Source organism: Artibeus jamaicensis, unplaced genomic scaffold (genome assembly GCF_021234435.1).
Source record: "Artibeus jamaicensis isolate MK-2021 breed Jamaican fruit bat unplaced genomic scaffold, CSHL_Jam_final scaffold_537, whole genome shotgun sequence".
NCBI classification, from domain to species: Eukaryota; Metazoa; Chordata; class Mammalia; order Chiroptera; family Phyllostomidae; genus Artibeus; species Artibeus jamaicensis.
This window is the reverse complement of record NW_026522047.1, coordinates 7,709,919-7,957,729: the sequence shown is the minus strand read 5'-3', so window position 1 is coordinate 7,957,729 and position 247,811 is coordinate 7,709,919. Positions and strand designations below refer to the sequence as shown.

General features: G+C 37.3%; 6 protein-coding genes across 33 annotated transcripts in view; 1 reads left to right on the top strand and 5 right to left on the bottom strand.

Moving 5' to 3' along the window:
- Window positions 1-5,723: 5,723 nt before the first annotated feature.
- LARP1B (La ribonucleoprotein 1B) lies at window positions 5,724-79,475 on the bottom strand. 14 transcript variants are annotated; one of them, XM_053658186.1, is made up of 20 exons: window positions 78,513-79,475; window positions 70,409-70,467; window positions 69,728-69,787; window positions 67,982-68,156; window positions 65,336-65,476; window positions 64,395-64,538; window positions 63,991-64,156; window positions 60,340-60,484; window positions 57,654-57,828; window positions 51,550-51,722; window positions 48,355-48,720; window positions 28,259-28,339; window positions 27,251-27,374; window positions 15,457-15,626; window positions 14,916-15,022; window positions 13,509-13,669; window positions 12,967-13,111; window positions 10,025-10,134; window positions 9,210-9,337; window positions 5,724-7,645 (listed from the first exon to the last, which is right to left on the bottom strand). In XM_053658186.1, the coding sequence occupies exons 1-20, from the start codon at window positions 79,045-79,047 to the stop codon at window positions 7,409-7,411; spliced, it is 3,402 nt and encodes a 1,133-aa protein (XP_053514161.1). In that variant the 5' UTR covers window positions 79,048-79,475; the 3' UTR covers window positions 5,724-7,408. The 14 variants fall into 14 exon arrangements, 13 of the variants coding, with proteins under 13 accessions (XP_053514161.1, XP_053514162.1, XP_053514165.1 ...); XM_053658187.1 differs by having other exon boundaries at window positions 78,531-79,475; XM_053658190.1 differs by lacking the exon at window positions 13,509-13,669 and having other exon boundaries at window positions 12,967-13,038.
- An 8,511-nt stretch (window positions 79,476-87,986) lies between these two features.
- Window positions 87,987-124,789, bottom strand: ABHD18 (abhydrolase domain containing 18). Of its 13 annotated transcripts, none has more exons than XM_053658246.1 (13): window positions 124,704-124,789; window positions 124,325-124,442; window positions 118,875-118,996; window positions 117,717-117,801; window positions 116,214-116,314; window positions 113,273-113,351; window positions 111,328-111,345; window positions 106,904-107,047; window positions 103,282-103,371; window positions 102,055-102,156; window positions 95,766-96,144; window positions 94,928-95,090; window positions 87,987-90,347 (listed from the first exon to the last, which is right to left on the bottom strand). In XM_053658246.1, the coding sequence occupies exons 3-13, from the start codon at window positions 118,964-118,966 to the stop codon at window positions 90,296-90,298; spliced, it is 1,305 nt and encodes a 434-aa protein (XP_053514221.1). In that variant the 5' UTR covers window positions 118,967-118,996; window positions 124,325-124,442; window positions 124,704-124,789; the 3' UTR covers window positions 87,987-90,295. The 13 variants fall into 13 exon arrangements, with proteins under 13 accessions (XP_053514221.1, XP_053514231.1, XP_053514222.1 ...); XM_053658256.1 differs by having other exon boundaries at window positions 124,329-124,442; window positions 124,704-124,783; XM_053658247.1 differs by having other exon boundaries at window positions 124,677-124,760.
- MFSD8 (major facilitator superfamily domain containing 8) lies at window positions 124,777-148,525 on the top strand. Of its 2 annotated transcripts, XM_037129838.2 has the most exons (12): window positions 124,777-124,861; window positions 126,956-127,047; window positions 128,026-128,069; window positions 131,083-131,323; window positions 132,141-132,254; window positions 134,366-134,510; window positions 135,236-135,291; window positions 137,136-137,244; window positions 139,438-139,572; window positions 142,355-142,458; window positions 142,546-142,790; window positions 143,837-148,525. In XM_037129838.2, the coding sequence occupies exons 1-12, from the start codon at window positions 124,797-124,799 to the stop codon at window positions 144,041-144,043; spliced, it is 1,557 nt and encodes a 518-aa protein (XP_036985733.2). In that variant the 5' UTR covers window positions 124,777-124,796; the 3' UTR covers window positions 144,044-148,525. The 2 variants fall into 2 exon arrangements, with proteins under 2 accessions (XP_036985733.2, XP_036985735.2); XM_037129840.2 differs by lacking the exons at window positions 124,777-124,861; window positions 126,956-127,047; window positions 128,026-128,069 and adding an exon at window positions 128,514-130,186.
- A 2,787-nt stretch (window positions 148,526-151,312) lies between these two features.
- Window positions 151,313-169,129, bottom strand: PLK4 (polo like kinase 4). 2 transcript variants are annotated; one of them, XM_037129946.2, is made up of 16 exons: window positions 168,873-169,129; window positions 168,144-168,239; window positions 167,320-167,415; window positions 167,126-167,240; window positions 163,272-164,298; window positions 162,171-162,271; window positions 160,054-160,421; window positions 159,131-159,235; window positions 158,671-158,773; window positions 157,449-157,598; window positions 156,743-156,876; window positions 156,559-156,650; window positions 156,282-156,414; window positions 155,146-155,286; window positions 153,622-153,728; window positions 151,313-151,909 (listed from the first exon to the last, which is right to left on the bottom strand). In XM_037129946.2, the coding sequence occupies exons 1-16, from the start codon at window positions 168,900-168,902 to the stop codon at window positions 151,807-151,809; spliced, it is 2,901 nt and encodes a 966-aa protein (XP_036985841.2). In that variant the 5' UTR covers window positions 168,903-169,129; the 3' UTR covers window positions 151,313-151,806. The 2 variants fall into 2 exon arrangements, with proteins under 2 accessions (XP_036985841.2, XP_053514716.1); XM_053658741.1 differs by lacking the exon at window positions 168,873-169,129 and having other exon boundaries at window positions 167,320-167,411; window positions 168,144-168,229.
- Window positions 169,130-177,197: 8,068 nt separating this feature from the next.
- Window positions 177,198-232,406, bottom strand: HSPA4L (heat shock protein family A (Hsp70) member 4 like). Its single transcript, XM_037129904.2, has 19 exons — window positions 232,021-232,406; window positions 221,265-221,322; window positions 219,182-219,322; window positions 215,615-215,737; window positions 207,657-207,756; window positions 207,048-207,181; window positions 204,982-205,226; window positions 204,780-204,856; window positions 203,517-203,668; window positions 202,927-203,033; window positions 200,390-200,523; window positions 198,374-198,573; window positions 195,278-195,373; window positions 192,694-192,831; window positions 190,493-190,618; window positions 190,088-190,195; window positions 187,961-188,080; window positions 184,413-184,574; window positions 177,198-182,070 (listed from the first exon to the last, which is right to left on the bottom strand). Exons 1-19 carry the CDS (start codon window positions 232,125-232,127, stop codon window positions 181,879-181,881), a joined length of 2,520 nt encoding a protein of 839 aa, XP_036985799.2. The 5' UTR covers window positions 232,128-232,406; the 3' UTR covers window positions 177,198-181,878.
- A 9,277-nt stretch (window positions 232,407-241,683) lies between these two features.
- SLC25A31 (solute carrier family 25 member 31) overlaps window positions 241,684-247,811 on the bottom strand; it is a 16,885-nt gene continuing 10,757 nt past the window's right edge. Inside the window, exons 4-6 of the mRNA XM_037129968.2 lie at window positions 246,042-246,196; window positions 243,987-244,112; window positions 241,684-241,884 (exon numbers count right to left, since the gene is read on the bottom strand). Coding sequence (XP_036985863.2) covers window positions 241,684-241,884; window positions 243,987-244,112; window positions 246,042-246,196 — 482 coding nt within the window. The remainder of the gene's footprint in view (window positions 241,885-243,986; window positions 244,113-246,041; window positions 246,197-247,811) is intronic.

Below are 247,811 nucleotides of genomic sequence, written 5' to 3'. Positions count from 1 at the left end.
TTATTGTAAAATATATTTTATTTGAATTAAGAAAAACATGTTCTAACTATCTCATTGAAAAGCACACTGCCCTGGCTGGTGTGGCTCAGTGGATTGAGTGCAGGCCTGTGAACCAGGGGGTCACCAGTTCAATTCAAGTCAGGGCACATGGGGGCGCGTGGGTTGGGGGCCAGATCCCCAGTGTGGGGTGTGTGAGAGGCAACCACACAGTAATGTTTCTCTCCCTGTCTTTCTCCCTCCCTTCCCTTCTGTCTAAAAATAAATAAAATCTTTAAGAAAAGAAAAACACAACCAAGCAAGAATACCCAATGGCTTACCATTAACGGAAATACTTATAAAGAAGAGAAATTCATCAAGTGCTAAAGTTTAAGAGAGCTCAACAAATCACTAACCAAGGCCTCACCTTTGTGTGGTTTTCACTTCTAGAGTAATATTTGGGGTAGAGAAGGGCAATGCCTTTCTTTTACGAAGTGGGAAAAAGACTTTTAGGAACTTGAGCATATTATAAGATAAATCCATTTCAGGAAAAATTACTTAGGAAGTTGATCATCTGAAGTTAATGCCTTTAAAATGACCTACACCTATGGAAACTCCTCTAAAAGTATTCATGAGCGGCTGGCATGCCTCCAATTTGAGGACTGCTGAAAAACACCACGAGGCCTCTGCTACTAAGGACTTTCCAAAAGTGTGTTTTTGATAAACTTGTGAGATGTTCTGTTGCCTCTCCTGGTCCTTGGACTACATACTCAGTTTATGCGAAAGGGTGTGTGTGACAGCAAGGAGGTCACTGGAGGGCCACAGACCTGGGAGAGGCAGATTCCCACGGCGTGCTTAGGGACCAGATGTTCATGATGTGGCAAAAGTAACAGGTGGCGGCGATGTTGGGAAAGCATGATGAGCAAAAGCCATTCACTAAACACACAAAGGGGAGAAACCAGGAGGGAGACGTTACAGTCGTTCAGCTCCATGACTGCTTCATAGGAATGCCTACCTGGCAGTTGTTCAGTCAGCAGAAACAGCGGGATCTAAGCACCTCGCCGTTTCTCACCTGGAGGTTGGTGAGCCACCACGAGGGCAGGTAAGTATTCAGAACTTTAGCATCATCCTAGGACAACCGAATGAGTGTAAGGAATCTAACTTTTCTTCACTCATTAAAATGTAATTTCACATGAAGATTTACATCCCTGAAGATAACTCTGTCCAGCGCTCAGTCCTACTAAGAGCTAGTGTTTACCGCGCTAGTGCTAGCTCACAGCACACTGTACAACAGGTTAAATGCTTTACACATCATCTCTGGGACACTGTGAGGTAAGTGCATTCTGTAGGTCAAGGAATACAACTTAGTGAAGAGAGCCAAAATTCAGTTCATGTTTCTAATGAACAAGTTAAGTTTGGGATCATAAATCCTAGTAGGAATCTGATTAAAGCTAAGGATCATCTCCCCAAAGAACCCATAAACATACAAAGTTCTACATACTAAATTTTGGGGTTTCGCAGATTCTGCCTTCTCAAAGCCCTTCTGAGCCCTTCTGTTGACTCATGACCAGTCAGCCTTACCTTAGATTATTCTCAAGGGCATTCAGCTGGAAACCAGAAAAGTTTAACACTAAACATCACAGCACTGTGATTATGTTCACGTTGTACTGAAGGTCTAGTGTATCTTAAAGCATCCTGGGAAAGGTACTCAATTTTGTGGACTTGGAATATTATCTGGAAAAAAAATCAAAACAAACAGCACACACATTCTGCCTTTTTAAAAAATGAAGCAAATATGTATAGTATATTGGTAGAAACCATTCTATTATCCAAATGTCTTCATTGTCCCAGTTAAAAACAGACTCATTGTAGAATATAAAACCAGAGGTTTTTCCTGTTAATTAATCATGTGGCAAATTTCCTTCAAGCTTTTTATAGAGACTAGAATATCATTATTTCTGAGTAGTACTATAATATCTTCATTGACATTAACTCTAAAATAATACAAAATTTTAAGCACATTCTGAATAAGATGCTCAGTTTAGTTTTTATTTTACCTTACCTAATTATGGGAAACCATTTTTATGAGTAACATCTAGAATTAAGTTTCTCATGTTTCAGGCAGAACTATTTGCTAACTTGCTGTGTGATTTAGCTACACAGCTTAAGTTAGCCAGCCATTTAAACGTACCTTACAATTTTCGTGTGTTTATATTCCAGGAGTTTATCACAAACAATGCTAATGAAGCACTTCAAACTCTTAAGTGAAAGCACAAAAAAAAACCCAATAGTATTTTTATCTTTAATTATGCATAAATCGTAATGTTATTACTTTATTCTGTATTTACTAATAATTAAGCACAATTTGGTACTGCCCTAACAAGGCAGTCAGGACCATTTAGGAATGCAAGAGTAATTGATATAATTCTGTATCACCACAAGATGGAGTGAGAGTCCTTCAAAACACATGCGCATCCCCTTCTGTCAAGACTACAGATCTGACTTACTCCATTCTGCCATCTAGTGGCGATATAATAGGCATTACTCTACTGACAGTCTCCCTATGCAAGAAGAAAATAGATGCAAGCAGTTCACAACAGCTAAGAAATTAGTCGAAAGGTAACATTAGGCACAGAAAGGAAAATGGTAATATTTAGTATAATGGCAAGAAGCATGAGATAATGTCAGAGGGGAGTATCAAACTGGCAAAAAAAATTATAAAAATCTTTTCTCCTAAAGAGACCTTCCGAAGACAATGAAGACAAGCCAGTGAGGCTTCCCTTCATCAGGCGACTATCACAGTGCCTGGCAGCTCTGGCCAAGCACCCACCCACACGTGGCTTGAGTTTTACACTTGGAGTTTAAGGAGCATACTTTAAAAAAAATTTGTACCAAAAAAAGTGTACATACCATGTCAGACATACACAAACAAAATTAGAAAGCAAAGGGTTAATATTTCTGATAAGCAAAAGATAATATAGTTTACAATAAATATAACTCAGTAGTAGTATCCAGATGAAAATGACAATAACAACGTTAAAATAATACCTTTTGCTGCTTAGTCTGTCAAAGAAAGATTTAGAGTAAGCAGTGTTGGTGAGGATGTAGGAAAACAGATGCTGGTGAAAGTATAAATTGTACAACCACCTTAGAGTACCTGTATTTAGAATTTCAACATTTAGGAATTTATGCTAGGCAGTAACTCCAAGTTTATACACAAAGATTTCTCTGTAGGAATATTATTAACTGCTGATTATAAGAGCCCAAACTTGGTCACAAGCTAAAGGTCAACAATAGACAATACCTAAATGTGTGCATTCATATGCTAGAATACCACGTATATTCCAAGAGTGATGGTGTAGAGCTATGGCATCAGAAACAGCTCAACCCTATTATGTGAAAAAGCAAGTTATTATTTGTATATACAGCATGATACAAATTTTGTTCTTTTCTGTTTTAAAAAGGTTCTTCATTTTCTGTTGTGCTTTTGTAAATTTCCCCATGTATATGCATTAACTTCATAATCAAAACAATACATATTTATTTCTCAACAATGGCCAAGATGGAGGCATAAGTAGATAAGCTTGGTTTCCTTGCACAACCAAAAGAAGCATAACAGGCAATTTAAAAACATAAAACAACCAGAACTGCCAGAAAATCAAACTGTATAAAAGTCTGACAACCAAGAAGTTAAAGAAACATTCATCCAGATTGGTAGGAGGGGTGGAGATGGTCATTCAGGCGGAGAGGACATGCAGAAGGCGGCAGCTGGAGGACAGGGCGAGTGCGGTGGGGGTTGGCGGTCCCACATTTGCATGCAGATGCACCAGGAAGAATAACTGGGGAGCAAGACAGACCACACAACCCACAGTTCCAGTGTGGGGAAATGAACCTCTGGCTGTAAAACCTCAAAACCTCTGGCTATAAAAACCAATGGGGGTTAGGGGGCCAGGAGAAACTCCCAGTCTCCCAGGAGAGTCCACTGGAGGGGTCCACAGGGTCTTAGAACATACACAAGCCCACCCACCTGGAAACCAGAAGGGCCTAAGTCATGTTTCGGTAGCTGGGGAAGTGACTGAAAGTGGGGCAAGAGTCAAGCAAGTGGCATTGTTCCCTTGGCCCCTCCCCCACATACAGCGCCACAACACTGGGAAGTGGGTTGCCTGCCCTGGCAAATACCTAAAGTTCCACCCCTTACTATGTAACAGGTGCACCAAGACAAAAATAATATGGTCCAAATAAAAGAAAAGATCAAAACTCTAGAAAAAGAACGAAGCAATAAGGAGACAGCCAAACTATCAGATGCAGAGTTCAGAATACTGGTAATCAGGATGCTCACAGAAATGGTTGAGTATGGCCGCAAAATAAAGGAATAAGGGAAGGCTATGAAAACTGAAATAAAGCAAAATATGCAGGGAACCAACAGGGAAGGAAGGAAACCAGGACTTAAATCAACAATTTGGAGCAGAAGGAATAAGCATTCAACCAGAACAGAATGAAGAAACAAGAATTCAAAAAAAGGAGGAGAGGGTGAGGAACCTCTGGGACAACTTTATGTGCTCCAACATCCAAATCAAATGGTGTGCCAGAAAGAGAAGAGGAAGAGCAAGAAATCGAAAGCTTAATTTGAATAAATGAAGAGAGACTTCCTCAATCTGGCAAAGGACTAGACTTCCAGGAAGTCCAGGAAGCCCAGAGAGTTCCAAATAAAAGTTTGACCCAAAGAGAGACACACCATAATTAAAATGCCCAAGATTAAAGATAAAGAGAGACCCAAGATTAAAGATAAAGAGAGAGTCTTAAAAGCTGCAAGAGAAAAGGAGACAGTTACTTACAGAGGAATTCCCATAAGACTATATCAACTGATTTCTCAAAAGAAACCTTACAGGCAAAGAAGGGGCTAGAAAGAAGTATTCAAAGTCATGAAAGGCAAGGAGCTACATCCAAGATTATCCAGCAAAGATATCATTTAGAATGGAAGGGCAGAAAAAGTGCTTTCCAGACAAGGTCAAGTTAAAGGAGTTCATCACCACCAAGCCCTTATTACATGAAATGTTAAAGGAATTTATCTAAGAAAAAGAAAAAGATCAAAACTATGAACAGTAAAATGACAACAAACTCACAACTATCAACAGCTACACCTACAACAAAAACAAAAACTAAACAACTAGAACAGGAACAGAATCACAGAAACGGAGATCACATGGAAGGTTATCAGCAGGGAGGGAGGAAAATGGGGGGGAAGGTACAGGGAATAAGAAGCATAATTGGTAAGTACAAAATAGACAAGGGGAGGTTAAGAATAATATAGAAAATGGAGAAGCCAAAGAACGTATATGTATGACCTATGGACCTGAACTAGAGGAGGAGGAATGATGGAGGGAAGGGGGTGACAGGGTGGAGGGGGATAAAAGGGCAAAAAAAAGGGGCAACTGTAATGGCATAACCAATAAAATATATTTAAATAATATGATAAAATTACTAATTTATTACACATCACAAAACTCTTGATTACTGCATTTTCATATAAAATATACAATTTTCCAATTAAATATGCACTTGCATTTTTAGGTGAGTACAAAGTCTTAGGTTAAATACAGGTTTCAAAAATATGTGTTCAATACAAAAAGGGATATTGAGAAAAAATTTGAGAGCATTTCAAGAAATGACTTAAAGGTAATAAGCACGGTTTGGAAATTTTTCAATGAAAAGCCCAAAGTACATATTCACTTAAGAAAACATTAAAAAATGTATTATTCTAGCCCTGGCTGTTGTGGCTCAGTGACTGAATGCTGGCCTGTGAACCAAAGGGTCACTGTTTCAGTTCCCAGTCAGGGCACATGCCTGGGTTGCAGGCCAGATCCCCAGCAGGGGGCGTGCGAGAGGCAACCACACATTGTTGTTTCTCTACTCTTTCTCCCTCCCTTCCCCTCTCTCTAAAAAACAAATAAAATCTTTAAAAAAATTATTATTCTAAATCATTAGTTGTTTTGCATTTTCATTATCCAAGATCTCTTTCCAAGTAAAATTTATTTTCTAAACATTCAAATTTGACTGTTTCTTAAAATTAAAACATCAAAATGACCCTGCCAATATTAAATAGTATCACTTATGCATGGGAAATAACCTAGTAAAAATCTTTTTTCAAATAGCCCACTTATGCAAACAACATTATATGTATTTCAATGTTGCCATTCTATAAGAACAAGACACCAGAAAGAAAATAATAAATTAATTTAGTTTATTAAACCAGCTTCTACTGCCAGTACAAGAAAATATATGTGCTAAATAAAAATGGGTATGTTTATAACTAAAACTTTATTCACAAAATATAACAGTCTTCTAAAAGCAACATCTGACTATTACAGCCTTTCAACTATATTCTAAACAAAAATAATTAAAAATCAATTCAAATAGTTTAGAATAAGTGCTCTTTTTTTAATTCCCACGAAAACTGAAACTATCATTTACATCAGTTGCAATAGCAATAAGAATTAGAAATCAATTTGCTATGACTCTTGAAAACACAAGCATCAAACAGAACTAAAAGCAAACGGAAGAACTAAGTACACCTCTTAAAGGGGATGTTTGTGACATGCCCACCTGCACACGTACAAACAGTAGAGACATTCAAAACAGTGCAAGATTTAATTAATTTAGGACAATATTTCAACAAATTCCAGTCCAGTTTTCACTACTTTTCAATTAGTGAAAAGTATAGGTTTTGCAGGTTTATATAGTCACAAAAAGTAAATCACTCCTGATATGTAACCAGCCAATTCACAACACTCCACACTGACGCAACAGTAACTGTGGAAATCATGAGGTATAACTAGCAGGGGAAAAAGAAAAATCTAGCATCCAAAGTGCATATGCTTTAATATAACTGCAATATAGTTCTCCTTCTGTTTAAAAAAAAAAAAGGTTTCCTTTAAAAGATACATCTAAAAGCAACTGTATCGTTTCATATTCTTTTCCTGAATTAAAAAAATATATACGTCGTAATCTTTGTTTTTGGTAAGTTCAAATAATGGATTGAGAGTGGGGTAACTGGAGTCTGTAAAAAACTCTACAGAAGAGATGAATGCAACATACTGCATCTTCTTTAAGAAGTATGAGCTGAAACATCAGGCATTCCTTGTATTGTTTTTGAATATATTTAGGGAATGCTGTTCTTGTAAACAATGGTTTTGAAAAATAAAGACTGAGATCAAATATATTATTAGAGGATCTCTATAAAAGGTCACCAAAACTATTGCTATCTGGGAAATCGGGAAAACGTTTTTAGAATTTATCTTGCTATGAAAAAAAAATGCTACCACTTTTCTTCCTTTTTCTTTTTTCTGATTATCACAACTAAACATCAGAAGATTTTCCCAAATAAATACTGATGTAAATGTTGATTTCAAGGGCAAACAACTCGCATAAGCATCTACTTCTCAGACACTTCACCATTTGTGGAGACTGAGGCAACACTTGAATCGTCACTGGACTCCTGCGCAGTATTCTTTCTGGGAGGATTTACTGGAACCTGAAGCTGATTGGTAGATGCAGGCTTAGCAGCATTTGGTGGCTTTGTGGAGGGATTAGATGGAAGTCTGTGATGATTACTCTCTGAACCAGAAGTAGATGAATGTCTTTTTCTCCCAAATTCCTCACTAATAGGGGGCTGCAAATTATGAAAGACAACATGGCAACGATTACACTGTTTTTCCTCTCTTAAAAATCTAATGCTAGACTTTTCCAACAAAGAGGAAATAGTAGGCACTTAAGTAGCTTTTATTAGTATAATATAACTTAACAGCAATTTAAGGTATTAGACTTAAATGTCCTCCCCAACTAAATCAAATTGCTAGTATTTTTCATTCTTTCACTCACTATGTTTATTAAGCTTCTCTTATGTTTTAGGGCTTGAACTACATAGTAGAGCATAAGCCTAAGGCTGGGTTCCTTGCCTCCAAGAAAACATTTCAGAGAGGCTATTTTTTGTCTTTAATCAACTTCTGCCAACTGCCAAGCATTTATAACTCTGGAACCTTCCTCAGCCCTAACCTCCTATGTTAGCCTTGCTTAAACAGTAACATTTAACGAACAGATAAAGCAGCAGGAGGAAAAAGAGATATCAAGTCAAATAACCTTTAGCAAGCTTGAAGTTTTATCTTGGATTTCTAGAGTAAAGAGACTGGAGAGCATGGCCGATGGTACCTAAGTTAAACACTTTCAATCATAAGTACCCATAAAACTCGCCAACCCACTCAGGCGGCAGGCACAGAGAAGGCAGGCAATGGAAAGGCATCTTGCCTTCAAAATAGTCAGCCTTTTGAGCCCTACAGTTACAGAGATTTGAGAGCTAGATTGATATGCCACCAACATTTTTATTTGAAGACAAATTAAAACCATAATCTCCTTTGCCAATAGTTTGTTGTAGTTAGAAGTGGGGGCCTGAACTCTTAGCTTCCATTCAGAAAGGGCAAAAGTCACTATTACAGTATTACAGACCAGGGACATCTTTGTTACGGATCTGGCCAGACCAGTCTAGAAACACATTTCTTAATTCCATCAGCTTCATCCCCAGGCCATCTAATGTGTTTAAGACACAAAACTTCAAGACAAGTCATAGCATTAAGTAGATGTGAACTTAGCCTTCCTTTCACCTCTCTTTTCTGCTTCCTGATTCTTCTCCATTTTTCCTTCTTTTTTCTCTATTTTGTCCTTTTTCTTTACCTCCTTAGGCTTATCCCATTCTTCTTATAATAGTTTCCTTTTCCTTTTGAAACCATATTGTTTAAAGCCTACTCTGCTGTCTCTACATACACACATAACATTCTGGCCTACTTCTATTTTGCAGGGAACCCTGAATTCATGGTATACTGGCATGTGTAACGAAAACTGTAAGATAAAAGGGGAAAAATTTTCAAGCTGCTAATGAGAAATTAGCAACACATCCACATACAAGTTACTAAATCTATAATATGTTTAATTATAGGGGCATATCAAAATTGAAATGAACTGACAATTACACTGATTATATAAGATGTTAACATTTAGGGATTCTGGATAAAAGAGTACATGGGAATACTCTGTACTGCTTTAAAGTCTGGTTTCAAAACTAGGATGTTAAAATTTCAAAATAAAAAGTTAAAAAATGAAAAAAGTACAAGTTAAGAAAGTCACTGATAGCTCAAAATATAAGGGTAATGAAAAGAATACAGAGAAAAGCACTTAAAACTTACATCGATGCGGAAGTCTTCTAACCTCTTAAAACTACAGAGGTATTCCTGAAGTTTTGGGTCAACTGATTGTGTCTTAGATTGAGAATATTTTAGATAAGCCCAAAACTTTTCTAATCCATAAAGCTGACCTAATAACAAAGAAGAATGCACATGATAAGTTATATAGAATTTTAAAAAAATGATTCATATAACATAATCTTCCTGCAATAAACCATTTTATCTTTCAATATATACATTATCTAGATCTTGAGAATAACACATTTTAATGAGTAAAGGCAGCAAACATTTACTGAGCTTTTGCTATGTAACAGGTATTATTTAAGTGATTCATTATATAGTAAAGCATATACAACCCTGGAATACAGGTACTTCTGTATAAACTACTGATGAGTAAACTGGAACTAACAAGGCTGCTTTGTGGCCCAGATCACAAAGCTACCAAGTAGTGGAAATGGGATTTGGACCTCGGCCAGGGCCTGGCTATCGCCCACGGTGCCACCCCACCATTCCAAGCACACCTTCTGGTGTTACACAGAATTGTCACTAGGAGGCCACGAGTAAGCAGCCTTGTGTGTCAAGTGAACAATAATGACAGAATACAACTCCATAACGCAGCAGGTATTTTCTCACGCCTCAGGCAATGTCTTCCTACTGTGCGTGGGGCCCCATCTTCATCGAGTGCCACAACAGTGGCCGTAAGGCCTTCAGTGGTCTGCCCCGGAGGGAGAGCTATAAATTCCCTATGTACTGACGGGCTCGGGTTTACAACTAACAAACAGAATAAGCTACTGATTTTTGTGGTGGTTTGTTTTTACCAGATTCATAGTCTTTTTTGGTTTCTTCTTGGAAATCCTTAAAAATTTCTTGTCTGAATTTTTTCTCCAGTCCATAACTATAAAACCTGAACAGACATTCTAATCCATACCTGTGAAAAAGAAATAAAAAGGTTTACAATAAAATTTTTGCTATGACGACGCTACCATCTCCTATTTGGCAGCACTGATACTAGCAAACACGGCATACACTGTTTTGTTTCATCTTCACAGTAGCCTTATGTGGGTATGCACCATAATCCGCCTGTCTATAAAGGACCTAAAACTCGGGGGGTATAACTTGCCATGGTCACAACACATTAATGGGCTAGCACTCAAAACCAGGTCTCATTACAAAGCCTTCTGGCACTGAACCACTGTTCTCTACTTCCTAAGAAACAGCTAAATCCAGTCTAGTCATTAACACTGCCGAAACAGACCCAAAATTACAAAACAGTGTTAACAAGGTGTTAGAAACATACACAGGAACAGAGAAGAGGAACTCCCAATGTAGACTTGGGTAGGAATGGGATCAGAAAAGCATTAGAAGTCCTGAAGAACAAACACATCGTTTGCTTAAATAGCAAAATATGCTGAACTTAATCATGATAATACTGGGCTTTCAAACTTTTCTAGGTTCAACAGTAAGAAAATCATGTTAAGTTGTGACCAAGTCAATACAACACTCGTATACATTATGTGTGTACATGAAAGCATGAAAGTTTTTCAGACTGTTCTTAAACTTGTATGCATGTATATGAATTGTGAACCAATTTAACCTTAGTATGTTCAGGGCTGTCTTACTATATTTTCCATCGTATTTTCAAAACAAGTCAGAAGCACTAAACTGATTTCATAAACCACAGTGTGAATGAAAACATCGAGATCAGAAATGGCATATTTTGCCTAATGCGTCAACTCTGGTAAACTAGCAAATGGTAGCTATTAAAGTTGTGATAAGAAAGACTATAAATCTGAATTCAAGAACAGTATTTAAACTGGTGGGACTGATTAGAGATGCCAGCAATTAACAGAGGAAAGGAAAACAGAGGTACAAATGCCACCTATGTGTCATTCCTTCTCAAGATAAAGATTCTAGGTGAAAATTAAGAGGGCTTAATTTTTAAAAGACTAATTTTTTTCAGAAAAATTTACTTGCAGATTTTTTTCTCTTCAAGATTACAATATCTGATTAACAACAATATATTCTTATTTGAGATTTACAAGAGGAATCTATTTTTAGAATTGGGAGAAGGATAAACTAGAAAATACTGAGAGGAAAATTATCTTTTTACTTCTTTCCATCGCTTCTCCTTTATCCCTTTATGCAGGAGTAAACAGTTTGCATACGTCCACTTTATGTTCCTTCTCACCTTCTTGATCTGGTTTTAACTCAGTCCTAGAGGTACTCTCAAAATTCTCTCTGAACACTTCTCAAAAAAGTAAGGTCCAAGTAGGACAAAAAGGACAACTTAGCTAAGCAGGAGGAGGAAGAGAACAAGCAAAGATAAGGATATGTCCAGACATCTGGATGCTAGAGAGCTTGGTTCACTCAGAGAACACATAGTTCAGTACTGCTGCTGCCCAGAGGACTAACAATAGAAAAAAGTGAGATTCGACAGCTAAGTGAGGACATATGAGAGGCCTTACTTTTTCTTGGCTCAAGCATGTGTTAATGTGGGGATGTATATGAAAACACTGACTTGTCCAAAAAGTCTGTTATATTTTTTCCGTAAAATAAAAGACACATTTTCCATTTCCACCAATAACTTTATTGATTTGGATATTTTGAGTATGTTGGCTCTCGTTATTAGCTTCTAGTGAGTTAGAGGTCAAAGGTGCTACTAAACATCTTCCAGTGCATAAGACAGACCCATAGCAAAGAATTATTTTGCCAAAATGTCAACAGTATCAAGAAACTTTGCAAACCACTTTTGACATGTTTCATCAGTCACTGCACCTTTTCCACACACTGCACAAATCTTTTTATTTTTGCAATTCGGTTTTCATCTTTCTTGAAATAATAAGTATGCTGAAAATATTGCACATCTTCTTCCATCTTCAATATTAAAATGGCTGCGCAAAAATTCACCAATTTTGCTACTTTTTTTAAATGCACACTGATATGACAGCTGACACAACACAATCTAACAAAATTGTTTCAGATGAAGTTAAACACAACTAAGCACAACTAGAGCCATTACATAGAAAAAATGTAGCACTTTTCAGCTAACCCAATACACAGGAAGTCTGTGACAGTGGGGGCAAGAGAAAGAAAACTGTCTCCTTTAAATTTCATTTGGCCTTTATGTGAGCCCCTGATATGGTCCCAAATGATCCCACCTCTTGATATCTACGAGTTGTACAGTGGCCTCCTATACTGCACCAGTGTAGTTCAGTAACAGTACTGAACTATTAACCACGGTCCTCATTAACCACACAATATGGCAGAATGAGGGTATGTCACTTTAAAGTACAGATTATACAAGATAATGAGGCTTTGCTCTTGGAAGCTCTCCCTCTTTTGTCACTCACTACCTCTGAGTGGAGTCATTTGCCACATGCCCTACACAGAGGCCTGTGTGGTGGGGAACTTAAGACTCCTGCCCACAGCCATGTGCATGAGACTGAAAAGGGTCCTCGGGCCTGAGTTGTCTTTAGGTGCCGTGGCCCCATCCAACACCTTGACTGCAATTTCATGAGAGAACTGAGCAAGAATGACCCAGCTGGGCTGTTTCTGGAAGTCTGACCCATAGACTAATAAGTGTGTGTTGTTTTAAGCTTCTGAGTTAGGGGTAATTTGGTTATGCAACAACAGAAAATTAGTACAGTGGTCCCCCTCCAATTATGTAGTACTATTTTCATAGTTCAAAACTGGATTACTTTTCATTCATTTTTATTTTTTAAAAACTCTCCAAGTGTGAACATACAAAAAAATATTTGACCTGTAATTTTCTTTTGCATCTTCCCAAGCAAGTTGTCTGAATTCCTCATACATTTTTCTGTTGAAGTGGTCTCTGAGGAAAAAAGACCAGAAACGAAAGAGAGTGTTCATTTCTTGGGACTGGCCAACTCCCAAGCGCTTCCTCTCTGGAAAAGGTTAAAACAAAACATTTTAAAATTAAAGATCCTTATTAAATTCAAAACAGCAGACATTTTACATAATTTAAAATAGAGAAAGATGAAGCATATTCATCTTCAAAATGTATTTGGGTTTCTTCTAAGCAAAGGACAAGTATTAACTCCTTTTCTGACTCACTGCTCAAATTTAAGCATTTGTCAATAGGAACAAGAATATAATAAACTTTATTTCTTAATGTGTATAAGCTACAAAATACATAAGAATATATATAAATACACTTAAATACCTAAGTAATAAGTCTAACAAATAAAAGGATATCTTAACCTGATATTAAATGTCACAATTTGAGCTTTTTAGAATTATACTGTGATTTAAAACATAGCTATATACAGACAAGCATCTTACCACTCAGGCACCTCCGACGATACTTGTGGTACACTTGCTGGGTAAAGCCATTTTCCTTCAGGAGCTCATGAGAAGGGTGCTGGAACTTGGGGAATGAAGGAGGGGTACATCCATAACTTCCTACCAGTTGTGCACCTTCTGAAGGTGAAGCATTTGAACTGCTGTTTGAGGAGGGGGGAAAAAGCCTTCAAACTAAAGTATCAACAACCAAGTATCTAAACCAGTTCACACTATTTGTTCATTAGTGAAAATATAAGCCATAGAAGAAACATTAGTCCCCCACACTCTCCTAAACTAATGTAATGACATACAGATGAATTACTATTTATGTTCATCTTAATAAACCATTCCACCAAATGTAGAACTTTTCACAAATCAGGTATTCAAAAAAATTTCGAAGGATGAATAAAAGTTTAACCTGCCTATGATGCACTTAATCTCCAAAATACAAAAAAAAAAGCCTCTTTTCCTGTGTGGTTAATTAATATTATACATGTAAATTTCCAAGGCTAATATCACTTTTCTAACCAAGCAAAACCAGTTGAAATTTAGGAGGCTCTTGGAAAAAGGCAAATGTGCTTTGAAATGTCTGTATAGGATTAGGAACCATGTAAACCAAATAAACCAGGGAAAAATTAAAGTTTTAGAAGAAGTTCTATACACAACACCATTTGTTCACACAAGGTTACATAAGTGTCTTCGCACGGGGAAGGCAGTTTCATTAACCTGGTCATTTACTGAGTACCACCTATGCCAGGCACTGAGGTTTTGCCATCCATGAATTTACTGTCTGAAGACATATACAAAAACTTATATAATGCCTGTAAAAAACACTGGGCACAGTGCCTGGGGCATTATTGAAAGAACATAGTGTTAGTTGGCATTAAATAATTTCACTACAATGACAGAACCATTACTGACACACATCACAAACAGCGCCCCCCCCCAAAAAAAAGACCTTTTAAAAGAAGGGGCAGTGAGAGATAAGAGAAAGGAGAGAGAAAGAATTCCTGCTGTACAATAGAAGGCAAAGGCACCTGCTGAGAAATGAAGGGTACAGACAGGCTCAGGAGCCCCACTCGTGTGAGGAAATCCGTTAGAGATTAGGGAAAAAACTGCAAGATGACACAGGTATCAGAAGAATTCCTTTGATGGGCTTATCAGCATACTGAACAAGACAGGGCTAAGGAAGGAATCAGTAAACTGGAATATAGATTCATCAAATTTATCAGAAAAAGAGTGGAAAAAAGATCAGATCATCCAAAAAGCATTTACTGTTCCTTCTTTGGTTTCTTTTCAGTATTTTCATTATTCTATTATTTGCTAACAAATTCATGTTTAAGTATTTATAAATATCTAATTAGCAACTATTTTCATGAAACTCAAAATCAAAAACAAGTATAGTACCTGACAGAGGATGCTCTGGGCCCGTGATCTCTGGAATCCATCACCCAACCAACATGACACTCCAGAGGGGGATTTGTACTATGTCTTGTTTTCCTCTTTCTTGGACTCTAAAGAAAAGTCAAACATTGCAATTACTTTCAGGGGTGTGAACTTCAAAAGTAAATTAAAACCCTCTGACTGTAAGCCAACTCCAACATTTTCATCCTGTGGATGACACATTATGAAATCATATGAAGTCACAAAACTCAAACATATCACATACAAGCTACAAAACTTAAACAAGGCCCTTGCCTAGGTTTCAACCCAAGGATTAAAGAAAATACAACTTAGTATAATTCGTCTTTACCCCTTCCGATGATCTTTAATTATACTATCCAACTGTAAGAAGTTACTCCTGAGAAAACATCACTATGGTAAAAATATAATTTTTAACAGATTTTTACAATCTAAAATGTACGTTTTGAATATGACAGAAATAGCCTCATTTTGTAATGTTAAAGGATACAAAGCGCAGACTTTATATCCTGGTTATTTTGTTTACCTTTACATCAATGGCTTTTGGTTCTTTAACAACAGGATAAAATCTTGGTGTTTTGCTTGGATCTTGCAACCTGGGTGTTCGAGGTATTTTGGATGCCCTTGCAGGATAAATTCTAGGAGATTCTGGAACTGCTGTTGGCAGTGAACAGGCCATTGCTGCTGAAGAAACTTCTGAAACAACAAAGAGCTTCTGAGCTAATTAATCAGTCAAACCTGAAAAAGTAAAAAATTATTAAAAGTATTTAGACTCTAGGACAGTATTTTACTTTGCGAAAAAGAATAATTCTTAAATTCTCTACTCTCAAAAGATTTCTCCATTAGAAATATTTTAAATATATTAAAAATAAAAAGATACTTGTCTACACATTACCTAGCTTTTCTAAATTTTAATTTTGCTGCCTCTGACATTAAAAAAAATGTTTCCTTGTTATACTTAAAAAAATATTTTTATTTTTTAAATTTAACTTATTTATCTTTAGAAGAGAAGGGAAGGAGAGAAGGAGAGAAATATCAATGTATGGTTGCTTCTGGTGCATCCCCTGCTGGGAACTGGCCCCTGCTGGGAACTGGCCTGCAACCCAGGCACGTGCCCTGACTGGGAATAGAACTGCAATCTTTTGGTTCGCAGGCCTGTGCTCAATCCACTGACCTACACCAGCCAGGGCTTCTGACATTTTTTATTAAGAAAAAAATAACCTGGAGCCCAATGTCTAACCTCCCCTAATCACATTTTGCTTTTCCTCCTCATAGATAAGACATATTAAAAATTGTAATTTTAAGAATGTAATTTTAAGAATTGTAATTTTTACATATTTAGAATTGTAATTTTGTAAAAATTGGACATTTTATCTACTATTTTACATGTAATAACATTATTCTGCATACTTAATTTTATATAAGTGACATCACTATGAAAGCTTTTCAGTCAATATTTTGTGACTTAAATATTCAAGTTCTATTTGAATAGCTTTGGTTTATTCATATTACTGTAGAATATTATGCCATTATATAACTATATTAAAATATATCTACTCTCTTAAATATCCATATTTATGTTATTTCCAAACTTTTTGTATAACAAAGAATTCTACTATAAAGATTGTTGAACAGGTCTCCTGGCACGAGTATGACCATTTCTCTAGTGTTTATGTCCAGAATGGAAATGCGGACACAAAGCCGAAAGCATCCTCCGACTCCCTGAATGTTGATACAAGCTGCCCTCTGCAGGGGCTTTACCAGTTTATAATCCCACCAGCAGCGTGCAAGAGTCCCAGAGATTTCTCTTGGGCAAGACTGGGTTTTGTTCAGACTTCTACATACTCTGCCATCACATGAGATTTAAATGATATTTGTATTTCTTTGGTTATTGGTGAAGCATATTTTCCTGAGTATATTTTCACATGTATAGCCATTGCTCAGATTTCCCCTTTCATGAGCTTGCCATTCACATCCCCTGACTATTTTTCTGTTGGGTTGCTTCACTAATTAGTTTGTGAAAATCCTACGGTAAGACACTAGTAAACTAGCACATGAATCAGGTAGGAGTGTCAGAATGTAGGCTCCCTTTCTGTATGATTTTTCTTCAGACTTAACTTGTTTAGATTAACACAATAACCTTTTGTTCATTCATTCAACAAATACTGAGTGCCCACTATATGCCAAGCACTATTCTAGACACAAGTCTGTAAACTCAAAGTAAACGTATGCCTCTATTACCTACTCTCCCTCTGTTGCCATCTCCTCTCCTAATCCATTTTCCTTACTGTTACCAGAATGAACATTCTGAGAAGAAAATGAGGTCATTTTGAATTTCTACCTAAACTCTCTCAAGTGTTTCTCTTTTGCCTCTTGTTGAAGTCTATCCTCTTTATCATGAAGTACAAGACTTTCCTGATGTTGCTACTTCTGCACTTTATCTATTTATTGTTTATTAAGTACAAATTTATTTTCTACATGTCATCCCATTAGATGCTAAGGCCAAGTCCAGAGCCTCCCTGAAAGCAAGGGCTACACTCTCAGGTTAGTGCACCAGTGCCTACAAAAGCACCTGGGGAAAGTATGTCCCTACCAAGTGACTGATCAGCTTGACTGAACCGGGTTAATGCTGTTTTACCTTGCACCGCCCCCTCACCCCAAAAAAGATAAAAACATAATCCTATACTGAAATATATGTAAAATCCAGTGCTTTTGTTAAAGATCTAGGAGCAATAACAACCTAGAAACAATAAGGTTACTAGCAACCAGACTGTAGTCTCTAAATTCCATTTCCCACTGACTTGGTCTCTAAAGGAAATAAGGTCTGGAACACAGAGTGTAACACAAGGTTTAGGAAATCTTGAGCCAGACAGCAATGAGGTTATTAAAGAAAATACTAGCTTAGGTCATGAGGATACAACAGAAAACTTTAGGGAACCCCACCCCAGTACAATGAAGTGATCTGACCACTAAAAATAATGACTGAAATGAATTAAACACATCAAATAAATAAGCTCCATAAGTTCATAAGGGCACTTTAAACCTTAATCATATTTGTAGGTTGCTGAGGCATTAACTCATTATTCTGAAAATTGATAAACATAATAAAAAGAAATTATTACCCTTCCTTTCCTGTAAAAATTGAACATCAGGGTAACCAAAAAAAAAACTGATAAAAGAATATTCTTCAAAGAACTGAAGGTAAGAAATACAGAACGAATGATACAAAAAGACTATTTTAAGTCCATAATTAATGTCATTGATAGGTTCTGCAACTTTAATTGAAACAACATATAATGAAACTAATTTTAGGACAGGCTAATTGATATGAACAAGAGTTAAGTTTCTGTGGCATCTCATCAACATTATAACAAATTGATATTGAATAAAATGACATTATTCAAGGACCTGCTTGCAACTTTAATGAAACAGAAGATCTAGGGAATATTCACAATGACTGCCTACAATCATTTGGTAAAATGCTGAAGGGAAATTCAACACCAACAAAGCCATGATCCATGAAAGAAATAATTGATAAGATGGACTTCATTAAAATTAAGAATGTCTGCTGCAAGCAGCACTGTTAAGAGAATGAGAAGACCAGCCACAGCTTGAGAGAAAATATTCGCAAAAGACATAGCTGATAAAGCACTGTTATTCAAAATAAACAAAGAACTCTTTAAACTCAAAAATAAAGCAAACACCCCAAATTAAAAAATGGATCAAAGATCTGAACAAAAGATATAAAGATGGCAAATAAGCAATAAAAAGATGCTCTGAATCTTATGTCATCAGGGAAATATAAATTAACACGAGATACCACAACACACCTATTAGAATGGCCAAAATCCAGAACACTGAGGACACCAAATGCTGGAGAGGATGTGGAGCAATAGGAATGAACTTTCATTCATTGGTGATGGGAATGCAAAACAGTACAGCCAGCATGGAAGACAGTTTGGCGATTTCTTACAAAACTAAAAATACTCTTACCATACAATCTAGTAATCGCTTTCCTTTGTACTTACCCAAAGGAGCTGAAACTTATGTCCACACAAAACCTTGCACATGGACATTTAGAGCAGCCCTGGTCATAACTGCCCAAGCCTGGAGGCAACCATGATGCCATTCAGCAGGTAACAGATAAATACATTGTGGCACATCTAGACAATGGAATATTATGCAGTGCTACAAGGAAATGAGTTAGCAAGCCATGAGAAAACATGGAGGAACCTTAAGTGCATATAACTAAGTGTAAGAATCCAATCTGAAAAGGCCGCATGCTGTGTGGTTTCAACTACTCACCATTCTGGAGAAAAAAACTATGGACAGACAGTAAATAGATCTGTGATTGCCAGTGGTGGCGGGGGAGGGGATGAACAGACAAAACAGGGTTTTTAGGGCAGTGAAACTATTCTGTATGAGAGTATCACGGTAGACACATGATTCTCGAGGGATGTAACTTGAGGAACTCCCAGAGTGAAACCAATGTAAACTACTGACTTACAGTAATTTTTTAGAGCAGTGAGAATACTATGTATGACACTGTAATAATGGGTAAATATCCATGTAAATTTGTTCAAAGCCATAGAATATGCAATATCAAGAGAAAATACAAATGTAGACTGTGGACTTTGGGCAATTTTGACGAGTCCATGTAGGGTCACTGATTGTAACTCTCATGTGGAAGGTTGCTATGGGGAACAATACCCATCCCTCAGTGGGTGATGGCCAAGCAAGCTGGGGACATAGAGTGTGAGGGAAATCTCTGTGCCTGCATCTTAATTCTGCTGTGAGCCTAAAACTAATCTCAAAAAGAAAAGTCTTAAAAAAAAAGTTGAAGGGAAACTTTATGATGAATGAATCAGGCTGATAACATCTAAACCTAATGATCAATCAAAACATCAGTAAGAGGGAGCCTAGAAGACAAATGATGCAGTAGGAAGTAAATATCAACCCCTAAGAAATAGTCTGGTCACCAGAAAAAGAAAAATCTTGAGTATACTAAATCCTCTATATCTATATACTAGTTCATAAGAAACAGAGGAATAAAAACAAACATTAAATGATATGAGAATACAATCAAGTAAATCATGAGCAATTCTATACAAATCAACCTGTTTCTTTGATGAATCATTGGTGCAGAAAAACAGAAGAAGAGAGATGAATGTAGACTAGGAGCGACTCCATGGTCCTATCAATCAAATGAGGTATGTGTACCTTGTCTGGTCCACATTCAAACAACCAATTTGGAGAAAACATATTTCTTATGATCAGGGACAACCAAACATAAACTGGGTAGTAATGTTAAGAAATTAATGCTATTTTATGTGAAATAATGGTATCATGAGAATTTATACATAATAGTTTGCAACATACAATGAATATTTATAGAAGGAATGATATGTTTGAGATTCAATACGAAATACCAGAAACAGATGGGGGACAAAGTACGGATGAGAAAAGAGTATCAAACCATTAACACTTGTTGAAATTAGGTGAGGTAAGTACACAGGGGTTACACAGCTCTCCCCGCTTTAATTTATATCTCAACATTTTCCTATTAAAAAGTGAGATTCCAGTTTTATATTTATTTTACAAAAGGTTTATTAACTCAGTAAGAATTTTACCCATGGATAGAGTACTTTTGTTATCTCAAAAGAAGTATTTTACAGAATTTTTACAGCATATCATAGACCAATTTACAATACATTGACATATTATCAAAAAGTAGTTAAGAGAATAACAAGTATAAAATATTTACAGTAGATTAAGAAAGAATATATTAAAGTTGTTTCTTCAACCAGATATAAGCTTCACATGACATATGAATATCATTTAGAAATTATAACTACTTTTAAAACAAAATCATGGGATATCTCTTGTATATGAATGTTCAAAATAACATTTTTCATGATAGCCAAAACTGGATAAAACCCAAATATTCATCAACTGAATAAACAAACTGTGTCATGTCCATGTTATAGAATACCACTTAGCAATAAAAAGGAGCAAAGTACTGACACAAGCCACAACATGAATTAACCTCAAAAATATATTTACTGAAAGAAGCCAGATACATGATTCCATTTATATAAAACTTTTAGGAAGTACAAAAACATACAGACAGAACACAGACCACTGGTTACTTCAAATGAAGTTCAGTGTTGAGGCTGACTACAGATGATCACAAGGAAACTTTTAGCAGAAGGGAACAGTCCTAAAACTGAATTGTGGTGATGGTGTACAACTATATAAATGTATGGAAATGTATCAAACTACACACTTAGTGTGGGTTAATTTTATGGTATGTAAGTTATGTCTCAATAAAACTATGAAAAGCTGAAGACTAGGCCATCTGCTCCTCAGGAAACCTCAACTGTGATCCTTTATTACACAGTTTCTGCTAAAAGTTTATCAGAGAAGTCTGGTATTTTGAAGGACTGGGCTAAAAGCACTGATTTTCAAAGTGTATTCCCAACCAGTGGTATTGGCATGACCTGGGAGCTCGTTAGAAATGCATATTCTTTGGTCCCACCTCCACTTACTAAACCAGAAACACTGAGTAGAGAGCCCTTTGATTTAACAAGCTTTACAGGTAAATCTGATACTTGCTAAAGTTTAAGACCTAGTGGACTAAGGTGTATGCTAACTATTCTACCACTTAAAAGATTTTCCAGCCCTGGCTAGTGTGGTATGGTAGACTGAATGTCAGCCTGCAAACCGAAAGGTCACCAGTTCCAATCCCAGTCAGGGCACATGCCTCGGTTGCAGGCCAAGTCCCTGGTCGGGAGCACACAAGAAGCAACTGATCAATGTATTTCTCACACATGGATGTTTCTCTCCCTCCCTCCCTCCATTCCCCTCCATAAATAAAAAAATTTAAAAACCCCACAATTTTCCAAAGTTTATTCCTATCAAATCAAATCATTGCACAGCTATATGCCTGGACCATGTGAAGTTTGCCCATAGTCCTCAATGGTTTTATAAACAGGAATTACCTTTATAAAAACAGAACACAATATTATGCTGTTTGTGCTCAATGAAGGCTGAAAATAAAAATACTACACGACAAATGACACTTTATTTTTTTAAATAAATTCAACATTTTCTATAAATGCCACATATTAATATTTTTGACTTTTCATAGAGTCTCAGCTGAAACTGCTCAGTTCTGCCACTGTAGCACAACCATAGACCATATGTAAATGAAGGGTGTGGGCAGATTACACAGACCATGATGTTCCAGTTTTCCCCTATGGATCGTAATTTGCCAACCACTGAATCAGAGCAGTCAGACAGCTATGGATCCAAATAACAAATTTATAATTTGCAAAAAAAACCCTCCAATCAGGTGGGTTTAAAATAGATTATGCACTGCAGAAAAAAGACTAGTGCACTTGTAGACAAGAAGCAGAAATTACCCAAAATGTAGAGAAAAAGAGACAAAAAAAAAAAAAAAAAAAAGGAACATCAGTGAGCTACAGGACAACTTCAAGTAGCCTAATATACAAGTAACTGGAGTCTTAAAGGAGGAAATAGAAAAAAAGTACAAAAATATGTAAATTAAAAAAATTTAAAACATTAATAAATTTATTTTTAAAAGCTTTATGTAATTTACATACCATACAACCCACTTACTGATTTATTTTTACCCTCACTGATCACTGCTTTTAGAGAGAGAGGAAGGGAGGGAGGGAGGGAGGGAGGGAGGGAGGGAGGAAGGAAGGAAGGAAGGAAGGAAGGAAGGAAGGAAGGAAGGAAGGAAGGGGGGATGGAAGGAAGGGGGGATGGAAGGAGTGAGGAAGGAGGGAAAGGGAAAGAAAGAGACACTGATGTGTGAGAGAGAAAAATGGATTCATTGCCTCTAGTTCCTGCCCTGAACGGGGATAGAACCCACAACCTGGGTATGTGGCCTGACCAGGAGTGGAATCTGCAGCCTTTTGGGACAGGTTCCTGAACCTGAACCCTGGGACAATGCTCCAACTGACAGAGGCATACCAGCTAGAGCAAAATGTTAATTGAAAATAACGGCTGAAAGTTTTCCAAATTTGATTCAAAATATATAAGCACATTAATCCAAAACTAAAGGCTGAAGCACAAGAACATGAAGAAAATTACACCAAAGCAATCACAATTAAACTGCTTATAATAATAAAGAGAAAATATTTTTAAAAGCCAGTTAACTGATCTGAACAACAAAGAGACAACTGGAAAAATTAACCTAGCCTCAAGAACCCGGAGGACAACTACTAAAGGTCTTAGGAGAGGAAAAAAAGTACAGATATTTAAGAAAAAATTGTTTCTGAAGACATAAGAGCTCGGACACATCACACTGTAATTGTGAAAATCTAAATAAAAATTCTTCAAAGTAGCTACAGAAAAATAATTTGTGTGAGGAAACAATCTGAATGATTATATTTAAAAAAAAATCAGAAACCATAGAGGCTTGAGAGAAGTGACTGACCATTTTAAATTGCTCAGAGAAAAATGGCTGTCTCTCCAGAATTATACAACCAGTGAAAATGTCCTCTGGGAATGAAGGTGAAATGAAGACCTCTTCAGATGAAGGAAAACTAAGATAAATCATAGCATGACTATTCTTTAAAAATTGCTAAAGAAAGTACTTCTAACAGAAGGAAATGATACCAGCAAGAAATTTAGAATGTCACAAAAGAGAGTAAGAACAATGGAAGTGGTAAAAATAAATTTTATATATAAATATAAATATAAAAATTTAAATTTATGTATAAATAATAAATATATTAGACTATTCTCTTTTTAAGTTCTTTAAAACATAAGATGATTAAAATAACAAGTATAACAGTGATAGAATTTTCAATGTATGAATATATGACTATAGCACAAAAAAACCTATATGGAAATAAGGTTTCTATATTCCTATTGAAGTAGTAAAATACTGATTCTAAATAAACTGTGAAAGTTAAGTGTGTATTCTGCAGGTCCTACTAAAAGAACTATACGAAATAGATATATGTGGTCAAGCTCACCATAGATAAATTAAAATGCAAATAAAAAACCTTACAAATTATCCAAAGAGGGCAGAAAAGGGGAAACAAATAAAAAGCAGAGAATAAACAGAAAATGAGCATTAAATACTTGATCTAAATCTAAACATATCAATAATTACATTTAAGTGTATGCAGTCTAAATACACCAAATTCAAAGGCAGATTGTCAGATTACATTTTAAAATGACCCAACTATACGGTATCTATAAGAAACTAACTTCAAGGATAATTAAATAGGTTAAAAATAAAAGGGTAAAAAAAGATATACCATATACAGAGAGAGCTGGTAAGTCTACATCAAAATCAGATAAACTAGATTTCAGATCAAAGAAAATTACCAGGAGAAAAGGACAGTTTATACTGATAAAAAGTAAACTCACTTAGAAGGCACAATAAACCTCAGAGTGTAATACAAATAAAGAAAGAGCTTCAAAACAAATCATACACTGGCTGGACCATGTTTGGCAAATATGTCATGAAGTCATGTCATCATGAAGCCCTGAAGACTTGAATGCCTCTCTCAGGAGTAGAGGTAGCAGACAAAAATTTAGCCAAGGAATCATCAATACCACCAATCAACTGTAACAGACATGCACAGAACACCTCACTCAAAAACAGCAGTATACAAATTCTTATTAAATGCACATGAAACATTCACCAAAACAGACCATGTTGTGGGTCATAAAATAAACCTGAACACCGCACATCAGTAAGACTGGTAACAGAAAGAAAATGTCCAATTACTTGAAAATTAAACAGAACATTATGCTAAATAATCCATGGATCAAAAAGGAAAATTTTTAAGAGAAATGAAAATATTTTGAAGGGAAGGAAAATTAAAATGAAACATAACAAAATTTGCAAAATGCAGTTAAAACAATGCTTAAAGGAAAATATACATGATTAAATGCCTATTAACAGAAAGAGTCTCAAATCAATAATTTAAACCTCCCTCTGACCAGTGTAGCTCAGCTGATCGGGCTTCGTCCTGTAAAGCAAATGGCCACTAGTTCAATTTCAGGTCAGGGCACAAGCCTGGGTTGCGGGTTCAGTCCCTGGTCAGGGTACTTACAATAGGCAACCACCAATCAACGTTTCTCTCCCCCTTTTTCTCCCTCCCTTCCCCTCTATCAAAAAATAAATAAAATCTTTAAAAATATATCAGGAATATATTAAAATATAAAGAAATTAAGCAGAAACATTTTCCAAATAACTGATGGGTAAAAGAAAAAAATACAAAATAAGTTAGAAAATATTTGGAATCGAATGAAAATAAAAACAAACCAAAATCTGTGAAATGCACCTAAAACAGTGCTTAATATTTGTAGCATTGATTGCTTATAATAGAAAAGAAGGTTCTCAAATCAATGATCTACGCTTCTATCTTAAGAAACTAGAAAATGGGTAGCAAAATAAACCCAAACCAAGCAGAAAGAAGTATTAAAAATCAGAGCTGAAAATAACAGAACTGGGAAAAATAAAGTATAGATTAATGAAAAGAAAACCTTCCTTTAAAAATCTATTATTAAATGCAAAAATCTGATCAATATGATCAAGCCTTTGTATCAAAATAATACAGAAAATTCAGGACCAGAAAACAGGCTGAATCAACCCATGATGATGCAATCAGTAAAATCCACAATGTGAAAAATTCTACAGGGTAAACAATCCTGTTTCTTCAACAATAAATTGCAAGGAAAAATAACAGTATAAACCTATAGACTAAAAAAGCCATATCAACCTATTGCCATGTTTGGAACTTACATGGATACTAATTTTTTTTAAACATGGTAAATGAGGAAATTTGAAAACTAATTATTTGATACTGAGAAATTACTGTGTTACTGCCCTGGCTGGTGTGGCTCAGTGGATTGAGTGCCAGCCTGTGAACCAAAGGGTCAGGAGTTCAATTCCCAGTCAGGGCACATGCCTGGGTTGCGGGCCAAGTCCCCAGTTTGGGGCACATGACAGACAATCACACACTGATGTTTTTCTCCCTCTCTTTCTCCCTTCCATACAAAAATATGTAGGGATAAAAATATGAATAATACGATTGGGAGTTTGCTTCACAAGAATCAAGTGCAAGGTAAAGAGAAATGAGTGGCATTGAGATGAAACAAAACTGACTATGGTATAACCAAGAAGCTAATGGTTAGGTAATAAGTATATGAGGGTTTTCATATATAATTTGCTCTATTCTTTTTTTTAATAAAGATTTTATTTATCTTTAGAGGGGAAGGGAAGGAGAGAGGGAGAGAAACATCAACGTATGGTTGCCTTTTGTGCGTCCCCTGCTGGGAACTGGCCTGCAGGGAACCGGCCTGCAACCCCAGTATGTGCCCTGACTGGGAATCGAACCACAATTGTCTGGTTCGCAGGCCCGCGCTCAATCCACTGAGCTACACCAGCCAGGGCCTGCTCTACTCTTTATATGTTCCAAGTTTTCCCAATTAAAAGTTTTTCTTTAACCTGACTTCAGAAAAGACTATAGCAAAATCACTTACACTTGCCTGAAAAAGTCAGATGAACTTTGTGATTATCTCAAATGTACTTATATTTTCACACAAAGCTAACACCTTAAAACAAAAGAATAAGCCAGAGGTATACTTTTAAAAATCAGCAAGTCGGTGAAAATTTTTCTTTATTTTGAGAAGAGAAACATTCTTGCAATCTCAAAATCAAGAGACACACATAAAGAACCAACTGATTCTGCCTACTTTTAAGTAAGCATTTGAATCTGGGCTGGTGTTGTAACACATGGCTCCTATGTCACCTTTGTAAAAACCTGCCCATTCACAAGAGCAATGTGGGAGCCCTGGACCGTGTGGCTTGGAGCATCGTCCAAGATGGCTGGAGTATCTTCCAAGATGATTGGAGCATTGTCCCATACACGAAAAGGTGAAGGGTTCAATCTCCAGTCAGGGCCCATGCCCAGGTTGTGAGTTTGACCCCGTCAGGGTGTGTACGGGAGGCAACCAATCAATGTTTCTCACATCAGTGTCTCTCTCTCTAAAATCAATAAACATATCCTTCTTCATTAAAAAAAAAGAGTAAAGTGGGATTCAAACTCTGTCCATTTACTACAAGTCTGTCTTACCAATTTTACAACCTATATTTTTACATCTCTGTGTTTTCGAGTTCACCAAAAGATAAGTATTTGAATTTAAAATTTCTAGCCTTTTACCAGATACCTACATGTTTTCAATAAATAAAGGAGCAAACCTTAAACACAATTTAGAACTGCTTTAATAGTATTCAGACACTTACACAAAAGCATTTATTTACATACCTTGCCTGGACTGCGAAGCTGCTACAGGCACTTCTTGGTTTGGCTCAAAAGGAAGTTCAGGTGTTAGGTTTTCAAACTGCTCTTTACTAATGAGATTTAGCTTCTTAAAGTTCTCAACTTCTTGCTGAAGCAGAATGGAGGAATCTAATTACTAAACTGGCTGACAGTGTAACCGACAGACAATAATTGATACCAACCTCAAAAAAATGAGTTTTTAAAACAGGGATTAACTGCAACAGAATAAAAGATATTCTAATAAAGAATCTAGCATTCCACTTAATAACAATATTCAGAGTCTAAAGAGGCATAGAGAACCCTAAAACATATTTAAAATACATTATAAGAGCATACATTCTAATCATTAATTATTTGCTGAGCATTTACACACTAGACCACTAAGGTATTAAAGGTTACTAAGTAATCCAATACATGTTCCCTACCCATAAAGAATTTACAAGTTAGAAAGAAGAAAATGTAGTACATATAAAAACTAATATTAGGCTGTACATAGAAAGTGATAACATTTGGTATAAGAATTGAGATCAGGAAAGTATCACAGAAGAGATAGGACAAAGGCAGCTCTTGAAGAGTGAGAATTTAGAGAAAAAAGCATTGTAAATTAGGCAATGTGAGCAGAGATGAGAAGCTTAGAGTAAGCAATCATTTATTAGAAAGTAATCCAATGAAAGAGAAAATTTGTGTAGAACCAGTGGCAAATATGCTTGATAAGGTGGAGAAAGCTACTAGATGTTTAATACCAGGTGAAAAAGTTTTCACTTTATTTTTTACCTATTTATTTTCAGGGAAGCACGTAATAAAATATAAATCTAGACGGCCCTGGAGGTTCAGTTCCGACCCCTTTTTTATAAGGTTAGCAGCAAAGAGGCTCAGTAGGTCTGAGTTGCCAGCTCCCAGCAAGAATCCCTCCCACTGGGGCTCTTGAAGCCTCCCCTTTCTATTGTTACATGGTCACTTAGCTGTTCTCTGCCCTGATCTCCATATACGTACAGCATCAGGGAGGGGGAGGCCATTCTCTACTGGAAGGCCACATGGCCATGCTGTGTGAAGACCATCCACGTCTGGCCTAAGCTGTGGAATAAAAGAAAGGGGGACTGCTTGTACTCTACTATTGCTTGTAATTTCCCCCCTCCCACCCCAAAACCCTATGTCCCATCTATACCACTCAGTGCTAATGGATCTCTGATCTTCTGCAGAGCAACATCCAGAGGGTTTAAGCAAGTTAAAAAAAAAATAGAAGTAGTTGTCAGATGAACCAAATTTAATATCATTACAAAACAGTTGTAGTACTTTACTCTTAAGAGTTAACCGATCTTTCACTTCTATCTTCAAACATGAATCGTTAAGTGAGCTATCACACCATTTACTAGATCCTATTCACCTTTAAACTAGAAGCTAACTTCTTTTCATAAAAATGCCTTAAATGATTACTTCAGCTCTTACCCGTTTACCGAAATTGCTTTCTCTAACATCTCCAATAAGCTCTTCAAGCTAATTCAGGATCATTACTCCTCACTGTTCCTTAATCTTGCTACGGAGCTTGCTATTAGTAACTCTCACTTCAATAAACACTTATTTTATGTTTTTCATGTGCCAGAGATAAATAACATAGTTTTTACCCTGATGGAAACACAGTACATTTGTTTGTTTTCAACTTTTAAAACTAACTCACTGAGATATAACATATATATATATATATCCATATACATGCACACGCTAGAGAAGTGTAGGAACCATAAGTATATGTCTCAGTGAAAGTGAACCGACCTGTGTAACCACCATTCAGGAGAAGGCATTACCAGCATCTAGAAGTACACTTCATGTCCCTTTCCATCACTACCCTCCTGCGCTCCCTAGAGATAAGCAATGTGCTGACTTCAACACTATGGACTCATTTTGCCTATTTTTCAAATTTATAAAAATGGAATCATGATGCATGGCTTCTCTTATGTAAAACTACCTTTATGAGATTCACTCACCGGGGTGTCACAGCCTGCCTGCCAGCCACATGCAGCCCAGGACGGCTGTGAATACAGCCCAACACAAAATCACAAATTTACTTAAAACATTGTGAGATTTGTCTGTGTGTTTTTGTTAGTGTCTGTGCATTTAATGTGTGGCCCAAGACAACTCTTCTTCTTTCAGTGTGGTCCAAACATGACAAAGGCTGGACACCCCTGAATAGTTTATGGCTCTACAGAACAGTTAAGAAATTTGGCTTAAATAGACATTAAGTGCACCCAACATCTGCAGAATGCACATTTACCCTTACACCACGCACACAAAAAAATAAATTCTAAATGTACTGTAGTTCTAAATGTGAAAGTCAAATAAATTTCTAGAAGATACTACCTCCATGATATATAAGTTGGGAAGGATTGCTAAACAAGAAAAACAGAATAAAGTAAATGACTGATAAAAATGTACTACATTAAACAAATGTTTTTCACCAGAAGACACAATATGAGATTGAAAAGGTGAGTTACAGTGGATGCTCTTACAAATCAGTAAGAGAAAGAAACTCTATAAAAATGAGCAATACAATTGAATAATCCTCACAAGAGAAGATATCCAAATAAAATATATTAAAGGTTTTCAGTATTATTAGTTATCAGAGAGATACAAATTAAAACCACAATGAGATAACACATCTACCAGAGTGGCTACATATTTAAAATTTTGGATTTTCTGAGATAATTATAGGTTCACAGGAAACTGGAAAAATAGTACAGAGAGGGGCCAGTGCGCCTTCCACTCCGCTCCCTCCAAAGGCTGTATCTTACCTCATTAAAGTACAAAATTAAAACAGTAAACTGACATCACAAATGCATCTATGTAGTTCTATGTCACCTTATCACACATATAGTTTCGTATAAATTATACCTTTATCAGGATATGATTAAGTACATTTGTACTGCAGTATAAAAACTACATAGATTACAGTGTAATAGCTAATTGTAATACTAACTTTGAAGGAGACAGTTTTAGAAACTAATTTCTTGTTTATTTGACTTATTATATAGCTTTAATATTGAATTCTTGATCAGTCTTCAATCTACTTTCTTTGAAACACAAGATTTTCATCAGCCACTGTTCTTAGAAATAATCACAAGGCCCTAACATTTATTTGATTGCTAATTCACAGAGCCAGAGGCTACTTTCTGCTCTCACTGCTCTTCTCCATTTTCCCCTTTCAAAAATCAAGCCAACTGGCTACTTTCCACAGCTGGACTACGTATTTCCTGTTTTGATTTTGTACATTTCCAAATACTTCCTGAAAACCAAGACAATGCTCTGGCATGTATCAAAGGGTAGACATTTTAATAGAAGTTATAAAGGGGGACATTTTTTCAATAATTGTCTTAGCAGTGGTAAAAAGGAAGAAACCTCTGCCATAGAAATTAAGCAAAAAAAAAAAAAAAAAAAGAGAGAGAGAGAGAGAATCTCAGGAAAAAGGCAAGAAAGGACTCAGTTGCTTAAGGTTAGCACATACCTTACACCAAATAAAAAAAGAGGTTTCTAGTCCCAGCTCAACAGACAGGGGAAACATAAAGGACCTTGAACCTGCAAACTCCATGACAGCAGGGACTTTTTATTTTCCTCAACACTGTACACAAGTGACTAACACTGCTTGGCACTTCACGGGCACTCAAATATCTGTAAAGTAAATGAATGGATTGAATGAACATGATAGAAACTTAAGTCAAAAAGAATGTCTTCCAGTGAAAGTCATTTTTGTGTCATTTTTTTTTTGGTTGGGAATATTTAGAAAAATAGTGGGCTCCAGATTCAATGTTTTGCTGTATATAATACATAATACCCATTATTTAGGGCCTAGTTCAAGCCCAACTCTTCATAATGCCTCCCTTGCTTATGCCAACTTGCAACTCTCAAAATTCTTCACCCAGCTACTTTAAAGTACTATATTTTGCCATGTATAATGCATAGTTTTTTTGTTCAGATTTTTGAGGGAAAATAAGGAATGCACATTATACATGGGTAGTCCTAAATTCCACATCTATATAAATGTTTTTAATTCTGTAAAAAATATTTTATTTATTTTAAGAGAGAGAGGAAGGGAGGGAGAAAGAGGGAGAGAAACAATTGATGTGCAAGAAATACATCGAATGGTTGCCTCTCACATGCCCCCAACTGGGGATCTGGCCCACAGCTCAGGCATGTACCCTGACCAGGAATGGAGCCAGCAACCTTATGGTTCACAGACTGGCACTCAATTCACTGAGCCACACCGGCCAGGGCTTTAATTTCTTTATTTTTGCTTTTGCATTACAAGTGTAACTAGAAAGCAATAATGATATCTGTATGCAAAGTAATGCCCTGGAATACGATAATCAGTTTTGTTTCTAAATATAAACAAAAAATCAAATCAAAAAATTAAAGTGAAAGATTTTTCCCGAAAATTTAAGCCCAAAACATGGGTGCACATTATACACAGGAGCACATTAAACATGGCAAAACACAGTAATTTTGTTTTATTGTAAAATATATAAAACATGTGTACAGTATACAAATTAATACTGTGCACACTACTTGTCACCTTCATCTAGATTAACAGAATACTGCAAATGCCTTAGAAGCTTCTTGTTTGCACCTGTCTGGTGACATTCTCCTCCTCTCCAGAGCTACCATTATACTGACTTCAGTGAATATTATTCTCTGTTACTCATAAAATGAAAAAGTCTCACTATATTAAAAGTTCATGAATGGTGCAGCAGGAACTCACATGCCACTGTTAGTGGTAAATTAAATTGTGTATCTTTATACATATACATGTAGAAATGGAACTTATGTTTCCTAGAATGCATAAATGATCAAATTCAATAAATAATATTAACCTGTTTTAAAAGATGATTGTATCCATTTAAGCAGTGGAACCTGTGGAGCAGATTCCTGGAGTCCTTGGAGTCCTTGGACGAAGGCTAAGCCACACATACTTGCAGGGACAAGACCCCCTGAGACATACCCAAAAGTGGCTGCTATGGGGCTGAGCTGAAACACACTAAAAGTCCAACAGGTTTGCAAGATGGAGCATACAGACCCAGAATGCAATAGAAGCCCCTTGTTAACGAATCGTTGACACCCAGATGGGATTTAAAAATTAGGCCATGCTACGGAATAAGGCCCTCGCCCTATAGTAAGACACACTCTATATTCCCTAGCAAAGACTAACACAAAACCTGACAAGATGTTGAGAGGGACAGAGTCTTTTAGTTTCCAAAAGTCTTTACAATGCTTAAAGTTGGTTCTTTTGGTCCAGAATTGCACTTAATGGAGATTGTACATGGGCTGACTCCTGGTCAGGAATAGGCCCCAGTTTTGCCAAAAGGGTTCTCAATTTGGCGTTCTTCTCTGGTGGGGTGAGAGGAAATTTAGGGTACTCTCCTCTTGGGGTACATCCAAGTCAGTTGGATGTCACTGTCTCTGTCTGCCAGGTGGTGATGCAGCACCTCCTAGTGAATTTGTACACCATTTTCAGCTATGTACCAAAGACTTCACACAAGTTCCTCTCACCATCTGCATCTATAACAGACAAGGACCTGCCTACATTTGTAAGGGGGATGGATGCAGCAGGAGACAGCGACATGGTCAGCAAAGTCAGAGTGGATTAAAAGTCCTCAGGTCTTCCAGGGCTCAAGGGCTCCACAAACTCCAAAACACTGTCCAGGTCAAGGCAAAAGATAAAGAGCCCACCTCCCCACCTCCAGTGTAGCCTCTCAACAATGTGCCTGCATGTGGCCCAGATCATCCAGTCATGCTACACGAGCTTCACTGTATAATACACAGCCAGTAAAGCCAAGGAGATCTGACACTGAAACCACAGGCAGTAACTTCACAGAACACTCCAAGAAGTACTGGACAAAAGGTGTATACTACACAAGAGCAGATGCTATGAGCCTGAAAATGAGATTGAGTGCCTGACCAACGTAATTCAAAAGAACCCAAGTTGAAATGCTAGGGCAGAAAAGCCTGACTGAGCACATCTGGGTTTCCACATAAGCAATTTGGATAGAGTATAATAACTAAGGAACTGGTTATAGTGGTTTCTCTCTCTCGTTCTGCAGATTCACGCTAAAATTTCTACTTGTGGAAAGGTGCCAGGAGAGAGAGATTGGGCAGTTCCTGAGCCTATAAGCCCAGAGGCAAGCCAGGAACATCAGTGACAAGATGCAGAGGCCCAGCATCTCTGGGATGGAAAAGTCTTATCTGTATATTCTGTAAATAAAGCCTTCAACACTGTACTGGTTCGCAACATCCCTCCAAGGAGACCACTGGACAGAATGACAAATAACTAGATACAAAATAAACAAAGACAGGCTAGACCTACCTTGACTTTAGCCCAAGGAGCAACAACCCTGCAGCGCCTACAAGTGTGTAAGTCAGCTTCAACATGCTGCTTCTTGTTCCACGCATCCCCATTCATGCTACACTGTTTTTAGTATTGTTATGACACGTGCCATATAGGACAATGTATTAAACAAACACGGGTAACAATGATTAGAAACACGATACTGTTAACATATTAGAACCCCTGTGTCCTACTCCCTCTCCACAAAAACAACCCTAAAGCTGACTTGTGATAATTATTTCTGGTTTTTCTTTGTATTACCTTCTATGTATGCATACAGTTCTGAAAAACACTTTGATCTGACCTGTTAAGCTTTATGGAATCATACTCTGTATGTAACCTTATTTAACTTCTTGCACTCTGCATTCTTTTCTGGATTCATGAATAAAAGATGTGTATAGCTGTCATTCGTTTTCACTAGTATAGTTTATCCCATTGTTTACTGTACCACAACATATCCGGCCACCTGCCGAAGGGCATTTTGGTTATTTCCAATTTGTGAAATAATGAACAATTCTGTTATACTGTTATATATTTTCTTTTTAATTTCTTTTTTATTTCTTAAATTTTTTTATTGTTGTTCGATGTTATATTTCTGATGAACACCTTTAAGTGCCTCTAGGATAGTGCTGTCAAATACACATATAATGAGAAGCACAATTTTAAATTTTCCAGTAGCTACAACTAAAAAATTTTAAAAAGATGAAATGTTATTATTTCATTTAACCAAATATGTTATTTCCACATATAATCATTATAAAAATCATTGGGATATTTTATATTTTTTCTTATGAAGTCTAAAATCCATAGTGCACAATAGAGCACATTTCATTTTAGACTAGGCACATTTTGAGGATACAATAACCACATGTGGTTAACAGCTATCATATTTGAACAATGCAACTCAACAACATGTTCCTGAGCAGAGATGGTGAGCACGGTATGGTTTTACATGTTTTATCCCCACACCAGTTAACAAAGTTATTGTTCCAAATACTCTCCAAGACTTCTGTCTGATGTTTTATAGCCTTGCTAATGTAGGTTTTATAAAATATTTCATTAAAACTATTAATTTGCACCTTCTTGATTAATGTTAAATACCTTTCTGTGATTTCAATAATTTGGGTTTCTGCTTTTGTAAAATGCTTGTTTGTAGCCTATGACAAGTTTTTCTTTTTTTAATGAATCTCTCATTAATTTGTACTTCTTTATATACATATTAGGGTTACAACACCTATCAAATCACTAACAGAAACCATATTTTCTGCACTTTGTGGACTGTATATCCACTTTTTTATTAATGTTTAATGAAAAATACTTTGTGGTGCCTTTTTAATCTTGCCCTTTAAAACTGTGCTGTTGATGTCCACTTACAAAAACATTCCCAATTCTAAGATCATGAAGATCTTTAACTGTTATCCCTTGACACTACAAGGCAGAGGCCTATAATTTTGTCTTTTCCCTACACAACTTTTCCAGCACCATGTATTCAATATTAAAAATCAGATCTTGTCTTTGATCGGGCAATTCCACCTGTTATTTACCAAGTGTGCATATATACATACAACTGTTTCTGGATTTCCTATACCATTTCTATGATCGATCTTATACCTTTCATCTGCTAAAAAAAGTTGTTGTGCTTTTAAGAATGGGATGAGTATCTTGTCCCATACATTACCATATAAATTTTAGAAATCAGCTTATCAAATTCTTAAAACATATCTGTTGAAATACTTACTGGAATTTGAGTTTTTAATCAATTTGAGGAAAATTACCCTCTTTATCACATGTTTTTATATTTCTCTCCCTATATGTCTTCACTAACACCTTTCAAATATTATAATACTCTCCTTAAAGTCGGCTATAACCTTTTAAAGATCTGCCCTACACTAGGCGGAAGTGCCTCTCAAATATGTACAGACCCCAATTCCTATAACTGTGATTATATCAGATACATGGCATAAAATGACTTTGCAGATTTAAATATCTCTAACAAGTGACCCTAAGATAGGGATATTACTGTGGATATGCAGAGAACTTTCTCCAACCCCAGGCATGAGATGCAGAAGAAAATGTCAGAGATGCAAAGTGGGGCTCTTTCATCCATTGTTGCTGGTTTAAAGACTGCAATTTGACCAAGAATGCAGGTGGCCTAAGAGAGCTAAGAGGCTCCAGACAACCATAAAGAAAATGAGACCTCAACTCTACCAGTAGCCATAAAAAACTGAATTCTGCAAACCACATGAATGAACTTGGAAGTGATTTTCATGTAAAACCTACAGTAATAGCCAAGACATGAACAACCGAATGTCAGTCTTATAAATCTAGAGTAGAGAAACCAGCTGAGCTTACCTGGACTACATATCTACAAAAATTAATAATAAATGTGTTGTTTTAAGATACCAAATCTGTGTTAATTTCTTATGGCAGCCATAGAAAATACATAGATTTTTCTATTGTTTTGTTAGAAAATAAGATCTTAAAAGTTACTATTTCCAACTAACTCCTGCTAAGTAGACATTTTCTTAATTTAAAATAATTATCTAGAAAACTTATTAAGCACTTAATAATTTAATCAGTCACCTACAAGATACTTTTGGGTTTTCTGTTTATGTAAGCTTTTACTTCTTCCTTTCAAGCTCATGTTTTTTTGTTTGTTTGCATTACTGGTCTAACAAAGATATGCAACATATTTGATAGATTTGACAGTGATTACAAGATTAGCTTCAACATTTTACCATTCAGAATGTCTTGTTTGTTTTGTATGGGATTTTGCAGAAACACTTTGGGAGGCTAACCATATTCACTTTTATACCTATGTTACTAAAATCTCATGTATGAATGTTGACTTTATCCAATGAATTTTCTGCATTTATTAAAGTGATCATAATTGTATTGACTGATTTTTAAAAATCTTTATGGGTACCTTAGATGGTCAGCAATCTGAAAAGATGGAGGATTTGTACCCTAACAGACTCTTTGTATTGACTGATTTTTCTAATGCACAACTTGCATTATTGAAATAAAAATGTGGTTACCCATTTAAAAAAAAATGCAGCGCTGATCTGTTTGCTAATTATGTTTCACAACATTATACGTAGGATTACCTGTAATGCTTGATTCTCATTTAACAGTATATTCTCATGAACTGCACATTCATGTTCTTTTATCAGTATAAAGGTTATATTCTTCTCATAAAATTAGTATTCCCTATTCCCCCCCACTCATTCAATAACTATTTTATTTTTTAAATATATTTTATTGATTATGCCATTACAGTTGTCCTATTTCCCTTTCCTCCCCTCCAACCTGCACCCCCCCACAATTCCCCCCTTTTACTTTATGACCACGTGTCTCAAGTTCTTTAGCTTCTGTATTTCCCATACTATTCTTGCCCTCCCCCCTGTCTATTTTCTACCTACCGTCTATGCTACTTATTCTCTGCACCTTCTCCTCCCTTCTCCTCCCACTCCCGTGTTGCTAACCCTCCATGTGATCTCCATTTCTATGGTTCTGCTCCTGATCTAGCTGTCCTATTAGTTTGCTTTTGTTTTAGGTGTAGTTCTTAATAACTGTGAGTTTGCTGTCCTTTCACTGTTCATCTTTTTTATCTTCTTTTTCTTAGATAGGTCCCTTTAACATTTCATATGATAAGGGCTTGGTGATGATGAACACCTTGAACTTGACCTTATCTGAGAAGCGCTTTATCTGCCCTTCCATTCTAAATGAAAGCTTTGCTGGATAGAGCAATCTTGGATGTAGGTCTTTGGATTCAAGACTTGGAATACTTCTTTCCAGCCCCTTCTTGCCTGTAAGGTCTCTTTTGAGAAATCTGCTGACAGTTTGCTGGGCACTCCTTTGTAGGTGACTATCCCCTTATCTCTTGCTGCTTCTAGGATTCTCTCCTTCATTTTAATCTTGGCTAATGTAATTATGATGTACGTTGGTGTGTTCCTTCTTGGGTCCAACTTCTTCAGGACTCTCTGAGCTTCCTGAACTTCCTGGAAGTCTATTTCCTTTGCCAGATTGGGGAAGTTCTCCTTTATTATTTGTTCAAATAAGGTTTCCACTGGTGGCTGTTCCTCTTCCCCTTCTGGTACGCCTATAATTCGGATGTTGGAGCGTTTAAAAATGTCCTGGAGGTTCCTAAGCCTCTCATTTTTTTTTGAATTCTTGTTTCTTCATATTTTTCTGTTTGGTCATTTTTTTCTTCCTTCTGGTCCACTCCCTTGATTTGAGGCCCAGTTTCCTTTCCATCACTATTGTTTTCCCGTGCATTTTTCTTCATTTCACTTAGTGTAGCCTTCATTTTTTCATCTAGTTTGTGACTAAAATCAGCCAGTTCTGTGAGCATTCTGATCACCAGTGTTTTGAACTGTGCATCTGATAGGTTGGCTATCTCTTGGTAGCTTAGATTTATTGGCTCTGGGACTTTGAGCTCTTTTTCTGCTTAAGCCATAATGTTTTGGTCAGGTCTCACCTATTATGTATGAGGGACAGAGCCTTAAGTGTTCACCAGGGTGGGGCAACCCAGGTCGCTGGGTCATGACACTGTATGTGGGGATGGGATCAGAGAGGGGCCAATGACATTTATTCTACTCTCTCTTGGATTTAGGTACCCTGTGCTGCTTCCCGCAAACAAATTGGGCCCTTCTGGTGCTGGTTCCCAGGTGTGTGGGCCTGTGCACCCTTCAGGACCCTATGGGTCTCTCCAACAAACTCTCTGTGAGCCTGGGAGCTTCCCATGGTACCTCGACCCCGAAAGTCTTTCCAATTGGTGCTTTTAGGCTTCAATTCCCATCGCTGGAACCCTGGCCTGCATAGTCTGTCTCACTGCCTCCTCCTTTGCCTGGTTTATCTGCGAGTGAACGTGTGACTGTGGTCAGCCAGCCGCCCTGTGCCCTCACTGGGTCCACCTGCTGCCACCCCACACCTGGGATCCGCCAACTGCCATCTGCACTCCTGGGTCTGTCAGCCAATTTTTCCTGCACGATCCCACTCTGCCAGCCACTGACTCCATCCCTCTTACTGGTCTGGCTGAATGGTTCCTTATTGTTGGACTTCTGTACAGTTCAATTGTCTGTGTTTTGGTTGCATTTTTGTTACTAAAACTTCGTCGTCTTTAAATTTGGTTGTGCAAGGAGGCACAGTGTTTTCACCTATGCCTAAATCTTGGTCGGAAGTCTTCAGTAACTATTTTAGTCCTTACTATTAGCTCTATTCACTGGAAATATTGGCTAGATTTATTCCAACTTTTAGAACTTGCTAATAAAGCCAAGTTATTTTCAGGCTTAGAGATTTTAAAAATTTGTTTAGGGCAACTGTTTACCAGTTTTTACAGTTATATATGTCTAGAAAATTTCCTATGTAAATGTTCAAATTATTGGTCTAAACTACCTTTTAAAATTGTATGATCAGTAACTGCATCCTATCTTCAGTGCAGCAATTATATGTATATTTTCCTCTTTTTTCTCCTAAATATTAGTACTTTCAATGAATCGGGTGTTGGCATGATTAATCCTGTATTGTATTAACTCTAATTAATTAAGTTCTGCTTTTTATTATTTCCTTTGACTTCTTGGGGAAGTTTCTATAGCTCCCTGAAAGCTGTAACAGACTCTATTATTGTTCACAGCCTGCATCCCTTGGGTTACCGGATTATGAACACCCACCCACTGTAATTACCTTTCATGCCTTTTGAGCATATACTACCTCCCCAGCACACAGGCATAACCATATGATTTGCTTTTAGCCAATGGAATGTGATCAAATGCACATAAAAAACATCCAAGCAGCACCTCTGAATACAATTCTGCACTTCAGCTCAGCCCCTTGTTCATCGCCTCTGCTGTGTGAATGAATGAATAAGTGCTGTATAGGGGCTGGTCTTTCAGTATGATTCTCTAAAATGATTTCTCATTTCCCTAAAATGAGAAAACAGAAACACACACACACACACAAACTCACTCTCTCTCTCTCTCTCTAATGTAACCCAGCCACTGTGGCTTATATTTCTCAAATAATGTGAGAAATTTTGGTTTAAACTTTTGAGATTTCAGGAAAAAATTTTATACAGCAAAGGTAATAATTGGGGATTGACTTATTTCAAGTGTTTTTTCTAATACATTTTTGCACTTAAGCCTATATCTTTGGGTGTACCTCTTAAAATCAGTTATCATTCCACTTAGATTTTCTTATCTCCACTATGATTTCTTCTTTAGTGAGTTATTTAAAATATATCTTTGTTTTAAAACATAGTTTTATTACTTTGCTTTTCAATTTAAACAATACTATTCATGTGTTTTATGTAATATCATTGCTTTGAAGTTTGCTTTATAAACTACTCTACATCAAAGTACTATAGATATGCTCAAAAAGAACGTGTATTCTGTAGTTGTTAGAGTTGATTCTAAAAACAATTCTAATATTTTATTGTTTACTTAGATGCTAAATTAAATCACTCACTGAGACTGGATTTTTTTCTATCAATTTTGCTTCGTACATTTGAATACCTGATGTTAAGTACATTAAGTTTTAAGTTACGCTTTTCTGATGGAATTCTTCACTTGTAATCATTACAAAAGGACACTCTAGCACTAGTAATGCCTTTTGTCTTTTAGTCTACTTTGTGAGTTTGCTATGAACACTCATGCAATGGTCTCTTTTGGTTACTATATTTGGTAAGTACCTCAGTTGTCTTTTACAATTGATACTTTCAACTGATAAAAGTACATAATGTAAAATCCACCATTTTAATCACCTTTAAGTATACACTTCTGTAATGATAAAATGCATTCATTGTTGGGCAACAGATATCCCCAATTCTTCCATTCAGCAAAGCACTGTACCTATTATACAACACTCATTTCCCCCTCCCACCACCAACTACAGAATTCTGTTTCCATGAATTTGATTACTTTATTACTTTAAGTATAATCATACTGTATGTCTTTGTGTCTTGCTTGTCCTCAAAAGTCATCAATATGGCATATGACAAATTTCTTTCCTTTTTAAGGCTGAATAAACACTTGGTTATTCATTCATCTGATGACGAACATTTGTTTTCAATTTTTGCTGTTGTGAATACCACTATGAACATGGGCTTGTAAATCTCCAGTTTTCTGAGGAACTAGCATATTGTTTTCCATGGCAGCTATGCCATTTTATGCTCCCAACAATGAACAAGGGTACCATTTTCTCTACATCCTCTCCAACACTTATTTTTGAGGTTTTGATTTTTATTTTGAAAGCAGTCATTCTAATCATTATGAGATAACACCTCACTGGGACTTTGACTTACATTTCTCTACTGAGGAGTGATGTTAACCATATTTTCATGCGCTTATTGGTCATGTGTATATCACCTTTGGAGATATGTCTATTTGAGTCCTTTGCCCAGTTTTTTAAACAGTATTTTTGTGGAGTTGTTGGATTTCTTCACACACTGAAGTATATTAATCCTCTATTAGATGATATGCAAATACCTTCTATTCTATAGGCTGCATTTTCATTCTGTTGTGTCTGTTAGTACATGTTGAGTTTTAATTTGTCCATTTTTGTTTTATTACATGTGCACTTGGTGTCATGCCCTAGAAATCATTGCCAAATCAAGTCTTCAAGCTTCGCCCCTATGTTTTCTTCTAGCAGCTTTGTAACTTAAGCTCTTGGGTTTAAATCTTTACACTTTTTTACATGCAGATACCCAGTTTCCCCAACACCATTTGTTGAGAAGATTGTCCTTTCCATTGAATGGTCTTGGCACCCACACTGAATATCATTTGATCATATAAAGTCAATTAATGGGTTTATTTCTGGGCTCTCTATTCTATTCCCTTTATGTCTACCTTTCAGCCAGGACCAATGCTTTTATTACTTTTTTTAAGTATATTTTATTGATTACGCTATTACAGTTTTTGCAATCTTCCCTCTTTATCTCCCTTCCACCCAGCATCCCTGACCCTCAGCATTCCCCTCTCTTAATTCATGGATTGTACATATAAGTTCTTTGACTTCTCTGTTTCCTATCCCATCTTGACCTCTCCCCATCTATTTTATGCCTACCGGTTATGTTTATTCTCTATACCCCCCCCCCTTCATCTCCTCTCCCTCTCCCACTGAAAATTCTCCATGTGATGATGTCCATTTCTGATTCTGTTCCTGTTCTAGTTGTTTGCTTAGTATTTGTTTTCATCATTTTTTTTAGGTTCAATTGTTGACAGTTGTGAATTTGTTATCATTTTACTGTTTATAGTTTTGATCTTCTTTTTCTTAGTTAAGTCCCTTTAACATTTCATATAGTAAGGTTTTGATGATCAACTCCTTTAGCTTGACCTTGTCTGGAAAGCACTTTTTCTGCCCTTCCATTCTAAATGACAGCTTTGCTGGATAGAGTGATCTTGGATGTAGTGCCTTGCCTTTCATGACTTTAAATACTTCTTTGCAGCCCCTTCTTGCCTGTAATGTTTCTTTTGAGAAATCAGCTGATAGTACCATGGGAACTCCTTTGTAGGTAATGATCTCCTTTCCTCTTGCTGCTTTTAAGATTCTCTCATTGTCTTTAATCTTGGGTAACTTAATAATGATGTGCCTTGGGTGTGTTCCTCTTTGGGTCCAACTTCTCTGGGACTCCCTGAGCTTCCTGGACTTCCTGGAAGTCTATTTCCTTTGCCAGATTGGGGAAGTTCTCCTTTATTATTTTTTCAAATAGGTTTTCAATTTCTTGCTTTTCCTTTTCTCCTTCTGGCACCCTTATGATTTGGATGTTGGAACATTTAAAGTTGTCCCAGAGGTTCCTAAGCCTCTTCATTTTTTCTAATTCTTGTTTCTTCATTATGTTTCAGTTGGATGTTTATTTCTCCCTTTTGCTCCAAATTGTTGATTTGAGTCCTGGTTTCCTTCCTGTCACTGTTGGTTTCCTAAATATTTTGCTTTATTTCACTTTGGGTAGCCTTCATTTGTTCTTTCATTTTTCAACCAAGCTCAATCAGTTCTGTGAGCATCTTGACCACCAGTGTTCTGAATTCCACTTCAGATAGGTTGGCCATCTCCTCATTGCTTAGCTCTTTCTTGAGGAGCTTTGCTGTGTTCTTTCACTTGGGCCATATTTCTTTGTCTCATCTTACCTGTTAAGTTGTAAGGGGGCAAGGCCTTAGGTATTCTCCAGGGCAAGGCAACCATCTTTGCTGCATTGTGGCACTGTCTGTGGGGGAGGAGTCAGAGAGGAAACTGCGGCTCGTTTGCTGGGCTCTAGCCCTACTTTCCAACAAACTCTCACGTGAGACTGGGAGTTTTTCCCATTGTGGCAACACCCGCTGTAGTCCACAGTCTGCTGAGTCTCAGTTTCCTGTTCAGCCAGGCCCGCCTACACAGTGCCCAGCCTTGCCCTGGGTTCTTCCATCTGCCTGTCTCCTTCCTACCAGTCTGGTTGGTCTGGTTGACTATTTCTTTAATTCCCTGGTTGTCAGAGTTCCATGCAGTTTGATTTTTTGGTACTTCTGGTTGTTTATTGATTTCAGATTGGTTGTTATCCTTTTGGTTATTCGAGGAAGTGAAGGGTTTCTACCTATGCCTCCATCTTGGCCAGAACTCCTAATTACTGTTTTGTAATATATTTTAAAATCAGAAGCATGAGATTTCCAGCCTTATTTTTTTTCATTTTTTAAAATTTATTTAATTATTGTTCAAGTACAGTTTTCTGTTTCTTACTCCCATCCCAGCACCCGTGTTCCCACCTCCCTCCCATTTCCACCCCCCTTAATTGTTGTCCATGTGTCCTTTATACTAGTTCCTGTCCAACCTTATTCTTTTTTGTAAAGATTATTTTTGACTCTCAGGGTCCCATGAGATTACATATGAATTCTAGTATTGCTTTTCCTTTTTCTGCAAAAGATGATCGAGATTTTGGTAAAGGTTCCACTGAATCTGTAGATCACGTCTGTCAGTACTGACTTCCAATCCATGTACACTGAGTATCTTCCTTTACTTGTTTTTCTAAAAACAGCTTTATTGAGATATAATTCACATATGGTACAACTTACCACAGTGTACAATTCTATTGTTTTTAGAATACAGTTCTGTGACCATAATCACAGTCAATACTACATCTTCATTACTCCAAAAAGACACCCAGTACTCGTTAGCAATAACAACTAATTCCTCCTAACCCTCCCACCCCAGCCTCCCTTCCCAGGCAGCCTACCAACCCAATTACTATCTCTTCTAGTCATTTCATATGAACAAAATCATACAATACATGGTACTTTGTGACTGCTTTATTTAATGTGATGGGCTTCTTTTATTTAATGTAATGCCTTTCTAGTGTCACATACTTCATTGTATTGGTGGGAATGTGTAAATGTGGGAGGTCAACTGTATGCAGTGTCCTATGCCATTTTATAAAAGGGACTTGGACATCATGAATTTTGTGACTGCAGGGGTTCCTAGAACCAATCCCCTGCAGATACTGCAGGACTGGAGTTAAGGTTTACATGAACTTTCAACTGCATAGGGTCAACACTCCTAATCCCCAGAGTCGACTGTGTACTCATCCCAGTAGTTATAAAATGGTATCTCATGAAGTAATTTTCATTTTAATTGGTTTGTCTTCTGAGTTGTAAGATTTCTTTATATATTATAAATACAAGTCCTTTGATTTGAAAATATAAATTTTTTTAAATAGATGACTTTAAAGTAGTTTTAGTTTCACAGCAAAATCATGCAAAAAGCTACATATATACACTCGATACCCTCCCACACATACAACCTACCCACTACCAACATTCTTCTTCACCAAGTGTTACTTTTCTTACAATCAGTAAACCCACACTGGCATATCACCAAAAGTGCATGATTTACACAGGTTCCTCTCTTGGTGTTGTATACTGCATGGGTTCTGATATATGTAAAATGACACGTATCTACCATTATATAGCATACCATACTATATGCAGAGCAGTTTCACTGCCCTGAAACTCCTGTTCTGCCTATTCGTGTTTTCCTCCCCTCCACTCCTGGCCATCACTAATCTCTTTACTGTCCCCATAGTTTTCCATTTCCAGGATGTTGAAAAATTGAAATCATGCAGTACATATTAACAGCAGTTTTTTCAGAGTGGAAGCTTTCACTTTTACACATTTAAGGTTCCTCCCTGTCTTTTCTGGCTTGATAGCTCATTTCTCTTTAGCACTGCGTAATATTCCATTGTCTGGATACATCACAATTTATTTACCCATTCACCCGAAGAACATCTTGGTTGCTTCCAAGTTTGGGCAATTATGAATATAAAGCTTATACAAACATCCATCTGCAGGTTTTTATGTGGGCATGACTTTTGTGTTCCTTTGGGTAAGTATCAAGGTGGGTGACTATTAGATTATATAATAAAGAATATACTTAGTCTGGCAAGAAACTGCCAAACTGTCTTACAAAGTGACTCTACCATTTTGCATTCTCACCACGAATGAATGAAAGTTCCTGTTGCTCCACATCCTCACCAGTACTGGATGTTGTCATTATTCTAGATTTTGGTCATTCTGTGTATAGCAGTATTGTGTTTTAATTTGCATTTCCCTGATGACATATGCTACAGAACATTTTCTCGTGTGTGTAATTACCATCTGTGTTCAGGTCTTTGACCCATTCTTAATCAAGTTGTTTTGATATTGTAGAGTTTTATGAGTTCTTTGCATATTTTCCATAATAGTCTAACTAGATGTATCTTCTTGCCATTCATTATGAAGCTTTTCTTCTCATTCTTGACAATGTCCTTCACAGAACAGTTTCTGGTTTAATGAAATCCAACTTATCAGTTTCATGGATTGTGCTTTTGCTGTCATATCTATAACATCATCACCCAACCCAAGCTCATCTAGATCTTCTCCAAGATTATCTTTTAGGATTTTTATGGTTTTGCATTTTATATTTAGGTTTGTGAACCATTTTAAGTTAATATTTGTAAAAAAAAAAATTAAGGCGTGTGTAGAGATTCATTCTTCCCATGCGGATATCCAGCTGTTCCATCACCTTGTTGAAAAGACTATTTGCCTTTGCTCCTTGGCCGAAGATCAGTTTACTACATTTTTGGAGGCCTATTTCTAGGTATTTTGTCCCACTGATCTATTTGTCTATTCTTTCAACATCACACTGCCTTGATCACTATAGTTTCACAGTAACTCTTGAAGTTGGATAGTATTGGTCCTCGGGATGCTCTCCATCACTATTGAACTGGCTGTTCTGAGTCTTGTGCATCTCCATATAAATTTCAGAATCGGATGGTCATTATTCACAAAATTAATTCCTGAAATCTTGATAGGGACTACACTGAATCTATAGATCCAATTGGGGGGAACTGACAATACTGATCATTCCTAAATGAAATAGTTCTCATTTACTTAGTTCTTCTTTGATTTCTTTCAACAGTTAGAATATTCCTCATGTGAATTTTGTATGATTTTCTTGGATTTATACCTATTTAATTCCTCAGGGTGGTAATGTAAATTGTTTTTACCGTCCTTTCACTGTCTCCGTGATGCACAAAATTTAAAAGTTTTGATTATATTCAATTTATGTATTTTTTATTTCGTTGCTTTTGCTATGTTGCCATAAGAAACCACCGTCAAATGTTTTCTTGTAAAGAGTTCATATGCTTTTGCTTTTATATTTAGGTGTTAACTAATTTTATTGTCGTCACTATTACCGATGCCTCCCATTTCCCCCTGCTCTACCTAGCCCCTGCTCATCCCCCAGCCTTCGCACTATTGTCTATGTCCATGGGCTATGCAGAGGTGTTAACTTATTTTGAGTTAATTTTTGTACATGGTAAATTAGGGTAGCATCTAACTTATTCTTCAGCATGTGGATATATACTTGTCTGAAGACTATTTTTTCCTTATTGAGTGGTTTAGACACTTTTACTGAAAGCAAGTTGACCACAGACACATGGGTTTATTCTAGACTCTCAATTCTCTCCCATTGATCTGCATGTCTATCCTTATACTAGGTACTAGTATAATTTAAGGACCGTGTATAAATAAATGCTTCAACTTCGTCTTTTTCAAAAGTTTGGCTATTGTTAAGTCCTTTCTTGAATTTCCAAATGAATTTCAGATCAGCTTATTAATTTCTGCAAAGATGCCAGTTAGAATATTGATAGGTTACATCGAACTTGCAGATTAATTTTGGCTAGTACTTTATAGTATGTATTTTTCCAATATTTTTCTTTCAACCCTTTTGCTTCATTTAAAAAAAATGTGGCATATGTAAATAACATAACATGGCTGTATTTAATACACATTGACTATGTTTACTCATTCTTTTACTTAAATATTTGACTTTAAATCTACCACCTTATTTCTGGACTGAAGACCCTCTTTTCCTTTTTTCTTGTCTTATTCCATTTTTACTTTCTTCTAATTTTAAAGTTATTCCCTTTAATTTTATTTTTATATGGGTATCCTTCAAACAGCAACATAAAAACTTTAAAACCAATCAATCTTCTTTCCAGACTAAAGAGTACCTTTAAATACTACTCACTTATTGTTCTTATTTATAACTGTTAATGTTACATATAGTAAAACTCCAAGACTTAATTGTTGTTTAATGCAGTTAATATTTATTTAGATGTATTAATATATTTAACACTTCCTTTGCTTTTCCATCCATTCTGTACCTTTGGTGCCTAGAATGACTTTTATGCTCCCTTTGCAACTTCTGCTGGTTGCAGTTCCTCATACTTCACTGTCTAACTTGAAAGCTATTTTTTCAAGGCATACAATTTAGGTTGATATTTATTTTTCCTTGGTATATTAACACTATCCACTGTTGCACTAACTGTTTCCGGAAGGAAGTCAGTAGTTAGCTGGATTCCCACACTTTTTATTTATTTTTAGAGAGAGGGGAAGGGAGAGAGAATGAGGTAGAGAAACATCAATGTGTGGTTGTCTCTCATGGCCCCTACTGGGGACCTGGCCTGCAACCCAGGCATGTGCCCTGACTGGGAATCAAACTGGTGATCCTTCAGTTTGCAGGCCAACACTCAACCTACTGAGCCACACCAGACAGGGCTGCCCACTCTTTTTTTTACCCAGCTGTTCTATTCTGATACCTCCCCTCAGTTCAGAAAAGGGCCTAGATATTACCTCTTAAAATACTGACTCTGCCCCATTTTCTTCCTCCTTTTCTTCTAAAATTCCGATTAAATATCCATCTTAGGCCACGTTTATCACTCAATCTCTCTCATTTCATCCTTGCTTTTTACCTTTTTTCCAACAACAAAAAGCTTTATATTAACACCCACTATGTTAAATTATACACTGTGATTTGAAATATACCAAAGACTGTCTATACTATCATTCCATACCCTTTTTCGTATATTCTACTTCTGCTATTCTGTGCTTGATTTCTGAAGTTTCTTGTAAACTGTCTTGTAAGCTGTTCACTTTTCTTATAAAAATTATTTGAATAAATTCTTTTAGGTCTAGAATAAAGGTGAATGTCTTCACAAAGAAACTACATTTGCTTCTGATAGGATTCTGGGAAATTCATGGGCCAGAACCATCCCATTAAATTTACGACTAGTATTTACTTTCATAAAATAGAAGATCCCCCAATTTTTTTAAGTTTCAGAAAACATAAGAAAAAAAAACCCACCAAAAACCACATAAGCAGTAACATACAATCAAGCCATGGTATCAGCAGAAAGATGCTGGCCAGAAACAATTACCTTTATGGCTGTGTGTGTGTTTTCATTTTCTTCCATCCACAGATCCTGTTCATAATAATATAATCCATCATTGATAACTCTAGCAAGTTCAGACGTAATTTTTGCCCAAGACATGTGGTTGCCTGCGAGATCTCCTCCAGAATGTTTTCTCAAATAAGGTGGTGTCTGAGTTACAATCAAAATCTTGTTTAAATCCTGGTCATCGATTTCATAATCTGAATCATTATCAGACCAATCAGTAAATGTGTTTTTTCGTCCTTCTATTTTTTCCATCTCATCATCAAATAAAAAATCAAGTTCTTCTTGTTCTTGTTCATCTGGGGAGTGTAGTTGATTTGATGACTCTTCAGGTAGAGATGCTGATTCCTAAAGTAAAAAATTGGTATTTATATAAAAATTTGTTGGGAACTTCCCCGCCCAGTTTCTGAAGCTGTAACCCTAACCCCCCCATGGCTAAAGCTGAGTAAAAGACCTTGGGACCATAAGCCACTAAGGAGACAAAGCTTATCTCCCTGGCAGGGGCCCTGCTTCTGCCCCCTCTTCACCCTGCTTGGTCCTGGGCAGATGACTGGTTAGCCAATGACGGATAAGATTCCTCAAGATAGGGAGGACCTAAGATAGTCATGGTTGGGAAGGGCCATCAGGGAAGGACTTGGGTGGGGGACTATAGAAAAAAGCGGTGACGGACCCTCACCCCTCGGCTTAAACAGAGTCTGAGTCTTCATTCTGTCTGTAGAAAGTTTCCTAATCTCTTGGCTGCCTTACTTCCCCTGCCTGACTTAAGCCTAAAACAATGCCAGAGGGTGGTACAGCCCAGGGCAGAAACGGGCAGTTCCCCCAGGCCATCAGGCCTAAGAAAGAATGCATAATCTAGTGAAACTTGCTTTCCTAAGAATGTCCTCAATTTTCTGATAAGGGTCCAAGCATAAAATAAAGTTTGTTTCCCATAGTTTTATCACCCTTTAGCTATCTGACCCTGACTCAGAATAAGCCCTCACAGTTCTTCGAATGTTATTATTTGATCATTACTGCTTGACAATGACTGATGAGCTTTACCTGTAATTCCTGTGCAAATTGAATCCAATAAAAGTCCAATGAGGAACAGGCTCAAGGCCCTTCTCCTTTGAGAGACTGGCTACCTTTCCTCCCCAAGCAGATCATGTCGTGGTACACTTATTCTCATCCCCACTCCTGACAAAAAATTTTCTATCACTTTTAAGATAAATGTCACATAACAATGTTGCAAGTAATATAAAGCTTGTGTGCTCAGACTAGTTTAGCAGCCAAACTGCAAAAGAAAATCAGCTAGTGTTCTTCTGAACCAGTAAATGTGAAGCACCATACTTTGCCATGTACGATACCCTCCTGTGTATAATGGGCATCCACGTTTTGTGCTCATTATACGTGGCATTAGTTATGTGGATGGTATGTAATCATTATACCCATGTACAATGTACATCTTTATTTTTCCCTCAAAGAGATTGGGCAAAAAATGCACACTATACATGGCAAAATATGGTAACTGATAAATACTTAAGAAAAAAAGGTTGAGCAAAGAATTAAAGACTCCATTAGAGTTAGAATGGTCCTAATGTTATTAACTTATTATTAAAGATGAAGCATTATTTTTCAAAGAAATGCTTAAATGTGAAGATTTTGAATATGGAGTGAAAATGTAGCTCTCAGAGTAAGTGAAATATGGTACAAATTTTTGTCACCGAGTACAGGATACCATTCTCCCTCCCCAGTTACACAGGTTTGCCATGACAAATATAAAAATTTATCAGATCTTTAGAAAATTTTGTTTGGAATAGCTTCGTTAGGCTTTTAAAATTCCCTCAAGGAAAAATAAACATTTGTGTATGCTACATTTAACTATCATTGTAAATTAAAGTTATCTTTGATCAAGATTTCTCAAACTTAGCACTACTGACATGTTGGAGTTGATAACTGTGTGTGTTAATAGGATGTTTAACAGCTTCCCTGGCCTCCGCTCACAAGATGTAGTAGCACTCCCCTAGTATGAGCCTGGAGACCACCAACAATATTTCCAGACAGTTACCAAATGCACCCTGGTGAGGCAAAGTACCAACGTCTCCCAGCCTGTCAGAGGAGAACCACTCCTAAGTCCTGTGTGCCTCTCTTCTTCATGCTTTGATCTTAGGGAAAAAGAGCCCTGTTCATAATGATCTTCAATATGAGATAGTCTTCATCTTTTCCACATCTACGCCCCATTATTTTTAGTAAGCTTCTCCTCACACAAGTTATTTTCAGTATTTGAGTGGCACTGTTTACAGGTTTATTTCTAGTAAACTTTTTACGTTAAGATAAAAGTACATTCGCATACAGTTATAAGAATAGTGATCTCGTGTATTCATTAGCCAGTTTCCCCCAATCTTGCAAATTACTAGGATGCCCAACCTGCCCCATGTGGCTCAGGATGGCTATGAATGAGAATGAACACAAAATGGTAAATTTACTCAAAACGTTTTGAGTTTTTTTTGTGATTACGTATCACAATGTACTTAATGTGTGGCCCAGAGACATAAAAGGGTTGGACACCCTGCCAGGACAGTACAGTATCACAAACAGGATGCACATTGATATATAACCCATCAGTCTTACTCAGATTCTCCTAGTTTTACTTGTACTCATTTGTGTTTGTGGTTTTTATCACCTTTGAGAGTTTGTGTATCCAACCACCAAAAATACAGTTCTAACCACCAGGATCTCATTTATTGTTTCCTAACCAGAACCATCTTACTTTCTCATGTGCCACCAAGAAATTAATTCTCTTTCGCTATCTTATTGTACATCATCAAAACATGTAAAACCTGATGTTCACCCTTTACAAAGTTATTTGTACAAGAACTTCACAAATCCACATAATTTACAAAGTTATGAATAACATAACAACGTTAAAGATCCAAAATTTAGATTGTCACCTTTTAAGAAACTGAATTATTGAAATTTAAATTACTCACATGTAGAAAGGTCAAGTCTCATCCAGAAAAGTTATTTAAAAGTTTACACCATATTACTAATATTTAGCTACTGAGTAAAACACAAGTTTTTACTGAAAGCCAATAGTTCTAATTTTTACAATTTCTAAAAACTATTCCTAATTTTTTATATGTACCTGACAAAACACTCCACTAGAATTTATCATACTTCACTTGGTTTATGACAACTGACCTTCAATGTCACTGGGGATGGACGATGCCTTTTTTTTACTTCTATCCAAGGTTCTGAGTCCAAGTCAGGCAAACTGGTAGACAAAACTCTAGATATTGCTTGAAGATTACTTGTTTCAGTATTTTTCTTTGGGTTCAGTGGACTTCCAATTCTTGGAGAATTGGGAGCAGACTCTAAAATTTTAAGTTAGTTCTATAGTTAAAATAATAGTTTTATTACTTATAAAACATTTCATTTTTTCCTTGGGCTTGATTTTTTTCACAAAACATAAATCAATTTCAATTATAACTTTCCCAGTGATTTTCAAACCTAAAGACCATGTAAGATATATTCACGTGAAACCAATGAAAAACAACTGCAATGTCATCAACCTTTACAAAGACCATAGTCATTAAAATTCAAGAACATCAATGAAAGTTGCTAATTATGACAATACATCTATTTGGCAGTCAATTCTCAAAATGTATGACATACAATGGAATTATAAAACTTTAAGTGCTTTTAAGCCAGTTAAACAACCTGCCTAGTTTATTCCTGGCAAAAATCAGTCTTTCACTGTGTTTGCTAGGATGTATATTAAGGCAGCCATTACTCTTATTCTTCACATTTCCTTTGCTTAACAAGGTTTATCTGAATGCAGAGAATCCACTTAGCCCATACTAAATAAAGAGTAGAATGTCCTATCATTAAAGTGTACTGCCTTGGCAATAATGTTTAAAACATTTTAAAACTGTTGGAATTAAAAATGCCTTTTTCCACACTATCTTTGTTTTTAATCAAAGTAATTATACACTCGTAAGTAAAATCCAAACTGATTCCTTTATAAATTTCTTTTTCAAAAGTCAAAGAATATTTACATTATAATACAATACAGACTTGCTTTGGACAAAAAGTATGTAAAAAACAAATGCATATTGTAGAATTCAAAACATTATTTACTCAATCCAATTCCTTAGACATTTTACAAAGCTGTGTATATTACATAAAGAAAACTGATGTAAATGAACAACAATTTTCATTTTATTTAGTAAATGAAAATGCAAAAGGCACTCCATGAACCTGGGTTTGAGGAGAATATTCCAAAATTTTTTCATTTACTACATCCTAGAATCATACAAATTTATCTTCTCCATGAACACATAGTTAGATCCAGAACTCTATTACTAGATTACTATTACTTGAAAAAGAATGTATTATTGCTCTCACTAGTGTTGCTCAGCAGGTTGGACATCATCATCCCACAGCCCAAAGGGTCTTGCCAGTTTGATTCCCGATCAGGACACATGCCTGAATTATGGGCTATGTCCCCAACTGGGGAAGTGCTGACGGAGGGCGAGAGGCAACTGATAGATGTTTCTCTTACATCTCTCTTTCCCACTCCCTTCCCCTTCTCTAAAAATGGATAAATAAAATCTTTTAAAAAAATATATTGTTTCATAATAAAGGCTCTAAACTGCACTGTCCAATAGTAGCTGCTAGCCACATGGAGCTTCTGAGCACTTGAAATGCGACTAGTCCTCAGGATAAGTATAAATTACATACCAGATTTCAGACATGGTACAAAAAGGTAAAATAAAACCATAATTTTTATACTACTGTTAAAGTAATATTTAGGTGCATTAAAATGTTTAAAATATTCAAATTTTTCGTAATTTTTAAAGGCTATTAAAATTATTAGGATTACATGTGTGGCAAACATTATATTTTTGCTGAACATTGCTACTCTATAATTTCCTTAATTAATGGTACATGTATCATCATTTGATCCACTAAATTAGGATGAATGAAATACTAGTTTTGGATTAGTATTATTAAAGTTACAGAGGGGCCCTGGCCGGGTAGCTCAGCTGCTTGGAGCATTGTCCCAATACACCAAGGTCCCAATATGCCAACACCCCAGTCAGGGCACCTGTAAGAATCAACCAAAGAATGCATAAATGAATGGAACAAGAAATTCACATTTCTCTCTCCCCCCACTAAAATCAATAAAAAAAAATTGGCCCTGGCTGGTGTAGCTCAGTGGATTGAGCGCGGGCCTGCGAACCAAACAACTGCAGTTCGATTCCCAGTTAGGGCACATGCCAGGGTTGCAGGCCAGTTCCCAGCAGGGGATGCACGAGAGGCAACCATACATTGGTATTTCTCTCCCTCTCTCCTTCCCTTCCCCTCTAAAGATAAATAAAATCTTCTTTTTAAAAAATAAACAATAAAAAAGTTGAAGTCATCGAGAGCTCTATTTTTAATACTATAGGTCATCTATGTGCATGCAGGGAATAAAGTTTTACAAGTAGACTCGGGCCCTGGCTGGCATGGCTTAGTGGACTGAGTGCCAGACCTCAAAGCAAAGGGTGGCCAGTTTGATCCCCAGTCAGGGCTCATGCCTGGATTGCAGGCCAGGTCCCTAGTAGTGGGCGCACAAGAGACAACCACATATTGATGTTTCTCTCCCTCTCTCTCTCCCTTTCCCTCTCCTAAAGAATAAACAAAATCTTAAAAAAATAAAATTAGCCCTGGCTGGTGTGGCTCAGTGGATTGAGTGCAGGCCTGTGAACCAGAGGATCTCGGTTCAATTCCCAGTCAGGGCATATGCCTGGGTTGCAAGCCAGTTCCCTGCAAGCCAGTTCCCAGCAGGGGATGCACTAGAGGCAACCATACATTGATGTTTCTCTCCCTCTCTCTTTCCCCTCTAAAGATAAATGAATGAATGAATGAATGAATAAAATAAGATCATTTGACAACCAAAAAAATTAAATAAAGTGGTAAAGGCTAACATTCTTGTCTTAAAAAAATAAAAATTAAAATAAAATAAAATTAGACTCGGAACCACCATCCTTCAGTGAGAATTAACTATATTACCACTATGCATAGTGCATGTATAAATAATTAGAACAGCACCTGGCATGTGCTAGGGAAATCAATTGTCACTAATGACATTAAAATACCAAAGAATTTGAGTAAGATGAAAATTCAGTTTTTTTAAGGGCTTCCCCTTATAATTAAACTATACATGTGCTACACGTGATTGTTTTCTTTTACCATGAAAAGATTTTAAACTATGAATTTTAAGGGTACTAGCACAGCCCTAATCTTCCAAGACCAAAATGAATATGACTGTGACTTTCATTACTTGACGTTAAACTTATAAACAAAAAACTGAGACACATAGTCTGACAGATATGGCTTCTAGTTTGTAAGACCTCAATGAAAAAAATCCTTGCTGCTGTTTTCATTCATTGAAAATTGTCAACACAACTCTCCATAGAGAAATCACCTTAAATGAAGTGGGGCAAAAGTAGAACCTGACTGGTGTGGCTCAGTGAGTCCTGCAAACCGAAAGGTCACCAGTTCGATTCCTGGTTGGGTCACATGTCTGGGGTGAGGGCCAGATCCCCATTTGGGGGTGTGCGAGAGGAAACCCGTCAATGTTTCTCTTGTACATGATGTTTCCCTCCCTCCTTCTTTCCTTCCCTTTCCCTTTAAAAATAAAGTCTTCACAAAAAAACAAAACACCAAAGTAGGGCAAGAGTAGGTTGAAAGTTGTGAGTACATGAAAGTTTATTCTTGTATCATTATTTTTATTATTTCCTGTATGAACTGTAAACGTACTTTTGCCCCATGCTACACATGATATTTACCTGGCATGACTTTTTATTCACCCAGAATCACAGCTCTGGGTAATTATATAGATTGCTTTAAAAGGATTCTGTATTTTATGTGAAGCACATTCAAGAATACTTCTGCAGAGCAACATTTCAAAGAAAATACCACAGCTTAATTAATAATTATTAGGGAACCCTTTATACATTTTTTAAAGCCAAATACAAGCAAATAAACAAACCCCACCCCCAAGATGTCAGATACCTGGCTTCTCAATTTTGAATGAAATCATTCTACTATTGATAAAAAACCTAAATTTCAAAACACCTTACCATTCCCATAATCAACCTTTTCTGGTGCATTATGGTCCTCTGTTCATCACAAAGGTCAATCCATGTTAGACAATTCAAGCTCCATAGAGGGAAAAATAGAAATTTTAATTTTTTTGATGAAAAGGACCAAATTTTTAAAATATTACACAAGTCTCTCAGAAAGTATATATCAAGGATTATGTTTTTGAAATTTAAGGTCATCTCATTTGAGTAAAAAGGATACAGATAAAAGTTTCACTACTTTTCTGTCTTCATGGGTACAGATAAACACAATCCACATTCCCCATCCCTTCCATTTCAAATAACTTCTCAACTGAAGTTAGGAAATTAAGGCTTTCATATCAGAGGGGAATTACTAAGGTCAGAAATTTTGGGATTCACAGGGAAAGGCTTAAATTACATAATTATTCCTATGATGTAATGTGTCAGAACAACTCAAAAAATATTCCATCTTTCTATAATGCCTCATCATCATCTTGTTTCTGATGTATAATCAAAAAGAACCTAAAATATTTTTAACATTTTAAAATATACATTGACTTTTTTCAGGCAATATGTATGTGCACGCAAATGAGTATATATTAAAAAAACACAAAAATGTTAAGACATTGTGGTTTTATTCCTGTAATTTTATTAATAATGCATAAATGGCTAATGGACAGGCATCAGCAACTTGTCTGACTTATCTTAGCTACTGTGTGGAAGAACAGTTTTCTATTTTATCTAATTTAACTAATGCCTGTTCATAAGCAGGTTAAAAATGTGATCTTGGACCCCACATTTACACAATCAATCTTACACAGACATTGTATCTTTACTTAAAAACCTAAAAAATGTCACTACTCTTCAAATTTTAAAACACTTGCCCAAAGTGCTTCCTAGGTTTAGAGGCAGAGGGCTGACAATTAAAGAAACAATAAATAAAAATATCTGAGACTGTCCATCAGTGGTTTACGGATGGCATGCATCTCATAACAGTATCAAAAATAAATTTTTAAGAGTGAAAAAATACTTTTATTTCTTAAATTCCTTATCTTAGTGTCCGTATTAATAAATCTTAAAGTCTATGTGAAATATTATGACAACATCTAAGTTATACAACATACACTATACTGAAGGGCAAATTAAATAACAAAGGACCTAACAATCTGGAAAATGCCACTCAAACCTCTCTATTTCTGCTTTATTGATCTGAACACAAGTACATAAGTCTAAGAGGAAAAGACAGAATCTTGTAATATTTCCAGAATGAAAATGAACTTTCCCACCGTGAATAAAAGTAGCACATGCAGCCCAGGCTAATTACACATAAATGGGCAGCTCCTATAAAAACAATAGCAGTCCTCTGGTCTGTCTCTCATCATCGTCATCACAAAGGTGTTTATCTCCACTGTAGTGTTGGCTCAAGTGCCTCCACAATGAGTTAGGAGTAGACATTCTTGCACAGAAGTAACTCTGGTCGCTTTCATTTCTGCAGCACGATTTGTTCCAATATTTATAATGATATTTCAGTGAGTCACCTATTCCTCTGCATATTCCGATCAAATGACATCCAAGAGCATCAGCAGATCATCACCCTGACTGAAAAAAGTTTAAGCACACATATTTTTTCCCAAGAGGGAATGTATTTTAAATGTCCCAGGAAAAAAAAAACCTTAACTTTAAAGCAGTGTTTGGAAATTCTAAATGCCACCAATTCCTTAATCAATAATTATAACTTCGTAAGAAAATTACAATTCTGCATTTCTTATAGGTAGGTCATTTCGTCCTTTCAAGACAAGATTAAAGCACATAGGTAAGAAAATTAAAGGAATTCTTCCCTAGCGATGAGTATAAGATGTTTAGACTATTCCAACCCTACTATTCTAATCTTACGGGGGAAAACTGGCACAATATATCTATAATCATATAGTAAAATTAATGACAAGATAGGTAGAAACTCTACACATAACAATGTTCACAAATAATTTAAGACTAGAGCAGAGCTTCGCTATTACTCTTAAATCCCTATTTAATTTATAGCTCTACATGGGAGACAATATGAATAGAATTTAGAGCATCAAGTCTTTTAGTTATTAGTAATTTTCCTATGATCCTAAGTACACTTTATAATGACAGGTAAAATGCAACAAAATCCCAGTGCTATGCGGTTTGCTCTAGAAGAAAAGCTGTTACCTGTGTGTGAATAAAAGGCTTGGCCTGGTACAAACTCTGGGCAGTCAATCAGTTGAGAGAAGTCTGTTTGTGGCACCCTACGTGGAGGAGGGCCTGGAATTGGCCATTTTTCTGGTTCTATCTTTTTTCTCATTTTCTCGTCCACAATTTCCACTTCTGTGCTATCTTTCAGTGCCTATAAATAGGAATTTTGAGATATTAAAGAACTCTCATTAAAAATTTTATTTGCATATCCCATACTTCCAATAGCCTAAAAATTCTAAAAATTACTATTTCATAGACGAGGACACTAAAACTCAAATAAAGTACAGCAGTCCCCTCATCTGTCCCCTATCTGCAGCTTTACTTTTTCGTAGTTTCAGTTACCTGTAGTCAACTGCAGTTCAAAAGTATTAAATGAAAAATTCCAGAAATAAACAATTCATAATTTTAAATTGCACACACTGTTCTGAGTAGCATGATGAAAAATTACACTGGGCGTGAACTGTCTGTCCCTTTGTCCAGCATATGCAACCTGACTTTTAGTCACTTAGTAGCCATCTGCATCATCAATCCACCCATTTACAGTATTACAGTGCTTATTGCAAGTCACCCTTATTTTCCTTATTTGTATGCTCTCAATAACAGTATAGCATGCTACTTACTTCTCAAGTTCTATTTTCCATAATTGGACATTAACTTTAAAATCAGTATTCTTTCTTACTGAATCAACAGCTTATATATCAAAAACGCTAAACACAATAGTAACACAAAAGTTCTTTTAAACATTCCTTCTCTACTGCTGTAAATTGTGAAAATTTTGGATCTGAAAATTGTGCTTGAGGACTTAAGAACAAACCAAAAAGAAAAAAAAGAAAGAAAAAACAACCTACCAAAAAAAGTATACAATTACAACCAGATTCCTGTAGAAGTAATGAGTGAGGGATATTGGTAATAACTTCATTGAAAATGACAGCTGAGTTGGATCTTTGCTACAGCACAATGGCATCAGTTAATAAACTCATTCTACTATGAACATATAACCATAATATTTTCCTACAAAACTAAACATAATTTTCTTCAAGTTACAGTATACAGAAAGTTTATTTAAATACCATCTATAAGTAAATGCAATAATGACATTGCCTGAAATAAGTTTTTCTGTAAAATAACTCTTTAATCACATATTGACAAATAACAAATCACCAGTTTATAGTGTTTTGAAAATGTGGACTTTTCTATAGCTAATTTTTAAAGCATGGAGCACATTTGTTGATAAAAGTTTGCTAAAGAAGCCTGTTTAAAAAGTAAAAAGATGGGTCAAAGACTGGGAAAAATTATTTGTAAAATACACATAAAGAATTTGTAGCCAGAATAAAGAACTCTTGCAATTCTATTATTTAAAACAAAAACAAAAACAAAAACAAAAACCACTCCAGCTCTGGCCTGTATGCCTCAGTGGATTGAGTGCCGAACCAAAGGGTTGCCACTTTGATTACTGGCCAGGTTCCCAGTAGGGGGCCTGTGAGAGGCAACCACTCATTTATGTTTCTCTCTCTCTCCTATAAATAAAAAAAAATGTTAAAGGGTATAACAGCGGTAGATAAACACATGAAAAGATGCTCAACTTCATTAGCCATTAGGGAAATGCAAATTAAAACCACAATGAGAAACCACTACAGCTCTATTATTCAAAAAAACCTGACAATACCTAATACTGATGAGGTCACGGAGCAAATGAAACTCGCACACGAAATGCAAGTGCAAGATGGTCAAACCCACTTAGGACAATAGGTTGGCAATTTCTTATAGTACAGATCACTTAGCACACATTCAAGCAATCACAATCATCAATATTTATCCACTGGAAATGAAAACATATGTCTACACAAATACTTTTATCCTTTGCTCATAATCCCCAAAAAGTGGAAACAATCTAAATAGTTAAAACAAGTGAAAGGATAAACTGTGGTACTGTGGAATAAATCAACAAGAAAGAAAAAAATTACTGATACATGCAACAGCATGAATCAATCTGAAAAGCATTAAGTGAAAGAAATAAAAGGCTACGAAATACATTTTATTTATGTATAAATAAAAGGCAAAAAGTAGAGGGACAAAAATCAGGTCAGCAGTTCCCAGGTACCATGTATAAGGAAAGGGACTGGCTATACAAGTGCACACATAAGGGTGTAAATCTGTCAACACTCACAGACTGTACAGCAAAAAGGCCAGATTTGATTGTATGTATGTAATAGAAAACCAAAAATGTTCAATGCATTTCCAGAACAGGACAGACAAGAAATTTAATAAAAGCACTAAGAACATAAATGAAAAGACTTAAATTAGTCTTTGTTTCACAAGAAAATTCTCAAAAATTTAATAAATGGGAATACGCACTATTGGACATCAGTGTGAAGACTAAAGAACCAAGAACAGCCAAGAATGTTCAAGTTTTAAAGGACCAGGTTAAAAATAGGTGGAAACATCATTACCAATTCTTTCAGGGATTTCCAAAGTTAGTAATTTATTTGAGCTTTATAAAATGGAAGAAAGCCATAAATATAGTCTAAGCCTTAAGCAACTATAGACAGTTTTCACTTTTTTCCCTTAAAAATGTTAATAGAATTTTTTTTTAGTGGTTTTAGGTTTACAGTACCAACAAAACGTGCAGACTGCATTATTTGTTTTGTAAATGTATAATTACCTCTAAGATGAGATTGAGGTTTGTAGTGAGGGCCTGAACACGGTGGAAACCAGCAATCAGGGAAATAGGCAAGAAGCCTTGTTGATCCATCTTTCTCCTAAGAAAGAAGTCCCGTTCCAAATTTTCTATGCTGAAGTAGTATTCTCTAAAAAGGGAAGTAAGGCAGTAAATATAAATTCCATTCATTTATTCAATAGGAAATAAGATATCTATTGCTTTTAACATCAGCTGCTAAAAAACTATTTTAATTTATTGATGGCATCATATATATTTAATACAACACAGGGCAATAAATATAAGAAATGATAGCACTTGTATGTGGAATCGAAAGAACAAAACAAATGAACAAAGCAGACAGACAGAGTGATACAGAGGACAGATCGATGGTGGCCAGAGGGGCAGGGTTTGGGGGCCTGGGCAAAAGAGGTGAAGTGACTGAAAGTACAGATTGGTAGTTACAAAACTGGTAGACATGGGGGTATGAAGAACAGCACAGGGTATATGGTCAATAACACTGTAATAAATGCATGGCGCCAGGCGGGTACTGGAAATATAGAGGAAACACTTTGTAAAAAGATGATTATGTAACCACTATAATGTACACCTGAAACTAATACAAAATAATATTGCATATAAACTATAACTGAGAGAAAAGAAATAACAGCAAAACTCTACTGAGTTAATAATTCCTCTTACACATGAGAAAAAAGGAATTTAGAATACTGATTATCCTTTCAAAAATCTAAAAGATTTTTATTAGATCACCTTTACCTTTACCTAAATACTTCTATTTAGATCACCTTTACCTAAGTATAAAGACTGTGGGAGTAGGGGGGTGGGGAGGGGAAGGGTGAGCAATGTGCAAAAAGGCAGGGCAGCTGTAACAGAACAACACTTTAAAAAAAAAAAAAAAAGGATTAACCAAGCCCTGGCTGCTATAGCTCAGTGGATTGAGCACAGGCTGCGAACCAAAGGGTCGCTGGTTTGACTCCCAGTCAGGGCACATGCCTGGGCTGTGGGCCAGGTCCCCAGTGGGGGCCATGTGAGAGGCAACCACATATTGATGTTTCTCTCCCTCTCTCTTTCCCTTCCCCTCTCTCCAAAAATAAATAAAATCTTAAAAAAAAAAAAGGAAGAATGATCAGCAAATAGCTAAACAAAGACGATGACATTATGAAGTACATGGGAGAAAATACCAAAAAAGCTTAGACACCTTAAACTTTTCTAGGAAAGTATAGAAATGTACATGGAAATACTGTGATTAGTTAACTACAAGTTGCAAGATACAAATATGAAGAATACATTTAGTAATAGCATTTGAGAAACATGTTTAAATTATAGCTTCCACACAGAAAAAGTAGAATAGGATTCTAGAGAGACAGAGTAAGATGATAATGATATGGCCTACAGCCTAATTTTATCCTGTTCCCAAATTACAGAGAAAACTGCAAAGATGGGTGGCAAATTAGGAGAAAGCAAATTATGTGGCAAATACCACCTCGTATGTTTGGGTATAAGGCTGGGTGACTAAAGATCCTCCTGAAGTATTATTTAGGTCAAATTCTAACTTTGAAGAAATTATCACTTATAAATGAAAATTGGCTTTGACCTACTTTTTACTGGGAGGAAAATATATTATTTTAGAAATGTAAATATCCAAGTTGGGTTTTTTTATACAACTCTGATATCTATCCAACTATCACAGTGCAAAGCTCCCTTAGGTCAGTGAAATATTACTGACATTTCAGGAACATTAGTAAATCATTCACTCTTATCTAACACTTAAGAAAAAATCTAAGTCTTGAGAGACTGGACATTCTGATTTTTGTTACACTTCAACAGCCCTTTCCACAATGCCTGGCATGTGGTGGGCACTAACACATATGCTCAAACTCTAAATGTATTACCGACAGCATATATATGTTAAATCTTACAAACATACTCATATTTAAACCTGTGCCCAGGACTGTCCCAGCTAGGAATGAGCAAAAACAAAAACCAATATTTTCAGTTAAAATTATTTAAAAAACTCACCTATAATCAGCTAAGTCTCTTAATTCAAAATTCATTTAGCATAAATTTCCACAAGTATAAGTTTTTCAATAACTGCTCACAGAGAAAAATCTAAACCCTAATCAATAATCCTGCTATGTATGAGAAACCTTACAGACACAAAATCAAATGCATGACTCTTTACATCGAGATGTCCCTTACTCAGAGAATGGTAACAGTAAAGAGCCATTCTAAATCTGGTGCTCTAACAGCTGCCAAAAACCCTACTGCTAAAACAGTAACAACAAAAGGGGTCATGGCCAATGCTGTGTTGACATTTTGTTCACTGTCCTCGGGAACTTTATCATGCCCTTCCATAAGAAGTGGACCCTACAGTGCATGATCAGAAATTGTGCAAACAGTGAAGTAGCTTTGCTCCCCCTCACTGGGATAAGCGCACGTGAGGCTGACTATCCTGAAATGGAGTTGCATGCTCACCACCAGGGTCTTCAAAGGCACCTGGCAGCAAGAGTTACAAAAAGACAGGAATAGTGGTTTGAAGTTGTTAGCCACAGGTTAAGCATTTTCTGCCAATAAAAAGGCCCTTTTCCTCAGTATTTGCATCAACTGTAACAAAAGAACAAAATAAACAAGCTGCTTCATATTGTAAGCCAATGAAATCCACCATGAAAGCATCTCAGGAAGATGTCTGGTTGATGATGATGAAATTATTTTCTAGTGACAGAGTAGGGTCCATTTTCTTTCTTAAATAAAGACAGATGTTTTAAAAATGTTTATGTACTTTATAAAACAGCCTTTTACCTTCACTTATAAGGGTACAAAAACTAAAATTTCAGCCAACTGGTTATGCAAATCACTTGAAAACATTTTTTTCACCGTTATATAAACACTATAAACATGCAAAATATGCTATACTATACTAACATGCACAGGGGTTACATTTTCTTAAAGACAACAGGTACAAACTAATATTCTCCTAACCAACTTCAATATTCAGAAAGCAACTATTATGAGCAACTAGAGTCTGAACTAAAAAAGATCAGGCAATTCTTATTTAATGTGTCACAAAGAAAGAGAACGTAACTTCAAATCCTGAAATCAACTGCTAAGAAAATTGAGACAACCTATCTTTTTGTAAAGTATATGATTATCTAACCATGGTGCCATATACCTGATCTAAAACAAAATAATACTGAATGTAAGCTGTAATTGAAAAATAAAATATAAATTTCACAAATTTTGTCATTCATACTCATTTGCAAATTTTAATGTAAACATTTGCAAATTAAGCCACTTTGCTTACTCAATTTCAAATACATAGTCTTATATTCTTATATTTAATCACTCACATTACCCCATGACATTGTAACTAATATTCTTTAAGCCAAGAACTACCTAAACATGAGACAAAGCAGCAGTCACATAAATAGCACGAACCAAATATAAATGTTATACAATATTTATTTTACCAACATTGCCTAGAAAAAAAATAATACAAAATGCCATAAAAATCCTCTGATTTTATCTATGAATAAACAGCTTAGAAAATGTGTTAGAACGTATTCACTATCAGTGATATTAAAGTTTGACATTGCAACAGATATTATCATTCCACCTGCTTATGTCTGATGAACTTACATTTGGCGCTTAATATATTCTTTAAGCAATGCTTCTTCCACAGGATATACCTGTACGCCTGTACCATCATCATAGAAATACATCATACTGGTATTATGTCCTGTTTGAAGTAGTTGATCAGTCCTTTCACCATGTTCTTGATAACCGTATGAATAATCTAAGTTTACTTGATGTAAATAAAGAAAAAGAAAGGTGGTCACAAATTTTTTAAAAACAGAAAAAATAGTTACTATAAAGAAAAATCCAAAGTAGAGTATCTCAAAAGATAATATAAAACCATCTATTTATTATCTAATTTATTATCAAATAAATTAGTTATATATGAGATAGTGGGAAAAACTAACAGAGGCCTTGCACACTTTTTCAAAGTTTATCTAATTTAAATTTTAAAAATCATGCCATACATCGAGGATGTCCTCTGCCTCGTCCTCTTCCTCGTCCCCGGCCTCGTCCTCGGCCTCTAGAGGAACCACGGATGTTGCCACCTTCACTTCTTACACTGGAAACTTCATCTTGATCATCTCTCTTTTCTCTATCACGCCTCCAACCTTTAAAAAATAAACACCGTTTTACACATTACATTTGCAGCTATGAATAACATGATTATCTTTATGAAAGCACAGTTAACCACCCCTCCCCACTTTGTAACTAGTGGTTAGTAAACAGGCAATCTTCAGATAGATACAAACTTAAAAGATCCCATAGAGATTTGTCAAAATGTCTCCAGCACACACACACAAAAAGAGCCCATAAAAGCAGTGACATACAAAAAAATGATATTCTAATAAGTAAAAATCACATACTAAAAAGATTCAATGTCATAAAGGACAAAAGCAAGTGAACTATTCCAGACTAATGGAGGCTAAAGATGAAAACAACTAAAAGCATGTGTGATACAGATTAGATCCTAGAAAAGAGAGGGAAATTCCATGGCTGGTATGGCTCAGTGGACTGAGTGCTGGTCTGTCAACCAAAGTGTCATAGGTTTGATTCTTAGTCAGGACACATGTCTGGGTTATGGGCCAGGTCCCCAGTAGGGAATGTGCAAGAGGCAACCACACATTGATGTTTCTCCCCCTCTCCTTCTCTTCCCCTCTCTCTAAAAATAAATAAATAAAATCTTGGGGGGTGAGGAAGAAATCGTAAGGGACATTTTAAAAAAATCTACCTGTGGATAGTCAGACTGTATTACTGGTCTTGCAATATATATTCTGAAGGTATTCAGAGTTAAAGAGGAACAATATCAGCAACTTACTTTCAAATAGTTTATACTATACACGGCTATTAAAATAATAAGCAATAAGACATAATTCTTTAGTCATTTTTCTCTTAGAATGTAACTTACTGCGTGTATCATTTCTCCTATTGTTATGTGATGATTTATTTGTTTCAGGTTGACATCTTGAGCTGTTCCGGGATCCTGGTCTTTCTTGACTATCTGGTCTTACATCATCTAGGTGGAGTGGTACCCACTTGTGCTTATTACCTTGAATAAAATAAAATCATTTAATGACAATGTATAATTTTGAATAAAGCTTTATAGTTTTGAAAGGACTCTAAATTTTGATTAAATGAAACTTATTTGTCCTTAAAAGGATCACCTGTAGAGGACCAAAATAATTTCCTTCTCACACAGCTTCTTAAAAATCTATTCTATGCCAATAATATTTCTAAGAATCAAGTGAAAAACCAGTAATAAATTATCACTGGAATTCTTTTGCTTTTAAGTGAAATGCTCACTCTTCTGTTTAATTCTGATAAATAAGGTATTCAAAATAGTATGTGTACACACTACTCCTGTCTAAAGCTTGATTCTTAGGCTTCAGAATGGGGTGTGCCTGATAAGACATAATAATGAACACACTGAAGAACTTGGCTAGTGATTCAAAATACTTTTAGTTTCAAATCACTGTCTAAAATATTGATTTATCCAGTATTACTACTAATGAAACAGGTTTCTGAAAATTAAGTGTAAAATGTGTCTAACTCCATTTGATAAATCTTTTTAAAGTTACTACACACATTTCCCTAACTTCTTAAGAGATACAAGCAATTTAATTTTTCTTGTTGACTAAAAGATAGTGTAATTGTTATGGTGTTATCCTCAAGATTACCTATTTACAGATTCCACAGTCGAGGTTTCAAAATGTTCAGTTTTCTGACCAATATATATATATTTTTTGCCAATAAAGACTCCTGAGTAAGGGAAACACTACTAAGGTGATTAAGGGAAAGGGAACAGTATTAGTGTGCAACTACAGTACAAATTCTTTGGCACGAGACAGTCTTTAATTTGAAGACAAAAATGTATGTTCTGAGGAGAGTCAATTCATAACTCGAGTATATGAATTACTCTAGCTATAAATACCTGGATTTTAGTGTTGGCTGACAGTTTTAATTAAAGCAATTAAGAAAGAAGACAAATCTTAGAGCAGGATGACAGGTCTGCCATCTGTATGAATTCTACACAGCCAAAAAGACTACTTATATGTCTAATAAGCATAAAAAAGGTTTAAGAACTGGAGAAATTATTTTCTAATAACCGTATGGTTATCCCGTTGGCACCACTTTTGAGCAATTAGCCTTGGCTCATTGTACCAAGTGAGCCTAACGCTTACCCTGCAGCTAAGGATAATTGTTACAATAAAAATCAAGTAGGTGCTCAAGACATGACAGATCGCTACTTCCACTATTAAAGAAGCTGGCCACAACTATCACATCATGAAATGCCCCCTCTCATGCCATATAACCTCCATGATTTAAACTGCTATAGTATCTTCCCTTTTCACTCAAAATTCTAATTCCAAGTTTGAACCCTACATAATGTGGACTATGCTTACCTCCCCAATAACATCTCCTGCCACTCTCTCCAATGTTCAATGCACCTCAGCTACTCTCCTTTTGACAGTTCAAAGAATTTTTCTGCCAAAAGATTCCTGCAGGCACTTTTACCTAGGCTCAGAACACTGATGAGTAAATGGTTTTACAAAGCAGTTAAATCATGTGTCCCCAGACACACAAAAAGCTCCAAAAAGAATATGTATACAATAAAGATAGGGAGTAGTTACAATACAAATTGAAAAAACAATAGTCATCACATGACTTTCCAATCATATATTTACACTCATTTCTGTAAGTGGAACTTCATTCCATTCTTACAGGGAAAACTGAGAGTTCAGAAACGAATCGAATAAAAGCAAATCAGTTACCACTGCAGATGGTATCATGAAGAAATCCAAAAATACTCATTGGTGACTACAAGGAATCAATTGATTAAATATAATTCTTCATTACTACAACCTTCTTACAGAAAATAAAAACTAAAATGGACATATAAACTAACCCCTCTTTCATCAACTACTCAACAGCCTCATCCTCACTGACATTTTTACCAGCACTATCTAATTTACAATAGCCTTGACATGGAAACAGTCCACAGACAGATAAATGGATAACAAAAATGTGTCATATAAAAAAAATGTGTCTCATATACAGAACGGAATAGTATTCAGCCATGAGAAAGAAAATCCAGTCGTTTGCAATAATAGAGATATACCTTGAGGGTATTATGCTATGAAATAAGTGAGAAAGAAAGACAAATACCATACGACCTCACTTATACATGGAACCTAGAAATGCCACACTCAAAGAAACTGAACAGAGGAGGGGGATGGGAGAAATGAGTGAAAGGGTTCAAAAGATACAAACTTACAATTATAAGATAAGTAAGTTCTGCAGGTGTGATGTATAGCATGGCAACACGAGTGAACAATACTGTATTATATATTTGAAAGTTGCTGAAAATAGATCTTAAAAGTTCTCATCTCAAGAAAAAAAGTCTAACTCTGAGGTGATGGATGTTAACTAAACAGTGTTGTGATCACTTTGCAATATATACACGCATCAAACCACTATATTCTATACCTTAGACTAACACAACTATATCTCAATAAAACAGGAAGGGAGGAGATGAACGTATCAATGAACTAACCTTTCTTTCGTTGATTACTCGACTGAGCTTCATCCTCACTGACATTTTCACCAAGACCATCTAACTTTGTTTCACGGCTTTCTTTGCTCTCACTGTTATTTCTCTTCTCAAACTTGTCTTCTCTTTCTTTTTTATTTTGTAGCTTTTTATTTCCTTGGTTGATGACACTCTGACTCTGCAAAAAAGTATTACTGAATTAAATAATTTTCAAGAACATTTTCACTAACATATCCAAAAATCTGTGGTAATATACCTCACCTAAATAAGGCAGGACAAAGGCCATCTTTTGAAAAGTAAAAGGTACAAAAGACACTATTAAGAGAAAAACCAAGTCACAGACTGGGAGAAAATACTTCCTAAGTATTTGATAAAAAACTTGTATCCAAAATATATAGGGCTGGGCAAAAGTAGGTTTACAGTTGTTCATATGGAAAAGAATACATTAATAAATAATACAAGAATAAACTCTTGTGTTCTGCATACTCACAACTATAAACCTTTTACTCCACCATATGTAATGAACTCTCAAAATGCAGTAATAAGAAAACTCAATTTTTGAAAAACTGAGCTAGATTTGAATAGATACTTCATTAAAAAAATACACTAGTGGCAAATGTATATATATGAAAAGGCCCTTCACACCTTTAGTAAGAAAAATGCAAATTGAAACTACAATGTGCTACCACCACATGCCAACTAGAACAACTAAAATTAAGACTAACCAAAGATATTGGTGAGTATGTAGAAAAAATAGAATTCTCATACACTGATAGCAGGAAGGAAAAGTTTAGTTGTTTCTTAAAAAGCTAAACAAATGCTTACATACAATTTAGCCATTCTGCTTGCAGGTATTTACCCAAGAAAAAGTGAATCATATATCCATGCAGAACTGTTACACAAATGTGTATATAAAAGCTTCATGTCTAACTGCCAAAAGTAAGTAGAATCAACACAAGTGTATACCAGTAAGTGCATGAACAAACGGCACTGCATCCATATACTACCACTACTCAACAGTAAGGAATGAACTACAGGTACATATAATACAAATAAATGTCAAAATAAGCTGAATGAAAGCCAAAAAGAAAAAAAAAGAGCATGCTATATGACCTCGCTTAAATAAAATTGTAGAAAATGCCTGGGACAACGAGGGGATGTGTGACAGGGAGAATTACAAAGGTGTGTGATGAAACTTTGGGGGTAACAGTAAAGTCTTCTTAGCTTGATTGTGGTAATGGTTTCATAGTCAAAACTTATCAAATTGTACACTATATATTTGCAATTTATTATGTCATTTATATATCAAATTAAGCTGTTTAATATATTATCTACAACCATACACCAGTTAACACTGCACAAATAACAAATAATGAACTATACTGTCAAATGAGAACATATATAATTTAGAGGGGCATATACTGCCCCTTTCAAGCATCTTTCATAATTAAGTTAAAATTCCATTCATTAAACACTTCTTGATATAATACATATGCATATATGTACATAAAGTTAGCACTTAAATGCATATTTAAATTATTCATAAATCAGACACATAGCATAAATTATTGAACAAAATGAGCTTTAATTAGACACATATTAAAACAGAACTATGAAAAAGGTAGCAGCTGAGTTTTCAGCACCTCTTTATTAATGTAATTCTCTAAATCTGAAGTAAAATAAATGCTGCATGTTGAAATGAGAACATTCTTTCCCCTCTATATAAAGAAAGCCTAAAACAATACTCACTCCAGTGTTCACTAATTCACTTGGTGTAGGCCAGTTCGCCATATCGCTGAAATCACTAGCCTAAAAATAATAAATAAGTGTTATGTCTACAAATCAGATATTTTAAATAGAAAGAATATTTTCTAAAAGTAAAAGCAATTTTAAAAATCAACTACAGCCCTGGCTGGTACGGCTCACTGGGTTGAGTGCCAACCTGTGAAATGAAAGGTCATCAGTTCAATTCCCAGTCAGGGCACATGCCTGGGCTGTGGCCCAGGTCCCCTGGTGGGGACCTGTAAAAGGCAAGTAATCAATGTTTCTTGTGCACATTGATGTTTCTTTCCCCCTCTTTCGCCCTCCCTCACCCTCTCTCAAAAAAATAAAATCTTAAAAAAAAAACACCTACATTCAATTTATATGCAGCCCCTTGCCAAATTAATCCAAAAGCTTCTCCACACAATGGAAAACTGAAACAAGTATGTCTTGGTCTTATGCTCTAATTTCTACCACTATTGATGACACTAACTACACTGATATAAACAGTATAACAGGTCATTTGGGAGTTTGTGTAAGGGCTACAATTCTCTAGTATATTAACTTTAAATTATTAATAATATGATTAGAAGAAAAATACACAATAAGCTAAGAATATACTGATTTTCAAAACGTAGTAGTTAAGAACTACTTCATATAAAGACATACCTTGTTGGACTTCTTTGCCTTGAGTTTTCCTGCTTTTATAATTTTGGGGGAACTGAGCTCTAAAAAAACAAAACAAAACATAGAATTGTTTTTACAACCACTTCATTCAATATATTTTAACAAAGTAACCCCCCTGTATCTCAGCCACAAACATGCCATCCAGACTGAGGAAACCCAGAAATTTAGGGGCCATGTGAGCTATGGCCACAGACAGATCACTTTGTAATCCTGCAGGCAAGCACAGGAAGTACCCAGGAAGCCCAGGTAATGCTGGTAGCTTGCACTGTCACAGGATCAGCTTCAACAAGTACCACCCAGGTTACTTTAGGAAAGCTGTTATGAGGCCCTACCACTTAAAGAGGAACCAGAGCTTCTGCCCAGCAGTCAACCTCAATAAACTGTGGACCCTGGTCAGTGAGAAGACACAGGTAAATGCTACCAAAAACAAGACTGTAGCCCCGGTCCCATCACTGATGTGGTACAATCGAGTCACTACAAAGTTCTACGGAAGGCAAACCTCCCAAAGCAGCCAGTCCTTGTTGAAGGCCAAAATCTTTAGCAGAAGAGGTGAGAAGATCTGGGGTTGGGAAGGCTGTGTCCTGGTAGCTTGAAGCCACATGGAGGAAGTTCATTAAAGGCTCACAAGCGCTTGTGAGGAAAAAGAGACTTACTATTATAATACCAATTTCATTAAGTCAGTGGAGAATTTTATTACAAAAAATACATTAAAAAATTAATATGTTCATTAAGGAATATCCAGAAAAGAAGTCAAAAGATTTCAAACTGTTCCTGAAAACACACGCTTGGCAACTACAAGTTTAGATGTAGAAAATAGGCCTCTGTAAAAGTTTGTACAAGACTATCATGGAATCACCACTTGTCCTTATCTTGAATAAAAACACAGTGGTTGACATTATGTATATAAATACTGTCTCCAAATTAAGTTTTACACTGTCTTTTAGTTTGGTTCATTGCCTAACAAGATAACCAGACGGCAATATCATCTAGCTAAACATGACCCAAAGTAAACATTAAGTAGAATAAACTTGGGATCTGCATCTACAATGTATACACGAATCCCAAAAACCACAGCAATGACCAATTCACAGAATGCAACATTTGAATTAAAACCCAGAAGCAAATTTAAATAAGATACAGATGGCCTTGGCTGGTGTGGCTCAGAGAATTGAACACTGGCCTATGAACCAAAAGGTCACTGGTTAGATTCCAGGTAGGGCACATGTCTGGGTTGCAGGCCAGGTCCCCAGTTGGGGGTGTGCAAGAGGCAACCAGTCAATGTTTCTCTCCCTCCCTCCCTCCTTTCCTCTCTAAAAATAAGTAAAATCTCTTACGAGTGTTTTTTTAAGATTTATTTTATTCTCATTCAAGAGAGAGGGTAAGGGAGGTAGAGAAGAGGGTAGAAGAGGAGATAGAAAAAGAGAGAAACATCTATTGGTTGCCTCCTGCAGACACCCTGACTGGGGGGGGTCAAACCTGCAACCCGGGCATATGGCCTGACCAGGAACTGAACCAGCAACAATGCTCTAATCAACTGAGACACAGTGGCTAGGGCAATAAATGAGATATTTAAATAAGGTACAGATTGTCTAGAATTATGATGGTTTGACTTAAGATTTTTTCTTTTTCATGGTGAAAAAACAGTTAAGTATTCAGTACAACTATAGTTCTAATTTTGAATTTTGATATTTTCCCAGATTAGCAATATGCTGTACAATACTCTTACAATGCTGGGCAGTGAATTGCAGCACCCAGTCACCAGGCAATCATAAGTGTAAACAACCAATACTCTACAGTGTAGTATTACATGCACCTTTGACAATGATATTTTCAATTTACAGTTAGGGCCAAATGGTAACCCCACTGTAAATTGAAGTCCATCTACACTTATCAAAAAAGGAAATAAAGGACAAAGGCTAAAAGGTGCCACCAGGGATAGGCATAGAGGGATCTTGAATACTATAGTAGTTCTACTTCTAAATCATAAGAGTACACAGGTATTTGTTTTATTCTTCTTTATACTTTATTGTGTATACATATTGTGTGTATGTGTAGACATGTGTAATGGATATAAGAATAAAATATTTCATTAAGAAAAATTAGATACAGTAGGAAAAAAATATGTACAAATAGGACAAAAAATGGGGGTAGGAAAAAACCCAACTAAATAAATACTATTTTTCTGAACATTATCTAGAATTTCACTGAAGTATGTTCTGTAAATACTACATATATTTTATGAAATTAATATAGTATAGAATATTTGAGGAACTTTTCCCCTAACGAAATGAAAAATATTGCTAAGTAAATAAGGGGCCTGGTAATTACAAAATACCTCCTTATACAAGCTACTTGAAATACTGAAAAGTAATAAAGGATAGGCCACATGAGCAAGTTTTATATGGCTTTATTACAAATAAATTAGACATAAATAATCACAAAGTTAACTGTTTGGGAGCTAGCTGTCTACAAAAAACAAGTGCTGTGGTCTGCTCCTCCATGCTGCCAACTTCACAGGAGCAGGCTCCCCAACAGATAGAAGGGGGAACTGCACTTGTGCAATGTCAACTATGTCAACACATTTGTCTAATTCCAAGTTCAACATCAGAAAGTCCTTTGTGTGCTTCTTACTTGGACCACCTCATCAATCCAGTCTTTTAGAGTTAAAAAAAATCTCAGTAAAAGATGAAAAGGTGATTCCTAAAATACAAATAGTCTAACATAAAATGGTAATCAACTGCACTAATAAACGCAAACTAAAACAGAAAATTTTTCACCTACCATGTGGACGAAAAAGAGAATGCCCAGTGTTGGCCAGCCTATAAAGAAATAATCATTTACCACCACCCCAAAGAGGGGGAAAATATATAAAAGAAATGAACATTTCTTTCATACTCTTGGCAAGAGTGTGTAGTAGTATAATCTTTCAAGGATAGTATGTCATTCAAAATGTATATACCTTTTAATAAAGAAGGAAATGGATAATTTCCATTTCTGGGAAATTATCTGGGAATCAAGACAAGGTACAAAGATACCTGTTTAAGATATTTACTAGAGCTTTGCTGATAACTGTACTTAATTCCTACATCCATTAATATGAAAAAGTTACATTATAGTACATCTATAAAAAATAATTTAAACTTTTAGAAAAAAGACAAACCTGTATGTACTGACTGATATGGAAAGAAGCCCACCAAGTTTTTAATTTTATATACACATATAGAGAACAGGCAAAAAAAAAATCTAAGAAAGGGGTTCTTTTTTTTTTTCATTTTCCCGTGTTTTAACTAAAAATGGAAGATACTGCCCTGTATGTTTTTAGAGACAATCTAAAATTGAAAAACTAAGCCAACCTATAAAATTAAATTTATTTTTTAAGATTTTATTTATTTATATTTAGAGAGAGGGGAAGGGAGGGAGAAAAAGAGGGAGAGAAACATCAGTGTGTGAGAGATACATCAATCGGTTGCCTCTTGCACACCTCCAGCTGGGGATCTGGCCTGCTGCAATCCAGGCACATGCCCTGATTGGGAATCAAACTAGCAACCTTTCGATTTGCAAGCTGGCACTCAACTGACTAAGCCACACCTGCCAGGGCATAAAATTAAATTAAAATTTTTTAGTTAAAAAGATATATATCTCACCCTGGCCAGGTGATTCAGATGGTTAAGTATCACTCCATACACCAAAAGGTTGTGGGTTCAAACCCTGGTTGGGGTGTGTAAGGGAGGCAACATTTATGTTCCTCTCTTTTCCTGTCTCTCATTCTCCACCCCCTTCCTCTCTCTAAAAATCAATAAACATATCCTCAGGTGACAATTTAAAAATATATATCTTTTCAACAGATGAAACCTAAAAACAAATTTAAGCTATTAGTGGTTCCATGTACGTTATGTATATAAACAAATTAACTAATGTTTGAAACAACTGAGATGCTGCTGATCAATACATAAGTGGCTAAATTAACTATGTCAGTTATATTTATAAACTACTTCTCAGAAGTTTTTTAAAAGGGGTTTAGATTAAAAAGGACCAATCTCATCACAAGAAAAAGTCAATTATGTATGTACAGGGCCAGACTACTAGGCTTAGCATGGCTATCATTTTGCAATATACACAAATATTAAGTAATTATGTTGTATATCCAGAACTAATATTTCAATTATACCTCAATAGTAAATAATTTAAAAAACCTCACTAATGATAATAAGAAAAAAGGACAAAAAACACTCTAAATGAAAAAAAATTATGTTATGTTCTAAACACACACACAAAACACTATATTTGGAAATAATAGCACAGGTTTAAAAGGACATTTGGTAAACATGATTATCTTTTTTTTTTTTAATCCTTACCAAAGGATATGTTTACTGATTTTAGAAAGGAAGGGAGAAAAACACTGATGTGAGACAGAAACGTCATCTGGTTGTCTCCCGTACACACCCCAACCAGAGATTGAACCCACAACCTAAATTACATCTCCTGACCAGGAACTGAACCCTTAGCCTTTTGGTGTATAGGATGAGGATCCAACCAACTGAGCTACCTGCCTGAGTTGATCATCTCATTTTTGAAGGGGACATCGAAAGTTCTGTTTTTACAAGGAGAATATATTTATGCATTACTTATATAACTAACTTAAAATGTTACTAGGGTAATAACAGCTGGGGAGCAGATATAGGGAGAAAACAAAGTTGAAGGGATCAGAGAAAACTACAGGTAAGTGATTAATAAATCCCATACAGTGATTTTAATAAAAGTCCCCCAAATAAGTAAAACAAGGTTAGGACAGATTGAGAAACAATTCTTTTTAGTTTTCTGACTGAATTCAAAACTGCAGTGACACTTATTTTAGGTATCTTGGGTGGGCCAGGCTTAGGCTGAAAAGAGAGACTTATCTGGATTATGCAGAAACAGGCAAGAACCAAAAGTAGAAGAAGGTGTCTCACAAGGACTGAAGAAACAGTAATGCCTCGCCTGCAATCCCTGAAGTAGGTATTTCGGGATTAACAATCCTGAAATACTCCAACATTTCCTATAATGTTATCTCTAGTAATAAATTTTCTAGCAAAATGTTGTGGATGGAATCCTTGTACCTTATTAAGAGAGTGACAATAAATCCAGGTTTCTCCCAGAACAGATATGGTTTAAGCCTGTTAACCCAGCATGATTAATATCTTTCTCTTTCCCTCTCAAGAATATCCTATTTTGTAAAATAAATTATACAGGCCTACTAATAGATTATTGTACTAATTTAACACTCCCCAGTTTTCCCCTACTCTGGACACTGTAGGTCTTTTGGTCCTATTTCATCACTTTTTTTCTTTTTCTTTTTAAAAAATGTTTTATTTATTTATTTTTAGAGAGAGGGGAGGGGAAGGAGAAAGAGAGAGAGAAACAGCAATGTGTGGTTGCTTCAGGCGTCCCTCACCCGGGACCTGGCCTGCAACACAGGCATGTGCCCTGATTGGGAATTGAATGGGCGACCCTTTGGTTCCCAGGCCGGTGCTCTTCATTCTCGAGGTTGCAAATTTACTTAGGAAAATAGGAGGCAAAGACACTCAGTTATATGGATGGTACACAGGTATTAAGAACTGGAAGAGGTACATGTACTTCATTTACAGGGCCCAGCAATTTTGCCAGAAGTCCAGCTAGTTAGTAACAATATCTGGACTAGAACCCTAAGTCTTGCAGAACAGTGCATTTCTACGCCACTCTCTTGTCTAAGCCCCCTAAGTATTCAACTACAAATAAAGGCTGTGGTAGAAAGTGCAGTCAGGGCTGGAAGTTGCTATGCTACTCCAAGTCTGAAGATTAACATTTATGCACGAACAGAATGGATTCCAAGAATAGAATGAGCTGCCTACACAGAGACATTGGCAAAATTGAAATTCCCATGAACCACACCATACATCGAGCATCAGTTTGCTCTTAATCTCCAACGAAGATAAAAATACTCAATGAAAGCACCTGTAGGTTAATTATATTAAACTGTTAGCACAGTAGTAGTGCACTTGATTAGAGCATCATCCAGACACACCAAGGTTCCGGGTTCAATTCCCCCATCAGGGTACATGCAATCAACCAATGACTGAATGAATAAGTGGAACAAATTGATGCCTCTCTCTCTGAAATCAATAAATAAAAAATAAAACAAAGTAAACTGTTACATATTTTTCACAAGGCCATTTTCAATGTAAAACTCTTTAGACCATCTTAATGGTCTAAAAACCTGTCAAATTGATTTTACAGTGAACAAAGACTTTAAGAAGTATTTGAAGTCATGAAAGCCAAGGGCCTACATCCAGGATGACTCTATCCAGCAAAGCCATCATTTAAAATGGAAGGGCAGATGAAGTGCTTCTCAGATAAGATAAAATTAAAAGGTTCATTATCACCAAATCCTTACTACATGAAATGTTAAAGGGACTTATCTAAGAAATTGAAGATCAAAAACTATGAGCAGGAAAATGACAACAAACTCACAACTACACTGAACCTAAAAAAACCCCAACACAAATAAATACTAAACAACTAGAACAGGAACAGAATCGGAGAAAAATGGACATCACATGGAGGATTTTCAGTGGGGAGGGAGAAGGGAAGGATGGGGGCGGCAGGAGGTAGAGGAATAAAAAACATAATTGGTAGGCATAAAATAAATGGGGAGGTTAAGAATGATATAAGGAACAGAAGTTAAATAACTTATATGTACAACCCATGAACTAAGTGGGGGGGGGATGCTGGAGGATTGAGGGGTGCAGGGCAGAAGGGAGATAAAGGGGAGAAATTCGCGAAAACTATAATAGCATCATCTATAAGACATATTTTAAAAAAGACTTTGGGTGTTTTGGTAGTTCACTAAAAATGTGAACTACCAAAAACCCAGAAACCTAGAAAGTGGGGAGTTGAGACGGCCATTAAGATTCACTAGGGCTTTCTCTCTTAGCTAAAATTTTATGGAGATTTTGCTTTTAGATTTTTGTTTTCTTCTACTATTATTTGTTTAATAATAGTAGTAAACAAATATTTGCGGCTAGAAGAGAACGATGACAATATTAAACTTAAAACAAGTGTTTAAGTATTTTTCTGCAAGTCTCAAAACTTATGAATAATGATTAGTATTACTGTGCAAAAAGCTAAAGAAATCAATGAACACTTAACTCACTCCACTGGTGTTTCTCTGAAGACATGTAATACACATGTCTACAATAATTACCTTACATTTACGCCATGTTTTACCTCAATTGAGCTTCACAGACCTACCCAGAACATGCCCAGATTTTCCTCATCCCCACCGTTAACCTTTCATTTAAAGAAAAAGTGAAAATTTGCAAGTAAACAGCTGTAATTTCTATATTCAAAGTTCGATTAATTTACTGTACTTTAATTTAGAAGGCAAAACTAGGAGACACCTCTTCTTGTCTTAGTTGTATTCACTATTTCCATTTAAACTTTCTAAAGAAAAAAAAATGCAGGTGCTACAACCAAAATAAAGAACCCAGAGTCACTGGTCAGCATTCAAAGGCAGTGACATAATTTGATCTCTTCTAAAGGGAGATATGAATATTAAAACACTACCATTTGCCTACTTCAATTATTTTCCACCACAATCACAATTTAAAACGTTTCAGTAGCAACTACGGTCTAGAGCCTCATTTTTAATCTGACTAGTGTTTTGAGAATACTGGCATTTCCAGTTTACCCATTATTTCGCAATAAAAATAAACACAAGCGCGCTCCCACATATAAGTAAATCCCCGTATTTCCCTTCTTTTGGAAAACCGTCCTGCAAAACTTTTCTACGGGGGAGTCGCATGCAATAACTACCTAAACTTAGCTCTCCCAAGTCCCCGCACGCGCGCGGGGCATGACCACCGAGGCCGCGCCCGCCGGGCGGAGAAGCCGAGGTCCCACCTCCGCCGGCCGCTCGCCTCCAGATGTCCATTTATGTAAATGGGCAGAGTGAATGACACCTTGGAACAAACACCTCTGACAGGGAAGCAGGCCTGCCCCTCCCCCGCTCGCGCCAGCCTAGGTCTGCCCACGAGCCGACCCCTACACGCACACCCCGTGCCTCACCCACCACGGAGCAGCCACGGACCTGCTTCCGGGGATTCCAGTGGAGGCGGCGGCTGCTCCGACCCGGCCGGGGACAGGTGCTGCGGCGGCTTTTTGGTCCAGGGGTTCTCCTTCGGGGGCAGCGGAGGCTGCGGCTTTTCTTCAGAGCCGCCCGCCGCCTCCTCCTCTCGGGCGTCTTCGGCCGGCGGGTCCCGCGGCGGCGGGGGCAGCAGAAGCAGCGGGGGCAGCGGCTCCCCGCCGAAGGGGCCTCCAGACCCGCCCGCCCTGTGTGCCAGGTGCAGCGCCAGCGGCCTCACGGGCACAGCCGCCTGGGGCACGCTGTGTCCCAGCACCGGCGCTGGCGAAGGCTCGCCCCGCGCCCCCGAGCTGGTGGCGGTCGCGGCCCTCTCATCCCTCGCCGCCGGCTTGCCCTCCCTTTCGGGCGTGAGCACCCGCTCCGCTTCGCGGCTCGCCCCGAGCGACGGCGACTCCTTCTCCGCAGCCGCCGCGGGCTGCTCCTCCGGAGAGGGAGCGGCGGGCACCGGGGCGCGAGCAGACATCGTCCCCTTACCCCAGCCGCCCCAGCCGCGGGGTGCTCGGGGCCAGGGAGCCCGCGGCCAGGGAGCCCGGGGCCAGGGAGCCCGCGGCCAGGGAGCCGGGCTACCCGTCTCTCCGCCGGGACACCCGCTGGCTCCCGCCCGGGGCACCGAGCCCGAGAGCCCCGCCGCCGTCGCCGCCGCCACCGCCGCCCGCGTCGGCCGAGGCCGTGCAGCGCTCGGAGTGCCGCCCCTCCCCGCGTCGAACGGAGCGCTAACCGCCCGTCGGCTCAGCCCGCCTCGGCGACGCACGTCCCGAGCCAGCCAACCCGCGCCGGGCGCCGGAGTCGTGAGCCGCGAGCCGTCAGCCGGCACAGGCAGCGACAGAGGCGCAGCGAGCGAGGTTGGAAGACCTCAGGCAGAATGCCGGAGGCGCGCGCCCCTGAGCCAGTAACTGCTCGCGGGGCGTGAGGAGGCGGTCCGAGGGGACGGAGGGGGCGGGGCCTCCGGGAGCAGCGTGACGTGGCTACTCGCCGGCGACGGCTTTAGGCCGGCCGCCTCCCGCGGAGGCTGACGGACGATCCGGCCCTACGGCCGGGCCCGCCCCAGCGGCACCCCGAGGGGAAGGGAGGGAGAACTGAGCAACTCCGGGCTCGCGGGCTACGGCAGCCCGAGCTGCGGGCACTTGGGCGGGGCGCACGCCGAGCTTCTGTGACTGGGGCGTACTCCCACGGCTGCGCGGGCGGGCGGAGGAGGGGCGGGGCGGGCTACGCACGTGGCGCCCAGGCGACGCTTCCCCCGGGCACTGAGGCGGCCTGAAGAGCAGGCTGGGGGACCGGGGTCGCCCGCCCGGGGCCGCTCCCGAGTGGGCTCCGGGCCCGCCGAACGGGTCGCACTGTCCCCTGCGTCTCTCCTCTCGCCGAGCCGGTCAAAAAAAAAAGTCCCGCCTAGTGTTTTGGGGCAGCGTGGTCAGCAGTAAGCTTGAGGCTCGTCCGAAATGAAAACGGTGTAATTAATTTCTAGGAAATCTTTGCCCAGGCACTTGGTTCAGTGCGCTTCCCTGCCTCGAGTCACGAAATGAAGTATTTTTCAAGTGCTCGAGTAAAACAAAAAGTATTTGTCTTTTAAAAAAAATTACTTTGTAGGGCAAATACTACTTTACAAACTAACGATGTTCCAAATATTTTTTTCCAGGGATGGATCTGTGTTAAAAAGGTACAAATACGTTTTAATTTTAAAGATCCGATTAGAGCTTTGTAATTGACATTCAGCAAGTGATGGCATTGGTTTCACGTGCGAGTATTTATGAATTAATGATGTTTATGTACCGGGTGCGTTGTTCCTGAAAATGTGCCCAGCTTTAGGGCTGTCAGACTAACTGGTACAGGACACCTCTCCGAGTCTCACTTCAATCCGCTAAAGTCGAGATTATTTAATCCCATAAAGCTAATTAACTATGCAAACATTACAACAGGATAAACCAGGGTGTCCACACTTTTGGCATCTCTGGGCCACACATTTAAATACACAAACACGAAAACTGATGAGCAAAAAAAAAAGGTCCATGCATAGTTTTCATGATACTGCCACCACAGATAAGCAAAAAAGTCCTCACATAATAACCCTAATTATGCAGCGTCCCCTTCGATTATCTTTTAATATCGTTGAGCAGGCCCCAAGTTGGTGATCGCTAATATAGAAAATGTACATATCTAAGTAATAAAACCTAGTATAAAACTTAGTAATAAAACTAAGTAATGTTTTAAGTAACTTGACAATTTTGTGTGAGGCTGCATGAGGCCTGCAGGCCTCAGTGGACACCCGTGAAAACAATAAAGCCTCCCCCCCATATGACAATTTACCTGACCTAAGCAACCCCCTGAATCCATTTCTAGGTAAGGAGAGGTTTTTACTTCTACCCCGCGGGGCGCCATCTTTACTAGCCCCTTCGCTGGTGAAGCTTTGTGCGTTTTTAACGACCAACCAGCTGCTCTTCATAGGGAGTCCTGCTAGGTCAATACCTGACCCTGTGACAAAAGTCTGTCAACAAATCCACACTGTACAGACTCAGACAACATTCTAGTTTCCCTACAGCTGCTTAACGATGGGGATGTGTTCTGAGAAGCAATTTCATCACTGAAGAACATCGTAAGTATACTTACACACATAGGCTGTATGTATGGTATAGCCTATTGCTGAGAGTACACGCTAATGGTAAAACTATTAGTGTGGTACAGTGTAGTAAATACGCAAACCAGTAACATAGTCATGGATCATCGATGTCTTGTGTTGTAAATAATTGTAGGTGTCATACTTTCATGGGGCTGGCAGTGCAGTAGCTTTGTTTGCACCAGTATCACCACAAATGCGTTAAGTCTTGTGTTCTGCAATGTCACAATGATGGCTGCGAGGTCCCTGGGCAATAGGAATTTTTCAGCTCCATTATAATCTTATGGTACCATCCTTTGTACATGTGGTCAGTCACGGACAGAAACATGGTTATGCAGCGCCTGACGGTATCTGTGGATTAAAAGCTAATTCAGTTGAGAAAAAGGTGATGGGGAATGATTTTGCAAAATTACACTTACATGGGCTACTTAGCCATGGTTGCTGGTGTTTCAAAACGAAATGCAACCAAGTAAATATGAAGATCTAATCAGCTTTATTAAGCACTTCGTGAATCAGGCAGCATCCCAAGTGGCAACTAGAAGGGCACGATGAAAGGCTTTTATAGGAAGAAGGGTGTGGCAAGGAATTGATTAGCAAAAGAAATAAGCCAGGACATCTTTTTTGGTGGCCTTTTATCATGCAGATTACTTCTTCCTTCTATGTTATTGACCAGGAAATTCCAGAGAGGTTCATTAAGATTATGTTTCTGGGAAGTTTGAAAACGCAAGCAGATCAGATATTTAATCTAGGTTTTGGTATCAGAGGATTTGTTCACGACTGACACCATCTTGGGCCTGTGGCTTTCTCTTTAATAGTGGTTTTGTTCATTGCTTTAAAAAATATTTTATTTATTTTGGAGGGGAAGGGAAGGAGAAAGAGTGGGACAGAAACATCAATTTGTGGTTGCCTCCCACGTGTCCCCCACTGGGGACCTGACCTGCAACCCAGGCAAGTGCCCCGACTGGGAATTGAACCAGTGACTCTTTGCTTCACAGGCCCACACCCAATCCACTGAGCTACACCAGTCAGGGCTCATTGCTTTTTTTTTTTATTGAAGCAAAAAATCATAAAGGCACTTTATCTAAGAAAAACAGGACTTTCTTGGAAATAGGGTATGCGTGAGGAGAGAGAACTGGAGGGTGAATGTGTTCTCAAGGGTCTCTAAAGAACCCAGCAGGGGGTGTTTGAGGTCTTCCCCATAGTGCAGTGCCTATAAAGTCAGTGAAGGGATCTGGCTACTTGTCTGTGTTTTAAACACATTAATATATCTGCTTCCACATACCTGCTTCTTGGAAGCAATTTCACCTGTCTTCTCTTTGCCCCTCCATATCTACTCTCCACCCTCTTCCTGCTTTTGTGCCAGAGAAGGCTGACGTGTCAGTTTGTACCAACGAACTCCCTGGTCCTTTGCTTCTCTGCGGGTTCAGGTGGTGGGAAGGATCTGCAGGTGATTGGAGGCCACAAGATAGGTCATATTCCTTATTCTCCCCAAGTCATTATCCATCCTGTGGATTATTTGTCCTTGGTATGGTCCTTATTATCCCGGAGGAACAAGTTATTCAGTTCAAAACACTGGCATCAAGGCAATGGGGATGGGAGAGCCAGGTATCGATATGCATGTGAGAGCGCCACATCCTTTAACCAGGTTTTCTCCTCTTTTTCCCAGTTGTTAAGAAAAAACTAGGCAGTGTCACTTGCCCCGCCCTCCACCCCATAACAAGCCAAAACTTAATTGCAGTTTTCAGCTTGCTCAGGAATGTCACCTTAAACCTGTCCGGTTTACCTACACCAATGATGTAATCTGCCCTCTAAAGACCTGGGCTACCCTTTCCTAAACAAAGGTGACCCTGCCAGAAACAATTCTCTTTTCTTTTGCTAATAACTTCCTTGTCCTGCCCAGTTTCTACCTATAAAAACCTTCCAGTTTGTACTTCTTGGAGCACCTCTGTTTACTAGATGGGATGCTGCCCAATTCATAAATCTTTCAATCCAATTAGATCATTTCATTTACTTGGTTGGATTTTTGTTCTTTAACAGATTTGGTGACAGCAATGGTAGGATTTAAAGGGAAGTTTTGATGCCATTTGGGTACAAGAAGCACAAGTGTGATGCCCAAGAACTTTTCTGAGCTCTTCCTTTCTTGCTGTTTCGTAGGGTTCCCGGTATTCTGAACTCTGCTGGCTTTTCATGGAGCTCTGGATCTAATTAGCTGTCCAATCTAGGGATTAGCAGGTCAGCTCAAACTGGCTGATTATTTCACCTAGATCACAAATCCCCATAGCTTTTGGTTCAGTCCACAATTCCCCAGGTGTTTGGAATTCCTTTCCCCAATTTCAGCCCACAGTAGCCATTCACTGGGGTTTGCTGGGTTAGTCCTCTCCCCAGTTCCAGTCTGCAGTCCCCATTCACTGGAGTCTGCTGGTTTACTTTGCAATGGAAACTGCTGGTACTGGGCACAGCCTTCTATGGGCCAGCCCATAGTAACATTTCTTTAGTTACTGCTGTTGTGTTAATGTGTACATTTCTTTTGTTTTGTGTAAAGCCTAGTACAGTGTTTTCCACATTGGGAATTGGTGGTGGTTACCAGCTAGAGTTGGACTGGGTCCAACTTTTATGCCGGACTGGTTTTGTGATCAGATATGACCAATGGGAGACCTTAGGTGAATACAATTTTCTTTTAAATAAAGGCTAGTTGCTAATGGGAATCTTGGAAATAAAAACTGCTGCAAACACTGAAAGGTGGTTAGAATTCTCTTCACTTTGGAAAGACACCTGTGATAGGCCCTCTTACATTTTAGTTTGGCTCTGGAAAGCCCAAATGCCTAGCTAAAGAAATAAGATTCTTTATATACAAAGAGTTGAGCACGCCACATTCCAGCTCCCTGGCTTGTTTTATGTTTAATAACTACTGTTTAGTCCTGGCTGGTGTGGCTCAGTGGACTGAGCACCAACCTGCGAACCAAAAGCTCCCTGGTTTGATTCCCAATCAGGGCACATGCCTGAGTTTTCAGGCCAGATACCCAGTTGGGGGCCCATAAGAGGCAACTGATCAATGTTTCTCTCCCTCTCTTTCTCCTTCCCTTCCTCTCTCTCTACAAATAAATAAAATCTTTAAAAAAATTTTAAAAATCTGGCCTCTGGCTTAAATGGGCAAATGTAACAACCTCTGTGAATGACTCCAGTAACAGTGCCACCTTTGTGGAAGTAGTTTGTGCCCAGATAGGATTTATCTGTGTCTGTGGTGATTGTTCTCCTTGGGCCTATGAGTACCTAAACAGTCGGCATATAACTAGATGATGCCTCTTAGGACATCTAACTGTGCCCTTGACTTTCCACAAAGGAACTAGGCCACTTCATTAGTCAGTTCTTCTGGACTTATATCCTTGAGTTAGAGAGACCTATCAGAAGCCATTCATGATTCAGAATTCACTTCCTTTGGCAGGGCCCTACCTCCCTAGTTAGGAATAAATGTAAATGAAATTATGATCAAGGAACCTCTCCTTTACTATTGAAGATATTGATCCTTAGACTCTGTGGCCAAAGTTATTCTTGATAATAGGATAGACCTTGCTTATCATTTAGCTGAGCAAGGCAGTGTCTGAGCTGTGGCCAGTGCATTCTGCTGCACTCGGATGGATACTTCTGGAGAGGTGAAACTCCAGGCTAACTGAGCAAGCCACTTGGCTTAAAAAGGTGACCTCTTCACTGGGGTCTTTGATTTGGTTTTGACTGGTTTGGGTCTTGAAGATTGTGGCTCTGAAGTACATTGTAAACATTGGGAATTATGCTGCTTATAGTTATCATAATAATCTCCCTGATGCATTGTATCCTTCCAAAAGTTTTAAATGAATGTTCACAGCCACTGACCACCAGGCAAATGAAACTTGAATATAGAGCACAGGTATAGGGTTGCCTTTTCAAAGAAGGGAGATGGTTCTCTAGGTCCTCACAAGTTATGAAACATCAATTATCTGTATACAAACTCAATATTCAAATAATTGTTCAAATGAGCTTTTAAACAAGATAAATCTTGTTTTTCCTGTTTAGAATGTGCTAATGTATCATCGGATGGTTGAACCCACTCCTTGTCTCCCTCCCCCTGGTGTTTCAGGAAAGTAATGTCTCGAAAGTACATCAAGACCTTTGTTTTTATTACCAGTGCAATTTAGGTTCAGGCTGGCAAAAACCCAATATGAAAATAGCTGAACTTTATGCTGGAGAGATTTCAAAGAATGCATTATATATAATCTGTTTCAAAGTCCTACAGTCCAAGTAAAAAATTGAACCAGAGTGTTTCTTTTTTTTTTTTTTTAAGATTTTATTTATTTATCTTTAGAGGGGAAGGGACAGAGAGAGGGAGAGAAACATCAATGTACGGTTGCCTTTCATGCATCCCCTGCTGGGAACTGGCCTGCAGGGAACCAGCCTGCAACCCAGGCATGTGCCCTGACTGGGAATCGAACCACAACTGTCTGGTTGGCAGGCCCGCGCTCAATCCACTGAGCTACACCAGCCAGGGCTAGAGTGTTTCTTAACTTCCTATAAAATATGACTTTAAAAGAGACCAGTTTTTCAACAAGATATACCAAAACATCATTACCTCCAAGTCAAAGAGCCTTGGGCCCTGTTTATCATAATAAACATGAGCTAAATGCTTAGATAAATACTAAATATTTTTTTTATAGATTTTGTTTATTTTTAGACAGAGGGGAAGGAAGGGAGAAAGAGAGGGAGAGAAACTTCAATGTGTGGTTGCCTCTTCTGTACCCCCAACTGAGGATCTGGCCTGCAACCCAGGCATGTGTCCTGACTGGGAATGAAACTGGCGACCCTTTGGTTTGCAGGCTGGCACACAATCCACTGAGCCACACCAACCAGGGCATAATAAATACTTTAAATTCTCTAACCTTCAAGGCAGGTCCATGCTAATGTGTGTTTGAAAGGCTTTGCATGTACCTTCCCTTCAATAAATAGACTGACATATTCAATCTTAGATAAAGTGAGAGTAAAAGCACCTTCAGGAAATTTTGCTTTGTTCGATTATCTGTATTGTACAAATGGGGGCGGGGCAGAAAACACTGAGCTTGCTGTGTTCACAGTTTCAAAACAAATCTAGATTACCCTTCTGCCAGACTGCTTTTCCTAGGTAAAGTTCTCTTTACTTGTAGGTAGGTTTTAATGGGCCAGTTTAACAGAAGTAGGAACTCTCTCAAATGTTTGTCTTGACTAAGAACTATCCACCAATGATAGGTAGGATTTTCCTGCCACACTATCTTTTATCATGTGGATGAGAAAAAAGGGTGTGTTTGTGGAAAGTAACCTCACAAGGTGATCTGATCATAAATTCCTAACTGGGCAGGTCATGGTGGGTAGTCACGTCCCCAGGCCTCTGACTTCTTTAGTAACAGGTTTTAAACCAGCCCTGTCTGTTGTTCTTGTGTGTCCGGATTAACACACCTTTGAAACACCAGCAGTACCCCCGGAAGGAGTATTAACCCTCAAGGGAGCACATAATCTTGTTAACTGTCCTATAATCCAATTCCTGCCTTGCTTTTTTATCCCATGCAATTTTCCTTACTTCTCTCAATTTCCAATGCATAAAAGAAGCTGCAAACTGTCATTCCAGGAGCATCTGAGACCCTACTCCCACGTGTGTTGCTAGTTTCACTCAAATAAACACATATGTATTCCCTACAACTCTGGATATTTCTTGCATTGACAAATTCTATACCCTATTGCTTGAAATTTTCTGTTCTTTGAATACTGGAAGAGAAAAAGTTATGCTTATTTGAACTTAGGTTTTTTTTTTTTAGGGCATTTAAAAATGATTCAATATTATGATTGTTAAGTTATTGTTGTTGATACTACCAATCTACTGATCACACTCAGTAGACTGCCAGCAAAGTGCTAGGATACAGCTTTTTTCTTTGTGGAATTACCCAGGTACATCCTGTATGTAGGAAAATTGTTTCCACCTCAGTGAGTCAGGGATTCAATTTGTAACCGTTGTTCTCTTTTTTTAATGAACACGGCCTGGTGAATCTGCATAGCTCTTCCGGTCCTGAGAAAAGTCTTTTGGTCCTTTTGGTACATTTTCTAATTAAACTGTTTCCAAATTCTCCACATACAGTCTTTTGTTTCCTAGGATCCTGCCTCTATGACTCTTCCTGGAATTAGGTTATCTACTCCTGCAAAATGGACAGACGTACCTCTTTTCCCTTTGTCTCATCTGCCGTAACTTCTCCTTTTATATCCAAGCCAGTTTCTATAGCAGCCTCTACCCAAGACCCCCATTCCCAGTCCAACTGTATCCTAGACTTAAGTTCTTATTTCTAGATCTCAATTGTGTGCAGTACATTTAGTAATATAGATAATCATATCCAATAGTGAGTTATGCAACATTCAGGTAATGATGGTCTGTCCGAATGTTGGTTCCCTGAGATCCCTCCCAACTTGGGAAACTCTCCCTGAGGGAAACTTGGGCTCTTGTTGTAGAATATGATTCTGGTGGAGCCGCCCTGCCTTACTTACGCCTGCCTTTGTTTAGGTCAGAAGGAGGAACACATACTTCAAGCCAAGTTTGGATAAATTAATCAAATGTGACGGTTTTCCTGTATTTAAAGTAATACCTCTTGAACATAATTTTTAAAATAACCTTTATTTTGAAGTATAAAATATTTCTAAGTGATTTAAAAAATTTCAGTTACAGTGTTAACAATTCAATATTCCTTAAAAGAGAAAGCACCACATTAAAAATTACATTCATAAGAAAAAATCTAAAATGTGTATTTTAAATTATTTAATAGTAATTACAACATTAGGTAATCATGAATTACCTAATGTAACTTTTTCTAACCACGAATCTAAATCAGGGAGCTCAACCTCAGATGTCTTTCAGGCTGAGCAGGAAACACAAAGCAGCGACACGGTGTAACAGGAGGGAGTCCAGGAGTCCAGCAGACAGTGGCAAACTGGAGCACAGCCCAATCTGAACACATTTCAAATTTGAAATATTACGCACACTGGTTAAAACAACTGTGTGCTAAGCTGGCCTGTATGGACTGCCATTTTGCAACTCTGGCCTAAAGGTATTTCTAGCAGTTTATGTACCCAATTGTCAAAATGTCAAGACAGTACTGCTTTGTATGTGCATGTGTGTACCTATCTGTACACACGCATGTGTACATATGTGTTTATGTGTATGCACGCCCATACATGTGTGTACATATATGGAGCTGAAGTCATTCTTTTGGGGAAAGAGATAAAAACTTTAAGCAAAGTTATTTTGGACTTTGAATTAATCAGCTTAGGGATGTGTATGGAGATATATATAATATATATACATTTATTAGAACATTTATAAGAAGTTTATTTGAGCCAAATTGATGATATGTTGGGAAGGAAGATCCCAGGTGCTCTCCCTCAGTGATATATTCTTAAAACATCTGGTTAGGAAATAAAATTTTAAAAATACCTCTTTCACATTTCTTTGGGAAAAATTAGTTATGCCCAAGAGTTAATTAAAATGAAATAAAATTTCATTATTTTACCAATACAAAGTCACAGAACATAATACATTATTGCTTAGTAAGAAATATTTACATGAGAATAAAGTGTTGGTTTTACTAAAGCCACTAGTCAGCACTGGATCATCACATTACCTCACAATATACAAAAGAAAAAACTGTAATTTAGTTGACAATAACCTTTACTGTAAAGGCCATGTTATTGAAGAACTTTAGATTTTTATACTTTCAGTTAAAAGTAAAGGTTCGACTCTGAACACGTAAAACTGCTGTAGCTGAAATGGCTGTAAACATTTTGGTTTGTTATGCTAAAGCAGTTTCACAATGTTTACAATTCTGTATGCCACTGATGACTTTACATTAATAATTTTTAAATAGTTTTAAAAATTGAAATGATGGAGGCATTAGAGTGACAAATAACTTCTCCTTTAGAAAGCTTACAAAGGCACATTATAATTCAAATATCCTTACTAGAGTAGCAATACATATTTAACTTAAATGTAATCTATAGATAACACAGGTTTCAAATAAATAAGACTCAAATACATTTATTCTATGCCTTGACACAATACCCCAAAATATTTTCTACTTTTTAAGACTATTTTAGCTCTCTGCTTAAGAAGCTTATCATTAAAAGAAAGCACCAAAATCTAGCCATGTAATCTTCCAATTTTAAAGAAGTTGGATATTTTCTGTAAAATAAAGTTTATTTAGGACAGATTGACAATTTCATTTTGACCATTAATTTTTGAAATTAAAAAGTCAACGTTGTTATGTACTTGGCCTAAAGTGAAGTCAGATGTTTTGCAAACCTAGAGTAGATACACATGTACGAAATGTTAAGATGTAGTATCTATTCATTAATGCAACAGGTATTTCCACTTTTCATGAAATGAAAGTTGTTGAGTAGGGGCAATACATTTGGCATTTTTTTCCTAACTTAGTATTTGGCAGTTTTAAAGTCTTATGCATCATGTCTGCATCCCCACCTGCATTTTAATTATTGGAAGTACTTACATACAAAGCATTCAGTATTTTTTTTAAATTCAAAGTTAACAGTGATTTCACATATCCTAAGTATTTCCACAGCAGAAAATTAAAGGTGAAAATAAGATTATAAATTCACTATGGATACATAAAGGAAACATATTTCTCAAAGCAAATCAGCAGTAAAAATAAGTAAGGGTATACAATAAAAACTAATGTATTACAAACTTTTACCTAGCAGTTATGTATGTAAAAACCAATACAGTTTCTATGAATAAATTTATTTTAAATTAATAAATTATTCATAATTAAAAGTTTTCATAAGTAGCAACAATAGACTATATACTGAGTACATGGGATTCCTACAAACAATAACAAAATACTTCATCATTTTACCCAAATATTGGTTTAAAGTCATTCAAATGCATTTAAAGATTATAGTCGACTGACCTGTAAAACACTGAATGCCAGACTAAAGTGACAGCAATCAGATACACAGCACTGCCCGCTCGTTCTTCATATCGTCAAAGAATGAAAAACTCCTTTTGTAAGAAACGTGATGGCCACACTGGTTACAGACAGCGATGCAGTTAGTTAGCATATTTATGGAGAAAGCGTTCAAATGCATCATAGATGGCCCGTCTAAAAATAAAAATGAACTACAAGTAATTAGCAAAAAAGGGAAACATAAGTTATTTCCAAAATTATCTCTGGCTTGCAACCTGACCTCTTTTCCAAATAGCTGTGGAAGAGGCAGGTACCTGAGGGTGGGTGTTTGGATCCATGTACCTTCACCACCACTGGAGAACCTCAAATGCATTTCCCCTGATGATGTGTGCCTTCAGGTTAACATAATACATGTGTCTATACACATGAATAATACATAAAGTAATAAAAGAAAAAGGGACTGGTTTCTTTTTATTTTGTCACCTGTTGAATATTAACTGGCTACATAACTTTTCAGTCCCTTTATTTCAGTCCCTAGTATTATATCTATTTCATCATAGATTATTATATACTTTTTATTTATTAAAAAAGTGTTCCTACCAACTGAACTTAAAATTAAAAGCCTTAGTTTCCTGTATTAATTGTACCAGGTATTTTAATATTTAATTGGAAAGGAATAGTCAAATTGACATAGGCTAGGTTTAAAAAATACTATTTTTAAAACTTACTTTTTCATGTTGTAAGAGTCTACATTTCCATTATAGACTGTTCTGAAAATCCAAAACTACAGAAAGGGAAAAAGTCATAATCTCATCACCCTAAGGTATCTACTGTAGTGTTATCACATACTGCTCACAGGCTTGCTTTTTGTTTTAAATGCATACATCTGAACTTTCACCTTCTTTAAATAATAACAGATCATATTAACTCTGTATCCTACTTGTTTGACAAAGCATTTCCCCATATCCAATACTAAGATTATTTTAAAAACTGGAAGCCTGCTAATAGATTGACTTCCAATATGTCTTCCAATACGTTGGGAAGACAGTTTTCCATCACACTTGTATGTTTGTTTCAGAAAATGTCTTTTGTAAAATGTAACACACAATGAGAAGGGAAACAAAGTAAAGCTGAACAACTGGATGTTGGTGTAAACACAGTTTTGCTTTAGGGCAAGTATCAGAGCACTGACTGACTGCAGGTGGGACAGAGTGAGGGCCCTGAGATGTCTGTACACTGGACAGTTTTGCCCCCGAGTTAGTCCTGGATACTTGCTCTGCTAGAATGAATTTCTTTTACTTCCTGATTTCTAAGGTGGCACCCTGGCCTCGTGTACATGGTATAAGAGAGGGTTAAGAAAGGTATACATATGCCTTTTTAATCATTCACTTGTATTATCAATTAGTTCTGAATAACACAAAATATAAGAGCTTATACAGGAGTGTGTTGTGTTACACCTGGTGAGAGAAAACAATGAATTTTTAAAAATTTATTCCAGTGTCATCTACACTTTGTTAGATTTTGAAGTGAGTGACAGGGTTTAGAGAGGCCAAATAGCTCATGACTCCCACCTGAGCGAGTTATTTCCTCTTTTTTGCCCCTAAATTTCTGTGTAAAGGAGTTAATAACATATTAAGCAATTGCTCTAGTACTTGGATACAGTAATAGCTAACATTTATCTCTTTCTCAAATGAATCCTTTAAATGAGCACTTTTGAGTTTTTACAGTTATGGTTCTATCTATTCTTCCTAATTCCTCTGAGCCAGACTCCCACTTAAATGTATAAAAGAGAAAAAGAAACTTGATACTGATTTACTAAAGCAAGCATGTGGGTTCTCTGATCCACAAATATAACAGAACTTTAGACTATACTTGAGCAACCCTAGCAACTCTTAGTGTTCACAATATTTGTTTTCGTTCTGCTGTGCCAGAGTCACACTGGGTAGGTAGACAGTATGCTCACTCACCAACTAACAGGGACTCGATTCTGAATAGATAGTCTTCAAAGATCATACAAGAAAATGAAAGATTATATGCTTCAGAACATTAAAGACTTAAAGAATTAGCCTATACCTCAAAAAAGGTGACATCAATAAGTTGAACTAATTGAGGAACAACATACAAAGAATTATATCTTAGACTACAAAGAATTAAAATTGCAAACATATAATGCATACTCAACTTTTCTACTGTATAGCTCCAGCTGGAAATTTTGGAATGCTTATTATACATAGGGGACTGACCTAAGAACTTTATGTGAAATAATTTAGTAATGATAAATACATTCCAGTGATAGCTTTTAACATCCAATTTGAATAAAAGTAGAAATAACACAGGGTACCAAAAAACAAGTTATAGCATAAAAGTTTTTATAAGTTCTATCAAATACTGGAGTCACAAAAGTTATTAACTTTTGAGAAATATTAAAAGCAATATTTCTCTTCTCATTTTACAGTTCAATATTTACTTGCTACTGAAAACCATTGCTAGGTTATTCCACAGATGATCTGGCCATTCCAACAGAAAAACACCAGTGTAGCATGAAAAACTCCAGATGAACCAAAGCAAGCTTTACAGACCCTGGTGCTCCTCCCCATTCCCTAGTGGACATCTGAGGAGGGCAAAACCATGTAACGAAGCATGACAATCTCCCTGGTCTCTGGAAGAGGATGCGTGAGAAAGGGAAGCAGGGAGGAAATGAGAGGATTAAAACATGTAATAAAAACACCCAATTTTTGACTTCTGGCCAACATGGAGGCGTAGGTGGGAACACTGTGCCTCCTCCCACAACCAAGTTTAAAGACAACAAAGTTTTAGTAACAAAAACGCAGCCAAAACACAGAAAATTGAACTGTACGGAAGTCCAACAACAATGAACCGTTCATCCAGACTGGTAAGAGGGGCAGAGTCAGTGCCGGAGCGGGGTTGGGCAGGAGGGATCAGCCAGATGGATCCAGGACCTCGGGAGCACAGGCAGCGGTTGGTGGATCCCAGGTATGGGGTGGCAACAGGCGGACCCAGGGGGGCGCAAGGCAGCTGGCTGACTGCGCTCACACATTCGCACGCAGATAAACCAAGCGAAGGAGCGAGCAGTGACACAGACCACTCAGGCCAGGGCCCCAGCGACGGGAATTAGAGCCTCAAAGCACCACTTGGAAAGACTTTCGGGGTCAAGGTGCCAAGAAAAGCTCCCAGGCTCACAGAGAGTGCATTGGAGAGACCCACAGGGTCCTGGAGGGTGCACAGGCCCACACACCTGGGAACCAGCACCAGAAGGGCCCAATTTACTTGTGGGAAGCAGCAGAGGGGACAGAAATCTGAGAGAGAGGAACAAACGCCATTACCCCCCTCTGACCCCACCTCCACATATAGTGTCACAACCCAGCAACTTGGGTTGCCCCACCCTGGTGAACACCTAAGGCTGCACCCCTCATATGTAACAGGTGTGAACAGACCAAAACATTATGGCTCAAGACCAGCTCACAACCCCAGAGCCAATAAATCTAAGTGACCAAGAGATAGCTAACCTTTCGGATGCACAGTTCAAAACACTGGTGATCAGGATGCTCACAGAACTGGTTGATTTTAGTCACAAATTAGAGGAACAAGTGAAGGCTAAACTAATGGAAATGAAGGTAAATGCACAGGAAACCAATAGTGATGAAAAGGAAACTGGGACTCAAATCAAGGGAGTAGACCAGAAGAAAAAAAAATGACCAAACAGAAAAGAATGAAGAAACAAGAATTTAAAAAAATGAGGAGAGGCTTAGGAACCTCCAGGACATCTTTAAACATTCCAACATCCGAATTATAGGGGTACCAGAAGGGGAAGAGGAACAGCCACCAGTGGAAAACTTATTTGAACAAATAATAAAGGAGAACTTCCCCAATCTGGCAAAGGAAATAGACTTCTAGGAAATCCAGGAAGCTCAGAGAGTCCCAAAGAAGTTGGACCCAAGAAGGAACACACCAAGGCACATCATCATTACATTAGCCAAGATTAAAATGAAGGAGAGAATCCTAGAAGCAGCAAGAGATAAGGGGACAGTCACCTACAAAGGAGTTCCCATCAGACTGTCAGCGGATTTTTCAAAAGAGACCTTACAGGCAAGAAGGGGCTGGAAAGAAGTATTCCAAGTCTTGAATCCAAAGACCTACATCCAAGATTGCTCTATCCAGCAAAACTTTCATTTAGAATGGAAGGGCAGATAAAGTGCTTCTCAGATAAGGTCAAGTTCAAGGTGTTCATCATCACCAAGCCCTTATTATATGAAATGTTAAAGGGACTTACCTAAGAAAAAGAAGATAAAAAAGATGAACAGTGAAAGGACAGCAAACTCACAGTTATTAGCAACCACACCTAAAACAAAAGCAAACTAAGAGGACAGCTGGATCAGGAGCGGAACCATAGGAATGGAGATCACATGGAGGGTTAGCAAAAGGGGAGTGGGAGGAGAAGGGGGGAGAGGGTACAGAAAATAAATAGCATAGACGGTAGGTAGAAAATAGACAGGGGGAGGGCAAGAATAGAATGGGAAATATAGAATCTAAAGAACTTGTGACACATGGACATAAATGAGAGGGGGGGAATGGTGGGGGAGAGGTGTGCAGAGTGGAGGGAAATGAAGGGGGGAATAGAACAACTGTAATGGCATAATCAATAAAATCTATTTTAAAAAAAGAAAAAAAACACCCAATTTTTTGTATTTGTTTAGTCTAAAAAATATTTTAAAAATGAACAATAAGTAGACAGCTGTTTAGACCAATCATCTTACCTGAAGAGTCCTTGTTTAAAAAGATAAGCACTAATATGACCCCCTTCCAGATATCGGATTTCACAACCAGGCCAAATTTCTTGTAGACTTCGAACTCCTGTTCGTGGAATATAGGCATCTTCTTTGGCTTGAACCACTATAATGAGGCTTGGGTCAACTGGAACTAGATACAAGATTTTTAAAGATGCAACATATATATGTTTTTAATGAATTAATAAGATGGTATGGTGTGGTTCAGTGGGTTGGATGTTGTCCCGTGAATCAAAAGGTAGCCCGTTTGGTTCTCATTGGGGCACACGCCCAAGCTGCAGGCCAGGCCCCGGGCTGAGGGCCTGTGACAGGCAGCTGATCAATGATCCCTGGTGTATCAATATTTCTTTTACTTTCTTTTTCCCCACTTCCCCTCTCTCTCAAAATAAATAAAATATTTTTTTAAATGGTCTTAGCTCTGGATAGTGCGATTCAGTGGATTGAGTGCCGGCCTGCAAACCAAAGGTCACTGGTTTGATTCCCAGTCAGGGCACATGCCTGGGTTGTGGGCCAGGTCCCCAGTGGGGGCTGTGCAAGAAACAACCATATACTGAGGTTTCTTTCCCTCTTTCTCCCTTTCCCTCTCAAAAAATAAATAAAATCTTAAAAAAAAATTTTTTTAAATGGTGTTAGATTTTCATTGGTAAATATGATACATTTAAATAACCAGTTTATCTGGGAAAACACATTCTGGAGCCAACAATAAATATACTCTGGAAAATATAAAATTAAGTTATAAAACATCCTTAAAATATTTCACAAGTTTATACATCATCCAGTATTCTCAATTTTATGTAAAAATTCATACCTGAAAAATTTGCTACATGAGTACATTCATCCATGACTCCTTTCATAAAGAGTAAAGATTCTTTCTGAAGGTTCTTTCTTCTTTGTTCTTTACTGAGTAGGTGGTATGACTGAGGATTATAACTTGTAAAACAACTTTTGTTGGGTGAAAGTGTTTGATCAAAGCTCTCCATCTTAGAGGTGTCTTGCAACAAGAGTTCATCTGATGTGGCACTAAAAGATGTTTGACTAGTTTCATGGCACTCAGCAGGTTTTGAGGACACAACTCGGTCTGTCACGTCTAAATTTAAAGTTCTAGAAACCAGGTTGAGATTAGTGAGCTTGTCTGCCGTGTTAGGGAAACGTTTCATGAACTCTTGTCCCATTTTGAAAGAATCTGTCTAAATATATGAAAAAAAAAAAAAGAAAACATTATGTAATATACAATTTTATTTAATAACCTTGTTAAAGAGAAATAAAAATATTCATCAAGGAATAAGTGGGAAAACAAAATGTATATATACAATGGATTATTAATGAAATTCTGACACATGCTAAAACATGGATGAACTTTGAAGACATTAAGCTAAATGGATAAACCAGGCACAAAAAGACAAATACTGTATGATTCCACTTTTATGAGGGACCCAAGGCGGTCAAATTCATAGAGACAGGAACTAAGTGGTGGTTGCCAGGGCAGGGAGGCAGAGGGAATGAATAGAGAGTTATTGTTTAACAGGTTCAGAATTTCAGTTTAGGACAATGGAAAGTTCTGCAACCGGAGGGTGGTGCTGGAGAGGTGATGGTCACACAATAGTGTGACTACATATAACTACTAACACTGAACTACACACTTAAAAATGGTTAAAAATCGGACATTTTATGTTGTATATACTTTATCACAATTCATAGAAGAGAGATGTCAAAATTTAACTTAGGACTAAGATCTGTATTTTATTGCTAAATATTTCCTACTGAATAGTAATGTAAAGGGTATAATTTAGTCTGTCTCATGTTTTTATTGTCAAAATTTGGAAATCCCTGACCTGCTGGAACTTCCAATAGTCTTATAAGTATATCCTGGCAGTAAGACAACAGCCACTCCAGATTCCTTTCTCAGGTTGAGCTAGGGAGAATTAAAAATGATCAGGGAATAAATATTGTCTATTAGACTCTCAAAAGTATGAACTAAATTTAAGGACTTATAATACAACATAATTTACATAAAAATAAATTTTGTTACATACTAAAAGCAAAGTCAAAAGACAAAATTGATAGTGTGGGAAAATATATTTGCACTGTATAACAAAGAGCCAATTGTTCTGAATAATGCTAGAGTGAAAAGAAAGCCCAAAATCACAACAAAAAAGTGAGCAAAGGATATACATATAAGGTTACAGAAAATAAAATAGAAATGGCTCTTAAACTTATATTCAATTTCACTAACAATTAAGTAATGTAACAAAAACTCTACCAACATTCACTACCAGTAAGAAATACCTCTGTAAGTTTAATAACACACTGGATTTGTGAATTTATGCGGAAAAAGACATGCGTTGACAGCATAAACTGATACAACTAGGCTCAGATCAAATCTAACCACATTGCAGATGCATATGCCCTTCAAGTCAGTGATAACATCTCTAGGCATTTATATTTGCAAAATAATGTATGTACAAAGTTACTCATTGCAGTGCCAGGTTTTTTAAAGATTGTATTTATTTTATTTTTAGACAGAGGGGAAGGGAGGGAGAAAGAGAGGAAGAGAAACATCTGTGCAAGAGATGTCAATCAGTTGCCTCTCACACACCAGCTAGAGACCTGGCCCACCACCCAGGCATGTGCTCTGAGTGGGAATCAAACCAGCGACCTCTTAGTTTGCAGGCCAGTGCTCAATCTACTGAGCTACACCAGCCAGAGCCAGTATTGGTTTTTCACAGTGCAAGATGAGAAACAACATAAATGTCCACTAACAGGGTACCATGGCTAATAAGTCATGGGACATCTATTCCTGTAACAGACCATTACGCAGCAGTTAGGATGAAAAAGAAAGCATTTGTACACAGTCCACAAATAATGGGAAAAGGAAAGAATTCATATTTCTGTTGGTTTGAAAAAATTCCTTCAAGTATTAAATAATAATATGGTGGGTTATTTGCTGAAGGAGATAGGACCTAGGCAAATCGGGAACAAGGATAATATCTATTTTGCTATATATCTTTTTATATTTTTGATACTTAAACTACATGGACATACAGTCTATTTTAAAAATTAAAGAGTAAAAAATTGGTTGAAGGGAAGAAAAATAAAACTCAACAATCTGGTTAACAGAACAAGTCACTACAGCCATCTAGACCACAGAAATATAAAAGAGGAGATGAAGAAGTTTAGTTATATTAGGAAATGTAAGATCAAAGCATCCTAGAATTACTCAGAGTGGTACACCAACAAATTTAACTCCTTTTAATAAGGAAAATACAATTTTTAAAACAGAAAGAAGGAAGCCATCTTGACATTTCCTGAATATTCATTACTCTGAACTAGTTCAACAAATGAAAACTCTTCTGTACAGCCACCAAGTCAGAGGCACAGAGAAGGGAGTGTTGGTTAAGAAGACACTGGAGGACTTCTGCCAAGATGGAGGCATAGGTGGAAGCACTGCGCCTTCTCCCACAACTAAGTTTAAAAACCACAAAGTTTTAGCAACAAAAATGCAGCCAAATCACAGAAAATTGAACTACACGGAAGTCTGACAACAATGAACCCTTCAGCCAAACCAGTAAGAGGGGCAGAGCCAGCAGCAGAGCAGGGTCGGGCAGGAAAGATCCACCGGACCAACCTGGGCGCACAACCCAGGTGCACCAGCAGCCGTGGGTGGATCCCAGGTGTGGAGAAGCGGGCAGACTCACTGAGGGCTGATCTCGGCCACACGTTCATGTGCAGATAAACCGGAGAAGGAGCTAGCAGTAAGACGAACAGCGCAGGCCCCAGTGGCGAGAAGTGGCAGAGGGGACCGCCATTGTCCCTCTCTGACCCCACCCCCACATAAAGCATCACAAACCAGCGACCTGGGTGGCCCTGCCCTGGTGAACATCTAAGGCTCCGCTCCTCATATGTAACAAGCACGAACAGATCAAAACAGAGCTCAAGAACAACTCAGAGTCCCAGAGCCGATAAATCTAAATGATGAAGAAATAGCCAAACTTTCAGATGCACAGTTCAAAACACTGGTGATCAGGATGCTCACAGATCTGGTTGATTTTAGTCACAAATTAGAGGAACAAGTGAAGGCTAAACTAATGGAAATGAATGGAAATACACAGGAAACCAATAGTAATGGAAAGAAAACTGGGACTCAAATCAAAGGAGTGGACCAGAAGGAGGAAAGAAATGACCAAACAGAAAAGGATGAAGAAACAAGAATTAAAAAAAATGAGGAGAGGCTTAGGAACCTCCAGGACATCTTTAAACATTCCAACATCCGAATTATAGGGGTACCAGAAGGGGAAGAGGAACAGCCACCAGTGGAAACCTTATTTGAACAAATAATAAAAGAGAACTTCCCCAATCTGGCAAAGGAAATAGACTTCCAGGAAATCCAGGAAGCTCAGAGAGTCCCAAAGAAGTTGGACCCAAGAAGGAACACACCAAGGCACATCATCATTACATTAGCCAAGATTAAAATGAAGGAGAGAATCCTAGAAGCAGCAAGAGATAAGGGGACAGTCACCTACAAAGGAGTTCCCATCAGACTGTCAGCGGATTTTTCAAAAGAGACCTTACAGGCAAGAAGGGGCTGGAAAGAGGTATTCCAAGTTATGAAATCCAAAGACCTACAACCAAGATTGCTCTATCCGGCAAAGCTTTCATTTAGAATGGAAGGGCAGATAAAGTGCTTCTCAGATAAGATCAAATTCAAGAAGTTCATCATCACCAAGTCCTTATTATATGAAATGTTAAAGGGACTTACCTAAGAAAAAGAGAATAAGAAAGATGAACAGTGAAAGGACAGCAAACTCACAGTTAATTAACAACCACACCTAAAACAAAAGCAAACTAAGAGGACAGCTAGATCTGGAGTGAACCATAGAAATGAAGATCACATGGAGGGTTAGCAACAGGGGAGTGGGAGAAGGAGAAGGGGGGAGAAGGTACAGAAAATAAGTAGCATAGACGGTAGGTAGAAAATAGGGGGGAGGGTAAGAATAGTATGGGAAATATAGAATCTAAAGAACTTGAGACAAGTGGTAATAAACTAAAGGGGGGAGAGTGAGGGAGGGTGTGTGCAGGGTGGAGGGAAATGAAGGGGGGAAATAGAACAACTGTAATGGCACAATTAATAAAATATATTATAAATAAATAAAAGTTACCCTTTCAAAAAAAAAAAAAAGAATACACTGTAGCCCTGGCTGGAGTGGCCCTGTGGATTGAGCATCAGCGTGCCAAATGAACGGTTGCTGGGTTGATTCCTGGCCAGGGTACATGCCTAAGTTGTGGGCTAGGTCCCCCATTTGGGGGGATGTGAAAGCCAATTCATCCATGTTTCTCGTGCACATCAATGTCTCTCTTGCTTTCTCCCTGCAAGGAAGGAAGGAGGGAAGGAGGGAGGGAGGGAGGAAGGGAGGAAGGGGTAAGTCTCAAAAAAATGAAGGCTACATTGCCATTTCACATGACCAAAATTTATGAACCTTCCTTATAAAAATGCATGTTACGAGTTTCCTCATAAGCTCTTAAATATAGGTATCTTTCTGACTATATATGTGGATCACAAGGAACTAAGTAGCAGGTACAGCTGTTTTATAACAGAATTCTGTAGGCAAGTAATTAACTACCCTTTGAAATTATGCAAGGTACATCTACTTTATAATAGTGATATAATTATAAATAAAATTCTTCATTGATAGTAGAAAGATTCTTTTTATTTCTGAGATTTTTTGAAATGCTCAGTAACTTTCAAAGTAATAATGCAACCTTTTAAAATTCATGAAAAGAACTGGTTACCTCAGGAGAGTAACAGGGAACCAATTCCTGAAAAATGGGCCAGTTAAGGGACAGAATCAAGCACTTACCCCTGCCTTTCCTATATGAATGGAACTAATAGGTAACCACATAGTAGATGAGAGAAGTACCTTTTTATAAAAGTACTCAAACAAACCAATGACAATGAGGATACCAGTGTTTTGCAACCCTCAACATATTAACTGACAGGCATTAAAGCATCAATGGAGGCTTACTGCATGAAAGAGAGACAAGCAGGTAAGATACTACCTGCTTCCCAGACTCTTTCCAAGGAAGTAAAAACTGAGTTTAATCAAGCCTCTAGACCTGGTTGCCAATTTGCAGGCAATATAGGGCATGGCAATATAGGGCACGGCAAACTGTACCATGAGAATAATCAGAAAAATTCTGTGAGAAACTCTACAAATAAAGAGCCCAAATTCTTCAACAGAAAAATTTTAAGGGAAAGACAGGGATGGAAGGCAACTTACAGACTGAAAGACAAATAGCATAAGACCTCACTTATAAAATGAATCTAATGAACAAAATAAACTAACACGCCAAACTGAGCCAGAGACATGGAAACTACAACAGACTGACAGATGCCAGAGGGGAGGGGAGATGGGGGATGGTGGAAAGAAGGGGAAGGGTTCAAAGAACATGTATGACTGATATGTATGAATGGACATGGCCAACGGGGTAAAGACTGACTGTGGGAGCGCGGGACAGGGCGGGCTGGGTGAAGGAGGGCAAAGGGGGAAAAACTGGGACTACTGTATTAGAGTACACCATAATAATAATAATAGACAAAAAAGAAATGTAATGATTATCCCTTCCCCCTTGTTTGCATCTAATTCTCTTATCTCCATCAATCACCACAAAAATAAAATAATAACATAAAATAACTATAGTGTTGAGAGATGTACATTTGGACAATCAACTAGTTTAAAGAAAGAAGTAAGTAAATACTATGAAAATCAGGATAATGACAACTGACAGTAGGGGGAGGAAGGCCTTCTGATCAGGACATGGAAGTGGTTTTTGAGTTGGGTGGTCAAGTTCTTCAATTGACCTATTACAAATGTGTTTGCTATTTAATAAAGGTAATAAGCCATACAATTGCTTTGCATGATTTCCTGTATCTGTATTTATTTTATTTTATTTTTATATCTGCATTTTATTTTAAAATAACAAATTTTTAAAAGTAAAAAAATAGTACTGCTTTTTAAAAAATTTGCAATTCTTTTTAAACATCAGAAACATTAAACAATCAATGTTTTCCCTGACGTCATGCAGAAATTAAAAATACTTACTCCACAATATTCCAGCATGTGACTAATTTCTTCCTCATAAACTGTCTGTGTATAATACTGCTTTTCCAGCTCCCTCCAGTTAATCGATTTGCTCAGCACACCCTGAAATAACAAACTAAATTAAGATCAAATCATACCATTCACCACTGTGTCAAAAAAATTATTATTACTGTGCAGAAAAGAGTTAACACAGCAACCTTGAGGTTTCCTGTCCTCAGAAAGGCCTACTTATAAGGTTGGCCCTTGACAAGAGTCTGGGAACATGACTGGTAAACCGTTCTTTTCCCTCCTGTGAAACTCTCTACACGATAAAGTGGGTCTCTGAGCTTAAAATGCTTGTGCAAACAATGTAGTTTCCGCTGAGCATCTGCTTTCCTTCTGGAATTTGGGAACGTGCTAGGCAGAGGGCACCTACATGACTGGCCCTGGGTAAAAACCCTGGACTTCTGGGCTCAAGTGAGCTGCACTAGTGGACAACACTTTGCATACACTGTCATCAATTCACAGCTGTGGGAATCAAACCCGTCCTGCAGGGCTGCACTGAACGCTCGCTCCTGGTGTCCTCTGGACTTCGCCCTAGGTGCCTTTGCTTTGCTGACTTGTCTGCAGTACCTGTCTGCAGTAATGAGTCTTAGTCACGATTACAATCACATGCTGAGTCCTGTGATTCCTTCCAGCGAATCACCCAACCTGGGAGTGGTTTTGGGAGCCCCCAAAACAATTCCGTGTAAGCATATATAGCTACCTAAATATTAACTGCGCCCTGACCAAGTAGCTCAGTTGGTTAGAGCGCTTCCTCAACATGCCAAGGTTTCAGGTTTGATCTCCAGTCAGGGCACATACAAGAATGAACAAATCACCTGGCTGGCGTAGCTCAGTGGATTGAGTGCGGGCCTGCGAACCACAGTATCGCGGTTCGATTCCCAGTCAGGGTACATGCCTGGGTTGCAGGCCAGTTCCCAGCAGGGGACTCACGAGAGGCAACCACACATTGATGTTTCTCTCCCACTCTTTCTCCTTCCCTTCCCCTCTCTCTAAAAATAAATAAATAAAATATTTAAAAAAAAAAAAAAGAATGAACAAATCAATAGATGAATAAAGGGGACAACAAATCAACATTTCCCTCTGTGTGTGTGTGTGTGTGTGTGTGTGTACACACACATACACATATACACACACGTAATCAGTAAAGAAAAAATTTAAAAAATATTAATTGTAATTAAATACCGTAGTGAAGACACCAGATGCTGTGGACCAAGACAGACACGGAATCAATGGCATGGGCTTAGGCCAGCTGGATACCGCTAAGGAAGCCATCTGTAATATGTTAATAACACAGTCAGTTAGAGAGCTTCTGTTTAAACTTTCTATATATTAAAATAAAAAATATTTAATATGAACAAGCACTTTGCATAGTAAGTACTTGGTGAGATAAGACATGAACACAAAGTGTTTAAGCACTATGAGAATGTCTAGAAACCTTTTCAAACTTCCAAAGTCACAAATCCAACAACATATAACTCCCCTCTTTCAAAGTAATAAAATATATTAGGAGATTCTAAGTAATCTCAAGACCTTTCACAGACAGCTACTTTCTACAGGGTGAACGTGGAGCAAACATGCGGAGCTGTGGATGCTACACGTCAGGCTAAGACACTCGTTGCCTAAGTGACTCGGGTGCAGCCAAATCCCCACCACAGAATCCCAGACCCCTGGAGTTGACCGAAGGATGCCAAGAAGTTGGTAATAAGACACAAAGCAGAATATGTAACTGACACAAAATAATGTAATATGTACGTTTAGAGAGCGGAAGAGTTATTTTTGGCTAAAACAATCCCAGGCCGCTTCATGAAATGGCTGTCTTTTGGGGAAAATGAAAGATGGGGCCTTGTTTTCCATATAAAACAGGCAGCATGATCAAAGGCAAGATGGTGAGAAAGCACAGAGTGTGTCTGGTAGGGGAACAGAGGTGGGCAAAAGCAGGTTTACATTTGTTCATATGGAAAATAATACAATAAGTAATAATAATACACGAGTGAACTGTGTTTAACATACTCATGAGTAACCCTTCTTTTGCACAACCCTGTACTTAAGCTTGGCTGGTCAATAATGCCCATGTGACCAGTGGGGTCCGGGAGATAGGCGGAACTGGAAAGATCAATCAGGATCAGATCATAAGTCCCTTTTTTCTATAGATAATGGGGAATTAATAAAGAAGCCTGAGGAAAGGAATGGCATTGTCAAAGAAGTGATTCAAGGAAGCTAAAGGGATGGTAGTTTATAGGACTGACTAAAGAGGATGAGATTTGGGTGGGAAAACTAGTTAAGAGGCAGTAGTCCAGGTGAAATTAGAAGGTCCCAACCTATGTCACAACAATGGAAACACTACTAGGTAGGAAAACAAATCCTTCCCTACCCTTCACGTTCACTCTCTGATTGTTGTTCTGAATTTGAGTAAGTTCTTGAACTTAATTTTATAATTTAACTGCCTTATAGCAAACAATACATAGAAGGTCTATCCAGAAGAGTCCAACCATTGTTAATATAATAAGAAAAATTTGTGTGACATCAGTGTAACCTGGCAGCCAAGGAGAGTGGACTGGAATGCAGATGCGTGAACAATGATGACTTCACTGTACTAGTCAATGGAGGCAGTAGACAGCATTGAGTGAGCATGTGTACTGTGTGGCTGCTGCATTCAAAATGACTGAGTAGAACAACAAATGTACATCAAATTTTGCATCAAGCTTAGATATTCCTCCACAGAAACTCTTCCGAGGATTCAGAAGGCCACGGCTATGTGACTAGCAGCTTCTTCGTGACAATTCGTGTTGTGAACTGCCCTGCCTGATTTCAGGAGCTGTAATCCCCCCATGGCTAAGGCTGAGTGAGCGACCTTCAGACCATAAGCCACTAAGGAGACAAAGCTTATCTCCCCAGCAGGGGTGCCACCTCTACTCCTTTTACTTCACCCTGCCTGGCTCCCAATGCTTGATCGGTTAGCCAATGACGGGTAAGATTTTTCAAGGGAGGGAGGACCTAAGACAGGCATGATCATGGGGGCCCCCAGGGAAGGACTTGGGGGCTACAGAAAAGGAGTGATGGACACTCACCCCTTGGCTTTGACACAGCCTGAGTCCTCATTCTGTCTTAGAGAAATCTCCTTATCTCTTGGCTGTCTTACTTCCCCTGCCTGACTTAGGCCTGAAACAATGTCTTAAGCCTGAAACAATGCTGGTGGTGGGTGCAGCCCCGTGCTGGAAGGGGCAGGGTCCCTAGGACGATCAGGCCTAAGAAAGAATATGTAAAATCCTGTGAAACCTGCTTTGTTTAAGATGCTCTCAATTAAATGATAAGGGTCCAAGCAGGAAGTAAGTGTGTTCCACCAAGTTTATGGCCATTTAGCTACCCGACCCTGGCTCCTAATAGGCCCTCAGATAACATTCTTTGTATGTTATCTATTGTTTGATCCTTACGGCCTGATAATGATTAATGAGTTTTACATATACACCCTGTATTCCTATGCAAATTGAATCCAACCAAAGCTTCTCAGGGGAAAGGTCAGGCTTGCTCTCCCCTGGAGAGAGGTCTCAGTCCCTTTCCCTCCACAGGACTTGGTAGTCCATGTGAATTTATTTCATCTCATCCATAATGCCACAGACACTCGGGCCGGTGTCTGTGTAAAATGCACCCACTCGTGTATCACATCTCGTGCAGTTTTTTTGCAAAACATCAAATCCCTCAGGTGACCCAGCCACCCCCTACAGCCCAGACTTGGCACCCTGGGACTTCTGGCTTTTCCAAAACTAAAATCACCTTTGAAAGGGAAGAGATTTAAGACAGTCGATAAGATTCAGGAAAATATGACAGGACAGCTGAAAGCAATTGGGAAAACTGTGTGAGGTCCCAAGGTGCCTACTTTGAAGGGGACTGAGGCATCACTGTTCTATGTACAATGTTTCTTGTGTGTTGTATATTCTTTAATAAATGTTTCGATTTTTTATATTATGTGGCTGGGTACCTTCTGGACAGACCACGTATTTGTAATGCATTGAGTGACTAACATGTCCAGATAATGAAACAGAGCATATTCCTGGTCCTCAATGAATTGATTGCTTCAGGGAGCAAACAGACTGCTGAATAAATACAGTGAAATAAGTACTGATGGGAGATGAAGTATAGTGTGGAGTAAGGCTGGGAGACAGGGACAGCTTCTCACAGGAAGTAAACGCTAAACTGGAACCAGAGAGCAAGCTGCTACTCAACTAGATGAAAGGGCATGGAGGGGCACTAGGAAGATGCCAGCACCTGGCACGGTTACAGCCAGTGCAACAGCAAGCCTTTGGCAGGTTTTAAGTAGGACAGAGCTGAGATCAGACTAAGATGACTAGGGTGTGGAGAAAAACTGTTAAGAAAAAGGTTAAGAAAAGAATACCGAGAGGGAAACCAATTAGAAGGCCATTTTAGTACACTCTAGAAGATAAAGGTAAAATAGGTTTGGGGTACTGGGGACAGAGATAAGAGGGGAATGAAAAGTATTTTCCAAATCAGCCATTTTTACCAACTTAAGACATTTATACTTTAAACTGGAGTTAAGTTTTATAATCTACTTTTAATAAAGTATTAAATTCAATACCTGAGATGTAACTGTGGGGTAAGCACAATCAGTATCTACATAAATCATAAAAAAAAAATCATTACTTTCTAATTGGAATGGAAGTTTAATCTGTTTCTGCTTTCACCAAAACTAAAATTAATTCTATACATACAGGAATTTTGAAAGTAATTAGATTCCCTAGAGCTCATAAACACAGTCACAAGTAGGTACCACTTGAAAGGAAAGGCTTACGTGTCCTCCCATGGATATTCCGGTCATTCCTAGCGGCCCGTAGCCCTCTCTCTCTAGCCAGTGCAGGAGGGCTGCAGATTCTAAAACAAGGGCTCCTCCCATCACAAATAGGTCAGACACGTTTTTTAGGCTGGACCTTCTAGCCTCACAAAACAAAAAAGAAAATTATTTACTTTATGCATTTATATTTTAATATCTGCAAATTTAAAACAGAAGGCCAGAATTCATGTTTTTCTTTTAAAGGACCAAATAGCTAAGTAAAATAATGGACTGAGCTGATGTAATTAAAGTGCTGCTGCCCTGGCTGGTGTGGCTCAGTGGACTGAGTGCTGGCTTACAAACCCAAGGGCTGCTGGTTCGACTCCCAGTCAGGGCACATGCCTGGATTGTGGGCCAGGCATTCAGTTGGGGGTGTGGCAGAGACAACCATACATTAATGATTCTCTCCTGCTCTTCTTTGTCCCTTCCCCTCTAAAAAAAAAAATAATAAAATCTTTTTTTAAAAGTACTGCTAAAATATTTCTACATAATAGTCACCAAAACTTTTTTTTAAATTTAGTTATTGATTGAGAGAGAGAGACAGAGGAGAGAGTGAGCAAAACATCAAACCTGCAACCTTGGCATACTGGGGCAAACTGCTAACCAACTGAGCTACCTGGCCAGAGCTCACCTAAAACATAGATTTAAATATGGCATATATACTCTATAGCATATAATCTTTATTGAGTTTCATCTATTTAACTATTAAGAAGTTCAGAAAAAAGAATAGTTTATTCAATGGCGCTTAAAAACTCACAATGTTGAATGGGAAAATAATATTTTTCTTTTTTAAAAATTTTTATTTATTTATTTTTAGACAGAGGGGACGGGAGGGAGAGAAACATCAGTGTGTGGTTGCCTCTTGCATGCCCCCTACTGAAGACCTGGCCTGCAACCCAGGCATGTGCCCTGACTGGGAATCGAACCAGCGACCCTTTGGTTCACAGGCCAGCACTCAACCACTGAGCCACACCAGGCAGAGCTGAAAATATTTCTATTCTGCCAATTTTTACTTAAATTTCCATAACTGACATAAATATAAGGAAAAACAAATTTATAGTTGTCCCCCCTTAGAAAAAACTTATTACAATAGAACTTAAAGTATAACATTAAAAAAAAGCAATGTAAAAGAATTTAACCTAATACTAGTTTCATGTATTACCAAATCTTATGTTGCTTGTTTCTGCAAAATACACAATTTATAATAAAATACTGGAAAGATAAATTTTTATAAAAATATGTTTTGATTAATTTTTAAAAAGACCAACTTAACCAAATTTTTTATTCTTAGGAATTGATTTTATACGAAAATGCATTTCCTTGTAAGTACGTAAATACAATTTTTTTAGATTTCAGAACCAATTGTCCATAGAGGTAAAAGCATTATGATTGCATTACTAAAATGACCAGGTTAGAATCTATTTTCCAAAACAATTCACATCGCCCTGGCTGGGCAGTGCCCTTACAGTATCTGTTCAATGTGCCAAGGATGCAGGCTCCATGCCCGGTCAGAGCACATGCCAGAAGCAACCAATGACTGGATAAGGAAGTGGAACAACAAATCAGTGTTTTTCTCTCTCAGTCTCAACCCCTAACCCCGCAACCCCTATCTCTTTCTTTCTCTCCAAGACTATTAGTAAAAAAAACTTAATTCATATAAAGACATACATAATTGGCCAGTGGGTAAAAGTGCACAAAGTGTCATTTTATGTCAAAGTGCACAAAAACTCACTTTCTCAATAGTTATTCATTATATATCTAAGTAGAATAGTTATATGCAAAGAACTGGGTGACACAGGAATGCCGAGTTGTTAAAAACAAAATTCTGGCCCCCAGAAGCTTATGCCCACCGTCCTGTCCATAAAGCAGGACTTCTCGTTATAGACACTATGGTATCCTATGTCAAAAAAGATCGATTCCTGCTTCATCAGAAAGAACCCATTTATCCTTTTATTTGTTTCCTGTCCTCATTCCAGTATTCTACTTCTCAGGCCCACCTCAGTTTGCTCTTTTATACAGAAGATACTGATGTGAGATTCTGGGACAATGGTTGTCTATGACTGTAAACCCAGTCTCAAATTATATAACCACTTTTTTTTTTTTAAATAAACTCTTTTTTTAAAAAAAATATTTTATTATTTATTTATCTTTAGAGGGGAAGGGGGGGAAGGAGAGAGGGAGAGAAACATCAATGTATGGTTGCCTTTTGTGCGTCCCCTGCTGGGAACTGGCCTGCAGGGAACCGGCCTGCAACCCAGGCATGTGCCCTGACTGGGAATCGAACCGCGATCGTGTGGTTCGCAGGCCCGCGCTCAATCCACTGACCTACACCAGCCAGGGCTATATAACCACTTTTGATGAAAATAGGGTTAAGATATTTAAAAAGAAAGCTTTATTATTAAACTGCAAGCCGTTTCTTACAAATTGTTTGAGAAAAATCAAATACACTGGGGCATTATTGTATTTCCTGGGTACATAATATATGACAGGGTACTTTATAAACATAATCCTCACAGTTCTGTACTGGAGAAATTATATGCTTTTTCCACTTTATAAATGAGGTGATTGATACTTAGGCCAAGGTGATACAATTAGTAAGTGGCAAGTTACAATTTCAACCTATGCATATATGAAGCCAACGTCATGAATGTTTCTTTTTTTTAAAAAATGTTTTAAAGATTTTATTTATTCATTTTTAGAGAGAGGAGAGGGATGGAGAAAGAGAGGGAGAAAAATCAACTGGTTGCCTCTTCCAAGCTCTCGCACTGGGGACCTGGCCTGCAACCCAGGCATGGGCCCTGACTGGGAATCAAACCAGCAACCTTTCAGTTTGCAGGCTGGCTGGCATTCAACTCAACGCACTGAGCTTCACCAGCCAGGGTGAACATTTCTATTAAACCATTTTCTGCCTTTCAGTACAACACAATGAACTCTTTTTGTTTTTTAAGCAACTATAGACAGGGTGAAAGTGACACACTTGGTCTGGTTTAAGAGTAAGAATTCTTGAACTATTTAGCCTGGACTTAATTTTTCACAACTTCTCACAAAGTTCATTCTAAATCTAACCATAGGATATAGGTTTGCCACCACACCCCACTTTCCTGACCGTTTTTATGACCACATGGACGTGTGACTTCTAAACCTACCTTTCCGCCACTTTCCAAGTCCTTACTTGACTTCTCCACTTGCAGACCCAACAGACATCACAGATATGTCCAAGTCAGACCTGACTTGCTACCTCCAATATCCAGTTTATCAACAAGTCTTATCATTTCAACTTCTAAACTATATATCTCAAATCCATCAGAATTTTTTTGCATCTCCACTTAAACCACCTTAAAGTCACTTTTTTCCCTAGCATATTGTAATAACTTCCTATTTGATTTCTCTGCTGCTACTCTTGTCCCAGTAAGCAAAAATAAGCCTTTAAAACATAAATAAGGTCATCCCAGTGCTTAAAATACTCCAAAGGTTCCCCACTGCACTTACAGTAGAACTCTAACATGGCTCCTCCCCATGTGGTCCCAGTCGACCTTTCTGATCTCAGCCTGCACTGCTTTCCCACCCTGTGCTTACACAGGGCCTTGCACCTCCGCCTCCTCCTCTGCGGCTGACCTTCCTCCAGGTCTCTGCCCGAATGGCTCCTTCTCATTACATCATGTCCTCATATCTAACACTGCTCAGCCCTGTACCCAGGCTCTATTATTCTTTGTCTTCCTCATGCCATTAATAAGTATCTAAAATTCTCCTATGTATTTTCATCTCCCATACTACAAAGTTCTATTAAAGGACATCATCTTTTTTTTTGCTGTCTTCCCAGTGTCTAGGGTCAAATAGAATGAACCAAAATTAAACATAATAGACATTATAAAAATACAAAAAAATCCCCCGAACAAAACTGCCTTCAACATTCATTTTAAAAGACCATGAAGAGAAAGCTTATCTCCAGATTACCTATGTTATGCACTGTAAGAATAAAAAGAATAGTGTTTAATTTCACAAAGTAAATGTACTTTTACATTAATTTAGTTTTTCCTTTTTAGTGAATATATTGGGGTGACACTGGTGAACAAAATTATACCAGTTCAGGTACACAATCCTATAAACATTATCTGTACGCTGTATTGTGTGTTCACCACCCCAAGTCGTCTCCTTGCATCACTGTTTATCCCCTCTGTACCTTCCTAAACTTCTCCAAACCCTCCACACGGCAATCATTTAAAATACAAAAAGCTTAAAGTAAAAATTTAATTATCATTTTTACTATAGTTTTATAACAGAACTTCCCCCTAATAACATTTAGAGATTAAACTGAGAAATGGTTAACCAAAGACTACTAAAAATTCAGTATAAAGATCGCAAAAATAAAGGTGACATATACTTACATTTGGTCCTTGGGTTTCCTGCAGCCATTTGAGAATGTGGGTCAAAGAGAAAGTTTTAAAATAATTAAATATACTCTGTGTATCAGAAAACATTAACTTAAAATAATTAAAGTTGAAGAGAAGTTAATACTGAAATAACTATTTTCTAGTTATCCCAAATATGCTGTGTAGAAGTTCAGGTTTCTCAAATCAAATCAGTAACTGTTCTCGTTTTGGAGTTTTACTGATGTGCCACATACCACACATTCTACCCACTTGAAATGCACAACTCAATGTTTTTGCTACATTCACAACTAGTATTTAGTTTTAAGTTTCAACTTAAGTTTGTTAATTTTTCTTATTTATATATTTATGATAGATTACCTAGAACAGAGCATTTAAGATCTTGCTCCCAAGCATATGTCATCAGTATGGCTCAAATAAATTCATAAAAATTAAAAAAAAAGAAAACCTAGACAATACAGAAAGGCTTATTAGGAAAAAAAAACCCTACTTTATTTACAGACAATTATTTTAATGCCTCAGTATATTTCCTTCTAGTATTTTTATTTGGCACAGTTTTTTTTTTAAACAAATTTTCTATTTTTAGGTTTTTTTGCATACGTATGCATAAATACATTGATGTAAACTTTTTAATAACTGTTAAAATTTACTCAACACAATATTTACCAGGCAAGTACTAAAAGGTTAAGTAACAAGTTCAAGATGATGCAGGTAGTAAGCAATAAACATGATACATCAAATTGCACAGTATTCCAATATTATGTTTTCTCAACATATTTCCCAACAGTTTTCTCAATCATGTTGCTACTATTGGACATTCAAGCTATTCCTAACATTTTACTATTATAAACAAAGCTATATAGATATCTTTTCTCTGTTCTATCATTTTTCTCCTTTCTTAGTATTTTTCCTTAGAATAAATTTCCCAGAATGAAAATCACTGTCAAGGGATATGAAAATTTTTTAAAGATTTTACTTATTTATATCTTTAGAGGGGAATGGAAGAAGAGAGGGAGAGAAATATCAATTTATGGTTGCCTCTCACACGTTCCCTGCTGGGAACTGGCCTGCAACCCAGGCATGTGCCCTGACTGGGAACCGAACGGAGATCCTTTGGTTTGCAGGCCCGTGCTCAATCTACTGAGCTGCACCAGCCAGGGCAGGATATAAAATTTTTTAAGGCTCTGGTTGCAATCTGGTAAAAATGCTTCCCCAAAGGCCTGGGCTGATATTCACAGTCATCAGTAATGAGAGTGCCCATTTCACAAAAACCTCGTAATCACTGCTTTGTTTTTAAATCCTTGTTCATTGTTGCTTTAACTTTACATTTCTCTTATTACCAGCAATGTTGAGCATTTCTTTATTATTTGTGCATCAGTTTCGGTTCTTCTTTGGGGACAGACTGACGTCATCTTGAAAATTAAGTTAAGAACTGTTCTAAACCTCCACTGATACTTAACCGCAAAGCATTTAAAACATGCGGGTTTTCTTAATAGCAAACATTTGACTAATATTAAAATGCAGCGTAAATCTCACAGGAAACAGAAGTACTTTATTCTATAATTCGATAGAAGCATCATCCTTACTTTGGTTTTTAAAAGGCATGAAATGATTTTTCACTTCATTCTTAAGTATTTTCTGAATTGATGACTGAATTCAATTGATCGAAAAAAGTTGGCTACTATCTGTCATTCCTTTTGATGACTAAATCTACAAATAAATAAGATGAAAGACTTCTACGTATCGCAAAAGGATATAATAAGGGTTTTCTAACAACAAGGAAGCCATTCGGGCCTCTTTAATCATAGGACGAGCCATCAGGGTCCGTCGCCTCCAGTAATACTGAGGAAAGAAAAGACAGCAAGCTTAGAGGCTCCGGCAGCCACGCCTGCTAAGGAGAGGACGCTGACAAGGTAGATTAGATGTTATGACCAAGGCTTACATGATCCCCTGTTCCAGCAAGATGAATGCACACGGGTCTGTATTTGCTGTTCCATTCTTTAGGCACAATAAATTGGAACCTATTTAAAATAAAACACATCAGTGAATTATCCTTAAAAGGCTTGTAATATAAGCTTTCAATTCAAACATTTCATAATTAAATTATTTGGGAGAAAAGATCTTCAGATTTTTTATATTAAAATTGTAATTGACTAATTAAACTGTTTGCCTAAAAGCAACAAAGGTATTATAAATTTGCTTTATGTATTCAATGACAACATAAACAGAACTTATTGTCATGATTTTTTACCTTATTCAATACCACAACTTTATAAATGCATAGGGAAGTTTTCTTATGGGAGAGATACCAGTGTATATGACTTATTCTTAGAAAACATAATTCTTAGGTGGCTGCATCTCAGACTTACAAGAAGTGCAATTCTGAGCTTACTTTGCTTGGGCAAGGGACGATGTCACTAGTCATCTATTGTCAATAAACTGTTGACTAGAACATAGACAATTACATTTAGGATGGTTTCAATAATTATTTCTGTTTTGTGCTCATGGGAACACACTTAATTTTCAATCTTATACTGAAAACTAACAATATGAACAACTCTCCTTCATTTTGCACTCTTGGCCCTATGCCACTTCTTGATATTTTGAAGATTTGGGGGAAATGAAAACATTAAAAAATGTTTTCCACATAAAGTGGGATATCTCTGCAGTTATTTGTACTTTCCTTTTGTCCTGTGGCAATAGGTTTAGAGACTTCATTGTTGAGGAATAGCCTTAAGTTAGTAGGAATTTTTTATTATAGTAATAACTGACCACACATCTAGTACAGGCTCACTGATAAGTTTGCTCAAAGTATATTGTCTTCTTACACGGCCTGTGCTCATTCACATGACGGAACGGTACAGGCCACGTGAGCCCCTCGACCACAAAGAGCTAGATCAAGTATAGGCCAAATCAGGGCAATACAATATGTTCTTCTGGTAATTTGGGGTTAAGACAGATACTAATTAGAGCTCTGTGGGGTTGTGGTAGCTATTTTCTTGTTAGTTGCATGAGAAACAGAGAAAGATAGCCTACCCACAGAAAAACGACATGGACATGGGGTCATAAAGCAGAGATGAGGTACAATGAGGTACCCAGAAAGTGTCTATGGGGGGACCACCCCCAAAACCCCAGACTTGTCTTCTGGAGGGCAGGCCCTTTGTAGTCTGGGCTTCCCCTGCTAGGTGAGTGTTCTAGGAACTGTCTGTATCAGTGGACCAGTTGGCATCGTGGTGAGAGGCCGCCTTTGGCTTCAGTAAATTTTTTTGAAGACTTTGAACACTACTGCCCATTTCGTGATGGGTGATTTATGAGCACACCTGCCCACGCCACACTAAGTGTTCAACAGTTTTTGACCACAATGGCATGACGCCCATGCCCCACCCTCCCTATTCACACAATTTCACCGAGTGACTTTTTTCGTTTTCCCAGATAAAAAAAAGTTCGCAAAGGAAATGTTTCGTCAGTGCTGAAGAGGTGAAACCAAAAATGGCAGAAGCACCGAAAGGTATCAAAATTGACAAGTTCAAAAACTGCTTTGAGCAGTGGAGAAAAACATCTCTATAGGTCTATTGCATCAAATGGGAGAGTACTTTGAAGGTGACTGAAGTTCAAACATGTAAGAACAAATAATTTTGTAATAAATAAATTCGGGGTTTTTGTGGGGTCCCTTTTTGTATGTAGATCTTGATGGCTTCCCATTTTCAGCTTTCAAAATCTTATTGTTGTTTTTTTAAGACATAATTGACATTTAAGATATTAGTTTTAGGAGTATAACATAATGACTCAATATATGTGTACATTGTAATATGATCACAAGTCTAGTTAACATTTATCAACACACATAGTTATAAACTTTTTTCTTGTTTTCTTGAGAAACTTTTAAGAATTACTTTCCTTTAAAAAAATATTTTACTTATTTATTTTTAGAGAAAAGGGAAGGGAGGGAGAAGGAGAGGGTGAGAAACATCAGTGTGTGGTCACCTTTCACATGGCCCCACTGGGGCCATGTGCCCTGGCATGTGCCCTGACTGGGAATTGACCTTGTGACCCACTGGTTCACAGCCCATGTTCAATCCACTGAGCTACACCAGCCAGGGCTAAAAATTACTTTCTTACCAATGTTCAAAAATACAATACAGAATTATTAAGTACAGCACCATGCTGTACATTATACCCCTAAGATTTACTTTATACCTGCAGGTTTGCACGTTTGACCACCTTCCCCATTCTGCCAACCTCCCCACACTCCACTCTGTCAATGCCAGTCGGTTCTATCTGTGAGTTTGCGGTCTTTTTTTTTTTTTTTTTTTTTTAAAGACTCCACATATAAATGACATCGTATGGTATTTGTCTTTTTCTTTTTTCTTGGCAAGTCTAGCTGAAAGTTTGTCTCCTTTGTTTATCTTCTAAAAAAAACAGGTCTTAGTTTCACTGATCTTCTATATTACATTTATAGTCTTTATTTCATTTATTTCTGCTGTGATCTATACTATTTCCTCTCTTGTACTAACTTTGGGCTTAGTTTGTCCTTCTTTGTCTCTTTTCTTGGGGTGTAAACTTAGGTTGTTTATTTGAGATATTGCTTTTTTCTTAATTTGGGTGTTTATTCCCATGACCTTTTGTCTTAGAACTGCTTTTGCTGCATTCCATAAGCTTTGGTTTGTTGTATTTTCATTTTCATTTGTCTCAAGTTATTTTTAAAAGTCTTCTTACCAAAGCTCTATAATTTCGATCTCCATCCTCCCCAGGTTTAATGGGAATAATGCTAAATGACCGTTGTAATTAATACTAATTAATTTCAAATATTACGGCACTGATATTTTTATAATGTAAATGGATGTAAACAAACGAGTACTTGAACTGTGAACAAACACTCTTACCTCGCAATGACAGATTCAATGGGCATGATATTAGGCACGTAGTGGGCCATGGGGGAGACAAAGTGTCCATCCAGGATCCTACAGTCTGACTGCTCTTCAATCTGAAAGAACAGCAAAACCAAGATGTGTACATGGAAGCTCGGATATCTTTGTCTGTAGTAGACAGATGCTTTTCTTTCTTTTCTTTTTTTTTTTAAAGATTTTGTTTATTTATTTTTAAAAAGAGAGGAAGGGAGGGAGAAAGACAGAGAGAGAAACATTGATGTGTGACAGATATACTGATTGTTTACCTCTCGCACGCCCTCAACCAGGGAGGGACCTGGCCTACAACCCAGGCATATGCCCTGACTGGGAACTGAACTGGGGACCTTTTGGTTCACAGGTCAGCACTCCATCCACTGAGCCTTACCAGCCAGGGAAGATAGATGTTTTTCTATTAAAAATTTCCATTCAACTAAAAACTTTTCCAAGGCCTAGTGTGTATCCTTTGTGACAACCTCATGTATTAAATAATAGATGTTTTTCTATTAAAAATTTCCATTCAACTAAAAACTTTTCCAAGGCCTAGTATGTATCCTTTGTGAAAAACCTCATGTACTAAATAATCCACATTTTTTGCAAGTGACATAAAATGCTAATTTACTCTGAAGTAAGTTTTGTAAATTTTAACATATTACTTTCAATCCCTCGTAAGCTCTTACTGGCCTTCTACTTCTGAACCAGCATCACACTGTGTTGGTCATGCTGCAGCTTCATAACACCCACTGACGAATGACTGAACCAGTTTTTACTCATTACTCTTCTTTCCCAGGTCTGGCGGTACTCTAATGGCTCATCTGAAATAATTTTAGGAGTGTTTATGGACCTAAGGTCTAAAGCTAAATTCAATGTTTTAATTGGAATTGTACTGCATTTTTTGAAAATGATAAGAAGATCTAAGATGTGTGTAATATACAAGGAAACCAATTTTACCACAGGCAAACTGATATCAACAATGGTATAGTTAAGTTCCTACAATCTCATAACATTGTAACAAAATGACATTACTCAAAGGCCTGCTGTATATTTTCTCATCTTCTCTAATTTTACAGCATTTTTCTTTCTAACATTCTCTCAGCAATTAACTATACCCCATGCCATTTCTTGATGTTAGTTAACAGTTGTTTCTGCTAATAACTAACTTCTCATGTAGTAATTCTCCAACTAGAGTACTTTCCTGTTACTTCCACTTGTCTGAAATGTTGAGTAATTTACTCTAACCCTTATAAACTTAAAGATAAAAAATGAGGCTCAAAAAGATCCAGCCCTCAAATATAAATGACTATAGCTATTATAAGCATCCTGTTAGAACATATACAGCATTTTAAAATATTAAGTGAAAAATCTATATTGCACTCATGTTTTAATGTTTACTGTTATTATACTCTTAACATTCAATCTCTTCTTGCCACATATGTACGTTAAACCAGAATTTCTATAATTGCACTTATTTTATTTGCATACCTTATCGATGTATACTGGATAATCACTTGAAACCAGATTCTGACATTTTTCTCGGTTTCCAATTATCTTTCTGAATTCAAAGAGTCTGTTATAGTAAGGGGAAAAAGGAAACAATTCAGTGCAGCCATATGTTGAAACTGATAAATAGCGAGTAAAAATTACCAAGTTTATAAAACATGTTAAAATTAGTTTTAATCATCAAAGAAAAATTAGGCTCTTATTTTTTGAAAGCTGGACATTTTACCTCATAAAAAATGAGAAATGTCATTGTTCAGAAAGTAATCAACATATATAAGACTCAAAATTAAAGGCACAGAATTTGAAATTTTATTTTCTTAAGTCCAGATATTCCCATGAGCTACAGTATATCCCAACTTTGTAGTCATTACAAATTCAATTTACCCAAGAATGCTCAGTCCCTGGAAACTCTAATCAATTTAAAAATTATTAAAGTTAAGGCTCTGGCTGGCATGACTCAGTGGATTGGGTGCCGGCCTGTGAACCAAAGGGTTGCAAGTTCGATTCCCAGTCAGGGCACACACCTGGGTTGTAGCCCAGGTCCCCAGTAGGGGGCACCCAAGAGGCAACCTCAACACTAATGTCTCTCTCCTCTTTCTCACTCCCTTCCCCTCCCTCTAAAAATAAATAAAATCATTAAAAATTATTAAAGTTAAAAATCTAGTTTGTCTTTCTAAGAGCTCTTTATTATTATTTTTACAACTGAATTACTTTTAAAATAGTTCAATTTATATGGGTTAAAATAAGAGAAATAATTAAAGAGAGAAAAGGAAATAATTTCATTTTTAATATTTTTAATGTTCAATTTTCATATATATATTTCAAAGGACTTCAAAAGTGAAATAAAATTTTATTTATTTTTGTTCTTTTTAAAAATTGATTTGACAGAGAGAAGAAGAAGGGAGAGTAAGACAGGAAAAGAGAGGGAGAAAGAAAGAGAAAGAAAAACACTGATTTGTTGTTCCACTTGTTTGTATATTCACTGATTGATTCTTGTATGTGCTATGACTGGGGATCAAACCTCTAACCTTGATGTATTGGGACAACACTCTAACTGAGATTCCCAGCCATGGCTGAAATACAAGTTTCAAAGTTTACTAAAACAAAATAAGAACAAGCATTCAGAAAAAAAACGCTTACCTTTTAAGATCCTCTGGCCTTCCCCATCCTCTGATAAAAAGTTTTGTGAGGAGAAGTCTCCGGTATAGAACATCTAACTTGCTCACACCCATCAGTAGTAAACAAACATCTATGAAATAGAACTGAAATTACATTAAAATATTTTATTTCATGCAGCAGGTCAGTTTTCTAACCTTCTCTTTAATATCAGGTAAAAATTAAAGATTGATTCACTCTCTTAACAACTTTTAAGTATATAATACAGTATTGCTAACCACAGTGACCATGCTATAAATTCCATCCCCAGCGTACTTATTTATCTTACAGATAAATAAGTACATACTATTTAACGTACTTATTTATCTTAGAGATTCTAATAGTGCTCACCACAAGGAAAAAGTTCCAAGTTCAGTTTAACTAAGCTTACTGTAGTAATCATTCCACAATACATACATACATCCAATCATCATTTTACATACCTTAAACTAATACAATAGTATGTATCAATCATATCTCAGTGAAGGTGGGAAGCATAATTAAGCACTGAGACTGAACTATGAGCCCTGCGTTTATTCTTTTGGAAATAAGACACGAGACGGAGTAGAAGAACTGGGATGAAAACAGAGAAGGTGAAACAGAGCCCTCAGCTTCACTAAACTGAATTCCTCGAGTGCAGTAACTTCCCATCCTCAGCACAGTGATGGACAGAAACACTCAACATTTACTGGATAATAACAGTAGTGGCCAGAAAAAAAAAAGAAAAAGAACAAACAAAAATGTAGTGGCTAACAGGTGTACAGTACTGTATTATTTGCCAGGAACCGTTCAGAAAACTACACGCATGTACACATACACACACATTCTCATTTAAACCCTCCAACAATTTTATAAAGAAGAACCGATTACCCTAAGACGAGGAAACTGAGGCACAGAGAGGACAGGTGATTTACCTTTAAGGTCACGCCGCAGTTGGGAGGCGGAACTGAGACTGAATCCCAGGCACACAGCTCAGAATCTAATTACTATAAACACTGTCTGCTACACTCCAGTGCAGGAAAAGTAATGATTAATCAATGCTACTGCCTGTGCACCACTTATCCTCCTTTTCCAAGTAGTTCCAAAACTTTTGTTTGCTTTATTTTTTAATATTTACCTCTGTCTTTTCAAATTGAATGGTGTAGTTCTGATTTTGGGGAAAAACCTGATTCAGGTTCTGGGTTTATTCTAATTAAAAAATGAAAAATGGAAACTTGTGTTTCCATCAATGGGCTTTAAGGATACTTATCTACTGCCCTGGCCGGGCGGCTCAGTTGGTGGGAGCGCTGTCCTCTGCACCAAAGGGTTGTGAGCTTCATTTCTGGTCAGGGTACGTATTTAGCTTGTAGGTTCTCCGGAGCCCCCTCCATTATTTCAGCATGTCACATTTTTTTCACAACTCCCTTTTTGTGTCTGAGTAAATGGAAGTAAATGTTCATAGCTTCCACCTGTCTGATTAATCTCTAAAGACTGTAAAATTTTTGATTCTTTTAAAATGTGGCCTTTCCTGCTCCTTGCCAGCACATTTAACTGTAATCCTCATTATATAAAACACAGGTTATTCATCTTGTGAAAATGAACCAAGTTATAGTTATGACTTGTACACTTTTAAGTTATACTTTAAAAAAATTTTTACTTAAACAGCAACAACTACAACAAAGTGTAGTGAACTCCTAAGTTGTTTCCTTTGCAATAAAGCTATAATTGTATGCATAGCGGCTCCCTGAGTTCTTTGAGTGCTCCCGCAAATTATCAGTCCACAGGAGACACAGCAAGCCCCCAACTTGTAGCCAAGTCAGAGCGTGGCTGGCATCGGAAGGAATGGCCCCAGGAGCACTGAGCCCTTGGCTTGTGGGATCTGCACTGCCTTCTGCGGTGCTGATCTGGGAGTGATCGGTGCCAGAGCTCTGGAGTACGCCGGGTGAAAATGGAACAGTTTACTCTTTACCCAATTATCAAAATTATGAGTGCTCCACATTGCAATTATGGGGCGAAACTCTCCTTAAAAAAAAAACAAATATAGGTATGTAACTCTATTCAGGGGGGTTCTATAGCATAAGGAAAGACAATTCTGAGACATGAATGGGGCTTTTAGTTATTTCACTCCTTGTGTCATTCTGGAATGTACATTTTTGTGTACATTCACTAAACTGCAGTAGAACAGTGGCATGTCATTAGAATACAGGACTTCAATGTCTTTTTGAAGTATTATAGGCCACATACAGGCCTATAAGTGAGGGATGAATATCTATTTTCTCTACAGTGGCAGGAAAAGGAAGGGGGTCAATGTCTTCCTTTGCAACATTCACAGCATCAGTGGCAATAAACAGATTCCATGTTAGTGTTAGCCACCCCCCAAACTGCAACGTTTATATTTCACAGTAAGAAGCACTAAACTGGTCATGAGACATCCCATTTTTCTAGACAATATTCTTCTAGGTTGGTAACAGATAAAAAGAAGTAAGACAAACATAAAAGTAGGAGGTTATAAGGGAATTAGGAAAGAACCTGAGAACAATGAACTCTTCAAATGTTCTGTAAACTACTAGAAAATTCTTTAGTCATTTCTAACTTTCATCTCTATGGTAGAAAAGCCTTCCCAACCACTTTAATTCAATGTAATATAGGTCATCAGACTCAGCACTCCAAATCAAGAGCCGGCACATCCCTTGCTGTATTTACATGCCAGCAAACAACTGACCAGGAGGAAAAGAAAGCAAATAAATACACACTTCACTTACACAAATCTTCTTAAATCTCATTTCAGACCCAAGAACAATGTACAAAGACCAGGTTTTGTGGGACACTGTAAATACATAGATCTTTCTGGGCAGGGCTATCCGCTATCCAGTGCCACCATGAAGAGATAATACTCCAATCCCAGGGTAAAGAACACTCCAATTTACCTTAGGAGGCACCATCTGGAGCCACACCAGATCCTTAAAGCCCCTGCATCATCAGGCTAGTCTGACACTAGTGAGCTTCTGCAGAAACAGGACCCACTTGTAAAGTATGTATCAAAACAGACTGGCATACCTGTTACCCACACATTTCTATAGCCAACGAAACAGGGGAAAAGCAAGTGAAACAAAAATAGAAATTCTTGCACAATGCCAAAGAATGAAAAGCCTTTCCTAAAAATGAGCTGCACTGCTGTGGCACTCCGCAGTCCCTATGTCATCTAGCACTTTTATCTCCTATCGCTTTCATGCCTACGCATTTCAACAATGCAACCCTAATTTCTTCTGGACTTTATCTTCATAGAGTTGATACGTAGCTCAAAATCACAAATGAGTTTTTAGAAAAAGACCATCATGTACAATTTTACTCCACGAAAATAGAGACCTAATTTTTACCTTATACCTTTACTTTCAAATTACTTATTTTCAATATAAGTCCAGGTAGTAGACAAAGAGTTTAGATATCCCAGATATCCACTATTAAAATCTACTAGCCTACCTCAACAAATTTAATTGTTTTAGTCTCATACCGGAGAAGAGCAGGAAAACCGGCAGTTTATGTGTTCATTTGTTGAGTGGGGCGAACATGTATTTTAAGCAGTCATCTAAGGGAACCCATAGGGTGGGTTGTCTCAGATCCTATGTGACACATTCAGCAAATAATCTAATCTCTTTTCAAACTTGGCTCCTCTTTCCTATAGGCTTTTAAAAATACATTTTAAAAAGGGTTTTTAAAAGTGGTTACTTTGTTTGCGTGCTATGTGTGTTCCTAAGAAATAATTTTTTCTTGCATTAAAGAAAAACTGGTACAATACACAGAGCTTACTTAGATTTCACCAGGTTTACGTGCTTCCCATTCCACGTGGGTTTGTGATCCAAAGTCATCACTTGGAGGCAGCAGTGGAAAATAGTACAGTCAGAAGGCCTGGGTTCCTCCACTAGCTGTGTGACCTTGAGTAAGCCACCTTAACCTATAAAAGGGGAATAATACCCAACCGGATACATAATAGCAAATTAATTCACATATAAAATTGACTTTATACCTGTTCTGATATATTTTAAGAGATAATGGAAAAGATTCTTCATTCTTTTCACAGGAAGGCTGGTGGTGAAAAGTACAGGTTTTATAGTCAGAAATCCTCTATTTCTTGGATTCTGGCTGTTGTTTATTAGCTGTTTATTAGCTATGTGACCCTAGGTACATCACTTAATCTCCATGCTTTCAAATTCCTTGTGCGCTTGGGACAACCCCACTCCAACGATTATAGGGATGAAATGAGGTAACTCTATAAGCATTCATTCAATGAGCAACAACCATTTTGCTTGGTGCAACAGAGGTTAAAAATCCCTTTGTATAAACAAATACACACACACACACGTGTGCCATACACTGTACTAGACTCCAGGGATTCAAAGAAAAGCTGATAATACTGTAAAACAACATTATAGCAAAAAAATTTTTTTTAACCTACGGACTTTCTTGGAACCAGTCATAGGAATCTGACATGTTTCTGCAAGCTGTTATCAAACTTCGCAAGACTGAATGTCAGTCTGGATTCAGAAGATAATTCTAAACTAATACAAAACACATGCCAAGTTTCACTGTTCACCAGCAGAATGTGTCTGACAGAATATACCGAAGGTCGCAGGCAAGACAAAGATCAGAACTGATAGCACACACCATGCAACGTATTACTAAGCACAGGGCCCGGCATAGGGTAAGTGCTCAGAAACATGGATCGAAAAGAACTGAATTTGGGTCCAACTCGGCCACTACCACACGGAGTGACTCTGGGTAAGTTACTAATTTCTCAATATCTTACTTCTGTATAAAATAGAAAAGTGGCATAGGACAGTTGTGACTAAATGAAATCACATGAAAATGTACTATAACAGTGCTAACAACACAGTAATTATGGCACACATGACCACAGCTACCAATTAGCTCACAAGCCGACTTGCAAGGGTAAGATGTTAATATGTAAACACCAGGAAAGACACTGCATCAAGATCAACTGGGGCAGTGGGTCGAGGGGGCCCAGAACATATTTTCTAAAAATGTAATTTTTCTTGTGATGGAAAGAGCTGGTCATTGCTAAGCTGCTGCTGTGCCTTTTCTAACCCCAGGTTACGGCAGCAGGCTTTGGGGAAGACCCCCAGACGGCGCAGGCGGCGGTGGAGTGCGGATTCAGGGATCAGGAGATGAACAGGGGCTGGACCGCATCTTCAGGCCCCATCCAGGACCTCACTAGGTACTGCCGGCGCGCTGCCTTTGCAGTTAGCCAGCGAGAAAAGAGCGCGCAGCCACTTTCATCTTCCAGTGGGGGTAAAGGGCCGCGCGCCGGACACCGGCCTGGCCCCGCGGGCCGGCCCCCCCAGGTCTCCAGCCCGGCAGTGCGACCCCAGTCCCTGACAAATGGCACGTACGCCGCTCGTTGAGAGGCTCAGGGGACGCGGCCTGGACCCGCGACTTACTCACTGGCCGGTTGGCGGGTGCCTGCTGTTCAGCCGGCCGTTTCCCAACACCGCCACTGCCGTGCCTCCCAGGACCCTCCTTCTGTACGGGCTCCCACCGCGGGCACAACAGCCTTTCCTGGAACGCAGAAGCTCACTCTAGTGACAGGAGCCCAAGGAAACCCAAGAACCTGGGCGGGGTGGCCGTTTGGGCACGCCCCTAAACCCTCCCCGCTCTCCTCCACGCCGTCCCAGGAACAGGACAAGGCGGACCCAAGGATGAGGACTAGGACACAAAGCCCCGCCCATGAGCCCTCACGCCCCGCCCCGAATCCCGCGTGATCCCATCTCGGTCCCGGGGTGTTCCGCCCACCTTTGGCTGCGGAGCGCGCAAACGTACTTGGTGGATTGTTTTGACCTCCTTGGCCGAGTAGGATGTGGAGCAGTAGATGTCGCGAGAGTTAGCCTCACAGCTCCGGTGGGAACTGTAACTATGGCGGGCCTGGGGACCCAGAATGAGCAGGAGCCGCTCTTAGACGACCGCACAGCCGGAAACAGGTGAGCGGATGTGGTGGGGGGGAAAGCACCCTGACCTTCTTGCGCTATTGGGACTGGCATCGCACTGGGCACACCGAGGCTGTGCCTGAGCGGCGGGAGCCGGCTGTCGGGAGCCGGCAGTCGGGGCGTGCCAGACCGGAAGTTGATCTGGGAAAGGGCGGAAGTCCGTGCGTGAGCGGGCGGGTTCTGGTGAAGGTGTTGGAGACGTTTGCTCGGTCTCTTGGATGTTGGTCCTGCTAAAGCAGACGCTAAGCCATTCTGCATTTGGCCCTTTACAGAGCTGAGCACTTCGGACATTCACAAAAATTCCGAGATGATGGTTATAGTCTTTCCTTCAATACACAGCCCTTAGTATTGACCTAATTGCTGATTCTTTGTGCCAAGTAAACCGGTCTGAAATGTATTCACCTTTGTCCTATGCCAAACAGAACAAAGTAAATAGAAGAGTTAATTATTTTTAGCCTTTAAGAGATGAAGTGTATTTTGATCCTTATAATTTTTATTGTTTTGCCCCTTTGTGGACAATAATTCAGAATTGTTCGTCTCTTACTCTTCAAGTATGTATTTTTGCCTTTAGGAAAACGTAGTTAAGTATTTTATTTTTATCAACATTTATCAACAACTAGTACACAGTTAAATTTAAGTTATCGACGTTAATTTTTGCTCATTTGTCCCTCTTAAGCAACAAACCTTATTTTAACCACTTTCAAAGGCTTTGGAAAATGTATTTCTCTGGTCCCCAATTTACTAAGCAATATACGTAGTGAAATTTTATCTTGAGATTACAGTTAATATCAGTGCTAAAGAAATGTAATAGACTGATGTTCTTGGCCTATTTAGGCATTTTGGAGTATTTTCTTTAATACTTATTTTTTCTACACTGTTGTACTTTTAAAGTTTTATGTCTGCTTTTGAAGTTTTTTTTGCCTGCTCTGCTTCTGGCAGACAAAGACATGATATCCCTCATGGTGTTTTTGTTATCTGTTGACAACCCGTGTTTTTGTTATTATCAACAACTTCTCCCAACTTTTTGGGGGGGGGTACTTTTACTTTGGTGCTGGTTTGAAAATCATATATAAACTCAATAGAATTTTGTGAAGTTGGAACATGGAAGTTTGAATAAGGCCTAAAGATCTCTTCTTTTTTATGTAATGGCATATATAGTGTTAGGAACTTCATACACATATATTGTATCAGCAAATGATGTAATATGCCGGACACATAGTAGATCTAATACATGTTATCAACTTTTTTCTTCTGTCTCTGCCACTCCCAGTCACATCACATGTTTCTTTTTTGAAGACTAATTTGAGTCTGAAGTCTATTTTAGAAAATAATCTTCAAGCATAAGAACATATTCTGTTTTGTCTTAATTATTTGCAGACATAATTCTCATATTAAGGTAAATTTGTTAACTCTTTGTGCATGTGTGAGAATGTAATGACACACACACACGCATGTCACCTGACAGGCAGGATGTTCGGTTAGCATGTGTGCCAGTCAGTCCAGTTCACAGGCCTGTGTGAAGCATCAGCCCAGTCTAGAGGGGCCGTGGTCTCACTGACTGTATCTGTGTTAGAGCAAAGCCAAGTAAGTGTTCCAGCAGGTCTCAGGCTTGGAGTGTCTTAGGTCCCGTTAAACCTTCCAGGTTTCAGTCCACATTGATGTCGCTGTGAGTACCCAGTCAGAACAGCTTCCTGTGGCAAAGTGAATCTGCTGTCATCAACTAGAGCATGTCATAATGATGGCAGGGATTATCTTTAAATACTTAGTAGTTTTATGTCCCACCTGAGGGAGATCTAATTGTTGAAGCTAGTTTATTTGATTTATTCTGATAAACTTTTATTTATTTTGTCAGTTTAACAAATTTCAGCATTCTTTTGAATAATAAATTTGTACAATACTACCCATGGAAATTGGAAGAAATAAAGCATAGTCATAGAAGGATTAGTAATAGCAAAACCCAATTATTTATAAATTATACCTCTATCACACCACTTTTCCTGACTTCAGGAGAGAGAAAATAAAAGTGTCACAGAAAGATCTGCATATAATGAGACAGCGTTGTACTACTTCTTTCTTCTTTACACCTAGAGAATGGGATGTTATAGAAACTGAAGAGCATTATAAGAGCCGATGGAGATCTATTAGGATTCTGTATCTTACTATGTTTCTCAGCAGTGTAGGTAAGTATTACAAAATCAATAATTTTAAAAATGCATATTAAATGCATTGTAATATCATTTAAATTTAAAAAACTTTTTATTGTGGTAAAAACCACATAATGTAAGATTTACCATCTTCACCTGTTTCTAAGATCAAAAGTATTAAGTGTATCTTATATGTTTGTGTAACCTATATCCAGAGTATTTTTGTCTTGCGGAACTGAAGCTCTTTGCCCATTAAACAACAACTCATTTCCCCTCCTCCTGGACCCTGGGAACTGCCATTCTCCTTTCAGTTTCTGTGAATTGGACTTTTCCAGAAGGTGGCAGAGTAATCGCTAAAGGGCTCAAGGTTTCTTTTTGAAGTCACTAAAATGTTCTAAAATTGACTTTGGTGATGGTTTCACATATTTGTGATTATACTAAAAATCACTTAATTGTATACTTTAAATGTGGAAATTGTATAGTATGTGGAAATTGTACCTTAATAAAGCTTCTTTTTAAAAAGAAACTAAAAAATTTTGACTAAATGTACCCAACGTTTAAAATTGACAAATACCATTGGAGTTTATCATTAGAGTTCTCAATCAATAAAGTCTAACAGAAATAATGAATTTTTTTAAGGATCTTTGAGTTATCCTGGTTCTTTATAACCACTGCCCCCTTTAGATAACAGTTTATTTCCCCCCAGTCTTTCCTACAGTTAATTATTTCTCCCAAACAGCACAGACTCTGCTATAAAAACCTAAAGTTTTTAGTAATTTCCATTTATAGTAAAGGTTTGTAAGGAAAAATAGGTACTCGGCTTTTATTATATTAATTATAGCTAGGGACTATACTTATATATTCTTTTCAAGCATAAAACATTGATAAAGTAGACATTTTGGAGCATAAATTTGTAATTTCAGAATTATATTTTGAAATCCATGCTATAGTTAAATTTATAGGTAAATAGTAATGAAAACATTGAAAATAAATAACAGAGTTTGCCTCTTACAGGATTTTCTATTGTGATAATGTCAATATGGCCATATCTCCAAAAGGTTTGTACACTTCACTCTATTCTTCTCTTCAGTAGCTTTGGTAGTATTAACCTTGTGTAGTTAAGAGTTTTCTAGAATCTCTTATATTCTATGATTTAATCTTTACTAGAATAACTCAAGATAATAATTCCTCAAAAGAGGCTTGTAAGTAAGGTGATTGTATGCCTTATTGTGTGAACCAGAATGCTCTCCAAGTGAAAGGAGCCAGGGTCACACCTGGAGAGTCCCAGGCAAATGCACGTGCGTGGACACCTACTTATTAGATACTTTTACAGCCCGGCAATACTACTTCCCCAATTAAAAAAAAAAGCTAAACTAGATTTAGTGTCACATTTGCATTGCTATTTTGAAAATTCATTAAAAAATTATTACCCATAACACTAAAAATTCTTTCCATACTGACAGTTATTGGAATTGAAACAATATTTAACTATTTTAGAGCAACATCTACTTTGCTGAAAATGTATTTCTGTGTATCACAGTTCTTGATTTGTGTGGTCCCTGTATCAAGTCTAATTAACCTCAGACTTTTCAAAGAAAGCTATTTGTAGTAGATCAACTCAGTCCAGTATGTTAAATTTTAAAAAGGTTCACTCCTTTCTCCAGATATTTGAAAGCTCTTCAAAGGTGAATGTAGTGAGTACATGAACTTAAACTAGTTCTTTACTAATACAAAAAAAAAAAATGTTTTCACCAGAAAAACTTGATTAATTTTCTCATCCTGCTTGGGTAGCTCAGTTGGTTAGTGTTGTCCTAATATACCAGGGTTGCAGGTTCCATTCCGGATCAGGGCACATACAAGAGTCAACGAATGATGCACAAATAAGTAGAACAACAAATCAATGCGCCTCCCTCTCTCATTTTTCTCTCTCAAATCAATCAATAAGTAAAAATTAAAAAAAAATTTTCTCAAGTTATTTCGTAATAATATTGAGAGTTCACTGGGTGCCAAGTACAATACTAAATCTTTCACCTAAATTATCTTTTGATTTTCATAATAACCCTGGGAAGTAATTATCACTCCTGTTTGACAGGTGAAGAAATTTAGGGAAATTAGGTAGCTTGCCAAGGTCACACAACTACAAAATGGCAGAGCCTATCTGAAACCAAAATTTGACTTTTCACCACAGAGCTATGTTACCTTCTACCTTAACATTTTTAATTCTTAATTTAAGGCTACTATCCTTCTGAAGATAGTATGTTAGCATATTACTTAGCTTAGCTATCCATCTGTTGAGAAGGATAAAAAGCTAGGCCAAAAACCCGCAGAAAACAAATAATACTGAGTCAATTGTCTGTCAAAGGAATTTGGCACTACTACAGATCCCAATTGTACTTCTGGCCCCAGCTGATAACCAGCCTTCAGCAAGTGATTCTTCAGACTGTTACCCAGAGGTGGGACTGAAACCCAGATTTCGAAGAGGAATGGCAGGTTATAGGCCCAGGGGGACAGTGGGAATATGCGTGAGTTACAATAAAACAGGAAGTGGCATTATTAGTAGAAACAATATGCTAAGAAATACTGGGTTTTATCTGGTCTAGGTAACATTCATTTAGAGTATATTATGTATGTTGCCATAGCCCCTAAGTACTGTACACGTATAGCCTCAAAGAATTCTAACAAGTCCCCCAAGATAACCTCATTTGACAGATAAAGAATTAAAGCATACTATTATTTTTTAATCGCAGCTACTCTAATACAGGGCTTTTCAGAGCCAGATAAGTAGAGCATGGTTTGGGAACAACTAGACGCCAGCGACTGTTTACTGGTGTCACAGTGAAGGCCTCGGTGACCATTAATTGAACGAATATGCAATAATCTGTGAGTAAATAGTGGAGGGGGCTTGGAAGACCTCTCTTCACCTTCGCTCCCATAGAAAAGCATGAAGATTTCTAGAACTTCGACTTTGTTGATTAACCTGTTTAGAGAAGAATGTTTTGAAATACAATAATACCACACATTTTAAAAAAACAATTTTTTAAATTCTTACCCGAGGACATTATTTTCATTGCTTTTAGAGAGAGAGGAAGGGAGAAAGAAAGATTGTTGAGAGAGAGAAGCATTAATTGGTTGCCTCCTGAACACGCCCAGACTGGGGATTGAATCCAAAAGCTAGGTATGTGCCCTGACCAGAATTGAATCTGCAACCTTTCCATTACAGGATGACACTCCAACCAAGCCACACTGACCAGGGTGTGCATTGTTTTTTGTTTGTTTTTTAGAGGAGATGTAGACCCAACTTTCACTGACATGTGCTAAACTAAACACATTTACAGATAATAACCATACAACATAAGTGGGTAAAGGTCTAAAGGTATGTGTGTAGGAGAGACAGATGGAGAGAGAGAAGACATATGGACACACATACATACAGACAGACAGACAGACAGACATGGGGGAGAGGGGGATATTGCTAATCCAAACTAAAGAGAACCTGGAAGACTTTCCAAAATCACTTATACCTGAACTAAGTTTAAGAAATTGGTTACCTGAAGGCAAGGTGGGGGCGAGGAAGCAGAAGGTATTGCTGGTGGAAAAGGCAGTAGAGGAGCCTGTGCAAAGGCCCAGAGGCAGAGTTCTACTTGGGTAGAAGTGAATTGGGAGAGGGGTGAGTGTGCAGAGAAAAGAAGGTAGAGAGCGAGAGAGTGGCTAGCTTGTAAGTTAGACTGTCTTGAAAACCTTATGGTAAGAAAACTATTATAAGAATTAAGAGTGGCATATTATTTGTATAATGTTAATGTGATTATTTTTAATAATATTTTTATGAACCAAGTATTTTCATAATCATTCCAAAAGGTGAAAGCTTTGCAAGCATTTTTCCTTGTGTATAGTGAATTGTTAGCAGATTTAATTGTAATGTCAGAAATCTAAATCACTTAAGTAATAGTGTTAAAAAACTTATAGAATTGTTTTTATTTTTTAAAATAGGAAATATTTTATAGAAAAATGTATTAATGTTTTAAATTTGACTTTTGCATAGTAATTCTTAAAGCATTGTACTTTTTTCTGCAGATTGATCAGACAGCTGATGCAAGTTTTTTGGGCTGGGTTATTGCTTCCTTTAGTCTTGGCCAAATGGTAGCGTCACCTATATTTGGTCTGTGGTCTAATTACAGACCAAGAAAAGAACCTCTCATTGTCTCCACCTTCATTTCGGTGGTAGCCAACTGCCTCTATGCGTATGTGCACGTCCCAGCTTCTCACAATAAATACTACATGTTGGCTGCTCGTGGATTGGTGGGATTCGGAGCAGGTAATGTGTGTGTGTGTGTGTATGTATGTATGTATGTATATGTTCAGTTGTGTCAGATTCATATGCATCCTGACATGTATGGCCCAGTCTCACCCGATATCAGCCCTTCTCAGTCTCTCATCTCATGGCTCAATATGTAGATCTGTGATTAGGAACATGAAGGTACCTTCCTATCGTTTCGCCTCTGCTCATGATGTTTCCTTTACCTGTAATTTCTCTCTTGTGTTCCCATCATCCTTCATCCTTCAATATTTAGCTCGTTTCACATCTTCCATGAACTTTCTTAGGCCACTCTGCCCCTTATAAGCTGTTTTGTACCATTGCTGTTTTTTTTTTATCTTGTATCACCAATCAGAAAGTAAACATTTGTAATTAGAGACAGTTTGACTTACCATATAGTATTCTGTGGCCCCTGCCAAAGTCTCCTGCACAAAATAAGTGCTCCATAAATTTTTGAGTTAGGTTATTAGTGGATTTCTTATTCTGTTTTTTTATGTTACAGGTATAAACTTGCAGTTTGTGACATCTTTTAAAAATACTTGTAGCAATCAGTAGTATGCCATTCACTCAGTGCTTCTTCAGTATTTGAAATGATTAAAAATAGTTTAACATTCTTAAAATGACATTTTTAATCATTTAGATATTTAACTGTTTTCATATTACTATAAGTAGTATTTTCTGCTAATTGATATACTTCCTTAATAAGGAACATAAAGAGGAAGCATGACTATACTGTAAATATCTCCTCTGTATAAAGACAAACTAAGTTGACTTCTGTCAGCTGAAGGATATTTTCTTTTACTGTGTCTTTTCTTAGGAAATGTAGCAGTTATCAGATCCTATGTCGCTGGTGCTACTTCTCTTCGGGAAAGAACAAACTCCATGGCAAACATAAGTGCATGCCAAGCATTAGGTTTTATTCTAGGTCCAGGTGGGTGTTTTTCAAAATCATTACTTGAATTTGAGTTGGGAACATTTTTGTGGTTCAAATGTTAAATGAAATCCAAGTATAAAATCTCACAGCTAAAGAGAAAGGGAGGGCAACTGATGTTTTTGGATCCAGCAGTGAAGCCAGGCTCTTTACAGGGAGGGGGCAAAGGTGGTTTACAGTTGTATGTGAAACAGAAAGTTTATTGTTGTATTATTATTGATTAGTTATTTTCCATACAAATTACTGTAAACCTGTGTTTGCCCCACCTTGTGTATATGTTAACTCCTCTCCTCTCAGTTAAGTTATATGAGTCCCTTTTTACAATTAGGGCACCAAGGCATAGACAATCTAAGTAAATTTCCAATGTCAGCCAGGTAGTAAAGAGGAAATCTAAGGTTCAAATCAAACGCTATCTGACTCCAAAATATATCTTCTGTGAAATAACTGTTTAGTTTGACCTGTCTGCTAGAGCTTGCTGTTTTTTTCAATTTATTAGAAACAAATTTTTTTTGACTGAAGGATTTAAGGAAAGTTATTTTGCTTTTTGCCTATACATTTAAGACTTTTCTAAGGTTGAAGAAAATTAGAGAATTTTTTAAAGACTTAGTATTTTCTTCCTCTTCCAAAGTTTTCATCCTTTAGCTGACTATAAAAAAATAGTAATGATATTTAATACTTCCCCAAGGCCAATAAATTTTATTTTTTGCTGAATTGAGAAATTAGTAAGTTTTATACCCACAATGACATTGAAACCATATAATTGGCTCATGCATTGAAAATTGAAGCTAAGCCCTGGCTGGTGTGGCTCAGTGGATTGAGTGCTGGTCTGCGAACCAAAGGGTCGAGGTTCAATTCCCAGTCAGGTCACATGCCTCGGTTGTGGGCCAGGTCCTTGGAAAGGGGTGCACAAGTGAACCACACACTGATGTTTCTCTCCCTCTCTTTCTCCTTTCCCCTCTGTCTAAAAATAAATGAATAAAAATTAAAAAAAAAAAGAAACTTGAAGTTATATCATCACTTCATTACTTTACAGCATGGCACTATCGCCCCAATTTCTGTTACTTCTTTCTATTTAACTAAGAAAAAGCTGAACAGATTTGAATCTAATTCATTCATCAGTATCTAATGTTTCATTTTAGTATTCTGAAGTAAAATATAAATACAAACGTAGAATCGGATCTACTGCCATCATATGAAATATGCAGACAGAGTCTGGGCCTGTGTCATTTACTTCTCTACCCTCAGTATCTAGCACAGCACCTGGTGTACACTTAGTTCTCAGTAAATACTTTGACCACTTCAAAAGTATTTTCAAGATGATTACATTTAAACATTTTATATTATAGATAAATAAATGTAAGCCTGAAAAGATTAGATGACTTTCCCCAAAATAACCACATCAGCAAGCACTAACATTTACTGGGTATGTACTAGATGCTGTTCTAAGTGCTTTAGGTGCAGTATCTTACTTAATTTTCACCTTAAAATTACATTTAAATGTTTGAGGAGCCAGATTACAGAATCTAAATCAAGAGAGCAAACCACTATTCTTCCAACCTGATTTTTGCTGCAAAACCAGATTTAAAATGTTAAATATATATAATTTTAATACCATATACACAGTAATATATCACAATATTTACTTAAAATGTGATACTTATAATGAAATTGATTAAACTTTCATAATTGATCTATAGAAGAAATTGTATAATTTCTCCATATTCCTTATGGAGATTGGGAGAAAAACAAAGTTACTGACAAGTAACTTTAGATATAATCCTTAGTGAATTCATATACATCATTGTTCCTCAATCTTTTCTTCATTATTGACCCCCTAAGGAGCCTTTTTGGACATTTTTTCCCCTAACCACTCCATGCCATAAAATTTAATACCACAGATGTACTGTATATCGTTTACGTATTGTATGCATATCTCTGCTTTCAAAGTAAATTCTTTGCCCCCTCTTCCAGAACCAGTTTTCCTCCCTCTTTTGAGATGCATGGTGTAGATGAGTCATTTCACGATGTGACTTCCAATTTTGTGGTAAATATCTTTCACATTTTTTTGTCTTTGTCTTTCATATAATAATTCACTTGTGTGCATTAATAAGTTTTTCAGACCTGTTTTGCACTCATTGGAGAAAAGGGCGTGACATGGGAGACGATAGGACTTCAGATAAACATGTACACAGCACCGGTTTTACTTGGTGCCTTCCTGGGAGCTTTGAATATTCTTCTCATCCTTATTATATTAAGGTAGGTAGATAGGAATGATAAAACTACTTTTGTACATTGTGAAATTAAATAAGCACTATCATTATTTATGTAGTGTATGCATATCTGCATAGATAATTATTCCTATGGTATTTGATGTCTGTAGTTGTGTTCATATTTTTTGATTAGCTAATACACATATTCGTAACTAAAATAATAGATGATCTGATAAACAAGAACAGATTATGAGGTCTTTGAAGAGTTAAGGTTTGTTTCTTGATTTACTAACTGGAGGATTCTAAGCAGGGAAATGGCACGAAAGCAACATTTTAAGTAGAGTAATGATTAGTATCAACCTTAAACATAGAAGTTAATTTCAGTGTACCTCTATCTTTTATCTGTTACAAGAAATTTCATAAAACTATAAAAATGTGATTACCTTATATTTATCTGGGGTGCTTTTTCCAAGAGTCCACAGACATTTATAACTAAAGTTGAAAATCATTGCAAAGCTTTATATACTGATTAAGGTAGATCAAATATAGCTTTGGATGAATTTTTTAAACATTTTATAATAATATAACAAGATTCATGACTTGCATCTTTAAATTTTATTCATTATATCTCATTGCTAATAATTTCATTACTTAGAAGCCAGTAAAAGAAACTGTGTCAGAATATGAAAAAGTAGATGCCTATAATAAATTTAAACCATTTTGCTCTCACGCTACTATGGATATAATATTTCTGTTTTTTTTCTTTTTAAGAGAACATCGTGTGGATGACTCAGGACGACAGTGTAAGAATATTAATTTTCAAGAAGGTACTATTAACTTGTTTGACTAAATATTATGATGTTATTGGAGTGTTTCTAAGATCCTATTTGGTATTTACTTAGATTTTGCTTCTGAGGACAATACAGTGATTGAGGGCAGATCTTCAAAGTTCAAAGTTACCTAAATTGATTTTTTTTAAAAAGGCATACTCATATCAGCTATTAGGTGTTCACAATTGGCAGGGTTAAAACCATTGTTAGAAATCACTTTGTCTTGTTTTCAAAGAGCCATTCTCCTACAGTTTTCCTTGTGTGATTAGAAGGGGAGGTCATACAATAGCCAAGAGTTGGAAGCAACCTAGGTTCCCAGCAGTAAATGAATGGATCAGAAAACTATGGTGCATTTACACAATGGAATTCTATGCAGCAGAAAGAAAGAAGGAGCTCCTATCCTTTGCAACAGCATGGATGGAACTGGAGAGCATTATGATGAGTGAAATAAGCCAGGAGATGAAAGACAAATACCATATGATCTCACCTTTAACAGGAAGCTAAACAACAAAACAGACAAGCAAGCAAAATATAACCAAAGACACTCAAATAAAGAACAGGCTGACAATGACCAGAGGGGAGAGGGGAGGAAATTTCAGGGGAAAAGAGGAAGAATTTACAGGAACAAGTATGAAGGACATATGGACAAAAACTAAGGGGGGGTGGAAATGGGGAGGGAGGTGGGGAGCACTGGGGGGGGGTTGGCTGGGATGGGAGTAAAAGACAGAAAACTACTTGAACAACAATTAAATTAATTAAAAAATAAAAGTAAAAATAACATTTATTTTTTAAAAAATTAAGGGGAGGTCATGATTCTATTTGAGTGTCCAAGCTGCTTGCTTATTTGCCTCCAAGTATAACAAACTATTTCCAATTCTAATTTATTATTGGAGAAGGAACTCTCCAATAGTTTGGCTACACGCTTCTCCAGTTATATCAGGACTAGTTTGTACTGAGTGTATAGCTGAACTACATTGCTCAAGATAAGTCCATACCCTCACTTTTGTCTTCCTAATTTAGAATAACCATCCTAACTTGGTGGTTCTCTGCAAAATATATTTTTCAAAAATATAAATAACATAAGGACTTTAAAAGTTCTGTCAATAACATATGGATATTTACTAGTACTAATTTCACACACCGTTGAAATTCAGAATAAAAAATATACTTATTGAAGTGAATCATAGAACTGAGAACTGATTTAATAAACTATTTCAGGTCTTCATGAAATCCTCATAAATTTAAGATTTAGGTAAGATAAAAAGCCATGTGATAGAAATGTAAAGCAAATGTATTTAGTATGAGGTCATTTTATAGAATTCTGTTAAATACATTCCTCTTTGGGATTGAGAGACATCAGATAGACAGAGTATCTCCTATAGATAAAAGAAGTGAAGCGTATTTCCTGGGAAAATTTACTTTACTTTTAAATACCATTTAAAAGTTACTTCTGCCCTGGCTGGTGTGGCTCAGGGGATTGAGTGCCGGGCTGCCGACCAAAAGGTCACCGATTTGATTCCCAGTGAGGACGCGTGTCTGAGCTGTGGCCAGGTCCGCAGTTGGGGGCGTGTGAGAGGGAACCCATTGATGTATCTCTCACGTTACTGATGTTTCTCTCCCCCATTTTCTCCCTCCATTCCCCTCTCTCTAAAAAGTAAATAAGTAAAAATCTTTAAAAGTTATTTCTGTCATAAAAATTCTGTTACTTTTAGTCTATTCTGAAGTCTAAAAATGATTTGAAATGTTTAGTCATAGAATTTGCTACATAGAATTTCTGCATCTTTGTGTCATAATAAAAGTAACACGTGTAGATCATACAGTTTTTCTCCTGTTCACTCTAGCAAGTACAGATGAAGTTCAGGTTCCCCAAGGAAATATTGACCAAGTCGCTGTTGTGACTACCAATGTTCTGTTTTTCGTGATCCTGTTTATCTTTGCCCTTTTTGAAACGTAAGTGTTATTCTGTCTGCATTGAAATCAGATTACGTGAACACTTGTATTTCTTGATGCAGTATTACTCAGGCACATAGGTGTTCTCAAAACCTTCATGTAAGATCCATTTTTTTGTCATGATGGAAAAACTGTTTTATGTTTTTTAATTTAAATGTAGTTAATTCTGTCTATAATCTTACTTCCTTTTAAAGGAATGTTTCATTAGTCCTTCCCCCTTCGGAGTTTTATGATAAGTACAATGATAAAACTTTAATTTGTCATGATTAAACTTTAAGCTACATAACTCCCTACATATGGATATGGGCTTCAGTCTGGCAATTTTAACTCTTTAACTTTATTTAACTCTGTTTTGCTCTGGCAACTTTAACTCTTAAATAGAGTTAAAATTGATCCTGAAAAGAACGAATGCATCACAAAAGCTCTGCCTTTGTAGGCTTTATTGACCTTAGTTATCATATGGCTTTTTAAAAAAATGCCTTTCCATTATAAAATATAGTACATTCTTGTAAATATCCTAAATACTATAACTGTATTTCAGCCCTTACTCCTTTCCCTGGAGGTAATCACCGCTAATATTTCAGTGTTTTTTTTTTTCTGGATACATTTTCTATAAGCATTGGGGAGTGTTAATGTGTATCAAACCGACATAGAATATGTGATATTATCATTTGAATGTTTGGTTATTCCCTTATCAATACACTGTCACATTTTTATACTAGTCCATGTGGATTCACTTGATTTTTAAAAAAATTATTGACATATATGAAAGTTTCAGCTTATCTGACTTTTTGAGCATTAAAAATTACAGAATATACATAACAAAATTTATATCTTAACGACTTTTAATTGTACAGTTCAATGGCATTAAGTATATTCACAGTGTTGTGCAACCATCACCACTATCCTTCTCCAGAACCTTCTCAGGATTGTAAACAGAAGCTCTGCACCCATGAAACAATATCTCCATTCCCCTCAGCCAGCCCCTGGTTACCTGTATTCTATGAATTTCTTCTCTATGAGTTTTCGCTATGAATTTGCCTGTGTTAGGTACCTCGTGTAAGTGGAATGGTACAACACTTGTCCTTTAGTGTTTGGCTTATGTCACTTATTATGATATTTACAAGGTTCATGCATGTGTCAGAATCTTTATGGCTGAATCATATTCCATTGTACGTATATACCAGCTTTGTTTATCCACTCATCTGGCAGTGGACACTTGGGTTATGTCTACCTTTTGGTTAGTGAGAATGATGCTGCAGTGTACATTGGTGTACAAGTGTCTGTTTGAGTCCCTGCCTCCAGTTCTTTTAGGTTTATATCCAGAAGTGGAACTGCTGGGTCATATGGTAATTTTGTGTGTAACTCATTGGGAAACAGCCAAACTATGTTCCTTAGTATTCATCTTACCTTAAAATTAAAAAATGGTAATATCCTTTAAAAATGACATTTTAAATACATTTCAATTCCATTTTGTAGCTAGTTAACAAAAGGAGACAAAGTAGGAAAAGAAGATTGGCAAGGAAGGACAGTCAAGGAAGAGAGACATTCAGAGGTAGGGTGAAAAAATATATACAAAGGCAGGGATGAAAGAGACTGAGGAAGAGAGAACGAATCCCTGGAGGTTCTAGTAACCTAATAATAGTAACATAATTTCATTGAAAGGAGGCCAATTTAAACCAAAATATAATCAGGAGTATTTAGTTATAGTAGAGTGATAGTTTTGGTCGGTTTTATTTTTTTGTTTATCAGACTTTTTGTAATGTAGATATATTACTTTATAATTAAATGTTAAAAAAGAAAAACACTAACACTCAAAATTAGTAGCTTGTGCATGTAACATCAAAATGTGTCAAAACCCCTGTCCGGGCAGCTCAGTTGGTTAGGGTGTCATCTGAACACCAAAGGGTTGTGGGTCCAACCCTTGGTCAGGGCACATATGGAAGTTAACTGATGGATGTTTCTCTCGCTCACTCTCCATTTATCTCTCTCTAAAATCGATAAACATCTTGAGTGAGAATTTTTTTTAAATGTGCTAAAAATGTGTAAAAATTTTTGTTTATGTAATCTGGTGTTATTGTTAAAAGGCATACAAATTTTTTAATGTGTCAATAGCATTTTTAAAGCTTCCGTATCAACTTTAGGTGACAGTGACTGAGATTTAAATAAAATAACTTGTTTTGTTTTCCTCAGCATCCTTACTCCATTAACGATGGACATGTACGCCTGGACCCGAGAACGAGCTGTGCTATATGATGGGGTAATCCTGGCTGCTCTGGGAGTGGAGGCCATTGTTGTTTTCATGGGGATTAAATTACTTTCCAAAAAGTAAGTTATGTGTCTTAGGTTTTGTTCCAAGTCTATATTTTAAAAGTGAAACATGAAACATTCGACAATGTAAATGAATGTGTTAGTGAAATAATTTAAAGCTTTTCTATTTTTAGTTCTTGAACATCTGAAAACAGATTTAAAATTCATTAAGAGAGCATATTTCTATACCATATGGCATATTTAGGAAAGCAAGATATTTATTTACAGAGTGAATAATTGTCTTCTGATGTAGCATTTGTAATGTAGCATTTACTTAAAGTATTCTAAAACTATTTCATAAAACATTGTTCTGCTATATGGTAGTATGTTATACAACAAAGATTTGATGGTTAAATTGGAAAATTCTGGTTAAAATTACTACACTTCTTTACTCTAAAACTTCTAAATCTTCAGTATATACATATCCTATCACCATGGTGACGAATACAGCATTTAGCATTTCTAAAAGTTATTTGTAACTTCGACCAAGAACACTTTTTCTAAAGAAGCATTTTGTCAAAGTGCAACTGTAAAGAATTTTGGGGGGAAATACTTGTATAAAATTTAGTTCATTCATATAATCTGGGGTAGGACATTAGTAGATGAATTAAGACAGTTCTAACAGCTTAATTATTCCTAGAATACTTTAATACTTTAGTACTCTAATAAAGTTTTGAAATCGATGAACGAATGCTGAGCTAGCGTGCAGGGTTAGGTGCTGTGGGGGATGCCATGAAGATTCTTACAGAGCCAAATGGAGGGCCAAGATGTGATGTAGACAGAGACAGGCTCGTGTTCAGAGTTACACAGTAGTGGGTGCATTACATCTTGCTGCAGGAGTAGAGTGGTCCTGCTAATTGGCATGCTTACCGATTGTCCAATTCCATACCTTCAGAGAGCTTGAACTCTACTGGGGGGGAAGCCAGTACAAAGGGGAAGTCAGGTAGTGCTAAGTACTATGCAGAGGAGCAAAACAGAAGAGACTGGAAGGGCAGGGTTAGGAGAGAGGGGAAGTGGCCTTTTGACAGAGCGCTCGAAGAAGGCATGCTTGAGGAGGTCACATCCAAGCGGAGACGTCAGTGAAGTCAGAGAGCAGCCTCGCAGTGGCCTAGAACTCTCCTCCCCAGGAAGACTGAGCTTTGCGTGTTTAAGGGACAAGCAGGAGGGCCAGTTCACTGGAGCAGAGTGAGAGAAATACAGTAGATCAGGTTGGAACGATGTGAAGCCTTAGAAGTGTTCTGCATATGATGGGAAGTGTTTGGATTTCTTTTTTTCTTAATCCTCACCAGAGTATAGGTTCATTGATTTGTGTGTGTGGGAGAAAGAATGACACATTGACAGGTTGCCTCCTGTACCTGCCCTGACAGGGGATTGAACCCACAACCTTTCTGGTGTACTGGATGATGCTCCAACCGAGTCACCCGGCCAGGGTTGGGTTTGTTTAAAAAATGCTTTGGTCTAGTTTGTATACTTCACTTTTTATTATGAAGAATTTCTAACATAAACAGAGGTGTAGAGAGCATCATGTGCTGAATCTCTAATAGCCATTACCCAGCTTCAGCAATGACAAACTCATGGATATTCTTGATTTGTCTGTTCCTCCACCTACTCCACATTCCCTATCCCCTGCACCTGGATTCTTTTGAAGTCCACCCAGCATCAGTCCATGTCTTCCATACATATTTCAGTGTGTATCTCTAAAAGTTAATGATGACAGTATCACATCCAAAAAATTATGTGACTGTAGATATAATCAAATACCCACGAGCATACAAATTTTCTCTACTCTTTCAACTTTTTTTTTTTTTTTTGGTTTCAGTTTACTCACCTGACTGAGGCTCTTGAGCATCTTAAGTTTCTTTTCATCTGTTTCTTTTCCACTGAGCTCTTTTTCCTTTGCAAATTGAGGAATCCAGGATGTTTGCGGTTTTCCACATTGCAGATTTCACTGATTGAATTCCTGTGGTATTTAAAAAAAAAAAAAAAACACTTTCCTGTATCTGCTGTGTTTCCTCCAAATTAGTACTTAGATCTAAAAGCTTGATGAGATTTGGGTTCAGGTTTTTTTGGCCGGAATACTCTATAGGTGGTGTTATATGCTTACATCAGGAGAAATGTCATGTTGTATTTATCTTTTAATCATGTTAGTGGCCCATGACATTTGTTAGGTCCTACTAATTCATTAGTAGGTCATTACAAAATGCCAAAGTTTCAATTCTATTTATTCATTCACTCATTCATTCATTTATTTCCTGCAACATTTTCTATAAAGAGAACCATTCTTGTCACCAGCTATTTTTGGTTATCCTGAGGTATAGTCTGTATAGGAAAGACGGGGATTCTTTTATCTTAGTGACTGACTTTAAAATAAAGAGTTGGTTCCCTAACATCCTCTAAAAGTGACCAAAAGTATTTTACCTTAGTATAGTCTGAATTCACAGATCATAACATATTCGTCTGTTTCATTCCGTTATCCCCACTGTTGTTTCTGGGGTTCACATTGTCACGTTTTGGGCTGGCTTCTTCCCGTCAGCTGCAGGTCCCTTTATCAGGACCTAATAGTCACTGATGCCCCCCGCTCATCTTGTGTGTTTTCCGTCCCAGACCTGGAATGAGCTGGTTTTTAGGGTACTGGTGCCTTTTAGTGGGAAGAAGTTATATTTAGCATTTGTATAAATTGGTGTATCACTGAAAGAATCAAAATATTTTATTTATAGTTTTAAAAATGATAAAAGTAATGAACTGTGTTATACTAGGTAATGTTTTGTTTTTAAATCACAGAGTTTCTGCTCTTTAACAGGGTTGGCGAGCGTGCTATTCTGCTGGGAGGACTCATCATCGTGTGGGCTGGCTTCTTTGTCTTGTTACCTTGGGGGAATCAGCTTCCCAAAATACAGTGGGAAGGTACAGCCATACAAAGTTCTACAGTTTAGCCTCTGCTGTTCACCTAAAATTAACAAGTAACACACTGCACTAAATTGGTTTTTACAGATTTGCATAATAACTCAATCCCTAACACCACATTTGGGGAAATCATTATTGCTCTTTGGAAGGCTCCAAGAGATCACAGTGAAGAACCAACTGGCTGCCCCATTGAACAAGCCTGGTGCCTCTACACCCCCATGATCCATCTGGCCCAGTTCTTCACGTCAGCTGTGCTTATTGGAATTGGCTATCCCTCCTGCAATGTCATGTCCTATACGTTATACTCAAAACTTCTGGGACCACAGCCTCAGGTGAGTCAGTTACCCTGGCGTTGCAATTAAGTGAAATACGCTTGTAAGCACCCATATTCTGTGCTACCATTCTCTGTGTTCACAAAAACTGATATGGGGGATTTTTAAAAATCATATTTATTAGCATTTTGAATTTTTAAAAATCCCACAACTTTCTAAAAGTACTTACAGGACTTATATGCTGAAATTGAACAAAAAGTACTCCAAGACCTTAAAGATCTCTTGAACTCCGAGATTATGAGCTCAAAATCATTTTCATAGAAAAAAATATCTGAAGCATAAAGCTCTGAAACTCATTCTTAAATTAGGCAACAGTTGGGAAACCCAGTTGAAAGTAATGCTGCCCATTCTCGGGTAGTATGGGTTACAGCTTCGGGCTTGGTCGCTGGAGGGGCGGCAAGTGGGGTAGTGGAAGGTGGTACAGGGCGGTCAGGCAAACCTGGCTTCAAACCTCCTGTCAGAGTTACTTGAATTTTGTGAGCTCCAGCTTCCTCATTCGCTGAATGGGGTAATGCCCATAAGGCATTTGTGAACATTGTAAACAACATCTGCAAAGCACCTAACACAATGTTTGGAAGATAGCAAGTACAAAATAAATACCTTTAAAAGTAAATTAATAAATTAGTATCGCGGTTCGATTCCCAGTCAGGGTACATGCCTGGGTTGCAGGCCAGTTCCCAGCAGGGGACGCATTAGAGGCAACCATACATTGATATTTCTCTCCCACTCTTTCTCCTTCCCTTCCCCTCTCTTGAAAAATAAATAAATAAAATACTTTTTTTAAAAAAAGTAAATTAATAAATTCTATTATTCCTAGGGCTTCAGCAGATATTTTGTTCCTTTCCACTACTATTATTTTTCCTGACCTGACTCTATCAGATAAGTTTATTGTTCATTATTTGCTCTATTTATAGCAAGACATTTTATATCTAATTCACGAATAAAAGATGGAGAAAGTGATTCCTGTGTTTCCCACAGTGCCACCCTTGTTTGTAATATAACTAAACCTGACCATCAGTCTGTCTCTTCTCCTCCCCACCTCGCAGGGTGTGTACATGGGCTGGTTAACAGCTTCCGGCAGTGCGGCGCGGATTCTGGGGCCTGTGTACATCAGCCAGGTGTACACTTCCTGGGGCCCACGATGGGCGTTCAGCCTTGTCTGTGGAATAGTGGTGCTCGCCATCATGCTCCTGGGAGCGGTTTACAGAAGACTCGTTGCTTTTTCTGTAAGGCACGGAAATATTCAAGAGTAGCCTAGCTAACTAACGCTGGCATGGACAGTGCTGGCTGCGTGGGACTTCCCTTCGCAAGGCCCTGCTGGACAGAGCCGTGAGTCTGCTTCCAAAGGTTGGCTTCGGGTATTGGATACTTCGAATGGCAAGAACATAGGTTGAATAGCAGAGGGAACTCGATGAGTAATTGTGAATAGGAAGATAAAAAACATTCTGGATCATAATTTATTTTTCTCAGAAAAGAAATATTCTTCATTCGGCACCTTTTCAGTGTTCCATGAACTCATGAGTGATGGCCTACAAATGTGAAATTGTATTTTTAATTCAAACTGCAGAGGCATCATTTAAAATAATGAGAATATCTATGCAGTGAAACTATAGTAGAGTTTTGAAAGAATTACCTATAACACAATGAAATTATAGAAATTGTTTACCTAGATAGCTTTTATTCAAAGATAGCTACTTTTTATTTAAAAATGTATTTTCTATTCTGTCAAGTTTCCTTGTGAAACAAGTATTATTACTCTAATTTGTCCACTTACCATGACTGACACTCCACCTTACCTTCTTTAAGTTATTTTTAGTACACCTTCTGTCTTATCTCACTGAGTAACCCCTAGTTTTAGTAGATGAGTAAGAATGATTCTAGTATTTTAGCAATAAAGAGGATGAAGAGATCAAGATGGATTTTACTGCCTTTAGTAGGGATACTTTTTTCTTTCAAGTGCTAATACTTTAGAAACATAAGCCAGGTATGTTATTGTATACACATACTGAACAACAAACTGTTTATTCCACCTCCTTAAATTCTGGAGGAAAATGGTCACTGCATTTATTTTTCCCATCACTTAGCTGTGGCAGGGCAGACACAGCAGTTTTCGTCTGTCTGCACAGCTGTTGAGACCTGCAGAACTTCACACCTGGACGGCCCATGGCAGCCCCAGTACAATCAGGCTGTTACAGGGCACAGCCAAGAGGGGACCCCAAAAAGGGATTTGGAATGGGGTCCAGAACTCAGGGTGTCTAGGAAACAGAAAGACATATAAGATATCCTCACCCCTTCCCCCACAGGTGTGAGGTGGGGGAAGGGACACACATGCAGGGCTGTTTTGTACAGCCACAGCCTTGCAGCTAATCCCTGGCATGGTCATTTAATATATCTATAGCCTTTGGCTGGTCACTTAGATATGCTAAATAGCTGTGGCCCTGCATGGAGCCAGGGGGATGGAAGTCACTCCCCCGAAAGGTGTAACTGTGGGGGCAGGTCCCCCAAGTTACAGCGCCTGTGTGAGAGCTCGGACAAGATTGGTTCCAAGACATGGGGCCATACCTGCCCAGACTCATGATGGCAGCCCAGTAAACTTGGAATAATACAGGAATGCTGGCAGGTGTAACGGGTTGTGGGAGGAGTTGGAAATGGGGGTACAGAGGAATATTGGCGCAGGGATTTAAACCCAGACACAGCAGCCATTGAAGAGCGTACCGTGTGTCTTTGCTAGAGTGGCAACCCTCTCCTCCCTGCAGCTTTGCGGGGGGGGGGGGGAGTGCAGACCCCCGCAGCTTTGGTAAAGGAAAGAACCAACCATGCGGTTTTGGCCAGAGTAGAGACCCCTGCAGCTTTGGTAGAAGAGGACCACGTGGCTTTGGGGTGCTCCCTTTGGCCATGTGGCCTGGGAAGCAGGAGAGACTTTGCCTGGAAGAAGGGTACAAAGAACTCTTGCCAGGAGGCCATGAGAAGGTGCCACATGGCTTTGCATTAGTTAGAGATCCAGCCTGGACAGCGACACAGCTGACTGTGCCAGGAGCCTGGATCCTGGACATTTGCTTCTTTTCCTGAGTTACAGTACCTCAAATTAGAGCAGGGGGATCAGGAAGCACTGTGCATGTCTGTGGGTATCCGAAAAGGACTTTGATATTTTAGTGAAGACATTAGGTCACTACTTTAAGTCTGTATAGCATTAAATAATTCTTTCCTTTTCACAAATCTCTGGCATTGAGAGATGTCTTTTCTGTAGGGCAGCAGACATAATGAACCTCGGCCCCTTTATTCTGTAACAGTTTTTGGTGCCCCTGGTGGGCCAGATACTGCCCCCCGCCTCCTTGGACCTGTGTTCTGTAACAAGGCTAGCAGATACAGAGTGTGCTTAAGACAGGGTCTGTGTGTGCACATCTCTATCACTATGTAAGTCAGGTGCTGATAAAAGGAACTAGTACAGAATCGTGTGCATGCATAATCAGGACTACCCAAAAAAGTAAAGCTGTTTCTAAGTATTTTTCTAAATGTTTTCTACTTACATTTCCAAATCTGAGAGTAAACACTATGATCTGCACTTTATACCAAGTTTCTGTTACTGTGTTATGTTGTGTTTTGTTTTGTTTTTGGCTGGAACAAAAACTTATTTCTCACAGTTCTGGAGGTAGGATGTCCAAGATTGAGTGTTGGCAGGGTTGGTTTCTTCTGAGGCCTCTCTCGTCGGTTCGTAGATGGGTATATTCTCCCTGTGTCTTCTGTTTGTCTCCAGCTTTATTGAGATATGATTGACACACAGCATTGTGTAAGTCTAAGGTGTTCATGTTGATTTGCTACACTTACAGACTGTAAAATGATTATCATAGCATTAGCAAACACCTCCAGCACATCACACAATTACCTTTTCCTTTTTGTGGTGAGAACATGTAATACCTACTCTCTCAGCAACTTTTAAGTTGTGTAATACAGTATTATTAGTTGTAATGTCCAGGCTGTTCTGAGATCCCCAGAACTCAGTCATTTTACCACAGGGAGCCTGTCCTCTCTGACCCGACTCTCCACACCCCCCCATCCCCAGACCCTGGCAGCCGTTGTACGGCTCTGCCTCAACTGTTCAGCTCCTTGAGACTCCACATACCAGTGATATCATACCTGGCATAATGCCCCCAGGTCCACCCATGTCCTCACAAATGGATCTGCTTTCTTAATGAAATGATGTTCCATTATGTCTTAATATGTATGTATGTAGACAGGCCACACTTACACAAAGAAGTGAGGTGGTATTTCGTGATGGTTTTGATTTGCATTTCCACGAGGATTAGTGATACGGGGCGCACCTTTTTAACCTACCTGTTGGCCATTTTTGTGTCTTCTTTTGGCAAATGCTTTTTCAGGTCCTCTGCCCATTTTCTAATTGGGTTGTTTTGGCTGTTTTGCTACTGAGGTTTGCTGTCTCTTAAATCCAACTTCTTCACTGTAATAGAAGGCTGAACCTGGCAGAAATCCTACGGTTACATTTTAGAGATTGTTGTCACTCCTTCCCACCTCCCGCAGCAAGACCCTGCCTCAGCTAGATTTAGCAGGACGCTGGCCAGTTTTCTGGCTCTTTGGTCACATCCTGGGGTCCCTTTCCCCTGATGTCGCAGCTGTTCCTGTCTTACTTTTTTGGGGCGCTGTAGTCCACCCTTGGTGTAGGTGCTGTGCATGGTAGAACTATGATAACGATAAAAAATGGTGACAGTGAAGATTTAGAGAGTTCATCTCCTAGGTAATGTGTAATGTACAGTTTAATTCTGTTTTATAGATTAAAGGTATTACGATTTCCATTTTACAGGTGAAGGAATAGAGGCACAAAAAGCTGAAGTACTTGTCTAAGTAACAGTCTGTCTTCAGGGCCTCCACTCCCAACCACTGTTTTTCACAGCAAGGAAAACAGCCCAGTTTGCAGTAACAGGTAGTTGACTGCTGATTACAGAGTAAATTAAGTTACCTGGACCAGTGACTCTTGATTAGCGTTAAGTATTTGACAAATACAGTTTGATGCCCATGACAGGCTTTTTTCTTAACTCAATGATTAGGCTGTTTCCATGCAAGAATATGACATAGAAAAGCTTCCCAACTTCTAAAAATTTATAATAGTACAGGTAAATTATAAACTCACAAAAATGACTACAATGTTTCTATTGAGAACACTGTCTTCTCTGGGGGATTATACCAGTGCATACCTTGGCACAAAAGATGAGCAAGTAACATGGGGTTGACGAGACAGCAGGGAGGTAAAGCTTGAGGAAAAAGTCACCTCCTTGAGGTGTTAAGTGGGGTTGAAAATAAACTGAAAAAAATGATAGGAAACCCAAAGTTATGAAAAACTACTAAAAGTAGTATAAGAAAAGATGTTTGGAAAACCTAAACTTGTTAATGTTAAGAGTGATTATCATATTTTGTAGGGATTTATAATTTCACAAAACTTCTTCATGCTACTTTCCTTTGTCTATATTTAAAATGAACTCCAGTTAAAAATCTGTAAATAAACTCATTTGTATAAAACTTTTCTGTCCTGGCTGGTGTAGCTCAGTGGATTGAGCGCGGGCCTGCGAACCAGACAATCGCGGTTCGATTCCCAGTCAGGGCACATGCCAGGGTTGCAGGCAGGTTCCCTGCAGGCCAGTTCCCAGCAGGGGACGCACAAAAGGCAACCATACATTGATGTTTCTCTCCCTCTCTCCTTCCCTTCCCCTCTAAAGATAAATAAATAAAATCTTAAAAAAAAACAAAAAAAAAACCTTTTCTGTTAGATAAGTAAAATAAATCTGTATGTAATTTATTGTTTTGATGAGGATAAACCACTCAAGAATAAATTATTTTAAGAGGATATTTTGGGTATTTTTGACTATTGCAGATTTATTTGCAATTTAATGTATTTTACCTTGTGATGTACATTTTCTAACAAAAAGATTATTATATATCTGCCATAAGCTCTGAAATACTACTTAGTCACATTTCCAATACATATTTACTCACCATGACATTGTTGGGAACAGCAGCAAACAAAATACAAGCCCCTGGGACAGAAAGTCAGACATCAGACCAGCAGTTACCAGATGCTTCTGCTTGAGGGAAGGATGACCAAAGACCAGTCTAGGGAGGTTTAAGGGTGAATAACGGTATCTGTCCCAAACAGGAAAATCAAAGAAATCTGTCTGGATAGTTCACAATTTCAGAGAAAAATGGCTAGGGCAGAAGGATCAGAAAAGGCTCCAAGCAGCCAAGTTTAGCTTGCAAACCCATCCCAGAACTGACCAGATGGGCAGAGGATGGAATCGCCTACTAAGCCGGGCCTGGATCATGCGTTCAGTCTGTGGGGGAGGGAGAGGGGAAGAACCCTGTGAGGCCCTTCTCAACTACATGGACAGAACAGACTTATAACTAGAAGGAAAAGGGGATGTCTCACCAAAGAAAGGTTTGCTGAGCCGACAAATACACTATTTGCCCACTACACCACATCTCAGCTATTCTCGTATCACTGCACCATCTGGGAAACACACGAAGCAGCTTGTACCCAGCTTCTTCAGGGCAACACGGGCCCTAGTAAAACCCGAGCACTGAAGGGGTCAGTTTCCCACTTACAGAGATAATGTGTTTATGAAATCATATCAGGAAGCAGGGTACTGTACCATGTTAAGTATTTTGTACTTTATTTAAGAGAAATGGGAAAGCATTTAAGGTAACATGGTCTCTGAGAAAAATCCCAGGCTCGTCGTAGAAATGAGACGACATATGCCACAAAGCAAGGGCGCTGTCGAAGCCTAGAGTCTTGCCAAGGGACAGCCAAATAAAGGGACTTCTATTGGCCAAAAATAGAGCAGTTAAAGCACTGACAATAATATGTGTCATTTATTTAAACACATCAAGTGCGTAAAATCTCAGTTCATAATACTACTAAAAATAAACTCCTTGGTCACCTTTGGAGGTTGCCAGAGCTTTAATTCTTTATTCTGGAAACTAGAAAATAAAGACTCAAGCATCTATTCTGCCTTTCCTGTACCTAAACTTCAGGGTAGTCAAATATTGATGAGTTCTTTCTTATAGAGTAATCCAAGCTAATAACTACAAATGGAGTAACAATTAGGCAAACATCTATTTAGCAACCCTTAGTGAAATGGCAGCTTCGGGCAAACAATCATGAACGAATGCTAAAAACTAGGTGCGAAATGAGTGAGGAACTTTCTAAAGGAGGGATGAGCCCCTGAGCCCATTGGGCATTCTTAGCATTAAAAGCGGGTGAGCACCACGCGGCTCCAGGTCGACACAGCACAGAGCAGGCGGACGTGTGCGGTTGTGAGTACTGTCCTAGCCGTACTCCTGGACACACTACCTATTGATACACAACCACCGTACTCCTCTCCTGAAGAAAATTGGTAAAGAGAATCAATGGGATTAAAGGCAGGAAAGAAAAAAGAAAACTGAGGTAGAAAGCACAAAGTAAGCTAGTAGACATCAATGTAATAGAAATGCAATGTCAAACAGTAAAATAAAAAATGACAATTCAAACAAGGTTATTAGATTGAATTAAAAGACAAAATTTAGCTTTATGTTACGTATTAGAGAAATACCTGAAACATTAAGACCAAAGGATATTGTAAAATATATACCTACTTAAATTCTGTCAAAGCAAAATATTTGAGTTTTTAGCCTTCAAAATTTAGCTAGGAATTCTTTTAATTATTTCCATTTTTAAAGGGAAACTCTTACTTCTGCTGTTTTTTTCCCCTAAGAGAAAGGCCTATATAATTTTCTTCACCAAAGTTGGGTTAGCAATGTATTAATACATGTTAATTCTAATAGGTACTGCCAAATATCTATTAGATGATCATTTACACTCTAATCAACAACATATGAGAATGCCCTCATTTATTATTTTAATCTATCTTCGACAAAAGGATATAACTTTGTTTTAATTTTGCATTTCTTGAACTATAAATGTTGAGCACGTATCCTTTGGAGTCACTATAAGGATTTCCTTTGTGAATCACCTGTTCGTATCATTTGTCCATATTTCTGCTGGGTTATTCATCATTTTTTTATTAATGTTAATTTGCAATTTATGTTGAAAACTACTTTTCTCATTGCCTCAGGTAAAAAGCTTCAAAACAGTGTTGAATAAATGGGTCATTGGGTATTCCTATCAACTTCCCGGGATTGCCTTCACAATTTCTCTGATTATAAAAATCAGCAGGAAACATTAAACAGTCTATATCATATTTAAGCATGACTGTCCCACTATCAAGCATTCCTTGTTACTTAACTGCATTAAGTTCTTCAGTGTTAAAATACAGACATATTTTCAGGAAGGGGTAGAAAAACTATTTACCATCTGCAAAATTAATTTTTAAAATTTAATTGGCTCCTCCTAAACAAAGAGGTAACAAAATTTAATAACAAGTTTACTAGTAACTTATTTTACAATAAGTAATTGAACAAATCAAAAGCTGAAGTAACATCACAGTATTTATTATCACTTTTATATAAAATGCATCAGCAGAAATGCTTCACCAGAAACTGGTACTACAAAAATAAATATAAAAACAAATATACATCTTTACATATGTTACTTATAACATAAATACACATTATTTACATGTTCAAAAATTTAAAAACTCCATGTTTTGTTCATGATTCAACATGTCTGAGAAGTAGGGAAAACAATGAAAGCACAAATATACCACGTACCATTTATATTTTTGCTTTTAAAAGACTGTTCAATACAAATATATGAACACAGTACGTTTCAGGGTATATGTGTTAAGAGCAAAGTTAGGTGTCCTGTTTTAATCGATGACCACTACATTCTGTAAGTGACTGAGGTTTCCTTCTGCTTTGCTCTCTCATTGGAATGCATCCACTATGGTACAGATTAAAATTCTCTTATGTAGAGAGGCTTTCTGAAGAAGTTATTTTAAATAAGAAAAAGTCACTTTCCTTGAAAGCCAATAAAAACATTATTTATTAAACATTTATCTAAAAGGAGCTTTAATCAGTGAAAACTAGAAGTTGGATTAGAAAACATCAAAAGGATGGAAGAAAGACACTGTAATTTCTGCTTGATGTATTCTGGTAATATTTCATTTTCTCCATATCTAAGTGAAGCAAAAGAAAAAAAGACAAAAACATTACTTAATTACTTAGTTCATACGAGAGTACCAAACTCACACTTTTCAGAAATTCAACTGGCAGAGGTATCTCAGGAAAATTATACAAAATTATTTATTGGAGTAGATACCTAAATCAAGTTAGGCATAACCAATTTGTTACCTTTCAAAATAGACTAAAATGTATTTAAATAGTAAAAAGAAACTGACTGAAAAACTTGAGCTGGCTTTATAATTTCTAAAGCAACTTGAAGATCTAGATTCCTCATTAAATTGCAGGTCTTAATCAAAGAAAAATAATAGGCTAAACAGGTATAAATACATTTCTATTCAAATTTTAAACAACTTCCAAATGACTATACCAAGTAAAATTGCACTTTTGTCTTTGGAACATGGGGGGATCCCAAAAACCCAGAATTTACTTATAAAAATTGTATATTTATTCTTTCTTGTTTAAACTTCAATCACCTTCAAAGAACTCTCCATTTGATGCAATACACCTGTCAAGACATTTCTCCCACTGCTCAAAGCAGTTTTAGAACTTGATGATTTTGATGCCTTTTAGTGTTTCTGCTGTTTTTTGTTTCATCTTTTCCACATGGGCAAAATGCTTTTCTTTGAAGACTTTTTTCATCAGGGGAAACAAAAAAGTTGCTTGGAGCAAGATAGGGTGAAATGGGTGGTTGGGGCATGAGGTCATGCTAAACACTCAGCAGGGTGTGGACAGATGCGCTGGCCATCACCCATCATGAAACAGGCAAAAGTGTTGAAGAGTCTTAAAAAAAAAAATTCACTGATGCTAGATGCAGCCTCTCCAAACAACACCAGCTGGTACACTGATACAGATGGGTTCCTAGCAGGGGAAGCCTGTACTACAAGGGGCCCACCCTACAGAAGATAATTCTATTTTGGGGGGGGTCCCCCTCATATATCTGCATCCTTCCACTTTCTGGAGCATCTGAAAGAGCTTACTAAAGAAAGCCCCAACTTCATGAGTAGTTCTTTAAATGATATCACTGTACGTGTACACATTTAAGGAAAAAAATCAGTTGGTAGATAACCACAAGTTGTATTTGTCTAATGTAACTCCTTCACAATAAGCACTTCTCACGTAGGATCCTGTTGTAATAGCACCATCATCACCCTACCTTTTCTAGAAGTCACTGTTTGAAATGTGGACACCAAGCCATGGCTTAATTGTGCTACTGCCTGACTCCTCATTTTTTTGCATGGTGTCTGGCACATATTTTCATACAGAATGAACATATACATTCAAAAACATGTTTCAACATCTAATTATATTAGATAAGAATACAGCCTTTCATTTGAGGGAAAAAAACTGGTTATCTCCTTTAAAAAATTCTAGCTTCTATGGTTTTTGACATAAATCGTTTAGGTATATTACTTTGAACTTAGAAGTTTATTTCTGAAAAGAGCCAACCAACCTGGTAAGGCTGTGGAATAAGGCTACAAAGAATCTTAACCACTTGGAATGGATTTTCCATAACAATTACCCTGCATTCATGTAGGTTACAGACTGCATTAAATAGACTATAAAAAAAACTCCTAAGAATAATTAACAGTTTAAACAACATAAGCATTGTCAAAGTGAAAACAGTAAGTTTACTAAATCATTATTTCAATGTACAGAGAAACTCAGAGCAAAGACCTGGACCTCAACCGGTGCTTTAAGAACTTACCTAGTTGTCTGACCGCTCGGTGATGTGTAACTGATAGAAGACACTCCTGCCTGCACGACCAGCTGGGACCCGTCATTAAACTGAACCCACACAGCTCCACTAGTTAACTAGAAAAATAGTAAGGGTCCGAAATCACTATAGAGGATTTTAGGTTTTAAAACATACTCATGTTTAACAGATTATAGTTTAAAAAAAGAAAACAGTGCCTCTCTCAGGAGCTGTGACGGCAGTAGAACTGAGAAAATGCATGTCTTTTTCAGACTATTCTTTTAATAGTTAGGGTTTTAGAATATTAAAATTTTTCTAAATGAATCCTGTTTCCCATTTCTTTCCATTAGGACATAGAAGTAGTGTTTTTTTTTTTTATTGTTGTTTTCCAATAGTATTGCTAACCAAGAAAAGATTTAGGAAATAACAAACGGGACACTTCTTAAATTAGGATTTCCCTCTATTCTTTGTTCTTAGGTGACAAGAACTTCTATTCTGCCGGAGGATCTCCTATCTTAGGTTTTAAACCTGTTCCTTTAGTCGCTGATATTTATGATGCGCCCTCCAGAGTACAGAGAAGGTGACAAGGACTCCGGAGCCAGAGACCTGGGTTTAAACCCACACTCTGCCTAGTAAGTAAGTAGGGCAGCACAAGCCAGTCAGCCACCAGGAGCCATACCTTAACTGTGTATCAACGAAGATAACATCAATGTGAGGTTTTATTTGAAAGAATAAGGAGACAATACATTGTAAATAGTCAGCAAGTGTTGAGTTCCCCTCCCTTTAGGCTGCACTGTGCTTCACTGGTAAAATAGCATGTGCTGTGCTCAAAAGCCCCCAAGCTTCAAGCGGTTAGACAGTGTACACATACACTTTCACAACTGAACCAAATTCTGTAAGTCTGAAACTCGAGGTGGATTTAACTTTCAAATGCAGAAATCCTCTTTGGCCAAATAAATGTTATTCTAGTAATAAAGATTACCAAGTTTCTAAATTTTAAAATGCCCTGCCCTGGCTGGTGTAGCTCAGTGGACTGAGCACGGGCCTGTGAAGCAAAGGGTCGCTGGTTTGATTCCCAGTCAGGGCACATGCCTGGGTTGCAGGCCAGGTCCCCAGTAGGGGACACATAAGAGGCAACCACACATGTTTCTCTCCCACTCTTTCTCCTTCCCTTCCCCACTCTCTAAAAATAAAAAAATAAAATATTAAAAAATAAAATAAAATAAAATGCCCTGAACATCATTCTAAAGTCCAAGCCATTAGCCATTATCATGACCTGTACTTTAAAAAGCAAAGGCAAAAACAGGCCACCCAAGCCCTGGCAGGCAATCTGTTATCAATATCTAAAGTTTTCCAACTGTCTATACATTAAAAATGTTTCAATTTTTAATAATACAACCAATGCCAAAAAAAAAAAAAGGTGTAAAAACTTTCCTGCAAAGAGAAATCTTTAATTTATATTTTTGGGTAATTGTATAATCACTGTGAAAACCAAAGAGATTCATGAGAAAATTCACTTTCCTATTAACTTCTCACCTGTGTAGCCCAACCAACATTCTTCACAAAAACGGATTTCAGAGGCTGTGCTGATTTAGGAAGACAGTCTTTTAGACCACCAGAAGGGGTGTTTGTCCCAGAAGCTGAAGCAGGAAAGCCAAGTCCTTCACTTGTAGCCATCTACGAACAGTAAAAGGAAGATATTATACCAAAGCATTATTAGAAGCCAACTGTAGCAAAAGTAGAAAATGATTACTTTTTTAAATGTTCATATATATTTTATCTATTTTTAGAGAGAGGGGAATGGACGGAGAAAGACATGGAGAGAAATACCAATGTGTGGTTGCCTTTCAAGCACCCCGCCCCCGCACCGCCACTGGGGACCTGGCCTGCAACCCAGGCATGTGTCCAGATTGGGAATCGAACCAGTGACCCTTTGGTTCGCAGGCCGGCACTCAATCCACTGAGCCACACCAGCCAGGGCAAATGACTGGATGTTTTATTAGCTTCCATAAGGTTTTTAAACAACATTTTAAAATTAAAGCATGACCATATTATGAAAAAATCAGAAAAGCACAGATGAGAAAAATACAGAGAAAAAAAAATCACACAACTGCTGTTTTCATTTTGGTATGTATCTTTTCCTTTTTCTCCAAGGTACAATTTTTCACAGCTGCAACTGCGGTATGTATGTGTGCATGTGTGTGAGTACACACACATCTATTTAACCATGAGCCTATTATAGATATAAAGGTAGTTAATGATTCTTTACAAGGAAAAATGAAACAACAATATTTAATTTAATATATTTAGCTTTTTCCCAAGGGGAACACAGGTTAGGCTGTTTAAGGTAACATTTAAAGTAAGACCTGAATGATGAAAATGAATTAGCCATTGAGGGGTCACAGAAGAGTTCCCGGTCACGTGAACAGCATGTGAAAAGGCTCTTGAGAGCCTGACCTATATCATCAAATCAGAAGCAGGCTTCTGAGGCTCAGACACAGAAAGCATGGGGTGAGGTAGATCAGTCTGAGGCTGGAAAAGTAGGTAGGTGAGACTACAGTATGTAAGGTATATATGGAAGGCGATAAAGGAGTTTTAACTGGACATCAAGGGCATCAGGCAATCACTGAAGGGCTGTAGGGACAGAAGGGACATATATTTACAACACTTACAGAAGGATTAAGTGCTAGTGCCTGGTTCGGAGAAGCAGCATTACTGACCATCATTCTACTCATCGGGTAGTTCGGATCCTTAGGAGGAGGGGGAGCTGACAAGGCCTGAGGTGAGCTGGTGCTGCTCGGTTTTCTGCAGGAGGAAGAAATGTCCAAGCATATTCCTTTAAAGTTTAGTTTACAGTAAGGTAAAGAAGGTTTATATTGTAAACACCAAACTTTTAAAAAACATTTCCTATACATTTTAGCCATATTTAAAACATTGTCAAGCATTTACCTTCCGATGATTATTGGGAAAAAGGAAGCACTTCCACTTCTCTTCTCCTCTTCCGAAATGATGGATTCCAGCGCTAAACAAACACGATGGCCCTATTTGAAAAGAAGAGTGCCTTCCGTCATTACTTCCCCTGTCATTTGTCATCACTATTATTTGGTATGAAACCCTGTAAGCAGGTACATACCTCATCAGCATGGTCCATATACATTTTTATTTCCTTTCTCAAGCTATTAATTTCACTTTCACCCTTTAAGGTGTAAGATTTCCCAGTCTTTTCAATCACATGAATCAAAGCTTCTGTTTTATGTATCTTTGCTCCTTAAAAAAGAAGAAAAGTATTCTTTTCACATTTTAAAAAATATTCCTAGGTTTACATTCATTACTATACCAGTATGTAAAGGCTTCTAGATCACAGTATCATTTATATTCACTTACTGACCATTAATAAAATGAGGTTCACAAAGTATTCAGTAAATACAGGGCATCCAGTTTTCTTTCTTGCATACAGCTAGCTTAAGTCTCAAACATTTACAATATTTTTAAAAAACCACTTCTCTCATACAAAAACACAATTGAAGGACAGCTATAATTATATGTATACTGTGTAAGTTTATGTGTAAGCATCCCTTAAAGAAGGGAGCTTTACATATTAAATAGTAAATCAATTTTATAGAATAGATTTAAAAAATAAGATTCTCTGGTTCAATCCCATCCCTTTAAACCTTCATAATTCTCATAGTTTTGTATGTGTCCATTTGAGTTTCTCAACTCACATATATAATATGCGTGTATACTGCTTTTAAAATCTTGTTGCCTTGAATTTTAAAACTCCACAACTATTAAATTATAAACTAAAGAGAAAAAAATTACCGTTTTAAAATGGTTCTTACCATCATAAAACCAAACTTCAAAGTCAGCACCAGGGGAATTCTCCATTAAGACACATTTAGCATATCTTGTAAAATAAGTGATTTTAGGAGATTTAGATCTTACAAGCTGTACAAATCTGGAAGCATACTGATATTTTCGCCAGTACTTTTCTAGGAAAAAAGAAGTTACATATCATAAGAGAATAAAATGCTGACTTGGCATATAAATTACATAAAAGTTTAGTATTTCTATTGTGCCTCAAAAATGCAAGTTGATAGGTTTGTAATCCTGGTACCAAGAAAAAAACAATTTTAGAACATAATTCTATCATTTCAATAAAAACTAAAGATAGTATAATAAAGTTTCCAAGAAATATATATAACAAAATCTGATGAGTAGTATTATGATTATTTAAAAAATCTCTTCCACTCACCTCCTTATAATAACTAAGGTAATAATTTCAGGAAAGTTTTATAAGTGAAATGAAAAGACATCTACCTGAGATATCAGGACCAAGTCATTTCCAAAAAAAGAAATACAGCCCTTTTTTATGTTAATAAGACATAGTTTTATGGTCCTACCTTACACAAGTAAATTTTTGCAATTCCTTATAACTGCTGTCATTTATCTATCTGTTTTGATATTTTATAAAGGTTTTATCTACTTATTTACAGAGGGGGGAAGGCAGGGAAAAAGAAAGGAAGAGAAACGTCAGTGTGTGGTTGCCTCTCAGGCGGCCCACACTGGGGACCTGGCCCACAACCTAGGCATGTGCCCTGACTGGGAATCAAATCGTCAACCCCTAGGTTCACAGGGTGGTGCTCAATCCACTGAGCCACACAGCAAGGGCTGTTTTGCTGTCTAATAGAGATATATGACACAGGTTTTCTTGTTTGTTTCTAATTGTCAAGTAAGTGAAGTCTTACTATTCAGTAATTAATTCCTCAGTCCATGTCTAAGAGCTGAACTAGAAGGCAAATTTGCAAATATAAATGATCATTTATGTAGCACAGCCATAATTTCAAAGGTCAAAAACTAGATACTACGTGTTGAATTTTTAACATGACTCAAAACAAATATTACAGTTAGTTTCTACCATTACAACACAGAACAGGAATAACTACTGGAGTAGTGAGGCACACCCCATTTCACCAGATATTTACAACCTACGATAACTGCATATACAGAGTTTGTACATAGGAAGTCCGTTATCTAAATTTGTCCCCTGGTAAATTTACCTACCTGGTAAATTGTCAAAGCTGTACCTACTGATGTTATCAGTAGGTGATGGCGGTCTATCGGCAAGAGGAAAACCTCTTCCATCATATGGATAATAAACAGTGATCTGTCAAAAAAATTTTTTAACAATTCTAATTACATGCCATTAAATTAGAATACTATATTTTGTTACTAAAATTTTGAAGAGTTCACATGTAATATTAAATATTATTTTACAGAAAATGCTAAATATGCTCTAAAAGTAAGTTTTTTTCTTTTTAATCTTAAGCCTAAAGTTTAGATTTGTTACTAGTTATAATTATTTTTAAATCCACACAAATTTATCTAAATATGTGTAGTATCCTGTTTCAGTGTCTGAATTCCAGAAGTACTACCACTATCAGAAAAACTGATTTAAAAATATTTAAGCCATCATTATAGAAGGAAGTGAAAGGCTAAATGCTCGAGTGACAAAGCACATTACCATATTCCCGTCACTAGATATATGAAGGACTTCTTTCACATATTCCTGAGATGAATGCTCCTTTAGAAGCTCCACACATACGTCCTCCGAATCAAGTATGCTCACCTACAAACAAATCCAACATCAGTAAGAACTCATTTACTAGAATACCTCTGACATATGTAATACTTAAGACAAAAGTACTTAACCATGGCAGAAATACAAGTCAAAGGCAAAATAAAACAGCTGCTTCACTGCAACAGTCTGGACCACAGGAGTATTTGAGCTCAACTATGAAACACGAGGAGTGCCGGGAAGGAGGTATAATGAAGTGTGAATGATAACCAATGAGCAGAAAGGAAGCAGAAGGCAGGGTGGAGAAAAAGGACTTTGAAAAGACAATAGTATGCCAAACAAAGGCAAGACTGGGTGAAATGGAAAACAGGATGAGGGTAAAATTAACAAATAAAAATCACTGTTTTCAAATCACACATGACATTTATTTAAACTCTGAACTTCATTTTTGTGCATACTCCTTTTCTTTTAAATAGTTTCAGATGTTTAAAAAGTATATTTTTCTAGTATACCTTTTTGCGTCTGGATTATATGTTAAACAAAAGCAAAAGGTAACACTAAAGATCACTTTTAGTGACTGGAATTGTGAATACATATTTAACACAGTAATTGACCAGTACTTTTTGCAAATTTTGTATCAATAATTTAAAATTCAAAATGTATCAGTATCAAGTCACAATTTTTAAAGTAGAAGGAAACAAGAGCCATTATCCCATAAACACTCAGCCTATTTTCTTTGAAATGAGCTTATTACTCGTATCGAAAGTAAAGGAACATTATAGGGAACCAAAAAAAAATCATATTTGATACCAAAAACCTATTAACACAAGGAAACCTCACACAGTAACTTTGCAAGACAGCAGACATACCACAGCCTTTTTGGTTTTCTGGCGGATTGGTTTTAACCTGTGAGCTGTCAAAGGAGACGCAATGCTTCGTAAGGTATGTTTCTGATAACCCAGTGGGGGCTCGAAAACCCTTGTCTTGCTTTGTTCAGAAACAGGTTCGAAGCCCAGAACAGGCTCTTGCTGAGTTATCTCCGGTTTACTTTGAAATGCAGTCATGTACTTCCCAGGACTCAGCTGTGGTGCAGAAGGTGCATTATTGGGAGCATCAGGGCTCTTTCTGGCTCTTGTACCAGCCCAGGCATTTCTCGATGTGTCCTGAGAATCTGGATGGCCCGGGAAATTTCTGTTTGGGGTAATGCTGTTGTGCTCAGTAGTTTCCCTTAAATGAGCTGTAATATATACAGAATAAATGAGTGGAATAATGAAAAAGCCAAGCCTACACAAACAATGTCCTATTGCTTATAATAGATATTTTTTTGAGGAAAAAAAGAAATTGGCAAAAAAACCCCAGCACATTATTTCTCTAAGAAATAAGCAGTCTAAGATATAACATAATAAAATAGCAACTTTAAAGGATATTTTAAGCCATAATGCAAAGGAATAATACCTTTAGTATTCTTAACACTAAGAAGGAAATATATTATTACGGAATTAATTTTTCAGTGAAAGTAATTTTTTAGTCAAACTAGTCATTCTAGAGTCACTACTAATTCTGAAGCCACTGCCAATGCTGCAATAAATACAGAAATGGGAGGATTTCCCAGGCAATCATTCTATATAATATGCAAATGTATTCTCTTTAAGCTCTCTATTCCATCCTTATTAAAAGCAAAAAACACAATATATAAAATAGCTTTAAAGTTAATATTTAATATCACAAATGTATTTGCATCCACATTTTTTAAAAGTTCTTATTGAACTTTACCCATTTACATTCCAGTTTTAACATTCACATGAAAACATTATTTTTTAAAGCTCTTAAAAATGATTACATGACATAAAATGCAGTAAGACAATTTTTCAAATGCTAAGCTCTAGAAATTTATACGGCAATTTTTCCCTTAATTGCTTTTTAGTGCTCTGTTGCCCTCTACTCCCATTATGACAGAAATATTTTATAACAAATATTGTACTTTAAAATTGCAGCAGACTACTAGATTATAAATATAATGACAATCTCAGATAGGTCATCTCAGAAATGTCCATGCTCCCAAATAAAAATATCTATAAATGCAATAAGAGGTTACCTGCAAGATTAAGTATCTGCACTTTTATGGTTTAAAAAACATAAACTTGAATTATTATCTTCAACAAATATCATAAAAAGTTAATTCTCTTGGGCTCTTGAAAATATCATACATTTCAAAAGAAAGAAAAAAATAGACTCTTCAGGTGACACACCTCTCTGCTTAAATTACAGCCATATTGTGCACTCTTTGTGTGAGGTAATATAATGCTTAGTAAAAAATAATCCCCTCCTTCCCATATGTTTCACTTCTATCCTCTTATTTACATCATTATTTTCCAACCTATCATCTGTGCATCTGTCAAGTTCATTAAGGAGGATGTTTAACTTTCAGCTCGCTCTCTAAGAAAATAATGACTTGGACGACAGCTGTTTAAAAGGCTTTAGGTTTTTAGTAGGTGTGTAAATGGGTGTACGTGAGGTCCCACGAGTAGCCATGATGTCCACATCAGCTTCTTCAAAATATGGCACCTGCTGATTGGTTTACAAGCACTGACAGCAGGTGCTTACTGCAGAGAGGCTGCAAGGACAGAGGGGTTGAGAGTGAAGTCTCTGAGCCAGACACCTGGGTGGGAACCCTTCTCCTATCTCCTCTATGTGCAGTGTAGTTCAGCAAATTATTCCCTGTGCACGATTTCCTCATCCTTCCTAAGACGGGGCTAACAATCATACCATCCTTATACATTTTGTGAGAAGTTAATAATATATGGTAAGCATTAAGAATAGTGGCTGACACAGTAAATACTCAAAATGTGTTAATAGTTATTATTAACTATTATTGCAACATAGTTTATTGAAAATGCATATTTTAAAGAAAACAAATTGAAATGGGCAATGCTTACTAAGTATCCGTGTCATTAATTTTTTACCTAATAGTTTCTTTAAAACTCACCATTTTTTTGCAGATTTCCAAACCACTGTTGCACTATTTCAGGCTGAGATGTCTGGTCTGGAAATGGAAAAGGGGTTTTTCCTGGACAAGGATGACTGGACCTAAACAAATAAAAAAAATATTCATATAAACTAATAAAAAATCATCAGGTAATAACTTTTTAAGATAAAATTTTAAGAAGGGAGATTTCTTATTTGAATATCTGAAAGTTTAAAGTAACTGTAGAAACCAATATTTGCCTAACTGAATTGTTTCTAAGAAGCTCACCTCCTGTGCCAAAGTCCACACAGTACTATGACAATGTTTCTATATGGCTACTGCCCTCTTAGAATTTAAGCATAAAAATAAAAAATCAGAAAAAAAATAAAACATTACAAACCTAGTGTTTACTACACTAGTTGTTACTACAAAACTAGCCTTTATGTGAGCAGTCAATAAAGCAAATACTTATCACTAATTCAGCTTCCCTCTTTCTCTACATGTCTATTTATAATTACTATCACAGTACTTTAGAGACCAAACATGTTTAATATAATAATTACTATCATAGTACTTTAGAGACCAAACATGTTTAATAGATGATATTTGCACTGGAGACCTGCTTTATATAAAAAAATAACTAAAAATCCCCAAGTATTAAACACACTCTACAAACATATTCATGGGCACATGTACTCATATTAAGAGATTCTTAGCCCTGGCTGGCGTAGCTCAGTGGATTGAGCACGGGCCTGTGAACCAGAGTATCGCGGTTCGATTCCCAGTCAGGGCACATGCCTGGGTTGCAGGCCAGTTCCCAGCAGGGGACCCATGAGAGGCAACCATACATTGATATTTCTCTCCCACTCTTTCTCTTTCCCTTCCCCTCTCTCGAAAAATAAATAAATAAAATATTAAAAAAAAAAAAAGAGATTCTTAAACACAACTCAAAATCATCATTCTGATTCTCTTCCTACTAAGAAATATAAATCATAGTAAAGATGTGCCCCAGGAATATCTGATACTGTTAGAAAAAGGTAAATCTCCTTAGAAGTAGCTTCATTATTGATACTAATAATGTTTATTGAAAAAGTAAAATACTTTTGATAGAATTATTCTTACAGTGCTTGATCGTTATCAGGTCTATCCAAAGACCCAGAACTACTGGATGTCTTTTCTTTAAAGAAGTGAAAAATATTGACATTGCTATTTATAGGCGAGTATCTTTCTTCATTTTCATCTCCTCCGGATCTTTTGGGTTTTGAAAGCATTTCTGCTGAGTGACATCGTTCCATCGTGTATGTGTTTGCTCGAGATTGACTATCAGAAGTGCCAGATCTATCAGAGGAGTGGGCTCTGCGAAGGTATCGAGAACGTGGCCTTTCTTCCGCATCTTGGATTACTCTTCCCCTTCCACTATTACTGGTTTCTTGTTCTTGATTTCCCCATTGGGTATAAAAACTGCTTCCATCTCCTGAAGAAGAAAAGTCACTTGAATTCTTATTCTTTGGAAATACAGTCATTTTATTTGGGAGTGGCTGACCAATCAGAAGTCTTCTTCTGTCAAACAAACTACCACTCACACTGGTACTGGAAGAAGTTGTCATTGCAGTGGAGATTGTGGCGTGTCCGCTATCAATGGAATCTTCTACAGTTCCTACATCCTTACTTTTTGTGGAAGAATTGTGGGACATAAAAGGATGGTCTAATACTGAAGACAGACTTAGGCGATCTGCTGGATTTCTACGAAGTAACTGGTGAATAAGGTCCTTGGCTTCTCTTGACAAAAAAGTTGGCATTTCATAATCTGCCAGCACTACTTTATTTAATGTGTTCTTGACCGTGTCAGTGTCAAAAGGTGGTCTCCCAATCAGTAACGTATAAAACATACACCCCAGGGACCAAATGTCAGATTCAAGTCCATGTGCGCTTCGAGTTGCAATTTCTGGTGAAATGTAATTAGGAGTTCCACATAACGTATAGTGCTTTTCATGTGGCATTTTCAGTTGAGTTGCCAGCCCAAAGTCGGCAATCTTGATGTTCATATTACGGGTGAGCAAGAGGTTAGAAAGTGTGAGGTCCCGGTGAAGTATACCATGAGAATGGAGATACAACATTCCTGTGATGATCTGGTGCATGAAGTGCCGAGCTGTTAGAAGGCAAAACATAAAACCTATGTTTCAGAACATCTGGAAAATTCATTATTTGGGACACATCATGAAACTCAGTACACATGCCAGAGTATTACAATTAGAACACTGGCTTGCGGCTTAGTTTGGACCAACCAAAATAACACTGATAAGTTCATAATACTCTATAATTCCCCTTTTAATTAATCCTTGTCCTTTCTAACTGATGAATTTCCCATATACACTTCAGCAAAACTTAATTTTATCAGCATTTGGAAGTAAATAGAGTAGGTTACCCAGAAGTCTCTAGCAATTAAGAGAAAATATGTTATAACTGAACAAACAATTCCTAAATACATTCTAATTGTTTTTTAAAAAACAAGCTAAAGCTCTTCTGATGTCCCCCAAACAAACCCTCTGAAAAGCAATCACTACTAAGAGTTTGTATATATTTTTATAGTTTTTCTTGTGTGTTTACATATGTTTAAATCTACACAAATTGTAATAATTGCTTTTCAAGTATAAAAATGGTATAAAAATATATATATACCAGTAGTTTCATTACTTTCTCCCCCACTTCATATTATTTCTTGGAGGTATTTCTGTCAGCACACCTACTTCATTTTACTTAATTGCTACTGATGAAAATCTGGGTCATTCTGGTACTCTTGAGGTTACAAAAAAACAGACCAATCAAATTCTTGTACATGTTTGTTTTCTCATGCATATTATCGGGTACTTTTCTATGGTAAATTCAAGAAGCAGAATCACTGGATTGAAGGATTAAAATTTAGTATTTTAATACCTTGCCAAACTGCTCTCTAAAAAAGGCTATATTTTTATGCACTTCCTTGTCAATATTAGGTATTCTCAATCTAATGAGTAAAAAAAAATGGTACTGTTTATTTAAGGTGGCATTCTTATGATTACTTGTGAGGGCATCTTTCACATTTATTGGCCATTTGTATTTTCTATCTCCTGTCCATTTTCCTATTCAATTATCTCTTTATCTCTTTTTTAGGCATGACAAATATTTTTAAAGATTTTATTTGTTTATTCAGAGAGAACAGAAGGTAGAAAGAGAGAGAAAGAAACATCAATGTGAGAGAGAAACATTGATTGGTGCCCCTTCCACACATCCCAACAGGGGACCAGGCCGCAACCCAGGCATGTACCCTGATCAGGAATCGAACCAGCTTCCTTTTGCTTTTCAGGACAATGCCCAATCAACTGAGCCTCGCTGGCCAGGGCAGATACGACTTATATTTTTAATATTCAGTTGTCAGCCATACATTTTACAAATATTTTCTTCCTTTGTCTTTTAAACTTGTTAGCCGTCTTGTCATACCCATTCTTAAGTAAATTAATAATTCTTTTCCTTTATTGCTTTGAAGCTTTGTCTTATTTATAAAGTTATCAATAATAAAGATATATTATTAAAGAAACACTATAATCACCACGAATACTTATATGGATTTATTTACAACTTTTATTATGTTCTTATTTTAAGTCAAAGGATATGAACATTTCTTTTTCTATTTTTATCCTCACCCAAGGACATGCTTATTGATTTTTAGAGAGAAGGGAAAGGGGGGGGAGGGGCAGACTGGGAGAGAAACATGGATAGGCTGCTTCTCATATGCGCCCCTACTGGGCACTGAACCCACAACCTAGACATTTGCCCTGACTGGGAATTGAACCTGCGATCTCTAGGTTTACAGTGTCGTGCTCCAACCAACTGAGCCACACTGGTCAGGACAATATGAACATTTCCATAACTCCTAATAGAGATGATCAAATTGTTTTCCAAGCGGGTTATATAGATTTGAAAGTAGAAAGTCTATCAGCAACCACCTTTCTTAGCTTGCCTGCAATCTCAGCAGGACAAGATAAACTGAAAACAATCTTCCGTGAAATGTTCTATGGACCTTACTTACACTTGAGCCTGAACTGAACTGCAGGAAGTTATTTATAAGAAACTGGGGAAGTTGGAACCGACTATGTATTTGATAACAAGTAATCATTAGGTGTGGTATTAACTTTGTGGTTAATTTTTTTAAAAAGCCTGTATCTTTTAAAGATATATGCCAAAATATCTATATGTAAAAAGGAGTCTATGATTTAACTTCGAAATACTCTGCTGGGGGAATAAGGATACAAATGAAACAATTTGACCATGAGTTGACAGTTTTGAAAGCTTAGTGGTTTAACTTCATGGGGGTTCATTATATTACTTGACCTATTTATGGTTGACATTTTCTATTGTAAATCATTTTGATAGTTATTTGTGCTTGAATTAGAAACTATTTTATTTTTTTAAAGATTTTATTTTTTAATTTATTTTTAGATAGAGGGGAAGGGAGAAAGAGAGGGAGAGAAATATGAATCTGTGGTTCCCTCTTGTGCGCCCCAGGTCCAACTGGGGACCTGGCCCACAAAACAAGCCTGTGCCCTGACTGGGAATTAAACCATCAATCCTTTGGTTCACAGGCCAGCACTGAATCCACTGAGCCACACCAGCCAGGGCAGAAACTATTTTATAGTCATCAACAGCATTCTTAAGAGCTTCTTCCAGATTTGAAAGGATACCTCCTAAATTGTTACCCATTTAATTTAAAATGTAATTTCAGAGAAGATAATAACAAATTTCTCCTTTTACTTTACTCATGTAATATTTGCATATTTTATAAGAATTCATGGCTCCTATAATGGGGGCATCTCCTTCTGTAGCATAAAGTAATAATTAAAACTTTTATTATATATTACAAAACAGTACATTCTTCAAAACTACAAAAAGTAAAATTTATATCTACAAAAAAAAAGTTAAGAAAGAAAGAAGCAGCCTACCTTCGTTTTCTGAGAATGGCTTCCTTCTGTTCTTTAGATACCTGTTCATTTCTCCATTATGGCACATTTCTAATACTAGGTAAACATAATTGCTATCTTCAAAATAGTTATACAGCTGAAATGTAAAAGAACAGAATAAATTATAATGTACAAATTCAACATCCCTGGCAACTTTTATAAAATTTGTATTTTACCTCCAAGATAGAAGGATGTTTCAATTGGCAATGTATTTTCACTTCATTTTGGACTCTCTGTACCATTCCGGCTTTGTACATGGCTTTCTTATCTATCTAAAAAATAACATGAGAGTTTTACATGTTCATTATAAACTTTACACTGCGAAATTGTCAAAAGTTAACTTTGAAAAGAGAACATGCACTTTATTCTTAAGTCTTTTTATCTTTTTTTATAAGATCGATTTACTGTTGTCTATTTGCCCCTTGCACCTAGCAGATTACAAGGCAGAGTGGCCATTCAGAAGTTTGTCCAATGTATTCTAATACACTCTTCCAACTTACAGAATTTAATAGCACAGTTATTACATTTACAATAACAAAAATGTTGCCAAGCTTTAAAACAAAATTTCCCCTCCCTTCCCCTAGAGGTTTAGATAAGTGATTCCTAATCCCTCAGGTTACTCCTATTAGACTGACTTCTAACAAGAATAGTACTTAAGATTGTTACAGTGTACTACAGAACTATGCACAAGTGTATTCTTATTATCAAAAAGAAATCATTATTTGTTCTTTGATTTCTACGAATGACTCCAAGTATGTAAAACCAAAACAGATGCCAGTTCTACCAAACATTAATGAAGATAAAACACTTATTTAATCATGATCAATGATCTCCTAAAATATCCGTAATGCAACTGCTGGCATTGAAACTATTTTCTTCTGCCTAAGCAATGGGTTCTTTGCACCGTAATCAAAGACAAGGCTCGTAGGTAAGGAGTTTCTGTCATCGCAAGTAATGCACTTCTCAAAGAGAGGTGAGATATCGATAAATAGATTCTTACCATTTTGATTGCAACTTCCAAACCAGTGTGAATAGACTCAGCTCTGTAGACACCAGCAAATGATCCTTTACCAAGCAGATTTCCAACTTTAAAATCCTTTAAAATTAAAGAATATGTGTGATGACTCATGGTAATAGAAAGGAAGAAAGGGAGGAGCTGGAAAAGAAGATGAAATGGATGGAAAGGGGAATCTGCATTCACAATTTAAGCAGGTATTGCACCTCGATACAGCAGATGTCTGGGGTGGAAAACATGCTGACGCCTCGCGGGGATCCTGCGCTTCCAGGCTGGAGTCCAGATCGAGTGCCCTAAGTGATCTGGTTCCTCAACCTCAGTGCAGCCTCAGGACCCTCCTCCCACCGCCGGCCACCCGCTGCGAGCCAGCGGCTTGGCGGGGATCCCGCCGCAGCTCCCGCCGGAGGTAACCGCCATCCCCTTGGAGATACCCCGCTCCAGCGCGGCAGCTTAGGCGGGATCCCAGACAAGAAGCCTCAGAGCAGACAGACAGAAGGGCGGGGCTGTGAGAGACTCACCTGAGCCTCTAACCCCAGGCTCAGAGGGGCGGGCCGCTCCGCCCCCAAACAGCAGGGCCCCAGGCCGTTGGGGCCTTCATAAAGCACCGCAGCGACGCCCACCCCGCAGCCGTTAGCTTCGCAGGGGCCCCTGCGATCTCGAGTCCCGCCACTCCGACTCCCACCCGCCCGGCTGAGAACCGCAGAGTCTTTTCACCTCGATCCTTTCCCCGATGCAGGTCGCCATGTTTCCAGGCCCCGGCGTGGGCTCCCGGGCTCAGCTCCCTGCACGCAGTCCCTTCGAGGCAAGACTCCAAGCAGCCAGCAGTTCTTGGCGCCCATCAGGTTCGGCTCTCTAGGCCGCCGCTCCCGGCGACAACAGCACAGCCACCGAAAGGTCTCCCGGGCACCTTCCGAGGCCTGGGCGGTGCCTCCGCGCTCCCATTTTGAAAAACTCCCGCCGGTTGCAGTCCGGGCAGGGCCGGCGGTGACGTAACGACTCCAGTGGCTTCTCAGAGGCTGCGCCCGGGCGCGCACGCGCGATGGGGTCTCCTCGGCTGCCCTGCGGGTGTCCGAGCCTGCGGGCCGGAAGTGCTTGGCTGCCTGAAGCTGGACCTGCCAGTGCGGACACCCCTGCTCCGGGGAGACGGTGTGCCACTCGGGGAGGTGCTAATCTGACGTTTCTACCCGCTACTCACCCGAGGGTTGAAAAACTACGTCCAATTCTGTAATGGGCTTAAGACGATTTGAAAATTTTAAATGTTTAAACTTGACAGGACAGCACGTGTTGGTGGGGGGGGGGAACATTCCCTGGCTTAAACACCCTTTACACCTCTGTGTTACCCCTCGTTTTCATAACTGTAATGAATGTGTTCTCTCTTTTATTTTCGTATATTCTTAGGTATAATAATGCCATTTGTGCAACAACGTGAGCTGTCACATGTGTAACGATCCGTTTTGATGGAGAGAGACCTCTTGTGAGGGTGGGCTGAGCTGCTTGGTGCCGTGCGAAAAGTGTGATGCTCAGCCTACCCAACAAACGGAGAACCACAACACACACCTAGATCTTCTCTTTCTAAACATTGTTCACTTATCACTGTCTACCTACAAGCTGTAAAACAAAACAAGGCACTCCGGCCAGAGAAGTCAACTTTACTTCATTTCTGAAATCATTCCGAAAAGTTTATGTTATAATGATTGAGCAGTGGGTTCCAAAGTCAGTCTTCCGATTAGACTTGCTTTTGCTATTCAGTCTTCAGAAATACCCGAACTCACCACCACTGCAGGATTTTGAGTGGGGGATTGTTTATCCCTTATTCCATTAGGATCAGCTGGATCGATGGTTATACAGGCCACTAGTTCTGCATCTCGGTAACCTCATGTGACGAGGAATGGACTGAGGGGAAGACCTTGCTAGATTCTGTTGCTGCCTGCAATCGAGACCACCATGGCTGAAAGCAACGTCCCCTCCAAAGGTGAAAGTTTGGAGAGAAGTGGAATAGCTGCGGGTAAGGGGATGAGTAAATGTGGGTTATATAATGAGGGAAATCCAGTATTAACACCTGGGAAGAGGCTCGGAAGAAGAGGTGATATTGTCTCTTAGTTCAGTTATACCAGATGCCTGAAAGGATGAAGCCATATATTGCTGAGACCACGCCTGCTTTAGGAACCCCACGAGATCAAATGACGGCCTTCAAACCTGCCTGGCGTCACCCTGGGAGACATTTCCATGAGATGGACTAGATAGTTATTAAAGACAGAATGAGATTCTACTAGTATGCCACTTCTTTTGACTTAGGAGATGCTCTAAGGGAATCTGTGTTTGAAGATCAGGAGATGTGATTTATAAGAAATATATATTGGGTCATTCAGATGATGAAAATATACTCAGATATATCATATATATTTGGTTTTCGTCCACAGTTTCTGGCTCCCAGCTTCCAAAACTCTTGGAATTTTCTCAGTGATAGCTTAAAGGTGTCTGTTTATAAGAGGACTTTTGGACCACACCTAAGGATGGGGGTCGACTGCCAGAACTAACCGTGTGATTAGAAGGTTGGAACTTTCAGTCCTTCCCCCAGAGCTCCTGGGAGGGGAGAGATGAGGTTGAATCACTTGACAATGGCTAATGATTTTTATGTCATACCTATATAACGAAGTCTCCATAAAAACCCAGAAGGGCGGGGTTCAGAGAGCTCTTGGGTTGGTGACACATGGACATTTGGGAGAGTGGTGTGCCTGGACAGGGCGTGCCAGTGGCACACCCTTATGTCATGCCTTATGCATTTCTTCCACTGGCTGTTCTGTGAGCTGCTCTAGCAAATTAGGCCAAAAGAGGGAGTTGTGGGAACCTCTGATTTATAGCCAGTTGGTAAGACGTGTAGGTAAGGACTGAACTTTCTATAAAAGTTCACGGAGAGGGTTGTTAGAACCTCCACTTTATAACCAGGTTGTGGAAAGCACGGGCTGAGTTTGGTTTGCAAATGGCATCTGAAGTGGGACTGAGCCCTCAGCCTGCAGAATCTGATGCTGTCTCCAGGACGACAGTATTAGAATGGAGTCGAGTTATAGGATGCTCAGCTGGCAATATCAGACTATCACTTGGATGTGTAAAGCAGCACTCCTACCCTCTCCCTGGAAATTGGGCCCAGGAGCACAATATACTTGCATATCTACAATAAATCGCAAGTTGGCTGTGGTGTATAATGCTTTTTATATATTGTTTGGCTAATTTGTTGAGGATTTTTTTGGATCTATGTTCATGAGCAACATTGGTCTGTAGTTTTCTTATGTCTTTGTATGGTTTTGGTATTAGGGTCATTTTTTACATGATTTGACATTTCTGGAAGTTAATTTTGTCAATATATATGACAGTCTGTTATTTATTGAGATTTACTTTGTAGTGTACAATATATCACTTTTGGCAAATATTCTATGTGTACTTAAATTTTTTTTAACCTAACTGTTGACTGACAGTTTATGTAAGTCTATTAGGTCTAACTTTTAAAATTGTATTCAATTCTTTTATATATTTATTGCTTACTATCAATTATCACTGTTACTGTGCACCTTAACTTCTCTTCGTAAATGTTAATAGCCTTAGATAGTCAGAGGCTGTTGTTTCAGTTACCTGCCTTGTGAATTGCTCTATTATCATTGTTAAAATTCACTTTTTATCCAATATTCCCCTTTTTGCACTTCAAAGTCAAGTTTATCTGATTAAGTTTCCAATTCTCTTTCCATTGGCATTTTCTTTGTATATTTTCCCCATCAATTTAAACTCACATCATTATGTTCAAAAGAAGGGTCTTTGTAGAAACCACTACAGTTTAAACTGGCAAGTTTAAGGTACTTAGATTTACTTAAAACTACTGATATTTGGATCTCTTTTGTATGATTTCTTTATTTTTTGCCTTCAACAGGTTTTTCTTTATACAAAGTGTTTCTTATTTCAATTTACCCTGACCCTTGCTATCTCTAAAACCAAAACACCAATCCTTTCAGGTTTATGGTTTACCAACCACAGTGAGGTTTAACAGGAGAGCAAATGTAATCACGCAGAAAGTCAGGCAAGGTTGCTGGACACAAACAGTTCAACTTGTCTTTTTTGGCATCTGAACCAGGCTATGAGAACCACTTTCTACTTTTAAAAAGGGGGGATTTTTGAGAAAGTACTGGAAGTAACACTGAACAAACATTCCTTCTTCACCTCTGGAATGTTATCTCTTTCCTATTTAATTATTAGGGACTCAGGTTTTAAAAGAAAACACGTAAAATCCTCTCCAGTTTTCAAAACACGGGATAAGATGATCAGGAATGAACTGCCGATTAGCCTCCGGGACTCTAGAAATACAGTGGCATCTCAGTGCTCATTAATTTGTTCTGGAACTCGAGACGAGTGCCAAAACCAACAAGTACCCAAAAGATGAAGCATTTTCTCTTGTGGGGTGGTGTCATGACTCAGAAATTCAAGCAAGTGTGAAGAGTCCCTAGCAAATATCGAGTACTAAAACATCATTTTCTCATCCAAATGAGACGAGCACAGGGTTTGATGAGTTATGAAGTTGATGAGTACAAAGGTATAACTATTTAATTGCATTTCATCGGAGAGTGTCAAGTGCACGGGGCATAAACTCATGTCTGGATTGAAGGTCAAGTTCTCATGAATTGTTCATCCCATAGAAGATTAAGCACCAAATGCTCCAGTTTAGACCAGGATTCCGCAATCATTTCCTTATCCCCACATTCTAGGCCATCTGACTCATTTTCGTCAGGAACAGCAATTCTCAAGCAGAGGAGCTGTTAGGAGACATGGGGAGGAGCTCCTCTTTGCCTACTAAAATTTCTAGTCTTCAAATTCCTTTATTCCTACATCTCTGCCAATATAAAGCTAAGATATTCTCTGGTAACAGTTCCAAAATTAGCTAACTACTACAGTTGACCCCTGAAAACTATGGACTTTTTTCCAGTAAATACATAGTGGACCCTCTGGCCTTGCACCCTCACTCCACCACCTGGGGATTAAAAACAGAACTTCCCATTTCCAGTTGGGAATCTTCGGACGCAGAGAGCCAAGTGTACACGCTGTTCTGTGTCGTTTTATGTGAGACGGGAGCATCCATGGATGCGGGAGTGCACGGGGTCCTGGAAGCAATCCCGCACGGATACTGAGGGATGACTGTGGTTAGATGTTGGGCGAGTCTAAAGTCCTCTGTGGATTCTCAGCTATGCCAGACGGTTGGTGCCCTTAATTCTTGTGTTGTGTAAGAGTCAACTGTTTTAGTTTTAAGAATCAATAATATCTGAGGGTCTGAAAAATTTGCCAATTTACTTAAAAAAACCATCACTGCCAAGCAAATTTCTGTAAATGACTCTGATGACCTGTCCACAAACCACCATCAGGTTAATGAAATTCAGTATGTAAAAAATTAAACCTCGGGTGTGCAGCTCACGGTTAAAGGAGTAGGCAGATACATGTTTATTATTATTACATAGCTTCTGGACAATGTGCACTACCATCCAAAATGAACTGCATTTATTATCAATTGTCATTTGTTTGCTCACTAGTATGAAGATGCCAATTTACACACATAGAAAATGTTTCATATACTTTGATACTGCCATATGAAAGCATTTTTATGGATGTGTTTGTGAACCAAAATTGTATGCCAAATATACATTCCTAGGATGTTACCAATGTAACATCACAAACCATTCTCACGTCCACTCATCAAAGCCAGGGCCTTTTACATGCACAACGCAGTAATTTTTATAGACGCAGCACACTTGACTCTGGTTTTCTGCACTGCGCTGGTCACTCTTTGTATTGAAAACAGATCAGGACACTGAGAAATCAAATGTAGTTTTCTCAAAAGTTATTAACATCAGGTAACTATTAAACTGCCTGAATTTATTTTACACTAGTAACTACAAAGTCACTATGTACATAAATTATTTTAATAATGGTTGGAGAAAAGAAAAAATGACAGGGATGCCATATTGTTAGTACTAAACAAGTTAGCAGCGTCATTAAATATTGCTTCTCTAAACTGTGTGTGGTGTTAGATAACAATGGCTTCGTCCTACCAAATATAAAAGGTAACTGCTTTTAATGTGAGTCTCCTTCCAAGACACTACGCTAAAAAAGTTTATTTCAGGGGAAAAAGCAAAACAGTTTAAAGCATCCACTACCTAGATTTCTGCCTCTAGTTACATTTTTAACATCTGAATTCTGGGTGGGTTGATATGATTTCACTATCATTTTATATTCAAGTTCTTGGGAGCCAAAAATTTAGGAAATTCTAAAACAAGGAAGATGCACAACACATATGTAATCAGAAAGCAGCAAAGAACTGACTGATCTTTTAAGAACCATTTTGAATTTCTGACCCTTCTTATTTTCTCATGTTGATATTTGGATTAAAAACGAGAGATGTTGGTTGCTTAATACTCACAAAATTGACTTCTTTTGGTCCAGAACTACTTAAAACTATTCTAAGGTCAATGTGAAAAATCTATTTGACCAAGCCATTATTAAACTTTAAAGATATTGTAAATGGAAATTTATAACATGACTTTTCAAATAAGTTAAGGTAAAAATTCTTAATAGTAAGATTTGGTATTAAAAAGGAGACAAAGGTAATCAAATTAGCTATCAAAGTGATATAATAGCAATGAAACTACTTTTAAAATCCGTAAAATAGAGACTTACAGTCAAGATGGCAATGGTAAACGTGGTCCTCGCATCCTTCCTCACCCACATCAGAATTACAACTACACTACAGAACAACCATCATTCAGAAACGGCCTGAAATCTAGAAGTCCCACAACTAGAGATTTCAAGAAGAAGCCACGTCAAGACTGGTAGGAAGGGTGGAGACACAGAACAGGCTGGCCCCACACCATGTAGTAGGTAAAATTCCTGAGAGGGATCTTGGCTGTGGAGATGCTCCCTAAAGAGTGAGGCGTCCCAGCCTCACACTAGGCCCTGTGGCCCAGGGCTCCAATGCTGGGAAGAGAAGTCCCTGTAACTTCTGGCTGTAAAAATGAGTGAGGATTAGGGCTGAGGGAGACAGAGTGCTTCGGGAGTCCCAGGAGGTTCCTTTTAAAGGGCCTGCACACAGACTTACTCTAACTCACTTTGTCTGAGCGCCAGCATGTGGATGGCAGCAGGGTCATTTGGGGGCAAACTGAACTGTCTGGCATCAGGCAGGGCAGCAGCTTTCTCCCAGACAACAGTGCTGGCAAAGGTCATTCTTCCTTTGATGAGCCCCCTCACCCCAGGACTGCAGGTGGGGCACCATATCTGAGCCTCCATCAACCTGGCCCACACTCTTCACCCCACCCTGCGGATTCCCGATTCTCTGAGACCAAGCCCTACCAAACTCGTGGGCCCACCAAAGCTGTTTCCACTGGCTTATCCATACAAATGGCCTGTTGCAGCTCAAATTTCAGACTTTCCTAAAATCCCTCACACAAGCAGCATGTTGCCTCGGTGTGCCCCCTACCTCTTATTAAGTGGTCCCAGGCCCAGCACGAGGAGCAGCCAGGGAGACAGCAGCTCTATGCAATGCAAAGAAACAAACACAGGGAGGCTGCCAAAATGAGGAGGCAAAGAAACATGTCCCAAATGAACGGAAAGAATAAAAATCCAGACAAAAGAACTAAACAAAATAGAGACAAGCAATCTCCTAAATGCAAAGTTCAAAACACTGGTTATAAGGATGTTCAATGAACTTAGGGGAAGAGTAGCTGAATTTAGAGAGAATTTCAACAGCATAAAAAAGGACATGGAAACCATAAAAAAAAGGCATGGAATCCGTACAAAAGAACCAGTCAGAAATGAAGGGTACGCTAAGTGAAATGGAGAATAATTTACATGGTATCAACAGTAGAGTGGATGAAACTGAGAATCAAATCAGCAATTTGGAATATACAGAAGCAAACAACACCCCATTAGAACAGCAAAAAGAGAAATGAATAAAAAAAAAAGATGATAGTGTAAGGAGCTCTAGGCCAATTTCAAGTACACCAACACTTACTTGCATCATGGGGGTGCCACCCCAGGAGCAATGACAGCAAGGAACTGGAATCCTATTTGAAAAAATGACAGAAAACTTCCCTAACCTGGTGAAGGAAATAGATATATAAACATTCAAGTCCAAGAAGGGCAGAGTCCCAAAAAAGATGAACCCAAAGAGGCCCACACCAAGATACATTGTAATTAAAATTCAAATGGTTAAAGACAAAGAAAATCTTAAAAGCAGCAAAAGAAAAGCAGTTAGTCACCTACCAGAAAGCTCCCATAAGATGGTCAGTTGATTTCTCAATGGAAACTTTGCAGGCCAGAGGGTCTGGTGAGAAATATTCAAAGTGATGAAAAGCAAGACCACAACCAAGATTATCCAGCAAAGCTATCATTTAGAATCTAAGGACATGTAAAGAACTTCCCAGATAAGGAAAAGCTAAAGGAGTTCATCACCACCAAACCAGTATTACGTGAAATGTTAAAGATCTTCTTCACGTAGAAGAAAAAAATATAAAAAATGTGAACAATGTCAATAAAAGTATCTATCAACAAATGAATCTAACAAAAAATGAACAAACAAGGAAAACAGAAACAGACTCATAGAGAACATTTCAATGGGAGGGTAGTTAGGGGGATGGCAAAAAAGGGGAAGAGATTAAGTAGTACAATCTGGTTACAGAATAGTCATGGTGATGTGAGTGTAGCACAGGGAGGAAATACAGTCAATAATGTTCTCATACTTACGCATGGTGTTGAACAGATACTAGATTTATAAGGATGATCACTCGGTAAGTTACACAATACCTAATTGCTGAGATATGTACCAGAAACTAATATAATATTGCATGTTAACTATGATTAAAAAATTTTTTAAATGATTTAAACTTTAAAAATCCACGAAATAAAAGATCTAAAGAATAATCAAAAATAAAAAAGCAAAACGGACTTGAAAAAATATAATGATCATTTAAGAGTCCGGAAATGATGCAAGGATAAATAAAACAAGACAGAAAAGACTGAAGACCATTTTCATTTATAGTTTACACACTATAATATAATTAAACTATGTAAAACATGTTGAATTTCACTCATCTCTTTATAGGATGGGTCATTTTTAGGTATCAGTACATTTCCCTGTGACTTAGAACATAACAGTAAATTAGAATTTCCAAAGCAAAAACCATTCTATTAATTTCTGTTGTTGTTATGGATGTTGACCTATTTGACAGACTGAGTGAGATGTTCATGATTCAATTTTTATTTTTTTGACTTGAAAGCTCCACATCATTCAATAATGTATTTTAACTCACATGCTTTTTCTTCCAATCCTTACTCTAACTAAATGCTTGAGGTATTCTTCAGGATCTGAAAGGTGAAGGAACCATTACCACCTATAGGTACAGACCACTGCTGTAGACTTAGGTTTTCTTCTTTTCTTCTAAACGGTTTCAGTTTGTTATTCTACAAATTGCAGGCACCCATTTATTGCATGAAACAATTACCCTTGAATTTAGTAATATAAAAAAACTTAGAGCTCTGGTCTTATTGTAAACCCAAAGCTGTTTTCTTGGGCAACTTATGAGTACATGGAAGAATATCAATTCTGGTGTATTTTAAATTAGAAATGTGAAAGTAAAAAGCTCAAGTTTCTTTTTTGATCATTTTGATTAAAAGTCTTAAGTTTCTTACCTACACTAAATTTGTTACCTTTCTCAAAAAAAAGGATTACATGCTTCCTAGAAATTATTTTAAAGTGATACTTTAGACCTTGACAAAAAAACAAAAGGTAATTTTAAACCTGCTTTTCTTTTTTTCATAAAAAGTCTGTATCATCTGAAATTGAATGACTGTTTTAAGAATCGCTAATGGTTAGAACACATGTTAAGAAGAAAATAAAATATTAGAACCAACTTTATAAGTATCCCTACCTATGTCATTTGAAAAGTCATTGGTAGCTATTTAATAAATGCTACCAGATTTTAAATACTGATAGAGCAATACAATTAGATATGCCTCTGATCAAATATCGCAAAACCAAAATCCACTTAAAACTCAAAACTTCCATAGTTTAACCACATAATAGCATTTACTTTAGAATTGAAGTTTCTTTTGTTATGAAATTCTAAAAGGCGAGAAAGATGAAGCTCTATTTTCCTGTTCAGTGAAGAATCCTTATAAATCTAGTATGTACAATTAATCCTTATAAATCTGGTATGTAAGGCTTTAACTGTTGTGAACCACCAAATACCAACTATTAAAAAGAAAGTCATTTCAGGTTCTCTCTCAATGAATCTCAGACTGTTCGTTTGCTTATTAGTTAAAATTAACATTGGCCTGGCTGGGTAGCTAGCTCAGTTGGTTAGAGCATCATCCCAATACGCCAGGGTTGTGGGTTCAATCCTCAGTCAGGGCACATACAAAAAGCAAATTAAAAAAAAATAATGTGGAAAACAAAACAAAATCGTAATGGGAATGTTTATAGACTCATTATTAGAACTCAAATTTCTGAAAAAATGTATGGTTTAGATCTGATCTATAAATCTATTTTGGGTAAAACTGAAGTCATCTAATTTGATTACTATATTCAAATGTCTATTGCCTTTAAATATGAATAAGTTTTTAAACAGATGCTTTACTAATTCGAATAAAATGCTTTAGTTCAACACTACCATTTTATTAAATTGATCACTGAGTCCCCAAATTCACTTTAAATTAAGAACTGTATCAAGGAAATAATCAGGAACATACTAAAAACAGACCCCCCCCCACAAAAGTCTAAGAAATTTTTATTCCTTCTTAATAAAAGCCTATTACCCTTTTAAAACTGAGATTACCTGTTATTCCAATAGCCTCATTCTTTGGTGTGCTGTTTCTAGTTGTTTTAAAACTGAAGAATTCTGTATACTGCTAAGGAATTAAAATATGTTATATATTTTTAGCAGTTTTTGTTTTTATAATTACAGTACAATGACTACTGGGAACTCGTTTTTCAAACCAAACAATTTATACTTTTCTACAGAGTTGAAGTGTACTAATATTTATTAGATCACCCCAGATGTCTGCACATATTTAGTTTTTATTGCTTACTATAGGAAAAGTCTATTTTGCTAAGTATCTTTTAAAATAACTTCTAAAATAGTGGCTTTCTTTTTTAATCCTCACCTGAGGATATGGTTTACCAATTTCAAAGAGAGCGAAAGGGGATGGGGAGAGTGGGACTCAGAGAGAGACACCAATGGGAAACATAGATTGGCTGCCTCCCCTACACGCACTGACCAGGGATTGAACCCGCAACTAAGGTACGTGCCCTAACTGGGGATTAAACTCAGAACCTTCTGGTGTACAAGACCAAGCTCCAACCAAATAAATCAGCCAGCCAGTCAGAGCAATAGTGGTTTTTGATTTTGAAAAAAATCTTTAATTTTTTCAGTCATTAAGTTAAACTAAGCCATACCACCTAACCAAAACTATACTAAGGAGAACATTCGCTTTTATCATGTAGTCGATAATTACATTATAAAGTTAAAGAGCTTTTGAAAATATCATGTATGTTGAATAAATAGGTAAAAAGTATACATATCACCTTTGGATGTATTTAACTTATTAAGTGTGACATAACAGGAAAATATGAAATGTTATAGGTTTAACCAAAATGCAGAACTACATAAAATGATTTAAGAGAAGAAATGGAAAATGTTGGAATATGCCAGACAATTCAGATGAAGAAAAGGTTGTTCCCACATTTATTCCCAGGAAATTTTTGAGGTATATAGCTCCTAAAAAAAGTGGAGAGGTCCTCTGGTCAACTCAAAAAAACCTATAAACTCTTTCCTTGTACTGTTATGAGTTCCCTTTAATACTTTTGTTCTCCCTGAAATCAACCTAAATATTCAACATACAAGTGAAAAAATAACTGAATCATGCTTTTTAACATAATATACTTCATCACTTATTACTAATGAATATAATTACAAGTATTTCATCTTAAGAGTATTACAAGGACCATTTAAAGGCTATTAGACATTAAAATGTATTGGAGATATATGATTTTTTTAATGCAAAAAAGGGAAATCTCCCTGAAAAAGGATGAATAAAAATCCCTGGAAAATACATTCCTCCTCCATACTCCGCTTTCAGTGCAAACTACATTGTAGAAACGAAATCTCTCTTAGAGAACTAGTTGTGAGAAATAATGACTATCCCTAAAGATATTAAACTCTCAATTTTTACTACTTAAGAAAAGTCAGTATTAATTCTTCTCAATATAAAGATTTAGCTTTGGGAAAAAGTGAGCCTTTCACAATTTCAAAACTAGGTCAGTCTGGCTGATTAGCATCAAACACAAGAGCCCATGCGTTATCTATGCTTTGCTTATGGGTTTAAAAATAATTTTTCAGTCTGCTCCCAGTTAGTTTCAAGCCTCTGGACAGAACTGAACAATGTGAACAAGTCTGGTGACGAAACACAGATTAAGTCCTCAAAAAATCTTAATTTCACAGCCCGTTGTCCTGTATCATTTATATAAGAAGCACCAAAACTGGAGCCAAGGTCTGAACAGGTAATATAACAGCAGGAACTGTAATTTAATAACACCAAAGGATATTACACTATGTAACATTCTATATTTTTCCTGTTGATATGTAACACAGTTAAGTTTATTACAAGCATTATTTCCTAAGACTTACGGTGTAAGTGCTTCTTTTCAAGTATTACTGCTTATTTAATAGTGTTAATCTGTATCTTAACATTAAGTACTTCAGTGATAAATGTACATATATATAACACACTGTGCCATCTTCCCCTGCCCTATGTTAAGATATGAACAAAATCAATTACTAAAACTAAAGGAACTATTAAAACTGAAACAAGGCCATCAACATCAAAGATACATGTCTGAGTAGGTCAACAGTGTTTCCTACTTAAGATTTTTCGCCAAAAATGCTTTCTTTTCTTTAGGCTACTATTACATAGCATGTCTTCTGGAAAACGAGATCAGAAGTTTCAAGTAGAAATGACACTGAATTACTCTAAGAAAACATTAATCCATATTATCAATGAGGAAAACTACTGCGTCACCTTAGCATAACATTGTGCATTCTGCCTTTCAACATGTGATTTGTTGTTCATTTATGTGATTAAACAGCAAAGTTTTGGAGTTTTCATGGCACACCAATGAGATGGACCAATTTGTTGAGGAACCTTGTATTTGTTTTAATATTTAAGTTAGAACAATACAATCACTAGAAAAAGGTCAGTGCCTCAGTGACTTCATACCACACCAATTTCAGTTTTTGTTTTTCAAAATAATGATCTGTTAGTTACATCTATACTTCTGCAACAATAGTGCAATACCGTATCCTTTCCTGAATAAGGAGCTGAAGTTTATCCAAGTAGAAGCTTTAAATAAGGTAGACTGTTGCCAACTACATAGGTATCAATCTTGCATGTGACATAAAATATATCAGGAAAGCTTAAACTGACTTGTAACTCGATATTCAGCTAAAGCTTCGCATAAGCAGCAACAGAAATGAACAGATGTGTACTCAATATAAACACTTTTCAAAACTACTCCAAAAAACAAATGACAAAAGTAGTTAAGAACAACTGAACATCTGTTGTGTGTACCAGATGCAAAAGAAGAATGGACCCCGTGGTTACTTGCACTGTTTAAACTGCATGAAGGTAAAATTAAGCCTTAGTCCACTTCCATCTGTCCGGAAGACTTAGTAGGCTGTGAGCTGTCTTTTGTTGTATCTGGTTTAGTTTCAGTTCCACTCTGTCCATCCGTTTGTCCATTGTGCTCACTATTAGCTTTGGCGTTGTCTTCTGCAACCTCTACTTTTGGTTTGGGTTTGTAAATGATGGGGTTACAGAAATTATCCAGTTCCTAAAAACATGAAGAATTTTGATTACATTAAAAATATTACTGTTCAGTTCCATGTTAACTTCCTAAATTTTCATGTAATTCAATATTCACATTCTTGAATTTATGTCAGCTCAGTTAGGTAACCAAATGTTTCTTCAAGTACCTCAATGAAGGATTTACCTTCTGGGTGCATGTCAATGGTGACAAATCATTCAATGCTTTTTGTATCTAATTTTCCTAAAAATTATTCCCATTTACTTCATCAGTAATAATTTGTATGTATTTTTAAAAACTTTATTTTTATTATAGTTGACATACAATGTTGTATTAATTCCAGGTATACAACATTGACTCAACATTTATATACCTTATGATGCGACCATCACGACAAACCTGTTAACTCTCCGTCATCATCCATCGTGGTATCACGGACTACATTCTCTATGCTGTACAGTACATCCCCATGACATCTTTATTTTGTAACTGAAGTCTGTACCTCTTATTCCCCTTCTCTTTTTACACCTACTCCCCTCCCCTGGCAACCATCAGTTTTGTTCTCTGTATTTATGAGTGTTTCTATTTTGTCTTGTTTGTTTTTTTTAGATTCCACACATAAGTGAAATCATATGGTATTTGTCTTTCTCTGACTTATTTCACTTAGCATGAAACCCTCAAATCCGCCCATATTGGTGCAAATGGCAATTTTTCATTCTTTTTTATGGCTAATATTCCACTGTGTATATAAACCACACATTTTCATTATCCATTCATCTATCAACAGACACCTATGTTGCTTCCCTAGCTATTGTGAAAATGCTGCTATGAACATAGGGATGCATTTATCTCCTCAAATTACTGTTGGAAATAATTTTTAATTCCTTTAAATCTGCCTAGTGCTGTTATGAGAATTATGTCAAATAACTATTTGATATTTCATAATATCAAATATTTAATATATCAAATACTAATCTATTTCATAAATTAATATTTCTCAACATTTACAAGAAAACATACTAACTTGACTTTTTGAAAACAGGTGAGTAGGCTTTTCTGTTGAAGGAAAAATAAAGCCATAAAAGTAAATGCAACTTAGTAATTCGGAAGAAATACAGTGTATTCCTATGTCATTCACAGAAAAATAAAAGGGTCACTAAAGCCTTCTCAGGCCTGTGTCACAGAGACCAGGACGGGGATGGGAAGACAGGGAGCAACATCCTGAAGGAATGTTTTCATGGCAAATGGTTCTCATCACACTTTGCACTGCATTTGATTAGGAGTACATTATTACAGCTTCTTTGTAAAACATAGAGTAAATTGGGAATTATTTTAGTGCTCTATTTGATTTTTAAAAAATACCTGTTTCTGTTTTTAAAAAAAAAATCAGACACCTAAAAACATACTGAACTAGATTTATAAATTCACTTGAAATTCCATATCCTACAGATATTAACATTGGTGAAAACCCCTCTAGATGTATGCCCAGGCACACAGACATATACAAATACATAAATCTATGAACACACTCATCTATATAGTGAGATAACTTTAGATTATTATTCTATGTATTTACATAGAATATTTAAATTTCTATGTATTATTCTATCTATAATTCTATGTATTACTCTATGTATTTTTATTCTATGTATTTACATAGAATATGTAAATTTCTATACATATTGTGAAACAATATCCCAGAAAAGACGTAGCAAATTTAACCAAGTTGCTCAAGAAGAGCATCCATTTCTTTACACCCTTGACAACTAACTACAGCCAAGATTATAAATGTAAACACATCAGATGGGTGAAAAGAGAATTGCATTTTGTAGATTTAGTGATGAGGATAAATACTACTTTTGTATTTTATATGTTTGTCAAACGTGCATTTTTTTTGTCAGCTGCTTCTCCAGTATCTTTATTCATACTCCTGCTTTGATGTTGATCTTTATTAAAAAGTTTGTCCCCATATTTTTCATGTTTTCTATTACAAACTTTGACATTTTCATCAGCCATATTTTTAGACAGGAAACTACTAGAAGTAAGACTTTACCGCAGAATTAAACACATTTTGAATTGTGTCAAAGACACACTAGACCTGTACTGCCACGTTTTACAATGCAGACTTGGAAGTCCTGCCCAATACAGAAAAGCCTGACATATTTGACAGTTGAAAGTTGTCGAGCTTTTATTTCATTCTGTGTTACACTTAGAATTTACAAATCAGCTGTGTGTATGTGACTAATGAAGCCAAGGAACACAGATGTCCCACCTACTATCTTTTCTTTTCCAAAATAAAAAATTGTCTCCAATTAAAAAAATTTTTCATGCTTTAACCCCTTAAAAAAGAGTATTGTATGGTTTCTTACCTTTGACTTTGCAACTATTTCTGAAACTTTCACCACTGGATCTTGAGTAAGACTTAGTTTATTCTGTGCATTCATCTTACTGTTCAGCCAAATCATTGCTTCACTTATATACTTTTCAACTTTTTCCATTTCAGCAGGATCTAAATGATCATATCTTTCATCCTATTAAAAAAAACTTTACTTAATGGAAAAGATTTTTTAGTAAGTAAATTATATTAGTAATTTTTACTTAAAAGATTCAGACTCTTACTGAATGTACACCTTGCACATACCCATGTGAAGAAGCCACATACAGATTACATAAAACTGAAGAGACTGGAAGAAAGAAAAAAATCAGTGTGGGTTCTTAAAAAAAAAGGCTTTCTGAAGGATTCAGATTTGTAAGAAAATGACTAGTGGTGAATATTCAAGGAAAGGTAATTAGCCAAGAAAGAAGCTTATGGAATTGAATTTGGTAGAGATTAAAGTGAAAAAAGGGAAGCAGGCATACAGAACTGAACAGAAAATTGTGAATATAACACAAAATAATATAGTAAAACAAAATAAATATAGTAAAAAGGGATTACATAATAAAATTCTGTGTGAAAAAGAGGAATGCAGCTGCCACACACATAAGGCAGTTTAAGAAGTCATGGTTTAGACTGTTAGCCACGGATTCAGGAAAAAAAAAAGGAAAAGCAACATATTAAAGAAATTACTGATTGAATGTGAAAAATAAAGGGAAAAAGAAAGAACACTCCGAAGCCAAAGAACTGAGAGGATGGTGATGTTAATGTTTAAAACCATAAAGCTTCATGAGATACTCAACTTATCTTTCCACTTGTATGGATTACAAATGATGTATCCATTTATCTTTGAGTTAGTTTCTGGGTGCCCCCATTTTCTTTAATTCCTTCCAATTTCATGGATCATTTCTTAAGTTCCTCTTCATCCATGCTCCAGCATACTTAAAAAAAAATCCTTAGCCTTGAACGTCTGCCCTGAAATCTTAACTGTATATCCAATTTCCAACTTGAATTTCTATTTGCAAAGTCTGAAATGACGACCGATGCTTGAAACACCTGATTACCTCCCTACCTACTCTTTCTAGCTTTCACCATCTCAGGAAATGGTAACTTCATCCTTCCAGATGAAAATCCTTTGAGTCATCTTGGACTCCTTTCTGTTATATTTATATAAAATCTATTAGATCATATTAACTCTGCCTTCAAAATACAGGCAGCAAAAATACAAACACTTTCTTCTCCACTGCTATCAGGGTTCAAGCCTCCCCTCATTTCTGGCCTGTATGATTCTCCCATCCAATACTAACCAGGCCTGGCCCTGCTTAGCTTCCGAGATCAGACGAGATCGGGCGTGTTCAGGGTGGTGTGGCCGTAGACCGTATGATTCTAATAACGCCTTCACTAGTCTCTGTTTCAAGATCCTTCAAAAACTAAGTTAAATCATATTACTTCTATGCTCAAAACCTGCAATGGATTCCTATTCTCAGAGGAAAAGCCAAATTTTTCTAAAGGCCTACCCTAGTAGGCCTTTACGATCTGGCAACCGCTAACCCCGCTCCCCACTGTTCTCAGCTGCACCGGCCTCCATGCTGTTCCTTCAACGTGTTCTCCCCGTGAAGTTTGGCAACTGCTATTCCCTTTTCCTAGAACTTTCTTTTTATAGTTACCATGCATCTTGAGCCCTCAGCTCTGTCAGTTCTCCCCTCCCGCGTATGTCCTCTTATTAGCAGTCTGCCCTCTAACAAGTCTCCCCTCTGGCAGCCCCTTACTTTTTCCACAGCCCTTCACCACCACCTGACTACTCTCCAGCAACTTTTATCCATCTTTCCCCACTGAAGTATAAGGGTCAATGTTTTGTTTGAGGCTATAGTTCCAGCACCTTGATGAGAGGCTGGCACATAATAAAACCTCAAAATCCTTGGACATAAGTGGATTCTGCCTTGCTTTGGATGACACCTTAAATCTGCACATTCAAGAAGACCGTTAAAAGCCTGGGAACACTGGGCCATAGTTCTTGTCTGGAACTCTCCAGGGCCAAGTTTGAAACAGTCTTGGTGTTTTCATTTGTCTGCTTACTCCTCCTTTCCTTTCCATCATCTTTCTATTTGTACTTGTAAAAACAGTTTGGACGCTGACACTGGCAGGCATGTTCACACTGGTACCTGGAGTCTTTGTCAGCAATCTTACTTTATGAGTTTCACAAATCCTTTTGTATTATTAGTAACCTCTTTCCACATTGTGTAGTGAAAAGTGCTACAGTTAACAGTTTGTATGTTATGTTCAGACCATTTAGGTTTTAATCCTGATCCCACCATTCACAACCTCTGTAATTCTTCACAAGTTGTGTAACTGATGGAGTTTTCTTATATATTTTTTGTGAGAATCAAGTGAGATAATCCATATAAAAATGCTTCAAAGTCACTAAGTGCTTGATCAGTGTAAGCTATTATTATGACACTCTGCCTCATTCTTTCTGGTGTTAGCCTCTCCTGCCCACTGATGTAGATTTAACTGCAATTCAAATTCAATGTAATGGCAATGACATGGAAAATTACATGGAATATTTAAAGTAGGAGTCAGCAAACTTGTCCTGCAGGCCAAACGCAACCTGCCACCTGTTTTTCCATGAAGTTGACTTAGGAACGTTGCCATCACCGTTCACCCACATAACATACAAGGTTTCTTCTGCACTGCAATGCTGAGTTGAATAGCTGCATAGAGATAAGGCCTGCAAGCCTAAAATATTTGCTCATTTAAAGAAAAAGCTGGCTAACCTCTGGCTTAGAGTAATAAAATATAAGCCTAATTTTGTTAAATCTTACTGTTACTTGCATCCAATGGAGATAAGAGATCATTTATATAACTAAATTTTCAAAGCTTAAAATCAGTGAAAAGTTTGCCCTGGTCTGGTTAGAGCATTGTCCTGATTCACCAAAATTGTAGGTTCAGTCCCCAACAGGGCACATACAAGAGTCAACCAATGAATGCATACATAAGTGTAATAACAAACCAGTGTTTCTCTCTCTCCTTTCTTTCCCTAAAATCAATCAATCATAAATTTTAAAAAATCAGTGGAAAGGTCAAGGGTAGTAATATAGATTTGGGTATGGATATAAAAGACCAATGGGTACAGGGAATTACAATGACTAATGGACTGGAAGACGAGATGAACCAAAAGAAAAAGGGACCGTAGGACAAAACGAAAGCTAGCAGAGTCCACTCTCAAAAGCGCCTGTAATACGAAAGGTTCAAGAAAACCCCTCTCACTGTACCAATAATGGATTTGGTCACCGGATGAATTTATAATGCGGTTTTAGGGAATGAAAAAAATTAAAGCCACATACCTACACTGTATTTTAAATGTATTAGTATCTAACTGACAATTATCCAACAGAAAAAAACAAGTTTCGAGTCCGATGCAGAGTGTCTCTGAAACTGCATGACAACCGCGGCTACGGCTCTGCGGCCGAGCACCTCGGGGCCTGCCTCCCGCTCACCACGCACCACGCGCGCCACCACCACCCGGTGCTGTGAGCTCAGTACCTTGTTTCTGCACGCCTCTATCACTTTCATGACAAGCTGGATCTTTTTCCCCAAGTCGTTTAAAGCTTTTGGTCTCTCTTCATGTTCCACGTATCTCATCTGAATAGGCTGGCCGTATTTCTGTTAACATAAGGATTTTTTTTTAGAGAAAAGGTTACTAACATATAAGAACTTTTTAACAGAAGACATTGAATATTTATGTACATTATATTTATTCATTACATTAAAATGTATACTGTATTATAAATGCAGAGCTTTAAAAAATAGACCTTTGGGCCCTGGTATGGGGAGTTTTACTGAATGTTAAAACAATCTCTATAACTTTGAGGAGGGGGATGCATTGGAAGAATGAATAATTATTTCTCCTGAATCCTTTACACAGTTAAATAAAAATCAGCTTATTTTAGATTTTCAGAAAAGCTACAAAGGAAATGCCAAAGCACCCGTCAAAGGAGAGGCCAAGCACCCGTCCTCGCTTTTCCCTGATGTTCACATGCTACACCAGCAGGGCACGTTGGTCAAAACTGAGGAACCAACCCTGGTGCTTCACTATGAACTGAACTCCCGACTTTAGTCCGACCTCATCCTTTCCGTTCCAGGGTACCCTACTGCATTTAGTCTGTTTCCATCAGACTTTGCATTATAAATGTTTCTGAATGAGAAGCAAGGACTGAGTTTTTAACTTCTAAAAGCCATCTCGAAACAATAGTAGAGCCTATAAAAATTCTGTAACATTCATTTTTTAACGGTTACTTATACATTTGAGACAAAATATCCATTTTGGGTGCTTCTACATTTTTCCAGTTATTTCTATTGGCTTTAGTTGACTGGCTGTTCCTATGGCCCATAATACATACATTCTCTTAGGGAGATGGGGAGTAAAACCACCAAGAAACTAAAATATGATAAAGCCTAGTATTGCTACCACAAGCGTAGTTACTTTCTAATTTGGAAGTAATTTATTAGTATGAAAGTAATTGTTGTAAGATATGAACTCTTTCACTTTTAACAAACTTCTCTGCAGCCCTTTTCTTCTCCAGCTAAAGGGTTGCTTTCTCCCATAATCTAGAGACCCTTATTAATGTCATTACTTAGCATGTACGTATTCCTTTGCTACTCAAAGAATGGTTCAGGGACCAGCAGCACCAGAATCTCTTAGAAGCTTGTTAAAGCTGCAGAACCACGGACCCACCCCTGTGTACTGAATCACGGTCTGCGTTTCAGTAAGAGCCCCAGCACGTGTGCACGTTAAAGCACTGCTATGATCCACATTACGAAGGACAGACTAAAACTCCCTGTCGTCCTGTCTGTCTGAACCTCTAATCAAACTGGTTTTTTCAGGGGAGGGGGAAGGCTGGGTCATAAGTGGGAGGAAAGGATTAATAAGCGGTCTTTTCTGAACATTATAACACTGGTCTAGAAAAAGGGAACCTAGTGACCACTTCTCCTATTTCTTTGCAGTACAGGAATCCTACTTTTGTACTTCTTTTGCTTGCTAGGTATCTCTATCAGTGGCAATGTGAAAATATTACCCTTCAAAATCAGAGCAGTGAAGGAGGAAAGGGGCTGAGGAAGTGTTACTCCTCTGATAAGAAGGGGTCAGGCTGACAAATCACTTCTTCTCAGAAATATATGGCTTGTGCCCTGGCTGGTGTGGCTCAGTGGATTGAGTGCTGGCCTTCGAACCAAAGGGTTGCTGGTTTGATTCCCAGTCAGGGCACATGCCTGAGTTGGGGGCCAAGTCCCCATTTGGGGGCGCATGAGAGGCAACCATGCATTGATGTTTCTCTCCCTCTCTAGAAAAATAAATAAATAAATAAATAAATACTTAAAAAAAAAAGAAATATATAGTTTGTTAAAGTAATACTAACACTCTGGTCATCTTATAAATATGTATATCTGAATATCATGATAGACAGATATGATTATACATTATTTGATTTCAATTACATGTAGCACTACTCACCTCTCAAAATGTTTTTAAAATGAAAAAGAAGATTTCCTCTTAACACACATCTGCCTTAGAAGTTTCTTACATATTTATGAAAAAAATACTGTCTGTTCTTAACCAATTTTTAGAAAAACTTAATATTCTATTTGACATTAACATAGACTTAAAAAATTTACCTTTAGTTCTTGAAGCTTATCTACATAAATTTGTTTAGGTTGGTCCTCTCCTTCTTCATAAAGCCAATTTTCTGTGTCTTCTAACACTGCAGACAGCTTTTTCAAGTCCTAGATACACATTTAAGAAACACCGATGAAAAGTCCTCTGATCACTGAAGGACACAATGTTCTCAAGTATAAAAAACTAAATTTCACATTTCTCTGACTTTTTAATTCAGAAAAAGTGAATTCTTTTTAATTCTTTTCTGACTACAATTTTTTGTTCATCATACTTTTGCAAATCGGAAAAATGACTAAGAAGCATTCCTAAATATGTTTAACAAGATTGCCAATAGTACATTTAATACACTTAGCAGCATCAAGGAAATGCTTAAGTAGTTCTAAAATTGTAAAATTTAGACTTACCTCTTGAGTGATAAATTTTTCATAGACGGTGCCCAGCTTGTCTCTAAAATCATATACATACTCTTCAACAGCATTCTTAGCATCATTTCTTTCTTTCTCCAACTTATCTTGCATTATCATTTTCCCCTATTCAAAAAGTTTCAGATTAGTTGCCATTAAGAACGTTAGGGAGTTAGGGAAATGCAAGCCAAAACCACAATGAAATATCACTGTACACCTACTAGGATGACTAAATCAAAAAATTAAATGTAAGTGTTGATGAGAAGGTGGAGAATTTGAAGTGCCTGCACACTGTTGTTGAGAAAGTAAAACGCTGCCGCTGTGACAGAACAGTTGCGAGGTTCCTCCCAAAGCTACACAAAGAATCGCGGCAGGACCAGCAATCTCACTGCTGCTGTAGATCCAAAGGGACCGAAGGCAGGAATGCGGACAGGTGTCTGTATGCCCAGGTTCACTACAGCACTATGCATAACAGCCAAGAGGTGGAAACAACTGAATGGCACATAACAATGAATGGATAAATGAAATGCATATATACACAATGGAATATTACTCTATTATAAAAGTTCTGATAGATGTTACAACATGGATACACCTTGAAAATATCTGCTAAGTGCATTAAGTCAGACACGAAAGGACAAATACTGCATGATTATATTTATACAATAAATATTGTGTAATTACATTCATCTAAAATAGGCCAATTCATAGAAACAGAAAGTGGATTAGAGTTTATTTAAAAAACCCACACAGACTATGTTATGTCATTGTACATACTGAGGTTCAAATCCTCGGCTCCCCATTTATTAGCTATGAAATCTCAGCAAAGTCACCTAGCCTCTCAGCCTCAGTTTTCCCATCCTAGAATAGAGAGCGTAAGTGTAACGAGCTCATAGGGATGTCAGTCAAACTGACACAGCACATGGGAAATATTTAGTCCAGCACCTGACACATCTGGTGCTGAAAAAAATGTTAGCCCTGGGAGGGATGCAGTCTAGTGGTTGTGACTCTGAGCTCTGGAGAGAGACCACCTGGATTCAAATGAAAGGTTACTCTCTGACCTTGGGTGATCCACTCTACCTATTCCTGCTTCCTCATCTGTAAAATGTAGATCTCTAGCAGTGCATCACATCATAGGGCTGTTCTGAGGATTAAATAAGCCATCAAAGTGTTTAAGATGTCAGCAAAAATTACTGGTTATAATAAAAAGCAAAAAAAAATAATCTGGGAATTGTAATACTTAAAGAACAAAATTTTCACTTTAACAAAAGCAGCATTTTAAACACAAGACTTCAGTAAACTGACACTTGTGACTTTAAAATAGTGAGATACTTAAAAACTTGAGACATAATTTTATACTCAAAATTTGCCATACTTGTGCTTCCCCATAATCATTCGTTTGGGAAAATTAATCTCAAAACATACAAATTCTGAATTTATCTGATATTTATCTGATAAATATCTGAATTTATCAGGGTCTGCAGGAATGCTTTATTCACATAAAATACAGCTTTCAATAATCAATGAATCACTCTGATATAGTCTGGTACTAAAAAGAGCAAGCACTAACATTAAATCTTAGAATAATGCAGCAGATGGAAGAATATTAGGGCACTTAAAGAAACTGACCTTCTTTAATGCCAGCCAAGCCTGTAGCAACTAGAAACCATTAATTAAATGTAAATTTAAAAAATAAAAATAAATTACCTCTTAACAACTACCGGTAAAGAAACAAAACTTTTTTCTTTAAGAGACTAAAATTAAACATTTAGAGATATAAAGAAAATTTCAAGAACGTCAACAGATATTAAAAAGTACTAAATGAAAGTGAGAAAGCATTCAGATGGATCCTTCATCTTTCAGGGCAACACACTAGAAGAGGGAAGCTGCTGACACTTTCCTGTGTGACATGGGCTGGGCGATATTGCTAAAGACAACAGAAAGGGGCGAGAATCATTACTGTTGGAATGGTCTTCCTCTATAGCGGAGATAATCATGTTTTTCATACAACTAAGATGAAAACTAAATTGTACATGACATTAATACAGCTCGATATTATGCTCAGTATAAAGTGGCTGGATGATCTACTTCATTCCTTAGGCATATAGGATAGTTCCCCCATATAGGTGATAATCACTGACTTCTAGAAAAATCTCAGAATATACTACCACCTGTTTTAATATCAACTCAGGTTTATATACCTCATTTTCAATGTAGCTATTCAGAAGATCTTGGCCCAACTGTCTGCACAGGCTACTCTGGACGGGTAGATCAATACTCTTGATTCTTCCTTTTTTAATGGTCTGGTTTAACTGGTCTTGTTTGTCTGAGGAAGCTGACTGCAAAAGAAATGCAAGAGAACAATAATGTAAATTTCTAAAACTAATAATAATGTAAAGTTTCTAAAACAACTATAAAGGAAACAGGGAGAAAACCAAGGAGGGTGGGATCAGGGGAGAGAGGTGGGGATGGCTGGGGTTAGAGGGGTGCTGGGGGGGAAATGCAGACAACTGTACTGGAACAACAATAAAAAAGTAAAAGTAAAAAAAAAGATTCAAAACAAAAAAGGCAAACCAACAAAACTTTTAACCTACTATACTTCACTTGAAACTACTGTTCTAGCCCTGACTGATGTGGCTCAGTTGGTTGGGGCACAAGCCTGGATCCATCAGGTTCAGTCCTGGTGGGAATGCGTATGAGAAGCAACCAAGCCATGTTTCTCTCCCTTTCTTTCTCCCTTCCTTCCCCTCTCTCTAAAAACAAATAAATAAAGTCTTTAAAATACTACTTAAATGCTGATAGTAATGTATACCCTGTGTATACACCAAGTCTTTCTACATAAAAAGTACTGAGCTGGAACAATTAGATGCTAGTTCACACCCACCAAGTGGGCTATAATATAAAAAATGAAAAGTGACAAGAGTTGGTGAGGATGTGGAGAAACTGGAACCCTCATTCATTGCTGGTAACACTGTAAAATATTGAACACAGACATACCATATAACCCAGCAATTCCAGTCCTAGGTACATGCCCAAGAAAAATGAAAATATACATCCACATAAAAACTTGTACATGATTGTTCATAATAGAATTATTCATAATAGTAAAAAAGTGGTAAAACATAAATGTTCATTAGCTTAGAACAGATAGATAAAATGTGGTATGTATCCATAAAATGCAAAATGATTCAGCTATAAATGGAATGAAGTACTGACACATCCTACAACCTGGATGAACCTTGACAACATTAGTGAAAGAAGCCGTTCACAAAGAATCACATATTGTATCTACAGAAAGTGTCCAGCACAGGCAAATCTAGAGACAAAAGACCATTGCTGCTGGGGCTGGCAGGGAGGGGCTGGGGGAAAACAGTGACCGCTGATGGGCACAGGGCTTCCTTCTGGGGTGATGAGAATGTTGTAAAATTGACTGTGATGAGGTCACAAAAGCCTGAGTATATTAACAACTACTGAATTGAATTAAATGGGTGAATTGCACGGTATGTAAACTGTATCTTACTTAATAAAGCTGTTAAAGGCAAAAAAAGTGGGTAAAATTAAAAATTAGAAAAATGAGTTTCAGGTTTTCAATTAATTAAGAGCCTAGGATTTATAACTGAACCTTTAAAACCTCTGGGAAAAGAATCTATATGGCTAACCCGCACAGAAAAAATTCTGTTCAGGTTAGAAAAACCTATTGAAGATGACAGTTTAGAAGGCCATATTTATCTAGGTGATTGGGGCAGGCCTTTCTCTTCTTTCATTGGCAATGATATCACTTTTTAAATTAAATGTATTGTGGTGACATTGGTTAATAAGACTATATAAGCTTCAAGTGCACATTTCTGTGACCACGATCCATACATTGCATGGTGTGCCCACCACCCACAGTCAGATCTTACGTCATCATGTATCTCACTCCCTTTATCCTTTTCTTTCTACCCACACCCCTCCCTCTGTTGTCTGTGTCTGAGTTTTTGTTTGTCTTATTTATTTGTTGCTTTCAGTTTTATATCCCACATGAGTGAAATCATAAGGTTTTTGACTTTTTCTATCTGACTTATCTCGCTTAGGATGAGAAAGGAAAGGATGTCTTAGTAAAACAATGACTCTCAATAACAGAGTTGTTCATCCTTTAAATTCTTACTTTAAAGAATATTTGTTTTTGCACAAAGAAAAATACAATATGCGGCCAGATGCTTACAGTAGTTAACTTTGAGCTGCAAGGTTATTGCTAATTTAAGTTTTCTTCATTTGGCTTATTCCATTTTCTGTTTTCTCTGAGACTGTATGATTTCTTAAGAGTTTCATTTATTTATTTTTAGACACAGGGGAAGGGAGGGAGAAAGAGGGAGAAAAATATTAATGTGTGGTTGCCTTTCACATGCCCCCTACTGGGGACCTGGTCCACTACCCAGGCATGTGCAACTGGGAATTGAACAGGTGACCCTTTGGCTCCCAGGCCGGCACTCAATCCGCTGAGCCGCACCAGCCAGGGCAAGACTGTACGATTTTTAATGAGGAAAGAAATTACAAAAAAACCACATTTTTTTCTGACCAAAAATTTTATTTTACCTATAGTATTATCACAGTTCATTCTTTAAAATATCCTCTATAATATAAATTTTTGAAATGTATTTATTCTTGTCTATATACTTTCTATACAGTTATACAATAGTAAGAATAAAAATATCAAGTGCATTGAAAACATGAATTATAAAGTAAACAGATGAACTTGAATTATCAATCTCAAAAAGACAAACCCATAAAAACAGTAAAACAAACCTTTGTTTTGGTTCCTGTATGATCAATCTCCTCTTCTGGGGTGTGCTCAGCATGGCATTTTTGATGACCTTCTTCTTGGTCAACCTGCATTTTATCCTGAAAAGAAAGTATATAATTGATGGTAATATTCATATTATATTTACATTTTAATAAATAGCATCTTAGAGTTCAAGCTTGTTTTGAACTGTGTGAACACAGTAAAAGAAAAGCTCATTTTCCCAATGAGAATAACTACAAATAACAGGTAATTAAAATGAAAAGATCTATTTGGTGCTGTGAAAAAAAAACTTGTTTCATTTATCCATGGCCAAAATGCCCCTCTGCAAAATAAATGGAAAATTTTCAAGTCAAATTCACAAAAGCAAACTTGATTAAAAAAAAACATTAAACATGACATGAAGAAGCAAATAAAGCTAAAAACAGAATCAAAGATAAAGAACAGGCTGACAGCTATTGTGGTGGGGGGTGAGGGGTTGGAAGGATTAAGAAAAAGAAAAAAGGACTCGCTGACATGCACAGTGGGGTGAGTGGATATAAGGGCATAAGTGGTCATGCAAAATACAATAAAAATATGAAAGCACAAAAAATTAAAAAAGAAAAATGTTAATAAATAATGTGGGAAAAAGATACACATTTTATATATCACATAAATTCAACTATATCTTACAAATGTAGAAAAATACTCAAAGAAATACATCAAAATCGTCCAAGTATTTATCTCTGAATTATTACAACATAAACTTAAAAATGTTTTTAGTGTCTAAAAGACAAATGTTCAACCATATAAGACTGCCAAATGGACTCTCCACTTGGCAAACAACCCTAAGTATTAGATTGTTCTGGTTTTTCTTAACCTTATTCTCAACTATCTTTCCAAAGAGAAGAAAGCTTAGAATTCAGGAAGCAGCATAATTTAGTCTTTCTCATACATCTAGAGTTAAGCACATATAGAATACTCAGAGGGCTATCCTGAATAAATGCTTATTTGTGCCAAAGAGAAAAACAAGTTGGAAGTATTCTTTGTAGTTAAGAGGTCAATTACCTCTGATTTTCCAACTTCCCCACCTCTTCCAACCCTACAGTTTCTCCAACCCTGTGACTGAGAAGAGGCGAAAAAAGTGACAATGGTGAGTTGAAGTAATGTAGGGAGACACAAATACATTATTAACTCTATTTCATGTAATACAAAGTAAAAAATGCTGCCAATTAAATGGCCAAAATGCTTAATCACTTAGCATCTTTATACTTATTGAAAGAGCTTTTCTATTGTGTGCATATTTATATATCTAAAGGAAAATTAAGCAAATAAAGTGGTTAAGGGAGTTCTAAAACTTCCCATTCAGAATCCAATGTTTCTAAATCAGTCAGTTCAGTTGTTAATGTCTGTATTTTTCTATATAATACTGTCCTTTGTGCTGTAAAGATCATTTGTTTTAAAAATTGCTCCAGTGTGGGCCCCTCATTTAATTTCCTTATGAACTACTGATAGCTACTCTGCAAGTTTTATGACAGTGTTTTCTTTAGCAGAAGTCAGCAGATGCTTTCATACAACCACCAGAACTTGTACTCACTCCTTCCCCGAATGGTCAGTCCTCACACAACTTGACTAAAATGTCAAGGGGCTGCAATTGCCTACTCCTGCCATTAGGAATAACAACTAAGTTCACACTGCACAGGTGATGAGAAGTGTCTTCATTATTCCCATTAGCAACAGTAAATATATATTGTCATCATTTGCAAGACCCATCCAAATTTCAGGTACATTAAAAAGAAGCAGCGAATCAGAAATGCTGGGGAAGCAGGAAACGGGTGCCACGCTATTCTTGTTTTAGTGCCCAGGATTCTCTAACTTTACAAAGTGAAAGTCTCAGCAGAAAAGGTGAAAGAAGTAAAATAGTTATAAAGAACTCATTCTAGAAGGTATACAGTGTGCTCTCAATTTTAGTAAAAATTAATCTTAATGGATAAATTTTCATGTCTGCCAAAAGTTGTGAACTATAAGAAAATTAACTTTTTACCCATTATTCTTATGTTAATTTATGAAAAACCGTATCTTCATAACACATCAGGGCATTTCCTTCTCAATTTGAGTGAGGAAGGACATAAACAGTAAAATAACACACAGGAAGAATGAAAGAACATGCACGGTCCTTAAATGCAGTACTTTTAAAGAGTCATGGTAGAAATCTGATCTAATCTGGAAGATTTTACAGTAGTTATTAATGAAAACAGACAAAGGACCACCTTTGTAAGGATAAAATTGTCTTGATATTGATTTTAACAACCTATTATATTTTTTACAGTTGACATATACAGTACTATATTTTCAAGCATATAACATAGTCATTAGACATTTATATAACTTACAAAGTGATCACCCTGATGAGTCTAGCACCCATTTAATAACAAAAATCCATTCTTAATATGCACAAATACATGAAAAATCAGGGATCACCAATTAAGATTGAAAAAAAATCTCACAAAGAGTGTACATTAAAAGACAAAAACTTTGTGTAATGGAACATAATCATGTTCTTCTGAGATCCCTCCCATCTATAGTACATGAAAAGTAAATACAGTGTTAAGGTCACGAACTCTTTCATATAGAAATAAACTGTCAAAAACATGTATTTTAGTGTTACTAGAATGTACAGCACATTCTTCTGCTCAACTGCCACAGACATCCCATGAGCTCTGAAAAATTCTTTACTAAGCATGTATTTTTGATTTAAAAATACATGTGTGTACATTTCAAAACTTATCACTCTGAATTGGCTTTATTTGTAAACTGAAAAGGCTAGCCAGAGTACATGGTTTTAATGGAAATGAAGGACTGAAGAAAGATGACTCCAAACACATAAATGCATGTGTTCCATATAACACTATGCAGAGCCTATGAAGTCTGTTACAATGTGAGTACAGCATTTTAAATAGAAATAGTCTTCAGTGTTTTTATTTTAAAAGTTCATACTGATTCCCACAAGAGAACATCAGAGCAAAAACTGAGTGGTTAATGTTTTCAACTATTAAAGTACTAGTAATGATTAGAATACTGCATATTTTATTAGAGGAACTTGAACGAGAATTTCTACATACCACATCATCTTTGCTTTCATCCTTAAATGAAGTTTCTGTCTCCATAGGAACATCACTGTGGTCCCCTTCTATATTTTGCTTCTCAATTACTGATGCACTAGCAACACTGAAGATTCCATGGATGTTGATGCGAACTTTAACCTTCACTTTGGAGCTATCACCATCAGACTGTGGAAAAACATTCTGAATAGTGAAGCTCCCTTAAAGAAAAAAGAGCTTTGATTAGTATGTGGGCCTCAGATTAACTCATTCTTACTAATTTGTTGAATTCAATAATTTGACTATCATCTTTCCAATGCTGGCAAGTAACTGTCAGCTTATTACCACATCCAGATTAATTATTTTGGGACAGGCATTTTCCCCAGATCACCATTTTCATATCTTAACAAACTTGGTATTAATACTCAAAAAGGTTAAGCAACCTGCTCCAAATCAATCACCAATGCTAGGAAAAAGGAGAGTTGGGATTTTAACCAAGGACAATTTGACTCAGAGCAAGTAGGTTTTAAGTACGTTTTATAATATTGTTTTACAATAAAATTCAATTTGGGGATTTGAAAACCAAACATAAAAATTACTCCTTTTTGCTACAAGCTTTGAAAAATCATAATCATCTTGGTATTTCATAAATAAAGCAATCTTAAACTTTTCAGGATTTTTCCTATAGCAAAATTTCTGTTATCTATCCAGTCACTAATTCCTATAGAGGTCATATTAATTTTTCACTTCAAGAAATCTACTAATGGTTTATTTTTAAAAAATCTCAAATATATAATATCTATTGTGGAGAGAGAATACTAGGCAGAAAAACTGAGCAGTAAACAATCTAGCTGATTTGTGTTGTGGGTTGAACTGTGTCCCTCCCCTACCCCCACCCCATTCATACACTAAGTCCTCCTGCCCAGTACCTCAGAAGGTGATTTAAAGACACAGTATTTACAAAGGTCAATCCAGTTAAAATGAGGTTATCAGGCTGGGCTCTAATCCATTTACTGGTATGTTTATTTAGAGACAGACACACAGACAGTGAGAATGTTCAGGCAAACTGAGACGGCCATCTATTACATGCCAGGGAGAGAGATTTAGAATGCATCCTTCCCTCGCAGCCCTCAGAAGGAAGCAATCCTGCCAGCTCCTTGATTTCAGACCTCTACCCTCCAAAATGTAAGACAAATTTTATTGTTTAAGCCACTCAGTTTGCGTTACTTTGTTACAGAAACCCTAATAAGATAATCCTCATTCAATAATTTGTATCTACTGATTTAAATCATGTATTTGAGCCTTGGCTGGTGTGGCTCAGTGGACTGTGTGCCTGCCTGCAAACCAAAAGGCCACGGGTTCAACTTAGTCAGGGCACATGCCTGGATTGTGGTCCTCAGTTAGGGATGTGTGAGAGGCAAATGATGGATGTTTCTCCCCCTTTCTTCCTATCCCCCCCCAAAAGTAAGTTAATAAAATCTTTTAAAGAAGAAGGTATGTTAAATTTAAAATAAATAAATGTACTTGAAATATTTATATCATCCCCTTTCTAGCCTGCCAATAAAGAAGTACCTAGAGCATCTTACAACTTAAAAATTATTCTCTCTTTTAAATGATACAAAATCATGCTTGTTTTGAATCCACTAAAAAGATTACTCAACTACAGTCTCCCATTCTCACTTTCATATTAATTCAATGATACTCATTTTGTTTGTTGACAACAAGGTTAAGTTTAAAATCAGAACATGTTATCAGTGTGGCAGCACAATTTCAACTTACTGATTTACAGTTTTTCCATAAAAAATAATCCTTACCCAAACCTTTCAGGCCAATTACAGAACATTTTAAATACAGATGTCAAAATGAATTAAAAATGCACAAACCTGCTGCTATACCAGAAATAAACTCTGAGCACTAAAAAGTAAGTATTTAGAAAAATATGTACTTTAAATGTCAACTTATTTTTTCCTTGATTGAAATATTACCATGTTATTTATGAAAATAAAAAATTGTGAACAATTTTTTGAGTTCTCTTACCAATTCTCGGGTCAGGATAAGGCACTTCATGTATATTAGTATAGAAAGCTTCTAGTTCAAATGGTTCCTTCTTGTGGAAAGTGATGACTTTTGAGAATGGGGCAGGATGGTTCTTACAGAATACTTCACATTCCCTAAAGTGGAGTGGGAAAACTCAGTTCAAAACAAAGGAAGTTGCTTATGAAAATAATTACAGACTCCATCTCATTATTAATTCATAAACAGCAATTATAAAGACTTCTCTCTATGTACAAAACTACAAAAAAAGAAACTATACTACAAACCTGACAGGCTTATGGCTCAGTGTTTTTAGAATGTCTTATAGTAATAATTCTACAAAAAAAAAATTATTGATACCTGAGAATATTTATATCCTTAAGGCCTATACATACAGGGATTATTTTTATGCTCACATCTGAGGACCAAATCCTACCTACTGGTTTCCAAAATACATGTCATATCTAATCCTTTTTATTCTAACTTATTTAAAAAGGAACTTTTATTCAGAAATAATTTCAAATTCACAGAAAGGTGCAGAAAGAAATAGAGGACAAGTAACACTTGTATACATCTTTGACCTGGATCTGCTACTGTTAACACTGCATCCCATTTGCTTCATCATCTGAGTGCACATACACTGTCTGTGTGTATATTGTTTTCCTAAAAGAACTGAAGGTGTCAGATACATTTATGGTCCTTAACCCCTGAATACTTCAATGTGTATTTCCTAACAGAGATATTCTCCAATATGACCACAGGGCAACTGTCAACTCTATAAATTTACACTGATACTTTAATCTATAATCCAAATTTCAATTTTTTCAGTTGATATATTAATGTTATTTGTACTACTTTCTTCTTTCCAGTACAACAAATTTTAAAACCTACAAAGCGATTCCTAATCCTTAAATAATGTAACAGGTTTATAACTATTGTTTATAGTGTCCCAGAAATTCACTCTTTAAATACATAGCATCATCCAATTAATTATCCAAGATTTGAAAATTTAATATTCATGGACTTTTTTCCTCTAAGTATTCAAGAATCTACCACCATTACTTTCTACTTTCTTATTGTAGTCACTACAATATATTTAATTTTCAATTTAACTCCCCTATGTTTTCTTGTAATTTGTTTTTCTGGATCACTTATACTTTTAACTGAAATTAGCTTAAAGAAAGTCATTTCTTGCCTCAATATTGACATGAAAGGCATGCCATTTAAATGTTCTGCAAAACATTCAGATCGGACTGATAATCTATATTTTTGAAATTTGTGCAAACATCCTATTTCTTGGGGGTGTGGATGTATGAGTATATAGTATATTATACAGAACAAACTTTTAAATGCAACTTCAAAACCTAAATGAAGGTTTACTTTATTGTATAAATTAGCTTTCTGAAAAATAGTAAAATAAAATAAAATATAATATTTAAAAGAAATTATTTTTATAGAGAAGCCAGCTATTTAAATCCTGGGTAGTTCATGGAAAAGAAAATATAAATTTAGTAGAAGTATGAAAAGATTATCTTCTACAATAGTTAGAAAAACAAATATAATGACACAGTACTATAGTTTTACTATTAGAATGTTAAATTTAAAAGTATAGGAGAAAATAAGCTAAAATGGGTAATCTAAGGCACTGTTAACAGGAATATAAACTGATAAATCGTTTTAGTGAACATCTGGCAGTGCACGTTAAGGTCACACTCTGACTCAATTTCACTCCTACACGGTTCTCTGATAGACATACCAAATGGAACTAAACAAAGATGCTTCCCAAAGCACTGCTCAAAACAGGAAGAATACGACTTGAAAATGTAGTGGTTAAATTAATTATGGCACATATGTTGTTGAAAAAACAGTTATTGTCTGTTGGTGAGGAAAGGTAATATAGAACATATTTTAAAAAGCAAGTTGCACTGGAGATACACAGATAGATGATCAACGTATGCATTAAAAAGCGCATGCTTATTCTTTGATATCAAAGAAATATTGGATAGATACACTTAGCTGTTAACAATGCTTACCTCTATAAACGGGCTAAGGAGAAGACGGTACGGCAAACGCAATTTTTCAATTTTTACATTTCTATGCTGTGATTTTTATTAGAAAATGAGAATGTTTTACTTTTATAAAATATACCATTATGATTTACATGTCATATATCATTTTTATATATTTTTTAATTTTAATTTTAATTTTAATTTTTTTAACTTATTTTTAGAGAGAGGGGAAGGGAAGGAGAAAGAATGGGAGAGAAACAACAATGTGTGGTTGCCTCTCATGTGTCCCCTACTGGGGACCTGGCCCACAACCCGGGCATGTGCGCTGACTGGGAATTGAACCATGATTGTTTGGTTCACTGCCCGCGCTCAATCCACTGAGCTACACCAGCCAGGGCAATACTGTTTTTTCTTAGATTTCATGTAATGTGTTTGAGAACTTGAAGAAGTGTAAATTTCTTTAATTTACAAAAGTAGATTCAATTGGTTATTTATGACAAGCTCTAATCAAAGCTTTATAAAGTAAGTTACCCAGTTCCATCTTCGAAAGAGGTCTTCCATCTTAATGTGATTGAATAGGGTACAATGTCCGTTATGGAAAACTCACGCACTTTAAATGCTGGTGAGAGAATCGCACACTGCAAATAAGATGTACACCATATTTACATCAACAAACACACACACACACACACAAAATCCCACAAAGCATACCCTAGGTTACCCTTGATTAAATTGCTTCATAAAGTCCCTATAATAAAATTATTACATTTTAAAAATTACCATGTTTAATGGTAACTAGTTAAAATTTAAAAGTGTCAGTACTCTTTCTGCGACTTTACAAAAATTAATATATTTTAAAATACCAAAAAAAAGTTTTAAAGGGGAATAATTTCACAGACTCGTAAAATAAAAAATGTTCTTTCAGTAGAGTTATAGAGACATTGTCTTCTGATAGTTTAAAAATATAAAGAGAAAAGGCATAAGACTTACTTTTCAGAAATAATTTCAATCTATTTTTAGCCTTTTGACAAATGGTTAGAACAGGTAATATTTAAACTCCTTTTAGGCCTATCACCATGTTACCAGTAAAATATACATTAAAAAAAGGCTAATAACCACACCTGTAATGCACATCCTCTTGCAACAGCTTCATCAGCATTTAACGTGGTACTTATGTCTTTAAGGAAGAATTTAGAAATTTGTTCCTTCACTGCAGGAATTCGTGTTGCTCCCCCTACAATTTCTATACTACTTATGTCTTCACGTTGTAAGTCTGGAAAGCAAAATGTTTTTAACTGAGAAAAATTAAGATAATCTTTTATAACAATGTGAACTTGCAAAGTACTTTTTTACTAAGTGGGTTTTTTCATTTGCTCAAAATAAGAATAAAAGGTGAAATTGAATGAATACCAATTATCTATGTGTTGGGCCCTGCACTTGGTCCAGATGATGGAGTGGCAATAAAGACAGCGCCTCAGAGGCTTTAAAGTGACTCTCCAGAGCCCTTCAGTGTTTTAACTTCCATCTCAAAAATCCCTACAGAAAGTAATGTTTTTAAAGGACAAAATACACTTCTTGCCTTGGAAATAGTTTTCAATTTTAACATTTTTTTCTACAGAAGTTACTTTTCATTAGTTACCACAAACTTTTAACAAAAGGCAACCATTTCTACTTTATTTTCCTTCTTAGAATCTTCTAGACACCTTGGATTTTACTAGCATTAGTTTTATGACATAAACAATAGAATAAATCAGTAGTTCTTAAAAACCTAAATTTCTAGTACCCTACTTTTAAGAATAAAGAGTTATAATCCCCTCTTCTAAAATGAGAAATACGAATCTTAAAAAACACATTAAGTTTTATAGTTTTTACCATTTCCTGCACCAGCAGTTTTCAACATTTTTCATCTTGTGACACACACAAATTAATTACTAAAATTCTGTGCCACACCAAAAAATACATTTTTTTTGCCAGTTAAGGAAAAAAAATACCAGAAAGCTATTGTTATGTTGGCTATTGTCATTTTTTTCTTTGACAATCGAAGGGAAAAGAGGTGCCTTTGACAAAATAGTCAGTTATTGCATGTGTTGAAAATTCTCCAGGCACAGCGCCTGAAAATCGCTGTCCTAGGACAACATGGTGACTGGGGTGGGGGAGGAATAAATGGTGATGAACATAGACTTGACCTTGGATGGTGAACACACAATACAGTGTACAGGTGATGTGTTGTGGAGTTGTGCACCTGACACCTGCATAGTTTTGTTAACCAGTGTCACCACAATAAATTCAATAAAATAGTGAAAGAGAAAATCGCTGTCCTATATCACTCATGTGAATAACCCCATGCTACAGTTTTGATGGTTAGTCTAATAATCTCCACTTACTAGCTTGTTCAATTACTGCTTTCAGTGGTGGTTCAACTCTGGCGAAGAGGGGAGCACATAATTGCTCAAATTGAGCCCTGCGGGAAAAATCAAACAAAATTTGTCATTTTGAGATCTAAAAATTGAGCACATCTTCTCAAATAACAGAATCTAACATTATAAAATGAGCAAACACTTTTCCAACTGAAAACATACACAGTACCTGTTCATTTTACTAGAAACATCAAGGTCATTCATGAAACACTCAATGTTCAGTGGAAGATCTGAGGCATTCGCACTCATTAGCTTCTTTAGTTTTTCACATTCCTGATATAAACGCAACAGGGCCCGAGAGTTCTCTTTCACATTTATCTTATATTTGGTCTTGAACTCATCACAGAAGTAGTCTACTAAAGCCTCATCAAAGTTCCTGCCACCCAAATATGGATCAAAGGTAGTAGCCAAGACCTATTTAATTGAAAACCAGAAATGAATTTTCAGAAAAACAGATGCTTTCAAACAAATAAACAAACCTCTTAAAATCAAAATTAAAGCCAACATGTCAAAAACCATGCGAGTGCCAATTCTGAAATCTCTTATACTTATTGTAATTTATATAAGCCAACATATTTAACCACTCTGAATTAATCTGCTTTAGGTTACAGATCAACATATAATTTAAGAATAATTCCAGTTCTAAAATAATTGAATTATAACTTAAAATTTTACCACTACACATCCTCAGATTCTACAACAGCACTGAACAGGTAGTCCAGAAAACAAGTTTAACAGAACCAAGAAATAGTCCTAAGCATGTAACCAAAAACAAGGCAGCCAAAAAACATGATCCATGGCTTAAATCTAAAATACTATAGTATAACTGGTCAATTTATAGACCAGGGATTAGGCCTTCAATTATTTTTTTTAAAAACTCAGCTATTTTTATAAAGATACAGAACAAGCAAAAGAACACATGAGAGGCCAAAAAGGAAAAAAGAGCTAAGTGTGAGGACAAGAGACAAGAATTAGATAGATATGGTAAGCTTGCTGAGCAATAAACCCTAGCTAGCAACTGGGTGGAACTTCAACAAGAGAGCTCTGGAGATCACAGGACCAAGACATCTCTCTCTCTCTCCAGGGCAGAGGCCAGAAATGACTACTTACAAAAGTGACTACTAAAAAAAATCCCACTGTTTGTGTGTTTTGTCTGCTTTTTTTTTCACAAGGATGGGTGGTGTAATGCTGGTAAACATGATGGCTGTACATGAGTATAATCTGATTGGGATGTCTTCCCACAGACTTCTCACAAGGTCCAGTATTATTCAAAATGAAATGCAAAACTGCTTGTCTGCAATTAGTGCAAATGTGCATCCTTTTGGAGGGAGGACCACAGCTTCTATCAAACGTTCCAATGTTTCTATGATCTAAAAATTATAGATCACTCTAAAGCAGAGGTCCCCAACTCCTGAGCCGTGGGCAGATACCAGTTAGGAACCAGGAGCAAAGCTCACCTGACCTCCCTGCCCCCCGCTTAAAAGAACATTTAACAAAATGTAATGTTCTTTTAATTTTCCTTAAGTTAAAAATGCAAGACTACCAAGGATTAAACCAATTTACCAAAAACTACCCCACATTCATGTGAGTCATCTCCACTTACTTTTCTGATGATAAGAATATTATAGTAATATAAACTGTAAGACAAAAGGCTCTAAAAAGCATTGGATCACCCAAAACAATTCATCTTCTATGTAAATTCTACACATGTGCACAATAGAGAAAGAGAATGTGTACCTCTGGATAAGATAATCAATGTAAAAACGAATATAAAACCAAATACAAACTACAAGAAGATAAGCACATAGAAGTAAATGATGTCACTTTGTAGAACATTTTTATTAGGACTCCAGGTGCAAAGGTTTCTAAAAACAACAGTCATTTTATAAAATGTTTCCTAAGTATATTTAGAGATGAATATATAAATTTATGCCCCATGATAGCTGATTTAACACCAACAATACAAATAGCTAACATATATTATAGTATCTACTATGTGGCGTTCTAAGCATTTTATATACGTTAACTCATTTTGTGCTAAAAAAATTCTGAGATCATTTCTTATATTAGCTTCAGATGAGAAACTTAAGGTTTAGGGAGGTTAAGTAACTAATTCAAAGTCACAGTTTTTATGTAGCAGAGCCAAGATTTAAACCCGGGCATTAAAGTCTTCTGTATAGTCTTATATGCTCTGAACCATAAAAGTAAAATACTGCAAATAATTTATTTACTTACTTTAAGTTTTCCTTTGTTAAAAGCACAAACTGAGACTTGGTAGGCAGAATGTCCCATATCAATAAATGCTACATTTCTTGGTTTCTCATCTAAAGGGGGAAGATCCTGTTTATAAATTCCATATGCTAGCGCAACTGTGTAAGAACAAAAAAATTAGGTTAATTCCAGCACAGCAATCATGTGGAAAACAGATAAATCACTTTAAAGCTGAATACTTTAATATGCAGTAGAGTACATGTACAGCTCAATTATCATAAAAATGTACACTTAAAACTTAACATTATCCTATTTACCAACATCATCCCAATTAATTTAAATAGAAAGAAAAAATAATACACAGTAAAATACAAATTATTAATTTCAAAGTTACCTAACTTTTCATAATTTGCCTAATGTTTTTAATTTAATTTCTTCATTACCTATCTGTAACTCTACATTAGTGATTCTTATAGCCAATGTAAGACATGTTTAACTTCTGAAAAATGTTGTACTCCAAAATGATAAGCTTACAAGAACACATAATAGCTAAAAAATAAATGCTTTGCATTAATTATAAAAATACTACAACAGTATTTTTCTAACAGTGATTTCAAGTTGCAAAGTGCTCACCTGCAGTCGTTTCGTTCATTAATCTTAAGCAATTTAAACCTGCAACCTGGGCTGCAGCCATGACAGATCTTCTCTCAGCATCAGTGAAAAAGCTTGGAATCTGGTATTTGAGAATGATTACTTTATTAATTTGATATATTTTGCTTAAATGTTTCATCAGCCAAAACACAAAAAATTGGCACTAAAACTTGTATACAGCTAAAGGCAAAAAATGGTGTTTTAATTAAATAAAAAAAATACTCTTTTTAAGTTTATCATTTCTATATCATGAAATGTTGACCTATAAAATGCTGATGTAAAGTAAAACACAAATTTAAAGCAATTAATAAGATGGAATAAAAACTTCCAGCCTAGATGGAGGTATAGGTACATATGCTTTGCTTCCTAGGCCAATCCAAGGAGGACAACCACCAATTTAAAAACAAAACCCAACCAGAACAGCCAGAAAATTGAACCGTATGGAATTCTGACAACCAAGGAGTTAAAGAAGAAACATTCATCCAGACTGGTAGAAGGGGCAGAGACAGCACCCAAATGGAGAGGACATAGCAAGGCAAGGGACCTGGCAGGTGAGGCGGCATGAGGAGGCAGCTGGTGGACCCGGCTGTCACATATTTGTGTGTGGATAAACCAGAAGGAACAAACCATGCAGCCCAGGGTTCCAGCATGGGGAAATAACGCCTCAAAACCTCTGGCTGTAAAAACCTGTGAGAGTTGTGGCAGTGAGAGAAACTCCCAGCCTCACAGGAGAGTCCTTTGGAGGGATCCACAGTGTCCTAGAATGTACACAAGCCCACCCACCAGGGAATCAGCACCAGAAGAGCCTAATTTGCGTTTGGGTATCAGGGGAAGTGACTGAAAGCTGGCTCAGAGCTGAGCAAGTGGCACTGTTCCCTCTTGGACCCCTACCTCATATATAGCACCACAGCTGGGTTGCCCCACCCTGGCAAATATCTAAGGCTCTTCCACTTACTAAGTAACAGGCACACTGAGACAAAAAAATATGGTCTAAATGGAAAAACAGATCATAGTTCCAGAAAAAATACAACTAAGTGATGAAGAGGTAGCCAATCATTCAGATGCACATTTCAAAACATTAGTAATCAGGTTGCTCACAGAAATGATTGAATATGGTCGTAATATAGAGGAAAAAGTAAAGGCTATGCTAAGTGAAATAAAGAAAAATATACAGGAAACCAACAATGAAGGGAAAGAAACTGGGGCTTAAATCAATGATTTGGAACAAAAGGAAGAAATAAACATCCAACTAGAATGGAATGAAGAAAGAAGAATTAAAAAAAAAACAGGAGAGACTTCTGGCCAACATGGAGGCATAGGTGGGAACACTGTGCCTCCTCATACAACCAACTTTAAAGGCAACAAAGTTTTAGTAACAAAAACGCAGCCAAAACACAGAAAATTGAACTGTATGGAAGTCCGACAACAACAGAACCGTTCAGCCAGACTGGTAAGAGGGGCAGAGTCAGTGGCGGAGTGGGGTTGGGCAGGAGGGATCAGCCAGATGGATCCAGGACCTCGGGAGCACAGGCAGCAGTTGGTGGATCCCAGGTGTGGGGTGGCAACAGGCGGACCCAGTGGGGGCGCAAGGCAGCTGGCTGACTGCGCTTACACATTCGCGCACAGATAAACCAAGCCAAGGAGCGAGCAGTGAGACAGACCACTCAGGCCAGGGCCCCAGCGATGGGAATTAGAGCCTCAAAGCACCACTTGGAAAGACTTTCGGGGTCGAGGTGCCAAGAAAAGCTCCCAGGCTCACAGAGAGTGCATTGGAGAGACCCACAGGGTCCTGGAGGGTGCACAGGCCCACACACCTGGGAACCAGCACCAGAAGGGCCCAATTTACTTGTGGGAAGCAGCAGAGGGGACAGAAATCTGAGAGAGAGTGGAACAAACGCCATTACCCCCCTCTGACCCCACCCCCACATATAGTGTCACAACCCAGCAACTTGGGTTGCCCCACCCTGGTGAACACCTAAGGCTGCACCCCTCATATGTAACAGGTATGAACAGACCAAAACATTATGGCTCAAGACCAGCTCACAACCCCAGAGCCAATAAATCTAAGTGACCAAGAGATAGCTAACCTTTCAGATGCACAGTTCAAAACACTGGTGATCAGGATGCTCACAGAACTGGTTGATTTTAGTCACAAATTAGAGGAACAAGTGAAGGCTAAACTAATCGAAATGAAGGGAAATGCACAGGAAACCAATAGTGATGAAAAGGAAACTGGGACTCAAATCAAGGGAGTAGACCAGAAGAAAAAAAAATGACCAAACAGAAAAGAATGAAGAAACAAGAGTTAAAAAAAAAATAAGGAGAGGCTTAGGAACCTCCAGGACATCTTTAAACATTCCAACATCCGAATTATAGGGGTACCAGAAGAGGAAGAGGAACAGCCACCAGTGGAAAACTTATTTGAACAAATAATAAAGGAGAACTTCCCCAATCTGGCAAAGGAAATAAGACTTCTAGGAAATGCAGGAAACTCAGAGAGTCCCAAAGAAGTTGGACCCAAGAAGAAACACACCAAGGCACATCATCATTACATTAGCCAAGATTAAAATGAAGGAGAGAATCCTAGAAGCAGCAAGAGATAAGGGGACAGTCACCTACAAAGGAGTTCCCACCAGACTCTCAGCGGATTTCTCAAAAGAGACCTTACAGGCAAGAAGCGGCTGGAAAGAAGTATTCCAAGTCATGAAATCCAAAGACCTACATCCAAGATTGCTCTATCCAGCAAAGCTTTCATTTAGAATGGAAGGGCAGATACAGTGCTTCTCAGATAAGATCAAATTCAAGAAGTTCATCATCACCAAGTCCTTATTATATGAAATGTTAAAGGGACTTATTTAAGAAAAAGAAGATTAAAAAGATGAACAGTGAGTGAAAGGACAGCAAACTCACAGTTATTACCAACCACGCCTGAAACAAAAGCAAACTAAGAGGACAGCTAGATCAAAAGCGGAACCACAGAAATGGAGATCACATGGAGGGTGAGCAACAGGGGAGTGGGAGTCTAAGAAGGGGGGAGAAGGTACAGAGAATAAGTAGCATAGACGGTAGGTAGAAAATAGACAGGGGGAGGGTAAGAATAGTATGGGAAATATAGAATCTTCTTTTTCTGAGTTTTTGGGGTTTTTTTGTTTGTTGTTTTTTTTAATTTTATTTATTTATCTTTAGAAGGGAAAGGAAGGAGAGAGGGAGTGAAATATCAATGTATGGTTGCTTCTCGTGCATCTCCTGCTGGGAACTGGCCTGCAACCCAGGGATATGCCCTGACTGGGAATCGAACCACAATCTTTTGGTTCACAGGCCTGTGCTCAATCCACTGAGCTACACCAGCCAGGGCTGGAAATATAGAATGTAAAGAACTTGTGACACATGGACATAAAAAAAAGTGGGGGGAATGGTGGGGGAAGGGGGTGCAGGGTGGAGGGGAGTGAAGGGGGGGAAATAGGACAACTGTAATGGCATAATCAATAAAATATATTAAAAATTTTAATAAATGAGGAGAGGCTTAAGAACCTCTGGGACAACTTTAAATGTTCCAACATCTGAATCATAGGGATGCCAGAAGTTACAAGAGGAGGAGCAAGAAATTAAAAACTTATTTGAAAATATAATGAAGAAGAAATTCCCCAATCTAGCAAAGGAACTAGACATGCAAGTAGGACACTCAGAGAGTCCCAAAGAAGTTGGATCCAAGAAGAAACATACAAAGACATATCATAATTACATTACCCAAGACAAAAGATTAGGAGAGAGTCTTAAAGAAAGCAAGAAGAAAAGAAATAGTTACCTACAGAGGAGTTCCCATATGACTATGATCTGATTTCTCAAAAGAAACCTTATGGACAAGAAGGGGCTGGAAAGAAATATTCAAAGTCACCAAAGGCCTGGACCAATATCCAAGATTACTCTATCCAGCAAAGCTATCATTTAGGATAGAAGGGCAGCCCTGGCTGGTGAGCGCGGGCCTGCAAACCAGATCATTGTGGTTCGATTCCCAGTCAGGGCACATGCCTGGGTTGCAGGCCGGTTCCCTGCAGGCCAGTTCCCAGCAGGGGATGCATGAAAGGCAACCCTACATTGATGTTTCTCTCCCTCTCTCCTTCCCCCCTTCCCCTCTAAAGATTTAAAAAAAAAAAAAAAGAATAGAAGGGCAGATAAAGTGCTTCCCAGATAAAGTCAAGTTAAAGGAGTTGATCATTACCAAGCCCTTATTATATGAAATGTTAAAGGGACATTAACATCTATTTCTATCTAAGAAATAGAAGATCAGAAACTATGAACAGTGAAATGACAACAAACTCACAACTATCAACAACTGAACCTAAAAGACAAAAATAAAAACTCAAAAAACAACTAGAACAGGAACAGAATAACAGAAATGGAGATCAAATGGAAAGTTAACGGCAGGGAGGGAGTAGGGCAGAATGGGGGAAACGTTACAGGGAACAAGAAGCCTAACTGGTAAATACAAAATAGACAGGAGGAGAATAGTATGGGAAATGGAGAAGCCAAAGAACTTCTATGTACGACCCATGGACATGAACTAAGATGAGGGAATGCTGTAGGGAAGGGGGATACAGGGCAGAGGGGGATAAAGGGGAGGGAAAAAAAGGGACACTGTAATAGCATAATCAATAATATACTTTAAAAAGATAGAATAATATTGCAGGATTTCTAAAATTTATTAGTCTAAATCCTTCTTATGCTGGTCTGACCTATGAAAAAATATATTTATGTTCATCTTTAATAATGAAAAAGTAAAAATCGAAGGATATGTTAAAATGAGATTAAATATATTATGGTATACCTATTTAATGGAATCCTATGTAGCTTCTAGAAAGAATCAAGTAGAACTGAATTTTCATGGAATAGTATCTCTAATACTTTTTGAAAAATAGGTATGTATAACACAATTTTTTTGGTGTGTATGTATATGCTACCAGAAGTATATAATGCTAAATGTTATATTTCAAAGGGAGAGGGGAATTAGATTTCAGGGGACTTATGATGAGCATGTTTCTTTTAAGATCACAAAACAACATGAAATATATTTCTATCAAAAATAAAATTCAGGCTTAAACTTATAATTAAGATTTACATACATTTGGTTCTATTAAACTAAGCAGCACTATGATTTGGTCTACAAGCAGCTTTCTACAAAGCTAATTAAGTATATTTATGCACAAAATGACTTAAGGCTCTTCCAATTTTAAGCTTTGAATAAGTATACTCCTCCACATTTTATTGCCTTTTGAATTTAGAAATTTCTTTTAGCAGATGTTAAAAACCAGACAGAACTTGATTTCTGATAAGGTTGTTTATCCTGATTTTGGTATTACCCTCTGACAAGTACTAAATTGTAAGTATGGTTTGTTTAATACTCATTGAGAACTTATGTTATCAGGTACTTCCTTATCGCCACTAGGAATATAGTAATGCATAAAACAGAGAAAATACTTCCCCTTGTATAGCTCACAATGTGTCTGTTGCACTCATTACAAAGTTAATAATGGCCAAGAAATTGCTAATGCTCTCTGCTAGCACTAACTTCTGACATGAAAGTAAACCAAGTAAAACTAAATAAATTGGGATAGATTTAAATTTTAAAAGGATTCTAAAATGTACCACTTTGACATACAGTTTCAAGTGGCAGTACGATGGGAGACTCATGAGCTCATCTGGGAAAGAACAATCAGGGTTTGATTCCTGTTTTTACAACTGTGTAAATTTCAGACAAGTTACTGAACTTCTCTGTGCCTCAGGCTTTTAATCTATAAAATTTGGGTTAATAATATCCTACACCTCCTCTTAGTGAAGTTCTGGGAACTAAATGGGTCAATATATATTAAATGCCTATAATAGTGCCTGGCCAATGGTAAACTTATGTACTATTATTAAATGGCTAGAAAACAAACTATTAAGCTTTAATATTTCTAATTTTAAAAGTTCCAAATATCTATGAAAAAATCTAACTACTAAATTTACCGAAGAGCTCATAATCTGATTCTATTTTTCTGAGGACATAGGCCTTTGAACTCACATAGTCAAGTTTAATAGTGTTAGAAATATATTCACCTTTAGGTTAACAACACATAACTTAAAAACTAGTTATCAATATATAATGGGATCTCAGGAGATAATTAAATGTTTTGTTAAGATTCCTTAAAGAAATATCTTTTCTTCCTGAAAATACTGCATGGTACCACTTATATGTAGAATCTATAAAAGTTGAATTCATAGAAGCAGAGAGTAGAATGGTGGTTACCAGGGGCAGGGAGTGAGGAAATAGAAAGATATTAGCCAATGGGTACGAAGTTTCAGTTATATGAATGAGTGAATAAGTTCCAGAAATCTAAGGTACAACATGGAGTTTATAGTTAATAATATTGTATCCTGAAACTTTTGTAAGAAAGTAGGTATCTGGTGCTCTCATCATAAATAAATACATAAATACATAAATACATAAATATGTAAGTATATGAAGAGATGGATATATTAATTAGCTTGACTGCACTAATCATTTCACTATGTATATCAAAGCATCACATTATATACCGTATGTACAATTTGTATTTTTAAAAAGCATAAGGGAATTTTGGGTGGTGATGAATGTTTATTACATTGATAGTAATGATGGTTTCATGGGTGTATGCATATGTCAAAACTTCTGAAAGTACTGGATATGTTAAATATATGTTAAAAGAAAGATCTTTTCCAACTGATATGCAATAAACACACTTTCAAAGTCCCAGATGGGAATTTTGGACTTTGCCATAAAATGGTAACAGTCCTTAGGGCTGGGAAGTTCAGTGCTACCTGGAAAGACTCTTAGCAGTAAGTGGCAGTTACGGCAGTCACTAACCATACACATTTTGAAGATTCTCTGATGATCACAATCAACTTTGGTGGTTACCCTGAATTTTATCAAATAAAGTAGTTTCTTTTTTTTTTTAAAGATTTTATTTATTTATCTTTAGAGGGGAAGGGAAGGAGAGAGGGAGAGAAATATCAATGTATGGTTGCCTCTCATGTGTCCCCCGCTGGGAACTGGCCTGCAACCCAGGCTTGTGCCCTGACTGGGAATCGAGCCGCGATCGTGTGGTTCACAGGCTCGCGCTCAATCCACTGAGGTACACCAGCCAGGGACATAGTTTCTTTTTAATGAAAAGTAAAAATTGATTTAGGTTGTTTTTTTATTTTTCTATTTTTTTCACATTATTTTTACTGTTGTTCAAGTACAGTTGTCTCCATTTTCCTTCCACCGCTCCCCCTAATTTAGGTTATCTTTATTGGATAAGGGCAGAATAAGTAAAGAGAAGGGAAGAAAAATATTTTAATATAACATTAATACAGTAGGCCTCCCTGATCCACGGTTTTGCTTTCCATAGTTTCAGTTACCTACAGTCAACTGAGGTCTGAAAAACAGTAAATAGAAAAATCCCAGAAATAATCCATTCGCAAGTTTTAACCTGTATGCTGTTCTGAGTAGGTGCTGCAGTCTAGCATCACCTGACTCCATCCTGCCCTGGGGGGGGGGTGATCGGCACTCTGTCCTGAGTACCAGCACTCCATGCACTACCTGCCTGTGACCACTTAGGAAGCCACCTCGGTCAGCAGATCTACGATTCTGGTTAGTACCACATGCCTGTGCTCGTCACCCTTATTTTACTTGATAATGGCCCCAAAGTGCAGGAGTAGTGATGCTGGCAATTTGTACACACCAAACAGAAGCTGCGAAGTGCATCCTTTAAGACTTAAGAGTACGAATATATAGGAAAAAAGGGTGCAGATATAGGGTTTGGTACTATCATGGTTTCAGGCATCCACTGGGGGACTTGGAACTCAACACATGTAGAAAAGAGAGGACTACTGTGCACTGAAAAATGTGATCCGAGGGGATTTGTTACTGAAGTAAAACTTACTGAAATCACACAGTCGGCTACTGGTTTCTTCAGAGCATTTTCTGAAGTCTCTTTAAGCTTGGCCAACAGCATTCCAGTAACTTGCTCAATAGCAAAAGGTCTCTCTTCTTCTAGGTACCGCACCTAAAACCAAACATTGAGATTTTTAAATTTTTATTTATTTATATTTTTAGAGAAGGGGGAAGGCAGGGCAAAAGACAGGGAGAGAAACAGCGACGTGTGAGACCAGCAAGTACCCTGCCTGGGAATCAAACCAGTGGCCTTTCTGTTTGCAGGCCAGTGCTCAGTCCACCCAGCCACACCAGCCAGGGCTAAAAGTTAAGACTTTTATTGAGTCATTTATTCATCCAGCAAATATTTGTGAAAATCTACTCTAGATATTGATAAACAACAGTGAAGAAGGGAAAGTCCTTGCTCAAGGAAGTTACAGCCCCAAAAGACTGTTTTAGTATTGCAACCTCTTAGTTCTGGAGTTTCAGTGTCTAACACATAATGTCACAAGCAAATTACTTTCCCAAGTGTCTTTTCCTGCTCCACACCTCCACCTCCTCGAAAAGCTATTTTTTTTATCATTCAGTTCCCTAGCTAACAACAAAGAAAAAAGATCAAATAATCTTTCTTTTGAAAATTATAACTCTTCCTGGGTTTAAAATGAAAGTTTTAGTCATATGGTTTTGAGAAAGGAAGTAAGAATATTAAGGGGAAAGAAAATTTCCATAAAAAAATATGCATTCCTCCAAAGTTTGCAGAGATAATTATGTATTAAATATTACAGATGTAGAGATTCAATTAAAAATTATTTTTAACCAAATAACTATTTCATCTTATACACAGGTTTATGACTAGGTTGCATTTAAGCACATAAAATAAAAGTTTATGGTGCTTCTTGGCTGAGGAATAGCAGAGGACCTGTGCTTACTCAAGTAATCAAACCCTTTTATAATGACAACTGCATAATTTATAAGCAATACCAAGTAACCTTAGAACCCATATAATGACTACATTTAACTTACTGACGAAAAGGCAATGTCTTTTTACCTATGTAACTGCAGTGGAGCGAATACATTTTTTTTCTATGACACTAAAATCTGGAAGTGCTTTAAAGAACTTCTCTTGTAAGCAGCACAATTTATGTTTATAAATGTGTATAAATGTGTATATAATGATATAAAATTTACTCTGAAACAGACCTAAAATTGATATCCATTTAGTCAATTTAAAAGCAAGTTCAACATTAAGTATTGCATAAAATTAATAAATGTGGGAAGATATCAATACCAGGGAAGTGAACAAATACCATGACATTGGTCTGATTATAGAAGGCAGGATAATACCATATTTTTTTATAACATAAACTTGGATGAAATAAAATAAACATTAAAGTATAGCCAAACAAGTATCAAAAAATGGATAAAATGATTAAGGAGTCAAATTCTAAAGATTTGCAATCTTCAAAATATGAGGAAACTGTTCAACACAGGACTGATCGATATTTTCAAAGCTTCTTACACGTAATCACTATGACTGCATAAAAACTGTATCACTCAAAAATTAGGTTTGACTTTCTGAAAAAAAATCTGTTTTTCTCAAACTACTTTATAAAGCACAATTTTAAATTTCCCTTTTAAAGAAAAAAGCAAAAGAATTTAAGCTGTTTTAAATAAAACTGCTTCACATGGTCAATAACCAGAAATATCTGAATATTATTCTTTATCTCAGTTGTTGCTATTATAACCCACCCAACTTCCTGGTCAGCAACCCTTGACTCACAAATGTCACCTAAAATACTGGCTTCATATTTTGTCTTTGTCTTTAACCTCTTGTGGTGTCTTCTTTGAATTACTTTATTTTCAACTTTTATTAAATATTTTATTGTTATTCTATTAGTTTACCCACCTTTTCCCCTGTCACCCTCCTGTGTCCGGCCCACCCCCCCACCCTCCGCTCCCACAGTTAGTCCCCAGCTGATGTCCATGTCCATGGCTCATTCATACATGTTCCTTGCCCAGCCCCTTCCCCTTCTTTCCATCTTATCCCCCCTCCCCACCTTAACAGCCTCAGGTCTCACTGTACAATTCATCATCCATTTTGTACTTAGAACCTTCTTATAAAAATGAAAATATGTGCACAGTCTTGAAACACACATGCTAAGTTTAACACTAGTTATTAAAATAGCTTTGAGATATAATTTATATAGCATAAAGTTCATACTTGCAGGGTACAGTACAGTGGTTTTTAGAATAGTCACCAAGTTGTACACTGATCACCACTAACTGTAGTGTATTTTCGTCGCCCTAGAAAAAGCTCTGCACCTCTTCCCAGTTATTCCCCATTCCTCCTTCCTCTTTACCCAACCACGTTCTGTGTGTACAGATTGGCCTGATTATGGATATCCGTATCGATAAAACCACACAATACGTGGTCTTTTGTATCTGGCTTCTTTCCCTCAGCATGTTAAGGTTCATCCGCGTTGTGGTGCGTATCAGCACCTCACTCCTCTTTATACCAAATAACAGTCCACTCTACAGGTTTACCACAGTTTGTTCGTCCCCTCAGCAGCTGACGGCCACCTGAGTTGTTTCTACTTTTCGGTTATTATCGGCATAATGCTATTGTGAACATTCATGTACTAAGTTTGTGTGTGCATGTGTGGTTCAATCACTTGTGTGTGTATTTGAGAGTGGAACTGCTGGGTCATGTGGTAACTATGTGCTTTGAGGCATTCTGTCAGTTTTTTAAAAATCAACAGAAACCTGTTTTTGTTAATGAATATATAATTTACTATCTCAGGACGTAGAATTAAAATCCAGAACTTGCCCAGAATTCATCTCTTATGAATCTACATATAAGATTCAAAATTCAAAATTTCAGAAAATTTCCAGAATCCAGAATTGAAAAAATCCAGAATTCACCTCTTACTTGGAAGTTACAGTATGCTTTAATACTTCTAATGTTATAAGATTCTTCTAAATGAGCGAAAACTCATTATGGCAATTAACACAGTTTGGGGCCAATTTTCTTTTTCTTTTTTTTTTTTAAGTCACATTACATTTTTTTAAAAAGATTTTATTTATTTATCTTTAGAGGGGAAGGGAAGGAGAGAGGGAAAGAAACATCAATGTGTGGTTGCCTTTTGTGAGTCCCCTGCTGGGCACTGGCCTGCAGGGAACTGGCTTGCAACCCAGGCATGTGCCCTGACTGGGAATCGAACCGTGATCCTCTGGTTCACAGGCAAGCACTCAATCCACTTAGCTACACCAGCCAGGGCTGGGGCCAATTTTCTAAACCACATGTGCCACTTCCGCCTTCATCAGTTGAAAATAGTTCACCCCTAAATGTTCACACAATAATAGTTTTCCCTGATAATAAAAGTATTATTTGGATTAAATAGATCATTATCTAAATTATCATTTTTTGCAGTTATTAAAGCTTACTAAAAAAACTGCCTGTATCTTGCCATATTTGAATTACTTCCAGAAGAAAAAAGTTAAATTACCAGTAGGCAATATTACCCTATTTGGTTTTTAATTTAAATACATGTCTGTACTCTGGGAACATAAAGCTTACCTTCACTCCTGCACTTCCATTAGGCATCTTCTGCAGCTCATAGGGAAGCCTGATTCTTTCAGTTTGCACAATAGGATCATCAAATGATCGTCCATGAAGCTTTTTGAAGCCATGAATTGTATTTCTTACATTTGTGACTATCTGTTGGCAATAAACACTTCATCAATTACTTAATGAATGCAAAATAAACACTATGCCAATACTTGAGAACCAAATCTCCACATGCAAGCTCAGAATTACACACAATCATTCATTTTCTGGTTTCCAACAAACAGTAAAATTACATAATGAGAACGTATACTATTGCCCCCACCCAAATTCTCCTTTCTAGGAATATTAGATTCAAATTTAATGCCTTCAAAAATAAATAATAAAACTTAAGAATTTTCAAATAAAAACCTATCTACTATTTGTGCCTTTGGTTTTCCTCAACACTTTTGCTCTATTATAGCAATTTTCAACCAGTGTGTGGCCAGAATTTGTAAAACATGCAATACCTGACTACTTAGTCAGGGGCACTGACCTCTTTTCCCTTAGATTGCTGAATTTAAAAAATGACAACAGCCAATAACTGCCTGGTGTAAATACCCTGTTTTGAACTGTGAATATACAGGTCATATAATAAGAATTGCATCTTATTGGTCACATCATATATTAAGGTCGTGTCTGATTGGTTAATTCTTGGTACCAGAAATTCTTATATACAAGTATAGGCTCCTGATTTTCTAAAAAGTCACTTTGGAGGGAAAAGGGTAGGTTATTACTATTATTATTTTTTGTAAGTCAATCAAAATTACACCTATTTTTGTCAGATTGGCGAAACATATATTTCTGTGATGTGCTGCATAATCTTAGTAGTTTATGGGTGCCATGAGATGAAAAAGATTGAAAATTGCTGCTCTGGTAAATCAGTATCCTTGATTTCTCTTTCTTTCCACTTCCATTTCTGTGTTTTTATTTAAACTGTTTTTATTATCCTATTTTTCTTTTTTCCTGAATACCTGATTCTTTGTGAAATTTCTCATGTACCACTGTGTTGCTTCCATTGCTAAGAATTGTTCCTAGGCTAGTAAATTAAAACTTCCTCCATGCAGCTTGTATTTTGGCAAAGTAATTTCTTCTTTAACTAGAACATGTAGTTACAACTACAGAATATTACTGAGATCCATCTGTTGTCCTAGTGACCTTTAAAAGCCAAACAGACCTTATCTTCAACTATCAGATGAAACCTGCAAGAATACTGAATTACCATGTCGGTCTTTAGCTCTTCAGGAGAAATAACTTTATGGTTTGCTTTTCTTCAGAGACTCTAATATTTTATGATATGCCTAGAAGATCGGCCAGAATATGAGATGTAAACTTTAGTGAAGGGCTCATTTTGGCATCAACTCAACATTTGTTTATGCATGAATGAAAGTAGAAGTATCTTCATATATAGACAAACTATAAGACACCTTGATAAAAAACTGTAAGCAAAAATCCTGTATAAATGAGTCAATTACTCCTACAAAGTCCTGAAAGGGGGAAAAAAAGCCCCATTAAACCAAGTTATCTTGTAATGAAGAAAAGAAAACCCAGATATACATTAAAATGTAATTATTAAGGTTTTTGGTTCAGGCAAGAAACAAAGTCCAAGGAAAATGAACCCACAGCCTGTAAATGTGCTACCATAAATATTTCAGAAGCCTAGAAATATGAATACTTAAACAGAGTCCATGTAAAGTACTGGTAGCCACTAATTACCCTGGAAATTAGTTCTTCCTTTTTCCCTACCTTCCTTTACCAGGACATTACTCACTTGGTAAAATATGAAGTGCACATTTTAGATGGAAAGTGAGCATACAGGGCAAAACCGATGCCATACGACAGCATATCCTAACTTCACAATTAAAGATTTTTAATAAATAACATTTGAAAAACATTTTACAAACTAAAGCAAAATATACCTAACATACAAAGATTTAGGATTGGTCATATTTTCCGCACTCTCTTTTTTCACTCTTAATTACATAAAATTGGAGCTTAGTTACCAAGAGTCAGTTAATTTTTCCTATAAATCAAAACATCTACATGAACAATTTACCTGGCTCTTAGCTGCATTTCCAATGGCTCGGGTTCTTGATCCCAAAGATATACAGGCCCTAAACAGGGGAAAAACAGAGTTTGTTCCCATGCTGTTTTTTAACAATGTACTATTATTCTGCTTCACCTTATACAAAAATAAATTTAAAGAATTAATGTAACCATGTACTATATTAAAAATAAGTGACCTAAAATCAGAATTCGACATATTTTTAAACTTTCATAAGTAATGGAATAGTGGTTAGAATAAATGTTATAATTTTTAAAAACTTGCTAATAGGGAGCAGCGCTATGTTGGTCCCCAAAATGTTTTTCAAATTCTATTGGTCTATGACCTACTTATAAAATTAATTGTATTCAGTAAGTATAGCCTGCTATGATTTAAATCATGGCTCTGCCACATGACAGGTAAATAACCCTGTGGAAATAACTTAGCCATTATTTCCTCAGTTTCCCATCTGACAGGTAATAATGATAGTACGGACCCATAGGGGTTGTGTGAGGATTAAATGAGTGAATATAGGCAGATGCTTTCAACAGTATGATTGCCATTTTTACTTCTTCCTTTACATGTGATTCTGCTTATAAAAGCAAGTACAGAGTAACATTATCATCAAAATAGCATTTCATGTAATGATTCAACAAAGTATTCCCATCATTTCCATTGTTACTGCAGGTGACCATTCAATCAACAAATAATTACAGGCATTGTTTAATACTAGCAACAATCACTCTGGGGAATTTATAGTCTACTGAAAAAATCGGAATAGGGTTATAAATGATAGTAACAACAACAAAAAAAGACTAATCACTTCTAGATAATAAGGTTTAGAAAAAGCAAGTAGTAGAGGTGATTTCAGAATTAAGACTTGAAAGAAAAGAAAGCATTTTAATATTTAATTGTTTTGTTGAGAAGAACATTTCTGATATGTAGGTATATGTCTATTCTCAATATGATATTCAGCCGGAGTAAAACTCTTAAAGACTAAGGTTATGAAACTTCTCTGCTCAAAACCCTCCAGTGATATCCTGTCTCACAAAGTATAAACCTAAGCCCCCCAGCAGCTCTTACTCTACCCTGTAACTTCATTCAACCTAGGAATGCTGAGCTCCTTGCTCTTTCTAGAACAGGGAAAGCACACTTCTGCCTCAGGGCCTTTGTACCTACTGTTCTCTTTCTGGAACACTTTTAAACATATCCATATGGCTTTCTGCTCTCACTTCTTTCACATCTCTGCTCAACTTATCAGGGACACCTTTTCTGTCTTACATAAACAGCATTCCTACTCCTCTCCCACGCATATATTATCTCCTACTGTCTAACCAACTTTATTTTCCTCCATAATGTGTCACCATCTGATGTCATTTATTTATTTACTGACTGTATCACCATACCAGGTATGAACTCCATGAGGGTAAGAATGTGTGCCAACTGCCTTGACCTGGTACTGACCAATGTGGTACCCCCAGCCATATGTGGCTAGTAAAATTTAAGTTAGTTAAAATTAAAAATCAGTTCTTCAACCTTAGTTGTATTTCAAGCGCTCAACAGCTACACGTGGCCAGAGAGAACAGATTATACACAGAACAGAACAGAGAATACAAAGTTCTACTGGATAGAACTGGCCAAGAACATTATCTGCTACATAATAAAAGTAGTTACTGAATGAATAGAAAAATGGCTCCTACAGCTGATACTTATTTGGAGACTAGGAAGAATAACTTGATTAATTTCACAGAATATTTTGATAGATATAGATAGTATCAGGGCCAAATTATACAAGGTATCAAATGACAGATTATAAATTTGAAATTTATTTCAATAGGTAATGGGGTTCATTAAAGGATCTTGAATAATGGAAAGAACACTCCATGTTTACATACAAAGCAAACTGATGAGGAAACATCCCAGAACAGTGCTTTTCAAGGGCTGAACAAAACACTGTTCTATTGGACTTTCAGAGCGGTCAAGCAGTTAACTTTGTTTAGTCAATTCAACAGATGTTTACTGACTACCTACTCTGTTAGTTACTAGAGGTACAACAGATAGAAAATAAACAACGCAGTTTTCATTTTCTTGGAATTTATTGTGCAGTACCACACACATGGAATTAATTAGGTGCTGCTACAACACAGGGTGCAAACGGTGCTGTAAGAACAGGTAACAGCAGGCAGCAATCAATGAGGAAAGGCTTGCCCGAGGAAGTGACAACATTTGAAGGAAGAGTAAATCATGATGAGAAGAAGTAGGGAAACATTTGGTGAAGATCATTTTTACTACAGTGTGAGCAGATGGGAGGGGGGCTGGCAGTTATCAGTAATCTGTATCAGGATGGTGTCGGCTGAGACAGAAGGAGAAGGGATTAAGATAATTAGAAGGTAAAACTCAGAGGACTTGGTGATAGATCAGATCTTCAATGTCAAAAACAGTAGCCACCAGACTCCTGTGGCTACTAAGCACGTGAAATGTGGCTAGCCTGAATAGAGATGTACTTTTTCTAAGTGTGAAACATACGCTGGACTTTGAAACTTTGGCATTTCTTTTTAAAATATTTTATTTATTAATTTTTAGAGAGAGGGGAAGGAAGAGAGAAAGAAAGGGAGCAACACATTGATCACCTGCCTCACACAGATGCCCCAACCAGGGACCAGACCTGAAACCCAGGCATGTGCCCTGACCAGGAATCAAACCAGAGACCTTCTGCCTTTAGGGACTATGCTCAACTAACTGAGCCACACCGGTCAGGGTTGAAGATTTGGTATTTAAAAAGGACTGTAAAATATTACATTAATTTAAAAGTACTGATTACATGTGAAAATAAGATTTTAGATATATTGAGTTAAATCAAACATATTAAAATTAATTTCACCTGTTTCTTACATTTCTTTAAAATGATGTTTTTTGTTGTTGTTGTTTTTAAGATTTTATTTACTTATCTTTAGAGAGGAAGGGAAGGAGAGAGGGAGAGAAATGTCAATGTACGGTTGCCTCTCTTGAGTCCCCTGCTGGGAACTGGCCTGCAACCCAAGCATGTACCCTGACTGGGAACCGAACCGTGATCTTATGGTTCACAGGCCTGCGCTGAAGCCACTGAGCTACACCAGCCAGGGCTTGTTTCTTACATTTTTAATGTAGCCAACAGAACATTTAAAATCATGTATGTGGTTCACATATTTTTATTGAATAGTGCTGGAATAGATATTAGAGGAGTGTTGAGAATAATACCCAAGCTTCCAGTTTGCCTAAGAGGGTAAACAGTGTTGTCATTCAGTGAGACAGAAAACATCGTAAGAGGCACAGGTTTGGGGAGGGACTGTCCCAAGTGCTATGTTGTACATATTGAGATTGAGGAACCTTTGAGACATCCAAGACATATAGTTAGAACTAAACTGTTAAAAGAAATGGACAGACATAGAAGGGAATGAAAGTCGCTGTTCTCTAATTGTGAGCTGGTGAAACAGGAAAATAAAAACAGAGCAGAAATCAGAGGTTCCGGTGACATCCTCCTGTCTCTTGCAGATAAATGCAGGACTGGACACACCCTCTGCCAGATCAGCGCTGCACACCCAGTACGGCAATCCACATGGCTGACTGACACGCCATCCCACAACTCATCGGAGACGATACGAATTTCCCATGTCTGAGCCTACTTTGTGACCTGTCTTTCTGACACTCCAGTGGACACACTACTGAATACTTTTTCAATACTTGTCTACCATCACTTGAATGCACAGAAAATCTCATTCTTAGGTTGCCTCTCAAGAGTTTAACTTCTGTGGAACACTAGGTCCAAATAAGATGGACTCAACTATCATTTATTAAGCACTAGGTTCTTTGAAATACACTTTACACACATATCACTTCACAGAGAAAGCTAAGTAGTTACCATTATCAGGTTTTCTCTTTAGTTAGGAGTAGACATACAAAGTTTAAATAATTTAATGTTACAGGTTGGAAGTATCCTGTTTCAATATGTAGAAAGCCATCCTCCTGATACAGCTAAAGGTCTTCAAACTCCTTTCTTCAATTTTTGGTTTAAAATTAAATATCTGCCAAGGATTTTCAGAAAAATCAAAATAAATTAAATACCTATCTTCTCTCAAAACTTAACTTTAGTAATATCCAGGAAAATAGACACCTTAAACCACATATTAGGCAGATATAAAAGTTTTTATAGGAAAGGATATTCAACTCTTTATCAAAATGTATATAATATAACTTATTTACATTACCCTTTTACGGATTATTTCAACTACTATTCAGAAATTCCATTTTACACTCTAAAATATTCACTCTAACGTCACCGTTGTGGTGGCAGGCGCAGAGTCTCAGAGGGTGCCACAGAACTCCAAACAGACAAGCGGAACTTCTGATGTTCTGTGTCGCTTTTAGTAGAGGAGGGGCATAAAATCGAATGGCAGTGTGTTACTTTAAGAAAGTTGCATTTATATTTTCCCTTAACGTTTAAAGTTAATTTTCTGTCTCTCTTGTACAGCCTATTTTTATAAGGCCGAGCATGATTAGGTTAGAGAAAACACACTGTCAGGAGACTGCCAGACTTCTCACTTAAGAGGCCAGCCCTCTAAGTCTGTTTGCTTCTTTGTCAATCTCCACTAGGGATTCAAAACCCCTTGAATCTACCACTTCCACTTTAAAAATGGCCCTATATAAAAAATTCTGGCTTTCCCCTGCCAGTTTCCATAAGATCACAATTATTATTTATAGTCCCTTCTGTTATCATTGAGTAGACTCTAAGAAACACAACAGCTCAATTAACAATGATGTAAGCGAAGAGGGCAATCAATCAATTGCTTTAAATTAAGGGGCCAGCTCCTCGCCAGTTTCAGCTGTGGTTGCCAAGATGTCCATAAAGCAGGATTTCTCGGCTGAGGCACTGATGCCGTTTTGAGCCAGACAATTCTGTGCTGGCACGGTGGGGCTACCCTGTGCAGTGCAGGATTTTAGACACATCCCTGGCTGCTGCCTGCTGGATGCCAGGAGCACCTTCCCCCTCTTCACCTCCAGTGGGACAACCCAAAATATCTTCAGATAGTGGCAGGTGTGCCCTGGGGGTAGGGGCAGGGGCAAATGTCTTCCAGTTGAGAACCACTGACCTATAGCATCATTTTCCAAATACTGTTCTGTGGAATATAATTCCTCAGACATTCAAATAAGCTGGGAAAAACATTCCTAAAGTGTTTCAATGGTCATAGTTAATTAAGGGATCTGAGAGAAGTTCTGAAGTAAAACAAAAACAAAAACAAACAAAATAAATATCTGGTTATCATTTTCCAAACTTAACTCTCTGGAAAAAAGTTGCTCTAGGAGGAGGTGGGGGAAGAATGTTTTCAAAGGACTTACTGTTATGCTTTTAGTAAGCATAATTCATAAATAAATTAGTTCATAACTTGAAACCATTAACAGAAACCACAAATATTTATATAGCTAGATACAATGATTTAAAAGCTGATTAGATAATTAAATTAGCTATATTAACTATTATTAGATTAGAAATATTATTTGAAAAGCTGATTATCTTACTTAAAATCCACCAGTTCAAAGAAAAACAATGCCCAATAAACTGAAAATTCTAGATCAGGGTTTTGCAATTATCACTGCCCACCTATTTTTATAAATAAAGTTTTATCAGAACATAGCTATGCTTGTAAATTTGTACTGAAGTGACCAAATACCAATAAGACTACGAAAGGCATTTTGAAGACCTGAAACTCAGATATTATGTAATTTGTATTTATCATTCCTTGCCTTCTAGAAACCTTTTAGAATTTTTCTCCCACAAATTCAAGGCAATGACTGGAGATTCACTTTGTTTTGTTGTGCATTCTGTTTTGTTGTAGCTAATATTCAGATCTTACAGTCCTAGCTTCGGCATGCTAAAGGGTGAGATACCTGCCCTCCCACCCATCGCAGTATAATTTTCATTTAATAAAAAGTGAAAAGTGTTCATTGAATTTTTGTTTCTCAACAGCAAAATAATATTTTAAATTTTACACTAACAGCAGTGTATATGTGTATAGCCTTTAAAAAGAATGAAGTAAACTAGAGCCGCATGTACAAGTTTTGAGATGTTAGCAATACATTTTGAAAAAGCAACTGCAAAATATGTATAATGTAAAAACATTATACTTTGTTAAAAAAACAGAAAAACATTCCACTTATGTACATATACTCACACACTTGCATAAAACTAGGAACATACATGTAAGTTTAGGTGGTTGTTAAAAAGGGAAGAATTGGGACATTTACTTGTATAATTTTTCAGCATTTCAAACCAAAGTTCACGTAATCTCATATTAAGACATACAAACAAAAGCAACTCATATAGCACAAGGAATATTTAATTAAAAAAAGTAAAAGCCTCCTCTTCTCCCCCAAAATGCTCTAAAAAGTCCTCCTACCAAACTATAGCCATTGTTAGCCTATTGAGTTTGGAATTTTTGATGTATAAAAAAATTTTAATACCCCAATAGAAGTTGATTTCTACTTTTGTGCTTTGAAAAGAACATCTCAAATATCTATGTAGTGTAAAATAATATTTTCCCACACTGTCTAGGTTATTCATGCACTGGTAAAGAAATAGGGGAAAATAATGAAGACAAAAAATCAGGAAACTGAATATTAAGTCTGATCACACAGAATTTTGATGATGAAACAATACAGCTATTGTTTCACCTATTAAAAATATTTTGAAATAATAGTTTCATTCAAAAAAATCAATTTTCCTGATTGTAAAATATGTTCATAAGAATTCAAAATGTTACAGATACAGATTAAAAGAACACCCTCCATAATTCTACCTCTAAGAGACATCCATTGTTAATAGTTTATAATCTTCTACACTGCTTTGCTGAATGCTTATACTAACATGTCTTGTGTTAGTATATGCTCCTAATAAATTTTTATACAAAATTTTGTTATTAAAATAACTTAAAAGTATATTAAAATATTAAAACAATGGCTTGGTTATTTCTTAGAAACTATCAAAAAATAAATGAGTTTGTTAATTTTAAAGCAAAGATGCTTCTCTATATAGCAACTGCCCAGCCAGGTAATTTATCCCTTTGATTGTTACAGCCCCATTAACCTAGTCTGTATGTACCATCCCCAGGTCAATCAGTAATGGGAGAACATTGGGTTCTGGGGTCAGAGTGGCCTAAAACTGAATCCGTTTTGTTGCTTACTAGTTCTTGGTCAAGATACTTAATTTTGCTTTAGGTTTCTTATGGGAAAAAGTTGAGCAGTAATACCAAACTCACAGAATTAATGAGGCATGTATGAGAAAGCAAGCGCTCCAGTATCAACCTAGGCAACATATTTTAGTTGACTGCATGGTTTAATCTGATATTAAATGAGAATCCCTGGCTGCAGATCTGTTCCCATGCGTGAAACTATTCACTTTCACATCATTAAGCCTGGAATAGAATTCCAATCCCCACATCTATACTTAATTGAACAACACAAACATATCTGAGGCCTTTCAAGTGTGCACACAATAATTTTACTTCTAGAAATTTATTTGAAGAAATTAAAGATCAAAAACTTGGTTATATATATGTAGTTATTGTCACACGGTTTATAAAAAGAAAATATAAACTAAACATAGGAAAAAACCACACCAGTTTTATATTTGGGTAAAAGAGTTATAATTTTTAATTTAATCTTTTCTACAATGAGCCTGTACTATTTGTCTAATAGTTTTTTAAGTAAGAAAATGTTCAGAAAAAGTTATGCTATTTTTTCTTTTCATTTTATGCATGTTAATTTCTTTCTCCATATAAATTACCAAGGCATAGTAGTTTATGCCATGAGACGAGAAGAGAGACTAGCACTCCAACTTTACAGAGGTGATATTTGAAGAATTAATAGGTTAAATTACCTAGTGTTGGTCCCTTAGCTGTAGGCCAAAATTAAGCAATTTCTTGTTTCAGTAAACCATCCCTGGTTATACAAACTATCCTCCCATATATACATGATCAAGTACATTAATGAATCAAATGTGAAAATGTATGGATGCAGAAACCAACTAAGCAAAAATCTCTTCCCAAAGAATCCTCTCATAATGTATTTGCATCTTAGAAATACCTGTGTCATATTACCTTGATGTAAGCAACTGGGATATAGAAAACATTTTTTTTTTAAAGCTAGTTTGCAGTGTGGTGTATTAGAAAAGTTACATGTCCCAATAGTTATAATGCTTTTTGCAAGATAGCTATTCAATAAATAAGTATCCAGGGATCAGGAAGGGATATATTTTCACTCAGTAACTTAAGCTCCACAAAAATAAATATAGTGCAAGAACACTGAACTACAGTTAAGTATTAATTCAGTAACAATAAAGATACATTTCTGAAGTAAGTCATACTACATAGCCAGGGAAAGAAGGGCAGAGTTGCTGATGCAAGCTCATTAAGAATATGATCCACCCTGGCTGGTGTGGTTCAGTGGACTGAGTGCCAACCTGAGACCCAAAGGGTTGCAGGTTTGATTCCCAGTCAGGGCACATGCCTGGGTTGTCGGCCAGGTCTCCAGTTGGGGGCGTGCGAGAGGCAACCACACACTGGTGTTTCTCTACCTCTCTGTCTCTCTCCCATCTCCTCTCTCTAAAAATAAATAAATAAAATCTTTAAAAAACATTTAATCATTTATAATGATTTATTAAAAAAAGAATACCATCCTTCCACCTTGGAAATTTCATTTGTTATGCTCACTAAATCTAGATATTAGTAGTGGCTCTCTTACACACAAACCAGAAATATATTAAACCTCAGACACATAGAATTAGCCAGTGTGCCTAAGAACAGTAACGAAGAGACCTCTAGAAAACTCAAATGAGCAGCCTAACTTTTAAAGAACTCTCTTTGTAAGTCTAGCCAGGATCTTGAAAGAGTTAGGGACTCACTACTAAGATTTCTGAGCCCGGAAAGGCAGTATGTCTTACAGTTCTGGTTTCTGACCTTTTAGGATAAAGTTTTAAGGATTAGGGGAATCTTACCTCTCATTTTTTTCTCCATAGGTTAAGTCCCTGAAGCCAAAGGCTGTCCCCAATTACCCTCTACTCTGCTGAAAAAAGGGAGAGTAATATTCCTGGCTCATGTCCCCATGTGTGAGCAGGGTTCACAGGCACCGTCAGAGTGCGGACACACAGCAACACTGTTCCCAGGGTCAATGACAACTCAGGCTCCACTTTTACATTTTGCACTCTTCAATTTGAGAAAAGTGTTAAGCACTGTTTTAAATAAATGAGATTCATTCCATAAAAAAATCTTGTAGAGATGAGGTCATAGTTTACAATTACTGTTTCAGCCTCACATCACACATAAAAACCAGAAAAAGATGTAAAAAAGAGGAGTTCTAACCAGTACCATGTAGATTAGCTGACCCACGTTTATATTTCAGTATATACAGATCCAAAACTTCAATAGAAATACAATGCACATCTCTGGAAAAAGTGATATAAAACCTTCTAGAATATTCTTCAAAGAAACCAAAGCAGACTGCTTCAAGTAAACTACTCTTCCACATCTTGACACATTTAAAAATTATTCATAAAACTATAGTAATTTAATCACTTAAAAGGCTTAGTCTATAGCTTAACACTGATGTTGGTTAAGATTAGTCTTATATTTAAAGCATTGTATTTTGCACCATTCCAACGGGTCAAATTAATATTTAGTTACCTTTCCACAGAAGTTAAGAAGTGGAAACCTGGTTTCCTCATAAATTTACAGGTAACAGGAGTCGACAGTAAGTCAATTTTTCATCTCCCTGCCTTAATTATATTCTTTGCCAACAACTTCTCAGACCAGAGACACAATGGAACATGTGGGAACAGGTTTCAAGACACAATGCCTCTCCTGTTAAGTCTTTCACCAATGTTCCCAACAGATTCACTCCACAATCATGTTGACACAGGACAGCCGCTCCCGACTCCCCTGACAACCCATTCTGCGCAAAGACGCTTCGGCCAGGCTCCAGCCCCACCACTCCCGACTGAAGGACGTCTGCTCCCCACACCGTAGACCCGGGACTTGCGTCCCCGATTCTCTCCCCTAATAACGCACCATCAACGCACGCCCCTGTAAGCCGGTCCCACTACCTGGAATTCTCAAGGACACTGGGGTAAAACCCGGCACAGCTCAACCGCTCAGCCAAAATAATAATAATAAAACGTACTTTATAAAAAGAAGAAGAAAAAAGAAAGAAAGGAAGCTTTCTGGGCCTATAACTCATCTTCTGATGTATGCAGTCTAACCTTTCATTTCTGACTTTTCTCCGAAAAAGCTGTCACGCGGAGACGGGCAAAGGAGGAAGGGTGGAATGAATGCAGGATTCTTCACTCCGTCGGAGGGGGATGAGCGCCCGGAGCCGAGAATTTCCCCGCAAGCCCCGCTAGAAGTAGCCGGAGATCTTTCTCCAATGTTGGGGAAGTGGAAGAGGTCCCATCTCAGCCCCTTGATGGAAACTGTAGCAGGGCCCATGGGAGACCAGGTGGGCGGTGCGGGGACAGAAAGGAGGGCCAGGCAAACTGTTAGAGTTAGGTCCCCGATCCTTGAAGGAAAAGCAGCCTCGCGGAGCCGGCAGTCCGATGCCCCCACCTGGGCCCGCCGACCCCCGGGCTCTCGAGATGGCAGCGGGTGGGCTGCACCTGTCATCCCAGGGATCCGCGCGCATCTCCGGGTGCCACCCGGCGGGACTTAACCTTAGGGCCAGGGTTAGGAACAGACATGGCACTTACGGGGTACACCTGTCGCTGTACTCATTGGCGATGGTCTCGATGCCGCCACTCCTCGCTACAGCGATGTAGCAGTTGAGAAAGCCGAGATCAATGCCAACCACAGACATCCCGCCGCCGGATGATCGGGGTGCTGGTGCTGAAGCCTCCTGCGGGGGGACCGCGTCCTCTTCGGGGCTGTTGCTCCAGGAAATGCGACTCCTATGAGAAGCAAAGAAGAGAAGACCCGAAGTCGCTACGCTTTGAATCTAGGGCAGAGCCTCGAGCAACCGCGGAGAGGTAGAAGCCACCGCGCCGCAGCCTCAGTCGCCGGAATCTCTCCTCTGCGGTTCGGCCGCCTCCAACCGGCAGTTACTGCGCTCTGCGCCTGCGCACTTGGCCGCTGGGGAGGTGCGCGAGCCGCTCCTCCGCGCCCGAGGCTGCGCCGGGCCTCGGCTTCGGCCGCTTCCGTCAGCTCTCGGGCAACGGCTGCCCCAGGAGCTGCGGGTTCGAGAAAGATCTGGAAAACGGAGGCGGAGGCGGCTGAGCCAGCAGCGGGGTGGGAGAGCGGGGAAGGCGGAGCAGGGAGGATCAGGGAGGGGGGAAAATCGGGCTGGCTCGCTCGCTCGCCCGCCCTCCTGGGGCGGCAGGGAGGATTGCTGCTGGGCTCGGGGAGAGGCGGCCCCCCACCCGGCCGGCGGCTTCGGGGGCGCCCTGGGCTGTCCTCGGCACCCCGTGCCACGCCCAGCGCCGCGGGAGGCTGCAGCCCGGGCCTGTCCCCAGTCCGGCGCTGCCTCCCCGGGACCGACAGCAGCCCCAGCACCCACCGGCCGGCCTCGCCGCCCCGAGGGGCCCATGTGCTGCCCGCAGGTGCACTCGCAGGTCCCCGTTCTGCCCGCCGCCGCCACGGCCCCTCTGGGCTCTGTGAGGTGGCGCCCATTGTGCTGTGCGGCCCCGGGCCTCGCTGAGCGCCCCGCCAGTGGGGGAAGGCGGCCTTTTCGCTCCAATGCCTTGTGTCAGAGCCGACTGGGCAGTTTTTGTTTGTTTCTGTTTTTTTTTTTGTCCTTAGCAGGGCCTCAAAGTACCCAAACCCAAACTCTCAGGAAACCAGAACCCCACAGCTTCCTCTTCACATAACCCCCTTCACCCTGTTCTAAAGATGCAGCCCCCTCCATTAACCTCGGAAAACCGGTTTCACAGGAAAGTGACCTGACGTGTGTCCCTGTCACCATGACACCCGGCAAGTCTGGGCATCGCCCCCAGCATCTGCCCTGTGGTCGGCTGGATGGGAGCCTAGAGCGGCCCAGCTCTTGGACCGGCCTCGTTCGCCTGATCAGCACCTGATGTGTCTGTCTGTCTGTCCGTCTGAAATTAACCAAGCATAGTTTACACTTACGTAGTTTGTCTGTCGTGTTCCTTCCCATACAATTCCTGGTAGCTTTCCTGTCCCTTCTTGCCCACTTGCCCACGTGACTGCTCCTGGTACAAGTCGTGGGGTGTTCCCTGTTCCTTCTCACCCAGTTCTTCGGATGTGTTCCGTTCCTTCTCAACTGATTCTTTATCCTGGTTCCTACTTGTTGCCGTGTTGAAATCGAATTTTGTAGCAGGTATTTTAGTACTCTTATTGTCGCTATCTGTCCACTTCAAACAATTTATGCTTTTTACTATGATCAGTGCTGCAACAGCAGCAGCAGCAAGTGCGACTACAGCTCCTGCCGCTGTTTCTATGAGGGCCATGAAGTCCATATTCGAGGGCAATGTACAGTATTGTTTTGACTCTGCTCTTTCTACATTAAAGAATCACACCTCTCCTCCATTTCACAATTACACGGCTCGTAGCTGTGGCTCGTAGCTGTGGGTCGAGGCCCCAGCAGCAGGTGGGCATGGTGGAGGGGCTCCCAGCAGGCAGTGCGCAAGCACAAAGGGGATTGGCTACCAGCTCCCGACGACCCCGCCCCCAGCCCCACGCACACTGGTGGTGGCTCTGACCCTCCCGTTTCAGTTGCCTCTGCCGCCATCATCCTCTTGGGCTCCACCACTGTAGATTTATTCTGGACAGAATATCCTGAAACTCTCCTAGGGCCGTGTATTTATTCATGCTTTCTATCTGTAAAACTAGGGGGTGTGAGAATGACTTTTCTAAAATACCTGTTTAAGAAGACAGGGTCAGGAGCAAGGGATCCTCACATTCTTTACAATTACTCAGGAAATGAGTGTACCTAGTGGCTAAAAGCACGACAGGCTTTGGAGTCACACAGACTGGGTTTGTAGTCCCAGGCTCACCTAACGTACTAGCAGTGGGACCTTACACTACTTTACAAACAGCATGGTAGTTTGAAGAATCAGAACTTGATATTCCTGCAATGCCTAGGTCAGATACGATGTGCGGTTGAAGTTGAGCTAGATCATGAAGGCTAATGTATGCCATAAGAAGTCTTTATGAAAGGACAGATAAAGTTCGTCTCAGATAAGATCAAATTCAAGGAGTTCATCATCATCAAGCCCTTATTATATGAAATGTTAAAGGGACTTACCTAAGAAAAAGATAAAAAAGATGAACAGTGAAAGGACAGCAAACTCACAGTTATTAACAACCACACCTAAAACAAAAGCAAACTAAAAAGACAGCTAGATCAGGAGCGGAAACATAGAAATGAAGATCTATGGAGGGTTAGCAATAGGGGAGTGGGAGGAGGAGAAGGGGGGAGAAGGTACAGAAAATAAGTAGCATAGACGGTAGGCAGAAAATAGGGGGGCAAGAATAGTATGGGAAATATAGAATCTAAAGAACTTGAGATGCATGGTCATAAACTAAAGGGGGGGAATTGTGAGGGCAGGGGGGGTGCAAGGTGGAGGGGAATGAAGGGGGGGAATAGAACAACTCTAATGGCATAATCAATAAAAATTTTAAAAAAAAGTCTTTATCCTGTAAGCAAGTTTACCTTTTCAAGAATGAGGACCCTTTTTTAAAATAAAAAAAAATTCTTTCATTTACTGAATGTCTACATACTACTAAGTTCAAGAACACGTCATATACCTGTATTTTATTAATCCCCAAAGTCTGTACTCAAATAAAAACACTACATATGCATAAAATTTTAAAATCCAATTTTTAATCTTAGTGGGCATATCAACTTGTAAATTACTTGTAAAAACTTCTCCCCAATATCCCCCAACTCCCCCCACTATAGATGACCTACAATTCAGGATGTACTGCTATATTAGAAACATTGAAATGGATGGAAACTGATGTGATCAGATTGGAGTTTACATAATATTTTGATAGGGTTAAGAATGGGTAAGAGTGAGACTGAATAGAAAGGGCCACATAGGAGACTGGCACTCTCCTAGTTGTCTTTCAAAATCTGTTATTTTGTCTTGTACATGTGGCTGCTCAACTACACACTGAATTTCCAACCTTCCAGAATGGCCATTAACTAAAATCTTACCCACACGTATATGTGACATGTGCAACTTCCACCTCACCTGGTCAAAACCCCTTCCACCTGCCCTGCTTGTTTTTTCTTTCCTTGCAAATGTAGATTAGCCAGATACCCAGCTTTAACTATGCAGATACTACAATCTCTAGTGTGTGGCTCTTCCCTCAGGTCCTCAGATCCCCATGGAATACACAAATAAATTTGAGGAGGGATGATCTTAAATTAACCTTTAACTAAAATTTAACATTCAATTATGAATGTAGGTACAAATCACATTAGTATTAGCAGTACGTGATTTTTCTAACCAATAAAAATCATGTATTTTCAGAGGGACTTCCGCCAAGATGGAGGCGTAGGTGGAAGCACTCCGCCTTCTCACACAACCAAATTTAAAAACAACAAAGTTTTAGCAACAGAAACGCAGCCAAACCACAGAAAATTGAACTACACGGAAGTTTGACAACAACAAACCCTTCAGCCAAACCGGTAAGAGGGGCAGAGCCAGCAGCAGAGCGGGGTCGGGCAAGAAAGGTCCACCAGACTGACCCAGGCATGCAACCCAGGCGCACCGGCAGCCGTAGGCGGATCCCAGGTATGGAGTAGCGGGCGGCCCCACTGAGGGCGCAAGGCAGTGGACTCACTGAGGGCTGAACACAGTCACACATTCGAGTGCAAATAAACTGGTGAAGGAGGGAAGCGGTGAGACAGACCGTGCAGCAGGCCCCAGTGGCAGAAAGTGGCAGAAGGGACCACCATTCTCCCTCTCTGACCCCGCCCCCACATACAGCATCACAAACCATCCATCTGGGTGGCCCCACCCTGGTGAACACCTCCTCATACGTAACAGGCATGAACAGATCAAAACATGGCTTAAGAACAACTCAGAGCCCCAGAGCCAATAAATCTAAGTGATGAAGAACTAGCCAAACTTTCAGATGCACAGTTCAAAACACTGGTGATCAGGATGCTCACAGAACTGGTTGATTTTAGTCACAAATTAGAGGAACAAGTAAAGGCTAAACTAATGGAAATGAAGGGAAATGCACAGGAAACCAATAGTAATGGAAAGGAAACTGGGACTCAAATAAAGGAGTGGACCAGAAAGAGGAAAACAATGACCAAACAGAAAAGGATGAAGAAAACAAGAATTCAAAAAATGAGAAGAGGTTTGGGAAACTCCAGGACATCTTTAAACATTCCAACATCTTAATTATAGGGGTACCAGAAGAGGAAGATGAACAGCCACGAGTGGAAAACTTATTTGAACAAATAATAAAGGAGAATTTCCTCAATCTGGCAAAGGCACCAGACTTCCAGGAAATCCAGGAAGCTCAGAGAGTCCCAAAGAAGTTGGACCCAAGAAGGAACACACCAGGGCATATCATCATTACATTAGCCAAGATTAAAACGAAAGAGAGAATTCTAGAAGCAGCAAGAGATAAGGGGACAGTCACCTACAAAGGAGTTCCCATCAGACTGTCAGCGAATTTCTCAAAAGAGACCTTACAGGCAAGAATGGGCTGGAAAGAGGTATTCCAAGTCATGAAATCCAAAGACCTACATCCAAGATTGCTCTATCCAGCAAAGCTTTCATTTAGAATGGAAGGGCAGATACAGTGCTTCTCAGATAAGATCAAATTCAAGAAGTTCATCATCACCAAGCCCTTATTATATGAAATGTTAAAGGGACTTACCTAAGAAAAAAAAAGATAAAAAAGATGAACGGTGAAAGGACAGCAAACTCACAGTTACTAAGAACCACACCTAAAACAAAAACAAACTAAGAGGACAGCTAGGTCAGGAGGGAAACCATAGAAATGAAGATCTCAAGGAGGGTTAGCAACAGAGGAGTGGGAGGAGAAGGGGGGAGAAGGTACAGAAAATAAGTAGCATAGATGGTAGGTAGAAAATAGGAGGAGGGCAAGAATAGTATGTATGGGAAATACAGAATCTAAAGAACTTGAGATATGTGGTCATAAACTAAAGGGGGGAATGGTGGGGGAGGGGTGTGCAGGGTGGAGGGGAATGAAGGGGAAATCAAACTGTAACGGCACAATCAATAAAATATATTAAAAAATAAAAATAAAAAAATCATGTATTTTCTTTTTTTAATGCATAATTGTTCTAATTTATTTCCCAGAAACAATTCTAATCCACAAAGTTCTATATTCTGACTATTAATTTTGAATTACTTTGAATACATTTCATAACATAATCTAATCCAGTCACTCCATTTCACAGAGGCAGAGAATGAAACCCAAAAAGGCTGGTTCTTCTGATCTGCCTCCTATGTTCTTTGCCCTATGTCCTCTCAGCCAGAGGTTTAATGCACCTGGGTTTTAAGCCAGTTGTCACATTTCCTTCGGTAACAATCTTTTCAAATAATAAATTCTACCAGCCATCCAAACACCCATGATGGGAATCAGATTGTCCTAGACTAAGTATGTGTCTCTGAGGATAAGGAAGCCTCTAACTCAAAAGAGTCAATTTAAGAAGATACATTTGGGTCCCTTTGGCTTCTGGGTCTCATTTGTAATGCATCACTGCCACTCAGATACATGAAGAGATGACCATCTGACTTAGCAACCTTAGGTTCTCAGAAATCATATATTATCATACTACATTGTAACTGTTACACACATTATTTCAAACCATATTGATGGTTATTAATACTATGAAATTATAGTAGTTATTGGAACACTGGATCTTGTAAATGTTAAGAAGTACACATTCCTCTATCGAATATCACAAATTTGTGTCTAATATTTTAATAATATTTCAAAGTTTCCTTTATAATGCTATGTATTTTAGACATTTAAAAACTATTATACTGGTTCACAGGCTTTACTACAATAACAAAGGTGTCCATGGCATAAAAATGGTTAGGAATACCTGCTTTAAGAGATTAGAACAAAAAGATGAAGGTAGGTAGGTCTCTGAAAGAATGCATGGAGAGATATCATGCTATCTTTGACTGCTTACTTCTCAACTATTTTAAGAGAAACGCATTTTACTTAAACCACTCTCTTTTCTTTTTGAAAAATTTACTTTTCAATTACAGTTTACATTCATATTATTTTTTGTATTAGTTTTAGGCATACAGCATAGTGGTTAGATAATCATATTCTTTATAGTGTTTCCCCCTGGTATTTCCAGTACTTGCCTGGCATCAAACATAGTTATTATAATATTATTGACTATATTCCCCATACTGTGCTTGACAACCCTGTGACTATAAATACTAATTGCACTTCTCAACCCCTTTACCCTTTTCACCCAGTCCCCTAACCTCCTTTCCCTCTGGCCACCAGTAGTTGTTCTCTGTAACTATGAGTCTGTTTCTATTTTATTTTGTTCTTTAGGTTCTACATATAAGGGAAATAAAATGGTATCTGTCTTTCACTAACTTATTTCACTTAGCATAATACCCTCTATGTCTATCCATGCTATAAACCACTGTATTTTGGGTCTCTTTGTTATAGCAGCTCAGCGTTTACCCTCACTGAGCTTATTCAAATAGCACATATTAGTGAGCCCTAAATTAAAGCAATAGCAATCAAAATGGCAAGAAAGTACAGTAAGAACTTTTAGGAAGTAGAATTTATAAGAGTGGGCGATTTATGTGCTATACAAACTAAGGTAGAGAGAAAGCAAAGACTCCCAGATTTCTATTGTGGGTGACTGGGCAGAATCACTATGTATTGTTAATCAAGATAAGGGTTATGAAAAGAGAAGCAAGTCTGATTTGAAAAAATGAGTTAGATTTTAGAAATGCTGGGTTAATAAATTCTCTTATACGTACAGAGAAAAGGGTGCAAAAGACTATCAAACTGCATTTGGAAACTCTTAGAGGAATCTGGGCCAGGCTAGAGAGAAATCTGAGCTCCACTGGTATATAGACAGTATCTGAAACTAAAGGTATAGAGGAAATGAACTAGGGATCACATGTAAAGTACCAAAAAGGCTTATGACTAGCCCTTGTGGAATCCTAACATTTAAGATAATGGTGGAAGAAAAGGAGCCCTTCGAATTTACAGTTAGGTTAATCGGCTAAAAAGAAACACAGGAATCATTTCTTATTTACGCTAACACAATGTTTGTATATGAACAAAGGAACTAAGTGTATTTCAGAAGTTTTACTTCAAGCACATTTGTATACAAAAAAAGGAACTATTTAGAGCATGATGTTTGTATATGGACAAAGGAATTATTTCAGAAGTTTGGAGTTCAAGCATACCAAAGTTCTATGACTGTAAAGCAGGGGTATCAAACTCATTTTCACTGGGGGCCACTTCAGCCTCGAGGTTGCCTTCACAGGTCTGAATGGAATTTTAGGACTGTAAAATTATGTAACTACTCCTTAAGAGTTAAGCGAGAACTCTGTGCTGCCTTGGGGTAGAAACAAGGTGCCGGGCAGGACAGAATAAAGTGGAGGGCCAGATTCAGCCAGTGGGCCTTGTGTTTGCCACCTGTGCTGTAAAGAATGGATCCAGAGTAGAAATATAAAATAGTAAAAATGTCTTCAGGAGCTTCTGGCCCCCTAGTACATGATTTTTGTTTGTTTTGCTTTGACTCTTTATGTAGCAAAACCTGCTGTGAGAAAACAATGTGAAATTCAGCAAAATAAAGGTAGTTTCAGTAAGTATAAATGACTATAAATGTAAAAGATTATCTTTTTATAGAGGATGTATTTTAATGAATTAAGTAAAGAAAAACTAAAGAATGAAGCTCTAAGAATGAACTTTTGGCATTATTTGGAATATAGTTTTAGGATTGAAAATTAAAAATCCTATCCAAGAAGATGCAGCATTAGTAATTTAACACACAAAAAAATGTACACATTTAAATATTCTTTAGCTAGGCATGTTTTCAAACATTTAAACATTATTTCCTTATGTAATCTCCATTATTATTTTGCTCCCCATAAGTCATAATATAGTTTTGGATTAGTCCAGGATACTAAGTAACTTTTTTTTTGGCATATCTATGTATCTTCCAGGCTTCAGAGAATAGGGTTTTGGCTAGTGATTTAGTAGTTAAATTCCTGTTTGTCCTCTACCTATGCCATTCTGGATTTCAAAGACTTCTTTCCTCTTCGCATGTCTCTGTAGAAATCTAAAACTTTCATATTTTTTTAGTTAATCTTTATATGGGTGACTATTCCTAGTATTTGATTTGGTTGCTCTGCCCTGTATGTTAAGGTCTAGTTTTTATTATTTTCTTTAAAACATACTTTGTTTGCCCCTATGCACCAAGAAATTTACTCACCCCGTTTTTGTCCACTTATAAGCCCACAAAATCTTTATGTAGTTTATCCCCACTAGCTTAACACTCCTTTACCCACCAAAACTTTAAAATCTTGGGGATTTTAAATATACTATCTTCAACAACATTTCTGAAAAAACAAAACAGTCTCCTGTACCAGACCTTGGAACTCTGTTTTCTGTCTCTAAGCCAGTTCTCAATTCTGACAAACATTTGTTCCTTTATGCTTATTAAAAAAGTTAGAATCAAGAAAAAAGCTCATATTTAAGTTTTAAACTTCCTTTATTATCAATATAAGACACAAACTAATTTTCAAGGGGACTTTTTTTGTTCTAAGATATATTCACATTAGCAAGAGTTTATTTATTTAAAAAATAAAAGTTAGTAGATATGCCATTTTATAGCTTTTAATTTCCAACTACAGCTTTACAGTGTCATTAAAGTCATTATCAGTGTTTTATAAGGTCCAGAATCTGTGTTTATTAAAAGCTGTATAATACCAGAAACACTATAATTAGAAATAAACTGAGCTACTGAGCTGTGGAGGATGTTGAAGAAAGCTTACGTATGCCCACAGGTACAACGAGGACACCTTTCGATCAGCTTTGAAGAAATACTTGTCATATTAGATGATTTTAAAAGATGGGAAAACAATTATATTAAAAGAATAGCATTTTAAAAGAACTTTCATGTCTTATATTTTAACATTATACACTTTAATTTTTCATCACAAACATAAGGATTTTAAACTAATAAAAATAACATGCTAATTATAAGTAAAATGTCTCATTAAAGTGAGTTTGAGTCTAAGTGGGAAGGAAACCCACATTTACAGGATTTTTAGTATTTAAATCTTTGAAAAAGCATATACTTTATTGCAGAATTACCACTTCAATACTGACAGTGATAACTATCAAAATTTATACAAATGGCAGCTATGTAATTTATATGTTTAACAAGTTAAATATATGCATTTCTCAATTTAATCTCCTGATGAACTACCTTTAATATCAATATTAAGGAATTCTTTAATTTTATCATATAACACCAATACTAAAGCACCCCCTGTACCACGAAGGACATTGGAGAAGGCACCACGAAAAAATGCATTGACTCCCTCGTGCTGGTATATCTTCACAAAGCAGTCTAAAGTTCCTTTATATTGCCGTTCAGCCTCACCACTCTACATAAAGAAAGACAAAGAGTTTCTCATTATCTTAATAGCTTTTATGTTAAGATAGGTTTTATTCAGCACTAAAGACATAAAAATAGCACTGTGTTGAATATGTGTATGTTGGGTCAATGAGCACGTATCAAACATTGTACACCTAATAGTTGCTGGAAAACATTCACATTTCACAAACACACTTGAAAACTGACTAGATACTAGGCTTAACAAATTTCAAAAGATGGCACCATATACTATGATTTATCTTCTCCTCACAATGCAATTAAGTGCTAAATCAATAGTAAAAAAAGATACCTAGAAAAATGTATCTAGATATAGATCAAGAGGAAACAGAGATTTAAATGGAGTAACTTTAAGGATGGTCCAAGAGGATGGTACAGCTTTAAGAATGGTAATAGGTTACATATGTTTTACCCTTTCAGGTGGCCTAGGGGGTTCTTCCAGGACCATTTCACAGGCATAAAATAAGGATAATGATAGTAACTGCACCTCATAGCATTGTTTTGAGAATTAAGCGAGTCAAACTGCAAAGTGGTTAGGACAGTATCTGTCACATCAAGCAATACTGCACTATGCTAGCTTTCTGGCCTCATTATTTTCACTTGTCCTCATGAAACGTATCATCTGGGTATACCGAACCACACTTTTCAAGTCCTCCATGTGCTAGGTTTTTTTTTCATTCTGCTTAGAAACTGCTCACTGGAGAAAAAGCCTATTTATTGAGATTATCTCTCCAAGAGGACACATCTGATTGCATCAGGCAGCTGGGCACTCTTCCTCTGCTGCATTCCCGGAGCCTATGCACATTTCTGCCTAAACAGTTAACTATATGCCTTCGGTGCTGTGCTATGACTTAGGCTCTGCCTTATTTTGTGTCACCACAGCTTAGCATAGATTAGGCAGTCAAATATTTGCTGAATGAATATAACAAGTAACAGCAATACATATTGAATGTATCAAATTTTGGCTTAGGGATTTATACTTGGAACATAAATTATAAATAAATTTTCATCTTTGAAGCTAAAATTATTCACTTTTATTAAAATGGACTATAACAAATGATATTATATATGTCAGTGGCTGGTGAGTGTGCTTATTCTACTTGACCTGATATTCGGTTAAGATAGACATACTCATCCAATCCCTACAATCCCCCAACACCCTTCATACAATTAAGCTACAGGAGTGGAAAGCATTTCTGTTCTGGTAGCAGCATAAAAAGCGTTGCTGGATGGTGGGTGCTCAGAGATAGGGAAGAATACAAAACACAGCGTGCATTTATTTTAAAGTATTCCATTGTGTAAATGTACCACAGTGCCCTGACCAGCATGACTTGGTTGGAGTTGATTGTAATCCCGCAAAATGAAAGGTTGCCAATTTGATTGGTTCAATTCCCAGTCAGGGCACATACCTGGGTTGTGGACCTGGTCCCTCACTGGGGCATGTGCAACAGGCAACTGATTGATGTTTCTCTCCCTCTTTCTCCCTCCCTTACCCTCTCTATAAAAACAAATAATAAAAATAAATGTACCACAACTTTTTTATGGGCACTCAGGCTGTTTCCATATTTTGGCTATTACAAATAGCGCTGCTATGAACATACGGAATAATACACAAGAGTTAAAAAAAAAAAGAAGGAGCTCTTACCTTTTGCAACAGCATGGATGGGCCTGGAGAATATTATGCTAAGTGAAATAAGCCAGTCAGTGAAAGACAAACACCACATGATCTCACTCATATGTGAAATCTAATGAACACAATAAAGTAATGAACAAAATGGAAACAGAAGCACATACATGGGACAGACTGACAGCTGCCAGAGGGGGCGGTGGGCGAAAACCAGTGAAGAGACTGACCAAAGAACATTCATGCATGACCATGAACAGGGGCAACAACATGGGGACTGACTGAGGGAGAGGAAAGGGTGGGATTGGGTGAGGTGAGAAAGGAGGAAAAATGGGACCAAATCTTATAGCACAAGCAATTAGAAAATGACCTATGCCTTTCAGTCAAAATTTCTCTAAAATCTGAATAAATCATAACTGAGTATCAGAGGTACTGGAAAACTCACACTTTCAAATAATAATATAGAATACCTGCATCATCATACGCCGTCTCACTGTGTCAAAGGGGTAAGACAGTATTCCAGAGCATGTAGTCACAACTTGAGCAATGAAGAAGGAGACAAGAAACGGGGTTTCCTTTGGTTTGGGTAACAGGCCCTATAAAAGAACAATGTATAAAGTAACCATCTACCTTTCTAAAACATCTTAAATCCTTAAGTCAAAGAATAATTCTAAGGAATATATGAAAGAGGACTCAATTATACTTAAAAATGCAATTAAAAACAGTTGGATTTAATGTAGAAAATTAAAATATTAGCAGGAGAGCAGTAGGAAAGGAGAATGTCATACATGACTATGCTTTAAAAACGTATGAAAAAGAAAAGCACATATTACATTTAATCGATCCGTCATTAATGGCACCGAAAACTAGGAAGATGGCAGCCAGTGACCAAAAAAGTTCTTCCATGGCTCTTAGCAGATTTGAAAAAAATAAAATAATGCCTGCTATTATCATCAACAGATGATATTTTTTATTTGACAAATAGCTTTAAAGCTCTAACTTAATGAAGAAACACTCCTAAATTTCACAACCGCTGCATGTAGTAATAGAGAAAAGGAAACTACACATAAATTTTTCAGTGATTAAGTAAATATATGTAAGAAAAAATACACTACAAACTCTAAGTTATTTCTAGATCACAATAAAAATGATATTCAACTATATTTGATGGAATGTCAAGATGATTTATAAAACTACTGTAAAATTTCCATCAACTTTTAATCCCATTCAGTAAATAATACTGATATTAATTTTACTGTTTCACATTGGAAACATTGTGATATAGTAATTAAGAGGATAAGATTTTTACTTGCCACTTAAATAAGTTAGTTAACCACTTCTAGGTTAGTTATCTTTATTTTTTTAAGATTTATTTATTTATCTTTAGAAAGAGGGTAAGGGAGGGAGAAAGAGAGGGAGAGAAACATCATGTGAGAGATACATCAGTGGGTTGCCTCTTGTATACCCCCAACTGGGGACGTGGCCCACAACCCAGGCATGTGCCCTGACAGGGATTCGAACCAGTGAACTTTCACTTCAAAAGCCATCACTCAATCCACTGAGCCACGCCAGGCAGGGCTAGGTTAGTTATGTTTAAAATGGGGATATTAAAAGCTATCCTAGCCCTGGCTGGTGTGGCTCTGTGGACTGAGTGCTGACCTGCAAACCAAACAGTCACTGGTCTGATTCCCAGTCAGCACGCATGCCTGGGTTGCGGGCCAGACCTCCTGTATTGGGTGTGCGTGAGGGAGTGGATAGATGTTTATCTCACACATCTTTCAAACGCTGATGTTTCTCTCTCTCTCTTTCTCCCTCCCTTCCCTTATTTCTGAAAACAAATAAAACCCGAAAGAGAGAATCCTCTATCCTAGAACATTGTGAGGATGTGAAGATTTAACAAAGTTCCTAGACCTAAGTAATAGCTAAAAAAATGGTCTTTCTCTTTCCTACCTCTTGAAAATGCTATTAAAATCTGAAATAAAAAGGCAAGTTGCTAAAACAATCTGGAGAATACAGCAAAGGATCTAATGACATACAACAGACAACTGAGCTATAGTACCATTTATTACATTTAACTAATTAATTAGCCTTGACTCTTTCCAAAGAATGATGAGAATAAACTTATTTGTATGTAAAAAAATTAATTTACTCTATCATTTGTATGATAAAGTAAATACAAAATCAGAAAATTCTGTCAGGAGGTTTTCTATAGATCAAAGAGTTTGATTAAATATAATGTTTCATATTTGCAATATAATGTATAACAGTCTTGCAGTGCAAAAAGCACAAAAACGTAACATTTAAATTTGTGCTTTATATGTATACTCAGATTCACAGTAGAGTTGTAATTGATTAGGTTATGGCAAGGCTGTGATTAAACAGAATTCTATAATGTCTCTTACTCCATCATTTATTTTGATTTATATAATTAAAAGTAAATATATCTGCTGAACATGTTATTAATTAGAACAATAAAAAGAAACAGACCATATGTTTAATATATACTGGTTAAAGACCCAAATTACCTTAACCGTGTCATAAGCTCCAAAATAAGAGGCTCGGTACACGATGATGCCCTGCACAGAAACACCAAAGCCTTGGTACAAACCCACAATTCCATCTGATTTTGCTATTTTCATAATACAGTCACCTAAGCCCTTGAATTGTCGCTCTTTGGGACCTAAAATAAAGCCATTTGAAATTTATTAGCAGTATATATCAGATAAATACTTTAAACATTTTACAGATTTAAAGTATTTGGAACTGCCACTTAGAAACATTTCTAACAAAACAAATACACATAAAAATTCTCCCCTTCAGTAAAAAGTAGTTAAGGTTTCAAGTAGTATCTTAAAATTTTTTGAAATATTAATCTCTTATAAAAGCAATTTAATTCAAGCAATATGACTGGCTTAAAACACTTCAATAAAATTACCACAATTTACTGGAAACATAGTTACTAGGGATGCAGAAATTTCTAGTTTTCATTATGAATGAACAACTCCATGACTAGTTTCATTTAAAGAGCATAAAGACAGATAAAGAAAATGCTATAAACTAGTAACTTATGAATCACTAACATTTTAGATGGGGTGTCATATTTTTCAAGTGTTTATGGTTTTGTTTTTATTGTCCCTTGACTTAAAAACTCTTTGACAACATTTAAAAAATATTATATGTAGAATATAATCTTTCAGTACAAACTAAATTCTCCCAATTTTGAGAGAAAACAAAGGTACTGAATTTAAAGCAAGATGTATGAGTTCTTTTCACTTTCTTAACAATAACAAGAAAATTTGGACGGCCAGCTAAACATAAGATGAAACTTCTATTTTCATGTTTTCTCAGACTACTACCCTTTCTAAGGTATTTTCTCTGACCACTTCTATAAAATTGATGTAATTCCCTTCTCCTAATTTTTCTTCATGACATTTATTGCTAAGTGACAACATATTTTTGTTGTCCATTTATTGTTTTATTACCTGTGTCCGCTATTAGACTATAAGGTACAGAAACCATGAGCTCCATGTTTTATATGTGGTGTGTGTATATGTGTGAGACACACACACATCTTGTATCAGAGGCAGGGCCTGGTCCACAGTATGCAATGAAGAAATACTTATTAAATGAATCTCTGCTCCCTTAAGACATACTATCAAACGAAAGTAAAGAAATAAAATAGGTTTAAAGCCATATAGGTAAAGAGGAGTATGTGACAGAGAATAAAATCCACATACTTTAGCAAGATAGAAAAAAGGTGAAGTGGAACCTCACTAAGCAGAGAAAGGTGAAACTCAATTTCTTTATTTTTTAAGATTTTATTATTTATTGTTATATTTTATATATTTATTTAGAGAGGGGGAAGGGAGGGAGAAAGAGAGGGAGATAAACATCAATGTGTGAAAGATACATCAACAGGTTGCCTCTTGCACACCTCCAACTGGGAACCTGGCCTGCAACCCAGGCAAGTACTCTGGGAATTGAACTGGTGAACTTCTGGTTTGCAGGCCAGCACTCAAGCCACTGAACCACACCAGCGAGGGCTATTTTATTTTTTTAATTTCCGTCTTATCCTCACCTGAGGACATTTTTCATTGCTTTTTAGAGAGAGAGGAAGAGAAAGAGAGAAACATCAATGTGAGAGAATCATTGACTGGCTGCCTCCCAAACATGCCTACATTGGGAATCACATGTGTCCGGAGCAGGGACCAAACCCACAACCCAGATGCCCTGACTGGGAATCAAACCCATAGCCTTTTGGTTATGGGATGACACTCCAACCAGCTGAGCCACAT

Coding starts and splice junctions, on each gene's coding strand:
- PLK4 (XM_037129946.2), bottom strand. CDS start 168,902: ATGGCGACCTGCATCGGGGAAAGGATCGAG. Junction 168,240..168,872: donor GCATCGGGGAAAGGATCGAG/GTGAAAAGACTC, acceptor TTAATTTTAAAG/GATTTTAAAGTTGGAAATCT. Junction 164,299..167,125: donor GCCATTCTCAGAAAACGAAG/GTAGGCTGCTTC, acceptor GCCTTCTAACAG/CTCGGCACTTCATGCACCAG.
- LARP1B (XM_053658186.1), bottom strand. CDS start 79,047: ATGTCTGCTCGCGCCCCGGTGCCCGCCGCTCCCTCTCCGGAGGAGCAG. Junction 60,485..63,990: donor GAATATATTAAGCGCCAAAT/GTAAGTTCATCA, acceptor TTCCCTTTTTAG/AGAATACTACTTCAGCATAG. Junction 51,723..57,653: donor AGCCTTTTATTCACACACAG/GTAACAGCTTTT, acceptor TTAAAATTTTAG/AGTCTGCTCCCAATTCTCCA.
- MFSD8 (XM_037129838.2), top strand. CDS start 124,797: ATGGCGGGCCTGGGGACCCAGAATGAGCAGGAGCCGCTCTTAGACGAC. Junction 124,862..126,955: donor GACCGCACAGCCGGAAACAG/GTGAGCGGATGT, acceptor CTTTACACCTAG/AGAATGGGATGTTATAGAAA. Junction 135,292..137,135: donor GAATATTAATTTTCAAGAAG/GTACTATTAACT, acceptor TGTTCACTCTAG/CAAGTACAGATGAAGTTCAG.
- HSPA4L (XM_037129904.2), bottom strand. CDS start 232,127: ATGTCTGTGGTTGGCATTGATCTCGGCTTTCTCAACTGCTACATCGCT. Junction 195,374..198,373: donor ATGAAAGCAAAGATGATGTG/GTATGTAGAAAT, acceptor CTTTCTTTTCAG/GATAAAATGCAGGTTGACCA. Junction 190,619..192,693: donor ATAGCTACATTGAAAATGAG/GTATATAAACCT, acceptor CTTTTTGAATAG/GGGAAAATGATAATGCAAGA.
- ABHD18 (XM_053658246.1), bottom strand. CDS start 118,966: ATGGGTGTGAGCAAGTTAGATGTTCTATACCGGAGACTTCTCCTCACA. Junction 116,315..117,716: donor ATCCAGTATACATCGATAAG/GTATGCAAATAA, acceptor CTGTTCTTTCAG/ATTGAAGAGCAGTCAGACTG. Junction 113,352..116,213: donor ATTGAATCTGTCATTGCGAG/GTAAGAGTGTTT, acceptor TATTTTAAATAG/GTTCCAATTTATTGTGCCTA.